Source organism: Neolamprologus multifasciatus, chromosome 17 (genome assembly GCF_963576455.1).
Source record: "Neolamprologus multifasciatus chromosome 17, fNeoMul1.2, whole genome shotgun sequence".
In the NCBI taxonomy this organism is placed as follows: Eukaryota; Metazoa; Chordata; class Actinopteri; order Cichliformes; family Cichlidae; genus Neolamprologus; species Neolamprologus multifasciatus.
In genome coordinates, this window is record NC_140455.1 from 2,584,761 (window position 1) to 2,822,455 (window position 237,695).

General features: G+C 41.3%; 8 protein-coding genes, 3 long non-coding RNA genes, 1 other non-coding gene and 1 pseudogene across 29 annotated transcripts; 3 read left to right on the plus strand and 10 right to left on the minus strand.

Moving 5' to 3' along the window:
• Positions 1–6,820: 6,820 nt before the first annotated feature.
• Positions 6,821–38,045, minus strand: LOC146498701 (cAMP-regulated D2 protein). Its single transcript, XM_085138795.1, has 8 exons — positions 36,980–38,045; positions 35,155–35,356; positions 34,622–34,755; positions 32,851–32,978; positions 32,541–32,659; positions 31,910–32,050; positions 31,464–31,636; positions 6,821–12,940 (listed from the first exon to the last, which is right to left on the minus strand). The coding sequence occupies exons 1-8, from the start codon at positions 37,445–37,447 to the stop codon at positions 12,488–12,490; spliced, it is 1,818 nt and encodes a 605-aa protein (XP_084994921.1). The 5' UTR covers positions 37,448–38,045; the 3' UTR covers positions 6,821–12,487.
• Positions 14,973–31,454, minus strand: LOC146498702 (uncharacterized). Its single transcript, XR_014870381.1, has 2 exons — positions 17,177–31,454; positions 14,973–16,373 (listed from the first exon to the last, which is right to left on the minus strand). It is a non-coding gene; the product is annotated as an uncharacterized LOC146498702 (long non-coding RNA).
• Positions 38,046–38,374: 329 nt separating the features above from the next.
• Positions 38,375–49,140, plus strand: LOC146498703 (uncharacterized). Of its 3 annotated transcripts, none has more exons than XM_085138793.1 (19): positions 38,375–38,868; positions 38,953–39,011; positions 39,088–39,148; positions 39,681–39,841; positions 39,931–39,995; positions 40,103–40,196; positions 41,541–41,804; positions 42,014–42,304; positions 42,507–42,758; positions 43,096–43,410; positions 43,495–43,610; positions 44,156–44,369; positions 44,466–44,618; positions 44,746–44,936; positions 45,485–45,636; positions 46,707–46,964; positions 47,339–47,492; positions 47,642–47,771; positions 48,048–49,140. In XM_085138793.1, coding segments are annotated over exons 1-19 (3,057 nt in total). In that variant the 5' UTR covers positions 38,375–38,866; the 3' UTR covers positions 48,173–49,140. The 3 variants fall into 3 exon arrangements, with proteins under 3 accessions (XP_084994919.1, XP_084994917.1, XP_084994920.1); XM_085138791.1 differs by having other exon boundaries at positions 38,376–38,868; positions 43,489–43,610; XM_085138794.1 differs by lacking the exons at positions 38,375–38,868; positions 39,681–39,841; positions 39,931–39,995; positions 40,103–40,196 and having other exon boundaries at positions 38,897–39,011; positions 43,489–43,610.
• Positions 49,141–49,233: 93 nt separating this feature from the next.
• Positions 49,234–52,907, minus strand: LOC146498704 (uncharacterized). Its single transcript, XM_085138796.1, has 6 exons — positions 51,695–52,907; positions 51,502–51,573; positions 51,284–51,402; positions 51,140–51,200; positions 50,956–51,050; positions 49,234–50,524 (listed from the first exon to the last, which is right to left on the minus strand). Exons 1-6 carry the CDS (start codon positions 51,728–51,730, stop codon positions 49,255–49,257), a joined length of 1,653 nt encoding a protein of 550 aa, XP_084994922.1. The 5' UTR covers positions 51,731–52,907; the 3' UTR covers positions 49,234–49,254.
• A 1,870-nt stretch (positions 52,908–54,777) lies between these two features.
• krr1 (KRR1 small subunit processome component homolog) lies at positions 54,778–64,996 on the plus strand. Its single transcript, XM_085138813.1, has 10 exons — positions 54,778–54,899; positions 55,381–55,556; positions 57,056–57,190; positions 57,319–57,444; positions 57,749–57,832; positions 59,047–59,103; positions 60,739–60,909; positions 61,014–61,091; positions 62,375–62,471; positions 62,606–64,996. Exons 1-10 carry the CDS (start codon positions 54,824–54,826, stop codon positions 62,764–62,766), a joined length of 1,161 nt encoding a protein of 386 aa, XP_084994939.1. The 5' UTR covers positions 54,778–54,823; the 3' UTR covers positions 62,767–64,996.
• On the minus strand, positions 63,987–69,253 carry glipr1a (GLI pathogenesis-related 1a). 3 transcript variants are annotated; one of them, XM_085138818.1, is made up of 6 exons: positions 68,783–69,253; positions 68,045–68,293; positions 67,844–67,956; positions 66,966–67,051; positions 64,434–64,456; positions 63,987–64,265 (listed from the first exon to the last, which is right to left on the minus strand). In XM_085138818.1, the coding sequence occupies exons 1-6, from the start codon at positions 69,020–69,022 to the stop codon at positions 64,200–64,202; spliced, it is 777 nt and encodes a 258-aa protein (XP_084994944.1). In that variant the 5' UTR covers positions 69,023–69,253; the 3' UTR covers positions 63,987–64,199. The 3 variants fall into 3 exon arrangements, with proteins under 3 accessions (XP_084994944.1, XP_084994943.1, XP_084994942.1); XM_085138817.1 differs by having other exon boundaries at positions 66,962–67,051; positions 68,783–69,249; XM_085138816.1 differs by having other exon boundaries at positions 64,434–64,460; positions 68,783–69,243.
• A 4,635-nt stretch (positions 69,254–73,888) lies between these two features.
• On the minus strand, positions 73,889–74,338 carry LOC146498707 (acyl-protein thioesterase 2 pseudogene; annotated as a pseudogene).
• Positions 74,339–80,661: 6,323 nt separating this feature from the next.
• On the minus strand, positions 80,662–108,418 carry ipo8 (importin 8). 4 transcript variants are annotated; one of them, XM_085138807.1, is made up of 25 exons: positions 108,009–108,417; positions 106,319–106,400; positions 105,780–105,936; positions 105,472–105,630; positions 101,707–101,863; positions 101,150–101,239; positions 99,248–99,342; positions 99,068–99,152; positions 96,544–96,678; positions 96,069–96,168; positions 95,653–95,729; positions 95,225–95,341; positions 95,037–95,126; positions 93,558–93,723; positions 91,428–91,588; positions 91,005–91,130; positions 90,843–90,909; positions 90,294–90,419; positions 89,545–89,642; positions 89,335–89,430; positions 88,877–89,097; positions 87,394–87,599; positions 84,912–85,133; positions 84,107–84,236; positions 80,662–81,127 (listed from the first exon to the last, which is right to left on the minus strand). In XM_085138807.1, coding segments are annotated over exons 1-25 (3,048 nt in total). In that variant the 5' UTR covers positions 108,093–108,417; the 3' UTR covers positions 80,662–81,126. The 4 variants fall into 4 exon arrangements, with proteins under 4 accessions (XP_084994933.1, XP_084994932.1, XP_084994934.1 ...); XM_085138806.1 differs by having other exon boundaries at positions 90,834–90,909; XM_085138805.1 differs by lacking the exon at positions 80,662–81,127 and having other exon boundaries at positions 84,103–84,236; positions 90,834–90,909; positions 108,009–108,418.
• Positions 108,419–109,440: 1,022 nt separating this feature from the next.
• caprin2 (caprin family member 2) lies at positions 109,441–122,258 on the plus strand. Of its 6 annotated transcripts, none has more exons than XM_085138631.1 (21): positions 109,444–109,607; positions 110,126–110,372; positions 110,439–110,501; positions 110,587–110,673; positions 111,859–112,097; positions 112,353–112,435; positions 113,148–113,261; positions 113,891–113,928; positions 114,021–114,203; positions 114,611–114,652; positions 114,745–114,873; positions 114,986–115,070; positions 116,600–116,649; positions 116,741–116,848; positions 116,926–117,027; positions 117,111–117,251; positions 117,960–118,101; positions 118,181–118,354; positions 118,616–118,677; positions 120,197–120,248; positions 121,134–122,258. In XM_085138631.1, exons 2-21 carry the CDS (start codon positions 110,139–110,141, stop codon positions 121,706–121,708), a joined length of 2,703 nt encoding a protein of 900 aa, XP_084994757.1. In that variant the 5' UTR covers positions 109,444–109,607; positions 110,126–110,138; the 3' UTR covers positions 121,709–122,258. The 6 variants fall into 6 exon arrangements, with proteins under 6 accessions (XP_084994761.1, XP_084994757.1, XP_084994756.1 ...); XM_085138630.1 differs by having other exon boundaries at positions 109,444–109,601; positions 110,123–110,372; XM_085138634.1 differs by having other exon boundaries at positions 109,444–109,601; positions 110,123–110,372; positions 118,181–118,294.
• LOC146498710 (uncharacterized) lies at positions 111,687–120,457 on the minus strand. Its single transcript, XR_014870336.1, has 2 exons — positions 119,611–120,457; positions 111,687–118,949 (listed from the first exon to the last, which is right to left on the minus strand). It is a non-coding gene; the product is annotated as an uncharacterized LOC146498710 (long non-coding RNA).
• Positions 122,259–125,476: 3,218 nt separating the features above from the next.
• On the minus strand, positions 125,477–219,339 carry dennd5b (DENN/MADD domain containing 5B). 6 transcript variants are annotated; one of them, XM_085138797.1, is made up of 24 exons: positions 218,968–219,338; positions 183,556–183,615; positions 175,197–175,306; positions 169,912–170,596; positions 157,231–157,418; positions 153,247–153,822; positions 151,134–151,365; positions 147,903–148,053; positions 146,407–146,497; positions 146,031–146,138; positions 143,260–143,391; positions 141,168–141,320; positions 140,896–140,974; positions 140,733–140,814; positions 140,370–140,498; positions 138,672–138,793; positions 138,143–138,288; positions 136,766–136,807; positions 136,340–136,458; positions 134,808–134,995; positions 134,208–134,290; positions 132,855–132,981; positions 132,363–132,537; positions 125,477–130,056 (listed from the first exon to the last, which is right to left on the minus strand). In XM_085138797.1, the coding sequence occupies exons 1-24, from the start codon at positions 219,074–219,076 to the stop codon at positions 129,873–129,875; spliced, it is 4,071 nt and encodes a 1,356-aa protein (XP_084994923.1). In that variant the 5' UTR covers positions 219,077–219,338; the 3' UTR covers positions 125,477–129,872. The 6 variants fall into 6 exon arrangements, with proteins under 6 accessions (XP_084994923.1, XP_084994925.1, XP_084994924.1 ...); XM_085138799.1 differs by lacking the exon at positions 183,556–183,615 and having other exon boundaries at positions 218,968–219,339; XM_085138798.1 differs by lacking the exon at positions 136,766–136,807.
• On the minus strand, positions 175,314–181,741 carry LOC146498712 (uncharacterized). Its single transcript, XR_014870384.1, has 3 exons — positions 181,416–181,741; positions 175,447–179,596; positions 175,314–175,397 (listed from the first exon to the last, which is right to left on the minus strand). It is a non-coding gene; the product is annotated as an uncharacterized LOC146498712 (long non-coding RNA).
• Positions 219,340–220,837: 1,498 nt separating the features above from the next.
• Positions 220,838–220,942, minus strand: LOC146498713 (U6 spliceosomal RNA). The gene has a single exon (XR_014870462.1). It is a non-coding gene; the product is annotated as a U6 spliceosomal RNA (small nuclear RNA).
• Positions 220,943–237,695: the final 16,753 nt, after the last annotated feature.

Genomic DNA, 237,695 nt, shown 5'->3' on the forward strand with positions numbered 1-237,695 from the left:
TTGTTGAACTATTTTACTTTATAGAGACTGTATTGAGTGGTTTTTACATTGCATTCTATTCAGATTTTCATTTATTATGCTTCCTCATTTTACTTAATTAATTAATACTCAATATCCCCAATGTGGGAACTCATGTCTGGATAGTCACAGTGAGCAACTATTTGTGAGCATACTAAGTGCATCTGACAGCTTGAGAGTGAGTCAGTAACTTTAAGCTGGGGAGAGAGGAAAAGTGCAGAAGCGTTTTGAGATGCAAGTGTGGAGAAAAGTCTGGTGAGACATTTTCTGCGTGTCATCTAAACTGTTGTCTCTCCTGCGTATTTGATTTATTAGCAGAAAAAAAAGAATTTGCAAGAAAAATTCAAGTTCCATTATTGTTTCTGCTTTATCGGTTCAAAGAACCAAAAATTGTGGGGAAAAACATGTGACAGTGTGTGTGTTTGTTTTACTTTTTAAAAGAGATGAAAAATATTTAAGAAGACATTTGTTTTGGTCAACAGTTCTCTCTCTTTGCTCTTGGGGCTCCAGTACTATCTAGGATGGTGAAAACAAGTCTGCAAAATCAGATTTACAGAAGAACCACCCACACTGTTGCACATCTACTTTCCAGTAAATGTGCAACATCTAGAAAGTGTGCTAGTGATGCTTACAGCTTATTGCATTTCTCACAAGTGACTTGAAAAAAAGGTCAGTTAATGGAGATTTAACCAAAGTTACTGAAAGAGGCGAGCAAAACGTCTGTACTCGATGGTTACTGTAGTAACTGCATCATGTATTAAAGAAAACTGAAACTCAAAAGCTGGCATGAGAAAAATGATTAACTGTGAAGTTCAAAAACTAGTGCTTTTCCCATGAGTGACTAAGCTGCAGAAACATCCCGGTATTTGCTCAGAAAGCTGGTAATTATGACTGACGAATGTATTCTGAATAGCCTCACAGTCTCATGGCTCACTGTGAGGCGAGAAAACATTTTTTTGAAGCTCTGAGACCTGTGTGCAATTCAACGTTGAACAATGAACCACAAAACCAGGCGGATACTGTTACGGCTGAGTCCAATACCACAGGCAGCACTGAGCTACTAGTAATCACAGCTGTCTTTCAGTTTTTACAATACACAGGATTAGCCAGATCGTGAGTTTGCACGCAGAACCAAAGCAACAGAGGATTTTCATTCTGAATTTCCCACTATGGATAGTTCAAACACAGTTGTTCCACTTATACTGGGTCAAAGCTGCTTTAAAGCTTTAAACACAAAGGAGCTTTCAGAAACTCTGATCAGTGTTGTGTTGATGCTGTAAATGTTTGGTTTACACAGTAAAAGGTGCCCTCTCGAGTGTTATTGTTACAGTAAGCTGTAGCAAACTGGAGTTTGAATGCTCTGCTATCTCTTCTCACCCGCCTACACTTTCTTAATACATAAGTCTCAGCTCAGAACTACAGCCCTTTTTGGATTTATGAGCAAAATGCACTGTAGTCTACTATGGCGTTATTTTTGTGCCACTATTCTGAGCGCACGTAAAAAAAAGTTTGCAGGTGCAAGTGTTGCATTTTGAGGAGAAATTTATCTTGAGAGAAGAAAAGCTGAATTTGAGTGAACAAAATTCATTGCTGCGTGCAAAAAATGTATTTCAGTGTTTGCTGTTATCCACACACACACAACGCCCCTCTCGCTCAGTGTTTGCATTTGCGCTCGCTCGCAATGTGTTGCTCACAGACTTGGATGCAAAAAAATCTGATTGGCTGTTCTGGTCTCCAATCAGCTCAAAATGACGAAATGCAATATCCCAGAATCCATTTGGTCCAAATCTCAAACGAGGCAGTGGCGGAGGAACACAGAGTGGCGGAGTTTGAAATATTACTCTTTCTGGGTCACAAAATAAACTTTAAAGATATTTTCATGTGAGAATGTTTCTGTGTAAACTTCAAATATCTGCTCGATTCATCAAGACATCAGATATTTGCAAAAGTGCTCTAAAGTTTTTGGAGATGCCTTTTATGTTAGTTCTTTTTTAACTTGCAGTTCTAAATTGGAAGATTATTGTGATATTGAAATATAAAAATAAAATTATATTCTATTAGTTTTTGATCGCTCAAAATAAGCGTCACACTCGCAGAAGCCGGTGTTCTGACAAACCATCCTACTTTGGCCAAACGTCCTACCGTAAGTAGTTTATGCACATTTCTGCTGTCACAGAGTCATTCCAGCACCAATTTAAGTAGGTATGATGGTTTGCCACTTAACTTTGCCCATCAGAGTATGCGTGTAGCTGTTATTAACAAAGGTAGGATGATTTGCCACTGTATTTTAGCTGTTAAAGTATGCTTGTAGGTGACATTCACAAAGGTAGGTTGGTTTGGAAGTTAATTTTACCGGTCAGAGTATGTGTAGAAACAACGGGTAGGATGGTTTGCCAGGTAGGATGGATTCCCAGAACACCGGTATACCCGCTTAAACGCCGTGCATTTATCGAGACTTTCAACCCCAGGTAGGCTAATTATGGACCTTTGGATCCACATTATGTCAGCAGCTGTTCTCCATCATGAACTATGTTAAAAACAAACACGCTCACGCCTCACAGACGACAGCTTACAGTCCTGCGTAAAGATGAAAGTGACTTCGTACAGCCCTGATTTGCAGACGCTGTGCGCAGAGGTTCAGGAGCAGAAGTCTTATTGTAAACATCACTGCAGACCCGACAATGTTTGCATGAACACACTTTTCAGCATCTCTTTATTGACCACTTTTCACACACGGTTGCTGTACACACACAGCCGGCTGTAGCTTTGCAGCTCACAGACCGACACACACCAACACAACAGCACAGATGTAAAGGCAGCGAGGCGTGATTGCGGGTGCCGCTCAGGTGCGTCCGCCTCCCCTGCAGCGCCACTGCAGACCACGCCCCGCCACACACATTAACCAGGTAAAATACATATTTAGGCAGAATTTTGCAAATATCTATTTTTCATTTTTCAGCAGCATAGTGCTTTTTTTCAATTACTTTTTTTTTAAAAGTCAGGTCAAGGCTCCAACAGCCCAAAGGCGATATAAGAGGGCAGCTCACAACAGTTTTTGTTTGCTGGATCATTTTAGTTCAGCTGGGTGTCTTTCCTTTTGTTCTATTTCTTTAAGAGTTCAAAATGTGTTAATTACATAAATAAAATGTAATTTTCTCTGTAGCACTTCATGGATTTCATAAGCAGCACACCTTAGTTGTTCACACAAAGTAAAAAACAATATATACAGTAAATGGACTGATTCTTATACAGCGCTTATAACCCTCTTATATCGCCTTTGGGCTCTATACAACACGCCACATTCACCCAGTCACAAGCACTACCTCTATACTGAGTGCTTTCTAACTACACTCACACACATTCTTACTCCGATAGATGCATCGGAGAGCAACTTGGGTTAGTATCTTGCCCAAGGATACTTGCCATGCAGACTGGAGGAGCCTGGGATCGAACCTCCAACATTCCGATCAGTAGGTGACCTGCTCTACCTCCTGAGCTACAGCCACCCCAATTTTAGATGTCAAAAAGTATTTGCGGCTTCCAGTGTTTTCTTTTGCGTGGAAACCGGGTCCAAATGGCTCTTTGGGTGTTAAAGGTTGCTGACCCCGGGTGTAGAGAAAGAGTTGAGCGCGCACGGGCAGAAATGTTGAGAGTGCGAGCAACACATCGCGAGCGAGCGCAAATGCAAAAACTGAGCGAGAGGGGCTGCTGTTGTGTGTGTGTGTGTGTGTGTGGATAATAGCAAACACTGAAATACATTTTTTGCACGCAGCAATGAATTCTGTTCACTCAAATTCAGCTTTTCTTCGCTCAAAATAAATTTCTCCTCAAAATGCAACACTTGCACCTGCAAACTTTTTTTTACATGCGCTCAGAATAGTGGCACAAAAATAACGCCATGGTCTACCTTCTATATGTACACTGTAAGCTCTTGGGACTGATTCAGTTGAGGTTGGGGAAGTTAAAAAAAAAACAACAACATTACCATAACATAGTAAATCTCCAGAGAATGAGACACAGGCTCGCAGGTCAGCAGAAAGCTCCATCTTCTGAATGAGGTCATTTGTATGCACATGGTTTCTGTATAATACTGTAATAAAAAAGCTGATTCAATTATTTTTTCTCTTTTAATTGGCACTTAACTGGGCCTTACGCCTAAAGGTCCTACTAAACGTGTGCAAGTGTTTTTCAAAACATATGGAGGGGATGACTTTGTTAATAAGTGTAGAAGAATATGTTTCCCTGTGGAGTAGGAAGATAATGGGAAAATAAAGTAAAGTAATTGTTACATAAAAGTTAAAGTGAAGAAGATTATTCCACAGTCTATCTCCTCGAAACTTGAAATTCATGGTTCGAATCCAAATTGCTTCTAATGTTTCTGTTTGGTTCTGAGTGTGCTAGTGATTTTCAATATCTGTATGTCTCAGTCCCATGATGCATCTGTGCTGTAATCCATATGCTTACTCATTCTCTGTCATCAAGCAATGTTAAGCATCACTGCACTGAACCAAGAGGTTGGCTGAAACCAATACTTCACCACATTTATTTATTTATTATTTGCATAAATGACTAACAGTCCTTCATTTAAAGTGTTTGTGTTTATTTTTCATGGTGAAGTGATGACTGACTGTAAACAGCAAAACAAAGCTGTGCAAAGTAATGCATGTCTGCACCTTAATCTCATGCATCCTGGCTGACAGCCATCCATCCTGTGTTAATCCCTGATAGCACAGAAACGTAGCTCATAAAATGTCAAGTCTAGCACTAGAAATGTAAAAGCAGTGGAATTATTGGTGGTTGTCAGTATGTTACTAATTACTGTAGGGAGGGATTGTTCAGCTACAATATATCCAACTGAGATCATATACAAATGACATACCATGTAACAATAAATACCATGTTTGGTCATGTGATCCAATAACATATTATGACAAATTGAAAAAAAATGTGTTTTAAAGAAATGATATTATTGTGGAATTTCTTTTGGTGATTTCTGAGATTTCTGTCCAAGAAAGAACAAAAACAGTCTTTCCTTAAAATCCAGCAAATCTCAGAAAGGTGTAACAGTATCCGTGACCACTATATCTAAAAGGACATTTTTAATATCTTATATTTCTTTTGTTTTAGGTCCTCGCAGCACTTTCATGCACATGGAAAGGTTGTTTTTTTCTTCATTTCTGCCTTGCTACTATTACCACTTTATTAATTAGCTGTAATAGAAAGTGCTACGAAAATCTTTAGATCTTAAAAAATAAATAAATGAATAAACTGAGCTGAGCTGAAAATACTTACTGTAATAATTTTTTTGATAGGAGTAGTATATACCCAAAATCTGCAGAGACACCAAGTTTAAATATTAAAAGGTACGTACCAAGATATCCAAAGGCTGCTAATTGACTGAAATGTGCAATTGAAACTCAAGATTCTGAATACTTTCAAAATGCAGTAGGAATATACCACATGTAATACTTTACACTAAAGTATTGATAGCTGTTTATGCTTGCCTACACGCTCGTGGTAAACTAAAATATGTCTAAGGCCATAACTTCAGTTTAAACAGGCTGAAAGTTTGCACTTGTTTGAGGAAACTTGGTCTTGTTGCCTTCTGTGAAATGTTTGCTGAGTCTGCAGCAGAATAAAAGATTATCCTTCACAGGCTGCTTTGTTTTAGAGCACAAGTTTGTCAACGGTGATATCTGCCCACAGCACTAAAATGTAATATAAGAGAGAATATCACTTCCACATTCAAAGCGAAACTGTAACTATCATATACAATGTGATATTTCAGCCAAAGGCCTTTGTGCTCTGTTTTTAATCTTGGAAATAAACAGCAGCCGTCCTAATTTCATCTCCCCTCTCCTATCTGCCCTTGAGCCTTCGCTGTGTTGAGACAGATCGGAGCATATGTGCTTGTGTTGCTTTTATTCATGTAGCCAAGAGCAAAGCCAGGAAAGAGACGAGGCAGCCACAAACAGAAATGAACAGTCTTATCTGTCTGCAGTGTCATTTGTGGGGGTTTCCAAAGCCAAAATCTACAAGCAAACTTCTCACATTTTTTTTCTTTTAGCTAAGTTCAAACAGAATATCACAAGTGTTAGAAAGCCATGCGTTCATTTTAAACAGTTTTTGTGGCCCTTTTCAGAATTTAAGAGAAAGGTTTAACATTTTGAGAAAAACACTTGTTTACCTTCTTGCTGGGTTAGCTTCACTTAGAAGTACAACAATGGAAGAAAGGTGTCAAAATGTAACAAACTCCTCCTGGCAGCACTTCTCCAGATTATTAATAAGGATTTTGAAACTTATTTGATCATATAGTTCAAACTATAAGCTTCACAGTGTAGAGGTAAGTTTTATTAACTTCTAACAGAGTCAGGTTGGTTTTAGTTTTCTTACTAAGCTATGCTAACTGGGTCTGAGCTCAGTCAAAGTCCTTCTAGAAATAAATTATTCCAGGCTACAAGACCAAGCCCTTATCCAAATTAATCGGAAGAGAGTCACAATGTTAATTTCTGTAGTCATCTGGACATTATTATATAGAATCACAGGTCAAATAATATTAAGCACATGTTAAAACTCTGCAGGTAACTTTATCCTAAAATAAGGTTTGCAACACTGGACCAGCTCTTTAGCCTGTTAATGATACTTTGGGTAATTTCTCATGGACCCCAGTGTGCTTTGTTGATTTGGAGAAGTTCTATGGCCTGTTGTTACAGCTTTTTCAGTTCCTGTAGAAATAATTTAGTTTGCACTGCTGATAAAGAGTGAATTGTGCCCATGGGGAGATGTATTTTTCCAGGGATGGTCTTTGTCATCAACTCCATTCATTACTTTAATAAGCAGGATTTCCAGGTGAATCCAAGGACTGAAGGGTATCCAAGTTCACAATCTCACATCCCTGTGTTAGTGTTGTTCCTACATCCTCATAATAATTTTGGTCCAGGATCATCAACTGACCAGTGATGCTGTCTGAGCAGTTAGCATTAGCCAAGAAGTGAGCTAATGCTTTTAAAAATGATCATGAGCAAACCAACATGAGTAAATGATATCAAATAATAAAGTAAACAGCTGACACACTTGTTCCTGTACAGACGTTTATATAAACAGTTGTTCTCTTCACATTGCAATGCTATCACATCACAACAGTGTAACTGGTTCAATTACAAACATTATCATTATGATGCAGGAACAACAGCAACACAGGGATATCGGTATTCTCAGAATTATCCTTACCGTTTTTGGAAAGGTATGACCTTCTTGGGCAGTGACCACCAGTGACTTCCAGGATGGAGGTGGTTTACAACCTCACTATGAGAGGTTCTCAGTATTGAAAGGGTGGAGTGCCCATCTCAGGTTAGAGGAGCTCTAGTATTTTGGAATCACAGACACAGACAAAGCTTTTGAACTATGTCCCTGCATCATATGGCAACAAGATGTGGGCAGTTACCAAAAAAGTAAGATCACAGATACAAGTGACAGCGATAAACTTCCTCCAGAGTGTCTTGATGCATGTTTATTAATTAAGGTAGGGAAATCACAAAAACGTATGTTTGTCTGCACGTAGCGTTTCCAGTGGGAGAAACGTTTCTTCACTCAACCAAGTGGCTTCTTCAGTCTGAAGACTGAGACTGAAGGGGATTCCTATGCCTAAGGTTTAAACCTTAGAGATGAAGAATCCAAGGATGACGTACAAGAGTTGCTCATAATAGAACTGCTGCTTTTTCACATTGAAAAGGAGACAAGTTGGTTCAGGTATCAGACTGTCCTGGCATATCCTGCTGGGAGGAGAACCAAGGGCAAACCCAGGTCACAGACTGTTGGTCTTGGGTTGAGAACACCTTGGTGTCTAGAGTTTACAGGTGGTAGCTGGAGAGAGAGAACATTTACTTAAAATGCCGCTCAGTGCTAACTATGCTTCTTTAAAAGCATAGCTCTAGTGTGAACGCTCAAAGCGGCCGCATGCGCAAAAGATGACGTCACACACAACGCTCTCTGTTTAGACCCAGAGCAACAGTATTGTTTGACTGATGACCTTAATATGAAGACTTCGGACTTTACGTTTCCCAATTTTGCTTTAAGTTAAAGTTATTTTGTTACTTACATTTGGCCTAATAATGATCCTTATTGCTGTTTTAGAGTAGCGGTGCTGCAAAGGATAGTTGCAGATTTCTGTCAGAATCTGCAGATTATGTTCATGTTGTCATCCCATCAGTTTCACTGACATCTACACGGGATGGCCAGGAAGCGTTCGCGATGTCTTCTCAGGCGCTGATAATTGGCGTCTGTCTTGTGTCAGTGACGTAAAACACGGATTTAATGCGACGTGACCGTTCAAACAGCAGTCGCTTTCTGAAACATCAGATATGTCTCGGATTCAGGACCACATACGAAAGTGACCCAGGTCGGATTTGTGCCGTTCACACTGTCACACCATGATTGGATATGGGTCGCATAGGGTCAAAAAAGTCGGATTTGATGCGTAGCCCAGAAGTCTAGAGAGTTTTGTTTTGTTTTTCAGAAACTGAATCCCTCAGAAGTGTTGTTTCTGGGTTTGTTTAGTGCTATGTATTTTCCTTATGTCAGTTTCACATTTAACTTTACAGGGATTGTATAGGAATTTCTTTTACTTATGTATTAATCACATTATTGTATGATGCTTTGGTGCCACTGGATTTTAACATGTCTTACACTCATACATTAAGACAAATGGTGGGGGGGTCTAGTAAGGAAGTTGGGGGAAGCAGACACTCCACAGGAAGAGTCTTTTGTCTCTTGAGGACTCTGGGAAGTAGCAAGGGAGTGTGAACCTTAAGGTGTGAAACAGCTGTGTACTGGCTTTTGTTCCTGGAGAAGGTGTTTAACCGAGAGCCATGCTAGGCTCAGGGAGACTCTGCTGACCGTCTGTCCCGCGGACATGCAGGGGCTCCATCAAGCTTGGTCGTCTGTCCTTTGTGCGCTTTGATTAAAGAATGTTAGCTACCGCTCACCACTCGTCTGCAGACTTTATTTAATGGAAAACCTCCACAACAGTATACACAGATGTGAGAGTGGCATACATTTTATATCAGTTCACTGACTGAAAGCAAGAACACATATTTCCCCAATACACTTATTATGTCAACTGTTTTTAACCTCCTAAGACCCAAACTCTGTCATGGTGTGCATTTTTAATTTCTCTCTGCTATTTGGGCTGATTGGGACCTGATCAATGTAAAAACAAAGAATTATCTGATTTTATTTTTTTTTTTACCTGATTTTTGTTTCTGAGAAAAATGAGATCAACATAAGAGGACATTCATTTTAAATTTTGAAAGAACAGTGGCAGTATAACGTCCTCGTAAGTGGATATCAAGCCCTTGTAGAGCAAAAATTAGTATTTTGGTCTAGACAACCCAAAATGTGATGTCCACATATTGGGACGCCCGGTTGAACGAGCCCAATTTGTTTTGAGAAGGACGCCAGTGAACAGTGTGCTGCTGTATTCTGTCCCAAGCAGCATACTGGGCAGCGAAGGCTGTCATCTGACTTTTAATTGCAAATGCAGTGGCCATAATCAGATCTTATTGGAATGTCTGTGCAAAGCCAACAACCTCGATCTGGAGAGTGACAGCCAGACATTGATTCCATAACCTTTTCTAAATTATACAGGCAACAGAAAGGATTGTGTCTGTTTGTCGCCTCTCGCTCTCACTCCATCTCCCTCTTATCAGCTGTCACAATAATGAGCAGCAGGGTTTTTTAGGGGGAGGGGGACAGCCTGTGAGCACAGCCTTTGGCGCAGTGTTGGGATGAACAGCAATTGATTAGCTGTGCGGCCAACTCAGACAGCTAAGTCGCAGCGCGGGCCGTGCTTTGATACTGGATGACAGCAAAGTAAATGTCTGCTGAGATAATGAGGTGGCCTCAACACACCCTAGTGTGTCAGCGCTCTACCAGTCGTGTGTAAACAGCCAATAAAAATGGTCGTGTGTGTGTGTGTCTGTGGCATATATTAAACAGGACAATTCACTGTGGCCTTGGTGCCAGTAGGGAGAGAAGCCACTTCAGTTGCTCTAGAAAGAGACAGGAGTGGTGAACGCCTGAAGGCTGAGGAAGCAGGCTTATAACTGGACATTTGCCAGTTAAGCTCCCAGATCAAGTGAAGGATTTGAAAGATTTCAAACCACTTCTGTTGGAACGTAAAACTCATAAACTGCAACTATTTCACACAAAGCACTGCCTCCTTTGTTCTTGGATGATATGACAAGCTGTACCCTTATTTATGTAAATTTAGATTAGCATTCATTGTGGACCCATATCACTTACTGGCAAGACTGATATGATGAAAATCATAACTGAATTGTTTTGACATAACATGTCAAATAAAATGTCAGTGACTTCGCTGAGAGCGTCGAGCCATTTACTTTTCACAACACGCAGATGTGTTGCTGATGGCCTTTAGGGTTATTACCTGGCTCATAAGGTACAATATAAAGTGGAGACTGACAGGGGTTTAATTCTTAATTACTTAATAATCTAAGATAGAAACAATAGCCAGGAGAGCATAACAATGACTTGTGAGAAATGGTGCCACTGCAAGACTACTGGGGTTTGCAGGGGGGTGCGAAAAGCAAAAAAATCACCGGCAGCCCAGAGTAGTACCATGCTGCCTTCTAGGGCTCATATGCAACAATTCCCTCTTTACCATTGCTTTGTGACTGGCAGTTAGTTCCAGTGACCCACATTTAAAGTAGAGTATTTACCATACTGTCATATGCCGGTCAGTGGTGGGACTAGAAAGAGAGAGCAGATTTCTCCTGTTTTGGCTTCCTGTTAAATCCAGAATTCAAAATCCTGCTCCTCACATACAAGGTCTTAAATAATCAGGCCCCATCTTATCTTAATGACCTTGTGGTACCATATCACCCTATTAGAGCACTTCGCTCTCGCTCTGCAGGCCTACTTGTTGTTCCTAGAGTATTTAAAAGTAGAATGGGAGGCAGAGCCTTCAGTTTTCAGGCCCCTCTTCTGTGGAACCAGCTTCCAGTTTGGATTCAGGAGACAGACACTATCTCTACTTTCAAGATTAGGCTTCAAACTTTCCTTTTTGCTAAAGCATATAGTTAGGGCTGGACCAGGTGACCCTGAATCCTCCCTTAGTTATGCTGCAATAGACGTAGGCTGCCGGGGATTCCCATGATGCATTGAGTTTTCCTTTCCAGTCACCTTTCTCACTCACTATGTGTTAACAGACCTCTCTGCATTGAATCATATCTGTTATTAATCTCTGTCTCTCTTCCACAGCATGTCTTTATCCTGTCTTCCTTCTCTCACCCCAACCAATCACAGCAGATGGCCCCGCCCCTCCCTGAGCCTGGTTCTGCCGGAGGTTTCTTCCTGTTAAAAGGGAGTTTTTCCTTCCCACTGTCGCCAAAGTGCTGCTCATAGGGGGTCATATGATTGTTGGGTTTTTCTCTGTATCTATGAAGCGCCTTGAGGCGACTTTTGTTGTGATTTGGCGCTATATAAATAAAATTGAATTGAATTGAATTGGTTTTCTCTACCAGCATTATTAGTTCAATTAATCTTCAATCACGTTGCCTTAAAGTCGCAGGTTATATAAGGTAAATAGTGTTTCCAGGTAGGATTTGGTTACAGATAGGCAGCAAGATATGGTTCACCAGCTCACCATTAACTTGCTACGAGTCAACATAAATCCAATTTCCTGTTGTTTGAGATATTCTGCATTTCTTTGACATTAGCCTGCATAGAAGACGTGATCCCAAAAACCAAACGAGCCTTTCATCAACCAATCGTCCTACTGATGTTTACCACTGTCACCAAATGCATTCGTTTCCCCCTTTTGCCAGATAGAACCAGCTTTCTTCTGGCTAAGTGTTTGATGCCAGTGTCTCATGAGTCATTAAATTTTGTAAAGGGAGGCATTTCTCTTAGAATAACACATGGCTGCAGGTCCTAATAAGTTGTGAGCAGAAATAACTCAGTGATGTGTTTTCAGGGCAGAAAAATATTTTGGACCACAAGACATTTCACTCCAGTCCAAATATGCAAATCCCGAATAAACAACAGAACAGAATTAGCAGGATTCCCCCTAAGCAATGAGTTTTTGTACCAAACATTATTAATTTGTGAATTGTTGTAATAATCCAGTCTGGTGACTGATATAGCTAAAGAGTACAGTCTGGCTGCTTTGCTCCTAGATAACAATTCAAGTCATGCAGACTTGCATTCAATTAGAAAAGAAATCTCGCATACAAACAAATACATGGTTTACTTGCAACAAACAAAAGACAAAAGGGCAGGAGTACTGTAGTAACTAGCAAAACTTCATCAACTAACTTGCCCGTCTCTAGAGCAAAGCTAGAGCAGACATCTACATATCCTACTTTTAGAAACAAAACAATGCAGGGAAAGAGCCATTCTTTTGAATCTAGTTTCAACAAAAGAACAGCATGCCCAGCCTGGTCCCTCTCTAGTAGATGCCCAGCTGGTCCCAGAAATCACATATATGGTTTCTGGTCCCGGCTTGTGTATGGGAACGCACAGTGAGGTTCATGACCAGAAAGCCACTGGTGTCAGAATAGCGCGGCCAAATAGGCAGATGCTGCTCCCGGCAGAAAGTTGTCTGTTGGCTCCTAGAGGAAGGGTCGCCAGTGTGAGCGAAGGCACCCCAGTAGCACAGCATTCGATTGGACAGCAGCTTCTCCGACGGTGACAGGGTGAAGTTGGCCACAGAGGCTGAATGAAAAAGAAAGGGCAGCTCTGCACCATGGCAGGAATGCTCATAGCAGAAAGTGAGACCTGACCAGACACTGCGGTCCGAGATCACATGGTCAAAAACATACATCCAGACCTTGCTCCCCGCTGCTGTGCCAGCATGTGCTGACCTCCTCGATGGACATAAGAAGACAAAATCGGTGACAATCTGAGGAAAGGAAAATAAGAGGGAGATGGTGAGGTCACATTATTTTAAACTGATTTCAATGATTTCTCAGCACTATAGTGGCTCAGACTTAAATAACTTTATATCTCTTAATTGTCTTGTTATTAAATGTTTTACAAACAAGCATGTTGGATGAAGATAAAACCCACTAACTCTGATGATCAGCATTGTTTTTCCTGTAGTAACACCACCTGATCTCTGTGGTTTTTGCAGATTAAGACTGGAGTAAAACTCGGAGAATATGCCCATGTTCTCAGGACAATAACTTCTCATGGCCTGCCATGAATCAGCCTTTTATAACACATTATATAACTCCATAAATTATATAACTCCAGAAAACATAACCTTACTAATAGTACCACCAAAGTCCAATCAGACATCCCATGGGTGGGTTGGCACAAAATTGCCTTAGTGCCTGAACTATAATGAAATTTGGCAAATCTACACTCTCAGGATGATTTGTAATGACTTTCACAAACCTGGACTTTATGAGGCATGGGAATAGAGAACCGGTTCTTGTAAAGAACCAGCTCCTAGTACTTTAGTTCCTTGAAATTGTTGTTCTGCTTGCCTATCGGTTCTATCTGAACTTGTGCAATAGTCTGCTGATTGTAGGAAATGTACCAGGGGAGTGTGTGTGGAACTGTAGTCTACAGGTTTATATTGTTAACTGACAATTATGAGACAATGCGTTTCAGGTTGTTTTGTAACGTAACATACTGCATCACTTAAGTGTTCCGGGGAATATGTGCACTACATTACTTTTTTGAGCAATAACGCCAACACTGATCATAACAAAGAGCTGAAATACCTTGAACATGCAGAAACATTTGACCACACAGCATGCACAAAAAGAACAAATACATGAATGCCATGTCTTTGATATGCTGCTTAACAATGGTGGCCACTCTCAAAGTGCAGCCAGTGAGAACCTAATGAAAGTCGATAAGAGAATCGATAAGTAAAATAATCAAGCTTTTTTTATATATATATATATACATATGTATATATATATATATATATACATATGTATATATATATATATATACATATGTATATATATATATATATACATATGTATATATATATATATATACATATGTATATATATATATACATATGTATATATATATATACATATGTATATATATATATATATACATATGTATATATATATATACATATGTATATATATATATATATACATATGTATATATATATATATATACATATGTATATATATATATATATACATATGTATATATATATATACATATGTATATATATATATATACATATGTATATATATATATATACATATGTATATATATATATATACACATACATATATATGTATATATATATATATACATATGTATATATATATATATATATATATATATATATATATATATATATATATATATATATATATACATATATATATAAAACTGATGATGCTTAAGAGGTTTATATGTGTATGAAAGACGCTATTCAAAATTGTAAAACAAGCCTTTTGCTTAACATGCAGTTCACTCAATATTCCTCATACAGTAATGGATCAAATCTTCATCAAACAGTTTTTTCTGGAACAATAAATGGTGGATATATCATCATCTCACTCTTCAAAGTGAAGTTAATAATGAATTGCCTTAAACTCGCACTCATTTCTCTGGTCCTCTGCTGTAGTCTCAATGGTGAATTTCAAATCTCAGTAAAGCTTGATGTTCACCTTACCATTTACAGCTTAGAGAAAAGCACTGTGTCTATTGGGTGCTGCTTTCTGAGTGACAAGTTGCTACCACAAAGTCCTTTAAATTTGCAGTCAGATCCACCATTCACATCTATGATGCTCACCTAAAGTTTGACATTGGCAAGGGTCATGTCAAGGTAGGTAAGCCCACATTTGCAAAAACTGTCATTTACTTATGACACTCAAGCTTTTCAAATAGTACTTTATTTCTGCACTTTACCCATCGGTGCAGTGTAAAATATTTGCTCCCTTCTGAATTCCTTTTTGCAAATTTGCCACACTTACAGATCCTCAACTCATTTTAGATAATCAAACAAATGTTAACACACACAAAGATTACTGTAGTAATTACCATATTCTTATTATATTACTATGTCTGTCTCTCTCCGTATTACAGCTGAGATAGGCTCAATTCACCTTGAACCTTGAACTGGGGAAACAGAAGTGGGTGGGTGTGTGGATGGATGCCTACTGCCTACCCTTTGCTTAAAGCCATAATAACCTGTGGGTTTAGGTTAAGTATGGACAAATTTCATGGCTGTATGTTCCATATGTTGGTTAAGTAGCTCTATATTAATTAACTAGTCAGATACTAGTATTAAATAGTATTAAACCTGGAAACAAAATGAAAACAACCAATCTGATTTAAAATTACAGAAACATCCAAGTCGGTACTTTACCGCGATTCTTGTGGAGTTTGCCGTGTGTAGAAAAGAAAAAGAATAACTAATTAGCCTTGCATCTACAAAGAGATGGGCTGAGGGCAGAGCAGCAACAATGTTGTTCCCTCTCGGCTAAAAGGAAGCAAAGAAAACGAAGGTAGACTGTCTTCTCCTGCCTGTTACCTAGAAACCAATGTGTCTTTTTCAGCAGCACACAACCTGCACCCACACAGCTGAACATCTGAAAGCTGAAAACAACATGCTGACTTTGACGGGACTCTCTCTGTCTCTCTCACTCGATTCTTTTTATTTATTTATTTATTTTTTGCCACACAGGTTTATGATCATGTCTCACGCATTCAAGGCGATACGAGCACAAGTTATGTTTACTATATCTTTTGAAATGAATTTCTCCTCACAACCGATTCACACTACAACCTGGGTTTGCCTCTTATCTGTATTTAATTTAATAACGGTACAGGACTCTGTTTTGGGTAACCACTGTCCTTGATGTAAATATGTAAAAATTGTGTATGTTTCTGTTCTGTGTCTTGTGTACTGTTTGTTTGTATATGTGTCTTTATCGCTGCTGTTACACCCAAATTTCCCCTTGTGGGACAATTAAAGGATTATTCTATTCTATTCTATTCTATTCTATTCTATTCTTCTCTCTCCCCCGTCCAACTTGCTCTCTCGTTGCTAAAATCTGTTTTTGTTTTTGGGCACGCTTCTTTTCTCCAGTGTCAGATTATTGTCATGTTCAGAAAGAACAAATGCTTTAAAAATTCCATTCAGTAACTGTTGTGCATTTGATCGTATTCATCTATGGATGCACACCGATCAGGCATAACATTCACTGACAGGTGAAGTGAATAACACTGATTATCTTTTCACTGTGGCACCTGTTAGTGCGTGGGATATATCAGGGAGCAAGTGAACATTTTATCCTCAAAGTTGATGTGCTAGAAGCAGGAAAAATGGGCTGGTGTAAAGATTTGACCTTTTGCAAGTGCAAGTGTTTGTTTATTGATTAGCATTCAAATATCTCAGTGAAGACAGAACAAAGATTTACCACAAAGCAAGAAAGCATGAGACAAGGCTAATCAAAAGGTATTGGCTGAAGCATTTGCTTATTACGCCAACCCTTTTAACAAAAGATCTTTTAGCATGCAGCTCCTGTACACAGGGCTCGAAGCAAATAATAAAATTCAATTCAATTCAATTTCATTTATATAGCGCCAAATCACAACAAATGTCGCCTCAAGGCGCTTCATAGATACAGAGAGAAAAGCCCAACAATCATATGACCCCCTATGAGCAGCACTTTGGCGACAGTGGGAAGGAAAAACTCCCTTTTAACAGGAAGAAACCTCCGGCAGAACCCGGCTCAGGGAGGGGCGGGGCCATCTGCTGCGACCGGTTGGGGTGAGAGAAGGCAAACAAAGCAAAAACAAAACAAACAAACAAACAAGAAAAAACACCACCACCTTAGTAAGTAACTACATCAAAGCAAAAGAATCAAGAGGTTTTCTGTTTTTTTGTTTTTGTTTTTTTTTTTTGCTCTTTTCATTCTTGATATATATATTTTTCTAATACTCTATTTTTAAACATATTTTTAAACAAGGAAAATGAACTACACCTTTTTAAATCACTGTCATAACTATTCCACAGGTTAACTCCTCTAACAGAAACACATCTCTGCTTTATATTTGTCCTTATCTTGTTTTTTTTTAAAGAAATCTGTTCCCCTTAAGTCATATTGACTCTCTCTGACTTTGAACAGCTTCTGAGTAAACCAGTGACCTGGTTTGACAGGAGCCGAGCTGTGATAGAAGACGGGGCAGAACATCTCCAAAGCTCCGGCTTTTGTGGGATACGGTGGTTAGTATCTATCAAAAGTCGTAAAATAAATAAACAATTTTCCACAAACTGCAGACAATTTTTTTGTTTCCTTGCCAGCTTTAGTCAGGCATTGGAAAATCTCATTAAATACTTTTTTTTTTTTTAAATCTAGCAAGATACAATTTTTTATACCCTTAATTATTGCCAGTATTGTCACAACACGTTCACATTTAATTTAAGGTGAATTTAATTTCAACTTTTTGATTTTTGTATCAAAAGAGGGAACAATGCAAAATTACCGTGTTACCAAAGGACATTTCAATTTCAATTACTGACAGGAAGGCATATCACAACCATGTTCAGTAAATGTGACCACTGAGGTCATGAGTTGGCTGTTCAGCAATGGACACTACTTATCTCCATACAGTTTCCAGGCCTTGTCGTCTCTCCTAGGCCAGAGCCATCAGGAAGCTCTTTCCACCACTTTCCTAAATGAGCTCTTCTCTCGTGAACCCTTAAGCCTGATGTTATCTGGAGTTTCCAGAATGGCTGAGCTGGGCCACTTCCATTGTAAGCAGTCGTGTACTGCTGGATCATTTGCTGATACTAGATTGTTTTCCTGTCTGCTGCTGCTTCCTAATATCCCACCTTCTGTTTTACTATTAGTTCCACCTTTGTGGTTTTATTTCCTACGTGTGACCACATGATGACATCTGGTAAATACCACTTCTGAGACCTAGAGTGTTCCTCCCAGACCGATCCTTATCTTCTACCCCTGGAATAACTTGCCCTTGCCTCTTTTCAGTAAAGTTAATTGTGTTCAATATATTGTTCTGTGTCATGGCACCATTTGCGTCTCCATGGAGATAATGTTTGGGGGGGTTTTTTACATCTTGATAAGGTTCCTTTTGGAAATGTTTTTTTAGTAAGAGATGATGACAAAAGACATAGCAAACAGCAATCTGCTTAAATGCCAAGTTTGGGAGTAGAAAATAGGTTATGGCTCTTTTTCATACAGGTTGTTTGATAAAAACATCTCAAGGTGCACCAGAGAGGAGAGGTGTGGCATCTACGTCAGAGCCCAAGTATGAGATTTTTCCAGTCATCAGTAGAAATCACACAGAAACAACACTACCCAAGTTGCATCACTCTGTATAAAGCACATGAACAGTCTACTGTCGCGTTTAGATTATTGTAATTCCCTGTTTACCAGCTTGGATAAATCATCTCTTTCTCGCCTCCAAGCTATACAAAACGCAGCAGCCAGACTACTAACTCGCTCTAGCAAGCGAGCTCACATCACTCCTATTTTATGTTCTTTACAGTGGCTCCCAATAGATTTTAGAATTTGTTTTAAAATCATTGTTTTAACGTACAGAGCACTAAATGGCCCCAGATATTTATCCAAGCTTCTCACAAAATACACTACTGCTCGCCGTCTCCGCTCACAGACTCAGAGTTTGTTGGTTGCTCCCAGAACACGTCTGAAGACAAAAGGGGGCGGAGCCTCTCAGTCTGTGGCACCAAGGCTGTGGAACAGTCTACAACTGGTTGACTCTGTGGAATCCTTTAAAAAACAGTTAAAAACTTTACTGTTTAAACAAGCTTTCTGTTGACCAATGCTTTTTACATTTTTATATTTTAATTTACATTTAAACTCTATATTGTGTATATCGTGCATTTTGCTATTTATCGTACTGTTTATTTTAATCTCTGTGTGCAGCGCTTTGTGACTACCTGTCTATGAAAAGCGCTTAATAAATAAACTTTACTTACTTACTTACTTACTCTACTGCAGGACAGTCCAAGCTTTGGCCTCACTAGGCAAAGCTTTTTCAGCTTAGGCATGTCAGGTTTGCTCTTTCATCATGGTGCACTCCAAAAAGTACTGTTCACACTGTGCTGTAGGACAAAAACAAGCTCAAGACCAAGACTCTGAACTCTAGCTTGCTGTGTGCCTCTCACTAACTTTAGAGCGTTATAGACTAAACCTGGTTAAGGGTCAGCTTATTGATTCCTGTCAGACTAGCTCACCAGACTTCAGAGAACTTTTTGATGTCTCTACTAACTTATGACAATATTTATTTATTTATTTATTGCATTTTGAGAGGTTGGCTAAGATACGACAGTGGTCTGATGCCGAACAAACATTGTTAATGCATTGTGTTTTGACTGGTAAATCTCAGGAAGCCTTTTCAGCTTTATCAAAGGCTGACAGTGAAAACTATGAAACAGTTAAACAGGCTGTTTTACAAACTTACCAACTAGTTCCTGAAGCTTATAGACAAAAGTTTAGAACTTCCCAGAAACAGCAAAGCCAAACTTATGTGGAATTTGTTGGTGGGCTAAGAATTTTGTTTAACCGTTGGCAGGTTGCCTCTGGTTAAGTACATTTGAACAGTTGGGGGAGCTTGTTTTGCTGGGCAGTTATGGTCCACTCTTCCTAAACGAGTAGCTACATATTTGAATGAGGAGAAAGTGAAAAATGCTTCTGATGCTGCAGTGTTGGCAGATGAGTTTACTCTGACAATCAAAGGAGGTTGTGGTTGGAAGCAGGGAGATTGTCTTGTTAGTTGGGAGAAAGGGCCAACAGAATGCAATTACTAAACAAGACTCTACCAGCGCAAATTGAAACTAAAGTAGGACATGCAATTACTGTTTAGGTAAAGGGCGCTGGGAAAATGAGTGCCCTTTGTTGCAGGCTGAGGCTAAATCTGCACAGGGAACTCGTTCAGTGAAACCTATTGCCTTTGCAGTTTTGGCTGCCCCCATTGAAAGAAATAAGGTAATAGCTGCTGTGCGGTTTCATACTAGGTCTGCGATTACTCCTGGGATTATTCAAAGAAATTCACTGGATTTCCAGTTCACTGACCCAGTATAGACCATACGTATCTGCAGGTTTAGTCTCATTGGTGGCTCATGACCAGAAGACAGCTGTAAACATTCTTAGAGACTGAGGTGCTTTGGATTTATCATTTATTTATCCCAGTGTTGCCCTCAGAAATTGATACTGGTTGCTGTTCTATTCAATTCAATTCAATTCAATTTTATTTATATAGCGCCAAATCACAACAAAAGTCGCCTCAAGGCGCTCTAAAGTCTTGGGTATGAGTTGAAATGCAATGACTGTACCGTTACATCATCTGTTTTTGTCATTAGAGCTCGTACAGGGTGAAGTTGCTCTTGGAGTGTGCCCCAGGCTACCCACTGAGGGAATCCAGGTGATTTGGGGAAATGATTTCGTTGGGACTAAAGTGTGGAAAACCATCTCAAAATGTGCCACTAAGGCACAGAGATGAGGTAAGCCAGACACAAAGTGCTGTGTGATCACTCGGGCAAGGAGTAAAGACTCTCCCGAAGATTCTTTTTCAACAGCTTCTAGGAATAAAAACACAACCCATGTTTTAAATGTGTAATTTCCTCTGTCAGAATATGCTTTGTCAGTCATGTGTAGTGAGGGATGACGCATCTTTACAAGAACATTACAGTTGGTCCACAGATGAGATGGAGACAGCCAGGTATTTTTTGGATGATGGCTTTTGGTTCAAAAATGGACTCATCATGATAAGTTAAGCATTGTTCACACTGTGCGATTTTTTCAGTCGCGTTATTCAGCTCCTGCTCAAACTGCACGATTGACTCGCAGGGGTTAGAAGTTCGTAGGTCACGATGCAGGGTCCCACACCATACGGCCTGATGCTCTGATGCGATCTGAGTGCTCACACTGTGCATGTCTGTCTTTCACCACCACCATCAACTTTGCTAAATTGCTAATGAAAAACACTGATCAGGCAGCTGTGTTTGAGCAGCAGTGTAGATCCAACTATTTTCACGGTTGTTGTGGTCGTGATGATTTTGTGAGGCCACATCGAAAAGGCTCAGATCAGCTTGCTAAAGTTCTACAAGTTGTGCCTCCATCGCTTGTGTCCAGATCACACGCTGCACCGCCGTGCTGCTCCGTCTTTTTCACCGACATTTATGGGTTTGCGTGTGCGGAGTGTGAGAAGCTGCGGTGACACCCTCACGACGGTCGCGAGGATTTCAAACCTTTTTGAAAGACCAAGCGATTGATGATCGGGAGCTGGTTGGGAGGCTTTACCCCACGTATACTACACGATGCACGACACACGATGGTGGCCACCATCGTTAAGCAGTAGGGGTGGGGGAAAAATCGATACTGTGTAGCATGGTGATATTTTGTTTGCTAATAATGTATCGATACAGGGACAGCAGAAATCGATATTTTGTTACAAAAAAGGTTTTTGTGCTCTGACTTCAGAGCATGTTGATCCTTTTTCTGAGCAAGAATCCTGACATTCCTTCACTGTCCAAATGTGTTTAACTTTTTTATGGCAGCAATAAACATGACAGTTTACTTATTTTAATTTAAGACATGTTTTATTTTAATTAAGTTTAAAACTTTTTTATTTAATGTAAAATTATATTTTGTTTTAATTTACTTTCAAATTCTTCAGTTGCTGAAGGGGCTGCATAGTTTTCATAAACTGCATAGTTCAGAATAGCTATAATTGTACCAGATGGTTGATTCAGTTAAGTTGGACTAGACTGTAATACAAACCGTTCAGTTTGTCAACAATAAAACTGAAATGAGAGAAAGACTGAGTGTGAGACTTTGATATTAGATAAAATGAATATTGATAAAGTTTACCTTTATGTACAGAATCTGAATATCGCAAAATATTTTTAAAAAATTGCAATAATATCGTATCGTGTGTTAAGTATTGTGATAATATCGTATCGTGGGATGTATGGTGATTCCCACCTCTATTAAGCAGTATATCAACTCGGGCCGATCACCAAAACGGTCGCACGACTGAAAAATCGGCTCAAAATGGGCCAAAAATCGCACAGTGTATGCCCAGCTTTAATGGGACATGCTTTCTGTCATCTCACATAAACTTAGAGAAGATGTCTTGAAGACGGCTCATGATTCCACTGCTGGACATTTAGGCGTTCAGAAAACCTATGACAGAGTCACTTGCCATTTTTTGGGGCCCAAACTGAAAAAGTTCATTTCCTTGTACATTAAAACAGGTCACATTTGTCAAGTGATTGGAAAGCCCAACCAAGCAATTGAGCACCTTTATGTCCCGTTCCAGCAATTGACCAGCCTTTTGAGCATTTGCTGATTGGTTGTATGGAGCCGTTACCCAGGTCAAAGGCAGGAAATATGTACTTATTAACAGTGATGTGTTTAACTACTCGCTACGCAGCTGGTTACCCAATACCCAACATTACCAGAGAGCAGTGGTTAAAGCCCTGTCACAGGTTATCTCGGTTTTTGGTATCACAAAGATTGTTCAGAGTGTCCGAGGGACAAATTTCACATCAAGTATGTTCACAGAAATATTGAAGCTCCTTCAGGTAAAACATGCCCAGTCCAATCCTTACCATCCACAAAGTCAGGGAGCTACTGAAAGGTTTCACCAAACCTTGAAGTCCTGTTGCGTGCTTATTGTACGGAAGTGGATCGTGACTGGAAGGAGGGACTGCCTACCAATAACTGTTGGACGTAGAAACCAAAACAATGAGGGACTGGCTCATGCTAGTGGTACGAGAAGTTACTCAGGCTGGGACTGGGTTCAGCCCAAATTAATTGGTTTGTGGTCACACTGTTCAGGGTCCACTAGCAGTTTTACAGGATGATTGGAAGACACTGCGGCAGGTGTCAGATCGAAATCATCTGGTTGCTACTCCCAACCACAGAAGGAAATCACTTTTTCATGCATACCTGTTAAAGCCTTATCATGTCTGTGCGTGTGGTGCAGAGGACACCAATGCGCGCCTGGCGATTCCATTTTACAGGGACATCTGAGCCGCTCAGTAACTTGGATGCTTTGTTGGGATTGTTGGCTACTACAGATAATTCTGTAAGAATTTTCCACGGTAGCTGCCCCTCTTTCTAACCTTCTCGGCTACAAGGTTACGTTTTTTGGATGCCACCTTGTCAGGAAGCCTTTCAGGAAGTGAAAATTTTGATTTCCTCTGTACCTGCTCTAGCGGCTCCCTGCATGGATAAGCCACTCAAACTACAGGTAGATACTGGTATGGTGGGAGCCGAAACTGTTCTGTTGCAGGAGGGGGAGGATGGAGTGGACCTTCCTGTCAGTTTTTTCTCCCAGAAGTTCAAATTATACCAAATGAACTACTCAATAGTGGAGAAGGGCGCATCGGCTTTAATATGGGCTCTACAACATTTTGAAGTGTATGTAGGGGCAGGGGGGAATCCTGTTTTAGGCCTAACCTTCCTTCCACAATCCCCACAATCCCAATCAGCGTTTGAGATGGTGCCTTTTTCTTCAGCCATATAATCTGGAAGTTTGACACATAAAGGGAGCAGACAATGTTTTGGCTGATGCATTATCAAGGGCTGTGTCCTAGTAATACAACTTCAAGTGTTGGCAAAATGTTAACTAACTTCATGGCTGTCTAAGCCCTATTTTTATGGGTGGACGCGTGATGGCCTGGTAGCACTGTTTTGGCCCCTTTGTGTTTCCCTCCCCGCAGCACTGGTTTAGATCGTTAATGATAGTTAATGATCGGTGGGAGTGACCGGAGTATAAAAGCTAGATCCTGCAATCTCTCTGGTCTTCACTCTCTCTTTGGGACACTTTTCTTTCCAAGATCCTTGGACTACGATGATCTGGATGACCGAGAACCTTCACAGACATAAAAATCTGTACCACGTCATTTCTAGAAGTCTGACAGAAGCTGCCGCTTTACTGAAACTGCTCATAGTGATGGCAGCACTTCACACAGTCGATGAGCTTGTCAGTGATTCAGCTGAAATTCCCTCGCTTACAAAATCAAGTCTCATTTTTCCTTAAGACAGCAAAGGTGCTTATAATTCTGCCATAGCGAGACTTGGTTAGTGGGGTTTTCAATGGGAAGGAAGTTGATTATGTTAGTCGTATTGTTCAAAATGCATTCAGAAATACTGTGTTTGTCTAATGCAGAGAAAATGTATATACTCCATAAATATAAAAATTGTAGGACTAAAGCTGAACTCTTCACATCTGCTTCCACTGTGACTGGTTTGCGCTGACCCCTGCGGGCCTCAGGAAAAGTGGCATTTATAAAGACACACAGTGTGTGTACGTGGACGCTCCTGTTGTAATTTTACCAACTCCCAGCTGCAGAGTGAACTGCGACTGAATATTAAATATATCCAGCAGTGTCACCTCCTGACCCCCCTGGAGTTCCCTGGGGGGAGATACCTTCCATTCTGAATTGAAAAATGTGACAGAAACCTGCTAAAAGAAAGAAGAGTCCTGCACTGTCACGAACTTTAATATTTGAAATGCTAACTCAGACCTGTAAAGTCTGAGGTGCATGTTTCACAGAGCATTTCCCAATCTGACTTTGGGGTGAATTTACTGGAACGATCATTTCTGCTATTGAGTTAAGACACACCCGACTGCTTCAGACCAGCAAATCTTTTGCTTCAGTGCAGAAGTGGGCACAGCTGCTAACGATCAACTAATGAAGTGCTTTTGATTATTAGCCTCTTGATTCCTATAGAAGCAGTAAGGTTGTACTTCATTTTCCACATGTGTATAGCTAAGGAATATATGAGGTTTGCTGGTTTTATTGGTGTTTATGATTTAAATTCAAGCAATAAATGCATCTTTCTGAAAGATAAAAATGTTTTACATGATTTTCCTTGAGTGGGAAAAGGCAGCACATAACCACAAACACTCACATCTACACCTACAGCCCGTTTCGAACATCACCTGAGACGGCCACAGTGAAACATGAAGAACATGAAACCTCAACAAACACTGCTAGAAGATCAGAAAACCTTCTAGCTGGCAACAGTGCTGACCTCTGTACACCAAACTGAGACTGAAGTGTGATCTTCCAAACGTACATTTGGACAGAAAAAGAAACTTTCCAGTTAGTAAAAACGCAGCAAACGCTAAACATTAGTGTCACACGTGTGAAAAATGCAGCTCAAGATGGCAAAACAAGATTGATGCCATGTCATCAGTATGCTTCTTTAATTTTGTGGCAATTATAGCTCTAATAGTCAAAGGAGCTTGCAAAGAAAAGCGTCTGGACTTCTTTAAGTTGCTTGAAGACGTTTCACCTCTCATCCGAGAAGCTTCTTCAGTTCTAAGGTCAAATGGTGGAGAGTCCCAGATATAAACCTAGTGGGAGTTTCCCCCCACAGAGGGACAAAAGGACCCCCTGATGATCCTCTAATCGCCTGAGCCAAGGTGTGAAACTGGGTGTGGGTCCCAATCAGCCAGAGTTTCGGGTGAGTTCATTGTGAAACCTGGCCCCACCTTATCATGCGAATTCCTGAGGTCAGATGGCCCAGGATGTGACCTTAGACCTTTGACCTTAGAACTGAAGAAGCTTCTCGGATGAGAGGTGAAACGTCTTCAAGTAACTTAAAGAAGTCCAGACACTTTTCTTTGCAAGCTCCTTTGACTACGATGACCTGGATGACTGAGAACCTTCACAGACATATACCTCTAATAGTTAATTCTGAATTATTTGCAAATATGATGATGGTTATTTATAAGGTAGAACATATATATTTTACTTTTCAGTAAGTTGAACTTATCCCCATGGCTCAGTATCGTTTTGCTTCAAAGCCACAATTTTGGAAAACATGCGACACTACCAGTAATGGTACTACTACATATTGCAAGATAAAAAGCTGGCTAGCTGCGTGTTTAATCTCAATCTGGCACTTGTATTTATTGCAGTTTATCTTGATTTTTGGACAGATACATTCAGACTTTGGATCATTTTTGCTTTGTTTAGTCTTTCTGGAAATAGCTGGCGTTTTAACTGGAAAATCTCCAGCATGTTTGCCAGCTAGTTCCTGACTTTGTTTGCTGTTCGATGCCGACAGATAGTGCTGAGTATACCTCAGGCTATTTACTCTGGATTTATTAAAGCTCCTTCTCTGAAAGCAGCTACTTGAAAATGAGGTTGATGACATCAGTGAGACTAAACCATAGAAACAGCTGTTGGACGTAGAAACCAAAACAATGATGTAAGTGATGCTAAAACACTCAGTGGGGAACTGCAAAGTCAACTGCTGATTCTCTGTGGGTCAGTCACAATGACTAACACTGCTCATATTACATGTAGCAAAAGTATTACAGTTTTTAACATCAGTAATTATGACATTATTTAAGATTACTGTTAGAGTGAATTGTTGAATGTTGTCATTTTTATGCTTGCCAACTCTGACGAAAGGAATTCCACTGTCCTCCCCCCAGAGTCTCGAGGTTCTGGGTGGGGGGCTGTAGTGTTTTATTGTAGATACATCCTATCTGGAAGATCTGTTTCTTGTGTTGTAAGCTTCCTGCTTTTATGACCCTTTTGGTCAGCAGGAGGTCACACAAACGCACCCCCATGACACACACACATTCTTACAGAAGTTCACACATATACATACAATGCCTTGTCTTAGAACCACGTGGACGTTGCTTTGCTTTGCTGTGTTTTCTGTGAACTGTCTCTTAATAAAAGGCAGCGGGAGGAGGCCGGATTTGTGGTCATTTCGTGGTAGACATCAACGAGGCCTCCCTTGCAAGTGAAACGACCGATCGCTGTTGCCTTGTTTTTCTTTCACGGGAATAAGTCCTGGATACAGCGGGGTCTGAGTTTAGACCCAACAATTACACTCAGGGGACAGTTGTTTTTATATACTTAGTTTGAGCTGATGCAGTATAACTCAGGCTGCAAGAGATTGTACCTTTATGGAGTTTACAATGTTATAATCATTTTGAAGGCCAATCAGAGTACGTCATTCTAAGAGATGTTTTTGTTATTCACTCTACTCTCATTAATACAAACAGGCTGTCTTCCTCCAGTCATTGCTTCCTCCTCTGGAAGCCTGTCCTCTACTTCATCTGTGATTCCTCAGCTCGTCCCCCCTGTCATTGTAGATGTTCAGGAGAGACGAGTTGCTTCTTAGTGGAGCAGTCAAGCTGAATCTCAAGCAGACAACCTCCCTGACTCCAGGTGGTCCCAATGATTCACCCATACAAATGATGGAGGTGAGAAAAAAAATACTGAGTGAGTGGAGCTGTAGCTCCCTCTGTAGGCAGCGTTAAAGCATGTTGAACTTCCACTGAAATCTGGAAGTTTGATGTCTGGTGAAATCTTCCCGTCTTTTCAGTCTGGTCATAAGGAAATGCAACATTTTTTTCAAACCAACTTCAGCAGCAAGAGTTCAATTGTTTTCAGTTTCCCACCACTCGTTACACACAGACAGTACAACACAGCTGGGTCCTCATTACACACCAAGCACTGGCCAGGAGGGTTATCGATCCACACGTGATGTCCTGCCTCACACACAATGAGTAGTTATTGATGCATGTGTGTGGCAGAGTGTGTGAGGATTTTCTGTTCAGTCCGTGAGCAAGAGGAGAAATGGAACAGAACAAAACCTCTTCAGATGCAGCTCATTATGTAAATGCATCCTTTTTTTTCTTTTATATAAGCTGTTTGACTTCCTGAACACAGACAGCGCATTAGGGTTGTAGAGATGTTCGGCTCTGCAGGTTCTTGCAAATTATTGGCTGAATGTAAAGCTCCCTGACACTTTCCTGACAGCCACCAGATAGAACAACGATAGAAACGAAGCCACAGCAAACGGAGGAATATTAATTATATGCAATTTGTCGGATCAAAAGCAGCATGCTTCAGAAACTTTCGCCTCTGTGAACTGAATATTTCTCTATTTCTGTGAACTCTCCTTCAAGTGTTAATCAGTGCACCCTGTAGCAGAGGAAATGCAAGCAGGGGACTCTAGATAATTAGCCTTTGGTCTCTTCAAAACTTTGTCTTGTCTCTGGCAGGCAACCAGAATTATTGTCATAATTTCAAGGTTGGCAATGGAGGCTAGGGGTTACACTTTTAATGAGTGAGGGGAAACATTTCCTCTTTATAAAGGAACAGCAACAGTAGCATGGCAGGAAAAAAATTCAAAACAGCTTCTTTAAACAACATTTCCCAGCAACACTTAGAGTTTTCAGCCATGCTCGGATATTTGCACTGACCCCCGGTCCTGTGAAGAAGCACCCTTCACGAAGAAATGCAGGACAGCCTCACTGCACAGTCAGCTGTGACTGAATACTAAATAGGTGTCACCTCCTGACCCGCTCCCAGAGGCTGACACTTTACACTATTCATCGAAATCGCAGCCAGAATACTGCTCGGGGGGTTTCTCATTTTTCCCTCATGAAAATTAATGATAAACACAGCACACATAGACGTTTATGCTAGCACATGCCAACATCAGACAATGTTGGTTTGCTTACCAACCATCATGTTAACCATTACAAATATCTGAAGCAATTTATCATAAAATTGGTGTCCGCTGGAAATTTAAGCAGTCATGAATAATTATTGATCTAAATCTGCTACTTCATGCTGCTTGTATGAAAAAAAGACTACTACAAACAGCTGTAAGTGACATGTCTCCAAAGGTTGATTCTGTCCTGGCCTGACGAGGTGGCTCTTCTGTGTTGTGCCATCCTCTTTGCCAGAGGTTGTTTGGTTTATAGAAATCCTGGCAATCCTCCTGCATTTAACAGCATACACTAAGTTACTCTGTTTGTGTCGGGGGACCCGATCCTTGGGGTGGACCAATTTTTGGCGCAGCGTGTTTTGGGGTTTAAAAGCCACAGAGACCCGGTGTTTAGAAAAAATGCGTCTCAACTCTTCCGATACTCCTGACACATATGGGATCACTACAGGTTTTCGCTTGGGCAGCGGTTGTCCTTCTCTCCTGGATCGGCTGGAGCTTTCTTTTGGCGCCTTCCCAGCTTTGACAAAAGTCCGGCTGGGATAACCACATTTACTCAGGGCCTTCTTGATGTTCTTCTGCCTCCCTGGCTGCTGTGTCAGTGGGGATGGTGTTCGCTCTGTGTTGTAGCGTCCTGATGACACCCAGTTTACGCTCCAGTGGATGATGAGAGTCAAACCTTAGATACTGATCCGTATGTGTAGGTTTACGGTACACGTCAGCTTTTAGATGTCCCCCATTACTCATGGAAATCTCACAGTCTAAGGAGGCTAACCTGCCACTTTTCATGGGGCCATTTATGTGAAAGGGGAAAGACCATCTCTGAATCGAGGAGGGGGCCTAAGGGTACATCTGTCACCATCTTACAATGCTGTGATTGCAGACATTCCCCAACTCTCTGTGAATGGGACTCATTTGACCTTTTTTCAGTGTTAAACTGCACACCAGCCCTACCTATATAAAACTGAGGCTTAAAGTCAAACATTGCATCCTAATAATATACACCATACTTTTAAATATTTGCCAGTATGGTGCACTTTATATATTTAAAGTGGTAAAAGGTGTAAATTTTGATCATTTAGATTATTTCTTTTTTTTTTTTTTTTTTTTTTTTTTTGCATATGTATATATTAGGGGTGCAACGATACACAAAATTCACGGTTCGGTTCGATACTTTGGTGTCACGGTTCGATATTTTTTCAATAAAAAAATAAATGTTCATGCCTTTTTAATTTGTCATTTATTAAAATTATAAATATATATTTTAACTCAAAAGTACAGTTTTTAAATTTAATGTTGCTGAAACAACAAAGTAATAAAATAAATAAATCTATCTGATCGAGAAATCCCTCATCTTTGGAAAAGAGAGTTTATTACAGAGAAATGGCTCTTTTCAAAATAAAAGCTATACTATACGCTTCTTCTGGGCTATATTCTCAGCAGCATATTAAACATATCAGGTCCCCATAAGGAGAATCATGTGCTAACGGCTGTCTAAATGACTCGGGTAAAGCTTGTAGCATGCGTGCTTGTTGTTTTTGTCTGCTTCCACTTGTCTTTGCACTAGGATGATGTCGGAGTAAATGTGCAGTCATATTCGTTGTGTTCCCACTAGTGCTGTCAGCGTAAATCTGAAATGACGTTAACGCCACAACACGGCAAATCTCCGTTAACGAGCTACCGCGGATCGCCCCGTGCGTGGGGCTGGACGGCGTCAACACGTTAACGAGCTAACTGCGCTAACGCAGTAGTTCCCACCAATGTAATTGAGCATTGCGTGGCACATCCAACATACTGTTTTACTTTAGTCCATGACACGCTTACCTTCAGGGTCATACTTCACATGAAAACCAAAATAGTTCCAAAGGCCAGATCTGAATGAGGGTGGGGGAGATTCAATTTGCCATGTTGCAAGGAGAGCTTAACATCTGTCTCGCTAGCTTGCGCTGCGCTCAGTGAATCTGCGTTCGACTACTCCGCCTAGGCTGCACTGTCGAGCCCAGATCCACTGAGCGCTCAACACAGACAGCATCGTCAGAAGGAAAGTTGATAAAATAAATTAAAAATTTTGTCTTGTTCGATACATATGCGTACTGAACCGAAAGCACTGTATCGAACGGTTCAATATCGATACGAGTATTGTTGCACCCCTAGTAAATATTAGACAAAGATAGCGCAAGTATATACAAAATGTACTTTTTAAATGATGATTTCGTTTAATGAGGGATAGAAGCTATCCAAAGTCATACGTGAGAAAGAAACACCACCATCATGCCATATTTTGAGGAAACTTGAGAATAGATGAGAAAAACATTCTGGAAAAGTTTACAAGGTCATTGGGAGGAAAACTTTGAACAGTGGTGAACTTCTCTCCAAAATGACTCCAAGCACAAACACAACTCATCCAGGAGACCACAAAAGAACTGAGAACAACATCTAAACAACTGCAGTTTTCTGTTGTCTCAGTTAAGCTCAATGTGTTCATCATTTACAATCAGAAAGCGACTTGGCAGAAATGGCATCTGTGTTCTAAGACGAAAATCACTGCTTACTAAAAAGAACAATAAAGGCTCAACTCACATTTGCTAAAAACTGATGATCCCCAAGACTTTGTGAAAATATTTTCTGGGTTGATGGGACAAAAATGAACTTTTGTTCAAGTTTTGTGTCCAGTCATCTCTGGCATTTCATTAAAAAAATATCAAATAGTCAAACATGGCGGTGGTAGTGTGATGATCGGGGCTGCTACAAGACAAGACTCTCTGCCAGAAAGTGCTGAAGGAAATGCCAAAATGCTTCAGCAGGGCTTTAAACGGGTCATTCAAGTTTGAAAACGTCTGCAAAATTCTGCAAAACAAACGCAGGCCGAAATTCCTCCCCAGCCATGTGAAAGACTCTTTTCCAATCTAAGAGCAATACTAACACTAAAAAGACGTATTAAACTCCTCTTACCTGAGCCAGCATATTTCTGTGGTCAGCATCCCTGTAGAGGGGCAAGTACTTGTGTAGGATCTGTAGGGTGTGCTGTTTAAAGATGGCTGTGATGTACACGGTGCACTCCACTGTGGAGACTGGCTTGTTGAAGACCCCATACGCAAACAGAACCCCCTCCTCGGACGTTGTACCTGCAGGACAGAAAACAACATTACTCTAAAGAAACAAGTAGATGTCTGTGTTGCCTGTGGACTTGCTGTGATTCTTCTGCCCAATGGCTTTTCTGATTGTCTCTGTACTTAAAAATCAAACATTGCCTTCAGCTTTGTCATGATGTCGGAATTTTCCTATCAAATAGTTGTATAACAAGAACCAGTGGGAGTTAAGCAGAAACTGAGAGAATAAAATATAAATCGTGAATAATAACAGTAATAACACAATGTGCTTTCTCTTATTGCTCTTACCCAGCAGTATTGGCTTTTCTTTCTGCCAGTGCCCCTTTTGAAAGGCAGTGACAGCCTGCTCTTTGATTAACTCCCCGTCGATACACGGACCCCACGTCTCAAAAACCTCCAGAAACCTGAATGGGTTCAAAATCTTGGAACCTGGGATCAAAAACAGATTGGCAAGTTAAAGCACAGAGGGAAAAAAGTATATTAAGCAATGCATCGTATGCAGTGTTATAAAAGCTCAAAATCCTATTAATGTGATTTGTTTGTCTAAGGAAGGGAGCTTTTCAGTCTTATACTAAACTTCTTCTCCAGAGTGCATTTTCCTGCCTCAATTATAAGCTATAACCGTGAGTTCACCCATCCTGAAAACTGCTGTCGATGATGTAATCACAGTGATACAGATCAATAACTATGTCGGGCCTGCAGATATATCAAATTTATTCCTTGCTGTTAGACAGTAAAATTACTCTAATTGGCCCTTTAGAGGCTCATTGTTCAGTCATAATGATTTTGTTTACAAGTATCTCACTACAAACATGTTTTTCACAGTCATTTGCAGACAAATATATTATATCCTGCTTCCTTATGTAATATGTGGGCAGCAATGAGTGTTGCTCTAAATCTGGGGTTTGTGGCGTCCTACTTGTTTTCATCTGGGCGGCCAGGATGGCCTGCGGAGTGAGAGACAGCAGGCAGACAAAGTCGCTCACAGAGCAGTTCGTCTGTTTAGCAAAGTCTCTTCCCAGTTTCAGGGCATCATGTCTGCGAAGGATGTGCAGAAAAAAAGAAAATTACATTTCAGCTTGAAGTCATCCTGAAATGTGATCAAGATCTTTCACGTAATCTAACGCTCAGCTTTAACGTTTGGATCGCTCGGTATCCTTTAAACCCCATCGAAGCATGCATCTATCTCACATCCATGCCCAGTATTGCCTGAGCTGTTAGTTCCTCACCTGGTCTTCAGAGGGATGGAGAAGGGCAGGCTCTGCAGGATGGCCTGGTTAAACAGAGGCTTGCTGCTTTGGATCATCAGGTGAAGGCTTACCGACTGAGCGCCTGCACTCTCCCCAAATACTGTGACCTGATTTTAAAAAAAAATGTCGCTACTTATAATTCTTTAACTTGATTTCTGTTAATATTGCAAAAAATATTAATTTCATATCAAACGAAATACAAACAGAATAATGAAATATTATACCATGTCATTATTTATTTAACAAAAATTAAATTAAGCCAAAATGTAGAAGAAGTTTGTGAAAAACTGAGCATGCCCATACTGCTCTCATAGAAAGTGAAATTATAAAGTAGACAGGTGCTGATAATCAAACGCACAAACTGTTCATCAGCAAAAAACTTCTGCTATAAGAGCAGAAGTTTTGGCGCTTTGCTGGTCTGGATAATTCAGGTATATATGAGGATAAACAGCATCAACAATAGTGGGCCACAAACATTGCTCTACAGGCCTCAGTTAGCATGTTAAATATGATAATGATAAAGGAATATTAAGAGTTGCAAGGAGAAAGTCTCTTTTCACTAAAAAGAACATGGTTGCATGGCTAAGTGTTGGAAGGTTGCATCTGAAAAAGAAACACAAGAATTCTGGATCAATGTCCTTTGGACAGATGAGACCAAAGTGCAGATATTTGGCTATAATTGACATGTTTGTTTGTTTGTTTGGTTGGTTGGTTGGTTGGTTGGCTGTTTGTTTGTTTGTTTGTTTGTTTGTTTGTTTGTTTGGTTGGTTGGTTGGTTGGTTGGTTGGTTGGTTGGTTGGTTGGTTGGTTGTTTGTGCCAAACAAAACAAAACACAGCATATCAGCATAAAAACCTCAAACTAAATGTCAAGCACGGTGGTAGAGAGGTGATAATTTGGGCTTATTCTGCAGACACATGACCTGGGCACACTGCAGTTATTGAGTCAACTTTCCTGTTTACCAAAGTATTCTAGAGACAAAAGTGAGTCTGACAGCTAAAGCTTGGCCTCGGTCTTACAAGAGGACAATTATCCCAACCACACCAGCAGATAAACAACAGAATGACAGAGAAAGGTAAGAATTGTGATGTCAGATGATGTCACTGAAAGCAGATCTCCTTCAAATGGCCATCTAAGGGCACCTGAATGCTGTTCCAATCTTTTGTTTGTGAAGGGCAACAAATCACAACAAAGTTGTATTAAAAGAAAAGTGGAAGAGGTTCAAATAGCATGCTTTAAGTAGAAGGTTAATTAAGATGCTGCATTTGACAGGAGATAAAAAAAAAAAGACTTTAAACTGTAAAAGTTACTCTAGCAAAGTCCAAGAATTAAATATGGCGTTGGAAATAGCATAATACTTTTGGTCTAAACCAAACCAAGTGAGTTATCAAATTTGGAAATGTGTTTCCTTTTTTTCCCTCTGAGATAATCTTCTTTAAATGTTTATACTTTATGAATTTGAGAAAATATGTCGGAGCTTCTGAGCATAAAGTTTACAATGAGTATCTTTGATTGTTGGAAGCAACTGCGTCACTATTTTCCCACCTCTTCCACTGTGGTCATTCTCTCAGTGTTTTTCCCTTTTTCTTCTTTTGTCCTGTTTTCTTACAATGTTTATTCCCACACAATATTGTACCTTATTAATAAATGCCTTATTTTGAAATAATTATCTTAGGTGTGTGTGTGTGTGTGTGTGTGTGTGTGTGTGTGTGTGTGTGTGTGTGTGTGTGTGTGTCTGTGTGCTTGCTTGCCTTGGCGGGATCCCCTCCAAACACAGCAATGTTCTGTTGGACCCAAAGAAGAGCTGCCTGTTGGTCCAGGATCCCATAATTCCCTGCAGCTGATGTGTGAGGATCTTTTCCCGACACAAGGAACCCAAATGCACCTTTAATGCAGGATTTCACATGATCAACAAGACGTAATTGACTCAGGCAAGACATTCATTTCCTCCGAGCTCCAAATTACTGTTCACATATCAGAGCTCCTGTTTTCAGTCTCGCAGGAAAGCAGAGTAATTACCAACAGACTCGGCCATTTAAAGTGGCACACAAACATTATTCAGGCTCGTACTGTCTCACACACACAGACGCACACATGCTCTCTATAATAAGTAAATTCTTATTTTCACTAAGTGATTCCACGAGTTTCTTGTTGTTGCCTTTGAAACGTCCACTGCTAACGTTCATCTGAATGTTATCCCTGTGTGCACAGTGAAATCTGACGTGGGATCATATACACAGGCTATTACACATTAATGGGTCCATTTAAACGTAATCCTTCTTACCCAGTCGGTACTCCAGGCTTACAACAACACTGTGGGTGAAGTTACTAATGAAACGTCCATCATACAGAGGCTTGGAGGCAGAGCCAGCAATGAAATCTCCACCATGGATCCAAACCATGACAGGCAGGTGGCTCTGCAGAGGAGAGCTCAAGTCCACATCCAGCGGTACAAAGATGTTGAGGTAGAGACAATCCTCACTGACCTTTTTGGAGACATTAGAGGATGCAGGTCATTCAATTTTTCACTTTTTGTTGTCACTTTTATCTTGTTTTGTTTTTTTCTTTTGAATTTAATAGTTCTGGCCGTGTGTGACACGGATACACGGATACACGGATACATGGATACATGGATACATGGATACATGGATACGAGTTGGAAGGCAATTGCCAGCCAGGTGAAAGGTAAAAACTGCAGATAGAATATAAATTATTTATTTAGTGTTTATGGTACAAACTAATTAGTAGGCTCACACAGCAGGTTTCTTATACTCCTTACACCTTATTTAGGACTAAATAAGGACATTTGTCCCCTTTGAGCACCGTCTCTTGGTTAGTGTACTCAGTTTGATATATTGATATTGTTTGTTAGTTGTTTTTAATAAAGTTTAATTTCTCAGAGGTTAGATAGTCCCAGAACTCCACGAGTGCTTGGATTCCCCGCTTTTTGTTAAATGTTCTGGTTCTTATATGATGCTTTTGTACTTTACTGGAGCACTCAAAGCATTTTATATAACATACTTTATTTACCCATTTACACACATTCGTACTCCAACCCACTGTGCAACAGCTTGGGGTTAGTATCTTGGTTGGTGGTTGGTGATCTCAGCCAGATCGAACCACCAAACTTCCAACTATTGGACGAGCAGCTCTACCTCCTGAGCTACAGACTGTTCATTGCCTCAGTTATCGGCTGTCATATTACCGACATACATTCTGCAGTTATTTTAAGTGGCTAGCACTTTTTGTTGTTGTTGTTGTTATGTCTTTAAATCATATTTAAACAGAAAGTTGATTCAGAAAGCTTATTGTATTAGTGTAAGGACATAGTTCTTATTTATTTACACAGATATTGTTAATAGTCTTGGTAGGTTTGCTGGTTTAAACAAATAGATGGATAACTGGAGCATGTTGTTAAAAACTCTTAATATCACTAACTTAAATTACATTTGGATTTTGACTACTTTTCTACTCACACAAGATTATTATCAGCTGTCCTTAAAAATCTAGCATACAGCAAAGTAGCTAGCATAACTGTAAATAACTGTACTAGTTTGTATTCTGTAAATACAATTAAAATATATAAAAAATAAATATACATAGATTTTTATTTATATATATTTGTCACTTTGAGGATCTTTTTGCTAAATATAATTTATTAACAATGGCCTCATAAACGGACGCCACTCCATGTGACGTGAGCCTTACAACGTGGACTCTAACGACTCTCACTGGGCTGGATTGTTCACTTTTACTCTAATGAAATTAGTTTCATCTCTAAGTGCAGAATTTAGCATCCATGGCTTCATCACGCTCTCAAAAATAACGGCAGCTCTTTTGATCCACCTCCATCTAATCAGTCTAATTGAACTGAATATGAAATATCTTTGACATGTGAAAGTTTGTGTGCACTAAGCCTATGCAAATTAAAATTTCAGTGTTATACTGTTAGTGTCATAATTAGCATGTCAGCACATTAATCACAACAGCTATGTATTATCACAAAGCAGCGGAACAGAAGCAATTAAAATAACCTCGAGCTGTAACATTAAAGTGATATAAAACATCATAGCAGGATATAAAGAAATACAAGGTTGTAATACACCTACACTCTTAGGGCACTCCTCAGTGATAGCTTTACTGCAGAATTGCATACATGCGGCCCTGGGAAAGGAGGCATCATAAACCCCGCGCCAAGGACTCACGGGTCTGGGGGGCTTCCAGCGGTAAGCCCCAACAGGAGGACTTGCGTACGGAACACCATAGAATACATGGGCCTTATCCACAGTCACCCCCTTGATCTGGCCATCTTTGGTTATCACCACTGGTCCAGCAGCCCCATCTGTATCCTGAGTGACAGGTTTGTCCTTGGTTTGCTGTATGATTGCAGGGTCCCCCGGGCGTCCCAGCTCCTCCACGGAGTTTATCTCAAAGTCTCGGTTGATGATGAACGGCTCGGGGTAGATATTTCTCAAAAAGCTGACAAGGTCGATGTCATCATCATTTTTTGTAACTCCTCCAGAGGAAAGCTCTAAACGCAGTGTGCACAGCAGCAGCAAACAGTGCCAGTTCTCCATATTGTGATAGAATACTCTTAATACTTCCCCAGACCAGCTGCCTAGATCATGATTTGACCTGACTTATGGCTGCGGCCCTCATACGCTTGCAGCCTGAAACTCTCTGCACACTCTGCATGCTTGTGACTCCAATTTGCCTGGTTCCTTATTCAGATTAAACAGACAAAAGCTGCTCTGTCTTACTGTTGAGTGCTGTCCAGTAGACTCTGAACAGCTGGATGCAGACACTGCGGTGCAGGACCACTAATAGAGGACGAGTCGTCTTTCCTTTGCTTAATGTAATCGCAGTCACGCACAAATGGTAAACAGGGATGAGCCAAGCAGAGGGCTCCATGAATGGTTTCTGTGCTTATATAAAAATCTTTCTCCTTCACCATTCAGACTTATCAGTCACTGATGTATAATTGAAACCAATACATTTATTAATATGCTTTTCTTTACAGGCAGAGGACAGCAAACATAAGGTACACAGTGCCATCTACAGGCCTTATGTACAACAACATGCCACAGTTATTCTGTAATTGGGTTTATGTCATAGAAAAGTATGCTTTGATTTTTAATTTTTATTATTTTATTTTATTAACACACATTTCTCCCTTTTGGAAGATCTCAATCTTTAGCATGTCGGCTGTTCTCGAAAAGAATTAAAAGTCGAATTTAAATCCAGAAAAACCTGCTTCTTCTTTTTTTAAAAAGTATCGGATTAAATAATTTTCTTGTTTCCAGTAATGACTACAGTGTGATATTTCTTTTTGAGTTGCACCCAGAGTTCAGACTGTAGAATCACTTATAAAATATGATGGAAGCAGTTTCTCGTGTAATTTCACCATCAAACATATAGATGGTATGTTTTTTTCAGATTAGTGTTAATTACTTAACATTCTGACGATAATCGATTGTAGTAATATGTTATTATAAATAAACGAATGCGTATTATTACAATAAAGCTGGAAAGCAGAATATAAGCAATTAAAATAATCTCCAGCTGTAACATATAAAGTGACGCGCTACACATTAATGAATCGGTAAGTATGACCCACTTGGCTTCACCTGGAAACAGACGTGTACATATCATATCCCTATAGCAGAGTATCGACCAGCGTGCGCGATGGCATGTCGCCGAACAGGAGATGAAAACATTTGCACATTTGTGTAATCCTTCGTGGTCCTCCCCTCTGCATTAGCAGATAAAGAATAATACAACGTATCGCTATTGGTGCAACACTAGGCGGGGTTTGTTTTCTGTTTCTAACAAATAAAAAAGACTTTGCTGCTTTTTTACGTCAGTAATCCGTCACCGAGGATCTGACAGGTGAGCTGAAAGTGCACACCTGTCGCTTATTAGCAGCCTGCTGATTCAAGCCCCGGCCTTCTTTTAATAAACGCGACCTACTTTCCTTTGCTGGATTTCCAAAGAACATGTAAGGAAATAACTTATCACTACCGGCTCATACAAACTTATCTCACTCAAATTCAGCGGATTTATATGCTTCTAATATTTTCAGGAACTCCTTACAGTACTCGTTCGTCTTCTTCATCCTGGTGCCTCATGTCATATCGCTCGGTGAGTTTGGTTGCTGAGGTAAAATGGTGAAAATAAAACGTGACATCTGGAGGTGTTCTCATCGACTTTCTTCCAGGACGCTGCAACGATATTTCCTTCTCGTTGTGTTGGATGAGCAAAGGGAATGATCTGGACAGGTAAACGGGATTCATAGATTTGCATAATCTCCCCCTGTGCTGTTCAGAGACCTCAGGACAAATGTAAAAGGGATGAAATAAGTATTTAGTTTCCTAAATAAGTTAGTAGTACAGAGGTTTTAACATGAAAAATATGCGTTAGGTACCTTAATTAAAAGTACCTGTATTTACAGAACTGCATACATTATGATCAAATAATTCTTAGTGTTTATTAAAGTTTAATGTAACAAATGTTTTAAGGTCACTATAACCTCAAGAATTCAATGACAAAACTTCCCACTATTACATTAGAACTACTCAACTGAAGTAACTGAGTAAATATACTGTTTAGTTTTGATCAAAGAGGTCTAATGAGCTTAGCCAACATGACTTACTGTATTAGATGATAAAGAGAACGGCTTGTTAAAACTTCAAATGTGACCAGATCATGTTATGCTGCATGTCTGAATAAGGGTGACGATAAACAGGCAGCTATTAATCAGTCATATGGAATGATCATGTAATATACGGGAGATGTTTCCCATTCTTTAAGGAAAAATGGAGACATATGGCTCAATGGCACATCATTAAAATCCATCAGAAAGGTGGGCAAAGTGACTTCTGTGACTCTGTCGCCGGGTGTTGAAAACCAGCTCACCCTTCAATATGGTGGCTCTGTCCAGGCATGGACTCTAACAGTTCCACAAAGCCCACGTAAGCAACGTACCTTCTTAATCCCAATTTAATCTGACACCCCAACCTCTTGTTTAATGTTCCTTTAAATGTGTTTACCTCACCCCAAGGTGTAAAGTTTACTAAAATCAGAGGCCGAAAGCAGCCACTACAACATCCAACAAATGCCACTAAGGTACTTTTGACAGCAACTTTTACACAGATGAGTGGTTATGTTAGATTTCATGCACAGTCCACCTCACTGCATAGTTTGATTGCTGTTGGGATCTGATCGTTCCTCAGGATTTCCTCAAGTTGTTGAGTCCCACTGAAGTGTTTGCATGTGAAAATGGAACAGTATACTTCCAACAGGAGGAAAATTTCTTCCTTGCTTTGGGTGAGTGTCGTTCCTATAGTTGCACTTTAGACAGCAAAACTGGGAAGTCACCTGAACCAGCTATGAAATGGTCCTTAGCAACAGAATTGCATAAAACCACAGGGTGTTATTTATTTATGGATAGTTGTTTCCTAATGTTTATACCCTGTATTTATAATAAACTGGTAAAAGATGCCAATTTTGGTCATTTAACTATTAGCAAGAAGGTAAGTGACCATTACTGATGTTGAATATTCAGGAAAGGTTCTAGTCTCTTCTGCCTTGCATTGATGTTTGCTGCTAACTTAATCCAACCAGTATCTAACTTTTAGAGTTGATATTTAAGTTGTTTGGAGACCACGTGACCTGTAGCTAGGCTACCCTAGCGTGGATATCATTGAAGTAAATGCTTTTCACCTCTACTCGAGCACTCAAAGCTCTTCATACAACATGTTTTTCACCTGTTCTAGCTAACATTTGCACTCCAGCGAATGCATTGGAGGGTAACCTGGGCTTCAGTACCCAAGGATACTTAGGCATACAGACTGGGGCAGCCAGTGATCAAACCACCAACCTTCCAAATAGTAGATGACCTGCTCTACCTCCTGAGCTACAGCCACCCAGTTGTGCTGTAAAAATGTTTACCATTCAAACTATTGTCTGTGACGGTTCTCAGTCATCCAGGTTCTCGTAGTCAAAGGAGCTTGCAAAGAAAAGCGTCTGGACTTCTTTAAGTTGCGTGAAGACGTTTCACCTTCATCCGAGAAGCTTCTTCAGTTCTAAGTTCAAATGGTGGAGAGTCCCAGATTTAAACCTAGTGGGAGTTTCCCCCCTGCAGAGGAAAAGAGGAGTGAAAGAAGCCATCTATGTCCACTGTGAGCGACCATCTTTGAACAGAGGCGGTGGTTTACGACACCAACTGTCTGCCATCTATAATCCAGTTTTGAGTTCCCTCCCCAGACGCCTTAACGCCCACTCACATCCTGGGCCATCTGACCTCAGGAAATCACATGATAAGGTGGGGCCAGGTTTCACAATGAGCTCATCCGAAACTCTGGCTGATTGGGACCCACACCCAGTTTCACACCTTGGCTCAGGCGATTAGAGGATCATCAGGGGGTCCTTTTGTCCCTCTGTGGGGGGAAACTCCCACTAGGTTTATATCTGGGACTCTCCACCATTTGACCTTAGAACTGAAGAAGCTTCTCGGATGAGAGGTGAAACGTCTTCAAGTAACTTAAAGAAGTCCAGACGCTTTTCTTTGCAAGCTCCTTTGACCATTCAAACTATTATGATGATTAAGATGAACGTGTGCGTTACTGCTGCAGTTTTCTGCATCTTTGAAACTATTTTTTTTCTCCTCAGGTCACACAATGCGCCTCGCTTTCAAACTGGTGTCCCGCAGTCCCTCCATGTTGCTGGTTTCCTGGGAGAGGAATCAACCAGATGTCATCTATAGTCACAATGTGACTTTGTACCATGTTGAACTAGGCTCCTATAACACGCATACTTCGGATGTTACCACTCACAACCACTACCGCTTCTCTGCTCTGGACCCCTGCACCCTCTACATGGCCTGTGTAGAGATTGCAGACACTCTCTCCTTAGCATGCCTCTCTACTATTACTGGTATGGGCTAATGAGTGACGTTTAGTTAAATTAAATTACCTTTGCAAAGGTTAAAGGCCTTAAATTCACATAACAACCTCTAGATGGCGCCAACTATGATTTTTAACCTCAAAGCTTTTTGGGGTTTTTTTTGTTTTGTTTTAAATGACACATCAGTTGTTTTCAACACATGCTAAAACTGCTGTAGCTCTTGTTCTGTTTCTCGTCAGATCCAGATGTTCCAGAGAACTTTGAGGTCACATCATGGAACAGCAGCAGCATATCTTTATCCTGGGACTGCCCTGTGAACAGCAAGTACTCGGTCTTCCTTCTCACTGCCTTCTACCTCAACGGTACAAACCACATCACAGACGAGGTCTCGTTTTGGCACAAAGATAACTTTGAGGTCAGCTTGTCTGACCTGCAGCCCTGCAGCAGAGTGAAGTTCGGCCTACAGTCTGTTTGCCAGGCAGGAGTCGAGTCCCGCTACAGCAAGATGGTCCTGAATGACGGAAACGCTTGTATGTGACTCACAAACACACTGTTTGGATTTGAACCTGTGTAGCAGTTTGACAGAGTTTACTTGCTTTAATTTATGAACCACTCACATTTTTAACCATACTGGTACTCTTATCTCCCTACAGAATAGCATTTTTAAATTAAACTTCATGCAGAGAAGCTATTAGTTATCCTTCAGTGAAAGCCCCTCTGCTTCTCCCTCAGTCCATTCCAACATTGAGGACTTGCGTCAAACATTGTTTGGCCCCACCAACTACACCCTGAGCTGGGAGGTGAGGAACACCTCTTCCATCTCCATGTTCAGAGTGTTTCATGAAGGTGTGCTGCAGGGTACTACTCTCACGAACAGCTACACTGTGAGGGGGCTGCTGCCATGCCAACAGTACCAGGCCAGGGTGGAGGCACTTTGTGGAGATGGTGTGCTCATGAGTGCTAAGACGGTCACAGCACAAACGGGTAAAACATGACCTGTGTGCGTTGGCCAGCCAAGTTGTGTAACTGGTGTTGTTTGGCATTTAATAATGTAACTACTTTTAGTGTTAATGAGATTAATGAAATATTGAATTATAAGTATAATTAGATTGTAAACTGGTAGCTGCCATACATACTGAATTTAAAACAGCTGTCTCAGGATGGTTCAGTAAGTCAGCTAAAGACATGTTTGCTTTATTAGCTTCTCTCTATTTTCACTGTCAACTTATCTTACTGCTGCTATTTGTAACATGTTGGTCTTCATATGTATGTTATTTACTTGTCTTTGTGTCCTCTGTATCGATTCTGCATGTGAATCCAGGACCTCACGGTGTGTCTGAGCTGACGTACCACTCTAATGACTCTACCGCTGTGTGGACCCCTACTAGCCCACAGCAGCAAGCTGTGGGCTTCATATATGAGCTGTCCCTGAAGAACGGCACCACCATCGACAGCACCCGCGTGTCAGCCACAAAGCTACGCCTCCTAGGGCTGGAAGAAGGGAAAACTTATGTTCTCAATGTGTGGGAAGAATGTGACAACCAGCTGGAGTCTGAACATTCGCATTTGTTTTTCATGGCAGCCAATTCATCTACAGAGCTCCATGTGAGGGCTGCTGGACCTGCTCACGACACGGGTTGGTTTGACATACCTTTATTTCAATAGTCTTTGACGTAAACCTTTACCCACTGTTCCCATTTCCTGGTGTCTTTAGAACTAGAGTTGGATTATGACAACATGGGTCTCACAGTGGTTGTACCTTGGAAACTGCCTGAAGATCTAGACAACGGCACATCAGAAGCTAAAGATAAAATAGAGGAGATCTTCAACAACAAGGTGAGCAAAACATCAAAAATGTATATCAGCAGCTATGGACTAAAAAAATCTGTAATCGGCTCATCTTCATTTTATACAATTCTGTATAAAAAGTGAAAACCCGGCTAAAAATATCTCCCACTCTTCTACATCTAATGTTAGCCAGGGTGCTTGGTGAGAGGGGAAAAACCTTAAGATGACAGATGCTAATTTACCTGCTGATAGTAGCTCTGTTTCCACACAGTGATCTCAGTAGTGAAAAAAGGTCAGCAATACCTTGTTTAGCTCACTAGACTCCATCGGTCTCATATTTGGAAGTAGGTGGAGTTGTGCCAGCAATTTTTTGCTTTTATGTTTTAATATCAATTTTTAGCTTTCAGGTTTGAGATGTTGGCAGACTGCAAGGTGCCATACATGAGTAACCTCACTCTCTATGCTTGCTATTCATTTAAACTTTAAAACTTATAATCAAGGTTTTTAGTTTCTTATGAAGATTACTGAATTTAAGGTTGTTGTTTTTTTGGTTTTTTTGACTTGCCAAGTTGAACATTTGTCTTGTCCTCCAGCTGCAGGAGCTATTGAAAGATAAGCCAGTTCGGATAAAGTTGGACTCTTTTGAACCTGCAGATGAGCCAGGCAAAACGGAGATTTTCTTCACGGCTTTTGATGCCTCCCAAACTAAAGAAAATGTGCCCGTACCTATTGAAGATCTTCTGTATTACACTGGCTCTCTAAATGCCACCAACATCACTGTTAAAGGTGGAGTCATTTACTGGGATGGTGAGTGTTGGTAAAAAGCTGCCTCAGCCCTCGCCAGTTAAAACTTCATCTTTTTAGTGGAATTTTATTTTCTTTGCTTGCCTGCTTGTTTATTAGGTCCAGACCTGTGTGCTTCCAAACAGCCTTTATGTCCTCACAATTCTCTGTGCATCAACACTCTGGGCTCATATTCCTGTGTATGCCAGCGTGGTTACTATGACGTCAGCTCTGTGACTGAGCGTGCTCCAGCTTCACATCCAGTCTGCCGAGGTACAGAGACCTCTCATCAATCTCTTAAACCTATGTATTTTATTTTAAAAGCTGATCCTTTAAAAAAGACATGCTTGTGTAGTACAGCTGCTGATTTTTTGTTTTTTTGACCCTCGATTTCAAACAGAAAAAGGTCTCTTCAGCCGGTGTCTGGATAAATTGATGGCTGGTGTAATAGCAAAGCCCTACCTGCATTCTCGCATGGGAGGAGCAGTTGCAGTGAAGCTGAATGATGGTCGCTGCATTGTGAATGAGAGCGAGACACTGTACTACTTCCGTACCTCACGAAAAGTCTCTGAATGTGGAACTGAGAAGCAGGTGAGTAACTACGCTCAGCAAGAAGCTCTGAAAGGTTTGTTTGCCAAGTTTCTTACCAATATTAAAAAAATATCTGCTAGTTTTCACTCAGTATCCTAAGTTGTCACCCTAGCATACATCGGTGACCTCTGAATATTTGCCCTCGACAGGATTGATTACACAGTATTATGAGATATGCATGTCATGCCACAGGTGAGCGATGGAAAGATTTTGTATTTTTGTGCAGTCCTGGTGATCTTTGTTTGCCTACTTCATGACTGGATATTTGCTGCATAATTAATGAATCATAGTCTGCATAAAGCATCCTGAGTCCTATAATCTTATTTCAACAATATCTGAAAATTGTTGCTCACCAAGTGATATCATGTATACTCAAATGAGGGTTTGTTTTCCCAACTTGAATGTATCCGTTTAGTTGTGCAGTCAAATTAGCTGAGTTTTACAATAATGGAAAATCTACCTGCTGTGCAGTTTATTTTCTTTCTTTTTTACTCCTTCCCCTCATACTTGTGGTTTGACTTATATTTCTGTTTGTCGGTTTTGTCTAGGTTAACAAAACTCACATCAGCTTCCAGAATACTCTGAGTGTCACTTTGACCAAAGGGCAGATGATCAGCAGGCGTGACCTAAAAGTGGTGTGGAAGTGTGTTTACCCACGACATTATGTCCGCAATGCTCAAGTCAGCGTGGATATGGAATGGTGAGAGTCATCAAATCCCAACGTTTGTAGGAATATTCATACATTTACCAGTTTGGGGTTTAAGTAAATGCAACCTCACAGAAACTACAAAACATATTAGATACATTATATACAAAAATTAAGCCAAAATGCAGAAGCAATGTGTGAAAACACTGTTAATGTTTCCATAGGGATTAAAAAAGGACAACAGCAGCAAAGTTTGTTTCTTAAAGATCAATATAATCTTCATGATGCTCCTTTTTGATCAGTGGGAGCAATTTGAAGTCTTCAATATCACAAATGGAAAGCATTCAAGATGTTTGCATATCTTCTCAGGAGTAGAATCTGTAACACATTTGGCCCAAGGTCACACTGCAGTGTTCAGAAACTGCAAAACACCCAAGAGCTGCGTTTCAGACTCTACAGGCCTCAAAGTTCAGAACAGTACAGTTACAGGGGAAAAGGCTGAGCAGATATGACTTGTTCAGCTTTTTAATATGGAAGCATGGATTATGTTTACAAAACTCTTAGAACCAACTGCAAGACTTTAGACAGATGAAACCAAAGTGTGGATGTTTTGCCATAATGTACACCCTTTGGAAGGTTGGTGATTTTGTCTAGTCATGTAGCCACAGGACCCGAGCACCTTGCAGTCATTGAGTTGACCTTACTTTCCTCACCAAATTATTGTAAAGACAAATATGAAGCCAAAAGTTGTACCAAAAAATGTCTGTTATTCCAGTTAAAATCATGTTTCTGAATATTTGTTCCCCTGAGGCATCCAAAATATGTGTTTTGTTGGCCTTAGATGAGAAACTCATTGCAATGAAGGTGGAGGGGGGGAGGGGGTAGTAGTAATCTTTAATGTAGGATGAGGAATGCTGGAATACGTTTAAATTAAAAGGCTAAACCTGTTTGGAATGCTGTGGTAGTGCTTTCACGGGGCTGTGCATGAACAAATCCAGGCAGGTGTGCTTTCTTTTTATCATAATATACTGTAAATCAGGGCAACATGAAAGAAAATGACTTCTTAATTGCCCCTTGGGGATAAATAACGTCTCTGATCCTGCTCTCTGACTCTCTGCTTGTAGGCTCACGTCCATGACCTTGGTGGAGTTTAACTCGTCAGTGCACCTGGGCCTGAAAATGACCTTGTACAGGGATGAGTCTTACACAAACAGTTACAGGGATGCCATAACCCTGGAAGTCGAGGACACGCTGTTCTTCCAGGTGGCTCTGGAGACAAACGGCTCTTTTGCTGTAGACCTGCTCCTGCAGGTGAAGTCGTGCTGGACGACTGAGAGCATCGACCCTCACGACCCTACGCAGGGTGTCCTTTTGCAAGATGGGTATTCATGAAATCTCTCTCTAGAGAACTGACGTTTTGTGTTTGACAACTAGGATCCATTGCTGAGCATGCAGCTGGCAATGAATGGGCTAGACTTTGAACATACCAAATACCTATTCCTCCTTTTCTTTTTTATTATTATTATTTGAATAAAACTTTTTAAAACTGTATGGAGATAGATCTCTATCTATATAGAGATATAGATAGATATATAAATTTAAAAAAAAATCTCAAGCTTTCTCCAAGTTGCTCTGTTAAGTCTGGTTCCTCTGTGCCCACAGACTTCATGACTTTCAGAAGATACATTTTGAAAGGTTAGGATTGCTAAATGGAACCACACGCTTATGTTTCTTCCTTGTTGCATATGCCTTTCAGTTGTCCTGTTGACCCCACTTTCCACTGGCTGTCTGTGAACGGTCTGGCACACAGAAGCAGGTTTTCCATTCAGATGTTCAACATGCCTAGGAAGTTACCTCTTTACTTCCACTGCCTGGCCAGCATATGTGGACACGATGAAGACTGTCGACTGGTAAAATGGCCAATTGTTTCAAGCTTGAGATGCACTTTGTAAAATAATGTAGTTCATCCATTTGATGTGTCTGGCTACAGGTTACTCAGACAAAAGGGACGAACAGGTGTTTCTGCATGAATCTAAAGTTGACTCTCATTCTGTTGCAGAAATGCACTGGCAAGCAGCACACAAAGAGGTCCGTGAGTCAAATGGAGAGTGAGAGGAAACAAGCTGCTGTCGTGTCTGCTGGACCTTTGATTGTCAACACAAGAGTGACGTCAGCTACACCGTCTTACTGTAAGCTTGTCGAGGGATTATTTCAGTTAGTTCAAATTTAAGACTGAACTCTTAAAAGAATCTGCATCTGCTTCCATAACCTTAGATTACATCAATGCATTTCTGTTGTTAGTTTTTTGTTTTAACTTCAATTCTACTCGGTTCATATAAAAAAGGCAGTCCTGATATAGGCTGTCACTGATCTTCTAATATGTCTTGACTTACTGCGCATGTGTGTAGCTGTGTGTACTGTGAATACAGGGGTGATGAAATGAACCTATATCCATCTCTTTCCAGGGCCAGAGTACATGACTGTAATCGCCATTGTGGCTGGATCAATAGGCTTTCTGGGAGTAACGGTGCTCTCAGTGAGCGCTACTAAAGCAATCATGACTTACTATGAACAGCTACGGCCCCAATAAAGTGTCTGAAACAGTATGTGTAACTTGTTGTTTTCTGCTGTAAACTCTCGGACTGTTTCTCAATTCTCAAGTACCCGAGTTTGTACTTGTTCTCGCTAGTAGGTTCACACGCGAGTGTGGCCTTCCCAGGAACGCAGCGCGATCATTTTACAATGGGAACGACAGTGTACTTGATGACGTCTCCGTTCCAGAGTTTTTACTGCCTCCCCCTCTTTAACTGTGCTTAATATTTGCAATGGAAATTACACATGACATGAGAAAATTATACATGATGTAGTAGTTGTTTGTTTGTTTGTTTTTTTTAATTCTTCTTAAAAAAGTATCTTAAGAACTTTGGCAAAATTCACTTTTACATGTCATGTTTCATAATGTCTAACTAGAAAAATTTGTCAGATGAATGTTTTGGTGTATTTCAGCCCATGAAACATGTTTTTCACCAAAGAGTTTAACAATTACAAAAATTAAATTGAAACTATTCAGCTATTAGCATTCACACTGCATTTTTGACAGGAAATGCATTTTGTATACCAGTTTCAGTTACTGTTGTTCATATGTTAACAGAATGGGTTGAACTTGTATTAAATGAATACCATCAATGTGTTATGTTACTGGACTTGTGGAAGTATTTTGAGAACCATAAGAGACACAAATGTTTGAAAGAAAAAAATCTTTCATATAGATGGAGACTCGTGTAGAAATATGAATGAGATTATAAAACTGGATTTCTGTCATGGTGTGTTGTGACAGGCAGGTAGTAGGACCCAAACACAGGACTCTTACGTGGAATGAAACTTAAATTGGCAGCTTTTATTGCTGGAAAAACATTTTCATTAGAGATAAATGTCACAAAAAAAGAAAACTCGTATAGCAACTCAACTGGACTCGAACTAAAAACTAAGAAACAAGAACTAGGAAAACAAATCAGGAACTATGAACAAGAATTAAGTAAAGAACACGAAGGGGAAAAACACCCAGCCCACTGAAAACTTAAGAAGCCCCAAAATCATGAACAACAATCATGAAGGAACATATTTACATATTTACAGTTACTGGAACACCAATACTGGGTCACAGTTTCAATGTCAGTCGGTGTCCTTTGGTCTGCAACAACAGCAGAACAGACTTCTCAGTCTTTTGAAGAAGCCCCTTTTCTTCTTCTTGATCTGAAGGTCTTTGCACTTCATACTGGATTCGGGTTCAGGAAAAGGTTCCTCACAGGGAACATTAGGAACTGGCCCAATTTCCGAACGAGATCCTTTGATCTTATGCTCTTCGCTTTTAACACTGGATTTGGACTCGGCATCCTCACAGGGAACGTCAGCCACTGCCACACTTTCTGAAAGACCTCCTTCAATCGTAAGGTCTTCAGCCTTCAGACTACATGAACTTTCAGAAAGAAGTTCCTTACAGGGAACGTCAGGCACACTTTCTGAAAGAGCTCCTTCGATTGTAAGGTCTTGAGTACTCAGACTGGATGCCCTTTCAGAAAGAAGTTCCTCACAGGGAACTTCAGGCTCTTGCACACTTTCGGAAAGAGCTCCTTCGATCGTAAGGTCTTGAGTACTCAGACTGGATGCCCCTTCAGCAAGAAGTTCCTCACAGGGAATGTCAGGCTCTGGAACACTTTCGGAAAGAGCTCCTTCGATCGTAAGGTCTTGAGTACTCAGACTGGATGCCCCTTCAGAAAGAAGTTCCTCACAGGGAACTTCAGGCTCTTGCACACTTTCGGAAAGAGCTCCTTCGATCGTAAGGTCTTGAGTACTCAGACTGGATGCCCCTTCAGCAAGAAGTTCCTCACAGGGAACGTCGGGCTCTGGAACACTTTCTGAAAAAGATCCTTCGGCTGGTGGAACATTTGCCATTGGAAGGCCGTCAGAGGAGCGCTCTCCATTTGTGTTCTTCACATCAGGAAGACTTGAAGGGGGCTCAAAGATTTCACATATCCGGATCATTACTACATCAGCAATGGTCTTCAGCAACACTGGTGCAAAGTTTGCAACTTTGATAGACAGAATTTCTTGAGGAAATTTCTGCCTGATCTCCGTCAGGATGCTGTCGACCATATCATCTCGGATGGAGCGGGTGAAGATGGCCTGTGTTTCCATCGCCGTGAGACTCTTGGAGACACGATCTAAAGTGGCCTTGGTGACACTCGTGGAGAGGACGCTTAGACTCTGGGAGGCCATGTTCAGGAGGGGACGAGGAGGAAGCTCCCAGAAGCCCTGGAGAACGCGGGGAACTACCTCGATCACTACCTCCTGCACGGTGAGCAGTTTGCTGTTATGCTGTTCCTGCTGCTTCTCTTTCAGGATTTCAACGTAATCCTTCACCACGCTCAGGAGTTTAGGTGCTCTGTGGAAAAACATGATAAGACTTATCTTTTAAACATATTCAAAGCATCATTTAAATATTGAAACTCTGTAGCTGGACTGTTAACCCTATAATGCCCTTTGTATCATACATGAGTTTCTGAGACCTCGATCTCATCAACATGATCAATACTTGCCATAATTTCAAAATATTATAGACAAAAAAGTTTTTTTTGTCTAAAATTAACATTGTCGTTAACAAAAGGTTGCCAAAAACACCCAATGTATCAAATGTGATACAAAAAAATATAATAAATACATAATAAAAGTAACATGACATAGCAAAGAACAAATTTGTGGCTTTTGTTTAAAGGGTTAATAAACATCTCAGTTCAAAAAAATCACAATTTTCTGGCTATTTTTTGATGGGTTGGGTCTTACAGGGTTAATAACTGTATATTACATGTGACTCACTGAAATTTAGGAGGTACGGCCTCTGGGAACTGAAGAAGCATTCTGGCTTGAAATTCAACGTCCCTCATTTTATTGATGACGTTCACCGCCCACACCTGAAACAGAAAACACATGTACAGTGCGCTTATGTTTAAAGGTTATGTTAACATAATGAAAAAAAGTCTTGTGGGTTTTCTCGTCTCACCAGCCTTAGAAGAGGTTTGGCTTCCTCTTCTTCAAAACCCTCTAATTCAAACTCCCACAGCCTTCAAAAGAAAGCAAAGCAGAGGTTTTCTCTCAGCATTTACACGTCATCACAAACAAACTTTCAGGTGTGACAGTAACTCACTGCTCTCTGAGTGTCTCCCTGCTCTTCTCCACCAAAAGATCTCTCAGATCTTCAGCAGTGAGGTTCGGTGGAATTAGATCTTCCTGCTGAAGTCTGAGAAACTCCGTCATGATCGCAATCTAAAAGTAAAGGAGACATTTAATCACCACCACTCTCAGGTCCTCAGAAATTACCTGATATTTTCTGTCAGCTTTGGTTTGCATGAATCTGGGTCTAACCTGAGTCCTGTAGCCCGGAAGATGCCAGCAGATCTTTACCGCAGTTTCATAAATTGGTGTGTTGAACAACACCTGTCAAAGAAATAGCAATTTAGTCATTGTTACTTAAAATGATTCTCAGTTGGTCAACTTTTAAAACTACAACAAATTCTTCAAATTATTGAAATGCAGTAAAAGCAAAAACTTCACATACCCTGATAGGTTTATAGATTCCTTGACTTGATTCCATTTAGAAGTTTTCAAATCACAGTCGGGAAGAAAAACTTTAACTGCTCTCCAACGATGGCGTACGGGGGGATCTCGACCTGAAAATGCTCTCTGCTCGATGGTCTCGCACAGATGAGCTCTTTTGACAGTCTGATGTTTATTTATGAATGCAGAATTTCTTGAGCAGTCACCATGGAAACTTGATGCAGCTTCATGTTACTAAATTAAAAGTAAACACTGTGTATTTTGCACTACATTCCACTAAACTTATCATATAAGTAAATAAAGTGTGGGTTACGTCACTCCTGTGAAAAGAGCCACACAAACCGATGGATCAGAAAGTCAACCTACAGCATGCCTTTTCATATTATGTGCCTGCTTATCTCCATTTCTTTACAGTAGATGGGAGCTTTTGCATTAAAGCAATGGCTTACAAAACAGTGGACTGTGGACTAATGCAAACATCTGAAGCCTGACAGCAGCTGGTACATACACAGCTTTGGATAAACTGGCCCTTTAAACAGCCCAGAGGAAGAAGAGACCTCTGCGTTATCAGTAGAGCCTAAAGCCAGAAGCACAATAATAATAATACCATTAATATTATTTTTATAGCAATAATACCCCAAATAATTAAGTCATTAACTACTAGGATGCCTACTGACATGTTTTCTTAGTTACTCATATATAGAAAGGCCACATTCGTCATGTTTCACAGGAGGTCAGGAGTGACCGATGAAGTGATGCTACATTAGAGTCTGTCCTATGAGTTCAGCAGGAGGAGGTGAACCCACAGCTGGGAGCGGTTCGCTAGTGGGTTCAGTATTATACTCGTGTTCATCCTGGTCTGAACCTGGTCAGAAGAACTGACTTCACTTTATAAAAGGGAACCCCAAACAGTCTACAACGGTTGTTTTCTCTCCACCAAAGCAAATTTGTTTGAAGAGCTTTTTGTAACTTCACTTCTCCAAAAAGCAAATAAAGAGAATAAACAAAAATTTACTGAACGATCAGAAGCTAACGTAGATCGGTTTATGCACTTGAGTCAGGAGGGATAAGAAAAGTGCCTGAATTGACTGCAATCTGCAGTCTACTGACATCTAATGGTGAGATTTATACACGTGATAACTTTAATGATACTTGAAAATAGGCCAGGATCTGCACTGCTTCAGCCTGAGCCTGTTCAGTCAGCACAAACCGTCTGTTTAATATGTGAATAATAATAAATATGACTTTTCCTTCCTTTTCCATAAAAAGGGATGTCTCACGTGCTCACTGCAGTTAAAGTAGTGTTACTAGAAATATTAAGTTATAATACTTTATAAAAGGCCTATTGACTAAAATAAGGTAACTTAGGTACAGCTGCTCAACTGCTCATTAAGACAAATCAGCCGGTCACATGACTGGAAATCGGTGCATTTACAGTAGGCATGCAGACGTAGTCATGATGACCTTCCAAAGGTCAAACTTACTACCTTTAGGTGACTGAATGACATAAGATAGCAACGTGCAGGTATTTGTAATTGTTCTGCGACCTCTATCTCTGTGTTTGATCATCAGTCTGCAAAGGCAATGTGTTTTTTGGTACTCTGAAAAATGTACACATGTGCTCTGCATACAGCAACAGAGCACTGATCTTTCCTGCCATTTCACATTTGTTGTGCTTAGAGTGCAATATAAGATTTTCCATTTATAATATGTTCAAGGTTCTTTATTTGTCACATGCATAGTTATACAAGTATAACACACAGTGAAATGTAGCCTGACACGCTCCTCGACATGTGCAAAAATGGGGGGGGGGGGGGTTAGAGGAAGAACATTATATATATATAGTATAATGTGAATGTGCAGTAGTAGCAGCAAGCAGGTGAATTCTGTACATTAATAAGAATAGACATCTGACTATTTTACAGAATAGACAATATAAACATATTTAAAATTAAAGGAATTTGGAAATGTACATTGTGCCTGGGTTTAGAGTGTCTGGAAGAGAGTCCTGTCTCGGTCAATTATAGATGATGTGAGGGTTCGGGTGTGTGTGTTTAGGGCCCGGATGGCTTGGGGATAGAAGCTCCTCTTGAGTCTTTCTGTTCTTGCCCGGATGATGAGGAACCTTCTACCAGATTGCAGAAGTTGGAACAGTTTGTTGCCAGGATGGTCCTTCAGTATCTGCGCTGCTCTAGTCCAGCATCTCCTGGTGTAGGTGTCCTGAAGCAGGGGGAGAGCAATCCTGCAGCAGCGTTCTGCTGTACGCTTTTTGGTCCTTCACACAGCTGTTCCCAAACCACGATGTCATGTTCTGTGTGAGGATGCTCTCCACAGCGCCTCTATAGAAAATCCTGAGGATCTTTTAATATGTTCCATGCTTAACCTTTTTGGAGACTTTTATGTTGTTTGGCAGGATAATGGCATCACATTGAATTTTAGGCGTTAAAAATACACAGTGACTGATTTTCATGTCAACAAGTAAATAAATATTCTGATGAAGAGCCACTAAATGAAGCTTTTGGAATAACTCTTAGCAGTAATGTGGATGTGAAATAGTTAGTAGACATGTTATTAACCCTATGAGAAAAAGCTTTAGTTCTATTCAGGTACAGAGACGTATTTAGGCTACAGGAAACAGTTTTATTCAAATACTGTCAACATATTGTCAAAATGCTATAGTGGTGATCCGTGACTGCCTTTTTAAAGTGACCCATTATAAAGTGACTGCAAATATTGTGGAACAGATTCATAGTGTTTAATAACTTGTGTGCTGGATGTATTAAACACGAAAAACAGGAGCTGCAGAAACCCAGTAATGCTGAAGACGCATGCAAGGAATCTATCTGTGTGTTTGCATCTGTGTGTCAGAGTGTGTGTTTTTACCTTTAATTTGGGGCACACACACACACACAGAGTGCCTACAGCATCACACAGTAAGCTTCATACAGTTAAGCACAATCACTACATGACAGAAACACAAGCTTAATCGCTCCATCAATAAAAATGTATCCATGTTTGCCTGAATAAAAACAAACAGGTGAGATGTTAGAAAGCTTTTATTTTTATTTTAGTAGACGCTCCAGGTTGCACCAGGAAGAGTACCGTACGTCACTTCCGTTTCTTCTCAGCAATGGCGTCCTCCACAGCCAGTGACGGCGTGAGTGAGGAGCAAACGGGGAAAAAATCGAAAAAGACTAAAAGCCAAGGTGAGTTTGATTGTTTCGCGTCAGATGAGGTTAAGTGACACCAGCGAGCCGCGTGAACGACAGGACTGTTTCCCAGCTTTAGACGACGGCAGCGAGGCATGTGGAGCTCTGCTAGCATGGCGGCTCTCGCACTGTAAACAGATTGGTTGGTGAGTGCGGTTACCCTCACTCGCTAAATGGTCGCATCAAGAAAAATAACCCGAACATTTACTTTTCACATACTTAAACTGACACGTGTTTCCTGACGCCGGGCAGCTAGCTATTACCTGCCGGGATTCAAACACGTTTCCAAAGTCTGCAGACGGAGTCGCCGCAGCCAGGGGAATTTAAACGTATTATTTTAGTCAGTGGACCGCTCTCCGCGCTCCTTCAGTATATCTTTTCAATACTCTAACTCACACTAGTCCCTTTGCTTAAGTATAGCTCGTGTTGGTAGTCTATGCCTCCGTTGTAGTAACGTGACTTCACGTGCGTCCTGCAGTGGATGAACCTGAACTCCTGACAGTTCCCGACGGATGGAAGGAGCCACTGTTCACCAAAGAGGATAACCCCCGCGGTTTGCTGGAGGAGAGTAGCTTTGCCACCCTCTTCCCCAAGTACAGGGAGGCCTACTTGAAAGAGTGCTGGCCTCTGGTGGAGAAGGCTTTAGGAGAGGTGGTGAGTAATAATAATAATAATGGATTGGACACCCAAAGCGCTTTACAATGCCACTATTCATTCACTCTCACATTCACACACGGGTGGAGGCAGCTACGGTTGTAGCCACAGCTGCCCTGGGGCAGACTGACAGAAGCGAGGCTGCCATATCGCGCCATCGGTCCTTCTGGCCAAGGTAAAGTATCTTGCCCAAGAACACAACGACCAGGACAGAGAGCCCGGGAATCGAACCGGCGATTCCCAACCCACTGAGCCACGGTCGCCCCCAGTCAGAATAAGCTGCTTGCACTGAACACAGATGATAATACGTGACTGTCAGCTGTATCTCAATTATAATGTAGCTCTATGGAGGAAGTCGACCTTTTTTTAACACTTTCTTTAGTCTAATCAGGTTGCATGCTATCTTGTATTAATGTATACATATAGTGCATATAAAGTCTGTTAACAGATTTACAATGTAAAACAGGTTCCAGGATAAATTATTTCAGGGTTTTAAAATGTTATTGTGACCTATCACCTGTAAGTTCAAATGAAAAGACACTGAAATCTTGTAAGCGGAGGAATAGAAATGAGAAATTCAGCACTGGTGGTCCAAATGTGTTAGTTTTGTGTTCTTTTTAGCCAAATCGCTACAAAAACACGCTGAGCACACAACCTCTCAGGAGCAGGCACCATGTTTTCTGTGAATCTGTTATTTACGCCATATTTTAAGTGCAGCACAAATTTTTGGTTCTACATTTTAACCATCTAATGTCAAAGAAAGCCTGCCGTTGTTGATATACCTTCGTTATATTGTCATCATATAGTCGTCCCCATAGTTATTCAGTTAAAATCATATCTGAGCTGTGAGTTGTGCAAAAGCAGACGGTTATTTTGGGCTGTTCATAGATTACTGCTTCGACTCTGGTTTGACTGGGATTCCCTTTTAATTTGTCTGTTGTGCTTCCTTCCCCATTCTCAGCGGTGTAACACACCTCACCACACAGCCCAGGCACATGAAGAATGCAGAGATAGTCATGACACATAGCACATAATCAATACTGGTGAAGTATATGGAGCTCCTTCTAGTATTTCTGCAGTGATCTTGGAAGCTTCCTGGGTCAGGTTTTTCATGCTTTTTTCCCATTAGTGTTTTGGTAAAGTCACTGTTTTGCCATGGCTTCTTCCCCCTTTGATGGCTGTCTTCATTGTGTTCCAGGGAATGTTTAGTGCCTTGGAAATTGTGGAATTTCTAGATTTCTTTGATGCTCTGTAAGCTCTTTGTATCTTTCAGCAAAGGTCCACAGTGTCAGAAAGTCCCACAGCTGAACTATATTTTAATTCATTTTGAACATTGCCACATCCTCAGTTATTATCACACATTATTCTGGTTTTATTTCTCTCCTCTGTAACATTTTCTTCCAGTTAAGTGTCACGTTGGCTCTGACATCGGCAGCTTTATGAGGCTGAATTGCAGACCTGAGCTGTTCACACACTGAATCATTTGTTGTTGTTCTCAGCACATTAAACCTTCTTTGGACCTGATAGAAGGCAGCATGACAGTCTGCACCACTAAGAAGACCTTTGACCCTTATGCCATTGTGAGAGCCAGAGATCTTATTAAGCTGCTGGCGAGGAGTGTGCCATTTGAACAGGTAACACTACTGTGCCAGTTTGCGGCATGCACAACATGCAGATTTCATCCTTTAATGTTTTTGAGTATGTGTGTGATTGCTGTCACTGAGCACTCAGAGAGACCTCAGCGATGTGTTGTTGCCTCCAGGCTGTAAGAATATTACAGGACGACATTGCCTGTGACATCATCAAAATCGGCACCATGGTGAGGAGTAGAGAGCGGTTTGTGAAGCGAAGGCAGCGGCTCATTGGCCCCAAAGGCTCCACCCTAAAGGTGAGTCTCACACCAGAGTCCAGCTTTCTGAGAAGTTAATCATGGTTTCCACAGAGTGTTGTGATGGATGTTAGGAAAAAGTAAGAGAATCCAATTTGTTTCTAAATCATGAATTTAGAAACAAATTGTCACTGTCACTGATTTTCACCGATCTGCAGTGGAAACGTCTCAGTGTCGTGTACTTTTGAATCAATGTCAGTAGGTGGCAGCATTTATCAGCCCATGTGTCTTTGCAACTCTTGTTAACAGATGATTTCTTTTGAAGTTTGTCTGTGTGCTTCATGTTGATGTTTCTTCTCTGCAGGCACTGGAATTACTGACCAACTGCTATGTGATGGTGCAGGGGAACACGGTGTCTGCACTGGGACCCTACAGCGGATTAAAGGAGGTTAGACTGTCAATAATGGCTGACTAAACATTAGAGCAGGGCGATATGACCAAAAATATTTATCACGATATACATTTGAAAATTTGCGATAACGATATAATTGACGATATAATTGACACGAGACAAAATACTTTACAACTCCACAACTTTAGTGCAAAAAAAAAAATCAGTGTATTTTCACTTAAACAAGCAGCTGTTTTTTATGTGCATTAAAGTTACATAAAAATGTAACAGTGCAAATGCAAATTCCTGGCTGACAGTTTAACCAAAAGGCATTTCCAGTGGAAACTGGCCGACATATCCTCAGCATAACCATGTATAATATCCACAAAACTTAAAAAGAGGTTATACACACACAATACGGTAATATTATGTTGAAGCACAGTACGTATCACTCCGCGGGCGCCTAACTACGACAGTAGTTCCAACAATCCATCAAGCGGTGCGGGTTCGTAGCTCAGCAAAGTCGTACTAAAACATCTGACAGATTTTTGAGCGCCGTGCACATAAAATCGTTTCGAGGTCAGTAAACACAACCAGAGTTCATACATAAGGCACACGGGATTATAAGGGGCTCTGTCGACTTTCAGGAAAATCAAAGGATTGATTTTAAGTGCGCCGTATTTTCCAAACAACACGGTAACAACGACGGCCCGCTAGCATGCTCTACCAAAAATAGTGCTTTGTTGTGTATCTGACGGACGAAAGCTAAACCAGTTCCACACCAGTGAAGTTGCAGCATTTTTACAAACCAGTTCTGGTTCATCGTTTCATTCAACGATCCGCTTTCGCTTTTCTCATTCTGCGTCGCCGCCATGTGTATGTAAACAAAGGCACTGCGCATGCGCGTTTTACCCATATTCTATCGCGATATGTCATTTTCCTATCGTTGCCCAACATTACACCGATATATAGCCCAGCCCTACTAAACATAATAAGATCAGTTGTATTAATGAAACGGTGCCTACGCTGACTACTTTAGTGTGTTTGTTTATCCTGTGACATCAGGGTATACAGAACCTCCTGACAGCTAAACATCTGAGCCCACTGTGTGGGTTCATGCGTGAGAGTAAAAGAGAGGAGTTGTTGGTGTGATACAAACGCCCTTCAGCTTGGGTTTAGCTAAACCTGATGGAGAGGTGAACTGTTTCTGTAATGAGGCAAAGAATGTTGAAGCATTTATGATTTTCAAAACTTGTTCTTCTGCTTTTCAGGTTCGTAAAGTGGTGTCGGACACCATGAAGAACATTCATCCCATTTACAACATCAAGGTGTGTTCAGACTGCTGCAGAAACAACAGTCAGAGTGAAACTGTGCGCTGCATTTATGCCCAGTGATGATGTTTTCCATCCTTGTTCTTGATTTCCTGACTGAAGTCCATCTCTCTGGGTTTGCACGCCAAGGTTGGCTCAGCCCAGAGCTGAGGGCATGAAAGAGCACGCTTCACACAGCTGACTATTTAAAATAGGACTTCCTGTTTTGTATGAGTCACAGAATGTTATTTAAATAGCCTAACCAGTAGTTACAGCTTACAGCACTGTGCAAAAGTCTTTAGCCAGCCATCATTTTAATATATTTGACTTCCATGGAGCCAGACTTTCTTGTAAAGTGGTCTTGAATAGTAGCTTTTCTTCCCTCATTCCTTTACAGTCGAGGTACCTGATCATTTTCATGGGAATGTTTTTCCAATATTTTACAACAGAAAAATATTCCTCCTTAACAGAAGATCAGAGGGAGCCTGTTGAGCTGGTTCAGGCATCAACACAACGCCTCCTTAAAAACCTTCTAACTGAAGTATTCCAGGATTTGAAGAAGCTTTTCTTAAGGGAAGTTAACTGGGAAAAAGGTTTAAATTACACAAGCGTTGAACTAAAAATCAGTGTCAACAGGTCTGATGGATAGAAACTCTAAATGTTCCTGTTCGTATTAGAGGTTAGGACAGAGATACAACAGTGAGTTTCCAGCGTCTGTAAAACACGCTGGAGGTTCTGTCGTGGTTTCAGTGGAATTCTGATTGCAGAAAAATACATCAGATTCTGGGCTATCATGCAATACAGTGATCTCAAACTCACTGCCAATGCAGTAAAAGCATATCTGATGGAAAAGCAGATCAGTGTTATTCAAACTGTGTGGGATCATCTTGTGAACAGAACAAAAGAAGTGTCAGGGCTCTGTGTGCGGGCAGGCGGAGATGAGGATCCAAATGCAGGACTCGGAAAACAGAACGCAACTCAAAACCTCAGCTTTATTGCTGACATGAAAACAAAACATGAAGTGAAGACTGAGACCAAAAACACACAGGCAGGATCTGAGGGTACGACGCGACACCGAGCACAGGAAAACACAGGGCTTAAATACACAGGGTAGTAATGAGGGAATGGGCAACAGGAGGGAGACACAGCTGGGAGAGATCAGGGCTAACGAGACGAGGGAACCGAGCTGCACACACTAACGTAAGACAAAGACTTTCACAATAAAACAGGAAACATGAATTACTAAACAAGAACGCAGACTCGACACTGAGAGACAAAATAACATGGAATACATACATGGAAGCAGAATAAAACCAAAATATAATAAACTCAAAATACTGAACCGTGACAATAAGAATCTTGGAATTTCCTCCAAGACGTTGACTTGTTGGAAATGTTCTTTGGTTTCACTTTGTTCTGTATTTCCATTTATGTTTGCACATTTCAGTAAATCCCTCCACCAACCGCTGCACTTATTTCCCAGTTTTCTAGCAAAAAACGAAATAAGCGACTTTTGCACAGTAGTCTTTAATAAAACAGCATTTTACTGCAGTCACTACATAAGGTGTAAATATACAACATGACCAAAGTTTTGCATCTTTATAACTGTTGTTCCGCCCCTCCATCACCACCACCCACGGCTGCAACCATCAGACTCTGATGATCAAACGGGAGCTGTCCAAAGACCCCGAACTGCGGATGCAAAACTGGGAGCGCTTCCTGCCCAAGTTCCGACACAAGAATCTCGCCAAGCGCAAGGAACCCAAGAAGAAGAGCGTGAAGAAGGAGTACACCCCATTCCCTCCTCCACAGCCAGAGAGCAAGGTCAGGGGAAGCATGTTTGAAGGATTTCACACACAGCCGCTGAGACTAAATTGCATGTTGAGGCAATTTAAAGTGCGTTTCAAATATGTGGACTTCCTGTGCAGGTTGACCAGGAGCTGGCCACAGGAGAGTTCTTCCTGCGGGAGAGTGTGAAGAAAAGGAAGAAGATGGAAGAAATCAAGGTGAGAATTTATGGTGGCTTTGTCTCTTTCGGTTTTCTTCAGGCTGCTTTCGAGTTTCAGTGGCAGCAACCAAGTAGGGCTGGGTATCGTCACTGATTTCTAGAATCGATTCAATCCCGATTCACAGGGTCCCGAATCGATTCGATTTAATTCGATTCGATTTAATTCGATTCGATTCGATTTAATTCGATTCGATTCGATTTAATTCGATTCGATTCACTTTGATTTGAATCTGGGAAATTTTGACAGTCAGAAATATTATAATTCAGATTAGTACATTTACATATTTTTGTATCTATAAAAAGGAAGCTGACACACGCAAGACTTTATCAAAGGTGTGAGCATCACAGCAGAAGCCTTTGTGTCAAAGTAGCTGAAGATAAAACACAGAAAAACATGAAGGTGATTTTCCTGTTCTGGGATTTTATAAAAATTTTCTGCAGTAGATCAAAAACGAAAGAAAACCATTAATCAACACATGAACATTACCTCTGAAGTTACAGCGGTTTTATTAGAGACACGGCTGAGCGTTTTGCATTTTGCAGAATTTTAAAAAGTTTAAATTTGTTCAGTATTGAACGGCAGAAATTAGGTTTTCTTTTCGGAAGTATATAAAACGGAAAAAAAAACCGTCGGCCGACAGCGCTGTAAACAACGGTAGACTTGTGCGTAACAAGCAAGCGAATAATGCAGAAAACAGTACAGAGAGAGAGAGAGAGAGAGAGCGAGCATGCGAGAGAGAGCTGTGCATCGTGGTCAAAGCAAAACAATAAAAGTCAGAGTGAATTCATGACGATGTTTTTGTGAAGCGTAGTTTGGATCTTCTTTTGCTGCTGGTTCGGTCAATATTGTTTGGAGAGACATCAAACTAACAGCTTTAGAATCAGCGCATAAAGGGCGTGAACACAAAGCGCAGACCGCCGTCAGATCAGAATCAGCGAGCTGTCGGCTTTCAGCCCCGACTGTGAGAAAGGCAACATCTCACTGATTCTGATCCGCGGGCTGCGCTGTGTGTTTAAGTCTCTGTGCAGAATCCATGTTCCTGCTCTCATTTACTGTTTTAGCTGTTTGGTGGTTGTTGAAATTTTGTGAGATTTCACCAGAGATTCTGGCATTTCGGGCAAAATAAATTTATATTAAAAAATCGATTCAGGATTTTAATGAATCGATTTTACGTTATCCAAGCCAGAATCGATTTTAATCGATAAATCGATTATAAAAACCCACCCCTACAACCAAGCGTTGTGTAACGTCGCCGTTGTGAACTTACTTCCTCTTTTTAGGTGAAACAGGCCACCGCACTGACCAAGAAGCAAGAAGAGCGGAACAAAGCCTTCATTCCTCCTAAAGAGAAGCCTCTGATGAAGAAGACTGCTAAAGGTAGAAATATTAAAACAAGCACTGATCTCAGAACCTAGTAGTGACAAATTAAAGGAAAAACCTGGATTCTTGCACTTGGTATAGCTTTGCCCTTAATTTGTCAACTCTTGTCTCATCTAACAATGTATCCACAGCTCCTACAGAAGGCAAGCTGGACATCGAAGCTATAAGGGACAAAGTAAAGAAAGCCAAAACAAAGAAACTGGGTGCTCCACCATTAAACCCTGCAGCTCCCACCAGCAGCACCAGTGAAAAGAAGAAGAAGAAGAGCAACAAAGCGAAAAGCAAAGGCTAACTGTTCCCTGTGCTGTGGTACGTGTTGGACAGAGAAAAGACTCTGAGCTCACAGCAAGAAGAGTTTCAGTGAATGTGTAGAGCGTGGATCAAGATGATGCGTCATCGTCTGTCTTGACGTTCCTTTTTACAGAGTTACACAGTGACGGGAATGTGTTGTTTTTTTCCTTCTGTTTGACTCGCTTGCTATTAATTATTTCCAGAAAAAAGAAGAGGAAAAAAATGTTGTAAAATTAAAGGAGTTGTTTTCTTTTTTAAATAAACTAGGTCTTGTTTTCTTACATTTCCTGTAATTTCCATTTTTGCTGTGTTACCATAGATGTCCAGTCTCCAAAAACTTAAAGAAATACACCCCGCACACCTTTCGAGGCCTGGGTTGGACCCTTTTTGCCTTCTTTGACTTGCACTATAATGGGAATAAGGCATTCCAATCACTTCCATGGCTACAGGTGTATTAAGTCAAGTATCTGGGCATGCAGATTGCTTCTACCAGTATTTGTGAAAGAATGGATTGCTCTCAGGAATGCTATGGAATTTCCTCTCCTAAATATTTCACAGTAAACTGTTGATTGGTATTACATCAAAGTGGCGAGGCGCAGAGTGCGCAGAGATCACCATCTTTCTTTAGAGTCGATCACTACAGACATTTTCACAAAGCAAGGTGCAGAAAGACCTGGAAGTGAGGTGTGAGTAAACTTGACTGGCTTGCACAGAGTCTTGACCTCAGTCCAACAGAAAACCTTTGGGGTGAATTAGCAACAGCGAGCCACGCCTTCCCAGCCAACATCAGTGTCTGACCTCACAAATGGGCTTCTGGAAGAATGGCCACAAATTCTCATTTAAAAAAAACTCCTTAACCTTTGAAAGCCTTCCTAGAAGAGTTGAACCCAGGCCTACTGCTCTCTGGCTATAAGCCATATGGTCACCTGTTCACCCACTGAGCCTAACTGTGCCCCCCACTCTGCAGCTGGATGTCACTCAAGTCTCAAGTTTATATGTGTGTGAAAGCAGATGAGTGAATACAGATGCAGTGCAGATGAGCACTTTAAAAATGCTCTTCTGCACACCCTGGTTTGAACGCGTGGCTGAGTCACTGTTGTCATCAGCTCGTAGCCGTCTGGCCTGACCGCCTTAAATGTGCTGTCAAATGAAAGATTACTTTTGAGCACTGACTTTGTTGTTGGTGCTATAATGTGAGACTGGAAGTGAAGTTGATAGTAATTAAGCAGAGATAAAAGTAATTTTATTAATTTTCATACATGTTACATTTTTGGGCCTAAGCCTCACATGGACAGAATCATTTGCTTAATTGTCTAAAGGAAATCAGTGTTGCTCAGGCCAAGCTGCTTTATTCATAGCAGAATACATCAGGGTAGAAGTAGTGGACTAAATACGCTGCAATGAAAGTGAAGCTGAGGGCAACCGGCCGAGCAATCAGAATGCTGACAGAGGTAGAGCTGCTGGTAACCGAGGTGTCCCAGTCTGGGCTCCAGTTGTAGCCTGAAAATGCAAAAATGGTTTTTATGACAAATTGTGAGTCCAGTGGAAAGTGTTGCTTACTTCATTACTACACACTGACAAACTTCAGCTGTGGACTTTTAAAGCCATGTGAACTACACCTTACCCTTCACTGCTATTATTTTTTGGCTTAATCACCATCAGACTTACTTTTCTGCGAATCACGTCCAGGACTACCTGCAACAACATTAAGACACACGAGAACAAGATGACATTTTTTAAGATGTAAACGCACAGCTCAATGACTGAGTAATAATTGTATTTTACCGCATTCATTAGTCCTTAATCATCCAAGTAGCATACAGGCTACTTGGACATATTTAGTGACTTTGGTTATAAAATAATAGGACAAAAATTTAATTTTCTCTCGAGCCCAAAATAGTTGAGGAGTTACAGAAATGTGAAGCAAAACCTGGCGGAGCGGAGTTCCCTGTTCAGACGCTACTGTGTGATTGTGCCAAAGTGAACATCACCATGAAGCTTGTTGTCTCTTTTTTCTGAAACCATTTGAATTTTGCAATGCTAACCAAGTTACGGTCATTTAAAGACAGGATGTAAAACGGACCTCGTGGTTCATGGTGGAAGATAAGGGGGTTGGTCATAGGGCTGTTCGATATAACGATATATATCGGATGACGATATAAAAACGTCTATCGTTTCATTTTATGCTATCGTTTGTTTCGTGGTGTCGCAAAATAAACTGTTTACGGCAATATTTTTTCATGTTTTGATGGTCACTGTAGTGGTTATATTAATTTTTTCTTTCTCTTATATTTAATATAACCACACTAACCACATTCCTGTGCAATATCCCATCTGCCCTCCCGTCATATTTCTTTTCAAGATTTTCTTATTTAATCACTAGTGTACATATATTTATATTTATAGATACATATATATTTAGTCATCTTTTCTCTTTTACCATGTCTCTCTAATATTTAGCTCCTTACTATTTTTATATTTTTATATATTATATTTTCTGTACTGTATCATGCTGCTGAGTGACTGCTGCTCGTCAAACACATTTCATTGCAATGTTGACCCTGTGCTAACTTGCATATGACAAATAAAACTTGAAACTAAGGACGGACAAGCGCCTGCTTTTATGCGTTGTCGTTAGCAACAACAACGGTAACAGCATCCCGTGTCCGCTTGTTTATGTTCCATATAAACCTTTCACAATAAAGCTCAATATCCTGTTGAGACTTTTCAAAATAAACTGAATCACGTGAAAGAGCAGATTATTTACGGCTGGGAAGTAAAAAAGACGCCAGGTGCTAAAAAATAAACCTTAGACTCAAACGTTAGAACAGGCTTTTCCCCGCAGCACGCCGTGTAATAAATACAAAGAAAATGGCGGCCGTTACAACTTCTGTCTAAAAATGTATCGTTTCATGCATCTGTTAAAACACTCGACTCCAGCTACATGACGCCCAGCTGGAAACACTTCACGCAAGTCGAGCTGCCCGAGATTCACAGAAGTTACAGAAAATGTTACATTTTTGTGATTTATATGGTTATCGGGACGATAGATTTCTTAATATCGGGATATGAGATGCTGGTCATATCGCACAGCCCTAGTTAGTCATGGTGGAAGATTAGGTGCTCCCTGCCCTCCACCTGCTTCCTTCTTTTTGTTTTGTCTTTTATAAGTTTGTCCTATACGGAGCCCCGCAGGGGACATGGGAGAAAAAAATTTAAGACGGACTTTTGCGAGATCTCGCAAAAGTCCGTTGCGTTGCGAGATCTCGCAAAACAAACTCGGGATCTCGCAAAACAAACTCGGGATCTCGCAAAACAAACTCGGGATCTCGCAAAACAAACTCGGGATCTCGCAAAAGTTTTCCGAGATCTCGCAAATGTTTTAGCCGCATTCTTCGGACGCTGGCTCGAAGCCGACCAGGAGGTCGAGGCACGATGTGCCGGGAAAGCGGTGTTCCTCCCGGCTGTAGTAGGTCTCGACCTCCCGTTAGCTTCAAGCTAATGGGAAGAATGCGGCTAAAACTTTTGCGAGATCTCGCAAAACTTTTGCGAGATCTCGCAAAACTTTTGCGAGATCCCGAGTTAGTTTTGCGAGATCTCGCAAAAGTCAGTCTTAATTTTTTTTCTCCCATGTCCCCTGCGGGGCTATGTCCTACACCAGCTTTTATGTCATACCTTTTCTCTTTTTAGTTTCAGGGGATACTTGCAGTCCAAGTGGGGTTTTATATTATTATTAAATACTTTAAAAAATGTTTAAAACCAGTGTCACTTCCAAGAAAACACTGACTTTTTTGGCCTCCTTGAGTCAGAATTCTGCTTTTTTGATTAAGGGATGTGAGTTTTTCTCTTGGAGCTCCTTCACACCACAGTAAATGTGTTTTCCTATAACAGAGGGCCTGGGCAGCATGCACGGTGAACATTCCAGTTTGCAGATTACAACCCGCAGACGGCAAGCATGAACTTGTTTATTTACAATGATTCACATTCGCTGACACGGGACACACGATTCATGAATCCTGTAGGTTTGTGAAAAATAACAGCAAGAACATTACTGTGCAAATGTTAATGAGGCCCACTGTGTTAAAGAGTTAATATCCATGCTGATTTCTTTAAAATGAGCTGGGCTGAAATTTGAACTTGTGGTTTGTTTGAAGATAAGCAGCAACTTTTCACACTGAACCAGAGACACTTGATACTTACGACAGAGTTTATTCTCACAAGTGTCACTGCACTTAGAGCAGGCTCTCCCCTGAGATGCATATGGATGCCGTCCGATTATATTACCCCTGTAAAAGAAAAGAAACAGAGGCTCAGTCACCTCATCACACTCTAGGTGGAAAATTTCTGGAATTATCTTCGCTTCCCCTTATCATCTTACCTCCGCCTTCCACGTTATCACACACACAATGAATGAAGAAGAAACACTTTCTAGGACCTATTGCTGGGTAACTAAAGTAGGGTCATCTGATCCAACTCCCACATCTAAACTGGGAGCTGGTTCCACTGAAGAGGGAGCTGAAAACTGAAGTCTCTGCCTTCCATTCTACTTTTAAATACTCTAACAACAAGTAAGCCTCAGTGCGAGAGCGAAGTGCTGTATTGGGATCATAAGGTTTTTGAGATAAGATGGGGCCAGGGAGCCAATGACAAGAAGCCAGTATGGGAGAGATATGCTCAGTCTTTCTACTCCAGGCCTCGAGGGCCGGTGTCCTGCAGGTTTTAGATGTGTCATTGATTCAATCACAGCTGATTCAAATTGCTAAATGACCTCCTCAACATGTCTTGCAGTTCTCCAGAGGCCTGGTAATGAACTAATCATTTGATTCAGGTGTGTTGACCCAGGGTGAGATCTAAAACCTGCAGGACACCGGCCCTCGAGGCCTGGAGTTGCCCACCCTGGCTCTAGTTCCTGTGGGTACTCTCACAGCAGCATTTTAGATGAGTTGACTGCAGCATAACACATACGTATAAACAAATTCCTTTTTTCACGTGACACTCAGGGCAGCCCAGAATAACCTGCTGAGACTAAAGTATTCATTTCCTAATTTCACTGTTATTTATACATATTTTCAACTTACGCTGTGGCGTAGTTGCACACGAAGAGGACACCTTTTTCACTAGTGAAGTGCTTGATGCCATCTGGGCACAGCTGTACTGCACATCCAACTTTGTAGGTGCTGGCCCACACAACCTGCAAAGACCAAAGAGGTTAAAGTGTTGCATGCAGACAAATATAAAATATTTTTCCACAATATGCGTGCAGTAAAAAGGTCACATACCTGTGTGTAGTGGCCACAAACCTCTTTGCAGCTGTTCTCTTGGTAGCTGTAGTCTTTTACTTCATCCACCCATCTCTTTATGGCTTTTGTTGTATTAAATTGTGATGGTGGAGAGGCTGTCCATATGTTTTCTCCCACAGAGAGAAAGGTAGGGTGCACGCGGGAAGCATCTTTGAGGTAAATGTTGTGATCAAATATACAGCGCTTTGCCCACGCTTTGGCAGTAATGGCTAAGGCCTCATCCCACGTCTGGATAAGCAGATACAGAAGATTTGAAGCATTAGACGTCATCTTTTGTTAATTCAGTTTTTTCTAACATGCTAGTTTCATTTTCGTGCATACACAAGTCAAATTGCTGAGTCGACTTCCAAAACTTGTGGCGAGGTTTTTGCCACAACATTTGCAGTGCACTTTAGCCAGGCCAGAAAGGCCGTTTGAGTGCAATTTATTGCAGTTTTGTTGTCACTGAACTGTTCTTTATTTTTTTACTTACCGAAGATCTTTTCTATCTGTGACTATTGGTGCCTTTGTCTGTCTTTTATATTACTTCCTCTGACTTCTGCTTAATAACGTCAAGTCTGCTTTGTGAACGTGTTGCATGAAGCTTTGTACAACTGTACATGCTTTAATGACTTTCTTTCCAACAAGTCATTTTTTTCTATCACTGCTCACTCACCGTGATTTTATTACTGCTTTCCAGAACTAGAGAGAGGAAACAAACGCCATTTCTTCACCTACCATGTACAGCATGTCGGTAGCAGGGGGACTGACAGATGACCGCGCCAGGTTGTGCTCCTTCACACATTCCTCAATGAACTTCAAATCAGTGATTGCTGGCAGTGAGATCGAGCGCACACCAGAATCCAGGATAATGCAGGCCCACAGCAACCTCTCCACTGCACTCGCCATGCTCCAGATCAGTAAAGTGAAACAAGCTAAAGCGGTGATGTCGTGGTTTGTTGTGAACCGCTTTGACATCTGTCAAGCTGCTGCAGGAAATTACACTTTGAAGAGGAAGAGGATGTGCTTACATCACCTAAGAAACCAGAACATGTTCAGAATGGTTCATGTATACATGCATACAGAATCTGCTGAACTGAGATAAAACAGAGATGTGGCTCATGTATGCTTCTTCTCGCCTTTTTGAAGTATGAATTTGTTACTTTCTCTGAATATTTGCCCAGTTATTCTGACATGTTCAGACAAGATCTGGCCTGTGTGTCATGTTTACATTTTTTTTCTTTCTTTCTAGAAAAAATAGTGATGTAAGAAAAAAAAATCCCCATCAGCATCTGCATAGTCGGTTTGTTCTCCAGCTCGGCCTGTTATCTCAGAACGTTTCTTACCCATCTCGCTACCACAGCTGGTAAAAGTGGTTACAGTTTTTTACAGCCGCTAGGACACATTTCTCAATACTTAGGTCACTTTTGCAAAACTCTTCACACAATTCTCCTAACTGACCTTCAGCTTGGCAAAGCAGTTCATTTCACATTCAAAATGCACTACAACTACCAAAACACTTTATTCAGGTCTCAAATAAACTCATTCTTCCAGAACACTAGCAAAGGTTGACAGCCAACAAACACACTTTGTCACCCACAAAACAATGACCTAAAAAACACTAACAACATGTAGCATTACAGTGTTTTCTTGTGTAAAACAAGAACACATCTCTGTTTATAATTTCAATATATGTTACTGGAATGAATCAGACATCATGCAGAATTTGTTAATATTTGTTTATGTATTTTTATTTTTTTGCACTAAGTAATCCCAAAATACAAGAATTTGTATACACACCATCCACTGATACACATACAATAGTAATGCTAATCTACTCGGTCTTCTCCATTTGGCCACAGGTTCTCATCCACATCACATCTTATGTCATCTAGGGCTCGCCCCCTCCCAGCCACTCTTCTTCCTCTTTCAGCCACTTCTCCATTTGTGGCTGGGTCCATGTTTACATCACAAAACAAACCTATTCAGCAGTTGTCTCCTTTTGTAATGAAATTGAAGGAGTAACACCTGTGTAGATGTTCATCTACAATGAGAATCAGCTGTGGCTGGTTAAACTGCATTTTTAGATTTAAAATATGTTTCAATAAAATATTGCTGTTGAATTTTGCTGTCTTATTCAGTTTTGCAATATGTTATTGTTTTGACCATAAGTTTAACAGTTTTGAAAACAGTATGTAAGTCCATGCAAAATGTCCTGTACGTACAAAGATTTTTGGCAGTTGTTGTGTCTGAGTGAGAAAATAATTCATGAAATTTGAGAGATGTAGTCATTGAATGCATTTTGTGCCAAAACAATGATAACTGATCCTCAGTTTAGCCCACATAGACTTCTGTTGTGCTCACTGTGTGAGGAGTTTTGCAAAAGTGACCTAAGTATTGAGAAATGTGTCCTAGCGTCTGTAAAAAACTGTAATTCAATGAAAGCATCGTCCTGTTCACTTGACATTTTACCTGCATCATTATTCAAAAATGTCTTCCAGTCTATCCAGTCTATGTGTGCTCACCATAATTGACACGTCACCGGTGTCTGGTAAAGTCCCTGCTTATTTTAAAAATGCTGCCAAATGCTTACAGGTCAGTCTCAAAAATACCGTCAAACCCAATATCCTTGACAAATTTCAGTCTGGCTTTTGCAGAGCTCATTCTACTGAAACAGCCTTTCTTAGAGTCTTCAGTCTAACGATGCAGGAAAATGTTCTGTACTCCTGATGTTGGACCTCACGTCGGCCTTTGACACCGTTAACCATCACATTCAGCTTGAAAGGCTGAAATACTGGGTCGGTGTATCTGGATCTACCTTAGAGTGGTTCTCCTCGTATCTGAACGATATTTTTCTGTGGCAGTTTCTCAGTACAGGTCATCTTCCACTTCTCTCACCTATGGTGTGCCACAAGGTTCTGTGTCGGGGCCTTTATTGTTTTTAATATATCCACTTCCTCTCCAGCATATTTGAGCCATTTTGAGTCCATTTGTTACCACTGCTACACAGATGATATCCAGTTAGACATTTCTTTTAAACCCCAAGATGTTTCTAAGCTTCTGAATTAGTGCTTAGAATCCATCAAAGGTTGGATGGCTGACAACTTCCTCCAACGTCATGAAGGAAAGACTGAAGTCCTTGTATGTACTCCTGACAGACATGTTCCTAACATAATGAATGCTCTTGGTCCTCTTTCAACATGTGTGAAATTGTCTATCAGGAACCTCGAGGTAACTTTTGACCCATTAAATCTCTGGTTCAGTCCTGCTTTTATCATTTAAGAAACGTTTCTAACTTAAGTCCTATTGTATCTCGTACTGAACTGGAGATTGTTGTCCATGCATTCATCACGATTGGGCTACTGTAATTCCCACTTTTCATGTCTAACAGGGACTCCCTGGAGCGACTGCAGATTGTCCAAAACGCTGCAGCAAGGCTTCTGACCAAAACATCTAAGTACTCTCACGTGACACCGTTGCTAACACAGCTGCTTTGGCTCCCCGTCGAATTCAGAGTCCATTTTAACCTTTAGAGCTCTTCATGGACAAGCGCCAGCCTACATCACTGAACTTTTACAGCCCTGTGTCCCCAGCAGGTCTCTGAGGTCATGTGATCAGGGCCTACTGGTTATTCAGCCTACAAGGCTGAGAACTAAGGGAGACACAGCTTTTGCCACTGTGGCTCCCAGACTGTGGAAGTCTCTCCCACTGAGCTTAAGATCTGTGGACTTTAAAAAAACAACTAAAAACATCTTTTTAGAATTGCATTTTGTTAACTTCTGTCTGTTTTTGTTTTATACTTTGTCATCTGTGTGTGAAGCACTTTGTGATCTTTTTATCTAGAAAGGTGCTATATAAATGAAATTTTACTTACTTACATTCTCCATCGACACAAACAGTCCCAGCAAAGAAGTACAGACACACACAACATCAGTAAAATGTCAGAACTCGGGTATTAAAAACATGTCATTCCAATGATTAAATCCTCGACTTTTTAAATTATATTTTTATTAAACTAATGTTTGATTATATTTTGATTAAATTTAAGCAGCTTAAGTATTAGTAAAATCACACACAGAAACCCTCCATAGCACTCACTTTAATCATAAAAGGGTGGCTCTTAAGACCTTTTTACATCTTAAGTCGGGGGGACATTTTCTTTTAATCTCACCTCTTGAAACGTAACTTTGTGATGAAATGTTGCATGACAATACTGGTACTTTTGTTCTGGATAAAAAGGTTAGCTTGTAGTACTGTGGTGATTTCAGAGTGAAGCCCTGTGTTGGTTTGGGGCTCATGGTAAGTGTCAGATTACATCAAGATTAATTTGCATTTAAGCTGATGATGGTAAATTAACTGAATTGCACCTTTAAACCAGCTGTATACAGAAAACTTACTGGAGCTCACAACAGAAATGATTATGAGTCATGATTCTTTTTATCTATGTTGAGCTACTTGGGTTTTAGGGATCTTAATTTAATTTAAGTCACCGTCTACGATGTAATCAACAGAAAATGGTTATTTTTTTCAAATTCTGTTTTACTGCTTGTGTCCTACATAATAGATTCAAGCTGAGTACATTAATTAGAATTTCAATTTGCATAACATTTGCATTCTTATGTACTAATATTATTTTATTATAATATTAATATAGCACAAGGCTGAGCTACCCTTGCATAAAAACAGCTGGTAGTAAAACCGTCCTTCAAGGAGCAAACTTACTGTGCTTTTTTTACTTTTACTTGTTTAGGACATTATCACAATTAAGATTTTTTATTTATTTTTTTTATCCACTGATTAGCCTTATTTCTGTTGGACTCTGATCATATACTTCCATGATATTTCCATGAAAAAGAGGAAAGAAGCAGCATGGCAGCCTTGTGTGCAAGATTCAGTAAAAAGAGCCATTGCTGTTAACGATGCAAGACCTGGACAGGCCGCAGTCATGATTGGAAAGGATGGGTTGGCGCTCACTATCCCCGAGTCAAACTCTGCTGGGTACCCAACACTGGAGTGAAGCTGCAGTCAGACCAGATAACAGAAGGGTTCAGGAGACAGGGCGGGTAGGATTGCAAGCATAAACAAATGGGGCAATTACATGGCAGGTATTGCTGCTGCATTTTATTTGTGTTTCTACTGCTTACGTTCATGCACCCAACTTTTAGGCTGTAGTCATAAAGCAAGAATGAATAAGAAGCCAAATCCACCTTTTTTCCCCTCAAACTCATGCACCTTGAGAGCGATCACATATTAAAGTTTCACGCGACTCCACCTGTGAAGCTAAGAAGGCACGTCAAACTGCAGGGAAAAAAAAATTAGGATGCGTAATCTGGTCTGACTGCACCTTTAAACAGCGGTGTGTTTGCAGGCGAGTGCCAACCTGCTTATTTGCTCTGTGTTAATCTTGATTTACAAAGTCACACAGCAATGCCAGAAAGATAAGTGTAGCAATGAGTGAGAAGCTAAATGATGTAAAAATGAGGGGAAATGAGAATGAGACAACAGACAGAAGTTGTAAAACGGAAGCCAAACAGGAATTTAATGTTTGAGTTTACAGTGTTTCTCCCTCCGAAGGCTAAGACGTGTGAATGCAAGCACTTCAAATCAGTGTGTTTGACAAATCTGTTAACAGTATGAGTGTTGCTGGACCGCAGGAGAAGCATTTGGTTGGTTTAGCAGTGTGGGTCAAATCATCGTTACTAAATATGTGCGTGTTCGTGTATGTTTTCCGTCTCGTGGATGTGTGTGGGAGGGGGTGCTCATGGCTGTTTCCTGTGGGAGAATGGCAGAAAAGGGGTGAAAGGTCAGTGTCTCAAAGGGGGTCACAGTGGGGATGAGGTGAGGTCAGATCCGGGGCAAAAGCTTCTCGATAAATTCCTTTACAGCTGCCATCTCCTGAGGACAGGAGCTGTGAGGGAGCCCTGGGAAGGTTTTAAAGGTAATCATTTGAGGGTTGTCTATGGATTTGAGTTTTTCTGCCGTCATGGCACCAAACTGCACAGGAATCATGGCGTCCATCTCACCGTGGCACTGCAGGATTGGGAGGTTCTTATTGCCGCTTGACGCCGATGGGAAACTCCTGTGAAGTAGAAGCCAGCAGCTGAGGGCCACAACACCATACAAGGACAAGGCCCCACCCTGAGAGAAACCGCCAAGTATTATACGGTTTGGAGGGATCCCATTTCTGGCCTCGTGCTCGATTATGGCCTTGATGTTTTCTGCTGCCTTCTTGATTCCAGATTCGTCCTCTGGAGAGTCGGGGCTGAGACCCATGAGGTCAAACCACGCGGGCATCATCGATTTTTAATCTTAAAAATTTCAGATCTTTGGACTTCTGTACAACTGCTAAGCTGAAGATAAAACATAATTTTCTCTTAGGCTTCCCTGTGGCTCTGTGTCATTGAAACATCTTCAATTTCAATTTTTCAATTTCAATTTTATTTATATAGCGCCAAATCACAACAAATGTCGCCTCAAGGCGCTTCATAGATACAGAGAAAAGCCCAACAATCATATGACCCCCTATGAGCAAGCACTTTGGCGACAGTGGGAAGGAAAAACTCCCTTTTAACAGGAAGAAACCTCCGGCAGAACCAGGCTCAGGGAGGGGCGGGGCCATCTGCTGTGATTGGCTGGGGTGAGAGAAGGAAGACAGGATAAAGACATGCTGTGGAAGAGAGACAGAGATTAATAACAGATACGATTCAATACAGAGAGGTCTGTTAATACATAGTGAGTGAGAAAGGTGACTGGAAAGGAAAAACTCAATGCATCATGGGAATCCCCCGGCAGCCTACATCTATTGCAGCATAACTAAGGGAGGATTCAGGGTCACCTGGTCCAGCCCTAACTATATGCTTTAGCAAAAAGGAAGGTTTTAAGCCTAATCTTAAAAGTAGAGATAGTGTCTGTCTCCTGAATCCAAACTGGAAGCTGGTTCCACAGAAGAGGGGCCTGAAAACTGAAGGCTCTCCCTCCCATTCTACTTTTAAATACTCTAGGAACAACAAGTAGGCCTGCAGAGCGGGAGCGAAGTGCTCTAATAGGGTGATATGGTACTACAAGGTCATTAAGATAAGATGGGGCCTGATTATTTAAGACCTTGTATGTGAGGAGCAGGATTTTGAATTCAATTCTGGATTTAACAGGAAGCCAATGAAGGGAAGCCAAAACAGGAGAAATATGCTCTCTCCTTCTAGTCCCTGTCAGTACTCTTGCTGCAGCATTTTGGATTAACTGAAGGCTTTTCAGTGAGTTTTTTGGACATCCTGATAATAATGAATTGCAGTAGTCTAGCCTGGAAGTAATAAATGCATGAACTAGTTTTTCAGCGTCACTCTGAGACAGGATATTTCTAATTTTAGAGATGTTGCGCAAATGGAAGAACGCAGTCTTACATATTTGTTTAATATGTGCGTTGAAGGACATATCCTGGTCAAAAATGACTCCAAGGTTCCTCACAGTGTTACTGGAGGCCAAGGTAATGCCATCCAGAGTAAGAATCTGGTTAGATACCATATTTCTAAGCTTTTCAGCGCCGAGTACAATGACCTCAGTTTTATCTGAGTTAAGAAGCAGAAAGTTAGTGGCCATCCAAGTCTTTATGTCTTTAAGACATTCCTGCAGTTTAACTAATTGGTGTGTGTTATCTGGCTTCATGGACAGATAGAGCTGGGTGTCATCTGCATAGCAGTGAAAATGTATGCTATGTCTTCTAATGATGCTGCCTAGGGGAAGCATGTATAATGTAAACAGAATTGGTCCTAGCACCGAACCCTGTGGAACTCCATAATTAACCTCAGTGTGTGAAGAGGACTCTCCATTTACATGCACAAATTGGAGTCTATTAGATAGATATGATACAAACCACTGCAGTGCAATACCTGTAATACCTACAGCATGTTCTAATCGCTCTAATAGAATATTATGGTCAACAGTATCGAATGCTGCACTAAGGTCAAGAAGGACAAGCACAGAGATGAGTCCACTGTCAGAGGCCATAAGAAGATCATTTGTAACCTTCACTAAAGCTGTTTCTGTGCTGTGATGAACTCTGAAACCTGACTGAAACTCTTCAAATAAACCATTCCTCTGCAGATGATCTGTTAGCTGTTTGACAACTACTCTTTCAAGGATTTTTGATATGAAAGGAAGGTTGGAGATTGGCCTATAATTAGCTAAGACTGCTGGGTCTAGAGATGGCTTTTTGAGTAAAGGTTTAACTGCAGCCACCTTGAAGGCCTGTGGTACATAGCCGATTATTAGAGATAGGTTGATCATATATAAGATCGAAGAATTAATCAATGGCAGGACTTCTTTGAGCAGTTTTGTAGGAATGGGGTCTAAAAGACACGTTGATGGTTTGGAGGAAGTAATTATTGAAGTTAACTCAGAAAGATCGATTGGAAAAAAAGAGTCTAACTTAACATCAATGGAACTAAGAGTAGCTGTAGATAATATTACATCTGTGGGATGATTATTGGTAATTTTTTCTCTAATGATAAAAATTTTATTTGTGAAGAAGTTCATGAAGTCATCACTAGTTAACGTTAAAGGGATGGTTGGCTCAACAGAGCTCTGACTTTTTGTCAGCCTGGCTACAGTGCTGAAGAGAAACCTGGGGTTGTTCTTATTTTCTTCAATCAGTGATGAGTAGTAAGCTGTTCTGGCTTTGCGGAGGGCTTTCTTATAAAGCAACAAACTATTTCTCCAGGCTAAATGATGATCCTCTAAATTTGTGACACGCCATTTCCTCTCCAGATTACGAGTCATCTGCTTTAGGGTACGTGTTTGAGAATTATACCACGGGGTCAGGTACTTCTGATTAGAGACCTTAGTTTTCACTGGAGCTACAGTATCCAGAGTCGTACGTAGTGAGGAGGTGAAATTATTAACAAGATAATCGACCTCTGTTGGGGTAGCGTTCAGATAGCTGCTCTGCTCTGTGTTGGTACAGGGCATTGACGATGATAACAGTGGCTGGATTATATTCTTAAACTTAGTTACAGCGCTTTCAGAAAGACATCTACTTTGATAAAGTCCACTCTCCACTGCTGCGTAATCAATTATTGTAAATGTTAATGTTATCAGGAAATGATCAGACAGGAGAGGGTTTTCAGGAAACACTGTTAAATGTTCAGTTTCTATGCCATATGTTAAAACAAGATCTAGAGTGTGATTAAAGTGGTGGGTGGGTTCTTTTACATTTTGAGAGAAACCAATTGAGTCTAATAACAGATTAAATGCCATGTTGAGGCTGTCATTTTTAGCATCTACATGGATGTTAAAATCACCCACAATAATTATTTTATCTGAGCTCAGAACTAAATTAGATATAAAGTCTGAGAAATCAGACAGAAACTCTGTGTAAGGCCCAGGTGGACGATAGATGATAACAAGTAAGACTGGTTTCTGAGTTTCACAGCTGGGGTGGACAATGCTAAGCATCAGGCTTTCAAATGAATTAAAAGTCTGTCTTGGTCTTTCATTAATTAATAGACTGGTGTGAAAAATTGCTGCCACACCACCCCCTCGACCTGTGCTTCGAGATTTCTGGTAGTTAGAATGACTCGGGGGTGTTGATTCATTTAAACTAACATAATCATCCTGCTGCAACCAGGTTTCTGTAAGGCAGAGTAAATCAATTTGTTGATCAATTATTAAGTCATGTACTAACAGAGACTTGGAGGAGAGAGACCTAATATTTAATAATCCACATTTCACTGTTTTACTCTTTGGTTCAGATGTGGATACTGTATTGTTCTTTCTTTGTGATTGTTTAAGTTGTTTGTTGCTGGTTTTTAGTTTGTTTTTTGTCTTTTTGGAAGCAGACACAGTCTCTATGGAGATGGGTTTTTGGGGGGGTAGCAGGAGGAGAGAAGCTGCAGAGAGGCGTGTAAGACTGCAACTCTGCTTCCTGGTCCCAACTCTGGATAGTCATGTTTTGAGGGGTTTAATAAATTTGTCGATATTTCTAGAAATGAGAGCTGCTCCATCCAAAGTGGGATGGATGCCATCTCTCCTAACAAGACCAGGTTTCCTCCAGAAGGTTTGCCAATTATCTATGAAGCCCACATCGTTTCTGGGACACCACTCAGACAGCCAGCAATTTAAGGAGAACATGCGGCTAAACATGTCACTCCTGGTCTGATTGGGGAGGGGACCAGAGAAAACTACAGAGTCCGACATTGTTTTGGCAAAGTTACACACTGATTCAATATTGATTTTAGTGACCTCCGATTGGCGTAACCGGGTGTCATTACTGCCGACGTGAATTATGATTTTATTGAATTCTTCAATTCAATAAAGTCGCTGTACTGAAATCTTCAGTACAGCGACACAATGGCGTCATCTCCTAAAAGTGTTGCACGTACAGCATCGTCTCAGAGCTCCTTCTTCAGCGCATACGCACGTCGGAAGAAAGAGATGTGAACAATTTGGAATTTCTGAATTCATAACTAAAAATGTGGTCCATCTTCACAAAGTATAAACAAACTCAATCTGACTAAACTAATGCAAACATTGAAACTTTTCAGATCTTTATTGAAAACAGTGAGCAAACCCTTACAGTAGCAGCTGGGATGCACCTGAGTGGTGCTTTCAATTGTTACTTCCTCCAAACCACCTTCCTCTCTTAAAAGCTTATTCCCTCAAAAATGCGCTACTATTCCCCAAAAGTTGACTCTGTTCATCTGGACGTAGCGTTTGTAGTGTTCGTCACTTGGATGAAGTCTCTTTAAAGAGAGGAGTTTCTTCCCAGCATTGTCAAATGCTTGCTCGGCATTGGTAGAGTCTGTATTTTCCAATATAAAGCACCCAGAGCAAACTGCTGTGGTGAATTGGCACTTTATAAATAAAACAATTTTACAATCAATGCAAAAGACTATTGTGTTGATCCATTTGCAAAAACACAAATTGAGTAAATTCAGGACGACTCTCGTTGTGAGCAAGTATTCTGTAAAGATCACAACAGAAGCACAATGTGTATCCTGAAAGAGTCCCCTCCCCCCCCAAAGGACAGCAGGACTTCTACAACTTATGTAGAACAAAAACACTGAAGCAAAAACAGAATGAAAAATGAATCAAAACATCCCAAAAGTATCTGTTGATGTTCCCTAAACCCTGCTTATCACTGACGATGCAGCTACAGAAAACATGAATTCGGTTGTTACTAATGTCAAAAGTGTTTTTGTGTTATTAATTTAGTTGTTTTTTACGGAGCCCCGCAGGGGACATGGGAGAAAAAAAAAATTAAGACGGACTTTTGCGTGATCTCGCAAAACAAACTCGGGATCTCGCAAAACTTTTGCGCGAAAGTCCTAGCCGCATTCTTCCCGTTAGCTCGAAGCTAACGGGAGGTCGAGACCTACTACAGCCGGGAGGAACACCGCTTTCCCGGCACATCGTGCCTCGACCTCCCGGTCGGCTTCGAGCCAGCATCCGAAGAATGCGGCTAAAACGTTTGCGAGATCTCGCAAAAGTTTTGTGAGATCCCAAGTTTGTTTTGCAAGATCTCGCAAAAGTTTTGCAAGATCCCGAGTTTGTTTTGCGAAACTTTTGCGAGATCTCGCAAAAGTTTTGCGAGATCCCGAGTTAGTTTTGCGAGATCTCGCAAAAGTTTTGCGAGATCCCGAGTTAGTTTTGCGAGATCCCGAGTTAGTTTTGCATCTTAATTTTTTTTTCTCCCATGTCCCCTGCGGGGCTCCGTAGTTTTTAACTTAACTGAAATTGTTATTTTTTTTTTCATTTTTTGAGTAATCCACAAAAAAAGATAAATAAATAAAAATTGAGCAAATTCCAAAGACTAAATTCTTTACAGCTGGACTAACTGCATTATTTCAGCAGGTTATTTAACAACACACCAGAAATGTTGGTTTAGTAATGGTAAAGAGTAACGACAGTAAAGAAAAAACTGCGATGCTATTGCGTGAACATCCATGGTTTTCTTAAATCAGTTTCAAAAAACCTCACAAAAACAAATCCAACATGACTAAAAACTAGGGATGCACCGATACCGATACTGGTATCGGGGCCGATACTGTAAAATGTGTGTGTACTCATACTCGTAAAAGTTAACCGATACCAACTCATTTCATTAATCAGAGGGTGGCTTGTCATTTCTGTTGTAGTTTTTTTAGATTGGCCACTAGGGGGACATCCCACGCTAAACAGAAAGCTCGAGACAGTGCCAATAGTTCAGTGATATTTTGTTAAATTACAATGTGGAGACTCTGCAATAATTTAACAGAAGTGCTTATTTCTCACTTGAAATTTTTTTGTGGTCATTTTTATTAAGATTTTATTTTTTATCGGCAGAGAATAAAATAAAACCTGTCTTCCAATTCATTGTATTTGTGTGTGTGTGTGGTAGAAGTATCGGTTTTTGTACTCTGTATCGGCAAGTACTCAGATCCAAGTATCGGTATCGTATCGGTTTGAAAAAATTGGTATCGTTGCATCCCTACTAAAAACTGCTCGTGTAATTCCTCTCCCACTTTACATCACATATGTAACATTACAGTCGAACTGATCTCGTTTCCATACACAGTCTATGTACACTGCAGGCAGACAGAAAGGGACTCTCCTTGCCCAGAGAAGAAAGACGCTCTTACAGCACATACAAAAACACTCTGACGCAGTTTTATTTTGTTTTGTTTTTTACAGTTTCGCTGAGAGACAAACACAAAACACGACTGACTTAGTTACAAATTAAAGCACTGCACTGTACAAAATATTTTGTGAATTGTGCTGGTCAAGAACATTTATATTTATAATGCAGATCTTTTCCTCAAGTATACACAGAGACACAGTCACACAGTCACAGGCCGGTGGACCTGTCCCAGTGAAAGTATTATTCCAGTGGGGCTTTGAAGCAGTGCAGCAAATCAGCAGTTATTGTGATTTGAAACCAGCCCCTGCTACTCCATCCAGGTCTACTGAAACTCTGGGAACTGGTGGGATCTGTTCAGATATGGTTTGATGTAGACTGACATCGTTCAGATTGAACTGAAGTACAGCTCAGACCAGCGTTTCTCTTCTTTGACCCCTCTCCTGATTCTGCAGCCCATCTGTTTCTTCAGTGCTCTGAAAACACAAGATGAAACTCGGCTCAGGACACAACGTGTTTAAAACGGCATCCTGCTATGACAAAACCCACAAGATTTGTAAACTGAATGACTTATTTTCTACTGTTTTTGCTTGATAAATTCGTTGGAGGCTTTTGATAAGAGATCAAAAAAGGCGCTGAAAAGCTTAGAAATATGGTATCTAAGCAGATTCTTACTCTGGATGGCATTACCTTGGCCTCCAGTAACACTGTGAGGAACCTTGGAGTCATTTTTGACCAGGATATGTCCTTCAACGCACATATTAAACAAATATGTAAGACTGCTTTCTTCCGTTTGTGCAACATCTCTAAAGTTAGAAATATCCTGTCTCAGAGTGACGCTGAAAAACTAGTTCATGCATTTATTACTTCCAGGCTGGACTACTGCAATTCATTATTATCAGGAAGTCCTAAAAACTCACTGAAAAGCCTTCAGTTAATCCAAAATGCTGTAGTTAGAGTACTGACAGAGACTAGAAAGAGAGAGCAGATTTCTCCTGTTTTGGCTTCCTGTTAAATCCAGAATTCAAAATCCTGCTCCTCACATACAAGGTCTTAAATAATCAGGCCCCATAATGACCTTGTAGTACCATATCACCCTATTAGAGCACTTCGCTCTCGCTCTGCAGGCCTACTTGTTGTTCCTAGAGTATTTAAAAGTAGAATGGGAGGGAGAGCCTTCAGTTTTCAGGCCCCTCTTCTGTGGAACCAGCTTCCAGTTTGGATTCAGGAGACAGACACTATCTCTACTTTCAAGATTAGGCTTCAAACTTTCCTTTTTGCTAAAGCATATAGTTAGGGCTGGACCAGGTGACCCTGAATCCTCCCTTAGTTATGCTGCAATAGATGTAGGCTGCTGGGGGATTCCCATGATGCATTGAGTTTTTCCTTTCCAGTCACCTTTCTCACTCACTATGTGTTAACAGACCTCTCTGCATTGAATCATATCTGTTATTAACCTCTGTCTCTCTTCCACAGCATGTCTTTATCCTGTCTTCCTTCTCTCACCCCAACCAATCACAGCAGATGGCCCCGCCCCTCCCTGAGCCTGGTTCTGCTGGAGGTTTCTTCCTGTTAAAAGGGAGTTTTTCCTTCCCACTGTCGCCAAAGTGCTTGCTCATAGGGGGTCATATGATTGTTGGGCTTTTCTCTGTATCTATGAAGCGCCTTGAGGCGACTTTTGTTGTGATTTGGCGCTATATAAATAAAATTGAATTGAATTGAATAGATTGCTAAAATAGCCCACTGTCAGTGCCGTGTCCTGATGCTGTGTGTGGAAAAGCTCAGGGCTCTAGAGCGACCCAGTTTCAATCCCCAGCTGTGGCGAGTGTGGAAAGACCATGGCAATACTGCGATTGTGACTGGTGCTAACACATTTTGAACTAACACGCTGAAAAATGTATCCAGAAAGCACATTATGTGCTGCGATAAATGCACTGTGTCCCCTCTCCTCGCCGCCTTTCAGGCAGCAGGTTGTCAGAGGAGGCCAAGATGATGATTAAGTCTAACATTGCCTACAATGTTCCCAAAGAAGATGTTCCGTTCACTAAGTTCAAGTCCGAAATAATTCTTCACAAGAAATTTGGCTTTAACATAAACCCCACGTACAGTAATGATGTTGTGTGCGCCCAGGTTACAGGTGTCACCGCCAGTGTTGGTCAAGTTACTTGAAAAAAGTAATCAGTAACTAATTACTGATTACTTCCCCAAAAAAGTAATCCAGTTACTTTACTGATTACTTATTTTCAAAAGTAATTAATTATTTAGTTACTTTTTAAAAACACGATTTACAACCTGAATAGGTGATAAAGTGATAGATCTTTCAGCCCAATTCTACTTTTTCTACATAATCATCATACAAAATGTAATCAAATGGAAAAGTCTCTTTTTAAAACTTGTTTTATTAGTTTTAATCTTTTAACTTTATGCATCAAGGAAAAATTTTATTATATGCAACATTCTCTGACTGGAAGAAATTAGTTTAACATTTAAACCTATTTTCTGCACATTCCAGCACATAAAATAAAATATTTTGTGTGTTTACACTCAGTCTTTCAAATAGATGCAAGTAAAACACAGCAGAAAATAAATAAAGTCAAAGACTAGCGGTCCTGTTGCTCTATTTTCACCTGTAAAGCAGGAGTGGGGTAGGCGGAGGTTTACCCTGGTGCAGGTGTGCTGCGGTCAGTGGAAGAATCCGCGAGTTTCTCTGTGAGTTTCCCATTACGTCGTAGCTACTCGGTGCTTGCTCAGAAGTTTAGGGGTTTTTTTCGCTGTAAAAAGAAGTTTTCTTCCCACGCACAACGGACACTAATGTTTTTGCCACTTTTTATGGAATCAAACTCAAAGTAAGGTCAGTACTTCCACGCTTTAAACGCTGCACGCTCATACTCTCTCTGCACTCGATATATGATCCATTGTTGATCTGCACACAGCTGTTGTCACGAACGTCGCACTCGCTTACGTCACTGTCATGAGACATTCTCACAAAAAAAAGCACGGTTTTAGTAACGCAGTAACGCAGCGTTCCTACGGGGAAGTAACAGTAATCTAATTACCGTTTTTGCAATAGTAATCCCTTACAAGTAACCCTCGTTACTTGAAAAAAGTAATCTGATTACAGTAACGCGTTACTGCCCATCTCTGGTCACCGCAGACACGTTGAAAAACGAAACGAGAGCTTTAATCTCGGCTTCACACAACTGAACTCATGGCGGCAAACACTTTACCCTCCTTCCCTTCTCACTGGGTGTGAATGGAGCCCCCTAGTGGTCCGCCCCTCTGCAAACACCCAGTAGGATCTCTTACTAGCCCAGGACCGCGGGCTTAAGCAAACGGCCAGAACAGCTGAACAGCCCGGACCCCTGGATGCGGTAACGCATGCACCGAGTCAATTACAATTTTTGCAGCATGTTTCTTCCCGTCTTTCTAACGTCTCTCCTCATGTCGTCTCTCACCATTGGCCCTTAGTTGCAGTGCTCCTCCTCTGCTGTGAGATGCTGTAGATCTCCTGAAGCTGTTTTTTCTGGTCATCGCTGAGCGCAGCCGTCAAACAATGGTACCATACTGGATCAGTACTCTGGACCCCTACAGACAAACACACAGCAAAGCTCTAGTGTCACGGTGGTTTCATGCAGGCGTTATATGCTGCTATATATGGGTTATACTGCTTTACAAAGAAGTTACTGAGAATCACATTTTTGTCAAGGATGGTCCCATCTGTGTTTGTCCTGTTTCGTTACCAAACCATGTGGAAAAATAGCTGCAAAAATACAGCAGACCAATGAACTGATCCCACTGCAATGTTTTTGTATGCGATATTAAAAAGTTTCAACTTCAACGAATCCGATCAGAGCAAGAATGTAAACATGCAGTTGCAATCGGCTGGTTTTTGAAGGTCACAATAACGTCTTGTATTTGTCACAGTGAGCGAACAAATAAATATTTAAGTAAAGAATAAAATGGTATAAAAGCAGAGGCTGTAGTGCACCACAGTCACTGCAAGCAGGGCGTGGACGAGTAGGGGAGTGAAGCATCAGCCACCTCCACGTCAACAATATTCTTTAACAGCAGCACAAAAACTACACACAGAGGGTTTGAAGAAGGGGCCACGCTGTCGACCCTTTTTCCAAACTTCCTAGATCTTGGTTACACCTGGATGAGCCTGGTCCATGAAGCACCAAGCTGCTTCCTAAAGGACCCAAAGATCTGCTCCCAGTGTGCCGGAAACAAACAGTAAAGGTGATCCAACATGTGACCTACTGAGCAGGGCAGAAGTGAAGAACTGATACTCGTCCTCTCCATTGTCGTAATCCAGAGGCGTGCTGTACTCCTCCAGAGGCGTTCCCTCAAAACCATCGTCATCCCAATAGTCATCTTCATCGTCGTCGTCATCATCGCCTCCTGGGCCTGCTGGCATGCTGGACTGCTGCTGCATGGTGTTACAATTCTCATTCACCTCATCTTCATCACTGGGAATCTCCTCTGGCGTGAGCACAAACACAGACATTTAGAGTGAGGTACCAGGATGTAAAGAGAAGTTGTTTCCAGCGTACAGTTTGATTTGGGGAGTGGCTCACAAACTAGTGCTGGCCCAGAACAGGGGAGTCGCTATAGGTGGGTCGTGGTCAACAGACCAACTGCTTATGGTTCTGACACCAAAGCAACTTTGTGAACAGAAGAGTTTTCCTATGTGAAAGAATACCACAACATCTTTTTGTGAGGGTGTAATGTAACCTTCAGTCTTTAGCTGGTAGGAAACCTGTTAACACAGTGCAGTCTAATGAGACGTTGTACGAGTTGTTGCTGAAATCTCTAAAGAAGCTGACAATTATAGTCAGCTTAGTCTTTTGTGTATTTCCACACAATCAGGATTATTTTTTTGTAACATTGGATCTTTAGCTTTAAAGTGGTTAAATATGGAGCCCTGCAAGAGACAGTGGAGAGAAAAACAACACGTGAAGATCATGTCGAGTTACTCTTGCGAGATCTCGTAAAATAGGCCACATCCTTTGCAGGTCACATTTGAAGGCCAAGTTGCTATCCTTTGTGGCCCAACCTATCCCAGAATTCATAGCGCGGCTCAACCAATTCCAGTTTCCAAAAGTGGCAGCAGCTACTAAGTTTTAATATTTCTCTTTCTGGGTCACAAAATAAACTTTTAACATATTTTCAGGCGAGAGTGTAGCTGTGTAAACTTCAAATATCTGCTCTGTTTATCAAGATATCACATATTTGCAAAAGTGCTCTGACGTTTTCAGAGACATCTGTTACCCACCAGCTCGAAGCTGACCGGGAGGTCGAGGCCCACTAGAGCCGGGGGGAACACCACACTCCCAGCACACCGTGCCTCGACGGATGATCTGATATCGTCGTGTGGGTGTTGTTCCCAGATCATCATGAAAATGTTGTTCCAGGTTCAACGTTGAGGGTGACCAATCACATTGTTGTGACGTTATTCTTTTGCGCACCAACCCATTCGTGCATTTATGAAATTCCAATGTTGCAAGGACAATATCAATTCTGCTTAGCGTTTATTAAAGGGTCAGGGTTAGGGTCCGTTGATCGGCGGACAGAGGCGGTTTCTCGCAGCTTAAGTACAGTTTTTTGTTTTACGCCAGTTTTTCCCGAAGTCGCAAAAGTATGACATCACAACATTCTGATTGGTCACTTGCAATGTTGATCCTGGAACAACCTTTAGTATGATGATCTGGGAACAACACCAACACGAGGATATCAGATCGTGCGTGCCTCGACCTCCCGGTCAGCTTCGAGCTGGCGCCCTCCGAAGGATGCAGCCTATTTTACGAGATCTCGCAAAAGTTGATCTTCTTCTCTCTTTTTTTTTTTGCCTCTAATGTCCCTTGCGGGGCTCCGTAGCTAAAAAACAGACAAGCACTCAAAAATAAAAAAGAAGAAAGTGTGGTTGGCATCACCAATGTTTAGAATTTTAAAAATGGTTGAATGTTGTAACATTACTACTGGGTAGATAATGTAGTGCAGAATATTTGTGACATTTTACGTCCACCTTTCTCTGTCCAGCTAATAAAGATGGTTATAAAAACAAAGAAAAGATAAGACAGCAGCATCATGAATAGACTGATTCAGTTACTAATAAAAACAAAGGCCAAACAGCATAATACCCAACATTTAAATGATTGAAATATTGCAGAAGAGCATAACGAATACTCGAGGTTACTCAGAACGCTCACTGAACTATTCAACCAGCCACTGCCTGCCTTTTAAACCTGACCGCACAGCTGGCTACAACAAAAGAAGAAACACATTTTAAATACATTAAATGTTAAAATGTGCACCGGTCAAGTTAACATTCATGACGACCGTTTCCTCCGTTGTTGTTGAACCGTGAGCTTTACTGACCTCTTGACAAACTACTTCAGCTGTTAGTGAGGAGCTGTGTGAAGCTGGAGGGGCAAAGACGGCATAGTTCATATCGATATTTTTTTGACAACCCCAACCAAAATATTTACATGTCAGAGTAAAAGAACGACGCCTCAATCACAACAATAACAGCAAATACATTTATGAGTGTGACCCACCAGCGGTAGAGAAGGTTTAAGGACCCAATTCCTTTATTTTTAACCGAAGCAAAGTAGAGCACAGAGTGAGAAACATCGTGCTGCTGAGCTCAGTGGCTAATCTGACTGACTCTTTGCTTTCTTTCTGTCTGCAAGTTTCTTCTGTTGTTGGTGCCAACCTCCCGCTTTCTGCTCTCTATTCTCACCATTCTGGTCTTCGTCTTGAGCCCCTGCACGGGCAAGCAGCTCCGGTTTGTTGATTAGGCGGGAGGCATTAATGTGCTTGAGGCCCAGGAAAAGGAGGAGAATGGAGGGGACGATCTGGGCAGCCACTGCATCCAGCACTGCTGGCCGGCTAGGAAGCTCGATTAGCACACTCAGTCCGATGATGCACATCTTACGGTCATGGAGTCTGCGGAGTGAATCAGAAGAAGTTTCTGAGAAAGAAGGCTTTTGTTTTTTTGAAGGAGCACAAAAATAAATAAATAAATAAATAAATGAATAAGTGTTCACACAAATTAAACTGTCATCTGTTAATTAAAAGAATTAATGAAAGAACACCTGTTGGTATGTGTGTGTCCATCACAGAGCTGCAGTTACAGGGATGCTAGACTGGAAGTAGGTGGAAAACAGTCTGGCTTTGCTCAAAGCTCAGAAAAACAGATCCAAACATTTCTAAATCTATGTTCACCGGGACACAGTGTCTCTATGGTTCAGTGATCACCATCACCCTATTAGAGCACTTCGCTCCCGCTCTGCAGGCCTACTTGTTGTTCCTAGAGTATTTAAAAGTAGAATGGGAGGCAGAGCCTTCAGTTTTCAGGCCCCTCTTCTGTGGAACCAGCTTCCAGTTTGGATTCAGGAGACAGACACTATCTCTACTTTTAAGATTAGGCTTCAAACTTTCCTTTTTGCTAAAGCATATAGTTAGGGCTGGACCAGGTGACCCTGAATCCTCCCTTAGTTATGCTGCAATAGATGTAGGCTGCCGGGGGATTCCCATGATGCATTGAGTTTTTCCTTTCCAGTCACCTTTCTCACTCACTATGTGTTAACAGACCTCTCTGCATTGAATCATATCTGTTATTAATCTCTGTCTCTCTTCCACAGCATGTCTTTATCCTGTCTTCCTTCTCTCACCCCAACCAATCACAGCAGATGGCCCCGCCCCTCCCTGAGCCTGGTTCTGCTGGAGGTTTCTTCCTGTTAAAAGGGAGTTTTTCCTTCCCACTGTCACCAAAGTGCTTGCTCATAGGGGGTCATATGATTGTTGGGTTTTTCTCTGTATCTATGAAGCGCCTTGAGGCGACTTTTGTTGTGATTTGGCGCTATATAAATAAAATTGAATCGAATCGAATCAACATTTCTCACTGATTAGCTGTCGAATTTATTTAATTTGTGTTTAAAATGAAAACAAAAATCTTCCTGATTGAGCCACAGAAAAACGACTTCTTCCTCCAACTCGTCAAACCGTCTGGATGTTCTTGTTATTTCTGCAGGATCTTTACATCACAATATAAAGCGCTTTGAAGCAATAAAACTGAATTAAACTGCCCCCCCCCCCTTTCATAGCAATCACAGTTTCACTCAAAAACGTCACAACATGAAATTTTTAAAACCATAAGAGAACATTGATCCAGAATTTCTCTAGCCTAACTCAGAAGTTAGTAACTCTCTTTGCTGCCTTACCCCAAGAAGAATTCAGTGTCATTCATCCACTGGTTGATGAAGTGTGTGGTTATGGGCTGCGGGTTGTGTGGAAAGTGCATGTTGTCCATCGTATGGATGAGCAGGGCTGGATTGTAGTAGAGAGCAGCAATGGCAACCTGGAGACACATTGTCCTCAGCTCACTGGATTTCACCCCCCGCATCAAACGCTCAAGCACTGCCTCCACGAAAAGAGGGATGCACTGTGGAAACAAAAGAGCAGACAATATTGCAGTTTCCTCAGAGTGTCAGCAACATGTGGTTTGAACCACAGTGTGTTTGAAATATGCAGGTGAACAAACTGCCATGACTCTGGCTTCCCAGCGTTGGGCATAATTACACCGACAGAGAGAAACACTTCTGGCTGCAGGATGGTAGAAATAAAAAACGGTGCTGGCTGTGTGATCAGCGGAAATTAAAGGTACAGAGCTGCACCTGACCTGGTCGATGCCTCTGCCTTTGCACTGCAGGATGATAACCTCCAACAGTTTGGCTGCATGACACTCTGCATCCTCGCCTGAATCCATGGACAACACCTTAAACAAAAACGCGCACTGGTCACAACACAGCAACAACACTGGAAAAAACGCTGGATGTTTGTTCCTGATGATATTTCTGTGAACCACAGTTCAACACATCTGCAGACGGACCTTTTTGCACATGCTGTAGATGACCTCTAAGTGCTTCGGACTGGACAGGAGCATGTCCGTGTCCACGGTAACATAGTTGTGCAAAAGCGGCATCATATCTGTGACATAAACACAATTCATACTTTGAATCTCCAACAGAGCTTTCATATAAGCTTTACCCAACATGAATCATGACTTTTATTATTCAAGTTGTTATTTAACTTAATAGTCATTTACGTTTCATATTCTTGGAACTATGTGACACAACCTCTGTGTATTCACACAAAAATCATGTGAATCATCTGCAGCTGTTTTCACAGACACGTGTAAAAACACCAACACAGCATCAAACTTACACAAATGTGGATTTTTTTATGGTAATAGGCTGATTTGTAACTGTCTTAATGTGGCTACACGTCACTTTCTTTGTTGCTACCAATTTGTGGTTTCACAGCTGTTGTGATAACAGAAAAACTGTTTTATGATTAATATTTTAAACGTGTGAAATATGCGCTTGTTTCCGCCTCTCAGGGGAGATCATTTCCTCTATTTCCTGTTGGACGCAGTAAACTGAATTTCTGGGCAGCTGCAGACGGTTAATTAGGTTAAATAACACATTTAGACGGATGCTGGAACTTAAGCAGACGTATTTTATGTAATTTGAAAATTTATGGACAAAACAACACAAACACAACTTCTGCACGTATCCAGGAGGAAAATACCGCATACAGTCAAGAGTTAGTGGAGATGAAACTGGGTGTAGGACAAACCTGTGAAGTAATCAAAGCAGTCATGCTGGAAGACCTCATACAGGACGCCCAACAGCTGCCACATCTGGGGGGAGATGGTCTGACAGGTAAGGCCAAATGCCAGTGACAGGATCTCCTCATAGAATTCTGCAGCGGTTAAAGGATGACAATGACACTCTGCCACATCTCTGAGATACAAGAGAAAGACAATCCAACACCGCTAACAGGAAACATCTCGGTGCCTGTTTACAGACCACTCAGCATGAACATGCAATCTCTACACACATTTCCATTAAATGCAGGAGATAAAACGTGACACCAGCGTAGTGTCAGCGTGAGACGGCTTCCTAATTAACTAATCTAGAGATCACTATGGCTCTTAATGAAGACAGCAAGGAATATATTTACTGAAATAACTAAATTAATTCATTAATAACATTTGGAATACTTGCAATATCTAGGAAAAGGGAAAAGTGTGAAAATGTGGAGGAAGAATCTGAAAAGGGAGCCCCCCCCCCCAAAAAAAAAACCACACTCTTTGGACTGCCCGTGCACACACACCTGCCATACCTATGATGGGTTTCTGCAACACCAGGCCAATCACCTGCAAACAGATCCCCTCTAGCTGCTGTGTGATCTGAGAGATGAAACGAAATAAGGCGTCAAACATTCACCACTGTCCCAAATTCAAATACTTATTGCTGTGTGTGCGTATTTGTGTGCGCCTCGGACCTCTTTGTGGTCTTCCATCACGGTGAGGATGGTGTCGATTGTACTGAGGATACCAAGAGCCATGACAGTCTTATCTTCGTTCTCCTCGTACTCCTCACTCTGTAGAACTCTTGTGAAGATCTCTGCCTGCCGAACACACACACACACACACACACACACACACACACACACACACACACACACACACACACACACACAGAGTGGTGTTTCACATCACTTCACTGACCTTCATTCATTCATGGACATCTACATTAATACTAACTCCCTGATGTTTTTCACGAGTTTTTCCCCAGATCACAGCTAAACTTAAAATAAAACTTAACCTAAAAGTAGCTTCGTCTGTGTCTCTCACACACACACACAAACACACACACACACACACACACACACCAGCTACAAAATAAGTCCATGTTGTCGTCCTACCAGGTTCTGTGTCATGTCTACAGCGATGACGGCCACTTCCTGGTTGTACTCGCAGATCATTTTCTGGATGACGTTGGTCAGGTCGTCGTTCTCCGTTTCTCTGACCACGTGCAGAAGCTCCTGCATGACTTGCCGAATGTAAGGCCTGATGTACAGCTTGGCTTTATAATGAAAACAGATTGAGTGAGAAAATGAGACTGTTACGGCCCAACAGGGCGTCCTCCTCAAGGTGTGGGAGTGTCCTTCAATCGCTTCTGCCTGAGGTGCCACCTTTCCCTTCTACACAGCTGACTCTCGTTAGTAATCAAAAGTATTTAATCCCAGGGAAAGGTGAGCTCTGGGCCACAGCGCCATGTGAGTGGTTACAGCTGTGAGCTGCTCTCTTTCTTTTTGGCTTACGTTTTACTTTATTGACCAACGCCTGAGTTTTGTTTGTTTTGTTAAACGGTGATGGCGGCTTGTCCGTCTCTTTTAGTTGAGCTACTTTAATAAAACTCTTTAATTTAACCCTTATGCCTTCTTGTCTCCTTTTTCTGACCCAGACACTTTTTGTTACCTCCCCCTCACCGCCTAGACCCCTCAGGGGCACGTAACAAGTGGGGGCTCGTCCGGGATCTGAAAAGGGAGTTTGAAATTAGTGGTGTTTGGGTTTTTTTGGCTTTTGTGTGACGGTTGTGTTGCTTTTTGAGAAGAGTAGAAATGCACCTTCCCAGTTAAGTTAGGTGAGTGTCCAGCTCTTCCTTAAGTTCTTCCTTCGGGCACTCTTTTATTATTTTGTCTTTCTTATTTTTGGAGTAATCCTGGGTGGGGATTAGTTCCCTGTTGGGGGAAGTGCTCCAGTTGCTGAAGCTTTGCCTTTAAAGCTGCCTCGAGCCCAGCACGCTCCAGAAGATGGGGAGGTATAGTTTGGTGTGCTCAGGAACTGGGTAAGTTGTATTTGTTAATGTGTGTGCAGCAAAAGGTAAGTTGGTCAAGCTTGTTACGTACCCCTGAGGGGTCTAGGCGGTGAGGGGGAGGTAACAAAAAGGAGACAAGAAGGCATAAGGGTTAAATTAAAGAGTTTTATTAAAGTAGCTCAACTAAAAGAGACGGACAAGCCGCTATCACCGTTTAAGAAAACAAACAAAACTCAGGCGTTGGTCAATAAAGTAAAACGTGAGCCAAAAAGAAAGAGAGCAGCTCACTAGCTGTAACCACTCACATGGCGCTGTGGCCCAGAGCTCACCTTTCCCTGGGATTAAATACTTTTGATTACTAACGAGCGTCAGCTGTGTAGAAGGGAAAGGTGGCACCTCAGGCAGAAGCGATTGAAGGACACTCCCACACCTTCAGGAGGAGGCCCTGCTAGGGCCGTAACAGAGACTAAGGCTACGTCCACACGTACACGGGTATTTTTGAAAACTGAGAGTTTTCGTTTTAAAAAAGAATCCCGTCCACACGTAAAGGCAGAAATGAAGGAAAACGCTGCTAGGAACATGCCAAAGCAGCAGGTGGCGCTATATTCCTAACCGTGCAGAAATGTTGGCCAATCAGAAGTCTAGAAGCCTCGGTGGGAAAAAGTAAACAAAGCTGGGGCATAGAAGCAGAACCGAGTCGTATGTGTGGAGGGACAGTAACTGTGTGCATATATGTAAGCATTTAAACACTGCAGAGAGAACAATTAACAGTAACAGTGTTGTAGAAATTCATTTCACCGAAACAATAACGTGGCGCACAGTGTGACGTCAAAAAATGCGCACACCTTTGACGCTGCGTTTTCTGCGTTTTTCTCGTCCACACGTAAATGCAAAAATGGAGTTTTCAAAAATATCCACCCTGGCCTGAGTTTTTAAAAATCTCAGTTTTCAGTGACTGAAAACGCCGTTTACGTGTGGACGAAAGGTGCAAACGCATAGAAAAATCTGCGTTTTCAAAAATACCCGGGTACGTGTGGACGTAGCCTAAACCTCTGTATGGGAGATGATCATATTTGCACTTATCAGTGTTTACTTTCTACCAATATTCATAAGTGCTTCTACTACAATGACAACCAGTCTCTAATCTCTAATTAAAGGAATACCCATTTCTCCTTTCTTACACACTTATATTTAAAAATAATAAGCTTGGGCCTGTGATGGTAAAGAAACAGACCTTGTTCCTGGTTGCTGACCAGCGTCTGCAGAGCGATGGCAGCCTCCACCTTGACAGGCATCTCTTTGTCATCTATCAGATCCTGTTTGACCAACTCCACAGCATTCCTCAGCACCAGCTCGTCATGGAAACGCAGCGGACTGAAGGAGTGCAACACCCAGCAAGACTAACAAAGGAGAGTATCCCAAGTTTGTACAGCATCCATACAACTTTCACCTCAGTCAAATTTGTGAAACCACCATAACTGTCTACTGCTGCCGTCAGCGACTCCCCCACCAGATGCATCACTCTGGTCTGCAGCACAGCTGGTGTGCTGAAGAGACTAAAACAATAACTCACATTGACTAAACGGACCACCCTGCAGCACTGAAGAGAGCCAGTCGACGCGTTAAAGGAATAAAATAAAAAACAGTTCCTTTGAACATTTTAGCAACGACAACCCTCAACGAGTTATCATTTTCCAGGTAGTCACTGCAGGCTTTACCACAGACTGTGTGTCTACAGTTCTGTGAGATTAACATTTGTTTTCAGTTTCAGTTTTATTTGTCATATGCAAGTTAGCACAGGGTCAACATTGCAATGAAATGTGTTTGACGAGCAGCAGTCACTCAGCAGCATGATACAGTAGAAGAAAATATAATATAATAAAATAAAAAAATAGAAAAATAGTAAGGAGCAAAATATTAGAGAGACATGGTAAAAGAGAAAAGATGACTAAATATATATGCATCTATAAATATAAATATATGTACACTAGTGATTAAATAAGAAAATCTTGAAAAGAAATATGACGGGAGGGCAGATGGGATATTGCACAGGAATGAGCAGCAGAAAATTACAGTATTGCACTTTTAAATATAAATATCAATGACAATAAAGTGAAGTGACCAGTGCAGATTAAACACTTGTGAAGCTGCAGGGTAGCTGTGAGTGCTGTGTTATGTGTGTTTAAGTGTTGTGGTTGAGGTGTCGTATGGCTTGGTGGTAAAAACTGTTTTTAAGTCTTGTAGTCGAGCAGACAGACTCCTGTAACGTCTGCCAGATGGTAACATTTCTGACACATCTGCTGAAAGCAGTACAGCACTCGTCCACATCAGCTTCTAGTGCAGCTTGTAAATAATTCCTCAAAAAGGTTATCTTTAAGTTTCATTTAATGAATATGCCCTACCAGTGGTTATTGCATACTTTTCATTCGTTTCAATAGCCACTGGAATACATATACCAGATTCAAATAAACTGGAATTATTCCAGTTTAGGTCCTAAACCTAAATGGGTTTGTACATGCATGCAGTTCAATTTAATATAGAACTCAAATACCTCAACTGGACATAATGTTTTTTTAGTTTTATGAAATAAAACTGGGTAAAAATTATACACACAGGATTAAAATGCACCCACATTATTCATTCAGTGCTGATACATTATTAGCCATCATGACTCTTACACTGCTCTACCAAGCAGGGAGGAAGCGTCACTCACCCTGGCACGCAGGTAACCCAAAGGAGAGTTCAGCAAGGGGAAGACGTAGTTCTGAAGCATCAGCTCCATCTGCTCCCTGTACAGCCGCTTCTGTAGGACCAGACACACAGAAACGCAGCGAATCCTGAAGCTGATCACTTGATAAAAGTGCTCGTTACAGTTCCATCCAGAGGCGTGTCTCCGTGTACCTTAAGTAAGAGCTCAGCCAGAGCGCCGATGCAGTGCAGCGCTCCGTCCGTCCTGCAAGGATCAGCAGAGGGGTCCATCAGGATACGATGGCAGAACTCCATCATTTGAGGCAGGACCTGTTAAGATGAATAAAGGACATGCTGCAGATTACATTTACAAGATCTGTGTGCAGAAACTAAAGCTTGTGGCTTATAGACAAAACATAAGTGAAATCTTCTGAAAGGATTAAAAAAATAAAATACACCGGCAGGAAAAGAGAAAAACAGTCCTTTTGTCATGTGGTGGAATAAACTATAATATAATATCAATATCCCTGGGCAAGGGCCTAGTTGCCACATACTGTGTTCAAGCACTCTGGTTCCTGTGGATGTGCGCTATCATGCCCCCCCCCCCCCCCCCCCCCCCCCCCCCCCCCCCCCCGCCTCACCTCTTTCCTCTTGCGTGCAGCTTTACACAGCAGGCTCTGGGCAGCAGTGACTGGGAGAGCATGGTCATCATAGAGGTCTAGACACAAAGATGGATACTCTCAAAAACAACATATCCCAGGACATGACGTGCGCTCACCTTCACCACTTAATATTATAGCAATGACAGTCAGTGGCCAAAGCCCATCGACTTTCTCTCAGTTTTACTTTTAGGGTTTTTTGGTAGGCAAACTCCAAACTCAGATATGCTGTTGTTGCAACCTGCAGATTACAGACACATGTGGACCCACTGTTCCTGTGCAGAGCAGGAGGGGAACCATAGCAACACTAAGAAGAGACTCCAGAGTGTGGAGAAGTAACTCAAGACTAAAACTCTAGTATCATTACAACCCTAATACCGGGATACTTGAACACTTACTGAACTTCATACGGATATACTCATATGGATCCTCTTGCCATAGTTTCTCGTCCTCGTCTTTGTAGCACATAAGAGGGAAGATGACCTCCTGGCAGATGGTCTACATGAAACAACAGTCTTCATAATATTAATGAGATTAAAGATGATTCAGAGGGAAAAATAAGACTGGCTTTATTAAAATAAACAGACAATAAAAATGACCAGAGTGGAAAAAGCAGAAATTTGTAACTATGTGATTGATTAAATGATGAAATCACAGACAGAACAACTTTCAGTCAGCATCCATTAGTTACTCTTTATTAAAGTCAACTTTGAACTGAGTCAGGAGGACCCCTCTCTAAAGTTCCTGACATTTTTGGTGGAATAGTACCTTTAAGTATTTGGTGAAACTAAATTCAGATCGCTCTAAACTGAATAAGAGGGTCTGGTCCAATCAGGAACAGGTAAAGATCATATTCCTTCATGCATGTCCTACCTGCATGTGCGGCTTCATCTGTTTCCAGGTCAGTGAGTGTGACAGACCCTGGTTGAGGTAGTTGAGGCACTGCTGTAGGACCTGAGGAGTAACATACTGCTTCTGTCGGTACTGGTCCACCACCTTCAGCAAGACCTGGATGGATAACACACCGCACAGGATGAATAACCGCCGTCGCTCACAGGATTAGTTGCAACAAACTGCTAGTCTTGATGTTTGCTCAATAATCCAGGTAAGCAAATCCCAAAAAGTTGATTCTGTTGATCTGAAACCAACAACACTGCAGATGTCGAAGCAGAGCAACTGCGGACAAAAGTTTCAGCCTGTCTCAGCAATGCAAAGCATCACCAGCAGGACTTGGTAAAGACAGCAACAGGCAGACTCATCTGGTTGGTTAGTGTAAAATACGCTGCTGCGATTGGTCAATATTCTCAAATGAGGGGCCGTGCTGCTCTCTGGCAGGAAGCACCATGCCCTCCCGTGTTTTAAATGCACTTCAGAACAACACACAGCAACACCACATATGAGCGGCTGGAGAGAGGTGTGGGGTCTTCACACCCCCGTTCTCTGTTGGGGGGGGCTGAGGGGTTGGCGTCTGGGATGCTCCCTGCTGCTGCAGGACCGGGGGTGGTCTGCTTGTCTCCACCCCAGAGCAGAGGGCAACATCTCCTGGCTCTGGGGGCAGACTGCCCCTCTGGGACCATCTCAGGCCCCCCCATCTGTGGGGACCTATTACCCCCCACCACACTCCCTGCTGGTGGCTGATGCTCTCAGCCGTCGGCGCATTGGTGGTTCTCGGTGTCGAGCTGGGCGCTCGTGGCTCAGTCGGGCCGTGAAGCCAAACTTTCATGTGCTCTATTTTCAAACTAGTCATCTCAGGAATTTCCAACCTCTCTCTTAATGTTCTCCAAAAACACCACGGCAAGGAAGTTATCTTCCGCCTGTTTTGTAATACCAGGGATTCTCATATTTCCCGTCTCTCTTGGGCAGTCATCCAAGTCTCCAGCTCCCTCTGAAGTTGAAGCAAGTCCAGAACGGTTCTTCACTTTTCCCTCAGAAAATATCCTTCAGACATTTCAGGCTGCTCCACCCTACAGTGGAGCAGCTGTTGAGTCTTTAATTGCACAGAATTCTTCACTATTTTCTCAATAAAAGTTTCTCAGCTCCAAGTCATGCTGTTAGCTACCTGCCCCTTTGCTCCTGAATGGTTGCTATTATCCGAGTTCAACTCTCTGGTTGTTAAGGACCATCCTTTAATCTAGGAGATGTTCTTTTGTCTGCCTTTAGGCACAGTATAAACGCCTTATGAATATCACATAACCTTGAATTTGGAATGCACCTAATATAAAACAGCATTTTCAAGTAGATATTGAAGAGCTCTTGAGTTAACCCTTTAAGACCTACCATAGAACCTAGTCCGCCAGAGCTTATATTATATTTTTACATGCTGTAGAGCCATTTTTGGGAGCATTTCAAGTTGCTATACATCAATACAACCATTATAGACCAGATTTTAATAATATGTATGCATTAAGTGCATAGTAATTACATAAATTGCAAAAAAGTGCAATAAACTACAAAAAAATTGAAAATCGTTTTTGTTTTTTTTAACATATATTTCTAGTTAGAGAAATTTAAGAGGCTTATCCCTCAAAACTGTAAATACAAAAAAGTTGCACAAAATAGTTTCCCACCACAGGAAATTTATTTTGAGTGTCTTCATAGTTTTATTTTTGAAATACACCAGTTTTTATATACTGCAGGAAAAACTGCAGTATATAAAAACGAAAATAAATATTATAGTGCAAATTTGCAAAAAAGCAGCATCTGCATCAAAATAAACTATTTCCAGCAGTGCAATATGAGTCCTAAGCATCCCAGAAACGACACAGAAAGTCATAAAGTCAAAGATAACTTTTAAAAACACCAGTATAGGTTCATGAGGCCCTGATGGTAAAAAAAACTACATTTCTGCAAAAATGACGTCACTTGCGGTTTCGGGCAGGTCATGGAGGATATGCAAAAGTTCGCGCTGACGTCTATTCCAACGTAGGAAGTGTTACAAACAGCTGATCGGATCGGCAAAGCGTGTTTCTGGAATATTATGTTTTTGTTGCTGCAAGTGCTTTTTATGCAGTTTTTGCAAAACTATATGTGGAAGGAAACTGTGACCGAGGACAAGCTGATGGCATAAGATGTAAGTACAACTCCTCCGGTTTCATATGCAAAAAAAATTATTGCGCTAGCTCACGTGGTTGCAGAGCTACAAGGATTTAAAAATAGTTACGCAAAACAGAGCGTGCTGCTCTGACCGGTTTTAAAGGGTTAACCTGTTGCTGTCATGCTGAGGAACAAAACCAAAGGAGAAAAATACACGTAAAACAACAAGAGTGCTTGGTTACTGACTGTAACGCACAAATACCACAAAGATACGTATCAACTAGAGAATCTATATTAAAGATCAAAGAGTGTTATTTACTGGACATTCCCTATAACTCAAACAGACTCAGTGACACATATTTACCTGCTGTATCCCCACTGCATATGTCTTCAGGAAAAAATCTGCAAACTCGTAGTACTCTTTCGTCACGTTTCCTGGGCTTCCATATCTGTGATCCACATCAGAAACACAGGAATGCTGAAAAGGTCTTTCTGCCACATCCAAATCTGCTCGGTGATGATTTAACAGCATTTCTGGACTCACCGTTCAAACAGTCGCGTGATGATGCGCAACGCCCACTTTTTACACTTCCACCACGCCAGCTCGGGACGGTCATCCTCATCCACCTCCAGTGTCTCCTAACAAACACACTGCATGGTCAGTACTAGGTCCTTGTGAAGAACAGATTCATTAGAATTTTAATCCATGCGTCTAGAAATAGTCTAAAAAGACGCTTTTTTCAGTAATCGAGCGTTCAATTTTCAGTGCGCTCGTTTGATCAACAAACCTTTAACTACACTGTGGAGCACTTGTGTCAGTGAAAAAACATTTCCACACTGACGATGCTGTTTTGTGCCACTCAGCTCTCACAATAACTGTCTCAGCTAGGGATGCACCGATACCGATACCGATATCGGGTATCGGGCCGATACTGTAAAATGTGTGTGTACTCATACTTGTAAAAGTTAACCGATACCATGAACCGATACCAACTTATTTCATTAATCAGAGGGTGGCTTGTCATTTCTGTTGTAGTTTTTTAGATTGGCCACTAGGGGGACATCCTGCGCTAAACAGGCACAGGGTTAGACGAGTGAGACTGGCAGCTCCAGATAAAAAAGAGAAACTGGAGGCTGCTGTAGCTAGGCTAAACAAAATGTCAGCAGTGTGGAACAGCCAACTTTAACTCAGGTTTTGGAAAAGCGATGAAAAATGTCAAGAGAAAATCCACGGACAGTTAAAATAACAGAGGCTCGACTCATTTTATCGCTCTGGATGACCAGCCAATGCCGGTCGTGGAAAACATAGGATTATTATTGGTTTAACGGCACAGTGGACTGATGATCCACGGGCAGATGGGGAGTTCGTCAATGCCAAATACTTTCGTTATTTTGTTTGTTTACATTATGGACACTCTGCAACAATTTAAAAGTTTATCTTATTCTCTTATTTTATTCCAAACAGAAGTGTTTATTTATTATTCTGAAAGCTCGAGACAGTGCCAATAGTTCAGTGATATGTTGTTAAATTACAATGTGGAGACTGCAATAATTTAACAGAAGTGCTTATTTTTCACTTGAAATTTTTTTGTGGTCATTTTTATTAAGATTTTATTTTTTATCGGCAGAGAATAAAATAAAGCCTGTCTTCCAATTCATTGCATTTGTGTGTGTGTGTGTGTGTGTGTGTGTGTGTGTGTGTGGTAGAAGTATCGGCTTTTGTACTCAGATCCAAGTATCGGTTTGAAAAAATTGGTATCGTTGCATCCCTAGTCTCAGCAGAAGTAAGCTTCTAACAGTTCAGGCTCACATGTGTAATTGTAAAATTGTGTAATATGAAACCAAATGAATGTGGTTTGTTTGGAATTAATTAAAAAACATGTTCATTATAGACTTTATTTTATTAAAACAAATGTTCAGCACAAAACGTTTGCTGGTCTCCCTGTGTCTGTGTGACTTTCTCCCACAGTCCACAAACATCCACGCTAGGCTGATTGGTAATGTGAGGCAGATAAAGGGCTGAAAGCACATAGAATAAGCATGCTGGTACTTTAATGATCATTCTGTGACTCGAATTAAAGTGCAATACACAAGTTTTGAAAATAAAATCCCATGTAAAAGTTGATTCTGTTCATCTGGAAATTTGCATATCAATGATCCGTAATGTGAAAATGATCAAGAAACTGTGAGGTCAGCTCATAAACTGACCTCACAGCCTATTGTTCACTAGTGGTCCTGGTTTCAGTCATTATGCAAATGTCCTGTTTATAAGATCGGGGAAACCTGCAGTCGGCTGAGACTTGGACGAGTGACCACTGAAAACGCTACGTCCACATGAACAGAGTCAACTTTTTGGGATTTCCTCATCCAGATGATTGAGAATGCATCAAGACGTTACTGTTGGATTTGTTAAATCACATTGTGTCTATATGATTCGGGATCTTACAGCTGGGATGTCTCGGTCCATTATGGCTCGGAGTATTTCCATCCACTGAGTCATCACTGTGTTGTTGATCAGCTGGAGAGGCAGCGAATACTGCAGGAAAGAAGAAGTACCATTCTTACTCCATCACGACCACCTGTCTACTCTCTGAAAGCATCGCTGAGCCTTTCCTTAACACATAAGTCACATCAGCGGATGACGACAGTTAATCTGAATAAACAGCAACTGCTGCTGTTTGTATCAGTGCAGTGGAGTTTAGGGCACATTGAAAAGTGTAATTAGGAATAAAAAGGTGCACGACTGTCGCCCCTCTCACCCTGTTAGCATTCAGTCTGGCCACAGTCACATTCTGTAACCTCAGCATGAGACAACTGAAGGAAACATCAATTTAGAGCTTCATGTGTCAACAACACCAACTACATGTTTTGACATGAGACATTTCAAAGTTTCAGTTTCTGGCTTTTTAGCACATGAAAACGTCTGATCTGAAAAAAGCTCACACGTGCACACACACGTGCACACACACGTGCACACACACGTGCACACACACGTGCACACACCTGTACAAGAGCATGGAAGATCTTCAGGATCTGTTTCTGGATGAGGACTGAAAAGATTGTTGCATCAACCAGCAGCTGGCTGATGAGTTGTTGAATCCTGGGCAGGAAGATCTGCATGGCTGCAAGCAACGGCTCCCTCTCATCTGCTTTCCTGTACCTGAAGCACACACACATGCGTGATACTTACTAAATGATCTCAGTTCAAATCAGAACGAGCTTCAGGTTGTAGACATCATCCTCCTTCAACTGTTAGACTGAAGCAGAGATGCCTGATCTGCTTCTGTCTCTATAATACTTGCTGGTCTGAGAGAATTTCTTTAAATGACATTACACTGTGATATGGAAGCCCGCCACTAAAAAAACACAAATATCCATAACTCGACATTTTGACTTATATTTCTCCAAATTTCGAGTTAATAAGTAAAAATTTCGAGTTAGCTCTGCCAATCAGTGATCTACGTGAATCAGGTCACTTTCTTGTTACCTGGAAGCATATGGCGCAGAGCAACGCGCACTCAAAACCGTATCGCAACAAATTGGCGCTTTTGCGAGTACGTTTGCTGATAGTGACGCCCTGTGATTCAGCTAATAACACAAGGACTTCATCATTTTTGAAGCCACGCTGAAAATACTCAGCAATCTGTGCATTCATGACTGGATGTAATAGCTTAGCTGTAGCATTTGTACCTGAGGGCTTCAGCTTCCGGGTGACAAGGAAATGACGTCATTCACGTAGATTAATGATTGGCAGCGGTTACTTTTCTCAAAATTTTGAGTTAATAACTCAAAATTTCGAGAAAATAACTCGAAATTTCGAGTTATGGATCCTTTTCTTTTAGTGGCACAAACAGGCTTCCATACTGTAATGTTACATTTCTTGGCACAAAAATGTAAACTGCAACTAGCTGCACATTTTTACTAATTGTAAAAGAAATTAATACAGTGGAACCCCGACTTATGAAATTAATTTGTTCCAGAGGGTCTTTCGTAAATCAAATTTTTCATAAGGCAAAGCACCATTTTCCATCGCCTTTTGAGCGAGGCGATGCTGGCTGAAGACGATTGGTATAGTGATGGGTCGTTCGCGAACGAAATGGCTCTTAGAGCCGGCTCTTTGACGTGAACGATGCGAGCCGGCTCCTTATCGCGAGCCGTCACGTGTTTTTTTTTTTTCTTTCTCTCTCTCTCTCGCACTTTTTTCTGCTTCACTCCGCACACGAGCCTTGTGCTTTACGCTGGGCAGAGGGGGGAGGGGCGGTAGTTACACTCAGTAGCACAGAAACAGAGCGGGAGGGAGAGAGAGAGCCAGGGACAACAAGGTCACATTAGAAAGGTAAAGTAATCATCCACAACTACTTTCAGTTGGAGATGATAAAGGATTCAGAAAGTTTATTCATGCAGGTCCATACGACAGAGAATATGCATCTTCTTTTTGTTTTCATATTTTAATTTATATTTAATTGTGTTGTGGTTTGCAGTGTTTTGTGTTGTTTCACTTTAAATTTGTTTAAAAGAAAAAAGCTGAAAATTTAAATAGTTAAAATTTGAAATGTGAATAGTTGATTTTTGTATTATATGATTTATTGATTACATTTTATGTGGAGTGAATAAATAAAAGTATATTTACGATGGCCCCTAGAGGCAAAGCACATAAAAACTCAAAACACGTACAAAAGACAACAGAAGTGCTCCAGGATGCTAGGGGGCAGTGTTGAGCTTTTGTTACCTAGTGGCTACACAAGCCAGCAAGTACCAACGACTGGATTTGGTGTGTGGTAGTAACAGGTAAATGAACATTGTTTTTAAATTATTTGAATATATATGAGTGCCTGTGTATTAATACACAAACAATACACATATGCTTTCATGCTTTCAATTGTGTAACTTAAGTGATCTAGTAGCTCTGCTTTGGAAGTTCAGTTCATGCTAGAAATGTGTTTTGGAGTTTGTACGTGTTTTGTCTCTAGGGGCCACCGCACATATTTATATATAAACATATATAAATAAAACCACTTTTTTTACATTAGTAATTCCTTTTGTGCATAATTTTATATTATTGTTAATAATTAATTAATTAAAGCAACAAAACAACCTGAAGAGCCGGTTCGGAGCCAAAGAGCCGGATCTCTAAAAAGAGCCAGAAATCCCATCACTAGAGTGGTAAATGGCCTGTATTTGTATAGCGCTTTTACTAGTCCCCCCTAGGGACCCCAAAGCGCTTTACACACCCAGTCATCCACACATTCACACACTGGTGGAGGCAAGCTATGAAGGAGGAGGTTGAAGAAAGCATACATATGTATGCATACATATGTATGTATACATGTACATAACATTATGGAATTTTATTTAATTTTTTAATATTTTCTGTTTTATCTACTTCGTTATGCGGGCATTTTGCCGTTAAGTGCCTTCGTAACTTGAATTCTTCATTAAATGGGGTCTTCGTAAGCCGGGCTTCCACTAGATTTATAACGCTCCTCAAATGAAGCGATTTAGCAGGTTGCTAACTTTGCTACAGATAAATGACTCGCCCCACTGTGACATTTAAAGTTTAAATGTTCTGAATGTGTTTTTCAAACAGAACAAGCCTGGTTTGCATCTCAGTGCTAAAGACACAGCCTGTATGTTGGGGAGAGGAAAAACAAAGATGTCATCATCAGAATTAGACAACAGAAATCATATTTCTATTGGTTATCTCTTGCAAACATCCAGGAAAAGCATCCGAGTTCTGGAAAGCCTTCAAAACGTACCTACATCACTTCCTTCAGGAATCCGTTTGGAATGCTTTCACGCTGGGAATTTGCTTTATATCCTTGTTGTCCAACAACAGAGTATCTCCAATTTTATATGTTCTCCACCAAGTATTCAGAACTGTAAAAACTAATTCGCGTTTACCTCGACAAACCAACGATGGTCTACAGTAAACTGTCCCTCCTGCGCCTCAGTGCTGATATGATCACTGCTCCTGTATTTTTAATGTAACACGTGTTACAGGCAAATACGCAGATGACAAGACTGAAAATCCACAGTCTGTTTTTGACAAATGTCAGAAATCTTTCTCTACATCAATATTTATGAGGTCACCAAAAAGTATCCATATTCAGACCCTTCATGGTCGTCAGATTAAAACGGCTGATTCTTATAAAACTTCAGCTTCATGCCGGATGAACTTTAAAAAAAATCATGTGGTCTCCAACCCCCGGGCCACGGTCCGGTACCGGGCCGCGAGTCGTTCGGTACGGGGCCGCGAGAGTTGAGGCTCCGGTGTGAAATTTATGGTTTTCTGGGTTTTTATCGTTAACTCAGGTTCCCCGGGTCTTTTCCTGTGTTGTAGTCATGTGTCTTATTTTGAAAGAAATATTTACATGTTACCATAGCGACCAGGGAGCATTAAGGGGCAGAGAGGAGGATGTTACTCTCCATGTTGTTATAAATAAAGTTACACAGTGAAATCATCTTTATTATATTTACAAAATCCCAGTTTTTGTCTCGGTCGTATCGTTTTATTTCGTTGTATTTATCCGCGACACCTTAAAGGCCGCAGCGTGAAAACATTGCCTGACATTAAGCCGGTCCGTGGCTCAAAGAAGGATGGGGGCCGCTGGCCTAAGACTCCATTTTTCTTTTGCACACATATCACTCTTAAAAAGGGGCCCTGATCTTTTTAAATAAAGGATTTCAGATGTAATAAAAATTAATAATAACCCGTTCTGCTCTCCAGACGTGATTGGTGGGTGGGCTGAACATGAACAGGTTACTTACTCGTATGTTTTGACCAGCTGGTAGAGAGCCAGCAGCGTCCCATACCAGCTGCCGCTGTTTGGAGACTGCAGGTACATATTGATCTTGTCCACAATGGCAGTCCAGCGGCCGGGGAAGTCATGCTTGATGATGGCTCGCAAACACATGGTCAACTGGGCACTACAGAAAAAAGAAAACACGTGGCGTCACTATCATGTCGTGGGCACTATTCAAAGGGCTTTTAATGGTTAAAATAGGTTAAGATCTAAGCTTTTAGAGAAGGGGAACAGCTGTCCTGAGTGAGCAGGTGTGTGCACATGTGCATGTACCGTATGGACTCTGGACAGCGGATGATACCCTCCAAGATCTGATCTCTGATCTGCTGCCGGTCGTTCTCGTGGATGTTGAAGGGAAACACAACCTCCCCGACAGACGGCTCCCTGTCCTGCCAGTACTGACTCACCATGTTCTTCAGGTAGATTGCAGCTACGCACACCGAGACAACCACAGCACACATTCAGACCATCATCACACAGGTCATATAGCTAATATAGTTTCACACTGTTCATTTATTTATGTGCTTCTACAAATCACAAAGACTCCATTTAAAACACTGGTCTGTTGATTTTCTTAAGGCTGAGAAACCACACGTGCAGATCCAAATCTTTAACCTTTCAAGTTTGGTGTAAAATCCCAACACCATGCTGCTATTCCAAATACTTACTAGTGAAGTGCTTCCCAAACAGTCGGCCATGGCAGCTAGTTTTAGACATACTCATACAACAGTCTCTCTCAGCAGGTCAGTGCTATTTTTCTAACTACTAAATAATGATGGAAACATAGTGACCAAAACCAGTTAGCATCTTACCTGCTTGACGAACAGGAAACTCTACCTGCTCCGACACAATGATCTGAAGCAGGGTAGGAGCGAAGTTAATGATCTTGTAGGACTGAAACACACAGACAGATGGACAGCTTCAAAATTTCATATGTATTCAAAACAATATTAAAATATTTTTAAACCCAAAGTTTTTGGAAATGAAATGTAAGATGCCAAAGCTGCAGCTCTTAAAAATGGCCTCTGAAGCCTTCACCAGTGTGTAACTGTGTGACAGGTAAAGGCTTAAACTGCAAAGACAAAGCATAAAGAGGAAAGTGTGAGTGAATGAGTGAAAATAACACTGATATGAAAATTCTACCTGTTTTGCTGACTGCAGCATGCAAAGACAAGTATGTGCTGTGCAGGTCTACGTGCATTAGTTGTGTAATTCTCTTTTATTGGCCCACTCATGCAGCTGCAGCACCCCACAGACGCTGCAGGCCACAGTACTGCCTTATTGTCGCGTCACTTCATCACAGTATATACAGTCTAACTGTTCTTATAATTTGGCGCCATCTAACATTTCTGTCTTGAACAGTGCAAGATTGATTATTATTATTTTATTACCATTTGTACTTCTGTCAAAGTCCATTCATGCTCCACTGGCAAGAGAATATTGGATCCTAGACAGATGTTTTCTAGAGGATTGCAATTCTCAGCTGTTGGTCAGTGAATGTATTCTGGCCTTTGTAAACTTTCCAATCCCACATAAAACCTTCTGTTGTTCTCCACCTCCTCTCCGGCCAGCTCCCCCTTTCCAAGATTTGGAGTAAAATACTTTTTTGTCTTACTCAGTCTTCTGCATCCTGAAGTACATCTTATGCCTGCCATGAATTCATCCAGGACGATGTCAAAGTTGTGACATCGAAGACATTATCACAGTTATTTCTTTTGAAATTGCAGACAAATTAAAAGGAAACAAACACACCAACCCTTTCTGTATAGCTTTGTAAACTAAAAGTGCAACAGATCCGTTTCCGAGAAAGAAAAAGAACACAAAGTAATGTGCGATCTCAGAGATGGAGAAAGAAAAAGAGGACAGAAGAAGATACGATTTATTTTCCTTTAAAAAAAAAAAAACGAGGATTGCCCAGCAGGTGATTTAGAGCTTAGATGTAAAGCTTATATAATCACACAATGCATGTGCAATTAAATAAGGAGTTATTACACAGTGTGAATGCCCACAGCTCAAATCCATTTAAGATTTATCAACTCAAGTTTCAGTCATGATACAGCCAGCGTTATAATAACACAGCATAAACATCAGTGGGTTTCTGCATCATTCTAGTAACTCAGCAAAGCTCTCAATCGCCAGATATTGCGATCCTTTTTATTACTCGGCCATTGAAGGCAGGAGCAACAACAGAGAACAGCAGGAAGTCCTGAACTCCAGTGCTGACATGAGAAAGTTTGGGAACCCCCGCTGCTGACCGTCGGCTCATGATGGCTGTCAGAACTGCCTCCTATTGTTCTCGAGGGCAGCTGCCGCAGTGACTGTTGGGGTACCGGTTAGTCTAAATGCTGATCTCAGGCCTAATATATGCATCTGAACGTTAACCAGGTAAAGCCGAGCGCAATCCCCAAAACACGGTCCGCCATCCTCCACAAACACCAGCAGCCCTCCTCGGCTCGAATGAAAACAGAAAACAAGCAAACCAAAACTATTTAGCTCACCCACCTGATTGAGTTCATTTTCTGCCGCTATCCTCAGGTTGGGGTCGATAGTTCCCTTCAGAGCCTGGATTATACGGTTGGGATCCATGTGTGTTTATTTCCAATGTTCCGTTTCTATTTTTATTCTCACATTCATGAAACTAACAGAAGCTAACGTTTCTGCACCCAAATTTCGTGCCTTTTGCATCCAGTGTGGCCTAAACACGAAAAGGCTTCCGGTAGTAAAAAAACACAACGTCCGGTCAGAGCATTCAAAATAAAAGTCTTGTTATCGGACACATGTTCAGCATTTTGTTTAAAGGAGCGGAGGCGAGTTTCTGTTAAAGACACATGGGTGTTCTTTCTGTTAATGTCCCGACACCTTTACAGCGGTCTTATCAGTGTTACAGGCAACGACCTGTCAATATTAGCTCTAGCTCTTTTTTTAGGCAGTTGACATTCAACATTTTATTGTATTACCGCCACCTGCTGGGCTGGAGTGTGAATACGTGACTCCAAAATGCAATATTTCTGCAAGGAATGGGAAGTTCCTATAACCCACGATTATTCCCTTTTCCTGCCGTTATGCTCATTTAAATGAGCACACAGTTACACACCGTTTGTATCTATAATTTCAGTCTCTCAAAGAAAATCCACACATGTGGAGAAACAGCACAAATAAGTAAGTAAAATTAATACATAAATAACTAAACACGTAAATGAATAACATTGTACATTAGATGTGAAAGAAAATAAATATTAGTATTAATAATATAATAATATAATATATTTATCATGCAATTCAATAATTAATTTGTTTAATAAATAATAAATACATTCCAGCATGTTGAAGAAGTTCTGAATATTTACATTTACAAAGAAACACAAAAATATGAGGAGCTGAATAAACAAGAGTCATGACAGACATTTGTGCAGCTTTGTAAATGTATGTTAGAGATAGACACAGCACAAACCTCCAGAGCAGAAAGATTTGTGTTGAAAGTTACAAAAACTGCAGTTCTTCCAGTGTCACTTGAGGCTGGTTCCAAAAGTTGCCATGATGCATGTTTCTATGTGTGACAAAAATAGTTTTTGGAGACAGCTAACTAATAACTAATAACCTTGCACTCCCACACTCTTGTACGGTCACTTATTGCTCATAAATGAATAAACAGATAAATCAAATCACCTGACTGAAAAGGTAAAGGTGATGTTTCTAAATGCAGAGATGACTACTTCTATCTTTTAAATACAGTCTGTGGTTTAAACAGAGAACTGTGTCATGAACAGTGTGTGAACTCATTTCATGATTCAATTGAATTATTTATACCAACAACAAAACAAACAAAACGATTCCATCCATCAAATCACTTGTGAAATATTCTTATAAAGTGATATAATGATGTTCCGGTCTGGTCACCGACAGGTACTAGAACCGGATGTGGTGTCGCTGATTTTTTTCGGCCCCAGCAGGCATGTGTAAAGCGGCTGAGTATATAAAGGTGTGAGCCGACACCGGCGTGGCCTCCGCCAGCTGAACATCACGTTAGAAAAGAGGGGGATTGTTTGGAGCTCGCAGCTGTCCGGCGGCGCTTCCTGTGAGATTGTTACCAGGTGCGTGTTTGTTTGAAACGCTGCGTCGTCTGTAGTGATACAATTTGAAATGACGACAATATGAAGGCAAAGTTGTGATCCGCTAAGTGTCTGCTCTTTTGACGCGATATCTGCAGGAAAGTTTGCGTGGATTTTTAATCGGGATTTGACTGCAGCACGAGGAACCTTGAGCCAAACGCTGTAATTCCTCATTATGATGTTTAATAAAGCCCATTCTGCTGATATTAATCCCTGACAAGTCAGCAGAACAAGTGAGGCTAAAATGAATCACGTGGACGTTTTAAACAACTGTTCAGTTCAAATAAAACCATCTTCTTGCGCACGTTGTTCGTGTTGTTGCGCTTTCTGCTCCTTTCATGATTCATCCACGGACAGCCGGCTGTTCAGTGGGGGATAAATGCATTGTCACGGGGTTGGCGGCTGCCCAAACTCTTCTGTCCACCCAGCCACTCTTTTTACTGAAACACCGCAAGCAACAACAGGATCTTTCCTCTCCAGCTTTGATGATGTTTTGTTTTTTCATAGCAGTGTGGAGCTCACTATGGTGCAGCTGTCTCCTTCACCTACCCTGGATATCACCTTTCCACCTGAGAACTCAAAAGGAAGAGAAGAGGACTCGGTCACTGATGGTCTCCTGAAGATGGGCTCACCTGCTGGGTTGAACACGCTGCAGCTCAACATGGAAATCTCCACTGCTTACTACGGCTACGAAACCTACATAGAAGATGGCCTCATCTGCCTCAAACACAAAATTCGCAACCTAGAGAAAAAGAAGGTAAGTTTCTGACAGAGTGCTGTGAAAGTGGGCGCCTGCTGTTTGTGACGCGTGTCGTCCCCGCAGCTGAAACTGCTCGGCTACAGGAAGAGACTGAAGCAGGGTGAGGTTCTAAACAAAGATCAAATGGTGAGTCCAGCTAGTAGTGACGTCTTAAATGAGCTGTGTCTCTAGAACCTGCACTGGTGATTTGAGCTTTCGATTTCCATTTTAGGCGGCTGTGGAAAAGTATGAGGAGGTGCTGCACAACTTGGACTTTGCACGAGAGCTCCACAAAACCCTGGATGGCTTGACTCAGAATGTAAATGTGTCTGGTCGCTTTGTCTTTATATCCTGGCTCGGCGTTATTATGCCCGGGGTATTAGGTTGCTTGTGCTGTGTTTGGCTCCGGTGCATTAGATAAACATATCCAAAATGACACCTGGTAACTCGATGATATTTTTGGGCTGTGGGCTGCCCACCAGTTAGAAATGTAACCTGTGCTTTTTCTTTTGTTTTTTGTTTGTTTTGTTTTTTTTATAAATTTTATTTTCAGTCACAGCAGCAGGTTAATAACAAAACATTGAACATAAAGTAGTTTGCTGTTCAGTATTTACAATACCCCAAAAGATAACAGAAATAGAAAAGGAAAACAAACAAACAAACAAACCAAAGAAACCCCTACAAAACAACAAAAAACAAATATAAAAATAAAATGTTTAAGGGACATTCAGTGTACAGTTAACTATGATAGTGATATAGAGATATGGCATCTGGTCATGATAAGGTGGTCATTTTAAATGTTTCCATGTACATCAGGAATGGCTGCCATGCCTTAAGAAATTTGGTGGTTGAACCTGCCAGTGTATATCTCATCTTTTCTAAATGTAAAAACCTCATGAGCTCTGCAAGCCACTGTTCATGTGTGGGAGGAGCTTCCTGCTTCCATCTTAAAAGTATAAGGCACCTTGCGATAAGTGAAGCAAAGGCAATAGAATTCGAATAGTATTTTGGCAACGTGATGTCTTGAGGTATCACCCCAAAGATAGCCGTTAGAGCAGAGGGATCATATTTAACATCTCTGACAGAGTGTTAAATATAGACACCCAATAGTTATGAAGATTGGGGCATGTCCAAAAGCTATGAAGGAGCGAACCTGTTTCTGCTTTACATCTGTTACACAGAGGGTCAGCTCCTGGATAGAACTTGGCTAACTTTTCCTTGGAGATATGTAATCGGTGTAGGACCTTGAATTGAAGGAGCCCATGCCTGGCACATATCGAAGAAGAGTGTACCCTCCGGAGAAAAGCTTGCCAGAGTTCATCTGTTATAGTCGTCTTTCCTTTTGTTTGGATGTCGATCTGGTCTAAAACTGCAGTTGAACTGTACTCTGTAAATAAATGCACGTTCATGACTTCATATGCATTATATAAATTAAACTGTTGTCTAGTCACAAGTCTCACAACTTGCTATAGAATTTGAAAACTCCTTTAATCTTCCCCTGCAGCTGATTAAGGCCCAGAGGAAAGCTATGAAGAAGGAGCAAGTAGCTAAGGTGGAGGAAGAGAGGCGACGTCTGGCCACTGTACTGCAGGTCCAGCACCTCCTTGCTAGCCTGCAGAAGGAGCACGTCAGGAGAGACCTGTTGGCCGGCCACAATCAGGCACCATGCGTTCCAGGCCAGCAGCTGCATAGTCTGAGCCAGCTCACCACCTTGCTTGGAGTCAAGAGAGATAACAGACTGAGGTGAGAGTGACCGTAAGATGGTGAACTTCCTCCTTTGAAGATGACGTAGCAACTGAAATGACTAGAACTTCTGACCCAAGTCTTTCACTTCTCATCGGTCATGTCACAATATTTTCAGGAGGCCACAAATTCTGAGCCAAGTTTTCTGCCCTTGAGTGGAAGTTGAGTGTTGACATAGAACTTTTCTCGTTAGTCCGGCACAGGGTGGCTTGACTTTCAGGATGTAGCTGCTGACATCTTTTCTGTTTGCTGTAGTTTACAAGAGCAAATGGAGCAGGCGGCTCTGGCCTACATCGACCTGTTGGAGGGAAAAGACAAGCCGGTGGCTGGATCCTCGTGTAAGTGCAAAAACCGGAAAGATCTCTGGAGCTTCTGTAATTCTAACATATTGGACACAAAGACCTACAACCAGCTGCAAAAAGCAATGTCTACAATTCAAAGAACAGCAAGAAAAACGGCAAAATATTCATAAACCTCCACCTGAGCCTGTTGAAGGCGTTTGGAGATTTTTTGTTTTTTCTCTAATCCACAGTGTTTATTTCAGTCTTTCAGGGTGTACATGGATGTTCTTGATTCAATGAGACTTATTACTTCACTCCAAGAAAGGATCTCGATATAGTTTGAAGACTGTTTTGACCAAGAGTTGTAGGATGATTTGTTTGAAGTACCTGCATTGACACGGAGTGTGAATGACAACCAAGCAAATGAGTTTCTTTGACTCTCAGGATTGACACTCACTCAGTCTACCTCCTAGTGAGTCAAACTGAGTGTACGCAGTTTACTTTTAAAGCTTGTCACATGGTAATCTGGAGGTGTGTGTGTGTGTGTACAAGAGTGTAGCACAGGGTGTGTTGGTGTAAAAGCCTTACATCACAATATTTCTGTTCAAGGAGTTATTACCTAAATAAAAATGAACTACTTTGACCATAAGACCGTACACTTACTGACTGCAACATTTTTTTCATTCTGGTTTTAGCCACTTGGTTTTCGTGCGTATAGATTTACCTTACTAAGATCTTCCTTACTACTTGCCTTCTTTTTCCTTTTCAGTTAAACAGTTGAAAGAGGAGCTCACCAGGCTGCTGAATTGCGAGTACTTCAGTTGTCTTCCACCTCCTCCAAGCAAAACTCCAGAGCTGGTCCTGAGCTCAGCCAGCCGCACTCGTAAGTTTCCAAAATTGCATTTCAACAGCAACTTTTCAGCCATGAAACGCCTCGCATGTGTTACAGGATCAGTGTTTTATGTTTTTATTGTGTACTTTCCTACCAGCAGGTTGACCAGGTTAGTGTTTTGGTGCTTCCTGAGTTTCCTGTCCAGGAACACAAACTGTACTGTCTTGGAAATGCGCGTGGTGGTCCTTGTTGTGTTCTGTAAGCTAGAAGTATTACTCCAACCAGAACGTGTAGCAGGCAAAGAACAACTTCATGTGCTGAAAAATGAGTTTGAGTCGATCTGCAATATAAGACCGTAGAGAGGGAGGTGAGAGATTTCAGGCACCTCCAGGCTTTGATTTCTTGCTTGTTTAGACTGCGACTTGCAGCCATCTACGTTCCTTTTGTGTAGTTATTGTCATCAGGTGTCCCACCTCAGGCTCCTGTTTAACAGTTCTGAGGGAAGCTGGCCCTTGCACAGCTCCAAGGTTAGTTTTGACAGTGTTGTGATCCCACTCCCACCCTGTTTCTGCTTCAGCTGAGCTTCAAAAGGCATCACTACATGAAATGTATTTCTGTAACTGCCATCTTTTCCTGAAAAAGTTGACTTCCATATTTCTTTTTCTGCTTTGCCCTGTCAGCCATACTAAAGTCAAAATCAAATGAAGTTTCAAAGGAGGTAAGGTCCCCTCCCCCACCCTTTCCTTCGACTGCATTTCAATGCTTTATATACAAACTGTTCCCAATCCACTGCTCTTTGTTGTATGACAGTTTTTCAATAGACTGTATGTGAGTGAGAAGGAGCAGGACCCTCCTGACTGCTGGGATGTGGAGCTCCCAGAGGAACCTTCATCACCGCAAACTGCAGTCCTCAAACCATGGAGAGGAGCTGCCACTTTAATACCTAAAGTCATTCCCTCCACCACAAGGAAGCAGTCTGCAGACTGCAAACTGGTAAAATATAGTCAAACATGTTTGCTCTTCAGTCGTCGTCTGCAATGACGAGTAAAACTCGGTGACTTGAAGATGACTATTCATTATATTAGTATCAGAATGAATCGAACAGAAGTATAACATGATTTATGCATTCCTCTTCTCATGGTGAAGAACAGGCTGTCTGTGAACAACAGCTCAGGTAGAGATACGAATAAAACGAAACACTAATGCTGGAGTTTAGCAAAGGTAACATTCCAGTGACTGCATTGCTTTGGGGGAGGGGACAGCAAAGACTCGCTATTATAAGGGCTGCAGATGTACTGTAACTCTCTGGGGTGAGCGCACTTATTGAAAGTAGTCAGTTGATCTTAAATCTGCCAGCATTGGCTCAAAAGCTCAGGTGATTCAAATCATGTTCTTCCCAGAGGAAAGAGAAGAAGGCCAAACAAGAGCAAAATTCAAAGTTGGTGAGTTGAACAGTTGATCTTCACCAGACACTCATATGATGCTCTGTAAATATATTTAGGTGTACAAATGAGCCCCTTGTAATTCCTGACAGGTAGTTGCCATGGATATGCCTGTGGAAGTTTTCAGGTCTGCGTCTGCCTTACCTAAAGATCCCATCCTGAGAAAACAACACCTCGAGGAGCTCATGACAAAGATCCATGGCTCCTTCAGTTTTATGCAGGTGGGCTTTGGTTTGCACATTTCTGTGTGGTACTATTGTATAGTGGGTTTTTCAGCTTTGCCAGTGACTGAAGGTTTATTGCTCTGTTTGTTTTTAATGCTGTCCTGTTCAGGACTCTCTCCTAGATGGTGAGAGCTCGCCGACAAATGACCAGCTCAGACTGAAGAGACAGCCTTCTGGATCTCCCTCTATTCTGGGTAAATTGAGAAAAAATTAACAAGATCTGTAATTCTCAGGTGTCACAAAGTGCTTTATCATATAAAATGCAACAATTAAAATGACGTAGATGAAAGCAAGACTGCACAGGTGGGCCTTACCTTTTTAAAAGAAGCTTATCAAAGTTCAATGGCAGGAGGTCCTTTTGTCCTTATCTAGGCGAAGGTGCCACCAACAAGCACTGACCAGCACAGCTTTGAACTCTAAAACTAAGAGATCCAACCAAAGTACTCTTTAATGGTAAAGGTATGTTTTTGCTGCATTGGCCGTGTGTTTGGGATCATTGTAAAGTTGCTAATGCAACAGTGATTATATTGCATCATGAGAACTATTAAAGATCAATTTGGAAGGACTTAAAGAGAAAAATTAGAACTTTTATTGTCATCGTAGGGTTGCTTGCACAGCGAAATAAGGTAGCAAGACCACAAAAGTAAAGAGAAAATATAAGAACACTACACGAGGTTTGTCTTCCAGGAAGTATTGTGGGGGCTTTGGTCACGAAGGATAGGGGTGGAAGTTGCACATCTGCTGGAATATTGCACAGGGACTGGAATGAATAGCAGCGGCAAAGTGATTGTATGAGAGAGGTCTGCTCACTTTGCATTTATGGTTCTCACAGCCCACAGGTAGAAGCTGTTCTTTAGTCTGTTGGTTTTGCACCTGATGGATCTGAACCTTTTGTTTTAGAGGGCAGAATGTTGACTAGATGGTGGTTAGGATGGAGTCATCTTAGTCGTGTATAATTACACCAACCTGATCTAGATTGTGCACAAAAGATCAAATATAGTTTTGTTTAAATTTAAAAAAATAAAACAACGAATCTAAATTGAAAGAAGCAAACCTGGATGGGAAGAATCTCGGTGGCTGATGATCTGGAGGAGCCGGTGTAGTAATCAACTCACTGAGAGTCGATTACTACACCAGAATTCATGTAGTCAGTACACAGGATGACTACATGATGAGATGGATGAACTTTACTGGTGCTGGAAACGTCACTGAAGGGAGGCTTTTCGAGTGTGCTGGACCTCACCAGGTGTACAGGCTGTGGCTCAGGGGGCATAGCGGGTTGCATTCTGCTTGGATCAGTGGTTTGACTTCGCAGCTCATCTAGTCTCCACGTCTATCCTAGGGCTCGATGCTGAACCTCAAATTCCCCCCATCCAGTTGGTGGTGTGATTAAAAAGCCATTTGAGTACTCAATAAAAATGTGTTCACCATTTAGCGTGGCAATGCTCCTATGAGGGGGTTGAGCCGCTACAGGGAGATGTAGGATTAAGACAGAACGATGAAATACACTAAAAGACATTTAAATCTATTCTAAACGTAATATTCAGGAAGCGCTTGCAGGCCTGGGTGTGGCCTATAAATGTACTAGCAGTATATGCAAATGTGATTTGTGTTGTGTTTTTAGCAGTTTTTCGGTCTTTTAGTCATACAAAAGAAATATTGCTCAGATTTTTGGAATAAATTTCCTAATATTTTTTGTTTTGTTTCCATCTCACCTAAACAGCTAAAGCAGGTTTGAGAAGCCCAATTGACGTCCTACCCAAAGCGATGCATGTAAGGAGCTCTTTCCCTTTTTAACAAAGCAGGTGTGACTAAAAATGAGAACTGTTTTTAGTTGTGACGTATCCACCTTTCCTATATTCAGTCCACTCCACTGCCCACCAGGCTCATGGAGCGCAGAGTCAGTCTGACCAATGGAAATCCGAGCCTGGAGACATGTGACATAGAACTTTCCCCAAAGGCCCTGCCTCATGTAAGGAGCCGTTCGTTTCAATAGAAAGTTATACTCTGCATTCTGTGTGCCTCTCTTAAGCTTTCTTGTCAATCTAGGAGTCTCTCCAGTTGGCTGAGAAAGAGATTTTTCCTTCACCGCCACTGTTTCGCCGCGAGTCGACTGTCTCCAGCAATCTGGAGGAGAAGAGCTGTCCTATGGTAGATGAGTTTAGCCATCGGAGAGAACTTCTTCTGTGAAGTGTTGCCAGAATACTTAATTTTGTTTCTTTTAACCTTCCCAGACACCAGTAACAGATTCAGGGAAGCAGTCGCCCTGTAATGGGGTAACGTCCTGCACTTCCACCCCCCCTCAGGGACAGACTTTCTCTACACCGCCCACCAGGCGATCTCTGACCTCTGCACAGTTTCAGAACATCCAGTCAGTAAGTTTCATCAAAGTATCATTTCGACTGTGATCATTGGTGGATAAAGTCAAAGTGCAGGGCTGTAGCTCCTCTGAGATGGTGTTCATATAAAAAGAAATGAGGTGAGATAAGATCTCACTGTATGCAAGAAATGGAGCTGAGACTTCTCAGACATGGTGCAGCTCAGGATGAGAGATTCTGATTAAAGGTCTTGTGGCTTCAGCAAAGGGGTCAAAGGTTGTTAGTGGGTTTTATATCTCCATTTTACTGGGTGTCTGAACATGTGTCGCTGTTCCAGCTGTAGTCTCTGGGTGTTCACAAACTTAAAGTTGGTGGAAGTCTTAAGATGGGTAACTTTTGAGAACCATCATATTTAAACTTGACATTTCATCTAAAATATTTTTGTGGTTCCGTTCTGGAAAGTAAGATTCTAATATTTTAATAGTTTGTGGTACTAACTATTAAACACCCATACAGCTTATGGATGTATGAATGCTAAACGAGCTCATTAGCATACATTTTCTCAATGTCTGTTTTGTGATTTCCAAAAAACCAGCTCAAGGTTCTTGTTGGTTGTGTTTTTGTTTGTTTGGTTCAAAACAGAAAAAATCACAGCGAAATTTATCCAAAAATGAAAAGCGCTTTACTTGCATCTGGACACGATCTAACTTCAATCTAAATCTAAACGGGACCTTCAGTTTTGTGTCCATTTTCTGCTTTCTGTAGGTCTTTAAAGTAAACACCTCCTTAACTCAGACGGGGGAGGTGAACTACAAACCAGATTCTGTTTTCACTGAGCCCAGATACACCACTGCCAGCACCCAGACACCACCTGAGTTTGCCCTCTCAGAGGAGGAGGCACAGCCAGGTATGTGGAGTTTTGCATTCTTGGCTTTGTGTCCTCACTGCTAGACCGGTCGACATCATCTGAGATGCATTTTCTCTAGTGTACCAGTCGGATTACTCGGTGGGTAATGGTGGACAGATCTTTGCGTCTCCAAGCCAGTCGGGTGGTGTGAATCGACCCAGCCAATCATACTACACCAGAGGCTCTGTGAGAGGTATGGCACGTGGTGGCAAGGCACTGGCTCAAACCTTTCGCTCCTCTGGGTGGCAACGAGGTATTGGTCTTGTTTTTTTTGTTGTTGTTGTGGTATTTTATTTTTTATTTTTTGTTGTGCGTTTCCTCACCCCACCCCAAGCTGTGGCTGTGCAGAAGGGCTCGTCCTGTTAAAAGGGAGTTCTTCTTCCCTACAACCACAGAGTGTTTTTTATGTGTGAAGTTTTCCTTAATATTGTGGGGTTATGACCTTCTCATCAAGCATCTTTGCGAACTGGCTCCATTTAAACTGAGGTTTTCTTAAACTAGTTTCTGATTACAGGAGGATCCTACATGTCTCCAACTCATCTCAGGGACTCTGGTCCCCTCCTCTATGCAGCTAGAGTAAGTCGACCTGTCTTTTAACATATGTTTTATAATCCCAGCACTAATGATGGATTAAATACGGCCATAAACCAAAAAGTCATTTCATTAAATGACCCAAGCAAAGGATGGGAAATCTACTTAACAAGCAAATCAATTTATTTACAGAAGTGAAGCTGCTCACTAAGTAAAAGCACAACTTCAACAGTCCTGCAATTTTCATACTAGTCTGTTCATGTGGAAAGGGAACACGTTTTGTTTCTATATGGGGGGGGGGGGGGGGGGCAGTTTTTCTGTAATTCAATTCAATTTTATTTATATAGCACCAAATCACAACAAAAGTCGCCTCAAGGCGCTTCATAGATACAGAGAAAAACCCAACAATCATATGACCCCCTATGAGCAGCACTTTGGCGACAGTGGGAAGGAAAAACTCCCTTTTAACAGGAAGAAACCTCCGGCAGAACCAGGCTCAGGGAGGGGCGGGGCCATCTGCTTTGATTGGTTGGGGTGAGAGAAGGAAGACAGGATAAAAGACATGCTGTGGAAGAGAGACAGAGGTTAATAACAGATATGATTCAATGCAGAGAGGTCTGTTAACACATAGTGAGTGAGAAAGGTGACTGGAAAGGAAAAACTCAATGCATCATGGGATTCCCCCGGCAGCCTACGTCTATTGCAGCATAACTAAGGGAGGATTCAGGGTCACCTGGTCCAGCCCTAACTATATGCTTTAGCAAAAAGGAAGGTTTTAAGCCTAATCTTAAAAGTAGAGATAGTGTCTGTCTCCTGAATCCAAACTGGAAGCTGGTTCCACAGAAGAGGGGCCTGAAAACTGAAGGCTCTGCCTCCCATTCTACTTTTAAATACTCTAGGAACAACAAGTAGGCCTGCAGAGCGAGAGTGAAGTGCTCTTATAGGGTGATATGGTACTACATATCACCCTATAAGCACCTGTAAGCACAATCTGTTTTGAGGAAGTTTGCAGCTTTAAAATTCATAATCAAGTAGATCATCAGCAGCGGTGTGTAGAAGTGTATTTGCTCATACAAAGTAGGCTGCAAAATCGCAAACAGTTGTGGGATATGTTGACTGTGTTGATTGCCATAACAAAGGATCATCAGCGCTCACCAAAAGCTTTGAACAATCCCTGACTTTTATATAAAATCATCTTTTAAAGGTAATAACAAAATATAAAATTCCAGTTTGTGTCAGACAATTTAGATTCAAAGCAGGAAGTATAGAGGCCCATTCCATGAAAAGAGATCTCACAGAGATGACTCTGCAACTTGAACGAAGATGCAAAATTTTCCATCTTACAGAATTTTTATTTTTCAACTTAGATTTTATACCAAGCTCATCATCTGCCCTTGTTTCCTTCTGTGTAAAAGTATTTTCTAATGGTCATTTTAACATGTGTGACTATGTCACAGCTGTTAAAAACCGACGTACACATGGACGACATCATGCTGATTATCCACGGTTGTCCTTTTTGTGTCTGCGTGAGTCACTGTTGTGCTTCTGTGGCCTTTTTTCTCAGGACTCGGGGTACCAGCACAACTACAGGCGAGCAGGGAGACATAACAACAGTGGTAGGAACCAATGATTGTCTTTTCTGCTACAGCTTCCACTTCCTTTTTCCATTTTCATACCTGAATTTGTTTGAAGTTGACAAACAAACCTGGAGTCTCAGCCCAGTAGTGGCAGCAGTGCAGCTCACTCATGGATGCAAACAGGTGACATGAGTTCCAGGCTACGTCCACACGTACCCGGGTATTTTTTATTTTTTTTCTATGCGTTTGCACCTTTTGTCCACACGTAAATGGCGTTTTCAGTCACTGATAACGGAGATTTTTGAAAACTCCATTTTTGCATTTACGTGTGGATGAGAAAAACTGAGAAAACGCAGCGTCAAAGGTGTGCGCATTTTTTTTGACATCACACTGTGCGCCACGTTATTGTTTTGGTGAAATGAATTTCTACAATGGTGGACTTGCACAAAATACCATTACTGTTAATTGTACTCTCTGCAGTGTTTAAATGCTTACATATACACACACAGTTACTGTCCCTCCACACATAGGACTCAGTTCTACTTCTATGTGCCATCTTTGTTTACTCTTTCCCACCCAGGCTGACTTCTGATTGGCCAACATTTCTACACGGATAGGAATATAGCGCCACCTGCTGCTTTGGCATGTTCCTAGCAGTGCTTTCCTTCGTTTTTGGCTTTTACGTGTGGACGGGAGGGCAGTCCCTCTCTTCACATCTATTCTAATTGATTTCCATTTTTAGGTTTGGATAGTTGAGCGCTGCTCATCTTGCTTGTTGTAATGAATGCCTGGCATTTTTTTATTTGAAGTTTGGTGTCACCAACATATTTCCACAGCAAAATTCTCAAATTTGGGATTTGATATGTTGTCTTCCTGCAGTTAAAAATAATCAACATGGCATTCTGTGTCGTTTCAACTCCACAGCAGCCTGGAGTGATTCTTCTCAGGTGAGCAGCCCCGACAGGGAGGGAGCGTTCACAATTGTGGACTCGGGTCACGGGGATTCCCTGTCTGTCTCCACTGTGGAGGTCCCACTCACTCCACATGGACACCACCACACCGCCTTGCTGCCTATGCAGCTCTACCCACTCTCCCAGCCTCTGCGAGTGGCCTTCACTGCCTCTCGCACTGCCAACTTCGCTCCGGGAAATCTCGACCAGCCGATTGTATTCGACCAGCTCCACAGCAACCTAGGGGAGATGTACGATACCCACATTGGCCGCTTTACCTGCCCTGTGAATGGAACCTATGTCTTTATCTTCCACATCCTGAAGCTTGCCATCAATGTGCCACTCTACATTAACCTCATGCGCAACGAGGAGGTGATGGTGTCGGCATACGCCAACGATGGAGCCCCAGACCATGAAACGGCCAGCAACCACGCCATTTTGCCGCTTTTCCAAGGAGACCAGGTGTGGCTCAGGTTGCATCGTGGAGCCATCTATGGCAGCACTTGGAAGTACAGCACCTTCTCTGGGTTTCTGCTGTACCAGGATTGAGTAGCAGTCAGCCTGCTGGGACTCTTCTTCCAGTGTGTGGACTGTTTGCTTTGCATTGAACGGTGACGTTTGAGTATAGTGGTCAGGCTGCATGCTAGTGCATAAGACTTGTTCACAACATGGGTGAGAGTATAGATTATACACTTTGACCACTTGCACAACTTGCCTGTTTTCAAATGGGGTCTGTTACCAATTGACAAACCAATCAGACCACCTTCTCCCCAAAATAACAATTGTGATGAACGACCATGTTGACTGATACAGTTACACCATCTGCTGTAAAGCGGCAGCTGCAGGAATGGAATCATTTTGTGCCTTTTTGTTCAATGAATGTTTGCATTGACCAGATGTTAACCTCAAGTCATTCATTTAGTTCAACATATCAGGTGAATTGACAAACTGTATTTGCAGCACTTTGCTTGATGCTGTGCTCCTATCCATTCATTCTTACTGAGGAAAGGATTGTTCTTGGTGGTGGGTGTGGTGTCAAACACTAAAGGCAAAATTATAGCACTAAGTCTACTGTGAAAGTATAAAAGAGGTCTGTTGATGAAATAAAAGATGAGCAGTGAAGTGTAGTGGTTTGTGTTTTATCTGTTTAAGTTTAAAAAACAAACTCTTAGGTTACATTACTTAAGCAGGTTTGTTTAAGAGACAGTTATTCGTACCTCTGGCAAATCAAGCATCGGTTCTCCAGTTCAGAGCTGAAGAAGCCTCCTGGATGAGGTGAAATGTCTTCACCAAACTTCAAAAAGTCCAGTTGCTTTAAAAGCCCTACTCCAGTACAGAACCATTCCAAACATGAGTATTAAGTGCCTTATTAAACATAAAACCACTGGTGAGTGGTTGTAACCTTGATGCTTATTAAGCCTGTGTGTCCGGCTCCAGAATCCACAGAACTGATCTTCATTGCTTATCAAAGATGTCCTCTCAAACAGGTGGTGATATAGGGCTCCACGTGAAGTACACTTCCCAAACCAGTCGGCTAAATTAGTATTTTACTTGAATGAGTCTGAGGAGTCAACATTGTGCAGCCAGAAGCATCATCCAGTATAATCGATTTGGTAATGGGGACAGACTCTGGATACAGTAGCTCCTGTGAAAACTAAGGTCTCTAATCAGAAGTACCTGACCCCGTGGTATAATTCCCAAACTCGAAGCCTAAAGCAGATGACTCGTAATCTGGAGAGGAAATGGCGTGTCACAAATTTAGAGGATCATCATTTAGCCTGGAGAAATAGTTTGTTGCTTTATAAGAAAGGCCTCCGCAAAGCCAGAACAGCTTACTATTCGTCACTGAAGAAAATAAGAACAACCCCAGGTTTCTCTTCAGCACTGTAGCCAGGCTGACAAACAGTCAGAGCTCTGTTGAGCCAACCATCCCTTTAACGTTAACTAGTAATGACTCCATGAACTTCTTCACAAATAACATTTTTTTTTTTTTAGAGAAAAAATTACCAATAATCATCCCACAGATGTAATATTATCTACAGCTACTTTTAGTACCATTGATGTTAAGTTACTCTTTTTCTCCAATCGATCTTTCTGAGTTAACTTCAATAATTACTTCCTCCAAACCATCAACGTGTCTTTTAGACCCCATTCTTACAAAACTGCTCAAAGAAGTCCTGCCATTAATTAATTCTTCGATCTTATATATGATCAACCTATCTCTAATAATCAGCTATGTACCACAGGCCTTCAAGGTGGCTGCAGTTAAACCTTTACTCAAAAAGCCATCTCTAGACCCAGCAGTCTTAGCTAATTATAGGCCAATCTCCAACCTTCCTTTCATATCAAAAATCCTTGAAAGAGTAGTTGTCAAACAGCTAACAGATCATCTGCAGAGGAATGGTTTATTTGAAGAGTTTCAGTCAGGTTTCAGAGTTCATCACAGCACAGAAACAGCTTTATTGAAGGTTACAAATGATCTTCTTATGGCCTCTGACAGTGGACTCATCTCTGTGCTTGTCCTTCTTGACCTTAGTGCAGCATTCGATACTGTTGACCATAATATCCTATTAGAGCGATTAGAACATGCTGTAGGTATTACAGGTACTGCACTGCAGTGGTTTGTATCATATCTATCTAATAGACTCCAATTTGTGCATGTAAATGGAGAGTCCTCTTCACACACTGAGGTTAATTATGGAGTTCCACAGGGTTCAGTGCTAGGACCAATTCTGTTTACATTATACATGCTTCCCCTAGGCAGCATCATTAGAAGACATAGCATACATTTTCACTGCTATGCAGATGACACCCAGCTCTATCTGTCCATGAAGCCAGATAACACACACCAATTAGTTAAACTGCAGGAATGTCTTAAAGACATAAAGACTTGGATGGCCACTAACTTTCTGCTTCTTAACTCAGATAAAACTGAGGTCATTGTACTCGGCCCTGAAAAGCTTAGAAATATGGTATCTAACCAGATTCTTACTCTGGATGGCATTACCTTGGCCTCCAGTAACACTGTGAGGAACCTTGGAGTCATTTTTGACCAGGATATGTCCTTCAACGCACATATTAAACAAATATGTAAGACTGCATTCTTCCATTTGTGCAACATCTCTAAAAATCAAAACATCCTGTCTCAGAGTGACACTGAAAAACTAGTTCATGCATTTATTACTTCCAGGCTGGACGACTGCAATTCATTATTATCAGGAACTAAAAACTCACTGAAAAGCCTTCAGCTAATCCAAAATGCTGCAGCAAGAGTCCTGACAGGGACTAGAAAGAGAGAGCAGATTTCTCCTGTTTTGGCTTCCTGCTAAATCCAGAATTCAAAATCCTGCTCCTCACATACAAGGTCTTAAATAATCAGGCCCCATCTTATCTGAATGACCTTGTAGTACCATATCACCCTATTAGAGCACTTTGCTCTCGCTCTGCAGGCCTACTTGCTGTTCCTAGAGTATTTAAAAGTAGAATGGGAGGCAGAGCCTTCAGTTTTCAGGCCCCTCTTCTGTGGAACCAGCTTCCAGTTTGGATTTGGGAGACAGACACTATCTCTACTTTTAAGATTAGGCTTCAAACTTTCCTTTTTGCTAAAGCATATAGTTAGGGCTGGACCAGGTGACCCTGAATCCTCCCTTAGTTATGCTGCAATAGACGTAGGTTGCCGGGGGATTCCCATGATGCATTGAGTTTTTCTTCTTCACTCACTATGTGTTAACAGACCTCTCTGTATTGAATCATATCTGTTATTAACCTCTGTCTCTCTTCCACAGCATGTCTTTTATCCTGTCTTCCTTCTCTCACCCCAACCGGTCGCAGCAGATGGCCCCGCCCCGGAGTTTTTCCTTCCCACTGTCGCCAAAGTGCTGCTCATAGGGGGTCATATGATTGTTGGGTTTTTCTCTGTATCTATGAAGCGCCTTGAGGCGACTTTTGTTGTGATTTGGCGCTATATAAATAAAATTGAATTGAATATGTTTTTTTCTATGGAGGTGATACACACATCCAGATGACACAAATCAACTAGTTAAACTACAGGCATCCATAACTTGCTACTTTTAAATTCTGAGAACTCTGAGTTTATTGCACTTTGGCCTAAAAATCTTCTATTTCTTCATCTCCATGTAATACCTGTACAGCTGCTGTTATTGCATATATATATTTATATTTCTTCATACATTCTTATATATTTCTATACTGTGTATTTTGTTGTACAGTTATTTTATTTTTAACTTTCATTTTTATATTTTATTCCTTCCCAGTTAAATTTACCCTTTTTAATTTTCATATTTATTTCCTATCTTATTCATAGCCTTTTCTTTTTTCTTTAGGTCACGAGCAGTTGTCCAAGCATTTCACTGCATATCGTACTGTGTATGACTGTGTATGTGACAAATAAAATTTGAATTTGAATTTTTAAACATGATCTCTAATGAGTCTCTCTCTTGCAAGCAGGTAAAGCCCTGCATGTGTTATATAACTATCTGTGAAACTAATTAAATTCATTAGTTACAACAGGATAACAAGATTATAATTTCAGCTGTTACAAAGAGTATTTGTAGCAACATTTTTGACTGACATGAGATAAATACTTTATTTATCCAATAAGCAATACACATGCAAAACAAAATAAGCAACAGGCAGTGTAACCTCTACTAAAACTTTGCTCAAGATTAGCAAGCAACTGAGTCTAAAAGTGGTGACTTCCTGGCATGAAATATATTTAATTTTATAATATTATTATATTTCAAAATTATACATGTCACACACATCTTAGACTTCGGTGTTTTATTGAGGAACAATAAATATCAGTAGAGAGCAGTCAGTCCCAACGCTGGCATGAAGTGTGACTACTAGGGTGGATGGTCGTCCACACGTCGTTTCTGGTGCTGCCAGAAAAATAGTCCGTACATAAAGACGTCCAGGAAGAGGTGGAGGAATCCATGTCTGTGCTTTGGAGCTGTCAATAGTCCCACGGGTTAATCACCAGGGTCACATGAAGGAGATATAGTGGTTACTTTAAAGGTGCATAGGACGCATCGACTCCACAGGTTTGTCCACTGTAAAACACCAGTGCTGCTGTCAGCCAGTCAAAGTCAATATAAATTAAAAACACAGGAAGGCAGGATGTGTTGCCCATCACATACTCCGTTCTGGAAACAGCAGAAATGCAACCGTGTCCACATTTTGTCGTAACAAAGCAGATAAACTCCGCTGCTATTTGTAATCCATTCGAGTGCCACATGGATACAGCTGAGGCTTAAATGACAGCATGCGTTGACAATATGTACACCAGAAAGTATCCATTTAGCAAGAGGCAACACAAAACTGCTAATGCTGCAAAAGTTCAAAGATCTGCCCAAGATACACGTTTCCAAACATTTTACTCTCTGCTGCCAAACATATTTACATAAATTTAGAGGGGGTGAAACACAAATATGGCGTGACACATTTATGGACCACAGAAAACAAGGTTAACAATTCTAATTGTGAAATTCATCCATTTTTCCAAGTCTGCAGTTTACATAAAAACCCCTTTTAACAATTAAAGAACATTTAGCTTTGAGCATAAATACTGGAAGAAGGGACAAATGGCTAGTTTGCTTTATTACAAAAAATAAAATCTAGATTTTAAACAGCGTATAAACAGCCAGTGCTGCTGGGGCTGTTACACAGGGACTAAAAACGTAACCTGTGACTGGCTGAAGTGGGACTTTACGGGAATCATGACACATACACAAGCATGAAGGTTGTTAAGACCATAAACCTGCTACTTCTCGCTTCCTATGCTAATTGGTGACAAATGGGTGCTATTACATTCAGTCTTGTTTATAGTAACGTCATTTTGTGAAGTAGACTTTCTAAAATTTCAGCTTATTCCTGATGTATGATATGAATGCAGTAAAAAGCTGAACTTATTGTTTTTGAAAGAACCGTTTTGTTGTTTTGTGGAAAAGTTTAATAACTGGACTTTAATTCATTAAAGTTATACTTGAATTAATTTCTGTCGTATATTGTTAATGTGTTAAGTATCTCCATAGTGTAGGAGTTCACACCTTTGGCCCACACGCGCTGGTTTCAAGGAAAAGGCATAAATCCCTTGGAGTGCATCAGGAAGAGCATCCAGTCAAAAATCTGCCAAATCAAATATGTGTTTTCAACTCTTTCTGAATAAGCTTCATATTGTTATATGTTTGAAAAGAGTCCAGGCTTCAGGCTACTCATACTTTCACAACGAGCTGACATCAGCTTGTTGCAGATTTCATTATACAGTTATCTGCTTCAGGCGCAGCACAGGTACGAAATACTGAGGGCTGCACTTGTGTGGCTCCATAGAGCTTATGCCCAATTAAATTACAGGAGTCAAAAGGCTCATTTCACACACTAGATGTAGCAAAGGCTCTACACAGAAGGGCAAACATAAGACAATTAAAACATTTTCTTTTTTAAATGCTATTAGTAACCCTCAGAATAAAGATACAGAGCTGGAAATGAGAAGAACACGTCGACTTTAATAAGGCTACATCCACACGTACACGGATATTTTTGAAAACTGAGATTTTCTGTTTTCGTTTTAAAAAAATAATCCTGTCCACACGTAAAGGCAGAAATGAAGGAAAACGCTGCTAGGAACATGCCAAAGCAGCAGGTGGCGCTATATTCCTAACCGTGTAGAAATGTTGGCCAATCAGAAGTCTAGAAGCCTCGGTGGGAAAAAGTAAACAAAGCTGGGGCATAGAAGCAGAACCGAGTCATATGTGTGGAGGGACAGTAACTGTGTGTGTATATGTAAGCATTTAAACACTGCAGAGAGAACAATTAACAGTAACAGTGTTGTAGAAATTCACCGAAACAATAACGTGGCGCACAGTGTGACGTCAAAAAATGTGCACACCTTTGACGCTGCGTTTTCTGCGTTTTCTCCGTTTTTCTCGTCCACACGTAAATGCAAAAACTGAGTTTTTAAAAATCTCCACCCTGGCCGGAGTTTTTAAAAATCTCCGTTTTCAGTGACTGAAAACGCCGTTTACGTGTGGACGAAAGATGCAAACGCATAGAAAAATCTGCGTTTTCAAAAATACCCGGGTACGTGTGGACGTAGCCTGAGATGACTGGATAACAACCATGAGGAACAGCTGAAATTCACTTTTCATTCTTAGATGAGCCTGTATGTTACAGTTTAGCTGTTATTTAGTTGTTGAAACTGTCGAGAAATCCTAAATTTGTGTGTAGGCAGATGGTGTAAACGAGTTTGTAAGGCACACAGCCTTAAAACCTGATCTTACATGTGCACATCTGTGAAGTGAGACATAGATGTATAATGTAGGTAGGACTGTTAGCCGCAGGTTAAACTCTTAAAACTGAGTCTGTCGTTGTGTCAGTGATCCCTCAGTCTCTTCATGGCATCGTATTCTTTCCGTGCACAAAAGCATCGTTGCTCACGCTAACAACAGTCAGGTTGATGGTACTATAACCAACAGTTACAGGTAAGATAATGCATCTACTCGTACCAACTGAAGGGGGCTATGCTACACACAGCTGTTACATGTCTGCTGCTACAGTTGTGTTTCTATGCTGTCATTTCAGCATGCACTCAATTTTTTGTTTTTCTTCCAAGCAGCCATATTTCAGTACACTGAGAGAATCAATAAGGCAGAAAGATGCTGTGATTCATATCAGCAACGACAATCCTGCAGCCTGGAAAAGACCTTAAAGCAAAAACAATATAGAAAGTATTTTCATGCTCAATCATCAAGGTCAGGAAATCCCAGAAAGTGGATTCTGTTCATCTGGACGTTTTGTCACTCATCCAAGTGACTTCTTCAGTCGTACGCTTGGCCACCGCTACGTAAATGGTAAATGTCCTGTATTTATATAGCGCTTTATTAGTCCCTAAGGACCCCAAAGCGCTTTACATCCAGTCATCCACCCATTCACACACTGGTGATGGCAGCTACATTGTAGCCACAGCTGCCCTGGGGCGCACTGACAGAGGCGAGGCTGCCGGACACTGGCGCCACCGGGCCCTCTGACCACCACCAGTAGGCAACGGGTGAAGCGTCTTACCCAAGGACACAACGACCGAGACTGTCCAAGCCGGGGCTCGAACCGGCAACCTTCCGATTACAAGGCGAACTCCCAACTCTTGAGCCACGATCACCCAGATGAACAGTTTTTGGGAATATAAAAAGTAGTTCCCTCAAACATGACAGTGAATAACTGCTTTGCAAAAGTCTTTTTGGAACAGATTTTTGACCTACAGCTTGAGTTTCATGTGAGCAGGAAGCCAAACAGTCATTTTCCAAGTGTACTGAAATAACAAAGGATACATGGAAGGCAGGAAGTGCTTCTAAAAGCTGATATGTCTGCAGAAACTTGAGCTCTGTGATGAACAGTATTAGTTCATCAGGTAAAAAACTACAGATCCTTGGTCTGACCTTTTGTTTAAATAGTCTTTGAAATTCACAGGAAGAGTGGAAATACTGCATCCAAGCTCATGGGTCACCCACAAATTTTAACGTCTCCCATGAAGAATCAAGCAACGTGAGAACATGTGGAACTTATTGCTTTGGTTCCCAAATTGTCCTTTCAATTTAATGTCCTCCAAACCTCATCGTCCATCTAATCACAAGGCCAAGGAGCTAACAGTTAGACGGACAGAGTGAACTGAAGACAGAAAATGAACCAGAGTCCTGTGGAGCTAAAGGTTGATGCCTTTGACCAGTGAGGCTTCCAGTGTGATGGAGAAGTCGTGCAGTGTCTCAAGGACGCTTATAAGGGTATTGAGAGTGGAGGGGTCTCTGAGCATTGCTGTGTCCTCATACATCTGCAGGATCACTGGACACTCCACGAGCAGGGGGAGCCACTGGGGCAGCAGGCGGTCTCTGTGGGGCAAATTATTAAAACTTCTGTTTATCACATTTTAAATTTCAATTTTTAATTCAATTTAGTTTTTAAAAAATGTTAGTTTCAGTTTGGTTTGATTATTTTTATTCATTATTGTAGCATTATGTCACAAGATAAAGCGCCTCGAGGTGACTGTTGCTATATAAACACAACTGAACAGTTTGAGTTGCTACACAAAGCCTCCCATTGCTGGGTGACAATCCTGACCACACTGACAGACTCAACTCCGAATTATTGTTTAGTTTAGTTTTGGTTGAACGCACAATATGATTTGGTTTAGTCTTATTCAAGAGTCCAGTTTAATTTTAATTTCAGTGAACAATGTTTTTCTGCATACCGACAGTAGTTTTAGCTTTATTTTTATTAACTGTAACAATGAGACAGACAATTTAATATGTGTAGTGTTATTAACAAATAGTAAATGTGTGTGTTTATGCTATAAACAATATGATAAGTAAGCAGTCTGTGTCAGTTAAACGTAGTAAGAGTTAAATCAACTTAAATGTTAATCAGTGGTGAGACTGCAGATTTTCAGCAGGACTAAAAAGATAAGACAGGTGGATTACTGGGTCTGGACTTGAGATGAAGCATGACAGGTGGAATATCCGGAGGCTCAACAGATGATGAAGACAGAGACTTGGAAAAGAGGCCAGAAGAAGACAAGTTGAAGCCCTCTGGAGAACAAATGAAACCCTCAGGAGTCTTGAGAGCAGGCTGTCCATAAGAAGACAGAACAGGAGCCCAGCAATGAAGACGGTGGACTACCAGAGATGACTTGGCCGGCGATGGTGAGGCAAGGCAGGGAAGCAGCAGCTACGGCCGAGGCCATATGGAGGCCAGCAATGCTTGGGAGGCCGAAGACAAGGAGAAAGGCCAGGAGACTAACGGCTGAGGGAAAGCCGAGCTGGTAGCTGAATTTAAACCAACTGATGGTGAAGCACAACAATCTGCTAGTTTTGAAAGCATCTGGCTCAGACAACATGGGACCCTCCGGCTCAGCTTCTGGCTGCTCATGTTCAGACTGTGCAGCACCCACTGAAGGCTCTGGTGACTGGGAATGTGCAGAATCCACTGAAGGTTCCTTCTAGGATCTATGCCCAATGAAGAGGATCGGCTCCCTGGCTCAAAGTACTGTATCATCTCAAAAGAGCACTTTGCGCTTAGACTGTGGGATTACTTTTAGTTCCTAGGGCATTAAAAGTAGAATGAGAGGCAGAACCGTCAGCTTTCAGTTTGGATTCAGGAGAAAAACTGGTTTTCTACTTAGATTAAAACTTTCCTTTCTCATGAAGGTTGTAGTTGGGGCCGTATCAGGTGACCCTTCTTTAATTATGCTGCACTAGGCTCCTGGGGGCTTCCCATGATACATTGTGCCTTTCTTCTTCACTCACCATGTATTTATTCACCACTTTGCATTTAATTATCATTAATTTTTGCCTCTCTTCCACAGTGAAGAGAAACAAAGAACAAAAAGAAAACAAGCCAAGTGTCACCTGTGGCCTGTGACTCAGTGTTTTTGTGTGCTTTTATATTCTTTAATTATTGTAATTCGTGGGTTTTGCTTCTGCTGTGTTATATTTTCAGTCCTTTGGTTTCTGTCATTAGGCTGTCTCGTGTTCCCTCTGTCTTCCCGGTCAGCCACGTCTCTCTGTCTCAGTGTCAAATCCACATCTTTGTTATACCTCCCGTTTTATTTTGGCGGTCCCTTGTCTCATGTCAATGTATCTAGTTTTGCTTCCTTTGTCTCGTTATGGCTAATTAATCCCAGCTGTGTTTCCCTCCCGTTTCCCATCCCTGATCATTTAAGTGTGTATTTGTCTCAGTGTCAAGCCCACATCTTTGTTATACCTCCTGTTTTATTTTGGCGGTGTGTATTTAAGGCTGTGTTTTCTTTGCTTTGTGTCATGGCGTACCCTCACCATGCTGGTGGGTTCCTGTCTGTGGTCCTGACTAAATCTTAGTTCATGTTTCTTAGTATTTAGTTCTTGAGTCCAGTTTAATAAAGCTGCTATTAGAGTTTCACTCTTGACGTCTGAGTCCTGCATTTGCTGCCAGCCACTCAGCACTCGCCTCGACAGTGAGCATTTATTTTGTCCTGTCTCCCTGCTCTAGAGGAAATCCAAGACAAATGAAAACTTCTGACCACAATCGTGATGTTTTTAATATGTCACATTTCTGATCGAATAATCACATATCAAGAGATGCTATTAGAGCCCACACCTGAGCAGGGACAGCTTCCATCACAGCTTCATAATTGACATTAACTCGTTGTCTCGACACTGACCTGGCTCCGAGGCAGACTAACAACTGGAACTTTCCGTCCTTGCCGATGTTTCTGGAGGTGGAGTTGATCGCGTTGAAGTAATGACAGAGTGACTGACAGGTCATCTTCATGGCCTCAGTGGTCTCCTGAAGGTCTCCCACCTGGTCAGCTGACTCCATGTAGGCAACAGCCTTCTCTGCAGGGTTGTAGAGGAGCATCACACACCACATCAGTTTACACTGTTGTGTAACAGCTCAACAAACTGAGAACACTAGGCTGAAGGCTGTGTTACAAATTCATTTGAAAGCCCAGATTACACAAAAATAATTGTAAATGTTGTATAATCCTCCACAAACACGTATAAAAACCACGACACATGAATAAAAAGGTTTTCTTTAATCCAGTAAAACCAGTACACACTGTAACAGTTTACTAGCCCTTGATTTTCTGCCGTGGGCCAAACTGAACAGTTTTCCTCGTCAGCAGTAGAGCGTGCTGTCTCTTCACACTCACCCACAAAGTCCCACACAAACACCGTCTTCTGGAAGAGCCGAGCAGATTTGAAGCCGTGATGGAAGAACTGTTCCAGAGCTGCGACCAAGCTATTCTCGCCGCACAGCAGGACAGTCAGACTGCCTCTCTGTGCAACACACATCAACACGTCAACGCACAAAAGCAAATGTTGATACAATATAAGAAGTTTGACATTTGGCAAGTGATACTGTTACTTTGTTACTTAGTACACACATATCTGCTAGTTAGTTCTATATGGGCAGATCTACAGTGAAGCTTGCTTGTGTGGGCAGGTAACTCGGCACTCCACCCTATCATCTAAGGCTGCGTTCACACTGCAGGCAAAAGCGCATCAAATCCGACTTTTTTGACCCTATGTGACCCATATCCGATCATGGTGTGACAGTGTGAACGGCACAAATCCGATCTGGGTCACTTTCGTATGTGGTACTGAATCCGATACATATCCGATGTTTCAGAAAGCGACTGCTGTTTGATGGTCATGTCGCATTAGATCTGTCTTTTACGTCACTGACACGAGACAGACGCCAATTATCAGCGCCGGAGAAGACATCGTGAACGCTTCCTGGCCATCCGGTGAAACTGCTGGGAACAACGTTGGAGAAACGTGAACATTTTATTTGTACTGTATAATCTGCAGATTCTGACAGAAATCTGTAACTATCCTTTGAAGCAGCGCTCCTCTAAAACAGCAATAAGGATAATTATTAGGTTATTTACATTATTATGTAAATAACAAAATAACTTAAAGCAAAAATTGGGAAACGTGAAGTCCGAAGTCTTTACATTAAGTCCATCAGTCAAACAATACTGTTGCTCTGGGTCTAAACAGAGCGCGTTGTGTGTGACGTCTTCTTTTGTGCATGCGGCCGCTTTGAGCGTTCACACTAGAGCGCGTTTGCTGTCACATTTTATCTGTAGTGTGAACGAGCAGACAAAAAAATCGGAATTGATCATCAAGACCTGCAGAGTGAACATAGCCTTAGTGGCTTAACACTTTTTGCTATTTACGCTATTCCCATGAACGTTGGAGTACCTCTGAAATTCGATTCAACAATGTGCTGTGACAGAGAAATTACTGCAGCCCTTGGCAGAGAAAGGGCTGTGGGAAACCTTTTAGTTTCCTTTTAGACTACACAACTTGAAAGATCATCACTCTTTCAGACTTTCTATGATCAAAGCACAACTTTACTTATGGAAACATAATGAATGCACTCCCTGATGGAAACAGGAAAACAGAACCCACACTACTCAGAATTCACAGACAGCATAGCAGCAGTTAAGCTATAAGGCACGCACTCATTAGAAAAGGATTTGCTGAAAGTCACTGACCTCTTTCTCTGGTTTGTGGAAGTGTTTGATTATGTTGTTCACTGCCTCTCCAATCCCCTCTTGGATTTGTGCTGAATTCAGCTCTAGAATGGGGAAAACATCTGCATCAGTACAGACAGCTATAGAGGTAGCAACAGCTGCATGTCTGTAGCTGCCATCCTTCCTGGAAACGCTTGAGCTGCAATGGAAGTCTGAGCTTTAAACCACTTTGAGCGCATTTTAAGAATTACCCATATAATTGAGTTCCTGGCAGCTTAATAAAGAGATTATCATTATTATTATAGAAGTTAATATGCCTTAAAGTTTCCAAAAAACTACTGCAGAAAGGGTTTTTAAAAAAGCATTTAATGGGAGCCTGGCAGCCTTATTTTGATGACATTATGAGATTCATTGCACATAAAAGCTCTAAAATAATGAAAACATCGATAGAGCCTTCTGAAAGTGTTTAGTGAGGTAGTGGATGACTGAGTAATTGCACACAGACCATCTTTTGTTCCTACTGTGGATAAAAAAGTGTGGCAAAACCTGTCAGGAAATGAAAACATTTCCTTCTCAGTATTAGAGACTTCCTGTTGTGTGAGAACGCTGACAGTTACTGACTGGTATCTCGTCCGGTGAGCGACGTGATGCTGATGCGTCTGCCCTGGGAAGGTGAACGCTGTAGCGGGGGTGTACGGCAGGCCCTTGCAGAGTCATCCTCTCCGCTGGGCAACACTAATTCCCCGATTAGGACCCTTTCCAGGCTGCCGTCATCCACACCCTTACCGAGCCATCGACCGCACGGGAACCTGATGGACAACAAAGTGCTGAGGTTACACATCGACGCTCCACATCTGTTGGCATCTTTCTATTTGTTCTTCTGATTTTCAGAGGAGATATTTTATATTTGACTTGCTATCAACAAACACGCAGAATGGTTCCTACTAACTAGCACTTGGTGTGCGTCAGAGGATGATGCACTAAATGTGGTTCAGACACAAAGGCGGGCGAAATCTACGCGTTTTCATCCGTATATCGGTTTAATCTTTCTCCACACGTCTCTGCTCTGATCTTCTCTCTTTGTCTTTTGTATGTTTTATATTTTGTAGTTTTCAGTGTCTTGTTTCTTTTCTTGTCTGCTTTTTGACGTTATGAGAAACAAACAATTTATAGATTTAATATTTTCTCCGATTGGGTTATACAAACAAAATTTACCTCCAATATTGTCAGTGAGCCACACATTCCAGTTAATTTAACAATCATTTCATTTCTGATATAATATAATGCTGAATGAATATGTCTGTGAAGGTTCTCAGTCATCCAGGTCGTCGTAGTCAAAGGAGCTTGCAAAGAAAAGCGTCTGGACTTCTTTAAGTTGCTTGAAGACGTTTCACCTCTCATCCGAGAAGCTTCTTCAGTTCTAAGGTCAAATGGTGGAGAGTCCCAGATTTAAACCTAGTGGGAGTTTCCCCCCACAGAGGGACAAAAGGACCCCCTGATGATCCTCTAATCACCTGAGCCAAGGTGTGAAACTGGGTGTGGGTCCCAATCAGCCAGAGTTTCAGGTGAGTTCATAGTGAAACCTGGCCCCACCTTATCATGCGATTTCCTGAGGTCAGATGGCCCAGGATGTGAGTGGGCGTTAAGGCGTCTGGGGAGGGAACTCAAAACTGGATTATAGATGGCAGAGAGTTGGTGTCGTAAACCACCGCCTCTGTTCAAAGATGGTCGCTCACAGTGGACATAGATGCTTCTTTCACTCCTCTTTCAAACCATCTGTCCTCTCTGTCCAAAATGTGAACATTGGCATCCTCGAAAGAGTGACCTTTGACCTTTAGATGCAGATGGACTGCTGAGTCTTGTCCTGTGGAGGTGGCTCTTCATGAATATGAATGAATGAATATGCCTTTTTTAACTCACTAACAACAAAAAACACTTTATTAATTTTCATTTTAAATTCATCAAAACTGCCGAGAAACAGCAAACTACTAAAGTGAGTGTGACACGCGTTACACTCATGACAGGACGGTTATCGGCTGCTAGCTACACTCTTATTGGTCGTAATGTTGTCTGAGGTCTACAACAGAAAAGCATGTGAGGGACGTTCACTAAATGAGTAACAACAACAGAACAAAGACGGGTCCTCTACTCACCTGTAGGTGTGTCCTGTGATCTCATTCCGCACCATCACACAGTCCACCAACCATTTAGCCAGGAGGCCGGCGTTATCGTGACCCAGCTGCACCGTGGTGAGCTTCCCCAGGTTCTGACACTGAACACAGAGAGCAACTAGTTAATCAATAATCTCTTTCATTACTGTGCATGATATACTTGTCTGTCTCTGGTTAATTCAGTTATTTGGGCACAAACGTTTTATTTTGTATTTATTTTTTACATTTCCTTCAGCATATTTTCCTAATAGCTCCAGTAAAGACACACAGAGCACAGCTTCGGTCAGCACTCATGTACGCAGCACATTCTGGCAGGGTAGAGGAGCAACTTTGAGCAAGTCAAACACAGAAAAGAAGTATTTCAAAGGGCTTGATGGTGGGAGATGGAGCTGTAGAGCTTTGCCTAACCTTGAATATGGCAGAGATGTGCGTGTGAGGCCTGAAAGCAGACTGAGGGAGATGGAAACAAACGTTAAGACACAAAGAATGGACAATAAAAACATCACTCATGCATGCACACTAGGCTCGGCTCACAGAAATCCTACTTGTAGGATTTGACACTGTAAAACAAAATTGATTTATTGGAGTGCACTGCATAGAAGTGCCACTAGGGGGCAGTCTTCACACGACCTACATCAGTTCATAATCGATCTTGCTTGATGGGAAATTTCTTGAGGTAAAAGGAGAATTGTTTAGGAAGTAGACTGCTGTGAATGTGATGGCAGATGCTGCTGAAATTCACCACAAATGGTTCACTTTTAGAACTAAAAGAGCAGCTTTCAATGCTTCTTAGTCAGGATGGGCGATAAACTCGCGCAGGCGACTTTTTTGTGAATTTATACGTTTTATTTGGAGCGAATATTTTACTTTCTTTTCTTGTTTATTTCAGAGTTATTATAGCTACTTTTTGGATTATTCATTTATTTAAGATGCACCAAATCACACAAAAGACTTAACGTTACATCAAAGATTTATTTTTAAGTTAGCTGGAGGAGACATTTTTATTTTTAACTTACTTTGTGTTTCATTTTGTATTTGCTGTTTGGTCGGGTGTGTAAGACGGATAAACACTGGAACGACCTGTAAACACAGTTATAATGGGGAAAAGAAGCCAGTTTCTTTGTTTCCCTCCATTGTGGGTTTTTAAAAATGTAAATAATGTAATAAAGTTTTTTTATTTTAACATAGGCTGCTGCTTTTCTTTCTTTCTGTCATGAGTTTGAGGAAATGAATGGCTGAATTTGGTGTGCCGTTAAAACAGTGTTATTATTTTTTTCCATTGGCTCCTTCTACTAGGTTCAACCAAAATTATTAGCAAACTTACTCATGGGCGAATAAATGAATGGCTCTTGTAAAAATGACCTCGGCCTATCGTCGATGGTCGATGCATTCATCCACTCGCCCAACCTTAGTTCTTAAAACTGCAAAACTCGTGGAACATGGACACAGAGCAGGAGAAATTCTCCAGAAGTTATGGGAACTAACTCTCCAGTCCAATATTGCCTATTGAAGAAATGCTGAAGCCAAGGCAAGAAGCATTTTACATATCACGTCATGTTTTGGAGCCTTCTCCCGAGACTTCTGGGATGAAGTATTCTCTTTACAGAACCTCTACGAAACACTGATTTTTGATTACTGTGGCTTTAAATAAGCTGGAGTGCACCATGTGATGTTTGACAAACAGTGACAAGGAGTGAAAGATAGAAAACACAAGCTTAATATCTGCACACAACATCAGAGTGGCTGACAGCATGATTGTCGGAGGTCAAAGGTCACAGTACTCACATCAAAGGTCATTTCTAATACATTCTTGGGGATCTGCATGACGCCCGAGTCTCCCAGTTCCCCTGAGACACACACCCAGGGGTTGGATGTGGTCATAGCGTTGCTCAGCTTCTTGATGGGGATGATGACGACTCGGTACGGGATCACTGCCAAAAGCAAAGACAAAAAAAGCCTCACAATTTATACTAATTACAGCCATTGATCCGTAGCTCTGTGAATAAGGTAACTGACATCTTTACTGTAAGGCTTCAGAATGTCACGCCATTATAAACAACACGACCTCATTATAAACAACAACATGACCTCTTTTCATAGAAATGCTGCTGACACACAATTTCAGTTCCAATATACGTGTATATGTGTGAGTGTATATATACAGTTCATAAAAACACACATTGATATGTGACATATTTAACACCATAACTTCACTACATGCTGTTTCCAATCACCTAAAGCTTCTCGTCTTAAAACGTTTCTTTTGTTCAAGAAAAGCATTGCTGTGGGTGGCCAGAGGTCAGAGGTTACTCACTGATGGTGGTGAAGACACTGGTAAAGCAGAAGTAGTCAACAGCATTGAGAGAGAGCAAATGGAAGAGGAACTGCTCCTTCTCCTCCTCACAGCGCAGGAAGGCGTAACGTTTGTACAGCTTCCTGTGGCGGTCAGTCAAGTCAGGTTCAGATACAGCAAAGTACATCACATCTCTCCTCATCAACATCCATGTCAAAAGTCGTTTTAGTTTGACACTTTTTGCACCCTTAATAACTAAACAACTAAATAAAACGTTATGTTTCTAGACTAACAATTAGAGAGCCCTACCATGAAACTAGCAATGAACTGAAACGCTTTTGTTTTGTTTGACGGGGCAAAAGGAGTGCAGGGACGCTTACAGTTATACTTCACTCAGAAATGGATGTGTGGAAGTCAAGTGGGAATGTCATTCGGCCAGATGGACCTTTTACTAGGGGTGCAACGATACTCGTATCGATATTGAACCGTTCGATACAGTGCTTTTCGGTTCGATACGCATATGTATTGAACAATACAACATTTTAAATTTATTTTATCAACTTTTCTTCTGACGATGCTGTCTGTGTTGAGCGCTCAGTGGATCTGCGCTCGACTACTCCGCCTAGGCTGCACTGTCGAGCGCAGATCCACTGAGGGCAGCGCAAGCTAGCAAGACAGAAGTTAAGCTAGTTGCAACATGGCAAATTGAACCTCCCCCACCCTCATTCAGATCTGGCCTTTGGATCTATTTTGGTTTTCATGTGAAGTATGACCCTGAAGGTAAGCGCGTCATGGACAAAAGTAAAACAGTATGTTGGATGTGCCACGCAATGCTCAATTACATTGGTGGGAACTAGTGCGTTAGCGCAGTTAGCTCGTTAACATGTTGACGCCGTCCAGCCCCACGCACGGGGTGATCCGCGGTAGCTTGTTAACGGAGATTTGCCGTGTTGTGGCGTTAACGTCATTTCAGATTAACGCTGACAGCACTAGTGGGAACACAACGAATATGACTGCACATTTACTCCGACATCATCCTAGTGCAAAGACAAGTGGAAGCAGACAAAAACAACAAGCACGCATGCTACAAACTTTACCCTAGTCATTTAGACAGCCGTTAGCACATGATTCTCCTTATGGGGACCTGATATGTTTAATATGCTGCTGAGAATATAGCCCAGAAGAAACGTATAGTATAGCTTTTATTTTGGAAAGAGCCATTTCTCTGTAATAAACTCTCTTTTCGAAAGATGAGGGATTTCTCCATCAGATTTATTATTTTATTACTTTGTTGTTTCAGCAACATTAAATTTAAAAACTGTACTTTTGAGTTAAAATATATATTTATAATTTTAATAAATGACAAATTAAAAAGGCATGAACTTTTTTTTGTATCAAAAAAATATCAAACCGAACCGTGAATTTTGTGTATCGTTGCACCCCTACCTTTTACCTTCTGTAAATGAATACAGCACAAAAATACTCCCAGTGCTGCACTGGTGTGGCTCAGGGTGCTCACTGCTGCCCCCTGTGGCATGACCAAGCCACACAAAAAAGAGCCACTTTCTCCCACGTCATATAAAACGGAGGGTTTTCTACAACTTTGCGTCATGTGTTTTAACTGTATGCAAACCCTAACTGAAAACGACTGCAAAATGCATGTTTAATAATGCACAACATGGAAATATGAAGGCGGGATTCAGTCACCAAAATGCTCACTTGGTTAAGGTTTGTCGCGACAGCAACTGTTTGAGATGCTGAGAGAGCAGCTTCTTTTCCAGCGACAGGCGAATCCAGGCTCTGGCTCGGCCAACATCCGTCTTGATCTCTGACATACTCTGGATATGCCTGGGACAGGCGGAGAAGAAGAATAACGCCGAAGGAAAAGTTTTTACTTTAACTTCAGTTACAGATTTTACACATTTTCACAGATGCACCAACACGTTTACAGCACGTGCAGCGAGTATACTGTATATAATATAATGTTTAATACTAACAGGAACACCTAACAGTGTTATTCTAGTCTACCTGTTGTAGAAGAGGCTTGGACAGTGCAAAGGATTTATGACAACACGATCATACCTCATATCCTGAATGAGAGACACACGCAGAGAAGGCATCGCTATGGAACTATCAGACTTCCTCCTCTCAAGAAGGCGAGGTGCTACAAGGAGAGATGGATTTCTTGTTGATGCTTTAACATGTGACCGAGGCTTTCGACTGCGTGTGTGTACGTGTATGTCACCTGGTGAGTCAGCCTGCAGCGCCAGCATCTCCTCCCGGGCCTGATAGTGCAGCAGGTGAGACCACAGAGCAGACTTCCCCTGAAACATCACGATTAGCGTGTGAGAGAGCCGAGGACAGAAATAACACATGACAGCAGTTATTGCACCGATGGATGAGGCATCACATTATACACAGACACAGAAAGAACCTCAACATCCAATGTCTACAGCGTGTTGAAGAAACATTTGTGCAGCACTGTGTATATCTTTATTTCAGTGTGTGTGTGCTGACCTGTTTGACCTGCAGCCCGTGGCTCCAGATTCTCTCCAGCAGGTCACACAGACTGGCGATCAGAGTGTTCTCCTCTAATCCAGTGATGCTGGCCTCGCCATGACCCAGCTCCACCGCCTCGCGGCCCATCTTCTCCACTAGCATACGCTTGGTCTACACACCCACATACAATTAGAGGAATCACTGTGAGATATTATGAACATGTGACTTTGAGATACTTAAAATCCAGGGCATACGACACATCCATGTAACCTACCCTCCAGTTATATTAAAGACCACTGCCTGTTTTATGTCCGATACCGATATGAATCCGATATAGTGTGTTTTTTAATCAATAAAACTGTTTTTTTTAAATATCTTGCTGCCTTTTGTATAAGTTCATACTCAAGTTAAAAGAAACACTAAAGCTATTCTGTTATACCTGTATGTAAAAAATACACTGCACCCAAAATATTTCATAGTTCAGCAACACTGATCAATCTAATAAACTTAAACCTGCTCCATCCTCCCTATTCTGGTATTTTAAAGAGTACTTAGCAGAAATATTAAGCAACTTAACTAATAGGGCTCTAAAACTCCCAGCAAAAAAAGAAAAACAGGGAACCACCCTCCACCTCATGATGCTTAATCGACGTAATCAACTTTAATTTGATGCAGTGTGAAAAAAATGCACAGAAATCAATTAATTTTGAAGAATAATTAAATAGATTCAACATCTTTCTTCAACAGAATTGCAGACTGCACAGATGGTATCTTCCCAAAGGAAAAAGTACTATAGCTTACTAGGGTATATTAGTCTTAACAGTTACTATATACAGTAATGGACTTCTATATATTTTACATCAGATTAAAACTTTGGGTGTAAGATTCAGATAATTATTTATTAAAAGCTCGACATTTTAAATGAGAATAAGAAAGAAAAGTATGTCTTTGTGCCCCCTTTTCCCTGTTCATGCCCTATCGGCCCCCCTGGCTAAACTTTGCTAGATCCGCCCCTGCACAGTTACGTCAGCTGTAGAAAAAGATCCTGGTGTAGAAAGTAATATTAAATAAATTCTAACAGCAGCTGATCAAGCTTAAACGTGCTGCTGTTGTTCAGCCGCTGGTTTCCTCTTTCGCAAAGTGGGCCAAAAACAAACAAGAGAGACGATCAGCTGATCATTGATCAGTTTCATGATTGAAGTAGCAGCAGGAGAGAGAGAGAGAGAGAGAAGAGGCAGTCGCTCCATATATCGTTAAGCTTAACATGGTAACGCTTTACAAACATTCAGAGATGAACTTACACACTTGCTTTACTTCTCTCTGGGATAAAATGCCGGTTTGGTAGCGAGGCTCCAAATGCTCAACCAGACCACCGACAGGTCTCACAGGCCACAGCCGCTCTATCACGTGACCACACTGCTCCGACGTGCTACGGTTATGAGCCGAATTACGCCATGTTGCAAGTTTTGTGAGGTGCTTTTTTGATATTTAATGGATCGATTAAATTTTTTAATTCTCACCGATATCGATCCAGTAATTTAGGTCAGTATCGGACCGATACCGATACGTAATATCGGATCGGTCCATCTCTAGTATGGGTGAGGAGGTACTCTATGCGACACACTGCAGGTCATCGTTGAACATTACGGGAGTCATTTTGATAGAACGTAATAATGTGGTAATTTCACAGTTATTACCACTCATTCACCAGGGTAGTTTCTGTGTTATAAACAGGAAACAGAGCAAATGCAAAACTGCCTGTTTCTATTTAATAACATATTAATAACCAGGTAAAAACCCTTGAAAACAAACTTAAAGAATAGTAATGACTACCAGGAAACGCCTGTGGCAGTTTATGTGTAATAAGCAGCAGTTTAATACTATGGTCATGATAGCTGATTAAAACAAGCATCAGAAAATCTGTAATGAACTGGAAACACTTGTGCAAAATGTCAATAATTAAGTTTAAAAGAGTAACCCTTTAACTGAGAAGTATAAACTGTATATATATTTACAGTTTTCAGTAATAACAGAGGATGAGTGCATGCAAGAATCAAGAATCATGGGTCATTTCTAAGTGCAGCAGCATTGCTGGGGCTCTATGTTTCACCTTCATGCGACACTCCTTGAGCAACCCCTCCACAAACTTCCAGTTGGTCTGGGCGATGACGGCAGGCGACAGGTCGGAGAGTTTAGGCTGCCGCAGATTCTTCCCGAGGCTGCGGGCCTCCTGCATGTACTTCTGAAGTGCAGACGAAGATATTTAGTGAGATTTAAATAACAGGCACTGAAAGGGTCATTCTTTTGGATGAATGTTTGCAGTCAACACATATCAGAGGTTGAGGTAAGCATCTCACAAACACGTGCCTTCCTTATACACTGTTAATAACCTGTTCTAGTAGTTCTGTGACTGTTAATGGTGATTTTGTTCATGTGAGACACTTCAAGGAACTTAAGTGAGTTAAGTTAAAGGGTGTGACACAGGAGGCGAGTAAAAATCAGAGGAATCCTTAAAGAAAGGGAAGTATCACTCAGTCTGGAGCATGGCATACCAAATTCAAAATGTTTCCTATAATGAGCTCTGAGTGCTTCGCAGAGAAATCCATGCTCTTACATCACAGAAGATTTCCCACTGCTGCTGTTTCACATTTAAAGTGTTCAAAACAGAACTTGACATGGAAATAGCTGCAAACACTGTCAATGATGTATTTGATGTCTTTTTTTTTTTCAAATTAAAGGTTCAGTGTCTAAAACTTTAACCACTAGATGTCAGAAGATTGCAGTTAAATGAATTCTGTTTGTTTTTTTAACATCCCAGTTTAAGAGGAAAGTTCTAGCTATGGTGTCTGCTGTAGGACAAACAACTCCGGCTGCTGTTTCCCTCAGCTGTCAATACGCCTGCATGTGTATTTACTCTGAAGGAGGCTGTACAACTTTGTGGAAGAGTCCAATATGTGTTGATGAGTCAGTGCAGCTCAAGTCTGTCTGTTGACAGCGATACTGAGGCAGGTTTTTGAAGATATCATAAATGTTTCTGTTGGTAAGTGCTGCTGTTTTTGCCATTGTTAGCTGCTGTTAGATGGCATCAGTGAAACTGATGGGACTTTTTATGACACCGAAGCCTAACATTGGTATTAGGGCTGGGCGATATGGCCTAAAATTCATATAATTTGAAGCACGTGCGGTAACGATATATATCACAATATATTCTTTTCTTCTGTATAACGTATTTTCCACACTTAAAATCCTTTAATTTCCTCAAAAATAGAGAGTGTGCCTTATGTATGAATTCTGGTTGTGCTTACTGACCTCGAACCGATTTTGGCTGCAGAAATCTGTTAAAAAATGTTTTAGTACAACTTTGGTAAGCCGCACTGCTTGATGGATTGTCAGAGCATTACGGCTGCCATAGTGAGGAGCTTCACGGAGTAATCTGGGTCCAAAACTTCGTCTGCTTCAGGTCCCGAAGTCAAACGAACACTAAGAGTTAAAAACGGTCTAAATTCTTTCATCTTTAATTAAATCATCAGCATTGCTGCTTTATCGAGTCTAACAATTAAGTTTAACATCCATGAAAACAGAATTTATTAAATTTAACGGAGTTAGAAGTTAACAGGAAGTTAGCTCGCTAGCTTCCACCTAAACATGTTGTGCTACGTGATTGCTAGTGACACAGCTATGTTAGCATAACATTAGCACAGTGAAGCTGGAGGATGAATGCCAACTTTTTTTCCACTCGATAAAAGTTAACGTGAGGGATTCTGGTGGTCAGGGACAAATGCAGTCGCATAGCAGGATGATATACACGGGCCAAACTTCAGTCAGGAGAACAACTGAGATTATTCATCCACAATACGAGGTTAGTTATTAATATACTGCAACAACATGGGAACAGAGCAGCTGCGAGAGAATTCAGCATTAATGAATCAATGTTACGGAAGTGCAGGAAACGCAGTTTTTTCCTTTCCCCATATTTCAAAAGTGCTTCATCTCTTTGCTGTGACTGTCGCCATAATTTGCAGATGGTAATGGTTGTAGCCGCTGCAATGCTTTCGACCGAAACAGGCGCAGCTTGATGATATCATCAACATGCGCTATCGCGATAGAGCGATATAGTCAAAAACTCTATCGTTGGCCAAATTTATATCGTTTCTATCGTATATCGTTTATATCGCCCACCCCTAATTGGTATACTGGCATAATGGCTATAACTGTCTGGATATGGGATGGTCACATCTTCATCTACTCACAATGACAAATTGCAACAATATGAAGAAAAAACAAGCTTGTTTATGCACGTTTTTGTGTTATTGCCCGGACTTCAGTTCAGGAGACGAGGCTTCAGGTAAGACAGAAGAGGATGACATACACACACATACATGAAACGATAACACGCATTTAGCTAAATCTCGACTGCTGTGTTCAAGACGGGAGGGCAACATGGTGGTTTCCATAATTCGGTGCAAGATCCAATATATTTTTGATGGATTCACTCACAAGTTTATGAGAATGTAAATTTGTTGAAACACACAATTACATATGAGTGCAACTTTTTCCCTCTTAAAGGACCTAAAAAATTACTTGCGGTACCTTAAAAATGAATCTCTGGATTTTTGACTGCTGCACATTCAAAACAAAGAATTGGACGATATGCCCAAGGCCTTTGCTAACTGTGCAGCTCACCAAGCCTAAACACCCCTCAGATATGCAAAAAGATGTTATTTTGCTTGTTTTATTCTTGTTTTCCTTTAGAATTTTATATTTTTTACTATTCAGCAAGGAATTGTGCCTTAGAGAATGTGGGAACGTCGGAAAAGTAGGTGGAAGTGAGGGTGGAGGCTACGAGAGGGAATCCAAAACACAAGCATCTCCTGCACATACCAGGCAGGAAGCAGAAGCAGATTTTTTAGGTGGTTTGACAGGAGGAGGGGATGCATTGTCCCACTCCCAAAATGCCATGGAATTCTGTAGGACCAGGCAGCCCTCCACCTGCTCGAGGAGGAAGAGCGGTACAACCCGACCCCGGACGGACCGGAACAGGACACACAGCCAGATAGACGACGACAGAGGCAAAAGAATGGAAAATAAGAAGACAGTGAAGGTAGCATGTGCATAAACATGACATAAACCAAACAAAGAAAGGTCAAACAGAAGGAAACATAAATGTCGTTACATAACAGAACAAATAAGCAGAAAATAAAGATGAGAGTTAGAGAACAGTGGAGAACAGGGAGCGGTCAGAAGGATGGTTCTTCACCTCTTTCAGCTCATTATCAAGGGTTAGATGTTCCGTTTGTTGTCTGTGGCGATCTTTCCTGCGCTGAGCTGTTGTTGCCTTGTGACACCACCTGCAGAACAAACACGCTGTGAATATCCTGAGTAACCTTTAACTATCTGTCTGTGCTCCTGTGAGTCACACTGAAGGGAGGAGAAAGTGAATCAGTTGTATGAAGTTACTTTAAGATTTAAGGTAACAAAAACATTTGCCTTTAACAGTAAAGCAGTTAATTCACAACAGTTTTTTATGTTTTACTTCCTCTTTGATTTGAACTGCATTTTAACATTGATGATTAGGGATGGGTATCGTTTAGGTTTTATCCGATACCGGTGCCAAACCGGTACTTTTGAAACGGTGCTCAAACCGGTGCTTAAAGAATGGAAAAAACAAACTTTGTCCAAAAACCTCTCATGTTTAACTGTTTTCCACTTTTTCTTCGGTCATTTTAGCCTTTTTGTCCAGGGTGAAGGGAGTATCTGCCATCAAACAAGAAGACAGCCGCATGTAGCTATGACGGTGTTTGCTAGTTCACCTTACATGCATTAATGTAATAACGTGGTTAGCCTACTCAACGTAAATTACACATGAACAACATTAAGCTACTCACGCAGAGAAGAACGGCTGCTGCTGCATCATCATCATCATCATTTCTGCTACACTGGCAGGGCTAGGGGCCAGGACTCTCCTCTTCGGGTTTTTGGGGGATGTTGCTAACTCTGGGTCCGATAACAGGCACCACACCCGCAGTAGATGTGCTCGGTGTGAGATCTCGCAGCAAGCTATCAAATACGGCACATTTTTCGGCTTTTAAAAAAAATGCTATGCGTCTCCAGGTGTTTCATCGGATTCGAGGTGTTACCTCCTTTGACAGTATCACAGTATCAGCTTAAAGCACTCGTTGCAGCTGCTGACTTTGCATCTTTTGCTGTGAAGTACAGCCAGACTTTGACCGCTTCACCTTGGGCATTTTAATCTGTAGCTCTGCTCTAAAAGAACGTACGTACCTGGACCCGCCTACTATCCTCGGAAACGTAAAATGATTGGCTAGAATCTAAAGTGTATCACAGCTCAGGAAAAAAAAAAAAGCACCGAAATGTGCGCTGCTTTTCGGTCTGGTTACTACCGTTTATGTCAGAACGATACCGGTACCCATCCCTATTGATGATATTATTACGAGCAGCTTAAAACAATCCTATTAAACTATTCTATAAAGATTTTTCAACAGTGCAAACAGATTTGTCAACATTTTTGCAGTTTTGTTTGTTATGTATCACTGATTAGGCCACACGGATAAAATGGAGAAAAGGAAACAGGATCTGAGCGCGTCTAGCTGGGCTTTCAGTTATATGTGTGTAACCTGATCTAACCAATCTCTGTTGAACCTACATTCAACCTGTACTGGAGTATTCTGACAAACACAGCCTCAAGGTTCTGCTGTCGTCTGTGACATCTGTCCACAGTGGAGGCTGACTCACTTGTTATTGCTTGGTCCTGTGTTGAGCACTTCGGTCTGCAGTTTGGGGAAGAACCCCTGCTCGTACTTCCCCTGACCGATCTTCATGTCCAGCAGGTGTGGGAGGACGGCCGTGTGGTCGATCTTCATCAGCCGCTGCTCAATGGCCTGAGCTAAACAAAAGACGGTACAGATTCAGACAACACGGTAAGGACGTGAAATCATCACGGCATTTGGAGAATTCCAGTAGGTGTCACATTACTGAAGGTAATTCCAGATTTAAACGCTGCAGGCATGCATATGGATTTATGTGTTTACTGATTCCACCATCGAGATCGCATCTTATCTGAACACACACACACACACACACACACACACACACACACACACACACACACATGTAATATATTGAGTGATATGTCGCGGTCCTTCACAGATAAGTTTTGCTGCAAAGAGCGACTCAGCTTCCTGTTTGTTCTATTCTGTGTCACTTCAAAACAGGCTGTTTATATATTAAATCACAGCATGATGTATGATGGTGGTTCAGTCTCTCTAGAGACCTGGTCGGACTGACTCTTCCTTGTTGATCCTTCTAAAGATTAAACATCATCAACAGCAGCGATTGCAAACACTCCATCTTCATCGGTTTCACTGCGTTTGTCTCTGACTGAAGTCCTCAGAGAGCAGGTGGCGTGTTCTCTGAGTGGAGGCACTGGAGGGAGGCAGAGGAAAGGCCTGTCCATTGTCTGCATAATTAAGTATGCAGACCATTGCAAATGAAGTCACCCTTGGCAACTGCAGTTCACATGGATTAGTGCATGAACACACTGGACCACGGCAGCTCACTCGTACAAACAGTGTTAGCTTGAGCTGACATGTGAAGAGTTCTAAGCCACTGTTGTCGATCTCAGCAACGATCATGAGAACTGGCAGGAAACCACAAGAACACCAACACTGTCAGAACATTGTGCTCCCTGCTTTTTTTTCTAATCCTTGTGTCATGTCCTGCATTTTCAGCATGCTAAAGGCACCAGCCCACACTTCATCCAAGGGATTATTTCTAGAAGCAACAGCTGGTCTGATAGAGACTACTCCTTATTGTCTTCTGAATGTTGCGAAATTCCAGACAAGGCCAGGTTATTATTCTTTGCAATTGTTAATAAAGACTTTATATGTTTTAAATGGTCATAAAGGGGGAGAGTTTTTTAAACAGGTGCCTGATAGATTCAAAAAGCTACTACGGACAAAGGCAGAGGTAATGCACTTTAAACCTGTCTGACAACGACGAATACACAACAGATTAATGGGTAACTTAGCAAAGAACCAATTTTAATTTGTGTCTTTAGGACTTTGATACCATTAGCCTTTGCAAAAAGTCATAATTTATTTTTCCTTTCTATAGTTGAATCACAGTTTGACAGGCATTACATCGTCTTTTGCAGCATCAAAAAGATCCCAAAGAGCTGTTAGTTGTGTTTTTAAAAAAACGAGAGTGGGGGACAAAAGGACTAAAAATGATCTACAGCAGATGAAAAGTATCTCAAAATTATATCCTTATATCCTAAAAAAAACTGGAAGAAATCCAGCAAAGACCTGCCCTTCAGTTAATCCATGCACTGTCTCAGTGGAAGAATATTTGTTAAGAAGCCAATCTGAAGTATGGAAACTGGAGATGGCACGATACCACTTTTTTATGTCCGATACCGATATCATAAATATGGATATCGACCGATATGAATCCGATGCAAAAAATACACTGCACCCAAAATATTTCATAGTTCAGCAACACTGATCAATCTAATAAACTTAAACCTGCTCCATCCTCCCTATTCTGGTATTTTAAAGAGTAAGCAACCAAACTACTAGGGCTCTAAAACTCCCAGCAAAAAAATAAGAAATAGGGAAACCCCCCCCCCCCCCCCCCCCCACATCTTATGATGCTTAATCGACGTAATCTACTTTAATTTGATGCAGTGTGAAAAAAAACTGCACAGAAATAAATTATTTTTCAAGAAATATTAAATAGATTCAACATCTTTCTTCAACAGAACTGCACAGATGGTTCCCAAAGGAAAAAGTACTATAGCTTACTAGGGTATATTAGACTTAACAGTTACTATATACAGTAATGGACTTCTATACATTTTACATCAGATTAAAACTTTGGGTGTAAGAGTCAGATAATTATTTATTAAAAGCTCGACATTTTAAATGAGAACAAGAAAGAAAAGTATGTCTTTGTGCCCCTTTTCCCTGTTCATGCCCTATCGGCCCCCCTGGCTAAACTTTGCTAGATCCGCCCCTGCACAGTTATCAGCCGTCAGCTGCGTAGAAAAAGATCCTGGTGTAGAAATAATATTAAATAAATTCTAACAACAGCTGATCAAGCTTAAACGTGATGCTGTTGTTCAGCCGCTGGTTTCCTCTTTCTGGTGCAAAGTGGGCCAAAAACAAAGAAGAGAGACGATCAGCTGATCATTGATCAGTTTCATGATTGAAGTAGACCGATACCGACACGTAATATCGGATCGGTCCATCTCTAATGGAAACAGGAAGAAAATGTTGTGCTTTGCCAAACTATGCTGTGGTTGCGGTTCTGTCACGGTGCAGGGCTGCATTTCAGCCAGTGTGAAGATGATCTTATCTAAACAAATGGAATTATGAAAATGACAAAGTACAGTCACATTTTTATCCACCACAGTGTTTAACAGACAACAACTTCATTTTTCAGCATGACAACAATCACAGACCTCAGCATTACTGAAGTAGTATGGGATTATGTTGACAGAGAAGTAACAACAGGCACACAACATCCAAAGAAGAGCTGTAGCATGTCCTTCGAGGAGTCTAGTTAACTATTCCTGAAGAATATTCAAAGAAATTCCAAACAAAGCTGTGATGAAGAATAAAGATTGGCTTTCAAACTTGATAAGAGTTTGAAAGTACAAACATCTTCCATCTATGTTAGTACATGGTTTACATGGTAACTGCTACTTTGCATCAATCACTGACCTAATTCCCATTTCATAAGCAAAATATAAAGAAATGTATCAACATTTTTGCTAATCTCTGAGCAAACATTACTTACATATACCAACTCCTCCACTGAAAAAGACTTATTTCACTTCAGTGAGAAAGTTAATTAGCCTGGAATATTTTCATTTTCACAACACATGCTTCTCAAACCAACAATCTGAACCATGTTCACACAGAAATAAATCTCTCACACACACACTTCCCCATCGGAGCTTACCAGACTCTTTGAGGATGGAGCACCTCTGGTAGCAGGACGACCGGAGGCTGGGAGCACGGATGTTATAGAGGCGTGCCTTGTCAATACGAGTGTCAAAGACATGGAGCATAGGCTCCTTCTCCTCCCACTGAGACATGATCTTGTTGTCGATGAAGGTGGCAAACATCTGTGTCTCGATGAAGTGAGACAGAAAGGGAAGGTAGGGCTCTGGCTGGTCTGACAGGAATGAAGCCTATTCACAAGAGCATATGTGTTTCAGTTCAACGTCATTTATATAGCATCTTTAGTAACTTTAGATTTTAAGGTAAATACAGCACAATATTATAGAAAAACCTCAACTATAAAACAATCCCCTACGGCAAGCACGGGGAGAAAGAACCCACTTTTAGACAACAATTGTTTTGTAATAAACAAAGCTAGCCTTAAACCACAAATGCCAGGATGTCCTGGAAAATGTAAATATAGAATTTTAACAGAAAGGAAAACAACACAATGAAATAAATAAGTCTAATCAGCACTAAACATCGACTGAAAACATGCAGACTGATTCTTCAGTTTACAATGCTGTCCATTCTTACATAAAATACTTTAATAGGAAACAGTAACAGGAACTAACAGAACAAAGAAAATAGAGTCCAAATAGACTACGCTATCATTTCTTCCAATTATGCTTTTCTTATGATCCACTGTCCTTCCCTTAGATATTATTCTTTCCATTTGTACTTTTGCTTTTTAAATCACTACCAAGTGAGATGAACTACAACTTATTTTGAAACTGTTTCCTCCTGTTTATGTAATTTTAGGGAGGTAAGCTGCTGTTTTTTCACTTATTTCTTGGTTATATTGCGGTTTGTTTGTTATTCTGGCCTCATGTTCTTTTGATATCATTTTGTACTTCTGTCTAATAAGAACTAAAACATCTTGGGACTTGGAAAAAAAGGATGCCTTTTTATTTTGAGTCCCATGATTCACTAACAAAGAAGAAAAATGTCTCTTTTACAAATACCATGAAAACTTTGAGTACAACATAGGGCTGGGCGATATATCGAGTTTTTTAAAAATATCGATATATTTTTATACGAGATATAAGATGTGACAATATCTTTTATATCAATATAGTCTAGGTTACGTTATAATTATACTTGTGGAGCCGCAAGTTTGCCTCTCTTTCGTCCACTTTTGTCTCTATGCAACATTACTCGGCCTCGCCTCTCCTTCACTGAACACAACTCCCCCTCCTCCCCCATCGCTTCACCTGCAGGCAGCGACAAGATGGACACGGCAAATCTCCGTTAACGAGTTACTGCGCATCGCCCCGTGCGTGGGGCTGGACGGCGTCAACGTGTTAACGAGCTAACCACACTAACGCCATGTATGGCCTAAAATCCTTTCATTCTCTCAAAAATCGACAGCGCGCCTTATGTATGAATTCTGGTTGTGCTTGATGACCGCAAACCGATTTTATGTGATACACGGCGCTCAGCAATCTGTCAAAAAATGTTTTAGTACGACTTTGCTAAGCTACGGTGCTGCACCGCTTGATGGATTGTCAGAGCAGTACGGCTACCGAGGAGCCCCGCGGAGTGATACGTACTGTGCTTCAACGTAATATTACCGTATTGTGTGTGTATAAGGACCATAAATGGCACCTGTTAAGAGACACGGTTACGAAGAGGATTTCAAACTCCAGGCTGTCGGTCACGAACTTGGACAGAGAGCAGCTGTGAAATCTGTCTGTGCTATTATGCTCTGCGGCTGTTAGTTTACATTTTGACTGCACAATTGTGAGCTTTTTGTTATGCAGAAAAAACAACATTGTTTTCTTTTATTTTTGGAGCATTATTATTTAATAAATGCTCATAATTTATTTTTGAGTAATTTCTTCATGTACATCTATGCTCTGTGTTAATAAAAGTGCCCGTGTGACATCTGGGACACAGCTTTGACTAAGAACTCTCTTTTTGTTCTTACCTTGTGGCTTAAAAAAATATCGAGATATGAATTTTGGGTCATATCGCCCAACCCTAGTACAACACTTATTTTCCAATAAGGTTCAACCTTTTTACAAACATATCTCTGACTGAGGCACAACGGGAAAGAAAACCTTGATCACCTTGTCAAAGTTGTGCATCTGCTCCCTGTTGGTGAGCCAGGACTCCAGATCAGGAGCGCTCTGGATAACAAAGGATTCATAGTCTGCAAACATGGTAGTGAAGCGGCTGGCGAACACCTCCCTCAGCTGAACGTTCAGTTTGGCGTTCCTTAGCTCTTCTTCTTCACCTCCTGTTTGGTTTCCTCCGTCGGTGGGCTGACCTTTGACTCCAGCCCTCAGGGCTTCCACACGTGCCACAGTCACCCCAGTGCGTTTAGTCAGCGCCTGCAGTCTCTCCAGCGTAGCGTTTCCCTGCAGCAGCTCCAGCACCACTAACTCCTCTCCTGCCAGATTGCCATTACGCCCATCGTCCTCTAGCTGTCGAAGGGCGGCGGATTTGCGTTCCCTTCCTGGGGTGGACGAGGTGCTGCCAGGACTGGAGCGGGTCCGGGGCGGGGCGCCGGTGTTGGCAGAGATGCCAAAGCTTAATAACACCTCAGTGAGCTCCTGGATGAATTCGGTCTTGTTTGGGAACTGAGGGAAGTCCTCTGGAAGCTCGATGGAGTGGTTGTCAATATCCACGAAACACAGGTTGGCCTGTGAGAGGAAAACACGTTTTTATTAGGCTCTGAAATAAAATAATGGTGCATGTTTCAGTTCTGTGATGTGCATTTCTGTTGGCACAACAAGTGAATTCAAATGTGTTCATCACAGACATTGGATCGATGTGTCTTCTGACAGGAGAAACAGCTGGTGGAGGCAGGATTAGTAAAGACAGATCATTTTAGGAGGTATGATGTCCAAAATGTGAACATTGGCATCCTTGAAAGAGTGTCCTGTGGAAGAGCCACCCCCACAGGACAAGACTCAGCAGTCCATCTGCATCTAAAGGTCAAAGGTCACTCTTTCGAGGATTCCAATGTTCACATTTTGGACAGAGAGGACAGATGTTTGAAAGAGGAGTGAAAGAAGCATCTATGTCCACTGTGAGCGACCATCTTTGAACAGAGGCGGTGGTTTACGACACCAACTCTCTGCCATCTATAATCCAGTTTTGAGTTCCCTCCCCAGACGCCTTAACGCCCACTCACATCCTGGGCCATCTGACCTCAGGAAATCGCATGATATGGTGGGGCCAGGTTTCATTATGAACTCACCTGAAACTCTGGCTGATTGGGACCCACACCCAGTTTCACACCTTGGCTCAGGTGATTAGAGGATCATCAGGGGTCCTTTTGTCCCTCTGTGGGGGGAAACTCCCACTAGGTTTATATCTGGGACTCTCCACCATTTGACCTTAGAACTGAAGAAGCTTCTCGGATGAGAGGTGAAACGTCTTCAAGCAACAGGGTTAGAAAAAGACAAACTCTGGCTACACTTTCCTCCCTCTCATCATCTACTCTTTGTGTGGCTTTTCATTTCTAGGTCACATCCACTTCAAAGGCGAACACAGGGGCAAACTGTGAGGGGGATAAAGAGGAGGTGAGGGGAGTTAGAAGGGAGCTGTGGGTGATGCACAGAGGCATCCTGCACTGAATTGGATAATTAACATCCATATGTAAAGTCCCAGATTAACGACCCAGGGTGATGATGGGGGTGTGAGCAAAGCGATTTCCTGCTTTGTTAGAGCTTATCTTGCCCTAACACATAAACACAGACACACACAGTAACTGTACCCAGCACTGGACTATACAATGGTTAAAATCCAGGACACATTCACCTCCTCACTGTCTGACTGAGGCTGAAATGTGACAAAGCAATAAAAGGCTACTCCTGTCTGGCTCTGCCTTGAGGTGAATTTAACGATAACAAGGAAACTGACTGTTTTTCATTTAATTATTTCATATCAGTTTATTTATATGTCTATAGCACTTCGCTCTCGCTCTGCAGGCCTACTTGTTGTTCCTAGAGTATTTAAAAGTAGAATGGGAGGCAGAGCCTTCAGTTTTCAGGCCCCTCTTCTGTGGAACCAGCTTCCAGTTTGGATTCAGGAGACAGACACTATCTCTACTTTTAAGATTAGGGTTAAAACCTTCCTTTTTGCTAAAGCATATAGTTAGGGCTGGACCAGGTGACCCTGAATCCTCCCTTAGTTATGCTGCAATAGATGTAGGCTGCCGGGGGATTCCCATGATGCATTGAGTTTTTCCTTTCCAGTCACCTTTCTCACTCACTATGTATTAACAGACCTCTCTGCATTGAATTGTATCTGTTATTAATCTCTGTCTCTCTTCCACAGCATGTCTTTATCCTGTCTTCCTTCTCTCACCCCAACCAATCACAGCAGATGGCCCCGCCCCTCCCTGAGCCTGGTTCTGCCGGAGGTTTCTTCCTGTTAAAAGGGAGTTTTTCCTTCCCACTGTCGCCAAAGTGCTGCTCATAGGGGGTCATATGATTGTTGGGTTTTTCTCTGTATCTATGAAGCACCTTGAGGCGACTTTTGTTGTGATTTGGCGCTATATAAATAAAATTGAATTGAATTGAATTGAATATAGTGCAGGAGATGATACAGTTAACAAAACATCACCTCATCCAATAAAGAAGAACAGCACTGTAGCATTATAAAGCATTAAAACTGCATGTTAGGCTTTTATAAACGTAAAACTACAATAAATACAAAGATAGCAGATCCAGAACAATGACAACATAAAGACTGTATTTCATTCAGCTGAGCTGGCTGCTGTGTCCTTATAGAGACCTGATCAAACAGAACCATTATTAATAAAGTTTGATTCAGTTTTTTTTCTGGTTTAATAAGTAAAATGTGTGCCATGCTCATTTGAATGTGCAAGTGTGTTTGTTTTGTGTGTGTGTTTAGACTTAAAGGAGGTTACTTACACACCTGAACAGAAACTAGAAGATGTGAAATTATAAATTAACTTCTATGTTATTACAATTTCCTGTTACAAGCTTTTCAGTTTGGGTGCTCCGAAAAGGAACATTTTTATAAAAATACAGATGACATCCTGATCTGGTGTAAATGCAAAAATCCTAGGTGACATCTTTCTGGAGTTTCGTGTTCACAAGAGTTTCAGAGAACCTGACCTCTGACCTCTTAGGTGGGACATAACAAAGTACTTTGTTACTGTATTTATGTAGAATTTTCAGGTATCTGTATTTTTCTTCTGACAACTTTTACTCCCTACATTTTAAACATGTCTGTTACTCTAGGTTTATTTAAAGAGAAGAAAGTTTTTTTAAGGGGCATCCAATGTCTGCACAAACATCAACAAACAAGAGTGAGAGACAACTTCAGTCAGAAATAAAGAAAGATGAGAAAGACAGGACAGGAGAGGAAGAAGAGAGGTTGGATTTAAAGGTCAGGATGGCTCAGTAACTGACAAATTTAAGACATTTTGTCTTGTAGCTTGTCAAACATCTGCTTACATCTTGTTGAAATCAGTTTTGTAAATGCGCACAGAGCAGCAGATCAGCTAATCACAGCCTGTACACAAAGGAAATCTACTGAAACTCACATTAGAAATGACTGTGAGCTGCGATTCTTGTCCCTGTGCTGAGCCACAGCACATGCTGTATCTCACTTTGACCCCTGACAGTACTCATGTGTAAAGTCATCCTCTTGATTCAGTAATTTGACTTTGACAAGTATCTGCACTCCTACTTAAATACAGAATGTCTGTACTTTTTCACCTCTGCCTGACCCAGAGGTCAGATTTAAACTAGTCCCAAATTTCTAGGAGATGCACCTGTGACAGAACTATGAAAATCCTTCATTCTCCAGTTACGGCGTTCACAAACTTGGCTGCCTTCTGACCATTGTTGATGCAGTTTCATGAATCCACAGCTTGATCAAGCCCAGAGACAGAAGCACCATACACCTACAGCACTCAAAGGATCTGCGGCCAGCATCCTGTGCCAGACCATAGACACCAACACTGGTACCCTGCCTGGTAGGTCCCCTGGTCGATAGTAATTAATATTATACAGCTGGTTTTAATGTTGTGGCTGGTCTGTGCATTAACGCTACCCAGGCTGATGTTGTACCTCCTGAGGAAGCTCAAGTTTGGAGCGGTCAGTGCCCTCTTTGGACTGCAGGCCCATCAGGTAGGGAACAGGTGCATCTAGGAAATGAAGGAGGGAGGCTGGCAGGATGGGAACATAGACGTGCTGCCACTGGAAGGGAAATAGGAGGGTGGTGATGCCCTCTGCCGCTGTCATCAACCGCTGGTAGTCTGAGAAACACAGAAAGAACTGTGATGTGAGACAAGAGCATTACAGCGACACGTCGTTTCATGTCAGTGGTAAAATTGCACTCTGATGATCCTAAATTCACGCTAAGTTCCACCAAACACACAAGCACTGCTACAGTGTTTCTCCAATAAATAATGTTGCACTACTCTGTGTCTCGCTAATATGGCCGTAAAGATGTATTTCCAGTGGTTTAACAACATTTTGTGAGAGTGGTTGATTCCAATAATTTGAATATATAATATCTTTCATCATAACCTTTAAAAATGAAACAAAATGAAACTTTCTTTAGATAATCTTAGATATAAAAAACAACAACGCTGTCTTTCTCACAAATTTGTGATTTTATTAACGTAGAGAATATCCTATTTTTTTCAAAGTAGTTTGTGACTTAATATTAATAAGTGGTAAAATTAACCCCTTTCCACAGTCTCTGTAACAGTTTTTGTAATAACCTGAATCTAAAGCATCAGACTGAAAACAGTGCACACGACATCTGACTGTGGTGGCACTGGGACAGTGTGTCTGAGTACAGACGAGGATTTTGGCTCTTTTGAATGATTTTCAGGTTTCAGCAGTACAACATGAATGGCGCTGATGGCAAATAAGACAAAAGTGCCAGACCTGGCCACTGATATTAAAAACCTATTATGTCAATTTCCTATCAATATAGAACTGACTTTCTTTAACCAGCATCAAATATTCAGATCATTCAGACATAAAGTTCTAAGATGATGGTCTCGTCTGTACAGCTGGTTTCACTGCACTGAAGTGTGGCGATGAGGTGAGTGAGAAAGAGCAACAGCTTTATAAAATACATAAAGCAGGTGAGTGAGTTAGAGTGCAAAACCAAAGCAACAATCTGATGGATTCTTTTCAATCTCTTTGTCACATATGTGAGAGTGAGTGAGTGAGTCTGAGTGAGTGAGTGTGTGGGTAACTCACTCACTCACTTTGCAGGCACAATCTAATATTGAGTTCAGCAGCAGTTCAATCAGATTTCATGATTATGGTCTGAGTGAAAAGTCCACTTGGAGGAAACAGAGGTGAGAGGGTATCAAACATAAGTAAGGTTTCATGAATTCATCATCCTCTCCTCTCCTATGGTCCACTCCCCCTGGCTCAGCCAGCATCTCCCGATCTGTATGTGCACCTTCACTGAAGCTTTCCAAAGTCTTAACCACAGTCTGTGTGTCGGAGATACAGCTGGTTCACTTATCAGAAAACGTCAGATTCTAGAAGCAGAATGTATTTACAATTGTGTTTAAATGTCTATATAAACACACACTTGTAAAAAAAGTATAAGCACAGCTGCTCTAGGTAAGTGTGTAAAATACATGTTAGAATAAATGTCACACACTCAAATAAAAAGGGAGGCAATAGGTCTTTTTCTTTTGTGTTCGGAGAATTAGGGACATCTAAAGAACCAACACGTGTGATTCCTCTCAAAGGCAAATGTTGGAATCTGCAATAGTACTTGATGTTTTTTTTTTTTTTACTAAGGTAAATACCATAGGCAGCAAACCAAGGGTGCAATTGTTCTGAAACTAAAGGGGGCAGCATATACCTACACGTATTCTAGTCTATTCTTAAATAAAGAAGAAGAGACTCGGCTCTCGGAGGAGGCGGACGCACTTTTTCTCCTCTCCCTTATCTTCCCTGCTTATGTCCTTGTCTAGTCTCGTGGGTTTTTTTGTATTTTCCCTGGAACATTCTCTCACAGTCTGTTCTCTAAAACCTAAAACTGGAATTATGGATTGAATCAACTGGTCCCTGAATGCAATTGACACCCCTTTCTCAACGAGAAGTTTGGGCTTGGGTGAGCCTGAGTGCTGAAGATATCTACCTATTCTGAACCATGGTAACAGGGTTCTGGCGGATCGGAGCTGGCTTGGCCCTGACTTATCGAAGAATTAAGAAAGCGGAACCGGCTGTTCAAACCCCCACAAGGCTGCCCGCTGGGATTGGAACGATGGGAGAGGCGTGAGTTTCTCAAAATGGGCTCATTGAGTCAGCACGGATAAGATCTTGGAGAGGCTACGGCTGCTGTGAATACTCAGAATAAGATCTCTGACTGCAGACTGGATACATCTCGGAAGGGCTAGCCCGGAATAACATCTCTGGGCGCAAAATTGGATGACATCTCGGGGAGGCACACTGCCGTGAGTTCTCAGAAATCGGCTCCTTGAGCACAAGAAATGACAACATCACAGAAAGCAAGTATGGCGAAGCTCGCGGCTCTCCAACGGGAGATTAAGAGACCAGTGTTGGACTGTAGAACTGCTTTGAAATTCATATGAGCTGTTCGCACTAAAGTAAAAAATTAACATCACTTCATCCAGATACCCTCTCGGCGCCAGCTACAAGGCCGGAGCTGAACAAAACACCCTGATAACGACTGTGTTGAGTCTGTTCCTTCCCATTCCATGCAAGGCCACCTGGGTTGGCTGGAAGACTGTTTACTTAGCCTGGCAGGGCGAAGGACACTGTCTCAGCTGAACTATGGAAACGCACACACATACATATACTGATACTGATAAGCACTCACCGACGCATCACCCTCCCTACCCCGGATCCAACGCCACCTCCAACGCTTACCTCCCCTCTGATGTGGACATTGGGTCAGTTGGAGGCGCAGTCGAAAGATTGCAGCGGTCCCAGATCAGATGGTCACACTGGAACTCTTTCCCATATTGCTTGTCTGTGTTTATTGTGCTATGGTGTGTTGATATCTGTGCATTCCTGTATTATCCTTCTGTGTTACACATTTCGATGTTTTTTTCCTCGCTACCTAGCCTGACCTGTCTCCCCAATGTGATGTTTGTGTATTGTATGTACGGTCGGCAAGGTCTGTCAGCTCGGTTGTGGGCAAAAGACCTGCAACTGACAAATAAAGGCTATCTCATCTCATCATCTCATCAAGAACAGCAGCTACGAGCACAGCAGAAGCTGGCTCCGCCTCATTGATAAAGGCAGTAAGAGTTGGCTGACAACTGATTTGCTCCTCAAAGACAAGGTCTTAAATAATCAGGCCCCATCTTATCTTAATGACCTTGTAGTACCATATCACCCTATTAGAGCACTTCGCTCTCGCTCTGCAGGCCTACTTGTTGTTCCTAGAGTATTTAAAAGTAGAATGGGAGGCAGAGCCTTCAGTTTTCAGGCCCCTCTTCTGTGGAACCAGCTTCTGCAATTTTTGTATTTAAGTGAGCTTTGTTTAAGATTCAAATTTGTTTGATGATCTAAAACATAAAGTTGTGACAAATATGCCAAAAGAAGTAATCAGGAAGAGTTCAAACACTTTTCCCATCGTCATCGTCATTAAGAACCTCCACAGGCAGAGTTACTAGAAGTTACTATAGCTGCTACCACAGCAGACACTTGTGTATGTTAAAGCTCTCGTGGTATTCAAAGCCCCTCGTACACATCATGGTACTGGGCACTATTGGCATACTGGGCCATATGGGAGTAAAATGTGGGGCTAAGTTGGCACAGTGCTCAGGTTTGGGCCTACTTTTTAAACTGCATTATAACACATATATGAAGATTACCTTTCATGCAAATCTAAAATAACTGCACTTAATCAAAGCACGATTTATAGGTTGGCTGTAGCTCAGGAAGCTGAGCTACTACTAATCAGAAGACTGGTGGTTTGATCCCCGTCTGCTCCAGTCTGCATGCCAAATATCCTTCGGCAATATTGACCCCAAGTTGCTCTCCGATCCATCCGAGGCGAGTGTTAAATTTAGGGGTGAATGAGGCATAAGGACGCATTGTTAAAGTGAAAATCTGAGTAATTAATAAATGTTTTTGTGGGAAAGAGACAAGCCAGGTTTTGAAGCTCCTACCTGTAGGTGTGTGAGCATATGTCTGTACATGTTCAAAGTTTCTCCTTTGTGTGGGAAACACAGCAAGCAAATCTCACAGAAACACTCCTGTTTCTTAATGTTGCAGCATGTCAATTCAATTCAATTCAATTTTATTTATATAGCGCCAAATCACAACAAATGTCGCCTCAAGGCGCTTCATAGATACAGAGAAAAGCCCAACAATCATATGACCCCCTATGAGCAAGCACTTTGGCGACAGTGGGAAGGAAAAACTCCCTTTTAACAGGAAGAAACCTCCAGCAGAACCAGGCTCAGGGAGGGGCGGGGCCATCTGCTTTGATTGGTTGGGGTGAGAGAAGGAAGACAGGATAAAAGACATGCTGTGGAAGAGAGACAGAGATTAATAACAGATATGATTCAATACAGAGAGGTCTGTTAATACATAGTGAGTGAGAAAGGTGACTGGAAAGGAAAAACTCAATGCATCATGGGTATCCCCCGGCAGCCTACATCTATTGCAGCATAACTAAGGGAGGATTCAGGGTCACCTGGTCCAGCCCTAACTATATGCTTTAGCAAAAAGGAAAGTTTGAAGCCTAATCTTGAAAGTAGAGATAGTGTCTGTCTCCTGAATCCAAACTGGAAGCTGGTTCCACAGAAGAGGGGCCTGAAAACTGAAGGCTCTCCCTCCCATTCTACTTTTAAATACTCTAGGAACAACAAGTAGGCCTGCAGAGCGAGAGCGAAGTGCTCTAATAGGGTGATATGGTACTACAAGGTCATTAAGATAAGATGGGGCCTGATTATTTAAGACCTTGTATGTGAGGAGCAGGATTTTGAATTCAATTCTGGATTTAACAGGAAGCCAATGAAGGGAAGCCAAAACAGGAGAAATATGCTCTCTCTTTCTAGTCCCTGTCAGTACTCTTGCTGCAGCATTTTGGATTAACTGAAGGCTTTTCAGTGAGTTTTTAGGACTTCCTGATAATAATGAATTGCAGTAGACCAGCCTGGAAGTAATAAATGCATGAACTAGTTTTTCAGCGTCACTCTGAGACAGGATATTTCTAATTTTAGAGATGTTGCGCAAATGGAAGAACGCAGTCTTACATATTTGTTTAATATGTGCGTTGAAGGACATATCCTGGTCAAAAATGACTCCAAGGTTCCTCACAGTGTTACTGGAGGCCAAGGTAATGCCATCCAGAGTAAGAATCTGGTTAGATACCATATTTCTAAGCTTTTCATGTCTCGTCCTATTTGCTCTCTTTAGCTTTAAAATAACACCTTAACAAGTTCAGCTGTTCTACTTTAGTCATCAACACTTGCTCTTCTAATCTGACTTCAGTGGTGAGGTGCAGTATCTCCCTCCTCTTCCCTTTGCTCACACTGACAAACTTTAAACTTGCTAACTCGAGGCACCTTCAGATATACTTTGGAAAGCCCCAGTAGTGACAGGGCTCAGGGATGCTGTTGTTGTTATAGAACTGAAAAACAAGACGAAACAGGTCGAGTCATTGTGAAACTGTAACGGTGCATCAGGGACTGATAACGACCAGCAGCTCAGTCTCACAAGGCAAGAAGTGAGCAAGTCTGTGGTGAACAGCTGTTACTGTCAGGAAGCAAGTTGTCATCCCATGACAAGTCAAACACGCTGATTAATCACACTGTGTGAAAACGTTGGCCAACTGCTCTGGATAAACGCATACGATGCACCTTAAACAGCAAACAGCAAACAGTTCTTGTGAAGGTCAGGACAGGAAATGACATTTGCATCAGTGCAGTGTTAGTGCACACAGGCGCCTGGCTCTGCCTGATGCTTTTTAAGCAGTTCAGGCAATTTCTGTAAATAGAGAATAACTGCAGACAGATTCTTAAGGTGTATCTACAAAACACCTGTGAATTTCCTGCAGTGGGCCCATCAACAGCCAGTGAAGTCAGTGGTTCCATCTTTGGGTAGAGCCAGTGATTGATCCACCGACCTGCTGCTGCTGGAAGTTTGAGGTCTAACTTTTAGCATCTACACATTTTTTCTTTCTTTGAGTGGTTGCCAAACTGAGAGACTCTGAGTAGGAATTAGGGGTGGGGGGAAAAATGGATACTGTGTAGTATGGTGATATTTTGTTTGCTAATAATGTATCGATACAGGGACAGCAGAAATTGATATTTTGTTACAAAAAAGGTTTTTGTGCTCTGACTTCAGAGCATGTTGATCCTTTTTCTGAGCAAGAATCCTGACATTCCTTCACTGTCCAAATGTGACAGTTTACTTATTTTAATTTAAGACATGTTTTATTTTAATTAAGTTTAAAACGTTTTTATTTAATGTAAAATTATATTTTGTTTTAATTTACTTTCAAATTCTTCAGTTGCTGAAGGGGCTGCATAGTTTTCATAAACTGCATAGTTCAGAATAGCTATAATTGTACCAGATGGTTGATTCAGTTAAGTTGGACTAGATTGTAATACAAACCGTTCAGTTTGTCAACAATAAAACTGAAATGAGAGAAAGACTGAGTGTGAGACTTTGATATTAGAGAAAATGAATATTGATAAAGTTTACCTTTATGTACAGAATCTGAATATCGCAAAATATTTTAAAAAATTGCAATAATATCGTATCGTGAGTTAAGTATTGTGATAATATCGTATCGTGGGATGTATGGTGATTCCCACCTCTAGTAGGAATGTGAACATTATTAAACAATTTCACTGCATGTGACAAATAAAGGATCTTGACTAATCCTTCCATTCTCTGACTGCATGTCTTTGGACTGTGAGAGGAAGCTGGAGCACGTGGAGACACACAAACTTCACACAGTAAGACTCCTGATAGTGGGATTGAACTCAGGATCTTCTTGCTGTGAGCTAACAGTGCTAACCACCATACCACAGTGCTTAATAATAACGGCTAGCTTAATAAAATGAATACAATCAATAATGACACGGCAGGACAGCAGCTCATTAACATGTAGCACTGTTCCATGTTTCCCTGCCATTACATATGAAGTTGGTATATTTCTGTACGCACATAATTACTCAACTTTTTTTGATCACTCGTGTTTGTGTAATCTGTGCAGTGTGTAAAAAGACGAGGAATATGCTCATTTTTAATCAGTTTGTATTATTGAGTATTATTATGGATTTTCAAAGAAAGTAATTGCAGAAACCGGCCTAATTCATGATTTCATATTCTTGATTTTAAACTTGTGGCAGAAACAAAAGTACCTATAAGCATATTAAACTTTTCTTTGTTTACTTAAGTTAACATTAAATGTAGCAGTTCAACTGCAGCTTAAACACAATTTGCCCTCATGAATTTGTATTCTGTAAGAAAGTTCGTTGACCTAAATTGACTTTGACGGTAACCTCAGAACATGCTGAAACAAGGAAATCACGTTGACATGTGCCAAGAATGTGATTACAGTTATAGTGTCTGATGAAAAGGTTTTTATTTGCCTTTAATTTGGAGCAAAAGCTTCAGTGCTTGTTAAAGTCTGACATCATTAAATCAGTCGGTTAAGCACACTGTCTTTGCAGTCATTAATGTTATATCATATATGTCATTTGACACTTTAATATTAATTTTTTTGTAATGCAAACATTTTAAATGCAAACCTCATGTCGTCGCAGCAAATCTCCTTTGCAGAATAAATGTGACTTGGAAGGGCCACAAGAATCATCTTTACTAACAAGCTCATACTTAATGTGTTGAAAAACCTTTTCTTTACTAAGAACAATACACAGTGAGGTGCGTGATCAGATCCAGAGAGTAAAGATGCCAGAACAAAGGAACCAGACAAGATTTTACAAATGTAGAAAGGATTACTGGGACAACTTTGACATTTATAGTGAGGGAGTCGAGTTTTTGGTCACTCTCATTGATAGTAGGGCTGCCACAAACGATTATTTTCATAGTCGACTAGTCACCGATTATTTTTGCGATTAGTCGACTAATCAGATCATCATCCATTGAACGTAAAACACATCTTATTGCATCAGTATTAAGGTATGTGTTAACTAAAAATAAAGACAAGATGATAGTTTATTAAATTTTAATGAAATTTGCAGATTGTTTCAGTGAAGTTTAATAAACTCCTTGATATCTAAAATATAACGGGACACCGGAGTAAATTCTCGAGCATCTCACACTTCTGATAATCAGCTGTCTGCGTGACGTTTATTCAGCTGTGTAAAAACTATAACTTTAATCTCAGCCAAACCGATTTACTCAGGAACAAATAAAATACTGAAAAAAAACAAACAATAACATTTTTAAGTTATCTAAGTGACTTATATATCATGTTTAACCTGAGTAGTGAAAGACGGCGGTGGGTTTGAAGACGATTAGCCGGGAGTCCGGTGTTCTCACGGCTCTAGTTAGCCTAGCCCCCGGCTAGCTATCGAGCTAGTGGGTAACAGACGTCTCCGAAAACGTCGGAGCGCTTTTGAAAATATGTGGTGTCTTGATAAACTGAGCAGATATTTGAGGTTTACACAGCTACATTCTCGCCTGAAAATATGTTAAATGTTTATTTTGTGACCCAGAAAGAATAATAAGAGTAATATTAAAACTAACTAGCTGCCGCCATTGTTGGAAACTGAGCTGGGCCGCGCTATGAATTCTGGGACACAGCTTCTTCTTCTTCGGGGTTTAACAGCAGCTGGCATCCTTGTACATGCAGTGCTGCCATCTTCTGTTTCAGTCCGTTATTACACTCTTAACTCCTACTACTTATTCCTGCGTCTTTTGTGATCTTAGAAAGCTTCAAACGACGCGTCGACTATTAAATCAGTCATCGACGATTTTGATAGTCGACGTAATCGTGACTAGTCGACTAATCGTGGCAGCCCTAATTGATAGCCACTTCAATTTCTTGCCTCAAAGTTGAGAAGTTAAATGTCCCTCTTTCAGCAGAGTTTGTTCTGTCTGGACAGATAACTCCTTACGGCATTTTATCAGAATCCTATTTAATCAAACGTGACTCACAAACTAAAAAAGTGTTTTCCTCTTCATTTATTTACACGAGTGATTTCTACGTGTCTACAGAGAACCTGGACCTCTTAGAGGTAGTTTCTGATGGTTGTTGTGAACGCCACCTTTAAAACTGGCGTTTTTTGATTTGGAGTTGAAGGTCTGGTGTGTGAGCTAACAGCTTCTTTTTGCATGACTCATCATGCACAGAAGATAATCAAGCTGCAGAGAGAGTGCTGAAGCTGCACTGAAACTGCAAAAGAGCATGACAGAGGAATGTAGGACAAATAATGATCTCAGTCTACACACTAGATTCTCTGCATTTGCATCTAACACAGAGAGGAACGCACACACTGCCAACACTGTCTCACTGCAGCTGTCAATAATAAATGAAAGGAATCCAAGAAGCAGGAAAATCTGATCACTGTGTATCCGAGTGTGATATGCACATAAAGCCTCATTACAGTGTTCTCTGTTTTCATCTGCTTCTGAGTTTTTACTTTACAAGTTTCTAATGCTTCTCCGCTTCAAAGTATAGAAAACAGGAACAGTATGTTTGAAACAAACATCCACAACTTCTGCCAACCAGACAGAAAGCCTTACAATAGCTTCCAGTGGCTAAAAGGCCTCAAATTAAGGAACGGCGTCATAGCATAATAGAGTGAAGACAAAAATGTATCCACTGAAACCTCTGAAGTTGATTAATTGAATTGAATTTGATTTCCTTTTTTCCTCAAAGATATTTTTATTAAGGTTAACCAAACAGAATACACACACATTAATAACAAGCACAATAAAAAAGAAAACATCGCAGAGGTTGTGAAAGGGGAAAAAAGCATATTGCAATGTGGTCTCAGATTCTAAGAAAAAACAGAGCTAAACTTAGTTATTGTTAAGGTGGCAGTTAAATAGAGAAATATATATGTAGAAAAAAATAATATAGAATAAGAATAGAATATATAAGAATAAATAAATGAACATCTACATGCAGGCTCATAGAGCAGTGATGAACTTGGGCTCAGGGCCTGAAGATTTGCTAATATTTCAGCACGGAACCTCACAGCTGTTTGTATGTTTTGCTGGTATCGCTAATCAGAACAGATCTTTTCCAGGCTTGGACAGGACATCGGATCTCTCAGCCAGTGCGAGCGGGTCGGGACAGAAGGATGTTGAATTTATCAACTTAAATATTGAATCTCACATATCCTCAGACGGAGACGTGCTTAAGTCCTGCTCACAAGCAGTTTAATGCCTGACAATCGAAGGGCCTTTAATGCCCACCAGCATGTGACAGATAGCAGATATTAACCCTTTCTGAGTTGGGCGCAAAGTTAGGAACATATCTGCCATCTTCAAAGTACCTCAGGAAAGTTCGACATCTAAGACTGAAGAAAGTGTTTAATCTGAAGATGCCTGAATAAATAAGTTTCATAAAAGATGCAAAGTTATTATCAGTGAACAAATCATTAAAGCACCTAGTGCTCCGTCCACACCAATCTTGAAATACAGGATTGCTAATAGATGGTTAGAAAGGGTCATTTGATGCGATTGGACTCAAACAAGACAAATCAGTCAGACAGAAGTGTTGTGTCATCTGAGCCCGTATCCTCACAGTGTGCCAGACCTGCGGATTGTCAGAAGGCTGTGGAGTGGAGATCCAACTCCTGCCAAGACAGATGCATCTTTAACATAATTTAACTCCACCGGCACCCAGGACACTGAATTGTCCCAATTTTGGAAATGAAACCAAAGTATGCTGATCATATGTTAGCTACCCACAAACTGGCAACATAACAATGATTAAAAATGAAAATGTGCCAGTGACCAAAAGCTAGGGACCACAGCAAGTCTTCCAGGTCCTGATGCAACACAACAGCCCCTTCACACTACTACCACCATGTTTTACTGCTGCTATCATGTCCCTTTTCTGAAACGCTGTATTATGCAGTGTGACACACACTTTCCAAAAAGTTCAACTTTTGTCTCGTGAGTCCACAAAGTTACCTTTGCTACTGGTCCTGGCTACTTGCAGCAGATGGCCCCGCCCCTCCCTGAGACTGCTTCTGCTGGAGGTTTCTTCCTGTTAAAAGGGAGTTTTTCCTTCCCACTGTCGCCAAAGTGCTGCTCATAGGCAGTGTTGGGAAGGTTACTTTTAAAATGTATTCCATTACAGAATACAGAATACATTTTTTTAAAACTTTTAAAAAAAACATTAAAAAAAATTTTTTTAATTTAATTTTTTTTGTCTGCAGCGATCAGGACGCAGGACACAATGTGATGTAAAAAAAAAAAAAAAAGCATGCAAACTTGCACTAAAAAATCTGCGAAACAGCGAGGTGAAAGGTGAACCGCGTTATTAGCGAGGGACCGCTGTCATTTTTAAGGTAAGTCACAACATACTCTTCGTAAATACTAATGTATAGAAACCGTTACCAGCAATCATTCATTTTTTGTGTGGCTTTGTTCACGGTTTGTTAACATGCTGTGTGGGTGTGTTACTTACTTAGCTGATATCGACATAACGGAGAAACATCTGGTTTGACTATTGTTCACCTGTAGTTTGAATGCTGAACATTTGCCTGTTTAAATCATGAGACCAGTCACTATACAGAGATGTGCTTCTGAATGTGGACGATGTGTCTTCTGCTGCAGTTCTGCTTGTGTTGAGTGATGTAAACAACTGATCGATCTAAACTCTTTAAACGTCAAAATTGATCATTAGATTTTTTGTGACACAACAGTGGTGAGTGTTCCCACCTTCTGCTCTTTGTAACTTAACGCCATCTTTCCGTTTTCGAGGTTTGGACATGATTTTGGAGTATATCTTCGCAGTAGCGATTGACCGCAAAGTAAAGCTACCGGAAATGCACAACCCCACATCCGGTCTCAGGAAGTTAGCATTTTCTCGTGCACAGGGTCAATTAGCTTAGCACAACAACAACTGTGCTCTCTCACCCGGGAAACACGCAGAGAGAGAGAGCGTCACCCTGTAACCATGGCAACCGTAACGCTGCCGCCTGGAATAACAGAACGTAGCTGTCAAACAAAACCCAAACAGTCCTGACCCGCGACAATATGAAACAGGGAAGTACCGCCGTGTAATCCATTTATTTCAACAAAGTAACTGTATTCTAAATACCACCTTTTTAAACGGTAACTGTAACGGAATACAGTTACTCATATTTTGTATTTTAAATACGTAACGGTGGTACATGTACTCCGTTACTCCCCAACACTGCTCATAGGGGATCATATGATTGTTGGGTTTTTCTCTGCATGTATTATTGTAGGGTCTACCTTACAATATAAAGCCCCTTGAGGTGACTAACATAGAAAAAAAATAGGAAATCAGGAAGGCGGCAAACATTTTTCCCACTTCTGTATAATGTTACAGTGACCCTTCTCAATTGTTCATATATATATAAGATATTACTAAAATAAGGTAAACTGAACCTGACGACTGGACATTTAACTTATCGATGACTCTCCAGGTCCTATAACATGTTAAAATGTCCATTGAAACCATGTTGGAAGCATGTTTAGAGAATAGGTTAATGGAACTATCTAACAATGTGTGGTATACTTGACACAGCCTGTTTGTATTCTGTATGTAGAACCAGTTCAAAGTGTAATAGCACCAGAAATCCAACAGCATGTGTAGAATGTACTTACCCTGTGAGTACAGCAGAATCTGCATCTCCAGCAAGGTGCAGGTGAACACCTGGACCAGGTTTTCCACGCCTAGCAGAGAAAAGGCCTCTGCCAGGGGGAAGTCGGCCAGGGGAAGCTCTCCTGGTCCCGGCCTTTGGCAGACAATGGGTTCGTATATGCCGTGGAATTTGAGTGAACGCCCCAGAGCAGGCAGCGGCACCTCGTACAGGATGTTGTAAACGTAGCTCTCCAGTGGCAAGGGGGGTGCGGTTGCAGCTATGACAGCAGAGTGCATCTGTGCAAGGAAGCGCCGGCAGGCGTGCATGAAGGGCATAGGCGTGATCAGACACAAGGCTTTGGACACATAGAGCGTGTCCCGTGACGAGTCATAGCTCCCCGCTGCACGAGATAAAGATGACGAGGATGATGAGGTGGGGGAGTAACCATCATCTAAACTGCTGGCTAGTGAGTCCATGCTGGAGGAAGAAGAGGAGGAGGAAGAAGCGGCATTTGTTTGCTCGGCATTGTGCATCTGGTAGAGAGTCTGCATGGCAGAGCAGATCTGTGGGCTGGTCACCTCCTCATAAAAGGTGTGAACGAAACCATATGTTCGAGATCCATCCTCCTTGGTGATGATGAAGGAGTGGAACTGAGGCTCGCGCTGGTCGGCCTGTGTCCTGAACGACAAGCCTTTGGGCATACAGAGCTGCAGAGAGAAAGGGTAAACAGAAATCATCGCGTCAGTTCTGATTCACTCACGCTGGAATTTGTTTATGTGTCCATAATCTTTCACTTTTCCAGATCTCACCGGTTTTTCAAACACCGGTAAAAATGGTGCTTACATTTAATTCTACAGCTGAAAATCCAACAAGAAAAAGGCAGCGATTCTCTGCATGACCGTTCTCAAATTTGAATTTCTGCGGTTTTATGCTTTTGTTTTCCATTTTATTGTTATAATGAGTTCAATAAGGAAGATCTATGGCCTCACATTTGTCCGCTCCAAGGTGCTGCCGGCTAAATCTGAGCTTCATCACTTCCATTCATGCCACGTACTTTAAATCTCTCTGCGTCTTTGTGCAACCCACCACCTCCCCATCTCATCACTCAAGCTCCATTCAAGCCACCTTCATCTCCACCAACGGCGTCTAGGCTCCAGGGGGTCCTCCCCTAATCCTTTTTACAGCTGGGGTTCTGTTTTGAGTCTAACCGCCAAACGTCTGTCTGTATTCTGTGATTCCATCTAATGATCTGTCCTTATTGAACTGATTTGTTTGTTGCTGTGACCTGAATATGTTAACTACGGCACTGAGGAAGTCTTTCATGGCGTCTTATACCACACATCCACTGTTTTCAAGAAATGAGAAGATTAATTATTAAATAAATTATAATTGTTGGAATTTGCTAACTCTCTATAGCAATCATGTGTCATATGATTACTTGATCACTTGTTGCTTTCACAGCCAATCAGTTACTGCCATCATCAGGTTTATTGGCTGCTGAGATGAAGGACAGACTGTGGAGACAAGTCTCAGGTCACCATGTCCATGCATGTGTACATGCACACAAACTGTCATCCACAATAATTGTTTTGACATTTTGAATTCTCTTCCTTATTGTGCTCTGTGCTGATCTAAACAAATATTTAGGCCTGATTGGATTATTCATGGGTCTTAATGAGCACTTGGAGATCATTTCCTTTCCACACCCATCCTGCGTCTGACAATAGTCCATGAACATTTTTATTCTTTTTTTGTTTTTTTCTACAGAACAATTGCAGTTTTGCCTCTGAGTTCAGTCAGCAATGAAAGATAATGATATAAATGATGACATCTGGCAAGTCTTGTCTCAAATAAGCATTAACCAGGCTTCAGCACAAGCCTGCAGAATGAACCAGGAAGCAGTAACAATCATTTAACTGCGTGAGTGAGGAGCAACAGGATATACCGGTGCAGGGTGGCTGTTCATGTAGGAGCCAATATACTTATGAGCTCCATGATGTAGCAGTTAAAGGACAAAACAACCAAATTTAAATGTCTTCCTGTTTATAATACTGATGTGAAAAAGAAATGAGGACAGCAGCAGTTCAACCTATGTGCATGATTTATTGTTTATGGTACAGGAAAACTGCTGAGACCTTTACAGGCTTACTAAACTGCAGAAGAAGAGTCTGTACGGAGCTGCAAGAATGAAAATGTGGCAAACACCTGAAAAACCATAGAGACAAAACACACTGACATACTGTAGAAACTGTGTATAGTAGCAGTGTATCATACTTCCACCACCCTTCACCAATCATAGGTAAAATGAAGATGTACTCTATCGCCACAAGTATTTTCTCTTAATGCCTTCAGAAGCATATAAACTTGAGTGACATCCCATTCTCAGTCCATAGGGTGCAATATGAAGTTGGCTCACTGCTAGCAGCTATAACAGCTCTTCTGGGAAGGCTTTCCAAAAGGTTTAGAAGTGTGTTAATGGGAATTTTTGACAACTTTTCCATGAGCAGATTCGTGAGGTTAGGCACTGATCTTGAATGAGGCCTGGCTTACAGTCTCCACTCTAATTCATGTTATGGAAGCCTGAGGTTAGGGCTCTGTGCAGGCCAGTCAAGTTCGTCCAAACTCACTCATCCAAGTCTTTATGGACAAGTGCACAGTCATGTTGGAACAGGAAGGAGCCATTCCCAAACTGTTCCCACAAAGTTGGGAACATGAAATTGTCCAAAATGTCTTGTAATGCTGAAGCATGTAAAGTTCCTTTCCCACACCATCATCATCGTATTTAAAAGTAGAATGGGAGGGAGAGCCTTCAGTTTTCAGGCCCCTCTTCTGTGGAACCAGCTTCCAGTTTGGATTCGGGAGACAGACACTATCTCTACTTTTAAGATTAGGCTTAAAACTTTCCTTTTTGCTAAAGCATATAGTTAGGGCTGGACCAGGTGACCCTGAATCCTCCCTTAGTTATGCTGCAATAGATGTAGGCTGCCGGGGGATTCCCATGATGCATTGAGTTTTTCCTTTCCAGTCACCTTTCTCACTCACTATGTGTTAATAGACCTCTCTGTGTTGAATCATATCTGTTATTAACCTCTGTCTCTCTTCCACAGCATGTCTTTTATCCTGTCTTCCTTCTCTCACCCCAACCAATCACAGCAGATGGCCCCGCCCCTCCCTGAGCCTGGTTCTGCCGGAGGTTTCTTCCTGTTAAAAGGGAGTTTTTCCTTCCCACTGTCGCCAAAGTGCTGCTCATAGGGGGTCATATGATTGTTGGGCTTTTCTCTGTATCTATGAAGCGCCTTGAGGCGACATTTGTTGTGATTTGGCGCTATATAAATAAAATTGAATTGAATTGAATTGAATTGAATTGAATGCAGTCAGACAAGTACAGTTTTCACGACAACAACCAAACCCAGACTCGTCACTCGACAGTGGGGGCATTCTTTACACCACTGCCTCCATTGATTTGCATTGCACTTGTTGATGTAAGCTGTGTGGCCATGGAAACCCGCTCCACCTGCTCGTTGACTTTTACTGTTAGCTTCCTTCAAGCTACACAGGTTCTCCTTGGTACTGGTTTAGCATCCAAAGCATTGCTGCTGACAGAGGTCATAGTAAATGTAGAGCAGGACAGAACTGAACTGAAAAGAATCGACCCCACTGATTGGCCCATAGTCAGAGGATTTGAGGTATATTGGACCAATATCTGAACCAAATATTGGATCAAGCAAAGTCACAACTAGAGAAGCACAGAAATATGCTCTGGTACGTACTTAACTTTCTATGTTGTTGGTCACAGATTGCAACACATCAGAGATCTAGTATGTAAAATGTGGCTTAACTTAAAGAGCAAGAATGAGAATATATATACTAGTATATTAGTATAGATGTATACTAGTATATATATTAGTGTAATGTAAAGTTTTGAAAAGTGTGCGATTTCTGTGCCTGCACAACATAGGCTAATACTCATTTGGTTGTATTTATTCTCTTTACTGACAGGACCATATCCATAAGAAGTGGGCAAACCTCCCTGCCATTTACAAATATATGATTTTCCTTTGCTCCCCTCCCAGCAGAAACCTAAAGAGGAGGAGATTAGATTCCACAGACGGTGAGACGGTAATAAGATGAAGAGATGATGGAGGTATGTAGGTAGAAGAGGAGATTTAAAGCTATAATGAGAATGATTTAAAGAGCTATAATGATCAGAAAACATGGGAAAAGAAAGAATGATATTTCTGTCATTAAATGCCCTTGACATGGCATCAGGTTTCAGCTGCTGCACTGCTGCATAATGGACTGTTTCCATGTCAATGTAAGGAGAGATGCGCGGCTGAATTATTTAAAAGATGTGGTGCTGGGTGAGGTGGAAAACAAGGTGTGTACTCTTTATCCACACGGAGAGTACACACCTTTGTTTCCATCACGAACACTGTGCTGGTCATGTCTCCTTCATTCCTGTCCTGCTGCCACATGTGGTCCATCTCTGCTGTCTAGGACTACAGTTGGTGATGGTAGGATTTCTTCTGGTCTGCTGTGAGTTGCTGGAAGCTGGAGGGCTGCTACAAAGAGAACTCGCAGCAGGTGGAGAACTAGCTGACAGCCCAGTACGTTGGGCTCATCTATGCTTCAGAGCAGAGCAGGGACTGCCATCATCAAGTTTACTTTTGCATCGAAAGGCAGCTGATTACACTACTTAGTAATTTATTTATATGAAAGCACTTTAAAAATATTTTATTTGCAGAGTAGAAACTCCCTTTAAGGCACATATTTGCATGTGTGCGCATAAATACCCACCTTTGCCACAGGTAGAATGTAAAGCCATATATTCAGTACATAGCCTGCCCCTTTTTAACTGTTGTGTTGTTATAGAGCTTCCTAGATGTCTAAAGACTTAAAACTTAAAAATCTATTATTTCTTCATCTACATGTGATTCGTATCTGTTCATATATGTCTGGTATCTCTATCCCAAATACTGTTTGGCAGTGTGGAACTCTTCTCTTGACAAGATTTTAAAAGACCTAAATCAAAATCTGCCACTGTCAGTACAGCTTTAAATGTAAAACTCTACAAAAGTTTGGATGGATTTGTATTAATTGCTTTGTTACCCACAATTCCTTGAGGCCCAACTGTGTTTTAAATCAAAGCCTCAAAACCTTCTTCCTCTGTCTCTGGCCAAAACCACTAATCTGCCCCATTTCCTCTAGAAATGATCCCATTGGGCTCTTCCCGCCGTACTTTTGATAGAATCCATAGTCTCCTTTATCCTCTGCCTATCATTTCTTGAGAAATCACAGTCCACATACCATGTTAACAGCATCCTGGTCGAATGGGTTCCACTCCACATTTTCTGGATAACGTGCCAGAACTTTGGACTTGAATGTCCTCTTCAGGGGACTCTGCTCAAAGTTTTCACCTGGACAAATGAAAAAGGGAAAATAAAAAGGTAATAATGCATCAACAAAAAAATAAATCAAACAACTTGGGCCTGAAGCTGCAGAGTCATGCTCCAGATCAGCTGAGCTCAATGCCAGCCCACCTCAGTTTTAGCTAAACGGATACCCGTTTGGCGTGCTGTTCACAAATAGCAGGATATTGTTTGCTGGTGACTCTGTAGGATGCTTCCTCATGCTTTTTCTGACTTTAGCAATGCCATATCTGTTATATTAATGCCTACTTTGTTCTGTGAGGGCTATCGCTGCTAAACTCGATGCTTTTCTGGTGTGCTTGTCATGTATGCAGGTGAAAACGCAGAGATGGGTTCTTTCCCCTCTTTAGAATTTGCAAGAAGGTTTTGGGAGGTTCCAGAAAATAGGCATATGATTTTACAAACACATTACTCCAAATAAAATATCAATCCTATTTTGAAAAGTGGTCCTGACAGAGTTCCAATTATGCTGGACATGAGATACAGAAGTAGAACAAAGCTTAGCAGAATCAGTAGCACTGGCTCAGTAAACCAAATGGACAGAGTATCTCTGTGAGCAACTGAACTGCAAAGAGAGCAGAATGGGCTTCCAGTTGCAAGTGAGCTTTCCTGAAGATGCAATCAAAGAAGTTTTCAAAGAGATTATTAAATACTATATAATAGAAAAAACAACACCACTCAAGTGGTTCATAAAGGAAAACAATATATGAAAAACCTCAAATAGAAATAACTGTTCTCAATTCTGGCTAGCTGAGCCCAGTTCCAGTTAACTCAGTTCATTCACAAAGAAAAAAAAATCGTCTCTATATTTTGGTAATCCTCTGTCAAGTCTACAGCATAGAATGTAAAATACCCCACTTTGGGTTTTTAATCCACGAAGAAAACCCAAAAAGTTGATTCAGTTTATCTGGATGTAGCGTTTTCACTGGGAGACACGTTTAGTCAGTCATCCAAGGGAATTCTTCAAACATCTCCCAGGGCCTCGTCACTAGGCTTTGTAGCAGTTTTCCCGCCACCTTACGGTTTTCTGGCTTCTATTTCTATTCTATTTTCTCATCTTCTATTTTATCTCATCTCACATGAGACATGTAATTTTTTGGGAGCTGCGAAAAATCAGACTGCAAACAAAGAACATTACTTTGCAAAATATGCTAGAAATCTGTTTGAACTAAAGGTAGAAACAAGATGCTTGGATGGAAATTACTGGTGCAACTGCATGAACAAGCATGGCTTTAAACAAGTGGTTAAAAACTTACAAGATACAACATACCAGCAAGATTTTTTTTCAAATTTCTAATTAGTTTAAATTTACTTATTTATTCTCTAATTTATTTGTTCTCTGAATTCCTATGTGACAATATTGTGCAGGCTCCCAAAGAGTTACACAGTAAGGTTACTTTAGTTCTTGTTTTTGTTAAACTAAAGTGTTAAGCAGTAATGTCATAGTTTTATTTAAAAATTTCGATGGAAAACAGAACCTAGGCTATTTTGACTTATCCCATGTCACGGCGTATACTCTGCCGCTGGCACTGTTTGCCACAGGCAGACCTGAGACTTTCGTACAGACTTTTTCAAATCCAAACCTATTCCTGGCCAGTATACCAATGTTTGCATCCTTTATCAGGCTTTGTATCTGCCAAAGTGGCCAAATGTAGGGTCATCAACTAACAACTGTAGAGGGGTTTCCCAGAGACAATCTGGTATGCAAACCTGAAGCTGTAAGTGTGGAAGCTGTAAGACTCTGTAGGCCTTGTCTTCCAGGATGGTGAACGTGGTAGCCTCAGTCACAGTGAGATTCCCATCATCTATTTTAGCATGGTAAATCTTTTGTATTTTTGCAGCATTCTGGTTGGCTCTCCATATGTCCTCATCTGATAATGAAATGTGCTTGCGAGGTTCCCCTTTAACAGATAATATGCTGGCAACCTGGGTTCCATTGCTGGCAGGGTCACTAGGGGCTCTGGATAAAGCATTTAGCAGTGTTATATTTTCCTGTACTCACCTGTAAAGGTGAACTCCTACAGATACAGGATCCAGCAAGTGATTGTGCAGATCCCTTTTAGGTTTTGAACACCCAAACCAAGGAGTGATCAGGTATCTCCATTTCTTGAATGCCCACACTACAGTTAGCACTCATTTTCTGTAGTGGAATAAATGCTGGCCATAGGTCTCTGCATAATCTACTTTGTTTGCACAAACACAACTCCAAGTCCAACATCACTGGGATCTGTATACACCACAAAGGTTAGGTCAGGGTTGGGATGGCCTGAGATATCAGACATCAAAGGAATGCTGACATTCTGGAGTCCAATGGACTTTGGGTCCTTTTCACTTCAGTGGCTCAGCAATCTGAGAGATACCAAACCTGTGATACCAGCCTGCCATTCCTAATAGCTTTTTTCATCTCAACAGTGAGTTTTGTCTGCCTTAATTTGTCTAATACAGCCCAAAGATGAAAAAATGCTGTTCTCAGGTTGGAGAATAGATCAAAAAACCATCCAAGTACAGAAAGCAGGTCCAACCTCTGAGATTACCCAATGTTATCTCCATCAGCCTCTGGAAACTAGCTGGCTCGTTCCTCATTTTGAAGGCATAACTTTGAACTGGGAAAGGCTAAAGGGACAGGTGAACACTGTTTTATAGCAAAGGAGTTTATTAGTGAGCACTTCTGTGCATCCCAGTCTTCACATACATACATCCCTGTTTTTATCAAGTTAACAAAAGAAGTGTCTCTTTTACCGCTGCTTCCAGTTGGGAGACCTCAACTGCTCTTGGCAGGAGCTCTGCGTCAATGCTACTCTACTCTAATAGAAGCCCTTAGTCCTTACTCCCTATCCCCAATCACCAGGTATGTCCACACTTCCTCCAAAATCAAACCTTTTCTTCTAAGCCAAACCAATACTGGTGATTTTTACTCATCCCAGTAGGATATGCCTGGCACACCTCACTCAGGAGGTCCCCAGGGGTCATCACTGTCAAATGCCCAACAAGACTCTAAGATACCAGATGAGGCAGCAACTTGTCCTTTATCCAGAGTGGGCACTTAACTCTTTTCTGGTTGAACCATAGTCTCAAACTTGGAGGTGCCAATTCTTACTGATGCTGCTTCATTTCACTTGGCTTTGTCTAGAAATTCTGTCCATAAAAAGAAGGTGGAGTCTACTACCCACCAGGAATGAGTCTGACTCGCAGTGTGAACCAAGTTCAATAGCTGTCCAAGGACTGAAAGGTTCGTAGCAACAGGCCAGACACTCCATACTCCTGAAGCATCTCAGACAGAATGCTCAGAGGGACATGCTCGAATGTCTTCTCCAAGTCCATAAAATACATGTAGACCGGTCACCTTGTTTCCACACACATTTCAATATCCTCAAGAGGATAAAGAGCTGGTCCAGCATTCTGTGACCAGGACAAAAACTGTGTTTTTCTGCCTGAATCCTAATTCGACTAACAGACAGACTCTTCTTTCCTTTAGCCTGATGTAGACCATCCCATTGAGGCTGCACCTGAGAGCATTGTCTCCAGTCTCACTGCTTAAAGATGGGACCAACATCCCAGTCTGTCAGTCCAGAGGCACTGCCCCACGTTTCCAGGTGACACTGCAGAGGCATGTCAACCGAAACAGCCCTACAACATCCAGGGCCTTAAAGACCATGGCTACCTCACCCCAGGGACCCTACCACCAACAAGCTGTCTAGTGACCACCCAGACTCTGCTTTTTCTACAGAAGACAGTTGGATTAAGGAGGCTCGACTATATCCTCATTTGAGGTCAGTAGCACCTCATGCCATGTACCATGTAAATAGAGCGCCGTTTTCCTCTCCCAAGTCACCCGACTGTTTGCCAAAATTGCTTTGAGACAGATCAAAGTCTTTTTCTTTTCCCATAACAAAGTCTTCCTACACCCAAGTTTTTTTCAGTGACTGCCTGAGCTGTGTTCCACTTGGACTGCAGGAGCCTGCCAGCTGCCTCCAAAATCGTACAAGCTAACCAAGCCCGATAGGACTCTTTCTTCTGCTTGATGGTGCCCTTCACGTCTGGTGAAGGGCACCATCAACCCTGAAGCCAAAGCATTTAAGAGTGCTCTCATGGGTACTGCAATAAACTCGCTATTGTGCATCAGGGATAACATTTACAACAATCACTAAAGCAACATCTAATATACAAAGGAGAGAAACTTGTAAAAAACTAGCCCATTCTGCTCTCTCATACCTATAGACCAGGGGTAGGGAACTCCAGGCCTCAAGGGCCGGTGTCCTGCAGGTTTTAGATCTCACCCTGGGACAACCAGTGTTGGGACTAACGCGTTATTAAGTAATGCGTTACAGTAACTACGTTATTATTGTGGTAACGAGCATGGTAACTAGTTATTATGCCAAAATCAGGAACGCGTTAGTCGTTACTGGGATTTAGATAGGGTCGTTACTCGTTACTTCGTGTGGTGGCTATCGCGGAGCTTCCACAGATTCTGTAACATTAGCAAGTGGTGGAGGCAGCAGGTGGATGAGGGAAAGGGAACGCAGAAGGAAAAGAGACCCGAGGCGGCCGCCGGTCCAAGTGTGAACTGAACTTCAGGTAAGAAGTTATGACCTGCAGTCTATCTGGGTCAGATATAAACCAAGTTTAGGTGGAGTTTATTTTCGTTATTCTGACTTTTTCCGTACTGCGTACTAGCTAGCATGACGGAGTTTCTATACAGCTGGGTGGGTGCTATGAAGTTAATGATGTTGAACTTTATTTTGTTCATAAGTTAATAGAGTTGCCAACCGTCCCGTCTGGTATTCAGAGAAAATATTACGCATTTCTTATTGAGGTGAAAAGGAACAGTTTGTCCCGTAATTCGGCTACATTGAAAAAGGCACAAAGCTGGAGTTATTCTGTGTCTTTGCTGCACAGCTGCCTCTTCGTCTCTCATCCTCCCCCCTCCCTCTCCCGTTTCTACTTCAATCATGAAAACTGATCAATGATCAGCTGATCGGCTCTCTTGTTTGTTTATCGCCCACTTTGCGCCAGAAAGAGGAAACCAGCGGATGTCGCGTTAAACAACAGCAGCACGTTTAAGCTTGATCAGCTGTTGTTAGGATTTATTTAATATTAATTTCTAGTATCAGCTGATGTTTGCTGGAGCCACAGCTGCAAAAAAGCTGCTGGTCATGATGTCGGTTTGGTTATCTGGTGAGAGGGAAACATGAAGATGAAACCAGGAGATGTCCTTACTGAATCATCAGAGCTGAACAGGTGATGGAGAAACAGGTTTACCTTTTAGGTGACATGAAGGAGTTGAAGGGAAGTTATGAACTGTTTCTGAGAGACAGATAACCCCAGGATCCTTTTTTAGGTAGCTGACAGCTGGTAACTGTGCAGGGGCGGATCTAGCAAAGTTTTGCCAGGGGGGCCAGGTGGGGCATTAACAGGGAGAGGTGGGCACAAAGAAATACTTTTCTTTCTTATTCTCATTTAAAATGTCTAGCTTTTAAAAAATAATTATCTGAATCTTACAAAAAACGATTGATGCATATATACCATCAAAACAGTGAACATCACTGTCACAACAGCGTTTGTTTTCATTCAAAGGCTTTATGATTTTTCCTATAATGGCCGGTCTCTAGTCAAAATGCCCAGGCCGATTTTTTGTCCCAGTCCAGCCCTGTATGCAGCTCATCTGCAGTCTGGTGTTACCTACATCTTCCTATTCAGAAGGCAAAATTTCCGAGTTCTGAGTACAATCAAAAGTACCACGACTGCAGTTTTTGTGTTGGATGTAAAAGGCGCACATGGCGCTGTGACGTAGGCTAGAATCATGGCAGCAGTCATTGACGGTCCAGGCGTGGGATTTCTCTCGTGGAAACATGCACATTATCTTTTCCTTTCTATTGGTAGGTGGCACAGTGCACTTGTGGCAAGTAAGCAAGCTAGAAGACTGGCAAAGTTATGGAAGCAACACATTAACAAGAGAATTCTGAGTAAAACCAAAGTTACTTTCCCTAGTAACTAGTTACTTTGAAAGTAACGAGTAACTTGAAGTAACTGAGTTACTTTTGATAGAAGTAACTAGTAATGTAACTAAGTTACTATTTTAAAGTAACTTACCCAACACTGGGGACAACACACCTGAATCAAGTGATTAGTTCATTACCAGGCCTCTGGAGAACTTCAAGACATATTGAGGAGGTAATTTAGCCATTTAAATCAGCTGTGTTGGATCAAGGACACATTTAAAACCTGCAGGACACCGGCCCTCGACACCTGTGCTATAGGCATTTGACTGTCTACCCCAGGAGATAACTGCTTTACTATAAGGCTGTTAACTCTAAGGCAGAAGAGAAGAGAAGTCAGGCATAAGCACAATAACTAAAAAAAACCCAAAACAATAACCCGACAAGACAAGAGGGACTGATTTGGATAACAAGTTCAAATAAGCTGACCTACATTCAGCATTGTCAGTTGTGCAGACAGGAAATGAGAGACAGCGACTGGCTAAGAGGATGAAATGGATTGAAGACGGTAATCCACATGGAGGTGGTGAGGTGATCCACGGGGATCTACAAAGCACAGGAATGTTGGCCTAACACAAACAGATAGGGACTGACATGATTTCTCTATCCCCAAAAGGGCCAAAAGTTTAATTGGAAGCTAAATATGTGGTACGATGCGCCCTGTGCTATGTGGACAATTTAATGCTGGCCTTTAAACTCCCTAAAGCTGGTAAATAATATTAACCTAAAACTAAAACTGCGAAAAGATTTAATGGACATAATCATGAATATGGTTTACATGATAAACACATTTTCTTAGTTCTATTCAGATGTGTTTAATTGCACAGAGAAACTCATCATAATTCAGGAAACACAGTGAAGTATGAACAGATCATCACAAGCTGCTGATGTGCAGAAAGACCATTTCAAACATGCAAAGGGAGTAACAGGTTTTATAGCTAACGCTGTTAGCCTAATATTGCTGATAAGTAACAACTGGTATAATAAGTGGAACTTGCTGTACTGAGTTTTCATTCCATGAGTAAAGGTAGTAAACTGGTGAAAGGGACTGTTTGGATCACAGCATTATATGAAGAACATGTACAATAATACAAAACAAGTGTCATCTCATCTCACATGAGACACGTAATTTTTTGGGAGCTGCAAAAAATCAGACTGCAAACAAAGAACATTACTTTGCAAAATATGCTAGAAATCTGTTTGAACTAAAGGTAGAAACAAGATGCTTGGATGGAAATTACTGGTGCAACTGCATGAACAAGCAGGGCTTTAAACAAGTGGTTAAAAACTTAACCCAAGATACAACATACCAGCAAGATCTTTTTTCAAATTTCTAATTAGTTTAAATTTACTTATTTATTCTCTAATTTATTTGTTCTCTAATTTCCTATGTGACAATATTGTGCAGGCTCCCAAAGAGTTACACAGTGAGGTTACTTTAGTTTTTGTTTTTGTTAAACTAAAGTGTTAAGCAGTAATGTCATAGTTTTATTTAAAAATTTCAATGGAAAACAGAACCTAGGCTATTTTGACGTATCCCATGTCACGGCGTATACTCTGCCGCTGGCACTGTTTGGTAATCGATTCATACTTCAAATGAGATAATCTGTCATCAGTGAGCTCTTTGGAAAATAGCTGATTGATGGCATCAATAAATGCTGCTGCCTGCAATCACTGAAATTAACAATTTTTAAAAACATATAATTTTGAGGCTATATCACCCACACCTAGTTTATCTAAATATATTTATATAAAATATTTACTTGAATATACAACAGTCCAGTTTATTTTCCTCATAAGGAAGTTGCTGAAAATTAATACTACATGCAGGGGTGCACATAAGTGGTCCGCTGGCATTTGTTTGAAGCCAGCTCACCTCCTGCAACCACTTTTCCAGGAATACGCGCTTCTTTTGCGTTTCGGACTCGTCCTGACATTTCTTTGGAGGTGGAGGAACATCACAGTAATTGCTTAAAGGAGCTCCTTCGACATCTTTGAGAGTTCTAAACAAATGTCTGTCCTCCTCCAGAAAATCGTATGTACGCAAACACGCGTTGCAACTTCTTATCTGGCGCGCGTCTTTTATTTTGACAGCGCATGCGCACCTACGGACCACTGACTATATGAAAGGGTTGACATCACACACACTTAGAGAGCAGTTGAGTGAGAACAAAGCTGGCTTGCAGGAAAATAATGTGAAGTGTAAGCTCAGAATCGAGGAGTACAGGCAGTGTGTTTTACCTGCAGATGCAGTATCTGGATCCCTGCCTTGGCGGTCTGCTTCTAGCCACCGGTGCAAAGCTAGAGGTGAACCACATGCAGCAAGACATGGAGCAAAAAACACAGAAAAACAGCGCAATGTCATAATAAGTGGACACAGAAAAGCAAATTAAATGCATGAAAATGAGGTAAGCATGAACATGACACAATAGATGATAGCATGCCATTAAGGATGCAACACACATGCTTCAAATGGAAGCGGTAACATTGTAAAACGACACTTTTTTCCTAATAAGCAGTCGAACATTACAAAACAGAAACAAGAGATTAAACTAAAATGCTTAGATTCATGTTAATGACCTCTTTTTGAAGCTGTCGGTGAAACTCGAGGTTTAGGGCAAGTGAGTAACACATTCTTTGGAGTCAAACCAAGCAGCATATCCAAAATACAACTACAGAAGCAGCAAGTGTAATACCAGATTTATATTGCAGTCAAATAACCAGTTTCACATAGGAGAGACCACAGAGATGACAGTTCATATCTGTAATGTAAATTTGACAGCGTATAAAAGTGACTGTTTAAGTGTTTTTCTATTCTAAAGAGTGACGTAGCGCTGATAGACGTGGTTAGTTGTTGTTGATTTACAAAAAGTGTCGCAGTAATTTATTTCAGTGTGACATGCCCAACCTGCCAAGAACTGTGGCTGATGGCAGAGATGATATTCAGCTGAAGGGATTTATTTATATTAATTTAAGAGGACATATATGTGTATACATGTGTATACATGTGTATGTAACGTGTATGTTAAATGTGGCAGTGGCAGCAGTGGAGTCATTATAATGGAAAAAAAGGTAATTGTCAATTTTGACATTGTGTCCTACATTAAAACAAATTTAAAAAAAATTTTAATTACAATTTTTTTTAAACTTTATTTTTGGTCTGGTCAACAATTTTCCAAACACTGTCTGAAGCATTGAATGTTGAGCTTCAATCCAGTGTAGACATGGGTATATTTGGTGTTACAGATAGAGGACATACAACATTAAGGAAAAGCTACAGAAACATAATCACTTTGACTACACTGCTTGCGCGCAGAAGGATGTTATTGCATTGGAAGTCACAAAAGCCACCCAAAGCAGCTCTGTGGTTCAGTGACCTGCCACGATTTATACAGCTGGAGAAAATAAGTATACTCTCAAGGGCTCGAAGGAGAGATTGTTTGCCGTTTGGGATACTTTGCTAAAACATTTAGAGAAAATTAAAACCATTACCATATGATACTCACTTGGCAGCTACCGTATACCCTTATTGTTGTGAAGGTGATTAATTTTGTGCAAACTATTGCCTTTTAAGTGCACATCTTTATATATGGTGAATGTTGATGTACCTCATTTAAATTAATTTAATTAAATTAATTAATTTATTTATTTTTCTGTCTCTCTGGATTGTGTCCAATATGTTCTTTGGGTGGGTACATATATAAAAAGGAGCATTGTGACTTTGTTACATGCATATCTTTGAATTACATTCCTGACGCTCAATAAAAAAATAAAAATAATTGTATTAAAAAAAACTTAAAATGTTCAGGATGAGGTCAACATCGTAATCCTTCTGTTTGATTCTTCAGCCATTTTGCTTTTAGCCCGACTGTGCAGGGAACGAAGTTTCTGCCACAGAAGCCACAGGTTGTTTAGAAAAATGTGTAAAAATACAACAAACTTTTACATTTTATATTTTAATGAAATCAGATTTAGTGAACGATAATCTTACTTTGGTTACCTAAAACTAGACTAAAGCTAAAATAATTTAGATGCCTAAATTATTACTAAAACTAAATTACAGTTTAGTCAAAAGACTATGACTAAAATAAAATCAAAGTTTGCTGTCTTCTAGCACAGTGGTCTCCAACCTTTTTTGCGCCACGGACCGGTTTATGCCCGACAATATTTTCACGGACCGGCCTTTAAGGTGTCGCGGATAAATACAACAAAATAAAACTAGTACCGGTACCGAAAAAAAGAAGATTTATTCATAACACACGTGAAAAGACCCAGGAAAACCGAGTTAACGATAAAAACGATAACAAAATAACGCTGAAAACCGATAAAAACCCTGAAAACTATACATTTCACACCTGAGCCTCAACTCTCGCGGCCCGGTACCAAACGACTCACGGACCGGTACCGGTCCGAGGCCGGGGGTTGGGGACCGCTGTTCTAGCATGCCTTCTTAAGTCTCTGCTGCTTTTTTAAAGACGTTTTTGGCGTTAAATATCAACACAACATTAATAAACCAGTTTGCACACTTCAGTTCTCCTCCTGATATTTTGGCTTGCTAAAGGAGTCCCCACATCTGCAAACTTGTCACTACCCTCACTTTGTAAATACCAACAGCACTTTCTTCCCCAACAAATAATTTGCACTGATGCAACATTCTAGCAGATCTACTAAGGTTGGAAATTATATTGGATCACAGATTAGAGGACGCACTTTTGTAAATTAGCTAAGTTATTAGGAATTAGCTCATCTACAAATTTAACACAAAACAACAGATGAAAACTGACATCAACTAGGCCAGGCATGTCCAAAGTCCGGCCCGCGGGCCATCAGATTTCACATGGCCCGCAGCTTCAGTCTAATTATGTATTATTTACGGCTCACTTTCTTCATGACTTTAAAAATGCAATTCCCTTTTTCACCACATGGTGGCAGCACATTTTTTTCTGCTACCTGCACCTGAGCTGCGAGCCCGCCCTTCTCTGCTCTGCTTTTTTTAAACTTAAAATTCGAGGCAGTTGTGTTTGTCTTATTTGTAAAGAGACTGTTGCCTTGTTTAAGGATTTCAACATTAGGAGACACTACGAGACTAAACTTGCTGCAACATATAACAAGCTAACAGGGAGTGAGCGCGCTGAGAAAGTGAAGCAACTCCAAGCTGCTCTGGTTTTGCAACAGCGATTTTTTCACGCGGGCCTGTGAGACACATGAAAATATCACGAAAGCCAGCTACGAAGTGTTAATAGCTAAACATGGCAAAGCTTTCAGTGAAGGTACGTTTGTCAAAGACTGTGTCATGAAAATGGTGGAGAACATTTGCCCCGAGAGGAAGCAAGAATTTCTGAATGTTTGCTTCAGACATTCACAGACAGCTGAGGGACAGAGGAGTGGATTTGATATTTCTCATTAGCCTGCGATGAAAGCACCGATGCATCTGACACCGCGCAACTGCTGATTCTTTTACGAGGAGTCGACGACAAGATGAACGTGACAGAGGAGCTGCTGGATCTCAAAAGCCTTAAGGGTCAAAGCAGAGGAATGGATTTATTCATTTCTGTTTGCGAAGCTGTTGATGATGTGAAGCTACCATGGAGTAAAGTTTCTGGGATCATTACTGATGGTGCACCTGCTGTGGCTGGTGAGCGAAGCGGATTGTCCACACTGATCTGCAATAAAGTCAGCGAAGAAGCAGGTAACGCTGTTAAACTTGACTGTATCATTCATCAGCAGGCTCTCTGTGCCAAACATCTCAAATTTGATGATGTTATGAAACCAGTCGCTCTAAAGCTCTGTACCACCGACAGATTCAGCAGATTCTGCACGACATCCAGGCTGAATACGGTGACGTAATTTATCACAACGATGTGAGGTGGTCTGCACTACAGCGATTTTTCTCTCTCAGAGAGGAAATCAGACAGTTTTTGGATGAGAAGGGACAACCAATGGAAGAACTGTGTGATCCTGTATGGCTGGCAAATCTGGCTTTTTTGGTCGACGTTACGAAGCATCTGAATGCGCTGAATGTTAATCTTCAAGGAAAAGACGCGGCGGGGAGCCAACTATACGCTCACATCAAGGCCTTTGGAACCAAACTGTAACTTTTCCAAAGACACTTGTCCCTAACAGAGCCCTGTACCGCACACTTCCCAGCTTTGAAAGACGTTATTGACAGTTTCCCAGAGGACATTAATGTCCACATGAAGAGTTACGCAACAGCTATCGCGTCTCTTTCTGGGGAATTTAAAAAACGCTTTCAGGACTTTGCAGCTATTGAAAAAGACATGCTGCTTTTCTTGTCTCCCTTCTCCGTGGACCCTGATGATGCTCCTCCGCAGCTTCAGCCGGAGCTCATTGAGCTGCAGTGTGACGATGAGTGGAAAACACCGGCAGTCTTCTCTTGTTGACTTTTATCGGCAGCTGGACAAAGACAGGTTTCCTGAAGTGCGATCGCTTGCTAAGAAAATGCTGAGCTTATTTGGTTCCAATACTTGTGTGAGCAAACATTCTCTGTCATGAGATCCAGGATGAGTGACTCCCACCTGCTTGATATTTTATGCATCTCAACCACTGCCCTCAAACCAGACCTGATCGCTTTACTGAAATCTAGATCTCAGTATCACCCTCATTAGAGCAGGGATGTCCAAATGACTGGAGAGCTGCTATCCTGCATGTTCTGGTTCTCTTTCTGGTTTAGCACAGCTGAATCAAATGATGTCTCATCAGCAGGCCTGTGCAGAACTTTGGTAAATGAGGAGATGTGCTGATGAGCTAGGGCTGGGCGATATGACCCAAAATTCATATCTCGATATTTTTTACCTGGACGGCGATATAAGATATATATCTCGATATATTTTTTTTAAAGCCATAAAGTAAGAACAAAAAGAGAGTTCTTAGTCAAAGCTGTGTCCCAGATGTCACACAGGCACTTTTATTAACATAGAGCATAGATGTACATAAAATTTACTCAAAAATAAATTATGAACATTTATTAAATAATAATGCTCCATAAATAAAAGAAAACAATGTTGTTTTTGTGCATAACAAAAAGCTCACAATTGTGCAGTCAAAATGTAAACTAAAAGACGCTGAGCATAATAACAAAGACAGATTTCACAGCTGCTCTGTTCCCAACTTCTACTGTGTGACTGACAGCCTGGAGTTTGAAATCCTCTTCGTAACCACGTCTCTTAACAGGTGCCATTTATGGTCCTTATACACAGTAGGGTAATATTACGTTGAAGCACAGTACGTATCACTCCGCGAGGCTCCTCGGTAGCCGTAATGCTCTGACAATCCATGAAGCGCTGCAGCTCTGTAGCTTAGCAAAGTCGTACTAAAACATTTTTGACAGATTGCTGAGCGCTGTGTTCCACATAAAATCGGTTCGCGGCCATCAAGCACAACCAGAATTCATACATAAGGCGCGCTGTCAACTTTTGAGAAAATGAAAGGATTTTAGGCTGTGCAGCGCCTCTGGGCTGCATGGCGTTAGCGTGGTTAGCTTGTTAGCATGGTTAGCTAGCTAACGCGTTGACGGTGTCCAGCGATGCGCAGTAACTCGTTAACGGAGATTTGCCGTGTCCATCTTGTCGCTTCCTGCAGGTGAAGCGATGGGGGAGAAGGGGCGAGGCCGAGTAACGTTGCATAAAGACAAAAGTGGACGAAAGAGAGGCAAACTTGCGGCTCCACAAATATAGTTATAACGTAACATAGACTATATCGATATAAACGATATTGTCACATCTTATATCTCGTATAAAAATATATCGATATTTTTTAAAAACTCGATATATCGCCCAGCTCTATGATGAGCCATTATTTGATTCAACTGCAAACCAGAAACAGAACGAAAACACGCAGAAGAGCAGGAGTGACGTCCCTGCATTAGTCATGTGTTCCTGAACAGTAAAAAGAATAAAGCACACTAATGCAATTCACAAAATGAAATGTATTTTGTTAAACTCTTAAGATCTGGTTTTAACTGTTGATGTTATGCTCTTATTTCATGTGTTGTGTACATATTGTGTATATTTACATGTGTGTTTATTTCTTGTGGCAAGTGAACTTCCCAGTTGTGTAATCTTCCTGTGAAGATTTGAAAGATCTGATGTGAAAAACTTCTGGAAAGATCTTGTAAAAGTCAAGCGCAAAATGCACTTTTTTTTAAACTTTATTGATAACAGACCACTTTTCATTACTTATAACTCCTGTTTAAATGTTCATGAGTTCATGAAGATATTGCAAACTCATGGAAATTTAGGGTATTCTATACAGTTTGTTGTCTGTGAAGGTTCTCAGTCATCCAGGTCATCGTAGTCAAAGGAGCTTGCAAAGAAAAGCGTCTGGACTTCTTTAAGTTACTTGAAGACGTTTCACCTCTCATCCGAGAGGCTTCTTCAGTTCTAAGGTCAAATGGTGGAGAGTCCCAGATATAACCCTAGTGGGAGTGTCCCCCCACAGAGGGACAAAAGGACCCCCTGATGATCCTCTAATCGCCTGAGCCAAGGTGTGGAACTGGGTGTGGGTCCCAATCAGCCAGAGTTTCGGGTGGGTTCATTGTGAAACCTGGCCCCACCTTATCATGCGAATTCCTGAGGTCAGATGGCCCAGGGTGTGAGTGGGCGTTAAGGCGTCTGGGAAGGGATCTCAAAACTGGATTATAGATGGCAGAGAGTTGGTGTCGTAAACCACCGCCTCTGTTCAAAGATGGTCGCTCACAGTGGACATAGATGGCTTCTTTAACTCCTCTTTCAAACCATCTGTCCTCTCTGTCCAAAATGTGAACATTGGCATCCTCGAAAGAGTGTCCTTTATCCTTAAGATGCAGATGGACTGCTGAGTCTTGTCCTGTAGAGGTGGCTCTTCTGTGTTGTGCCATGCGCTTGTGAAGTGGCTGTTTGGTCTCTCCAATGTAGAGGTCTGGGCATTCCTTGCTGCACTGTACGGCATACACCACATTGTTAAGTCTGTGTTTTGGCGTTTTGTCTTTCGGGTGAACCAGTTTTTGTCTGAGTGTGTTGCTGGGTCTGAAGTACACCGGGATGTCATGCTTGGAGAAAACCCTCCTGAGTTTCTCTGATACACCGGCTACATAGGGGATGACAATGTTGTTGCGCCTGTCCTTCTTATCCTCCCTCGCTGGTGTCTGATCTTCTTTTCTGTGCCTCTTTGCTGACTTTAAAAATGCCCATTTAGGATAGCCGCACGTTTTGAGTGCTTCCTTTACATGTGTGTGTTCCTTCTTTTTTCCCTTCAGGCTTAGAGGGAACATGTTCTGCCCGGTGGTGTAGGGTCCTAATTACTCCAAGTTTGTGTTCCAGAGGGTGATGGGAGTCAAACAGGAGGTACTGGTCCGTGTGTGTGGGCTTCCGGTAAACTTCGATGTTGAGGTTGCCATTCTCTTCAATGTGCACAGCGCAGTCCAGGAAAGGCAAACAGTCGTCCTTCGTGTCTTCCCTGGTGAACTTGATGTTTTTATCCACCGCGTTGATGTGCGCAGTGAAGGATTCCACTTCTTGTGTCTTGATTTTGACCCAGGTGTCGTCTACATATCTGTACCAGTGCCTGGGTACTCTTCCTTTGAAAGAGCCAAGAGCCTTCCTTTCCACTTCCTCCATGTAAAGGTTGGCTACAATAGGTGACACGGGGGAGCCCATGGCACAGCCATGTTTTTGTCTGTAATAGCCTTCGTTGTATTTGAAATATGTGGTGGTGAGGCAGAGGTCTAACAGTGTGCAAATCTGATCGGGTGTGAAGTTGGTCCTGTCCTCCAAGGAGTTGTCTTCTTGTAGTCGTTTTCTGACAGTCTCCACTGCCTCCGTGGTGGGTATGCAAGTGAAGAGAGAGACTACATCAAAGGACACTATGGTTTCATCTGGATCCAGGGTAAGTTTCTGGACCTTGTCAGTGAAATCGGTGGAGTTCTTGATATGGTGTGGGGTGTTCCCCACGAGAGGAGCAAGGATGGTAGCAAGGTGTTTTGCAATGTTATAAGTGGCTGAGTTTATGCTACTGACTATCGGTCTGAGTAGGGACAGCTTCCTTGTGGATTTTTGGAAGTCCGTAAATGCAGGGTATGGCATCCCCTGGGTAAAGGCGGTGATAAGTAAGGCGGTCAATGATTTTGTCCTTTTCCAAGTCTTGAAGGCAAGCTATAACTTTCTTTTTGTAGCTGCTTGTGGGGTCTCGCTTTAAGGCTTCGTAGGTATTGTTGTCACTGAGGAGAGTAGTGATCTTTGTATGGGGCCAGGTTTCACAATGAACCCACCCGAAACTCTGGCTGATTGGGACCCACACCCAGTTCCACACCTTGGCTCAGGCGATTAGAGGATCATCAGGGGGTCCTTTTGTCCCTCTGTGGGGGGACACTCCCACTAGGGTTATATCTGGGACTCTCCACCATTTGACCTTAGAACTGAAGAAGCCTCTCGGATGAGAGGTGAAACGTCTTCAAGTAACTTAAAGAAGTCCAGACGCTTTTCTTTGCAAGCTCCTTTGACTATACAGTTTGTTCAATGTTATCTGACTCCAGATATAAATGAAAGGCACAATTGTGTCTTTAGAGTTGTTCATGTTTGCCTGAGTGGCTTTTATTTAGGTACATTTCCATTTTCAAAATAAAGGTAAAGACTATTAAAATTGTTCTTCATTATGTTTTCATGTAACTTTGTTATGGAAAAAAGTGTCAGAAGGAACCATTGGCCCCCGGGCATCTTCACTTATAAAATTCACTATAAAATTTGGCCCTCTTTGCAAGAAGTTTGGACACCCCTGAACTCGGCCGTTTGGTTAGCGTGTTAGATTGATGTGATTGAATGTGGATGAGAGAGTCGCACAAAAACACTCATACTTGTTTGTTGGTTTGTTTGTTTTTACACACTATGTGCAACTAACATTTTGTTCCTTTTCTTTGTTTTAAATTCAACATTTTAAAAACTTTTCAACGACCTTTAGCTGCTTACGTGCTACAATAGACTGAAGTTCACGCTATGAGCATTTGCTGTTCTCTCTACAACACTATACTCTTATCTGACCTTTTTCCCTCACTGCTGGAGCATGATCTGTAGCTGTGCATCAGCCAATCAGTGACACAGATGCACAGTTACACGTCGCCATCAGTATTATGTAACTCTAGAACATGCATTAGTGTGCACCGCTGCAGCTTCCTCCTCTGTCCTGTCTATTCTGATACTTGTCTGCTTTTACTGATACAACACATGTGCAAACACTACTACTGTGTTTGTTTCTTCCTGAAGTTGTAGTGCTGAGCTGTTGCCTTAATGATCGACTTTGATTATAGAGTTAGAGTAATCTGCTTTTCATCGATCATATCTTTAAAACAAAGCATGAACTGTTTGGATTTTATGACAACTGAAGGATGTTATCTCTTTGTAGAATTGTAATGTAACAACAATGCTACACGTGAATACTGTGTCGAGATCATAGACTTCTTGTTTTTGTCAGTCTTTGGTTATTTTTAGTAGAAAATGTTGCAAAGCAATAGGGGTGGGGGAAAAAATGGATACTGTGTAGTATGGTGATGTTTTGTTTGCTAATAATGTATCGATACAGGGACAGCAGAAATTGATATTTTGTTACAAAAAAGGTTTTTGTGCTCTGACTTCAGAGCATGTTGATCCTTTTTCTGAGCAAGAATCCTGACATTCCTTCACTGTCCAAATGTATTTAACTTGTTTTTGGCAGCAATAAACATGACAGTTTACTTATTTTAATTTAAGACATGTTTTATTTTAATTAAGTTTAAAACTTTTTTATTTAATGTAAAATTATATTTTGTTTTAATTTACTTTCAAATTCTTCAGTTGCTGAAGGGGCTGCATAGTTTTCATAAACTGCATAGTTCAGAATAGCTATAATTGTACCAGATGGTTGATTCAGTTAAGTTGGACTAGACTGTAATACAAACCGTTCAGTTTGTCAACAATCAAACTGAAATGAGAGAAAGACTGAGTGTGAGACTTTGATATTAGAGAAAATGAATATTGATAAAGTTTACCTTTATGTACAGAATCTGAATATCGCAAAATATTTTAAAAAATTGCAATAATATCGTATCGTGCGTTAAGTATTGTGATAATATCGTATCGTGGGATGTATGGTGATTCCCACCTCTACAAAGCAAGCAAACTGTAATGTCTTTAAAAAAAATAAAATAAAATAAAGGTGTAACCTTCTACCTTAGGTACAAAGTGTGGCAACCAAACAGTGAAACAGGTCCTTTCTAATGAAGCTCTAAAAACAGGGACATCACCCACAAAAGCAACATGAAAGAGACATGAACAGAATGCAGTTTGCACACTTTACAGGTATATATGTAAATGATAATGAAAGTTATTTTAATTGTGTGACATTGTTGTGACATTACACTGAAATAGCTCACAGCATTCCTTTGTTCTTCTAATACATCGATGTTTGAATACTGTCCACAATAGAAGCCCCCCCCCCCCCACACACACACACAAAAAGGATGCTAATGCATACACACATCCACTAAAAAGATTTAATTGTGTAGTTATTTACAAGTGTGGCCTGTCCACAAAAAGCCATGTCGTCATCATTTTGCATTTTCTTTTCCCCTTTGCATGCTGACATCACAAGGCCTGAACCGAAAGTCTCTCCAGTCATTCTGTAAAAATCCGGCGTCACTTAGTTCAATCATTGGGTAGTAAGAAGTGGAGTGAACTGTTCTTCTTCTGCCGTGTGGCAGGAAAACCACATACACAGTGCTTGCTGGCATTATCTCTTTATTACATCATGGTGCCTCTTTCTGTTTGTCTCTGTTCGCTCAGCTCATGTCCCAGGTTAGCAAATACAGCAACAATTAAAAAGTACTAAAACTGCAGAGCTAAGGTAATATACAGTGGGTTGTGTATATGTGGATTATATTTACATAGTGAACAGAGGTTCATAAAAACAACTTTGCCCTAAAAATAACAAGATTTCTTAAAAAAAACATAAAACAATCTTCCCACAGCTGACTACACAGCAAAAAGATGCATTTGCATTAGTCGGTCAACCTCTGTGAGATTGATGCAGAGGATTAACAAGCCTCAGTTCTGACTATGACTTAAAAGCCTGACTGTGAACTAATTCAGCTTAATATGACTGTTGTTCTGCTCCGTCCTGAATACTGAATACTGAGAGCCATAAACTGCAAACAAAGCAGCCACTTGTGGCTGCAAGAAGTCTAGGAAACCGTCCTCAGCCCAAACCAAACACTTGATGACTTCATTTGCTCTCATTATTGGCCATGCTAAATAAAATATCAAGTCCAACTTTGGTCATTCTAAGTGCGAGTATAGTCATTAGCTAACAAGTTATTATACTCGCTTACTCAGTCACTTTTAACCAAAGTCCCAACCAGACCTTTTCATTATCCACTGATAACTCTGTTGTCACACCCTCCCCTCAGGTTAAGTCAGAACTTCCCAAAGTGTGGGGCCCACCCCCTCTTAGGGGGTGGGCCCCACACTTTGCCTCGGGCCATTGCAGGGGGGGGCGGTATGAAAAAGGAAAAAAAAAGAAAAGGAACGTTTGTTCACTGCTAGCATCATGGACAGGTTTTTGACGGGCGCCCACACAAACGCAAAGCAGGAGCTGAAGCATCACTGAATATGTTTCCAAACCAACTTCATTCTAAGCCAAAGACTAGAAAATATGTTGAAGCATATCTTCCCTTTGGCTTCACCTGCACAAGTGCCGAGGTAGGTCTCCCTGCAGGATTGGTTTTCCCTTCGTCAGGAGCAGCGCTGGGCTGTTTAAATCACGGACAAACAGGATCCCACATTCTTGATTTTTAGTTCACAAACACTTGTAATGACTACTCCTGACATTTTGGAGATGTTAACTCTTTATACAGTAAAGTTACAGCTGGATACAAATAACATCAGGCTGATCCTGCAGCAATTTGTTCCCCCGGTTCCCCCAAACACAGCTGTTTATGTTGTTGAACCCATTTTGCACAGAGAGGCATTTTTTGAAAAATGTATTGACAGCAATGTTGAATATTATTACACAGGAAAAAAACAACTACAGTAAAATAATCACACCGTGACGCCTTTGTAAATGGAGGGACAGTAACTGCGTTTGTATATGTAAGCGTGTAAAACCTGCAGACAGTCAGATTAACAGTATTTTGTTTCTATCTGCCATTCTGCAAACAATAACGTGGCGCACAGCGTGACGTGAATAAAGGCACATACCTTTGACGTTGCGTGACAAACTCTGTATTCCTCGTCCACACGTAAACGCAAAAAAAGAGTTTTAAAAAAGTCTCCTTATGATTAGTAAATTTTTGTTGTTTTTTCCCTTTTGTGAAAAATAAAACTGAGATTTTACAGGCATCAGTTGTTGGACCTTTATTGTCTAGGTCAGCGGTCCCCAACCCCCGGGCCTCGGACTGGTACCGGTCCGTGAGTCGTTTGGTACCGGGCTGCGCGAGTTGAGGCTCAGGTGTGAAATGTATAGTTTTCAGGGTTTTTATCGGTTTTCAGCGTTATTTTGTTATCGTTTTTATCGTTTACTCGGTTTTCCTTGGTCTTTTCACGTGTGTTATGAATAAATCTTCTTTTTTTCTGTACCGGTACTAGTTTTATTTTGTTGTATTTATCCACGACACCTTAAAGGCCGGTCCGTGAAAATATTGTCGGGCATAAACCGGTCTGTGGCGCAAAAAAGGTTGGGGACCGCTGGTCTAGGTTATATATTAATGATGCTGATGAGAGTTGCATAGGAACTCAAACACATTGGCTAGACTCGTCATGCATGAAACCTAACATTTAAAAACCCCAACGATTTATGAGGTTATCACATGGCTGCATGTTCTGGATACGTGGGTGAAGAGAGGAGCTGAGCTGTCAGCCGATCACTACCTTGTGGTAAGTTGGAGGATGCTGGACGGACCTGGCGCCCCCAAAACATACAGTGGTAATGTACAGATAATGAAAATAAAATATACCTTAGAACATGCCAATAAAAAAGGGGTTCAACAGCACATCACCTAAAACACATAAATAATTTAATCACTGCAGAAGAAAGGCATCATGGAAAAATGAATAAACTGTGGTATAAGTTATGCTAAAATTAAAAAAATAAAGACTAACGACTGTGAAAGACCAAGCCAATCACTGCCTTTACTTCAAAACTGACAACATTGATAATTTAATTAATATTATTAGAAAAAGTAAAAAAAACTGAGGGGGGTGGGTGCATCTGTTTTATTGATCAGATCAAGTTTAGTTGACTTGGTGTGTTCCTTGTTCCTGAACACTGTGTATACATACAGATACGTTTATTTAAAATATATTTCTTCTACCTTGTATAGTGTACATTTTTATGCTGCATCTATTTATTCCTGCTCTGTCCACTTTGCTGCTGGAATAATGTGAAAATTCCCCTGTGGGACAATTAAATGCTTCTTTATCTAATCTTCTCCTGACAGGTATCACAAGAATTTTCATTAATCGACAAACAAACAGCCAATTCACTCTTCCACAAGGATTTCCAACCCCAAAGTGTAAGAGCAAGGATACTATGTGACACACAAAGCAACATCAGACCCACAAATTATTTAAAAGTCCCTCTGATTACATGAAATAGGCCCCAGGAAGAAATCGCTGGAATACATATAGACAAGTGAGATAAAACATGTTCCTACACACACACACACACACACACACACACACACACACACACACATAAATACAAGATAAACAGCATAATCATGTTCTCCCCAGACACTGATGAATAATGCATATGGAGCCTATTGCCCTGGCAACCAGGTAATCAGATGGCCCACTGTGTGTGTGTGTGTGTGTGTGTGTGTGTGTGTGTGTGTGTGTGTGTGGGACCACAGTCAGGGAGCATGAGTGATGGGCTTTGTTCCTCTGTGCCGAACTATGAAGACGCTGTCAGCATCTCACCTCCAGCATGAAAGGTGTGCACCCATGGATTTGGAAGCTGCGCTGCACCTGTCACTATTCTTAAACCTCGAGGCTTTTATGTCTCATACTACAGCATAATACATAAAAAAGGATCCATCTTGAATATCCTGAATATCTCATGTAAATGAGCCCCTTTCTACACAAAGTCTATCATATGTAGACGCATCAATGCATCATGGGGATGCAGAACAGTCTCCAGCCAATCACAGCTGAGACAGATCTCAGCTGTTTCCTTTATCTGAACAGGAAGAATCAACACTACACCAGCTATCACAGCACATCGAAGCTGGAGAGGAAATTCAGACGAACATTCATTAATACCGTGAAGGAATATTAGCTCCTGGCATCATATTTAAGACAACCGATGCTCCACAATTTGGAGGGTGTGGGTTTCATTTAACTTCATTCTTTCACAGCTTCAAGTAGGAGCTTTATCCTTGTTTCTTACCCAATCATAAAATTTACAGGATGATTTGGAGTTCGTTGCTGCAGAACTTGTTGCAGAAAGCATTTCTCAACTATGACACCTCCTTTTAAAACTACATGGCTCTCACAAAGATGGCTCACATATGTCCCAACTCAATCAAACGTCCTCTGACCATAAGTCTACTGTGGAGCAGTTCTTTTCTGCCAACACTACATGTTCCTCAGTAGATTTTAGTTTAGCCTTTAGCTTCTTCCTGTTGCAAGACTTCAGTCTGTTCTCCGGGGCACAGATCCATGCTCTGTTCGTTGCACAGTAAAATGCCTCGAGGCAATTGTTCCTTTGATTTGGCACCATGCAGATAAAATGGGATGGAATTAAATTCTAACCGTACTGAACTCATTCAGACAAACACACAGAGTCTTTGTCTTCTCTTGTCCATTTGTATTAGAGGTGGGAATCACCATACATCCCACGATACGATATTATCACAATACTTAACGCACGATACGATATTATTGCAATTTTTTGCTCTAAAGTCAGAGCATGTTCCAGTCCACAAAAACTTTTTTTGTAACAAAATATCAATTTTTGCTGTCCCTGTATCGATACATTATTAGCAAACAAAATATCACCATACTACACAGTATCGATTTTTTCCCCCACCCCTAATTTGTATTGTGTAGACAAGCAGCATTTTGGGGCTCTTAGGGTGTTTTCAAACACATATAGTTCAGAATCAAGTGATGTGCTTGCAAACTTGTAGCTTTTTCCTGTTGTTTGGTTTGTTGTCCACAGTACACAGAAAAATCCAAGTGAACCAAAATGCGTCACTACAAACCACGTGAGAATGTTCAGTCCACTCATTGGTCAGGTGTGTTTGGGGTACGAACAACAAAATTAAATACAGGAAGAAGGTCCTGTGCTCTGGACAATTACACCTTCCCGTAATGAGAATATAAAGCTATGTGGCTCTGGTACTTGTAACTAGGGCTGGGCGATATGGCCTAAAATTCATATTGCGATATAATTTGAAGCATGTGTGGTAACGATATATATCACGATATATTATTTTCTTCTGTATAACATATTTTCCACATTTAAAATCCTTTAATTTTCTCAAAAATCGAGATTGTGCCTTATGTATGAATTCTGGTTGTGCTTACTGACCTCGAACTGATTTTGGCAGAAATCTGTTAAAAATGTTTTAGTACAACTTTGGTAAGCCGCACTGCTTGATGGATTGTCAGAGCATTACGGCTGCCGTAGTGAGGAGCTTCGCGGAGTAATCTTAGAAGTTAACAGGAAGTTAGCTCGCTAGTTTCCACCTAAACAAACCATGTTCTGACTGAGAGATTTTTGAAACTAATTCAAACGTACATCTCTGCTGTCACTTCCAACATAAATGAAGACAGAAAACTAAACAGCAGTGCGTTTGCAGGGTTACTGAAGTTGGACTACCTGGTATATAATGTTGTGCTACGTGATTGCTAGCGACACAGCTATGTTAGCATAACATTAGCACAGTGAAGCTGGAGGATGAACCGCAACTTTTTTTAGTTAACGTGAGGGATTCTGGTGGTCAGGGACAAATGTAATCGCATAGCAGGATGCTGTACACGGGGCAAACTTCAGTCAGGAGAACAACTGAGATTATTCATCCACAATACGAGGTTAGTTATTAATATACTGCAACAACATGGGAATAGAGCAGCTGTGAGAGAATTCAACATCAATGAATCAATGTTACGGAAGTGCAGGAAACACAGTTTTTGGCTTTCCCCATATTTCAAAAGTGCTTCATCTCTTTGCTATGACTGTCACCCGCCATAATTTGCAGATGATAATGGTTGTAGCCACTGCGATGCTTTCGACCAAAACAGGCGCAGCTTGATGACATCATCAACATGCGCTATCGCGATAGAGATTTTGACTATATCGCTCTATCGTTGGCCAAATTTATATCGTTTCTATCTTATATAGTTTATATCGCCCACCCCTACTTGTAACGCACATTTACATTTGGAAGTTGGTTGGATTACGTTCACACCACAAACTAACTGCTCTGGAGTTTTTGAACCACTTTCTCCACACGGTCTCAGTGCGGCTGTTGTCCATACCCGAGTTCACACCGGACCAAGGGGATTTAAATGGACTAAACACAGCAGGTGTGAAAACACTCTTTGTCCAACCAGTTTCCCTGACAATGGTCGGCAGGCTGGCCCATCCTTTTGGCTTGCATTGGTTTTTGTAGGGCTTCAATCAGCTGTGTTGGCAGTTAAGTAGTTTGCTACAGAAATGCAAGAACAGCACTAATAAAAAATCTTTTGTAGTTTTGATTTGTTATTTTGTGTTTTTGTGCTTGTGTTTTAAAAAGTATTCCATCAGTTCTGCACTTATACGTAAGTGGAGAATCTTTTATTTTTAAACCAATGGAGCAAAGAATCTGAAGTATCCTGGATTGTTAGCTAATGCAAAATTAAAATGTAATAACAGTTGGCTTTTAAAGTGAATTAGCTGAAACAGTAGCAGCTGTGTAGTACCAATTAGATGTTTTTTTTTAAAAAAAGGGGGGGAAAAAGTGCATAACAGCGTTTATGATTCAAGGCTTCTTTTCTCACTTGATTTTAGCTATTGGTTGATTCCTCCATCTCTCACGTCAGACAAGAGTTCATCTGCTGCTCCAACAGCGTTTCACACATCCCATGACCCCAGTGCTCAACAAGCAGCACCTGCTACATTTTGGCAGCCACACAAACATCTCATATGTGCATGGAACACAGATCCTCTCTAAACGGAGCCAGCGCCTGCTGTGCTGAGCTCAGCTGCCAGCGACTGGCACTGACTGGGTGAGAGCAGCACCAAGTCCGTCTCCTTAGCGACAATACAACTACAAATGGGGATTGTTGTTGAGGTATCAGAGGGAAAGGAAGGGGAGCAGGGAGGAGGTCAGGCTAATAGCTTCTAATCTCTTAATCATGATGGGTTATGCTTATAAGATGAGGCCTGCAGGGGGCACTACTGAGTCTGTGTGTACAGTGTGCCAAAGTGTAGGTCTGTAGGTGGGGATGCTAAATGTGATATTTAATCAAATTTGAAACGATTAGTTTGCAAAAGCGTACATTTGACTGTGGAAAAAAAAAAAAGCATCAGTACCATGTGATATGACAATACAACTTTTGGGAGGGTGTGAGGGTATGCTAACCCCCCCTTGGTAGAAGCGCATATTTCAATGGTTCTAATGTAGTTGTTCTTTTTTTTTAACTTGTGTCAGTGAGTAGTAAGCACCTACTGGAGCTTTCAGTGCTCCAGTGTACTACAGTGCTCTTGTGTACCAGTGACTAGGCTCAGTTCAAGCAAATGTGCTTAAATACAAGTTATTTGGACGCGTCACCACTTGTCCGTCTGGACGGAGACTCAAACTCTCACCCTCAGATTACAGGAAGTTGGTTAAGGTGTTCAGAAATGACTCAGAAACCACCAAGGCTCAAGGCTGCCATGGAACGGAAACTGCTGGAATACCAGCATCATGACTTTTCTCGCCATACATCGAGAGAGTGCCAGTCATGAAAAAAAGAAGCCTCTGTGTCAAAATCGATATTTGCAGCTGCCACCAACAAGCCAAATGGCTTCTGGAGAGAGGTTTTATGGTCAAATTGTCATGGTCTGGGTGAGCAGCTGGGATTTTCCATCAGTCCCAGAGCACCCTTGGCTCCGCCCGTGGGCAGGACTTCCTCAGCTTCACGCATCTGGAGCTAATTGGGGCAATCAGGCCAAAGAGGGATTTAAGCTCTGCGCTGTCATCTCCTCCCTGCCAGTTCGTCAACTACCTGATGACCTATTCTCCAGTGTCGACTGCTGCTCACCGCTTGGATCGCAGCTCCTTTCCACCTCACTGGGAAATGTCTCCAAACCTCACCTGCCTGCCCTCCTGCTCACTCGCCACTTTGGATCCAACGAACCCCAGGTCAGCCGTTTCACCTCCCCCTCGATACCACACCTCTACCTCCTGCAAGTAAGCTGAAGAGACTCTCATACATACCCTCTCTGGTAATCCACTTCAACCCAGCTCTAACTCCGCTCTCCACTCTCCCCAGTGTGACCAATACTTACCTGCCTAGATCCAGTTGTCCTCATGTTCATGCCACGCTAATAGTTCCACGGCTTTCCACATCGCAGTTTGCCACGTTATTGTGTTTTCACCCATATTATATATTCACCAATAAATTGTGTTAGAGCGAGGCAAGAGGGCGTTTTGTGTGTCTGCGCTTGGGTTCTGTTCAAGTTGCTGGCCTCCATCCAGCGTGACAGAAATGAGACAAAGATTAAACTATTTTGTCACAATGAAAGGAGATATGTATGAGGCGAGGTTTTCAGACCGAACAACAATCTACCAACTGTCAATATAATGTTGGTAGTGTCATATTGTGCAGGTGTTTAGCTGCCAGCGGCAGTGGTACATAATGAAGAAGAAGGACCACCTCCAAATTCTTTAACTTCAGCTTAAGTCAATAGTTGGGTGGTGTTTTCCTAGAGGACGATGATCCCATCAAAAGTGTTTTTGGAATGAGCAAAGCAGGCTAGCATTAGGTTTCTGGAATAGCCTGGTCAACTCATTGTCATTGGTGAATGGATTGGTTCTTATATAGCGCTTTTCTACTATACCTGAGGACTTAAACCACTTCATACAATCTGCAGCAGATTTTTCAAGTTCTTTATCGCTAACATAAACACACATTCATACTTCCATGGAAGCATCAGAGAGCAGCTCGGGGTTCTCTTGCAAGGATTCCAAGGATATCTGGCATGCAGACTGGAGCATCCAGGGATCAAAGCACTAACTTTCCAATTAGTAGATGAGCTGCTCTGCCTCCAGAGCTACAGCCACCTCTTGTTCGGAGACTGATGAAATCCTTCACGGGCACAATGAAGAAGGAAGCATTTACATACACAAAAAGAAAGGAGGAATGTGTCAGGATGCTGTGGGATTTGGAAGGGAAAATGCTAGCCTACAAGTCCTTTATCTCTGCTAAGCTGTGGGCACCACAGTAGCTTGTGTTCAGCATTCTTTACTTATGACACGGCTGTGTCGGCACACAGCCAAACGTCGGGCTGTGAGGGGTGGAAGACCTACACACCCACCATCCGTCAGTTTACTACCAAGTCTGTTATGGTATCCACCACATAACTGGTGAACCAGTAAGAGTTCAACTGAATTCTGTTTTATTTATATAGTGGCCAGTTCACGGTCAAGAAATTTAGATTCTATCAAAAGAGTCTAAATATTAGAAAGAAAACCCCAACAATGATGAGGAGGAAAACAAACATGTTATTTATCTTTGGTCCTTCTGTGTTTTGTTGTTGTTTTGCTAATAAATTAATAAACACTAATTCAACACATTTATATATTTTTATTTATATTTCAGGAGGATTTTATTATTATCTTCATTTAGGAGAAAGTCAGGCCTGATGATGCATAAAAAAAGATTCTCCAGAGAGTCTGGAATATAGCTAGTTTGTTTATTTTATTTACCATCTGATCAGTACGTGGTGCTATCATGTACTATCAGATGCTTGAGATGGTTTTAAACATGGAAAAATTGGATCAATGCATCCTTCTGTGTGTCAGAAAAAGAGACGAGAAAGATTTAAATGTTATTTCTACACTAAAGAGAAGCAATATGAGAGAAATTTGATCTTTGTTTCGAGTTGTTTCTAGTTACATTTTTAATTGAAAATAAAATATAATGTCACATCTGCTACTAGCTGTGTTTGAAAGTGTACAATAAACCTGATGATACAAACTCCCAAGAAGTCCGCAGTTGTTTTCTGAGGATAGGGAAGTAATTTGGAAACCTATGTGTCTGTCACAATAAACATAGCAGTGTTGGCTCAATATATTTTACGTATTGATCTGTTGTGCACTGAATTACTCAGCAACTGAAAAAGCCTGAGGCACTGAGATCTTTAACAATCTAATGTTTTCTTTCCTTGTTTGGAGACTTCTAGAAAATTCGTTTCATCATAATTCTTGTTAGTCAGATCTAAAATAAAATAGCATTGTTTAGAATTGCAATGTGCAATGCCTGTGGGTGTCATCGTTTCATGAACACTATTGTTGAGATGAGACAATAGCAAACGTGGCCAGCAGGTGTCCCTGTGGAGAAAGGCGCCCAATTGTTCTGGAAACTCGATGCAACTCCAGCACAACTGCTTCAAACGTTTCAGTGTTTCACAAAACACTGCTTTGTCCATCACTACACACAAGGACATGTTAGCAGACACGCTGACAGGGAAACTACAACTATATACAAACACAAATCAATCAAGAGAGCAGACCATAAGAGGATTGTGGATTTGTGTTTTCTGGGCATTTTCACATTTTCCTGTTCCAGGTGCTGTATGTTTGTTTTTCTTTGTGTGATATCCTTTTATTATGTTTCCTCATATTTCCTCCCCCCTTCATTTTTTCTGCCTGTCAGCTTAGTCACTGTCATACTACACATATACTGTAACAACTGAAATTACAGTAATGGTTCTCTCCATCTCCTTAAACAATAATAGAAATGAATAAATACACAGATAAACAAACCACACAAACAAGAGGAGACCTCATCTTGGAAAAGCAAAACTACATTTGGCACAACATCACATTAGGAATTATTTTTAATTTAATGTATTTTTAATGTATAATTTTGTTTGCAAAAGCTGCCAAACGAGAATTAGGATTTTTTTTTAAAGCAATGTGGTAAAAAAATAACTAGTGGTGAAACAAGGTGGGCAGGAGCCAGGATAAGCTTTCAGGTGAGCAGCTCGAGCGAACACCAGTGTGAGTGGATCCCATTGATTGATACATGAGCTGCTAGTTAATATATCAGAAGGTCACACAGGCATCTGCCAGCTAGAAGTGATCTCAGTGAGTATGCAGCTTAACAGAACAAGAGAAATACAATAGTAATCAAAACTAAACTAAAAACTCAGTAACTGGAAATCTCAAACTGAGCTGCAAGCAACCCAAAGGTGAGTTAGAAATCATCACCATGTAGTTTGCAAAAAGCATAATCCCACGATGATCGAAGCAGACAACTTTGTCCCCCTGGCTGTGCCTGAAATCCACAAAACCTATGAACAGAGCTCTCAGTGCAGTTGTAAAGGGAAAAATATAAGTTTACAATGTTTGGTAAGTGTGACCAGGAGGAAAACAGCATTGTTCCTCCTAAATATTCAAACTCATGATGTCATGGATCAGCTTCATATCTTGAGGATTAGGACTAGTGGTGCAACGGATCACGGTGGATCTGTAATCCGAACCGATCCCACTCCACGGTTCGGCACGCACGTGATCCGAAGATTCGAAACAGAAGAAAAAAGTATGTGTATGGTGCGCGTGGTGGGTCTGTCAAGCAATAGTTATGGTCAGCGCTAGCGGCCCAAGTGGAGGAGCAGAGGAGTTTGCGGTCCGACTGCTGCCCAGTCGGACCGGGCTAAAGCTATTACAAAAGCTACTGGGGTGTTTAGCTGCAGACGGGAGGCCGTATGATGAACTTGCTTGAGCCACGCTACGCGTCCACTTTAGTGGCAAGATCGTTCCAAGCATGTATGAGCAGGAAAAGATTTAAGTTATGGCTGAACTGTCCCAGGCATCTTCTGTTGCCCAACTACAAACGGGTGGAGCTCCAGGGCAACGGAAAGCCACATGACCAGCGGAGTGCGATATGAGCGGTATGTGTTATTGTAGGGTCTACCTCACAATATAAAGCGCCTTGTGGCGACTGTTGTTGTGATTTGGCGCTGTATAAATGAAACTGAATTGAATTGAATGGTAGATGCAAAGCCCTATATTGTACCATAATTTGTTTTTATATAATTTCGTGGAATAAGTATTGAGTTGAATGTTTTTAACAGGCAAAAAATACTTCACTAAGTAAATAAGTAAATGCTAAATTTTTGTCTTTTTTCTTTTTTTGTTGATCCAAAAAATCCGTGACTTAAAACCGTGATCCGATCCAAACTGTGAGATTTCTGATCTGCTGCACCACTAATTAGGACCCAAATACAGGACTCAGACTCAGTGAACTCAAAACTTAGTCCAAAACACTGGCAGAGCAGGAACTCCAAGTGTCCAGGACAAGCGACAGAGGTGACTCAGACAATACATACAAGCACTGGATAACAAGGGGAAAGATAACAAGTAATTAACATAACTAACATAAAACATCAGGAGGAAGTTATACGTAACACAAAACACAGAGAACAATCGCTGTCAAAATAAAACAGGAAGTAAAATACAACTAAACTTGGGGACCAAGATCAACTTGACAGAGGAGAAATGGACACACGAAAACAGAGAAACAAGACTGGAACACAAAAAGGGACTAACTAAATACTACCTAGCAGACACCAAACCCAAAAATAACCTAAGATGAAGGATTGCTGACAGATATGATAAACAACACGAAGGAAGATATAAACACCGCAACCAATGTTGCAAAAAACAAAGCAAAACAGGAAACGAGACTAAAACACATCACTGGCCTGATTATCAAAGCCAAAAGGAATCATAAGCCTACAAATCATAAGTTTGTAAATGAAGCATGGCAGACCCGACAACATATTCGCACTTTATTTATTTACTTTATTTAGTTTTTGTTTCTTACAACTCTCGGCCGCAGCTTTTCAGCTGTCAGCCACACACAACACCAACAACAACAACTTCAGTCAGGACCGAGTACAGACAGGGCAGGCGTGACGAGCTGATCCGGCGCCACAGACTGCGCCCCGCCACACGGTGGTTTCACTGTGGTTTCGCAATTAAGCCATTGCTGAAAAGCATTTTAGCAAAAGTTTACAAAACCATTTGATGTATACATCAATATATATGAGGTAAGAAGCAAAGCTCCTTCAATCAGTAGTCAGTCTGAAGAGCGACTGCTCTGGCCGCCCTGTTAGATTCCATGGGACGACTAGAGAGAGCCGACTTCGTAACTGTGCATTTCTTTGTGTACATGTGTGTCAATAGTCAGCTGTTAGCATGGCAGCTGTACCCACAGGGATGTGGTGACAATGATGTTACTGAGGGGGGAGGGAGTTCCCAGAGAAACAGCAGCTCAGAGGTATCCGTGCAGTCGCTGTGCATTCATGATAGGGCTGCCACAAACGATTATTTTGATAGTCGACTAGTCACCGATTATTTTTGAGCATCTCACACTTCTGATAATCAGCTGTCTGCTTGACGTTTATTCAGCTGTGTAAAAACTATAACTTTAATCTCAGCCAAACCGATTTACTCAGGAACAAATAAAATACTGAAAAAAACCAAACAATAACATTTTGAAGTTATCTAAGTGACTTATATATCATGTTTAACCTGAGTAGTGAAAGACGGCGGTGGGTTTGAAAACGATTTGCCGGGAGTCTCACGGCTCTAGTGAGCCTTGCCCCCGGCTCGCTATCGAGCTAGTGGGTAACAGACGTCTCTGAAAACGTCGGAGCGCTTTTGAAAATATGTGGTGTCTTGATAAACTGAGCAGATATTTGAGGTTTACACAGCTACATTCTCGCCTGAAAATATGTTAAACGTTTATTTTGTGATCCAGGAGACCCTCGGAAGACGTGTCAGTGGGATTAAGGAGGTCCTCGAAGTATTCCTTCCACCGCCCGACAATTTTCTCAGTCGACGTCAGCAGCGCTCCACTAGCACTATTACACAGTGCAGGTAGAGCACCGCTTTCCCCTCCTGAGACGCCTGACGGTTTGCCAGAATCTCTTCGAGGCAGTCCGAAAGTCTTTTTCCATGGCCTCTCCGAACTCCTCCCACACCCGAGTTTTTCTTCAGCCACTGCCCGAGCCGCATTCTGCTTGGCCTGTCGGTACCTCTCAGCTGCCTCCGAAGTCCCACAGGCTAACCAAGCCCGATAGCACTCCTTCTTCAGCCTGGTGGCTCCCTTCACCTCTGGTATCCACCATTTGGTTCAGGGATTACCACCACGACAGGCACCGACCACCTTGCGGCCCCAGCTCAATGCAGCAGCTTCGGCAATGGAGACGCTGAACATGGTCCATTCAGACTCAATGTCCCCAGTCTCCCTAGGCTCTGCTAGGCGTTCCCAGCACATTACGTGTTTAGGTGCACCGGGTCTGTCCAGTGTCCTCCCCCGTCACCTGATCCAACTCACCACCAGGTGGTGATCAGTTGACAGCTCAGCCCCTCTCTTTACCCGAGTGTCCAGAACATATGGTCGCAGGTCTGGTGATACAATTACAAAATCGATCATCGACCTGCAGCCTAGAGCGTCCTGGTGTCTAGTTTCTTTATTGCTTTAATTAGTCTAAACTAATTTTAATCCACCAATAAAACTACAAGAAAGGAGTAAACGAGGTCGTGTTTTGCTTGCTAAGAAATTACTACGTTTTTTAAAAAATGCATATATAAAAACAATTTTAAATGGCCTGTATTTGTATAGCGCTTTTACTAGTCCCCCCTAGGGACCCCAAAGCGCGTTACACACCCAGTCATCCACCCATTCACTCTCACATTCACATTCACACACTGGTGGAGGCAAGCTACAGTTGTAGCCACAGCTACCCTGGGGCAGACTGACAGAAGCGAGGCTGCCATATCGCGCCATCGGCCCTTCTGGCCAACACCAGTAGGCGGCAGGTGAAGTGTCTTACCCAAGGACACAACGACCGAGACCTCGGCTTGGACGACCGAGTCCAAGCCGAGGCTCGAACTGGCAACCTTCCGATTACAAGACGAACTCCCAACTCTTGAGCCACGATCGCCCATGAAGATTAAAGATACATACTTGGGAGCAGAACCAATGGGTGTGGTGCTCTGAGAGACAGACTAAGATATTGTTGGTTTGGGTCTCTTTGTGATATGTATTGATGTAGCGCAATTCTTCCAACAGTGTGCTATTAGGTCAGCCTGCTGTATCTAAAGCTTCTCCCAGTTAGCCATAAGCATCTGGAATTAGTTTAACCATATATCTTTAAGATGAACCACAATCATATTAGTCATGCACAACAAAGCCCTATTATGTGGAATGTTGGTCTTAGTGACAGCACCAACATCCCAAAGAAATTGCCTGGTTCTGCCGGAGGTTTCTTCCTGTTAAAAGGAAGTTTTTCCTTCCCACTGTCACCAAAGTGCTTGCTCATAGGGGGTCATATGATTTAGAGCTGCCACGATTAGTCGACTAGTCACGATTACGTTGACTATCAAAATCGTTGATGACTAATTTAATAGTCGACGCGTCGTTTGAAGCTTTGTAAGATCCCAAAAGATGCAGGAATAAGTAGTAGGATTTAAGAGTGTAATAACGGTCTGAAACAGAAGATGGCAGCACTGCATGTACAAGGATGCCAGCTGCCGTTAAACCCCGAAGAAGAAGAAGCTGTGTCCCAGAATTCATAGCGCGGCCCAGCTCAGTTTCCAACAATGGCGGCAGCTAGTTAGTTTTAATATTACTCTTATTATTCTTTCTTGGTCACAAAATAAACGTTTAACATATTTTCAGGCGAGAATGTAGCTGTGTAAACCTCAAATATCTGCTCAGTTTATCAAGACGCCACATATTTTCAAAAGCGCTCCGACGTTTTCGGAGACGTCTGTTACCCACTAGCTCGATAGCGAGCCGGGGGCTAGGCTAACTAGAGCCGTGAGAACACCGGACTCCGGCAAATCGTTTTCAAACCCACCGCCGTCTTTCGCTACTCAGGTTAAACATATATAAGTCACTTAGAGAACTTAAAAATGTTATTGTTTGGCTTTTTTCAGTATTTTATTTGTTCCTGAGTAAATCGGTTTGGCTAAGATTAAAGTTATAGTTTTTACACAGCTGAATAAACGTCAAGCAGACAGCTGATTATCAGAAGTGTGAGATGCTCGAGAATATACTCCGGTGTCCTGTTATATTTTAGATAGCAAGGAGTTTATTAAACTTCACCGAAACAATCTGCAAATTTCATTAAAATGTAATGAACTATCATCTTGTCTTTATTTTTAGTTAGCACATACCTTAAACACTTAAAGCTGTAAGCTAATGATAGTTATATAAGAGCAGATGCTGCTGGTGCAATAAGCTGTACGTTGTACGTCCAATGGATGATGATCTGATTAGTCGACTATCAAAATAATCGTTTGTGGCAGCCCTAATGTGATTGTTGGGTTTTTCTCTGAATGCATTATTGTAGGGGCTACCTTACAATATAAAGCCCCTTGAGGCCACTGTTGTTGTGATTTGGTGCTGTATAAATTAGATTGAGCCTTCAAAGCACAATGACACAATGGCTCCGTTAAAACCTAGAGTACTGTGAGCGTCCTGAGGCTTAATAAAGCTTTACCTGGAAAAGACATTATAGAAAAAATGGAGCCATGATAACAACAGACACAGACAAAGACATGTTTGTTCAAAAGACCGGTGAAAAACAGCTGGTGTGTGAGAGAGTGTGTGTGTGCTCTCAGTGGGTAAAGTGTATATCTATCTTTGTGCTGCCTTGACACTAACCTTCGAACTACACTGGAGCATAGAGACACAGCTCACTGGAGCGCCCAATGCAAATATGCATTCTGGTTGAAACTCTTAGAAATGACTGAAAAACATCTGTACACGAGGGATTCAACATGATATTCTGCTTTCAGTGCCACAGATGCAGCTTAGACAAAGCAAACAAACACATTTAGGACGTCCACCTGTGTTATCCATAGCACCAAGTTATATCAATCTAAAACTGAAGAAGAAAACTAAATATAAAAAACAAAACAAGACAACACAGTTGATTTTGTGTGTGAGCCCAAGTTTTTTAAAGTCTTAAAAAATAGCCCTGATATAACTGTGATGTCGTCTGGGTGATCTAATTGCAGCCATTGAGAGTCGAAGGTTATACAACAAATTTCTTTATGGAAACACTTGAGTGAAGTTTATATTATTCATTCTGATCTTTGCAATCCACCACGTCTTGAGCGAAATATTTAGCTCTTTAGCTGCTAAGCGCTTTGCTATGATTACTATACTTGTATCTGGGTCTGTAGCTTCTGGATCAATGAACTAAAAATGAAATAAAACAGGCAAAAACATTTTTTAGGCTACAGTTTTTAGTGGTTTCATCTCTTTCTGTGACAGTAGTCGCAGACTGGAGGGATTTTCTTCAATTTTCTCACTATTTATTTATTTATTTTAAATCCCTGTTCATCAGCTTCTCTCCCGATCAGACTGTGCACCTATCAGATTTGACCGTTTTGTCACGTTTCACTGCTGCACTAAACAATCCAAGCCAGTCTTTCAGAAATAGCAGCTGAGTTGCTCTAATCTGCCTTGACAAGTACACCAACACCCTAATTACATAACCTGGTGTTGCTTTAAGGGTAGGAGAGAGGGCTTCATTTGTATGTGACTGAATGTGGCTCGAGCTCAATCACACAGATTGAAACACAGTTAACTACGAGGTAATGATGTGATGATGGAGGAGATTTTGGCTGTAGGGGAATTTATGTGGGCTGTGGAATAATAGGACAATCCATCAAGGTGCTTATGCTAACAATGTGGGATTAGCAGGGTTTACCAATCATCCTAAGATTAATAGAGACAGCTGATAGAAGCTGTAGTTTTACATCAGACAATATCAAGGTCAAAGAATGATTTCAAACTGGTACCAGTTATGGTAGATCAAATTTCACAACAGAAAAGATCGACAGAGACAATATGACATGAACTGTTCATCTGAGAGAGGTCGTGCTTTTGTTTATTCAGCCTTATCACACAGACCAGAGGTCAGTAGATGAGTTGGAGCTCATTCTCTGAAAAATCAAAGTCCAATTCGGCTAGTAAAAGGATACACACACACACACACACACACACACACACACACACACACACACACACACACACTGTGGATTGACAAATGAGAGGATGCAGTTTTCACCCTGGAAAACTCTCTTACCCACCTAAGACCCAAACTCTTTCATGGTGTGCACTTTTAATTTCTCTTTGCTATTTGGGCTGATTGAAACCAGATGAATGTAAAAACAAAGAAATTACCTGATTTTTTTAACCTGTTTTTTGTTTCTGAGAAAGGATTATATAATTCTATAAGAGCAGAAGCAATCAAAAGTGACAACTTACTATCTAAAAAGCATTTAAAAAAGTCTCTGCGAGCACCGTGACCTCACAAAGGTAAAGTGAGCTCATTACACACCCCGACTGTCTCATATGACAGGCTTTATGGTGTTTGTATAAATTCTTCCAACATTTTCTGGTATCCGTGAACAAAACAGCTACAGTGAGGTGATGTCAGCAGCAGCTCTAATCCGTCATAAGGGGTCTTAGCTACCACTGGGCAATCTATCTCAGTTATGTAAGGAGATTTACAGGCACTCTGCCATAACACCACACTCTGCAGTTACCGTGATCAAGTTTATCAGAGCCAATACTGCCTGTATATGTCCCCTGGCTGTTTCATGCTGGAGCATTACATTTAAAATCAATGAAAACTAATTTGGACTCATTAGTCAAAGCTTAGCTTTCAGTGTACTCTGTTTTTAGTTAGCTCCTCCCAGTAGCTTCTGTTTATATTGCGGCTATTGATTTTTCTTTCATTGCTAACTTATTTTTCTGTCAAAAGTGATAGGATGACACACACACACACACACACACACGTGAATCAGTTGATGAGCAAACTTGTAGCTTTTTCCCATGGTTTTGGTTTGTTTCCACACAGAGAAAAACCCAAGTGAACCAAAATGCGTCGCTAGAAACCACGTGAGAATGTTCAGCCTGCTCATTGGCCCGAAGTGTCTGTGGAGGTAGTAACAACAGTAAATCCAGGAAGAAGACGCTGAGTTCTATCAGAGAACATGGAGAATTTCCATTTATTTCACACGTAAATTGTAAATGCATGGGAGCTTCTGCCAACAACCATTGAAGTCTCTCTCTGAAGCTTCCCTTTAACTCTTCAGGCTCGTGCATGTTTATCCCATAATTAAATGCAGCCGCTCTGAACAGCTGCAATCAAAGAACAAAACCTCGAGCCTCTATACAAAATCAGCAACAGAAAAAAAAGTCGGTGGAGCTGACTCATCATGGTCATGTCCAACTACAACTGTTGCAGAAATCTACAAGAAACGATCTTTTCGGCTTTCACTGCCTCTTTTGTCTCTTTAAGGTCATGTTGAGACAGAACATATGGCGCTTGGGGTTAGAGGTCACTTCAAGGGAGGGGCTATGAGTTGGTTGTTCAGGCCTTTCAAGAGCAACTGCTCACTTTGGTTTAAGAGACTGAGAGGGGTTTGCGAAGGGATATTACGGCAACAGCTCCCAGCATCCTTTGAGGTTGGCAGGCCCCGCTGACTCCCACAAGCAGGCGATCGACCATTACCACCCCCTGACTCTTAACTTTGATTAGCAGCCTCTCATCCAGGATGGGGCCCCATATCTCCTGACGCTTTGCTTGACACTCTCTTTGCTTCCCTTTTATCAATGCAGCGCTGCTCCAAACAGTAAAGTGTCATTTACACCTACGGTGTAGGCTGAATCTATGTACAGCATGCACACATGACCCATGCCATTGCCAGCATTTATATCTGTGCAGTCCAATGCAACATGCAGTTACATTTCTAGGGAAATGCACCTCACATTGCAGGATTTCAGAATGGTCTGTGGTTATGATGTGACTATAGCAAAGTTTAACACAGAATTATAAATTCCCTGTAAAACTAACAATCTAAAATGTAAAGGACTAAGAAAAAGACAGCAGCATTTTTTAAAAGTTAAATCAAATATCTGTGAGCAAGATCTGGGATCTTTTTCAACACTGAACATCCGACACAACTATGTGGCACGCGTAGAGTCGAGAGGTGACAATTAGGGCTGCACGATTAATCGTTAGAAAATCGCGATCTCGATTCATACTTATGTGCGATCTCATTTCCAAATGACAACGATTAAAAAAAAAAGAAAAGACGACAACGATTGTTCCGCATTTTGATCCGGGACGTAATCTGCATGAAAACAAGCGCTCACTCTTCCTGCTCAACAAATGACAAGGGCGGAGCCTTATACCACGTGATACAGAAGCTGGCTGATAAAATTGGCAGGGAAAAAACAACGGAGAGCACGTCAGGGATGACGAGAAAGTGACTGGAGATAATCCGGGAACGGGAACCTTATACAGCGCTTCCCTATACCCGTCGAACTCCCGCAGGCACAAAGAAATTACGGAGGCTGTTACTTATCACCTGACCAAAGATATGGCTCCATCAACACTGTGCAAAACGAGGGATTTAGGAAAATGATGAACACCCTAGACAAACGCTACACAGTGCCGTCCCACAACTATTTTTCTATTGTTGCACTTCCTGCTCTGTACACGCAGTGTCGAGCAACGGTGGAGACGGAATTACAAGCAGTACAACATTTTGCGGCAACGACAAAATGTGAGACATTTGTTGTTTTTATGTTTATTTATTGTTTTTATGTTCAGTCTCAACTGTTACGAAGTTGATGTGCAGTTAATAAGTGCAATAAATATTTATACTGGAAAAGAAAATCGTGAGAGAATCGTGATCTCAATTCTAAGAAAAAAAATCGTGATTCTCATTTTATGCAAAATCGTGCAGCCCTAGTGACAATTATTTCATAGTTCATAATGCCATAGAATTCATTTTATCATTTCATTTGTTTATCTTCATGCTACTTGGTTAAGTGAAGCAAAATCAAACAGATTATTATTCCAGGAAATCTATACGAGAGTCTGACATTATATGTTGGCCCAAAATTTTAAATATGGTTAAATCACTTGTAAACTGCTGAGTGGGATCTAATCTGATTGAGAAACACTTCAAAAGTCGACCTGAAAGCTCGATGTTCCACAGGTTTATCAAACAACACCTTCAATGGTTTTTGGTTTTTCTGGATAGATCTTTTTAACCAAAGAGCTTCCGCCAGCTTGAGAGAGTTTGGTGAAAGCATATGACAATAAATGAAGGAGCTACCATCAGAATGGTCAATCACTGGTTGTGATATCGTACTTTTCTACTCAAACATGTAAAGCAATTCATACAACATGTCTCATTCACCCATTTACACACATTCATACAAGTGTTTGTTGTTCTTTTGGAGAACATCAGAACTCAGTCAGGAGAAAACTTTTGTCTCCATGTCAAGTGAGGCAAAAACCTCCACAGTCATTAAAAAGTCCACGTTTAGTGACAAGTTTTATAATAAGAGGATGCTGTTGGTCAAACATTGAAGAAAGCAGAGTGGAGTCAATAGCCTGAGTGTGTGTAGGGGAGTAGAGGAGGCACTGCTTAGGCCTGGCTGTGTGTTATATTACAGAGATGTGCTCAGTGTAGCCTGGAGGAAGTGTCCAAACAGATTACTCTAAAAGGCTTAACGACAGGCCGGCCATGCTGACAGAACACGAGGCAACAAACGGGGGACAGCAAAGTAAAAGAGACTGAGGCTAGAGGAGAGGAGAAGGAAGTAATGATGCGTGAAAGGAAGAAATCCACATTCAGAAAGACTCAGATCTGTAGCAAAAGCAAGCAAAGTGGAGTCACTGTCCAAAAGGACAAAACCTCGGAGAGAAAAAGGAGTTAAAATTTCTATTAGAAAATGAGATCAACATTATTATTACAATAGAAGAACTGCAGAGATGTTAGCAGTCATGAGCCATTATAAGTGTCTGTGCCATATAATCTGTCCATTACCCATGCACGCTATTGTTCACGTGAGTCAACAGGCGCGTCCATTACTGTTGTTAGCAACTGTCATTAGCATACTTGTCATGTTGGCCATTATGATGCAGTCGTTGTGCTGACTGCTCTCAGGCTGCTCTGGTGCAGACAGATGGTCCAGGCAGGAGGGGAGTTTTAGCAGTTTAAATCCCATTGTGGCCCGCAGCAGCAGCCCAAAGACACTCCCACGTCACGGCTGTCCTGTAAGCTCCTGTACTTCAATGATATTTAAACCTGCACTGGGCAGCTTCCAAGCTAGTAGCAAGGGAGGTTACTGTGCAAACACAATATTAAGAGTCATAAATGGGTATAGAACGGCCCATCGGAGAAGTAAATCTCCCCAGGGATCACACAGCATCTCACAATATGACACGATCACAATGAGAGATTATTATTGAGATTTTTAACATATTGTATTGCAATAACATATATTTCTAATTTATCAAATTATTTCAACCGCAAATCCTGTTCTCACAGTTAACCTTGTCAGTTACTGTTGCATCCAATAAGATCAAAGTTATTTTTGCTACAACCTGCCATAAATGTTGCCATAAGATGAAAGTTGAAATCACATCATATATGTTTATTCTTTTTATGGTTCAGCAAGCTTAACATAAACAGTTGAACTGGTAATGAAAACATTTTAGATACATTCCTGAAAACAGGAATGGTTATGAAAGGTTATGAAAGTGTCTTTCATAACCTGGAAGATTTAGGCTACAGGGGTCTGAAAACCACCAGCTGCTTCCCCTCCACCAAGAGCGCATACCTTTCTTACATTGAGAGACAGAAGAGAGATGTGCAAGCCATGACCTCATATCTAAATCTACACGTGACAGCTCTCACCCCAAAGTTAGCTCTTCAGGCTGGTCACTTTAACTCCATAATGCTGCTGACCCAAAATGCATCTGGTGTTAGAATGCACAAACTATTTTAGGGCCTGTATGGCAGCCAGGATGTATTTATACCCTGAGGCTGAGTGGTTGGTATGGGCTGTGGGCCTGGGCTGAGACAGTGACTTCTGACAGGAGACATTTAACCAGAAAAAGTTCCTCACCAGCTGATTGATTCTGAAGATTTCAGCTCAAGAGCAGAAGATAAGTTTGACTGCATTCATATACTCAAAAGACCCCTTTTGAAGGATGCAGGTGGATGATATCAAGGATTGCCACAGTAACACAGTGGCCAATGAGCTAGCATATACTACGCTTAGGATTGGCTGGTTACCAACAACGAAACTTTTAAAAATAAGAGTGAGCATTGTCCAAGAGGAAATAAATTGTGCTTGATGTTATTTTCTCTGACGTATAAATTAATGAAAACATAATTAAAAATACAAACTGATACATGGACTTTATTTTTCACCAAAGTCCACGTGGGAAACACTTGTATGATAACAGACATAGATAACAGACATACAGGGAGAGCGAGAAGGTAAAAGGAGGTTGAGGCAGGTCTGCAGGAAGTTGGGTCCTCTTACTAAAACAATAGGCAGAGGGAAATAAGGCCACTGTAGCGCACAAAAAGCTGGGAGGAGGGGAGTCGCAGCCTAAAAAAAGCAGAAACAGCCTAATGTGGGTCACTCTGTTTGTTTCTGCCTCTAACTTAGGGGCAAACGAATAAGTGGGGTGCTGAGATGCTGCCTACGCTTGAAAAACAACCAAACAATCAATCGTTGCAACATCATCTTTGTGTACAACTGGAGATCACCAGAGCCCGTGGCAGAAGATCTGATTACAGACAGTCAGAGCAGCTATTTCACACTTTTTACTATAGTTCATAAACATTTAGTTCATTTATAAGAAAAACTGATTCCATATTCTTTTCCTGATAAGATTTCTTCTTTTCACAGCCTGAGAGCCCAAACAACAGGCTGTTTTATTCGACTGGGATTTCTCATGTAATAGTTTGACAACATGACGAGGCTATACTACATCATCTTTCAGCCTTTGTTGTGTCCCAAAAGTATGTATGATGAAATTACCAAAGATACGCTATTTGAGCAGAACCAGCCTCAATGATTTGGGATGAAGGATTTCTTGAGCTGGTCCAGAGGCTCATCCAGAGGCTCACTCTTAGAGCTGACTAACTAATCTTGTGATTTTCTTTTTTAAACAGCCCATTGGGAATCCTCACCAAGCTGGCCACTTCACCACTGATCACCTTTGATGAAGTTTAAAGCATAGGAAGCATATAATGTATCTTTGGTATAAAACTGTAGCTCCCCACCACAGTAGTTTTAAGTATATTTTTAAAATACTTACTTATAAGGGTGTTTTTTAAACAAATGACGCCTTTACAGTTTGTATCTCAGCAGTGCAGCGGCGTAGCATCACTGCTGAGCAGATGGTCATAGTCAAGCAGCGTCTTTATGGAAAGCAAGGATAAGCAATTGGTTTATGAAACCCAGTGCTGGGAAGTTATTTCCCCCTTTCAATAATATTTTAATATATATCTGTGTATATGTTCAGTTTTGTTTGTTCTAGATTAACTTCACTCGTTCAGGCTTTAAGCCAAGTCACTTGTGTGCAACATGAACACATTGACTTTACAATTCGCAACTTTGCCCCACAGGCAAAAGTTACAATTCAACTGTGATGCAATACAGCAAGCAACTCTCTTGTTGATCCACAAAGCAAAGCTTGTCACAGTGCATTTAAAAACCTCCACTCTGGCTGTTACAGAGGGAGAAAATAAAAACTGAGCCTGAGTGAATGCATCTGTGACAAAGTAAACGTGCTGAAACTGAGGTTGGTGCCACTGAAGAGCAGACATCGGCTCTTCTTCAGTCACCAGGATGACAACAGGGATCCTGCCAGCTATGTACAGGAATTACATGTCAAAAAATACATTCTGCTGTGGAGACAATATCACCATCTTAGTCCACACCTGTGGTAGTACTGAACGTACAGTAACTATGCTTTTTTATTTTACTATTAAAACTCATACAAACAAACCGGCGAAGAACACGTAATATATCCAAACATTGCTTTATTTTGTTGTAAAAGTTACTTAAAATGTATAATTTTAAGCCACAACAAGCATCAAACAAATCGATTCATTTGGGAAACACTGAAGCTACAGAGCAGCTCTGAGACGTAGCACAGCACAGGAAGCCGAGATCAGATTATAGGATTCGGAAAAAAGATAGGTTACTGCTGATTTCTCAAAAGCTTATAACCTTAAACGACACTGGTTTCCGCAGCTCATATACTGTGATCAGACAGGAATGATGCGTATCTTTATTCCGTTCACCTAATGTACAGACACTGCTTACTTATTAAGTAACTCTTTGAAGTAACTGTTTCATTCCACTTATTTGTAAAGATGTGTATATACTTGTGTTTTAGGGTGTTCTGAAATCTCACTATATGTTACATAAATGTATCAAATGGTTTACAATAAAAAGTCAGAGCTCCGTAGCGGTGGATGGATCGTTATAACAACGCCGTGTTAAGCGAGAGGGGACCGTTGCGGTTCCGTTTGACTTTAAAACACGTTCATAACTCAACAACAGAAAAGAAGCCACATACCTGCTAACTCGTCCGGTTCAAGTCCCGTTTCTGTGTCTATTCCACAAATAACAAAGTAGTGCGCGAAGCGGCAGGGCGCCGCGGCCGACCCCGCGGAGGTCCCGCTCATCCCGGCTTCGGTGAGCTGCGCGGTCCGTTCCTAGTTCTTCAAGCGATACATCCAAGAGGAAAAGGCGGGGGGCTAAATCAAACGCTCCAGTCTTTGATAACGCTCTTCTGCTACGCGTCGTCTGAGAAAATGAAACATTCGCAGTATAAGAGCTGCTTTATAAAAGTTACCTTTCAGTGACCGGAGCTTCTGTGCAGCTTCCCAACACACCACTAACTCTACGGGAGAGGAGAGCTGTGAATCCCCGCCTCGGCAAAGCTCGGAGGAGTCGATGACGAGGCGGGATATTCAAATACAACCTATGGTCCTCACATTCGTCAAGCTGACAGACTGCAACACACGGCTGCTCGTTTATAAACAAATAATTCAATAAATACCCTACTTAAAAAATATGACTGACTATTTGCATTTTTGTAGGGATTTAAGGTCCTTTTCATGACTTTTCAGCACAATTTAATAGTTTTAAAAAATCTCATCACCCATACCGCATATTATGTCACTTCCATTTTCAAATAATAAAAAGTTGTGTCCAACTAACTTTTAAAGGCACATAAAAATCAACCTTTGAAAATGACAAATTAGAAAAGAGACAAAATTTACTTCCATGTAAAAACAGGTAATATTAGCCACAGACAATAAACTGCAGCGTATAGGGATTGTATTGTTGTGAAAAACAACACAGAAGAGTTGTCTGTGAACGATGATTTTAATAGATTTTAATAGAAAAATTGAGTTTTTGTTGCATGTGTGCTAAAAAACACAAAACTTGTAATGGTCATTGACCCTCCACCCAGAACAGTAAAATCTACATGATTTAACATTCACGTGCTGACTTCTCTGATAAAAACAAATTTCTGTAATTGCAGGTCCTCAGATTTATACATCATCTCAATTTAATAACTCGGCAGAGTGCACTATATATGCGTTGTCTCCCTCTGGTGGTCAAATGCAAGGACGCACAAGAAGAACAGCAGTGTCAACAACTGGTAGCTGGAGATGGTTTGAAATGGTGCCTTTTCAAAGTAAAGACAAATCTTTAAACTCTTCCCGTTGATCATCTGCCTCCATCTCACCCTGTCTTCAGTCACACCTACCCTCTGTATGCACTCCATTATCCTTTTCTGTGATCTTCCTCTTATCCTCCTTCTTGGAAGCTCCATTTCTAGCATCCTTTGTCCAATAATATCTACTATCCTACAGTTAAATGTTTAAGTCTTACAAGCAAAAACATTTAACAACATAAATGCTGATCCCTCTCCTATTTAATCTTAATATGTACAGTACTCTGTTTTTGTAACTATTGTACATGACTTAAATATTTTTTCTGTAAAAATTGTGTGTGTTTCTGTTCTGTGTCCTGTTTTGTTTGTATATGTGCTTTTTTCTTTGCTGCTGTTACAACCAAATTTCCCCTTGTGGGACAATTAAAGGATTATTCTGTTCTATTACAAAGTAGCTGGTAAGAACAAGTCTTGATTCCAGCTAACAGAATTGTGTCCTGTCCTTGTGAGCTTCTGTTTTCTGCCCCATGTTCTCGTGGATCTTGAACTTTGCTGCACTCTGCAATCAACCTCGATAAAGGTTAGGGTTTTGAGTCCTGCATCTGGGGTCCACTTCCTGAGAAATGTTGTTTCATGACAGAACAGTGTGAGTGTCACATGCAGCTGATTGCTGTGATACGGAATTTAATTCAATTTTATTTATATAGCGCCAAATCACAACAAAAGTCGCCTCAAGGCGCTTCATAGATACAGAGAAAATAAAAAATTGGAACACTTCACGAATTTGCGTGTCATCCTTGCGCAGGCGCCATATCCTGTATCGTATCCTATTTTAGTGTACGCGCTTATCGAAGCTTGCTAGCATATGTATACATTATGCACACTTTGTTACTTTTTGTACATAAATACTTAACTAAAGACAGAACCTGTTACAGTGGTATTGGTGGTTTTGCCCATCAAAAATGAGATGTTTTTTACAAGCCATGCCTTCAGCATGATACATCAGATCTGGACACGTTGTTCACCTTTAACCCACATGAGATCAACATAACATAAATGAGGATATGAGTAGAGTTTATCCAATTTCAGCTAACAAACATAAACTCCAGATAGTGGCTTACTGTTTTTGCATGTTTTTATTTCATATACAGGACAACTTTGTTTCTTTTAAGTTGAAGACAACTGTTTTTGTTTTTTTCAACTGTAGTGTATAGTGCAATATTTCCACTCCCGTGGTTGGTGAAATACAAATACATCCACACACACACCCAAACACTCAAGATGAACAGTAGAGGATTTACTTATTATTGTGACTGTAATATTTTATTAATATATGGTGATGGAAATTCCTCCCTAACTTAGTTTTTACCAGGGATGTTTTATTTTCATGCTGATATCACAGACACAATAAAATCTATTTCTTGTTGCACAGAACACTTTGTTATCACACCCAATGCCAAGGAAGGTTCTCCTGTCTGAAACTGTGTTGTATAAGCATGCAGCACTTTAATTTTGGTTCTTGGCAAGGCAAGGCAAGGCAAGTTTATTTGTATAGCACAATTCAACAACAAGGTGATTCAAAGTGCTTTACAGAGACATTAGAAACAAAAACAAATAAAAAGCATGATTTAAAATTGATTAAAACAAGCAAACAAACTAACTAATTAACAAACAAACAAACAAAACAGTATATAAAATCAAAACAGATAAAATCAGAACAGTAGATAAAATCAGTAATTAAAATGTGAGTTTTGAAATTTAAGCCTAAGTGTGGATTTGGTGCTTTATTCAAATGCAGCTGAGAACAGGTGAGTCTTCAACCTGAATTTAAATAAACTGAGTGTTTCAGCTGATCGGAGGCTTTCTGGGAGTTTGTTCCAGATATAAGGAGCATAAAAGCTGAATGCAGCTTCTCCGTGTCTGGTTCTGACTCTGGGAACTGATAAAAGACCGGATCCAGATGACCTGAGGGATCTGGAAGGTTCATACTGGGTCAGGAGGTCACTGATGTGTTTTGGTCCTAAACCATTCAGAGCTTTATAGACCAGCATCAGAACTTTAAAGTCTATCCTCTGACGGACAGGCAGCCAGTGTAAAGACCTCAGAGCTGGACTGACGTGGTCCACTTTTTTGGTCTTAGTGAGGACTCGAGCAGCAGAGTTCTGAATGAGCTGTAGTTGTCTGACTGATTTTTTAGGTAGACCTGTAAAGATGCTGTTACAGTAATCAAGCCTACTAAAGATGAATGCATGGACTAGTTTTTCCAGGTCCTGTTGAGACATCAGATCTTTTATCCTTGATATATTCTTGAGGTGATAGTAAGCTGATTTTGTTATTGTCTTGATGTGTTTTTCTAAGTTTAGGTCTGCATCCATCACTACACCCAAATTTCTCGCCTGGTTTGTGGTTTTTAGGTGTATAGACTGAAGTTCTCTGGTGACCTGTAATCGTTTTTCTTTGGCGCCAAAGACTATTACCTCAGTTTTGTTTTTGTTTAGCTGGAGAAAATTGTGGCACAACCAGTCATTAATTTCCTCAATGCATTTACCAAGAGCCTGTACAGGGCCTCGGTCTCCTGGTGACATTGTGATATATATTTGTGTGTCATCTGCATAGCTATGGTAGTTTATTTTGTTGTTCTTTATAATCTGTGCCAGTGGGAGCATGTAAATGTTAAACAGAAGAGGTCCCAGGATGGAACCTTGGGGAACTCCACATGTGATACTTGTCTGCTCAGATGTGAAGTTACCTATTGATACAAAGTATTTCCTGTTTTCTAAGTATGTTTTGAACCAGTTTAGTACAGTTCCTGAAAGACCTGTCCAGTTCTCCAGTCGTTTGAGTAATATGTTGTGGTCAACTGTATCAAATGCTGCACTGAGATCCAGTAAAACTAAGACTGACATTTTTCCACTGTCTATATTCAGACATATGTCATTAAACACTTTGGTCAGAGCGGTTTCAGTGCTGTGGTTCTGTCTAAAACCTGACTGGAAGGCATCATAGCAGTTATTCTGTTTTAAGAAGTAATTGAGCTGTTGAGAAACTGCTTTTTCAATGATCTTACTTAAAAATGGAAGATTTGAGATCGGCCTGTAGTTGTTCATTTGTGTCTTGTCAAGATTGTCCTTTTTTAGTATAGCTTTTATTACAGCAGTTTTTAGTGATTCTGGAAACACACCTGATAATAAAGAAAAATTGACGATCTGTAACAGGTCTGACTCTAAAGTCTTTGAGACCTTTTTGAAAAAACTTGTTGGCAGGACATCTAAACAGCAAGAGGAGGAGTTCAGTTGACCTAAGATCCAGGTCTTTGCTGTTAATCGGGTGAAACTGTTTCATGGTGTTTAAACAGTTTTTCGGTGGACACAGTACATATTCTGGATCTGCTGTTGATGTACCAATTGCTTGTCTAATCTTTTGGATTTTTTCTGTGAAGAATTTGGCAAAGTCATTGCAGGCCATGGTCGAATGAAGTTCAGCTGCCACTGACACAGGAGGGTTTGTTAGCCTGTCAACTGTAGAAAATAAGACCCGAGGATTATGACTGTTTTTGGTGATGATGTCAGAGAAGTAGGACCTCCTTGCACTCCTCAGTTGTAAATAATAATTGTGAAGTTTCTCTTTATAGATGTCATAATGAACCTGGAGGTTTGTTTTTCTCCATCTGCGCTCAGCTTTCCTACACTCTCTTTTTTCATTTTTCACTAGTGTGGAGTTTCTCCATGGAGACTTCTTCCTTCCAGAGATAACCTTCACCTTAATGGGAGCAATTGTATCCATTACATTTAACATTTTAGCATTGAAGCTATTGACGAGCTCATTGATTGAACCTCTGGACAGGTCAGGTGTTAATGGGAAGACCTGGTTAAATATCTCACTACTGTATTCAGTTATACACCGTTTTGTGATCACTGCTGTTGATATATTTGTGTGGGCTGAGATTTTACTTTCAAAGAAAACACAGTAATGATCAGACAGGCCCACATCAGACACAGTAACCTTTGAAATGCTCAGGCCCTTGGAGATCAGTAGGTCAAGAGTGTGTCCTCTATTATGTGTGGGCTCTGTTACATGCTGAGTCAGCCCAAAGTTGCCCAGAGTGTTACTCAGGTCTTTAGTCCCTTTGTCCTGAGGGTTGTCCACATGGATGTTAAAGTCCCCAACAATAATTACACAGTCGAAATCAACACAGATCACAGACAGCAGTTCACTGAGATCATTAAAAAAGTCTGTGCAGTATTTGGGAGGCCTGTAAACATTAAGAAACACAACTTTGGATGGGGCCTTCAGCTCTAAAGCCACATATTCAAAAGACTGAAAACTTCCAGGAGATAGCTGCTTACATTGAAATGATTCATTAAATAAGACAGCAACCCCTCCTCCTCTCCTGCTCACCCTGGCCTCACTGATAAAACTGTAGTTAGGAGGGGTCGTCTCGATGAGAACAGCTCCACTGTTACTTTGGTCCAACCAAGTTTCAGTTAAAAACATAAAATCAAGGCTGTGCTCAGTGATTAAATCATTAATTAAAAATGTTTTCCCAGCTAAAGATCTAACATTTAATAAAGCCAACTTAAGTGTTTTAGAGGCATTACTTGTCCCCTCGTGTTTGGGAGCAGTCTGTGGCACACAAGGTATGTTTACTATATTTAAAGATCTTTTAGGGTGCAGCTCTCTGTGTTTTGACCAGGCCACTCGTCTCCTTCTGTCACCTAAAAGTACAGAAATTTTAAAACCTTCTAGTAAACAGGGTCCCAGCTTCTCCTGGGAAAAGTCACCACTGCCATAATCCTCGCAGCCCGGACCCTCCACACATCACACATCAGACTGCGGAGACAGGGCATGAAGGTGGTAAGGAGGAACTAAGGGGGGCGAGGCTGGGCAATGTGACTTCGATTGCTCTGTTGAGGGCGGGGCTCGATGGCGAACCTTTGGCTGCTCTGGTGGGTGGTTTATGGGGGACAAAAAGGGATTGGGCCGGGGGGTAGATCTGAGCCCAGCATTGACCCGCTCCATCATCTCCTCAGTGAATTTCAGGTGTGGGGAGGAGGGAGAAAGGGAGGGGGGGAGGGTGATGGCCTGTCATGGGTTTGGGGGACTGGGGAAGATCGTGGTCCCTGGTCCTGGTCGTTGGTGTTGTTGAGAGAGTTGGAGGCAAATAGGGACCCCTCTTCTTGCCTCAGATGTCTCTCCTTTCTGAGGCTCTTCCCGGGTGGGGGCAGATGGAGCTCCTCCTCAAGGTTTCTGCTGGGCTTTGTCTGTTCTTGGAGTACTGTTTGTTCCTTTTTATGAGATAACTCCTCGTTTATCTCAGCCTTGGCACCAAGCACAGATGGATGACGTATGGAATAAAACAAGTTGGAGGTGAACAGTTTCACCCCCGACTTGTTAAAATTAAATCCATTTGCTTTAAACAGATGCCTGCGTTCCCAAAAAATATTAAAGTTGTTGATAAAATGCACTGAGTGGTCGGTACATGCTGATATGAGCCATTTATTCAGTGCAAACAACCTGCTGAATCTCTCGTCTCCTCTTCTGACAGGCGGTACAGGTCCACTGATGAATACAGCTGCATTCAGAGCCGCAGTACCGCGAAGGCGGTCGCACTTTTCTCTCCTCCTCTCCTCCCTTATCTTCCCTGCTTAGCCTCTCGTGTCCTTGTCTAGTCTTGTGTGTTTTGTATTACTTTTCCCTGGAACACTTTCTCTCTGTCTGTTCTCTAAAACCTAAAAGAGGAATTATGGATTTGATCAACTGGTCCCTAAATGCAATTAACACCCTTTTCTCAATGAGAAGTCTGGGCTCGGGTGAGCCTGAGCACTGAAGATATCTACCTATTTGGAACCATGATAACAGGGTTCTGGCTGACCGGAGCTGGGTTATCAAAGATTAAAGAAAGCAAAAAACCCCACAAGGCTGCCCGCTGGGATTGAATCGATGGGAAAGTGGTGAGTTTTCAAAATGGGCTCATTGAGCGCAGCACAGATAAGATCTTGGAGAAGCTTACGGCTGCCGTGAACACTCAGAATAAGACCTCTGAGCGAAAATTGATCACATCTTGGAGAAGCTCACTGTGGTCGTGAGTTCTCAGAATCGGCTCTTTGACCACAAGAATGACAACATCACAGAGCGTAAGTTTGATAGGTTCATGGAGAAGCTCGCGGCTCTCCAACGGGAGATTGAGAGACCAGTGTCGGACTGTTAGAACAGCTTTGAAATTCATATGAGTTGTTGTTCGCATTAAAGTAAAAACCACCATCACTTCATGCGGATACCATTTCAGCGCCAGCTGTGGTCTCAAGGCTGGAGCCGAACAACAACACCCTGATAACGACTGTGCTTAGACTGTTCCTCCTCTATGCAAGGCCACCTGGGTTGGCTGGAAGACTGTTTACTTAGCCTGGCAGGGCAAAGGACACTGTCTCAGCTGAACTCTGGACACACACATGCACACACACTGATACACACTCATCCCCCTCCCTTTCCAAACGCCTTCGATGCTTGTCCCCTCCCGGGGAAGATGGCGGTCGACTGGACCAGCACAGACATGCTGCAGGACCGGATGCGCTGTCTACACCGGCTCTCTATTACCCTTTACCCGCCCCTGTTGCTTGTCTTGTGTTTCTATGGTGTATTGACAGTCATGTGCTTTTTGTGCTGAGGTGTTTTTTTTTCTGTTCTCAAACTGATCTCCCACTAGCAGCCTTAACCCAATTTCCCTTGGGATGAATAAAGTATGATCAATCAATCAATCAATCAATCAATCAATCAATCAATCAATCAATCAATCAATCAATCAATCAATCAATCAATCAATCTTGAACTCACCCTAATAGGGGCATGCTGTTGGTTATATATATTAGGCCCTGAACTTGAAACAGGCAACAAGTAGTGAAATGCATTATAAAAATATGAAAGTATAAAAGGACATCTTAACCATATATGAAAATATTTTATCCTAACAATGGTTTAACTAAACGTTAGTTTTTAGAGTAAAAAATCAAGTTAAACTGATCTGATTTCAAAGACTGGAAAGAAAGAAAACTAGTGAGATGTACAGATAGGTCCATAAATATTTGGATAGAGACAACTTTTTTCTAATTTTGGTTCTATTACCACAATGATCTTCGAATCAAACCACTTGAATGCAGTTCAGCCTTTCAGCTTTAATTCAGAGGGTTGAACAAAAGCATTGCATAGTTTTTGCATTGAGTTCACCAGTGCTTTCTGTCTTTCTCAGGATGTACAACGCTGTACATCCTTAACGATTGCTCGTCTTGATGCATGCTCAATCATCCAGGTGATTCATTCATCCGTCCCAAAAAGTTGCTTTTGTTCATCTGGACGTTGCATTCTCAGTAGGAGAAACTTTTTGTCACTCAACGAAGTGACTTCTTCAGTCTCAGCTGACTCCAGGTTTCCCCAACCTTACAAGGAGGATGTTTGCACAATGACTGAAACTAGCGCCACTGGCGAACAATGAGCTGTGAGGTCAGTTTCTTGATCAGTAATATACATTTGTCATGACCATTGATCATCAACCACTGATCAAAGATCATTGATCAATATCCAAGAGTTAAACGACACGGAGACTCCAGCAACACTTAAAAGTAATAAGAAACAACTTTATTAAGTGACCAACGTGTTTCGGCTTGTGGCCTTCATCAGGGTCATTGTCAAATGTGAAACAGTTTGTGTTTAAATAAAAGTCTGGAAACAGAAAAAAAAAATTCAAATGGACCAATCACACCTTCACAAATAAACCAGCTGACCAGTTGATGTTTAATGAGGTGGTATTGGCTAATTGGTTAATTGGTTAGGTCACAGCCCAAATAGATTCTAGACTAAACCATTAAAGATTAAAAGGGGGAGGGGAAAATAAATAAATAAATACATCAATAAAATTTCCTCACATGTATTATAGTAATAATGCTCAAAATTACACAGAAAAATGCAAATAAATTAATATAAAAATAAAAAAAGATAAAAATTAAAAGTTAATATAAATACACGAACATTAAAAGAGGGAGACAAAGCAAAACATCTAGTTAAAAAACATAAAAACACAAAAGGTACAGTTCACAGAAACTCAGTAATAAATCCTCATTCATGGCTCTAGGATGTAAACTCGAAAACACGAAATATCCAGAATGCTTCTATTTGTTCTGATAAAATTAATATTACCACTTCTTCGACTGAGTTTAATGGCTTCAATGTCTATAAAAATTAAGCTGATTTATAATGTTTTTTATTAAAATGTCTTGCAACAGGACTAGTTAATTAAACTTAATTAAACTTCTGTGTTCATTAATTCAATCTTTCATAGGGCATATTGGGGTGGAATTATTTGAAGTGCCTCAATTCTATGCTTTATATTAACTAAAGTGCCATATAATCATATAGTGTAGTATTAAGTGGACACGGCCCTGAAAATAAAGGCATTAAACTACATGTCCCAGCTTTGACAAAGTCAGGCTATCGACCACAGGCTATACCCACCAAGTCTGTATGGTTTACCGAAGATACATAAACAGGGTGCACCTTTAAGGCCAATTGTCTGTATAATAAACTCGGTCACCTATAACATCTACGTTTCTGGCTTCAGTCCTCAACCCGCTGGTAGGCAGCTCTGAACACCACATCCAGAACACTTTGGATTTTGTTGAGAAGGTGAGAGATGTCATCATGGAGGCAGATGAAACCGTGGTCTCGTACGATGTTACATCTCTCTTCACTTGCATCCCAGTCACAGAAGCGTTGGAGGTAGTTTGTAAGAGATCACAGGATGACCTCAACCTCAGCAACAGGACCACTCTCAGCATCGACCAAGTGTGTTTGAACTGTGTCTTCATTCCACCTGCTTCACATACAAGGGTCAGTCCTACAGGCAGAAACATGGGTGTGCCATGGGCTCCCAGTTTCACCCATCGTGGCCAATTTGTACATGGAAGAAGTGGAAAAGAGGGCTTTGCTATCCTACCCTGGAACACCACCAAGCCATTGGTTCAGGTATGTGGATGACACCTGGGTGAAAATCAAATCTCAGGACGTTCCACATTTCACGGATCACATTAACTTGGTGGACCGACACATCAAATTCACCAGGGAGGATATGAAAAGTGGCAGGTTAGCCTTCTTAGACTGTGAGATTTCCATCAGTAATGGGGGACATCTAAAAGCTGATGAAACCTACGCATATGGGTCAGTATTTAAGGTTTAACTCTCATCATCCACTGGAGCACAAACTGGGCGTCATCAGGACGCTACAACACAGAGCGAACACCATCCCCACTGACACAGCAGCCAGGGAGGCAGAGGAACATCAAGCAGGCCCTGAGTAAATGTGGTTATCCCAGCCGGACACATTTACTGTACATTTACAAATGTACAGTTATAAATGTTTTTTGTAACTCCATGCACATTTACAAATGTTTTGCACATTTGCATAATGTGCTGTTTATAAGATACCTGCAGTCAGCTGAAACTCCACTTGGACGAGTTACAAAATGTTTCTCCCACAAAACGCTACGTCCAGATGAACAAAATCAACTTTTGGAGATTTACTTACCTGGATGATTATGAATGCATCAAGGCATTTTAGCCCATCTCTAATATTTTTACCTCTCTTATGAGTTATCATTGGTGGTTCTTTAAAGGTCCCTAATAAGTTTGGATCATTTTGAAGGATATGCCAATGTTTTAAAATAATTTCTTTAATGTTTCTGGTTTTTGGTGTGAAGGTTGTGCAAAAGACAAGATTGGATTTAAGTTTTGGAGGTTTCTTGGTTTCTAAATTCTTACATAAAAGATAGCTCTCATGTGAGGATATTTTATTTTTTATTTATCTTTATCTTTTTCATGCACCTTGGAAGTAGGTGAAGTTGTGCCAGAAGTATTTGTTGCTATCAATGGCCAAGAGTACCATTCACAGAGAGTTTGGGAAAAGGCTGCAATTCATGGTCTGGCAGTCCTTTAGCTGTCTTTTACTGAAATGTGGCTTTCAACTGACCACTCTGCCATACAAGCCACATTGGTGGAGTGCTGCAGAAATGGTTGTCCTTCTGGGAGGTTCTCCTGTCTTCACAGGACAATACTGCAGCTTTGTCAAAACATTGGGTTCTTGGTTATCTCCCTGACTACAAGAAAATCCTTGAAGTCCAACCTTTGTAATGAATTATTAATTTAGTTTACCTGCAATAAATTTACTGCGAGTAAAATGCGTTTGATTTCCCTCCAAACATTCACATTAGTGCAGCATAAATTCATTCATGAGGGGAAATTACAGTGAGAACATGTGGAGGCTGTTAGATGGATAACGCAGTGAGTTCAGTGCACTGATGTGACATTGTCCTAAAGGATTTAGTTATTCTCTATGGTTAAAGAAATTGCACTAATGAATTCATATTTATTATAAATAATCCTAATTACACATCTTGCTTCCGTGTTTTTACTGTGTCACTAAAATACATTTTATTTTAGTTTTATACATTGATTAATGACCTGCAGAATCTCCTTATCATATTAGGTGTCCACAATTGTCACTTTAAGTCGAACTTTATGCTTTCTCACTCTTGAAAGTGATTACACCCTTGCATTACATACTTAAGTTTTTTGCTGATAGGTTTTGTCAAGAGATTTATTCTAAAGACACTTCTTCAGCTAAGAATCTAAAGGTAGAAACACACAGACGCTGCAGCTTTTACTTGCAAGGGCGATCACAGAATGCTCGCACCAGAGTGGGGGCCCTGTGATGTGCGCTGTGTTCCTGCACTTATCTTTATTTATATACAAAAATAATACAACAGTGAATACGTCTATTCATAGACAGAGGAATGTTAGTGTGTATTTATGTGTGTGTGCAGGTGTATGTGTGTGTGTGTGTGATTCTGAAGGACGTGGCCCCTCTTCTTGTTAGGGAGTGAAGATAAAAGTGTCCAGCTCTCCTCTTCCTGGCAGGAGTGAAATAATAAGAGCTTGTTCAGCTATTATCGCTGTGAGAAAGAATTTATAAAACAAGTCTTGTAGTGGACAACAGTCTAAAAAGGTCATCATGCAGTATTCTATCATATGTAGGGATGCACCGATACCGATACTGGTATCGGGTATCGGGACCGATACTGTAAAATGTGGTATCGGTTAACTCGTAAAAGTTAACCGATACCATGAACCGATACCAACTTATTTCATTAGTCAGAGGGTGGCTTGTCATTTCTGTTGTAGTTTTTTAGATTGGCCACTAGGGGGACATCCCGCGCTAAACAGGCACAGGGTTAGGCGAGTGAGACTGGCGGCTCCAGATAAAAAAGAGAAACTGGAGGCTGCTGTAGCTAGGCTAAACAAAATGTCAGCAGTGTGGAACAGCCAACTTTAACTCAGGTTTTGGAAAAGCGATGAAAAATGTCAAGAGAAAATCCACGGGCAGTTTAAATAACAGAGGCTCTGACTCATTTTATCGCTCTGGATGACCAGCCAATGCCGGTCGTGGAAAACATAGGATTGCACCGTCTTCTCAGCATACTCGAGCTGCGATATGAAATTCCCAGCCGCCCACACATCAGGGAGATAATGGTGCCAAAACTTTCTAAAGAGGTAAAGACAAGCAGTGTGTGCGCGATGTCAGTCCTCGGTTTAACGGCACAGTGGACTGATGATCCACGGGCAGATGGGGAGTTCGTTCGTCAATGCCAAATACTTTTGTTATTTTGTTTGTTTGTTTATAATATGGACACTCTGCAATAATTGAAAAGTTTATTTTATTCTCAAACCTAATTTGTATTTATTTTATTCCAAACAGAAGTGTTTATTTATTATTCTGAAAGCTCGAGACAGTGCCAATAGTTCAGTGATATTTTGTTAAATTACAATGTGGAGGCTCTTTTTTGTGGTCATTTTTATTAAGATATTATTTTTTATCGGCAGAGAATAAAATAAAACCTGTCTTCCAATTCACTGCATTTGTGTGTGTGTGTGTGTGTGGTAGAAGTATCGTTTTTTGTACTCGGTATCGGCAAGTACTCAGATCCAAGTATCGGTATCGTATCGGTTTGAAAAAATTGGTATCGTTGCATCCCTAATAAAAACACTTTATTTGTTACATTTATTATAAATGGACTTGAAAGTAGATACAACACATCTGTGTCGGCCTTGGCTTATTACAGTTCGTGTCTTGAACTTTGTCTGTGTGTGTTTCAGGTCCTGCACTCTCAAAGACTGAATGAACCAGCATTGCAGCCATGGGTCACTGTGAGCATCACAGGGAAGGTTGAAGCCGCCTGCTGCAGCTTTAAGGCCGGAGTCGTGGAGACCTGCAGCCACGTCCCTGCTCTTCTGTTTAAAGTAGAAGTAACAGTGTTGATCTGTGGCACAAGGGCTGTTACAGATGAACCTGCATACTGGGTTTTGCTGGGTAATATGACCAAGATACAGCCAGAGGTTGGCCATAAGATAGACTTCTCCTCTTCAGCTGCCCAAAAAAAGGCTCTCAATCAAAACATAAACAGACCATCTATAGTGACAGGGAAAAGAAGCCGTCCTCAAAACAGAAAAATTCCACCTGCTACTGTGGAGGAGTTGGATCAACTGATGGGAAAATATTTTTCCAAGCATAGTTCTGTTCTGAATAACCCATAATGTTTTAATTTAGGGGGGCATGTAAATAATTTGCATTTACTGATTATGTACTTACTAATTACCACTGTTCAAAAGTTGAATAAAGAAACAAACAAATGTTTGCCTATTTTTAATTAAAAGCACTTTGTAGAACATCACATCAGTTACAATGTAGAATCAATGTCATGTATAGTTTACAAATGACAAAATGTTTACATAAAATCATGACAGCATTTAAATAATATCACCCACTACTAGCATTCTGTAATTTACTGTCTCTTTTGAAAACCTGTCACTACATATACAGCACAAGAGTATTTAACAAGAGTATTTTCCCTGGTTTTACCACCACACTGTTCACCAAACGCAGCAAACCTTCACCATCTTATCCAGGAGGGTCACCTCTTCACCCTCACATGGAAGAAGTAATCTGATTGGCATGGTGGTGTGTAGCATGTGTAGTGTTGGAACCCAGTCAGGATTTGTTTCATTCATTTCATCGTCTGGTTTGCTGCATTAATGCCAAATAATTAGCAACTCTATAAATAAAGGTAGTTCTGCATGTTTGTTCTAATTTGCTATGACCTCAGAGCGCATTGAAAATAAAAAGAGTAATATGAACTTATTTAGAACTTACCAGAATGAAAATACTGAAGCACACCAACAGATATCTGTGGCTGGTAGAGAACTGAATATCAGCTCGTCTCACAGCTGCTATCCAGGCTAGACGCCTTCTTTTGGTAACATCCAACACATAAGCTCCCTCATGATGCTTCCAGGTGAGGAAACAATGACAAGAGCCCGTTTTCAAGCTTATTCCTTTGCCAGTAGTGCAATCTAACATTACAACAAACCACACAGCAAGCATTTGTTTGGCCTGCTTATATGGCGCCTCGACCAAAAATCCTGGCTACGCCCCATCCGGTAAGATCACGCTCCAGAGCCCTAGTAACATACGGATCTAGAAAGAAGACGCTGCATTTTTAACTCTGAGGGAGATGGAGAATGAGGCTGTGTCCAAAAAAAAGTCGAGTGTGTTCCTTTAAGTACTATATTGTATATATTGTGTACATAGCAGTTGTTGTATCTTGTTTACTGTATCACTGACAGATAATTTCAAAGTCAAGTGAACGCTACATTATAGTGAGATATTGTGTAATGTGAAATACTGTAAGCAAATGAATAAACAGCCTAATTCTTGCTAAACCTTTGACTCTGTTTGGTTTGAATCCAACTGTTTTTTGCAGATGTACATAAAACATGTTACTTTTAGTATTATTATTATTATTATTATTATTGCACTAAATACATTTTAAATAAAGGATACTTTGATATACATTCTACTGTAAGGTTGGAAATGTATTTTCTTCACCCTGAAATATCTTTTGAAATGTATTTTGGTTTGAAAAAAAATATATTTTCAATTTCAAAAATATATTTTTTGAGCATCACAAATACAACATATATTTACCATATATTTGAAATATATTTTGGCCAGGAAAAATGTATTTTTTTATCGTATGGGTATTATACCTGCAGGTGTTTTTAGGACATGCACAACATATGACTGATCAACATCTTGTTGTCACATGGTTTGAGTGGAATAATAAATAATAAACCTGCATTTCACAAGTAAAACTGAAACTCAAAATGAGCTGTTTGTTGGGAGCTGCCTGGTAGCCTCTGTTAGCATCAGAGACGTTCACGATCCCAGTGATTACACTCATCCCTGCCTGTCAGCGCCCACCTCGCCCATCACTCACACAAACACACAGCTGGTTTCTTCGTTACAAGCTTCAATGTTAACATGAGTGACAGGTTGTATTTTGTTTTCGCCTACCCAAAACACCACAGTCCATCCAGTGTGATCACTTCTAGGTGAAGCTACAGCTGATCGCTGCAGTTGTTTCAGATATTTCTGTTAGGAAACAGTCCCAAAGCTCGTGGTAGATCCTCTCTTATTTAACACAGATGACTGTGAGACAAAGCTCTTTAAGGCTATCTGTTTGGATATTTAAAAAGTAAAACTGAAAATGAGCCAAAAAAACAAAACACAAATTATTTTGGATAAATGATTTGCTTTCATGCAAATGTGTTTTGTGTTGTTGTTGTTTTTTTTAAAAAAGCTTTATTTTTCTTCTTTTTTTTATAAGCTTCAGATCTTTCGGCCTGATTTTGTGCTGTCGGAGGGGCGGTCGTAGACTAATGAGTGACAGTGTGGATAGTAGTCCTTAGGATCACTTTGGAAATCAAGGAAGCGAGTGTATGGAACGCCAGGACCAGTGTAGGGACCAATGTATTATTAAATAACGCGTTACAGTAACTACGTTATTATTGTGGTAACGAGCACAGTAACTAGTTATTATGCCAAAATCAGCGTTTAATGTTACTGGGATTTAGATAGGGTCATTATTTCAGTGATTCCTGAGATTAGGGACAAAACAGGTTTTAATTTTCTAAAATATATTTTTTGATTTTTCAAAAACATATTTACATATAATTGTTACACAAAGTTTTGGCTGTCTCACCATGTTTTGGTACAATCTCCCAGGTGTAACATCTTTTAATAATTTATGTTTTTGCTGGAGAAGGATTTTCTCAACACCGTCTGACACAAGGAAATGCAAAAATACATATTCTAAATTAAGTTGTTTCAGCTATTTTGACTATTAACAGCTTCTCTATTCTACTGTTTATGCACATATGTTTTCAAACTAAAAACCATGTTTAAAAGTAAGATTGTTTGGCTTTTTATTATTAGAGTTACAGTCATACATATTTTCAGAAGCTTGTATTTAATCTCTATAAGAAACAATCATATTAAGCAGCATGCAAATTACTGCGGTCATCCTGAAAGTGTGGTCTGACAGGAATATAGGAGCACATGTTCCTGTCCAGCCTGGGGGCAGTATGAAATATGCCCGTTGTCCACATAGCCAGGCCATTCCTTGCAACCAGTACGTGCCGTTTAAAGGTCCACTCATATTCACAGGGGCGCCCTCTCCGTGGCCTGCAGTTTGGACACAGTTTGTGGTGTGGGGTGTGTCGACGTGCTGGGCATATGAGGACAGACATAACAGTCTGTATTTGCCGATTCTGCCTTTGTCCTTTCATGGATATAACGGTACCAGGCATTGTTCATCCACAGATGGATGTGGTCTTGCGTCATGTCTCTTAGGTGGGAGTTGTCGTGCGTCCATCTTTTCTGTCTGCCTCGTGGCTCAGCTGTTTCCGGCATCAGCTGGGGTCCTGTAAGGGTGAGCGTTGTAGTCAAGGTAACCAGGAGGGTCCACCTTCCCATGGCTGCGCACAGGTCCGTCACACCCTACTGCTTGGTTACCTTAGAGCTGGTCAATGGCTGGAGGTTGAAGTGCGAGCAATTCCCTACGGGCGCCCAATCAGCACTTCCCCCTCACCACTGAAGCAACCAAGCGAGGGTGAAACCTTCCTTTACTCGTTGACGTCTGTGGAGGAAGTGGAATCCTCTGGGACCTCAGGCTTTTTGCAGTGGCTCTGATGTATCCAGGAGGGTCTCTCTGCTATTTTGCAGGCCGTTGGAGTGGTCAGAAGCACTTGATATGGCCCCTCGGGCGAGCTCCAATTTTTCCAATCACCTGGCTTCAACCTGCAGGAAATGGGTGAAATGGCTGAAAAAGAGTCTTGTGGCAATTTATTGTTCAAAACAACTTCTCTGTTTATCAACAATCGAGTCATCCAATCTGCCAGAATGAAATGGTTGCATAGACACTTTGCAACTGCTCTTTTCACTGGGTAGATTTCTGGCCATTTTGAGAAAACATCTATAATTACTAGAGCATATTTTGAGCCCTGACACTCATTCAATTCAATGAAGTCCATGTGAATTGTATGAAATGAGTGAGGTGGTGTAGGAAAATGTCCTCTTTTTGATCTTAAGTTACCTTGGGTATTGTGTTTTTGGCAGGTCATACATGTTCGTCAAAGGAGCTTGCAAAGAAAAGCGTCTGGACTTCTTTAAGTTACTTGAAGACGTTTCACCTCTCATCCGAGAAGCTTCTTCAGTTCTAAGGTCAAATGGTGGAGAGTCCCAGATATAAACCTAGTGGGAGTTTCCCCCCACAGAGGGACAAAAGGACCCCCTGATGATCCTCTAATCGGAGAGGATCATCTTGATGTGGTTTGTGTGGATCACACCACATCAAGAACTCCACCGACTTCACTGACAAGGTCCAGAAACTTACCCTGGATCCAGATGAAACCATGGTGTCCTTTGATGTAGTCTCTCTCTTCACGTGCATACCCACCACGGAGGCAGTGGAGACTGTCAGAAAACGACTACAAGAAGACAACTCCTTGGAGGACAGGACCAACTTCACACCCGATCAGATTTGCACACTGTTAGACCTCTGCCTCACCACTACATATTTCAAATACAATGAAGGCTATTACAGACAAAAACATGGCTGTGCTATGGGCTCCCCCGTGTCACCTATTGTAGCCAACCTTTACATGGAGGAAGTGGAAAGGAAGGCTCTTGGCTCTTTCAAAGGAAGAGTACCCAGCCACTGGTACAGATATGTAGACGACACCTGGGTCAAAATCAAGACACAAGAAGTGGAATCCTTCACTGCGCACATTAACGCTGTGGATAAAAACCTCAAGTTCACCAGGGAAGACACAAAGGACGACTGTTTGCCTTTCCTGGACTGCGCTGTGCACATTGAAGAGAATGGCAACCTCAACATCGAAGTTTACCGGAAGCCCACACACACGGACCAGTACCTCCTGTTTGACTCCCATCACCCTCTGGAACACAATCTTGGAGTAATTAGGACCCTACACCACCGGGCAGAACATGTTCCCTCTAAGCCTGAAGGGAAAAAAGAAGGAACACACACATGTAAAGGAAGCACTCAAAACGTGCGGCTATCCTAAATGGGCGTTTTTAAAGTCAGCAAAGAGGCACAGAAAAGAAGATCAGACACCAGCGAGGGAGGATAAGAAGGACAGGCGCAACAACATTGTCA

Coding starts and splice junctions, on each gene's coding strand:
- LOC146498701 (XM_085138795.1), bottom strand. CDS start 37,447: ATGGAGAACTGGCACTGTTTGCTGCTGCTGTGCACACTGCGTTTAGAG. Junction 34,756..35,154: donor AAGCCTGGAGTACCGACTGG/GTAAGAAGGATT, acceptor CCTGCATTAAAG/GTGCATTTGGGTTCCTTGTG. Junction 12,941..31,463: donor ACAGAAATATGCTGGCTCAG/GTAAGAGGAGTT, acceptor TCCTTTCCTCAG/ATTGTCACCGATTTTGTCTT.
- LOC146498703 (XM_085138791.1), top strand. Junction 39,012..39,087: donor GCCTCATGTCATATCGCTCG/GTGAGTTTGGTT, acceptor ACTTTCTTCCAG/GACGCTGCAACGATATTTCC. Junction 41,805..42,013: donor ATGCCTCTCTACTATTACTG/GTATGGGCTAAT, acceptor GTTTCTCGTCAG/ATCCAGATGTTCCAGAGAAC.
- LOC146498704 (XM_085138796.1), bottom strand. CDS start 51,730: ATGGAATCAAGTCAAGGAATCTATAAACCTATCAGG. Junction 51,051..51,139: donor CCAAACCTCTTCTAAGGCTG/GTGAGACGAGAA, acceptor TTTCTGTTTCAG/GTGTGGGCGGTGAACGTCAT. Junction 50,525..50,955: donor GCCGTACCTCCTAAATTTCA/GTGAGTCACATG, acceptor GTTTTTCCACAG/AGCACCTAAACTCCTGAGCG.
- krr1 (XM_085138813.1), top strand. CDS start 54,824: ATGGCGTCCTCCACAGCCAGTGACGGCGTGAGTGAGGAGCAAACGGGG. Junction 57,191..57,318: donor GGAGTGTGCCATTTGAACAG/GTAACACTACTG, acceptor TGTTGCCTCCAG/GCTGTAAGAATATTACAGGA. Junction 62,472..62,605: donor GATGAAGAAGACTGCTAAAG/GTAGAAATATTA, acceptor ATGTATCCACAG/CTCCTACAGAAGGCAAGCTG.
- glipr1a (XM_085138817.1), bottom strand. CDS start 69,022: ATGTCAAAGCGGTTCACAACAAACCACGACATCACCGCTTTAGCTTGT. Junction 67,052..67,843: donor GTGTGCAACTACGCCACAGC/GTAAGTTGAAAA, acceptor TTTCTTTTACAG/GGGTAATATAATCGGACGGC. Junction 64,457..66,961: donor GAGAATAAACTCTGTCGTAA/GTATCAAGTGTC, acceptor TGTTGCAGGTAG/TCCTGGACGTGATTCGCAGA.
- ipo8 (XM_085138805.1), bottom strand. CDS start 108,092: ATGGATCCCAACCGTATAATCCAGGCTCTGAAGGGAACTATCGACCCC. Junction 90,420..90,833: donor ACCCATCATAGGTATGGCAG/GTGTGTGTGCAC, acceptor TAACCGCTGCAG/AATTCTATGAGGAGATCCTG. Junction 84,237..84,911: donor CTTCACTTCTGCCCTGCTCA/GTAGGTCACATG, acceptor GTTTGTCTGTAG/GGGTCCAGAGTACTGATCCA.
- caprin2 (XM_085138631.1), top strand. CDS start 110,139: ATGGTGCAGCTGTCTCCTTCACCTACCCTGGATATCACCTTTCCACCT. Junction 114,874..114,985: donor GCTCCTTCAGTTTTATGCAG/GTGGGCTTTGGT, acceptor TGTCCTGTTCAG/GACTCTCTCCTAGATGGTGA. Junction 117,252..117,959: donor AGTTTCAGAACATCCAGTCA/GTAAGTTTCATC, acceptor TGCTTTCTGTAG/GTCTTTAAAGTAAACACCTC.
- dennd5b (XM_085138797.1), bottom strand. CDS start 219,076: ATGAGCGGGACCTCCGCGGGGTCGGCCGCGGCGCCCTGCCGCTTCGCG. Junction 175,307..183,555: donor TCCAGATACTGCATCTGCAG/GTAAAACACACT, acceptor TCATTTGTCCAG/GTGAAAACTTTGAGCAGAGT. Junction 136,808..138,142: donor TATTAGAAATGACCTTTGAT/GTGAGTACTGTG, acceptor CATCTCCCTCAG/TCTGCTTTCAGGCCTCACAC.